This window comes from Monodelphis domestica, chromosome 3, assembly GCF_027887165.1.
Source record: "Monodelphis domestica isolate mMonDom1 chromosome 3, mMonDom1.pri, whole genome shotgun sequence".
Taxonomy (NCBI): domain Eukaryota; kingdom Metazoa; phylum Chordata; class Mammalia; order Didelphimorphia; family Didelphidae; genus Monodelphis; species Monodelphis domestica.
In genome coordinates, this window is record NC_077229.1 from 183,927,993 (window position 1) to 184,192,893 (window position 264,901).

The window sequence follows — 264,901 nt, forward strand, 5'->3', positions numbered from 1 at the left end:
CCTCCCCAAAACATGGGTAAGCATCAATTGTAGTTTAAAAAAACAAAAAGACAGATTCAAAAAATATTCCAGAATTTACAAGTGAATGAGGCCCCAAGGAAATGATATGAGAAGATAATTGTCCCAATTGTCCTTTTGCCAAAATCAGGCATTCATGGATATGGAACATAGCATATATTATCATTTTTTGTTGTAATAATCAGTTTTGCTCATTTTTTTATCTTTTTATTTAGGTTTCTTTTTTATTTAAAAAATAACCTTTGTTATATAGAATGGCTCTCTAAGAAGGGGAAAAGGGTAAAATTCAGGGGGATATATAAGTGATGTAAAAAAAAAGACACAATTTTAAAAAAATTTTAATGTATATTTATAACAACCCTAACCCTTAACCTTCGGTATTATCTCTTCTCCATCTCTGCCCCAAGTTATATCTCTGTTACCAGGCTTGTCCCAAATATACTCTGAACTTTAACTCCCTATCCTCACTCTTTATCACCACCAAAAAAAATATATATATATAAGCAAATTCTAACCAAAAGCAATAGAAATACTTATCTTTTGCTAAATGCCTTTTAGTTCTACTGTCTGACTTCCCTCCAGCTCCGGGTAGGAGGGAGGTGTTAGTTGGCATGGCAGCCTGCTCTGTTGCCTGATATTTCACCCTTGCAGTCTATGATCTTCATGAAAAATGACTGATGAGCTCAGATTGTTTTTCTGTTCCAATAAAAGGCAACAAAAGAAATGCTGGTTGTTCTGTCTCCCTGTTTCTTTTATTTACTTGAACAAACTCTTCCCCTTTCAAACAGGGCTCTGCAAAGCAAGAAAGAAGAAGCCAGTGTACTACATTGAGCTGTTGTGCCGCCCAAAGGCATGATATTAAATACAGGATCAAAGAAGTAATGGAATCATTCAGAGGAGGATGAAGACGTTGCCTTTGGCTGTACTTAGAGCCGTGACTGTAGATTGGAAGTTTCAAAGTGTCTGATCTGAGCCTTTGCATTCCGTGATATGTGAAATGCCCTTCCACCTCCTTCAAACCATAATTGAGGTTCAGCTCCCTCTGAAACTTCCACTGACCTATCCTAGTGGAATCTGGTCATTTGGGTAAGCTAACATCCTCTGCACTCCCATTTATACAGATGCAATTATCTTGGTTTGCCATTTTTTTCTTCATTTGCTTTGTATTTGGTCTTACATGTTTTTCCAAGTATATTTGTCTTCTCTTTTCCAGTTGATCCTTAGCTCCTGGAAAGGAAGCTTAATGGAGTTGAATGTGAGGTGGGCTTTTTAGATTCAAGATTCTTAACTCTGACTCTAAGCAGTATCAAGTCAGAGGACATAGATTCAGATTTCAGATCTGCTACTAACTGGTCATATGAGCATGGACAAGACATGCCTGGACTTCAAGTCCTCCCCTAAAGTGAAATGATTAGAGTAGGTGACCTTTAAAGTCCAGGTTGTTCATAGTATAGAGGCAGAGATCTCATTGGCTGACTAGTTAAACCAATTCTTTTCCTTCTCTATCAAAATTGGAGATAGCAGTTTGACATTGAATGATAATGTTGGACTTGAGAGTAAGGGAGATCTGGGTTCAAAAACTGCCTGTGAATTTTACTAGCTGTTTGACCTTGGTCCAGTTAGCCTCTGCTGATTTCCAGCAGTTCCCTAGAACTTATCTATTTAATCATAGATAGACCATAGGACCAACGTTTTATTTTTTATATTTTTTATTTAAATAATTTAGAATATTTTTCCAGGGTTACATGATTCATATTCTTTCCCTCCCCTTCCACTCCCCTCCCATAAACAACACACAATCCCACTGGGTTTTACATGTGTCATTTATCAAGACCTATTCCCATATTATTGATATTTGCAATAGGGTGATCATTTAGAGTCTACATCCCCAATCATATCCCCATTGAACCATGTGATCAAGGAAATATTTTTCTTCTGTGTTTCTGCTCCCACAGTTCTTTCTCTGGATGTGGATAGTGTTCTTTCTCCTAAGTCCCTCCAAATTGAAAGGACCATAGTTTGAGAGCCCAAAGGGACCTTAGAAGTCATCCAGTCCAACCCTTTCATTTTATACATGAAGAAACTGAGTCCCAGAGAGGTTAGTGGACAACTATGTGAATATCTTTCAGATCTCTGCCATCTGAAGATAAGGGCTACCCACAGTGGACCAAGACTACTTTTGTGCATTTTTAGTGGAAACAAAAGTTCCGGAGAGAAAAATAGACATAATTTCCAGACATTAGTGCATACTGCCTGAACTTTCTTCAGATTAAAATGTAAATGTGATAAATCTACATGTTATTAGTATTTTGTTTTTAACATGATTTTTTGCATTTTGAGTCTTTTAGAAAACATTTTAGAAGCAATTGTTTTGGGGGTTTTTTTCCGTGATGTAGAGAGAGGACAGCAAGGTCCTAGCAGTCAGAGACCAAACTAAGGACTCCCATTCACAGCCACTTACTCTGGCCCTATAAGAGGCTGATGAAATAGTGAAAGGAGGGGTGTGGGAAGCATGTGCTTTTACTTGCTAAGATAAATACTAAAGTCTTTGGCTACTATCTTCACAAATTCTCCAGGGCATCATCTTTGAAGAAGATCCATGGCACTCTGATGAACTACTAAAGGTACATCATAGGTATGGATAAAATATGGATGAATTTTGAGACTTGGAGTCTCAAGAAATTAGCTCCAAAATATCATTGGAAGATGTCAATTCAATTTTAAATTCCCACATTCACATGGCACAGTTTAGTGCTGTATGAGCAAATCAAAGTTCAGAGGTTACAGTTAAACAAAATGCCAAGAGCAATCTGAGAGTGTGGAGGACATAACCTCCAGAGATGTGTGCCCAAAGAAAAGGCTAGAGGAGAGGAAATGCTGGCTCCTCAAACCTAGCATTTTAATAATAAACCTATCATCTGAGGAGTTAAACTGGAGCCTACACAGGATTTAATTTTAATAATGCTTAATCCTTTAAATTGAGTTTGTTATATTTTACTGAGGCCTAAACTTCCTACAACCAATTCACAAATCCTCTTGGTTCATTTAAAAGACCACTACCTCTGGCATCAGAAGACCTGGCTTCAAATCCTGCCTCTGATACCTATGTGCCCTTGGTCAAAACATTTAATCTCTCTGGGTCCTCATTATCTCATCTGCCAAATGAGTTCAGGTTAACCTAGATAGTTCATCCTAGTCATTTTTTTTGACCTTCTGTCCTGAATACATACATTTCCTTTCCACCATCCATATCATACCACTTCACACACATATTTTCCATTTCTTACTCTAGGAAATTTAATCAATCAGCACTGGAGAGAGCATGTCAATTAACTGGTCTATTGTTCCACTCCTAATGACTTGTTAGACCAGAAACCCTTTCCTGACCATTACTTCCCTATATGTGTCTTCTCCATCTATAGCTAGGTATCTGTATAAGTGGAATTTGGGGTTCAAGAATTTCCAACTATACAAGTCTTAATTTTTCTGGTGTCACAGGCCCCTTTGACAATTTGATGAAGCCTTCGGATCTCTTCTAAAAATAATATTTTAACAGAAGAATAATCTTCTAAGAATAAAATAAAATATGTAAGATTACAAAGAAAACAAAATATATTAAATATAATTATCAAAATATATTTTTTAAAACCAAGTTCATGGAACTTGAGCTAAGAAACATTACTATTTGAAGGCAGAGACAGTCTTATTTTTCAATTTGTTTCCCTGGTATTTAGAATGTATCTAGCACTGCATAAGCACTTAATAAATGCTTTTACTCTCCATTGTTCATTCATTTAATCACTAATAATGTATAAATTAATTTTATAATTTTATAATTAATTAAATTAATTAATTTAATTTAAATTAATTTAATTTGAATTAAATTAATTAAATTAATTAAAAATAAATAAGTTAAAATATATAAATAATGTATAAAAATATAGATATAAAAAATGTAGTTTTAAAAGTTCCTATTTTCAGTGGAAATTACTAACAGTAAAAAGATCCATGACCCTTTCTTGAGACAAGACCTGGGTTCATATTCAACCTTTGGTGCTAACAATAGGATCATGGACAAGTCACAGCCTCTCTGACACTTAATTTTCTCATCTGTAAAAATGTAGATTGGGGTTTAAGGGGGCACAGTGGAAAACACCAGACCTGGAGTTAGGAAGATGTGAGTTCAAATATGGTCTCAGACACTTAATAGCTATGTGACTATGAGCAAGTCACTTAACCCTGTTTGCCTTATTTTCCTCACTTGTAAAATGAGCTGGAAAATAAAATGGAAAAGACTAATCTTTACCAAGAAAACTTCAAATGGGATCATGAAAAGATGATCACAACAAAAACAACAACAACAAAAATGGAGATATTAGTACCTTTAATTTTTATCTCACAGGATAATCTTGAGACTAATGTATTTAAGATGATTTGCCAAAAACAGTGATATGAACATACCAACTATTCTTGTGATTTGTTACCCTTGTTTTATTTTTTAAGGATATTACCCCCTCTTAAAAACATGGCAGAGAGAAGTGCTTCACAGTAACCCCAGATGGATCTGATCAATGCAAAGAAGAGTGTCATTTGGATAAACCTGTGCACACCCTGTTTTACAAATGGAAAAACAATTCCAATAACAAGCCCTTAATAATTGTAGATCAGTAATATAATCTTCATAACAAAATGCACAGTATTACTAAATGGTAATGACTAAATTACAACCAACTAAATTGTCTCCCCATAAGCAGAATCAGTGTACCTGCCTAAGCACCCCACTATTGGTGAAGGAGCAATGCACTAGAGCTAGGCTGGGCCATTACATTCTCTAAAAGCAATAACATTAAAAACAGAGCTTTATTTTCTGAATGGAAGATAGGTGTTCATTGAACCTAAGAAGTTCCCCTCTAGCTTTTCACTTAACATAGTGAGTGGAAACATGGTAACTTAAATGGACATGGAAATTTGGTAATTGAGTAACAAGAAAATAAGAAATGAGGCTTAGCTATTCTGGTGGGCTTTTTTGCATATAAATTGTCTTCTTTTATGACATTGGAGTATGAACCCATTTACCTTAGTGTTATGTCATACAAATGCTAGGATTGTAGTGCTGATTTCAGAAATGCCAATCTTATGGAAAAAATCTTTCTCATTCACTCTCATTCTTCTGTTCTTTTTATCTGCCTAGCACTTTTTAAATCTGAATACTTGCTTAAAGATTGTAAATGTGAAAGGTTAGTAAACACTACAGGATCATTATAAAATTTTAAATGATATTTGTATAGTGCTTTTTCAGAACATTTCTTTTTTTAACCCTTGCCTTCTATCTTAGAATCAATACTAGATATTAGTGCAAAGGCAGAAGAGTAGTAAGGGTGAGGTAAAGGAGGTTAAGTGATTTACCCAGGGTTATACAGGTAGGAAGTGCCTGAGGCCAAATTTGAACCCAGGACCTCCTGTCTCTAGACATGGCTCTCAGTCCAGAACCACCTAGTTTTCCCTTCAGAACAATTCTATAAGGAAAGTCATACAAATATAAATATCCCCATCTTGTGACTAAAGAAACAGGTACAGAAGGGCAAAGAGACTTGGTCAGTCATATGCTTAGTGGATAATCTAAGAGATTGTTTCAAGTCATCAAAGTTGAAGACCAGTGTTCTTTGCACTACCCCTCCAGACCCTCTTCTCAAAAAAGCACTATTTAATAGGGTAAAAAAGAGAACATTTTCCTAAAGCTACAAGATATGCAAATACATATTTCTTCAGAATTTTTTCAAATTATTCATTTTTAGTGACCTTGTAAAATATGTCATGTTCTAGGAATGACCCAGGACCAATTTATTAAGAGAGGGATTTATTTGAAATGTCACTCTAAAGAAATGAACCAGAGAGCAGAAATACCAGCATCACTTTTAAAAAAAAAAACATTTTAATCAAATATAATACTGCATTTCAACAATTCTAAATTACCTAAGGGTAAAATTTTTTTCTATAAAAAATAGCATTGTGCAGTAGATAAAAGTTCTAGACCTAAACTCAAATCTTATCCCTGATAGTTACCAGCAACTCTTTCAAATTCACTGAGACTTGGGAAAATGAAAATAAGACAACTAATCTTCACTTGAAAGAATGGGGGGGGGGGGGGCAACTAGGTTGCACAGTAGCTAGAGCACCAGGCCTGGAGTTAAGAAAATTGAAATAAAACACCTAAAAATTTGCCCTACGAGGTTGTTAAAAAAAATTTTTTTTGCAAATGGAAGATACCATTTTATTATTATTCCTGGGATAGCTAAAATCGATCATTTCATTTTGTATAAAGTTATTAGAAATTGTAGAAATGCATATTATCTCTTCAGCAGTTGATACAGCTGAGAAGTACTCATTTTCTTCATTCCTGTTGCCTATATTGGTCCAGAAGGACAGGAAAGTTAAACAGTAAAGTTAACCATTTTGTGTAGTAGAAAGAGTATTTCTATATTCAAATAACTTGTGTTCAATTCCATCTGGTGAGGCTACTATCTGTAAACCTTAAGTTAAGTCATTTAATCTGAATTTGTTCATCCGTAAAATGAGGGGATTTGACAAGAATGTCCCTGAAGTCTCTTTCAGCTTTTGCCCTATGTTCTTATTCCATAATCATTTACCTTTCTTATTCTTTTCTGGCATTTAGCTTGGATAGAACATGTGTTATCCTACATACAAGAAGATGAGATTACTGACTCAATGTCTATAGAACACACTTATTGAGTTGTTTTTCCAGTAAAGTAAGTGACTTTGTAATATTCTGCTCATACTTTTTGATAACTGAAAGCACCAATTTGTAAAATGACTGACTATTATATGGAATATCATGGTAATCATAAAGTTATTTTCTGGCAGAAGCTAATGAGCTTGCACAGACACAGAGCCCACAACACTGGCTTCCTTAGCACTATATTCTAACCTTCTGACCTGGGTAATTCTTTTTTGGTCTCTTAAAGGCTTAGCCCTTTTGCCATTAAACAAAAGTATTCATTATCAATTTTGAATGATGTCAGAGAACTACCACAAAATAATTTAGTCTATATACTCCCTGGCAAAATGAGCCTTCCTTTGTATCTGTGAGAAACAACCAAATCCAAATAACCTTTGTTGGTGATATCAGGAGATGTTCCTTTCAGCTCTAGACATTTTGCAGATTGAAAAAGGACAGAAACAAGAATAGTTGTGAGAAAACTAAAAAATCAGCTCCACAAAGAAAATGTACTTGGGGTAAAGGTGTCCAAACTGTACCATTCCCAGCATCTAATTTACTAATATTTAACATGAGAAGAACCCACATCCCTAGAACTGTTTGCTGACTATGGAGGGAAATGTATGTTGCCTAACGATGGCTTAACTGCCAGAAATACTGGTTTTGGTTTCTCACCAAAAGAAAAAAGTGAGACATCTCAATGAAGAGTCTCTGTTTTATAGTGCGGTAGCTCAGCCAAGGTCTCTGCACAAAGATAGGATAATTCAAAAGACCTGATCTCAGAACAGAGTTGATCTCAGCATAAATCTCCAGTCTGGTCTAGGAAGAGACCTCAGAACTTTGCATATCACCTGCTGCTTAGGAGAATAAATTAAAGAAGAAAAGATTGTACCACTTTACATATCCCTGCAAGGTCAACTACTTTAGACTAAATATCAGACTGAGAAGTGGAAATCCCTCAAAGCCAATTCAAGGAGCAAGCTATTATATGGAATGGCTTTTGGGGAGGTGGTCTAAAAGCCAATATCAGGGTTCAAATTCTTCCTTTAACACAAACTGACTGTGTCCTCTGGACAGTTAGCTTAAGTTTTCAGGACTCTAGGCAACTCTCTAAGAGCCACGAAGATGCCCATCTATCTGTATTGGTCAAAGTAGTTTCCTTACCTGGGGGGTTCCCATTGCCCATAAAATCACAGGTCCATGTTCCATCATAATTCACCTTTTTGACTGAAAAGGGTATGAAAATGTAATGATGTATGATTATCAAACCTACACCTGCACTCCTGATCCTCATGATTCCAAGTGATAGGCTTCCTAGGTAAAAATTACCATCTTGTGCTGGTACCTGCTCCTTCATATTTTTCTCTATCAACTTCACCCCTTCCACCTGCCTGACAACATCCATTACTTTATGCATGGACTTGATGTCATTGCCTTTAGGAACTTGACTCTTTAAATATCCTCTCTCTCTCTCTCTCTCTCTCTCTCTCTCTCTCTCTCTCTCTCTCTCTCTCTCATCCATTTAAATCACTCCTTATCCAATGGTTCCTCCTCTGTTACAAAATATTTAAATTTGACTATTAATTTTTTAAAACTATCTGATTCTACTATCCCTCAGACTGTCAAAGCCAAAGTTTAAAAAAATACTGTTTATGCTACTTGTTTCCACTTTATCCTACTCACATTTTAAATCTCTTGAAATAAAACTTCTGACCCTTTCCCTCACTTAACTGAAACTGTTCTAAGATCAGCAATGATTTTGATTTCATTGCAGTATCCTATACTGTTAACTACCATCTCTTTCAGTTTACTCTTTTCTTCTTAGTTTTAATGAAACTTCTGACATTGAAATGGTTCTCTTCCTTTCTAGCAAATCAATTCTTAGTCTGCTTTAGAGTATCATCATCCATATGGTCCCCCACATGTGTGAATGTGCTTCAGAACTCTCTCCACACTCTCATCAACTTCATTAGGTCTCATGGATTCAATTATTATTTCAACACAAATGGCTTGTCTAGCTGTATATCTAATCTATATCTTTCCCCTGAATTTTAATCCATATCTCCAACTACTTGCTTGATAGAGGATCTCAACTTGGATGCCCCCAAAGCACTTCAAACTTCTGTATAGGTCCTGTATGGATAATTTGTGGAAATTGATAGACAAAACTAGCACAAGATGAGAAGTTTTAACCTGTACAATAGAAGGCAATGCCCATAGCAATTATATATAAATCTTTTAAAATATCAGTTTAAACTTGACCTCAATCAGTATGAGTATGCAAGTGTCAAGCAAGCCAGCAAGAATTCCTTCCAAATCAGAAATTATTAATCTTCAAAAATTTAGTGAAGATTCTATGATGAAACCGGTAGCAAAGATTTTTGTAAAGTGTTTGTATTCATATAAGTTGGCTTTCCCATTTTTTATTTATTCATTCAACACATAATTACTGTGCATTATAATTTTAAGGAATTTTATTTTGCACTAAAAGAAATTAACAAATGAATAATACATGGACCTGTCCTAAAAAAGCTTCAGAGGGATGGGATAGTTCCAATAAAAGAGAGAGGTCACAATATGCTGGAGGAAGCAGGAAAGCTTCTTCAAAGTGGCATTTAAGATTTTACAAGTGATAATGATGAAAGATAATAGTTATTGTTAGTACAAGCAACATAAATAAAGGTGGAAAGATGTATAGATTATGTTCAAGAAATAGAACAGCTTAATTTGGTGAGATTTTGAATATACATAGGGAAGTCATTGAGATATGAGAGAAGCAGAAGATGGAGAACCTTGAATTCCAAGCTCTTAAACTTCTTTTAGTAGACACTATAAAAACTCCAGAAGACTTTAAACAGTGGAGAGACATAATCATATTGGTAATTTAGGAATATTATTCTGGCAGTTCTATATGTAGCTTTGATCTGAGGGAAAGAGACTGGAGTTAGAAAACTAATGAAATATTGCAAAGTTAAAGGGGGCCTAATTTAAAAAAAAACTTTCAGTGTTACCCACTTAGTCACATCTCCCAAAGACAGAAATTGATGCATACTACCACCTTTACACAAGAAAAATGAGAGGACTTAGAGACTTAATATCAAATCAATACTGACAAGATTTGATACTTCATTTTTATATGCCATACCTTTGTCAGCTTTTAATTAGAGATGTTCATAAATGGTAATTGGAAAAAATAACAAGTTGGCCTCCTACTTTCAAAGGAATTACTAGGACCAAATATCATTGAAGTGGATATTTCATTTGTAATTTTTTAAAATAACAATTCACGTTGTAAGCATATTCCTTAGTAGGAATTTTCTTCCACTAATACCAATAGGTAACTTAGAGTTTCCTGAAACTTCCTTTCAGTTATTATCTTATTAATGGAATTTTCCAACTATAACTCCACTTTTACCTTCAATAAATGAATGAAATTGCCATTTCCCTACAATATTCAATGCACTATACTTATCAACGAGGGAAACAGAGAAATATGACAATTCTTACATTCTAGGAATTTGCAATTTAGAAAGGGGATTTAAAATGCTACATCAATATATATATATATATATGTATATATAATATAAAATTCATTGTTCATAAAATAACAGAAGTACACATAATGCCCCATGATAATTATGATCAAAAAACATTTGGGGCTTGGAGATGTCAGAGAAAGCTTCATATAGCTTTACTGTACTTAAACTTGTTTTTGAAAGATGGACAGAATTTCAATGGCCAAAGAATGGGAAAGAGTGATGTTGTAAATAGAATAATAGAATAATAAAAAGAGTAGAATGGTTGAGATAGACCTGGAATGGTCAATATCACAGTTTATTTGAAAATAGAAAAGCAAAGGGGTATATGAATTAATATTGCAAAAACCAAATATGATACTTCTTAACTATTTCCAAACCATGCCATCTGCATACTGGTCATCCTCCTTTTCCTACTCCTACTATAACTTGGACTTTACTTCTGTCTCCTTGGCTCTGACTGGTGAGCTTTCACCTCATTTTGCCCATAACTAAATCATCTTGCCCCTTCCAAGCCATACCCAACCCCTTGCCAGTTTCCCTTTATGTGCTATCTTCTGCTAGCTTTTTGAGGGCAAGGACTCTATGTTTTATTTTATTTGCATTTGTATCATCAGGACTTAGTGTAATTCCTGGCATATGGTCAATGCTTAATAAATACTTTTTTATCCATTAATTTGGAAGGAAACTGATACTAGATTGTAAAAAGTCTTATTCCAATATATCAAGGTGAGGAATCACCCCCTAAAGTGGAAAGCACGACCTATACAAACACTATATGAAATCATATTAAATGGAAAAATTCTTGGCATTATTGCATATGTAAAATCTATATCAGATTGCTTACATTCTCAGGAAAGGAAAAAGGGTAAGAGGGAGGGTTTTTTTTAAAACCCTTACCTTCTTCTTGCAATCAATACTGTGTATTGGTTCCAAGACAGAAGAGTGGTAAGGGCTAGGCAATGGGGTTTAAGTGATTTGCCCAGGGTCACACTGTTAGGAAGTGTCTGAGGCCACATTTGAACCCAAGACCTCCCATCACTGGACCTGACTCTTAATCCACTGAACTACCTAGCTGCCCCCAGGAGAGTTTTTCAAATGAGGATGTTAATAATATTTGCATTGCCTACCTCACATTGTGTTATGAGACTTTGTAAACCTTAATCAATAAACATTTATTAATCACATACTATGTGCCAAGCACTGTGCTAACTTCTGGAGAGTTTTCTAAACCATTGAGATCACTGATTTAAACCAAATAATCACCACTATCACTACAACAAAACTCCTGACCAACTTGTTTTCTTTTCTTTTTTAAGTAAGAGAGAGAGAGAGAGAGAGAGAGAGAGAGAGAGAGAGAGAGAGAGAGAGAGAGAGAGAGAGAGAACTTTATCAGGTACTTTTATTTTGTATGTATTAATGAATTTTAGCTTTGATTTTTAGGCAGGGGAAATTTAAAAAGGAAACCCAAGTTCTCTGAGCCCAGCCTTTAGGCAGGGTCTCCCACCACCTGATGATTCCTGTCACACCAAACACATAGCTTTGCTTGGATGTGAAGAAAAGGAAGCAAACTGTAGGGGAGGGGAAGAGAGAAGGAACAAGAGGCGGGGATATGAGGGGAGAGGGATGGATGGAAGGCTAGAGGAGGCGTGGCTGGGCTCGAGGCTGTCCTGATAAATTCAGAGAGCCCTGTGCTGAGAGTGCTGTGGAGAGAATCTGGATCACAACCGAAAGACTTGAGCAGCACCGTGGACAGCGCCCGGCAGTTCCAGGATCCAGTTCTCTTATAACCAGCCACTTGCTCTTTCACTCACACCCACCCATCCACGCTGACACACAGATACGCAGACACACACACACAAACACAGACACACACACACACACTCCCTCACTCATACACACTCGTTTATCACACACATACACATACATACAGGCACACACAGAGATCATAGATACAATGGCAGAGTCCCACCTGCAAGCATCCCTGATCACAGCCTCACAGTTTTTCGAGATCTGGCTCCATTTCGACGTTGATGGTGACTATCTTTTCTGTTAGTTTTTTACTGTCTCAAGTTGCTCCCTTGCTCCTCTGATGTGCAGTTCTAGTATCTCTAACTTCACCACTGCCAGTACTGGCTGTATAAATAGTCCAAAAGTTTGTACTGCTTTTGTCTGAGGTGTGTTTGGATGTGGTTGTTTGTTGTTGTTGTTTTAATGTAATTGCAAAACTTTTGCCTTCACAATAGCTTTGCTAGTCGGGGGAAATCTCTCTAAAAAGAACCTTCAGTTTGGGGAGTAGGTGGCTATGTTCTCTGCCGGGCTCTATGTCTGCTTTCAGAGTCTCAAGCCTTTTGGCACCCCTTCGTGTGGATTAAAGTTTGAATACCTTCTGCCTTAAGCCTGAGAAATACTCTGCTTGTCCTTAACCATCTTTAAGAGCTATAAATGTGCCCTGGTGCCTACGTTCCTTATAAATTTAGGGACCGAAAATGTTCTTTCTGACCAGCACACGCCCGCACACCCCACTCCACCTCCCGCGCTTACGAGCACACACACACACACACACACACACACACACACACACACACACACACACACACACAAAATTAAGCTGAGAGTTGAAGGGAAAACTCAGGAATACAAGCGAAATGTCTTTGTTATTTGCAGGAAGTGGTTACCTGGAAGGTAAGGAGCTACAGAACTTGATCCAGGAGCTGCAGCAGGCACGGAAGAAGGCTGGATTGGTAGGTTCAGTTCTTTAAAATCTGAGGTTGTTTTTGTTGCCTAGGTTTTTTTTTCCTTCATCTAGTTAAACATCCGTGACATTCCTAAAAAAGAAAAATATATACTTTCACCACTTTAAAAAAAAACGAAGCCATACATCCGTGTGAAAGAGCTAATGGCAGTAACTATTTTTCAACTAAATTTACATCTAAAGGCTTCTTCACTATTTGAAAATAGGGTGTTTTCCAAATACCTTTTTTAAAAAGTCACTTTGTAGAAGGTGGAAAACTATTGGCTGAAATATAAGTGCTTTAAAATCATATACTTTGAACTTGTGATATAAAACCCTCTCAATGGGAAGAAAGAACTGCTAGTCTCTGATCCTTTTGCACCTGTAACAGGGAGTTAGCCGGTTGAGCTAATCTTTAACTCTGCTTTCTTAGTGGAAAGTGAAGGGGGCAGAAATCTGTTTCTGCCCCTTGGTGGTCAGGAAATAGATCTGCAGTTTTCTATGTGGCAATAGGTACTGTTCCTTGAGTTAGATAGAGAAAAGTGGGGGGGAGGGGAGTGTTGTCTTCCACCATCTCCAGGAGAAAAAACTAAGCAATATCCATCGCAACAGTGAACAAAAATTTAGTTGGGAAGGGTTTTCACATCTCTTTGTAAAAGAGTAATACAAAAGTTAAAGCTATGAGAAATGAGATTATATGAGAATGGATAGTGGCCTTATGATTGTTAGTATCAATACTAGCATTTCGAGAATTGCCAGTGAATACTCATGTTTAAGATGTTATTAAACAAAAGAGGAATTATTTTGTTATCTAGACAACATGTAAATGTGGGGGGTTGGGGTTCACAACCAGAATCCAACTAGAATGTGCATTCACATGAAAGGAAATGCTCTTAAGCTGAAGAGGTAGTTATGTAAAGAAAAAAACAGGTTATATATTTCATTAATATATTATATTTCAGTAGGAAAAAATGTTTGGGATAATTAATTTACATTTACAAAAGAATGACCCTTTCTGGATTTTTGTCTCCAATCCCTATTCCTGTGAATTTATAACAAACATCTACATATGATATATATTAGTTTATATCAATCCCATGGAGGTCTTAATCATAAAATGATGATTGTAGAAGTCATGTATCAACTGTATTTAAAATCAAATAATTCCATAAGGACTGCTTTTTCCAGATTCAATATTTCTTAAAATTTGAAAACATCTTTCTCTTTTCCATCTTTGTCATCCTGCCCAAAGAGAGACAGAGACAGAGACAGAGAGAAACAAAATAAATTATTATGTGAATAAATTCAACTGCTTCTATTGCAGCTCAGTTTATCTCTGGCATTTATTTCTGCAGTAATGAAAATTGTTCTGTTCCTCATTTTTTAAAAAATATATGTACTTAAAGTTAGGCTGTTGTTAAAATTCAATTTTTCCATAATAACAAAGAATGACAATATTGGAGTCAATTGTGTAAAAGTTGAAATCCTTAAATATACAAATAAATATTTACTATTTTTAAAAATAAACCTGATTTTCTAGAAGTAAATTTGATGCTTTAAAGCTCATGTTGTCTTTTTGAAGTTCAAATATTCACCAAGTAATATTTTTAAAAATCCTTACAGATTATTCTTACTTTCCTCCCACTATCACATTTCTATCTTTTTATAGATTGTAACTGACTATTATATTATATTTTACAAGTGGTTAGTGCTTATTTTTCCCCTTTGTCAAGACAATGTCTCTGGAATATTCTGTCAAAGCAAATAATCCCACAATATAAAACTTGAGCATTATCAAGAGATTACTTAAATTACCTGATATAATGATCCCTGGGCCTTTTTTCTGGATTATGCATCTATATTATTGGAGTTTTCTGATCTAAATAATTTTTCCAGAATTGGAAGCTTATATTTTCAGAGGCCTATTTGACATATACTGCCTCACTGAATTCTACTTTTAAAAATCTCATGTCTTTTTCCAGTATGGAAACACCAGAAGACACAATCTAAAAACTGAAGTCATTTCAATCCTGCTTTAGAATATCAAAGGTCCCTAAGACTTGGAAATTTGCTTGTATTCATGAACTCTTAGATGTTTTATTTCTATTAATTATGGTCCACAATCAAATATAATAGCTAAGTAAATGTTTTAAGTTTAGTATTTCATGAAAAAATTGGCACTTAGCTAACCAATTTTAATAGAATTTATGATCCAGTTATGATGACAAAGTTTGTGTATTATTGCTCTGTGCTGTACACTCTGTAAAACATGTATTTGGCTATAATTCTTGTCCAATGAGTTCATATTCCTAATTACAAATCTGTTACTAACAATCATTGAACACTAATTCTGTTTTCCCAAATGCTAATTTAACTTTTACTGCTCTGGGGAAATTAAATTTGCAAATTGAATGACATAAAAACTTAAGAGTTCTATATTACCAGAAATCCCAGTTTGTGAGCTGTTTCATTTCACTTTTTGACATTTTTTCTTTCATGTAAATTTAAATAATTACATATTGTTGATTATAGGTAATCAATAAAGCTGGAATAATGTATTTGATTTTCAATTGCTTTATTATCTCACTTCTAATAAAAGAGATATATACTGAATCAAAATTGACTTTGTAATACTACCAACTCAATAATAATAATTAGCCTGAATATAAATTATATTAACTTATTGATTTTCCCATCAATTTGGGTAAAAGTTAAGACTTGCCACATTCATCTCATTTATCAGAAAACTGAGGCTAATTGATTTCCCCAAAGCTACAGAGTAAAATATTAGTACATGGTGACCTATTTAAAATAGGCTTCAGTTAGTGAAATAGAGTTTATTTGGCCCTAGTTAGCTACATAAGTGGGCCATGTTATAGAACTATGTGGACAAAGTCAGCTTCTTCACTGCTAGCCTATATTCAGACTCTAAGATGACTGCATGTAACCTCAGTTTTAGAGAGCTATCATGACTTACAGGATGTATGGAAAAACCAAACCAAAGAATGACCAAACAAATGAGCTTTCTTTTTCCTAGCCAAACTGATAGTATTATAGATTTAGATTTAGAGCTACAAAGGCCGTTAGAGATCAACTACTCAAACTCCCCTCATTTTATAAATAAGGGAACTGAAGTTTGGGGAATTTGCTCTAAATCATATAGAGAGGAATTGGCAGAACTAAGATTTAAACCCAAATTCTCTGACTTCAAATCCAACCCTGCACTATCTCAAAATTATTAAAATAATCAAAGCATGGAATTTTCTAGTGAGATAAGTTGAAAACAACTGAATATTGGAAAATACTTCTTGATATATTGCTAGGGGGAAGCTGGGTGGCTCAGTGGATTGAGAGCCAGGCCTAGAGTCGGGAGGTCCTAGGTTCAAATCTAACCTCAGACACTTCCCAGCTGTGTAACCCTGGGGAAGTCCCTTAACCTCCAGTGCCTAAAGTTGATCACTCTTTTGTCTTAGAACTAATACATGGTATTGATTCCAAGACAGAAGGTAAGTGTTTAAAATTAAATTAAATTAAAATTAAAGAAATTGATATTGCTAGACAAAGTTCTAAGAACTAAATGTCATCAGCAAGTTGAAAAATGTTACCCCAGATCTTAGCTCTGGCCTGCCTCAAATGAAATTATCAGTTAAACATTTGGGGTTCAGGTACATATTCCTCTTACATAAAAGATAAGTAATCTATCTATATGACTTCTTCCTTGCTGCAAACATTCCTAACTTTCTTTAAAAGGGGGATTTTCTTTAACATTCCAGTTTCTAATTTCTCCCAAATTTAAAAAAAGCTTATTAATGATATCAACATTTTAAATAAGCTATTTCAATAAGGAAACTGATAAATCAAATAGTGGAGTTAAAGGTAGATATAGTTATAAAAAAGTAATATGAAAATCATGGAGATTATAGAAGAAATCCACATTTCATCTAAACTTTCAATTTTACAAGGAAAAACATAGAGACTTAAAGAGGTTAGACAACCTACCAAGGGTTACACAGGTTTTTGTAACCAATTTGTAATTTGTAACCAAGGGTTACAAATTATTATTAATAAATAATAGAGTCAGAATTCAAAACTTTTGGTTCTGAATCTAATGATTTCTGCATATACATTGTCTCTCCACACATTAAGAGTCTGTATTTTCTATTTAAATGTGCTGAATACCTTAGAATAGGCAATATAGTGATGGAAAGAATGTTATACTTGAAACTGGTAGAAACAAGTTTGATTCCCACCTCTGGCAATTATTAGTTACCTGACCATGGACAAGTCATTTAATTCATATTCCTTGCCTGAAAAAATATATAACTAATTTTGTAATATGATTGTTATGAAAATCAAAGGAAGGTGGAAACCTTGCAAAACTTAAAATACTATATAAAATATTTTCTAGTGTTAGAATCAATATTTCTACATTTTTCAATAAGTTTTCAAATCTAGGAATGGTAGATAAATCTGAGAAACAGCTTTGGAAACTGGCAACCATGAGTATAACCTTTTTTTGTTTATTTGGACTTGGGATTTTATCAGTGTGGGAAACTCCTTACACTGGTGCAGATTGCCAACTTCTCTGAAATTTACTATTTGAGAAAGTTGTCTTCAACTCTGAGAAGTTAGATGAGTTTACATTGGATTACACTTTTGAATTATCTTTGATTGTATCCAGTATGAGTGAGGACTTGAAAGCAAATCTTAACTCCAAGGCCTGTTCTCTATCCATCATACCACACTTCCTTAACATGTTAACATTGAAATCTATAGCAATTCTCTATCAGTCCAGTCTCTTCCACTTCCAAAAACATATTTAATAAAGCATATACTAAATATTATCAATTCTGAGTATTTTTGTGCCAAGTCATAAAGATTAAAACATAAAGTAACTGTGAATTTCTAAAGAATAACTGATCATTTTAACTATTTTTAGGATTTATCACCTGAAATGAAAAGTTTTGTGGATCAATATGGACAAAATGATGATGGAAAAATAGGAATGGTAGAGGTAAGCCAACTTCCTTATCTGTGTATTTTTCTGAAAGATAGTTATAACAAATGTTTTCATTAGATATTTGATTGTCAAAGTAATTTTCCTCCAATCTTAAGCACTCTACCCTAAGTGAATTAACTTGTCCTTTAAAATAAAATATCCTCTACTTAATTAAAAAAACAACAACTTGGAATCATCAAATTGGAAGGAGACTGTATAATATCTCTAGTTCAACCTTTTAAGTTTACAATTGAAGAAAGAGTAACTCAGATAGGTTTAGAATATTGTCCAAATTCAAATGACCAGTTTGTAGATCTTACACTATCACCCAAGTCTCTTGACACCTCCCCCCACTAGTCCAGTGATCTTCCCATTAAAATCTGCTTCTGCTTTGTTTTAATTCTTCATCACAATGAAGACTCACATATAAGTTTCAATTCTTTGTGGCATTAAATGACAGACCTTTCTCTGCTGTAAAGAGTAAACCTTCTTATACCTTGTCTGTAACAATGTCTTTATGGAAAGCTATGCCCTGGCTTCTAGAATTCAGGCAGTTGACCTGACTGCAGGAAAGAAGTACCTTTTGTTAACAGTCTGAATTTTTTATGATTTGAAGTAGTAACAAGTTCTATAGAATCTCTAAAAAATTAAAGTTATGAGCAGCAAATCTTACCTTCTGACAAGGACTTTTATTATCCAGTGCAATTTTCTTTTGAGAACAAGACTTTGAAATCCCTTTTGCCTTCCTGTATTTAGGCAGCAGGCCTCTATTTTCTCTCTCCTCTGCAAGATTATTATCCTTTTTTCTTGTCTCTTATATGGTTCTTAAAGAAATCCAAGGTATGATTTTTCATCCAAAGGGCAGGCTTAAAAAATTCCAGTGAAACAAACACAAGCATAGTTACATTTTTTCTTTTTTCTTTATTTTTACTTTAAGTTTGTATATTTATTAGACTGTGAAATATCCTGACCCTTTAGAATACTTGGGACGCACCTTTGACTCAGAAAGTTGAAATAACTTTAGAAAGATCAATCATATATGAAATGCACATTAAAAAAGAAAGAAAAACACCATAAATAGAATATAGGTACAAAATACTATTATTATCACTGTAATTAAATTATTCCCCAGGGCATATGCTTCCCTTTATGCCCACATGTAACTCATTACTAGATGAATAGATAAATTAATAGTAATGGGACTTACACATTGACATCGAGGCCAACTAATCTGGAAATGAAATTATCTCAGATAAGAAAATTACTTTAAAATGAACATAAATGAGATGGGTAAAATTAAATCATTCAAAATTAGCTGGAAATCCTGAAATTAGGAAAGCTATAGATGTGGCTATTTCAGAGTTTCACATACTTTATAATTCTAAAAGAGAAAGAAAGCCTGTCATGTTACACTTAATAGATTCCATCCTGAAGAATTCCAGAGTTCTGAGCTATTATTTCTATCATTTAACTTATTCAATGGCACTAGGTTGGGTAGAACTTGTAGAAATGATTTTCCTGGCTCCTCTCAATTATAGAAATATATATATATATATATATATATATATATATATATGCTTATATCTTTCCAATATTCATGTGTGTATGTATGTGTGTGTGTGTGTGTGTGTGTGTAAAATTATAAGCTAAATTGGCCTGTTTTCTGGTTAATCTGATCCATTGGTCACACTCCCTTACAGTTAGCTTATTCCCAGAATGGTTTAGGGTTTATCTTGAGTGTCAAAAGCAAGTTGACAGGTATGCCACAGGCTTTCTTTGGAAAGAGATGCAGTAACTAGAGAAGGGAACTATTCAAGCAAAGAGACTGCTTCTGTCTCTAGAAAGAAATGAAGACAAAGAAATGGAGAAAATTAATGTCCTTGGCAGCTAGGTGATGGGGTGGGTTGAGTGCTAAACTTGGGGGTCAGAAGTCCTGCCTCAATTACTAATTGTATAACACTGAACAAGTTACTTAGCTTTTCTCAGTCTCAGTTTTCTTATCTGTAAGATTCAGATAACAAAAGAATCTGCCTCACAGAGTTATTGAGATGATCAAGGAAGATAGCGTGTGTATAATGTTAAGGGTATAAATGTTAGATATAAGTATTATTCATGTAGGTGTGTTAACTGATTCAGAGCCTTAAAGCCAATAAGAATTATAGGTCAAATCCCATTCCAAAAAATACCACTTTAAATATAAAATTATAGGTTTCCTGACCCTTAATGTGGCATACTATTTTTATTCTATACTGCAAGATATTATTTGTTTTAAAACTTTCTTTCTCAATGAAACTTCACTGTATCATATTTCTAATATATTAGTTGTTCAGTCATTTCAGTTGTGTCTGACTCTTCATGACCCCCTTTGGAGTTTTCTTGGCAAAGATGATTTCCTCCTCTGGGTCATTTTACAGATGAGGAAACTGAGGCAACAAAGTGAAATGGCTTGCCCAGAGCCACATAGCTAATAAGTGTCTGAAACCAGACCTGAACTCACATCTTCCTGATCCCAGATCCAATGGTCTATTCACTGCACACTTAGCTGCCATCAATATATTAGAAGTTTATTTCATTAAAGCTTTATAAAAGCAGGACTTAATCTGAGCACTGAAAGCAATATTTTTCTAGGGAGAAGAAGAGAGGGAAGAGGTAGACCAAACCCAGTGAGATGTGTGAAAGAAGACAACATGGATCTATCTGCAACCTACTTATGTGCCAGGGTCTGTGCCAAATGCTTTACATTTTTTTATTTAATCTTCACAATAACCCTGAAAAGTAGGTGCTGATTTTTATTCCCATTTTATAATTGAAAAAAAATAAAGCAGAAGTTAAATGACTTGCCCAGGATCATTTACCTAGTGTCTGTAGCTAAAGTTGAACTCATGCCTTCCTCACTCTAGGTCCATCTTTCTATATAGTGTTGGAATAATGGGGAAGTAGCCTGCCTGACTTTAGTAGAGAGCTTGTGTTGGGAAGTTGTAAGAAATTAAAATATTGAAAAGGAAAAGTGAGGTCCAATTTTAGAAGGTCATAAGTATTAAGATGGAAAACTTGGTTTTTATCCTGTAGAAAGTAAGCCATTTAAAGTTTCCAAACAAAGGAATGACACCAAATTGTAGAACCATAGAATTTTAGAACTAAAAGAGACCTTAGGGAACAACCAATTCGAATCCCTTCATTTTACAGATGAGAAAACAGGCAAAAGAGGGTTAAATGTTGCCCAGTGTCTTAGAGATGGATGCTGAAAGCAACTGAGCTAAAATACAAGTTTCCTGATTCTCAGTGGTATTTTTTCCCACCACAACCCCTGTGTAGGTATATTTTTTTAATCCTTATCTTCCATCTTAGAATCAAAACTATATATTGGTTCCAAGGCAGAAGAGTGGTTAGAGCAAGGTGATGGGGGTCAAGTTACTTCTTCAGGATCACACAACGAGTGGAGCTATAAATTAAAAAAAAAAACTAGTCTGGTGGTAATGTGCAAGATGGATTGAAGGAGAAGAAATTAGAATCAGGAAGAACTATTATAAGACTTTCAATGTCTAGGAATGCATTGGTGAAGAGCTGGTCAAATAGTTTTAATATGAGTAGATAGGAAGAGAAGAAATAGAGATGGTAAGAAGAAAAAATTGCAAATGTTGGCCCAGGTTAGATGAAGGGATGAAAGAAAAGGAAAGGATAAATAGAGCAATGGAGTGAATATTACTTCAAGCACCAAAATAAAATTTTGTGAGGAATTTAAAAGTTTAGAGGTGAGTCTTTGCCTTATTCAACCTAAAATATGATGAGGGAGTCGAGCTTAAAAATAGTATATGTGTGTATAAAATATGGTAGTGCCATGGATAAGAGGGCCAGGCCTAGAGTCAAAGATTCTCATATTCTATAGTTCAAATCTGGCCCCAGACATTTACTAGCTGTGTGACCCTACATAAGTCATTTGAGGCTATTTGACTCAATTTTTTTCAACAACATGAAAAACTATTCCAGTATCTTTGCCAAGAAAACCTCAAATGGGGTCACAAAGAGTCAAACATTACTGAAAATTACTCAACAGTGACAACGCATGTAAATTATATATACTAAATATATCTTATACTTATAGAGAGACAGATGGTAGAGAGGAGAGAATGAGAAAGAAAAAGGAAAAGGAAAAGGAGAGAAAAAGAAAGAAAAGTAACAGGGGATCAGCAAGAGAGAGACAGAGACAGAGAGAAAGAGACAGAGAGAGAGTAGAAGCAGAAACAGAAACAGAAACAAAGACAGAGACAGAGAATTCACATATTCAAAAAGCAAATAGGATCCTAGAGGTATCTCATCCCTAGCTCCCATCCTGTGAGGAAAGGGAAAACAGAGATGTCTCATTTCATGAAAAACCCCATTTTTCCCCAAATCATGGTAAGCTAATTATGTTCAGCACAGCATTACACTGACATTTCAATAGAGATATTGAAGCTAAATATGATAATATTTAATGCTTATTTAGGACCAGTATTTAAGAGCTCATCCAAAAGTCAAAATAAACTGAACAATAATCACCCTGCCTGCTTTAGAGGTGGGAAGGGATGAGTCATGCAGGCTAAAATTGAATCTTGTCATTCAAAAGAGCCAAAATTCCTATCAAAAGAGAAGAGACAGTGTTGTCCAATGGCTTTGCCATAGGGTTTTGCTTTGAATTCCTACCTCTGCAAACTTGAGCAAGTCATGGATCTTAGTTTTCTTATTGATATAGCAAGAGTGCTAAACTAGATGGCTCCTGAGGTCCTTTCCTCCTCTTGATCTATATCTGACATATTTATATAAATTAACAAGCATTTATTAATCACCTAATATGGGTCAGGCTCTGTACTATGCATTGGGGATATAGACAAAATAGTCCCTCTCTTCAAAGAGATTATTACATTCTGTTGGTGGAGACAACACACATAAACACAAATACATGGGAAAAAATACTAGGTCATTTCAGGAGGGAGGCACCAGCAGCTGAGGGGAACAGGAAAGGCCTCACATAGGAGGTAACATCTGAGTTGAGCTCCCTAGTAATCTAGGCAATCTAAGGGGCAGAGAAGAGGGAAGAGTATATATTCCAGGCATGGGGGGGGGGAGGTGGGAGGGCAGCAAATATACAGTCTAGAAACATACCAGAGAGGGTGAAACATATATAAATGGTTTAACCCAGACTTAAATACTTTTTTTCAAAGTTAGATAAATAGATAGACAAATTAGATAGTCTCCCTCAAAGGGAGCTAGGAAACATTGAGGTTCTGAAAATGAATGCAAAATGTGCATACCAAGCCTCTGTGATAATTTAACAAATACCTTGACAGTCAAAAATGTTCTAAATATATTCTGACTAATAGCTCTTCTGCAGGGAAGGCAGATTAAAATAATTAAAAATGAGGACTGAATGATTTAGCAGCAAAGTAATAGAAATTTCCTCTGTGGCACTCACATTAAAACAGAGATCTTTCCTATGAGGGTGTCAAGTCTGTGCCCTTAATTGATATGTGGGAATCTATAATCACTTCCTGACAACAGGTTTGCATTTTCCTCTTCATCCAGGTCAATGTATCTACTAAAATACAGACAGATAGATAGATAGATAGATAGATAGATAGATAGATAGATAGATAGATAGATAGATAAGAAGAAAGAAAGAAAGAAAGAAAGAAAGAAAGAAAGAAAGAAAGAAAGAAAGAAAGAAAGAAAGAAAGAAAGAAAGAAAGAAAGAAAGAAAGAAAGAAAGAAAGAAAGAAAGAAAGAAAGAAAGAAAGAAAGAAAGAAAGAAAGAAAGAAAGAAAGAAAGAAAGAAAGAAAGAAAGAAAGAAAGAAAGAAAGAAAGAAATATAGGTGAATAGACAGAAAGACAGACAGATAGATAAATAGATAGAGAAATGTACATATACAATAATATATAAATATAGACAGAGATGTGTGCACATGTGTGTAATTTGGATATAGGCAACTCATACTCAATATATGCTATCCCAGACCTGTAGAGGAGTCTAGTAGCAAACTCCAGCCCTGCATCTTCACATTGACAGATGGCCCACCAGCCATTCATTTACACAAGCATGCATCAAGTACCAATTCCATACCTGGAGTCGTGCTAGATACTCATTATGAAAGAAAAATGCTAAATGGACAGTGACCTCAAGGAGTTTACATTCCATGGAATGAAACAATATGTATTAGAAAGTTAAATATGAATAATCTACAAAGTAATTTCTGGATGAAGTGAACTAGGCACTGCATTATACATAGGCTTACTGTAAAAGGTGCCATTTGAATCTAGAAACAATTGAAACAAACCACTGATGCCAAGAGGTAGAGAAGAGAGAGAGATTTCCAGAAATAGGGACAACCTATTTTAAAAATCCAGAAGTGGGAGAGGGAATGTTGTATAGAAAGAACAATAGTAAGCAGGCCAATCTAACTAGACCATAGAGTATGTTAAGGAAAGCAATGAGCACTAGAGTCAAAGGAAGCCAAGATTGTGAAGAGTTTGGGTGTGGGGGGTCAATTTTATTTGAAAGGGAAAAAGAAGCCACTGGAATTTTTGAGCAGATGAGTGATATGATAAAACCAAATCTTTGGGATATTATTTTGGAAGCTCTGTGATACATAGGTTGGGAAATTGAGTGAATAGAAGCAGAGAAGACAATTAGATAACATGGTAAAGACTTAAGTTAATCAAGGAAGAAGAGTTCTAATCCAACATGAGACCTAACTGTGTGATCCTGAGGAAGTCATCTAAATTCTGTCTGCTTCAGTTTCCTTACTGTAAAGTGGGAATAATAATGTATTTATTTCCTAATCGCACATATTTGTGGAAATCAAATAAAATATTTGTAAAGCTCTTGGTATAGTATCTAACACATAGTAGGTGCTTAACAAAGGCTTCTTGACTCTTCTCCATTATTATAATAGTCTAACTGAAAGTTGGCCTGAGCTGGCATTGTAATTATATGAGTCCATGTAAGTTTAAGTTGGGTGAGTGGAGATAAGGAAACAAGGTATATTGTGGAGATGGTAATCAGCAACAGTTGGGAACTGTTTGGATATGAGAGAGTAGAGGACAGGAAAAGTCAGGAATTACTGGAAGGATGATGGTGCCCTTGACAGAAATGAGGGCATTAAGGAGACAAAGGGAATTGGGGAAAATATAATGGAAGGAGGGAACAAAACAAATATGTAAGTGCTTATTATGTGAAGAACACTGTGATAAGCAATGAAAATACAACTAAATGTGAAAAAAAAGGTAATTCCCTCTTCCTCGAGGAGCTGACTTTCTAATGCAGGAAAAACAACACATAAATGAAGAATCCAAGAAGAGGGCATAGTTCTGAGTCTAGAAGTGGATAATAGGTCCTGCAAAGGAATGAAGACTGATTGGGTCCCCTCCAAAAAATGGAGGCCCCAAAAGGGAAAAGGGCCTTACAGAGGAATATGTCAGATGAAAAGGCCACAGAGATGGTTCCAAGGAGAAGAGATCACAGGCACTGGAGAATTTATAGGATGAGGTAGTAGTAGCAAAAGCATGATTTTAAAATCTTGAAGTAAGAAACAAGGCCAGGAGGAGAATAAAGTCTGGCATAGGCCCCTCAACAAATTGTAGATCTTAGGTAAAACTGACCAGTGGGAAAAAGGGATCAGGTCCTGTTTGGAACAAGGTGAGTTTGAAACGCCTATGGAACACCAAGGTAAAGATCACCAAGAGACAGTTGGAAATGTGGGAATGGAATTCAGAAGACAGAATAGAGTAGAATATATAGATCTAGGAAGCAAATGTGTAGACACAATAGTTGAATCCATGAGAGTTGCTGAGATTATTGAAAGGGAATGTATAGAAAGAAGAAACCCAAGACAAAGTTCTGAGATACTCTTATGAACAGATATTAAAACAAAAACAATGCTTAAACAAAATCAGCTAGAAACTGATCAAAAGAGGGGGTAGGAGGAAAACTAGGAGATAGTAATATAATAACAGGACAAGTAGAAGAAGAGTCATTCAACAATATCAAATACCATAGAATCAAAAATTAACCCATCAAAATTGGTAACTAATATGTCATTGGTAAAATTGGAAAGAGCCATTTCAGTTGAGTGATGAGGTCAGAAGTCAAATTTCAAGAGTTTGAGAAATCAAGAGGACAAGAAGCTCCTAAAGAAGTGGAATGGGCAGGCCATGGTTTAATGGAAATATTTGGAATCAGGACATAAATTCTGACTTTTCTAGTTACTACCTGTGTGACATTGAATCACTTGACCTCTCTAGGTCCCATTCTCTTCATCTGCTAAATGAAAGGACTGACCAGGTGATCTTTGAGGTTCTTTTCAGTTCTCTATCTCAGGTCCCATAATTCAAGAGCAGTTATGAAATTCTATGTTCTCTCCTTGAAAGATCCAACGTTAAGGTCTCTAGATATGATTTGAGCAGAAAAGAGAAACATCTGGCTCTGCCCTTCAGCTAAGAGATTGAATTTCTCCATTTACCAGAAAACACAAAGAAAGAAATTGTCTACAATGCTCAGGGACTTTTTGTTATGGAACTCAAAAAAATTTTAACTCCACCCCCAGGGGAGGTAGAATCATTTCTGTACTTCAAAGATAAAGGAGCTGAGAGTTCTAAGGCAGAAGGGACTGGCTGGTCTCTATTTCTTGATCTATAAGACAGAAAAAATCATATTAACATAGTCATAAAAGTCTGTTAAATTCAAGTATACTTTTCATACACCTAGAAATAAGATGCTTATTATTAAAATAATCAAAATGACCATTTATGAAATAATTTATGCAAAGCCCCTTGTAAACCTTAAAGTGTTAAATAAATGCTATTATCCATTAAAAAAAAGGGACTCAATTATTTTCTTGGGTCATCATAGTCATATAGTCACATCCCATATACTTTCTTGTTTTAAAATGTTCTTAGAATCATAGAATGTCAAATCTGGAAGAAGCCTTGGATGTCATCTAGTTCAATCACTCTGACATTTAGTAAATGTGATTTTTCTTTCTGTTTCTTAAAATTTTTTTATTTTGATTGTTGAATAGAAATACTGATTGCTATATACCGCCTTACACATTTAACATATACATGTCAATGAGCCCAAAAGAAAAGAGAGCTGGCACTTTGGTTTAGTGAATTGAAGATGATATTTGGATTTTCACTTCTCTTATTATTAGTTATCTGGAGCAATATTTCCCCTGGCTTTTAGTAGTTAGCAATTCCCTTTTTTGAACCAGATTGTTTCTTTCAACATGTATCAATATAGATAAATGACTTTTGGTCTCATTTCTATTATTTACCTAAATGTATTGGGTATCAGGGCCTTATGAGAGATATTTGGTTCAAATTTTTAATTTTCTTAGTTAACCTCCTTATCTTAGTTCTACTAATTTTGTTCCAAGAACCCTTTCTAGTTATCTCCCTCTTTTCTAGAACAATGATCTCCAAGGGATCATGACTTTATCCCAAGTGATGTATTATCAACCAGTCAAAGAGTAAAAAAGTAGGTTCCCTCCCACCTTCTCTCCTTTTGTCCAAGCAGGGATTTCTCTTTAACTTAATGATATGGCTCCTTCAATATTTATCCACTTTGCCTTCTCCCAAAGCTGACCTTCCAAAGCTATATTAGGCATACGCCCCTTAAAGTCATCTTATACTAACCTGACTTGGAATCTGCAGCAGCTGTTCAAGCAAGTTTCCACTACCCATGCCCCACAGCATCCACATTCTATATCCACTAGATTTCCATAGTACCAGGCTTTTTGCCTGGAAGGAGCCAGTGAGCAAGCCCTCCCCAAAAGCATGCACTTACACACACATATACACATGCATATGCACACATGCATATACCCCAAAAACTCTCAGAGGTTTTGGTGAAAATGAGTAGCATAGGATGAGCAATTGTGGATGTGTTGCATTATATCAAAACTATATTATCTTTCCCTAAATTCCAACCCTCTTCTAAACTTCCCATTTTTGCAGAGGGTATCGCTATCTTTCCTGTCTTCCATGTTCTCAACTTCTTCCTTTAACTTTTACTCCTCATTTAACTGAAGCTATTCTCTTCAAATTATCTAGTAATTGCCAAAACTGATTTTCTCTTCTCCATGTTCATTTTTCTTGACCTTTCTACCAGTGACCACCTAAATGATTTCTCTTTATTATGTATTGTCATGACACACTTGATTTTCCTTCTTCCTATCTGACCATCCCTTCTCATTCTTCTTTGCTAGATGATCATGCCTTATAACTGTGGACTCCCCACAGGTTTTTTAGGACTTTTTGGTAATGCTTTCTCACTTGATGACTTAATCAGTTCTCAGGAAGGGGGAAGTATTATTATCCTTGTACAAATAATTACCAGATCTAGGATCCTTAAGTTCTGTCCTGAGCTCTGTCCAATCTCACAAACTGCCTTTTAGACACTTCAAACAGATTGTCTCATACACAAATAAATTCAGCATGTCCAAAATAGGATTTGTTACCTTTGCCTTCAAACCAACTCCTTTTCTGAAACCCCCTATTTCTGTTAAGTATAACAACATTCTTCTAGTCAACAGTGTTCTTTAACTTGGACATTATTCTAAACTCCTCATTTTCCTTCCATACTTCAGAGGACAAGTCTTGACATTTCAACTCTACAGTGTCTCTATTTTCTCTTTCTTCCCACTTACATAGTCACCATCCTAGTATAGGGCTTCATCACCTCTCACCTGAGAGAATTGGGATTGTAATACCCTACTCATTGGTCTCTCTTCCTCAGGTTTATCTCATACACCCTCCATTCAGCTGCAAAAGTGATTTTCCTAAAGCACAGATCTGACCATGTCACCTTTCCCCTACTCAGTAAACTCCAGTGTCTCCTATCAACTCTACAATCAAATATTATTTCATACTTATCCCATGCATTTTCATTTCTATGTGTTTTACAATATATTTAATTATTAATATATAGGAGTATATGTTCATCATATGTGTGTGTAGGAATTGCATGCACACAAAAAAGTATTTTACTGTTAAGGGAACATGATCAAAAAAGTTTGGAAATCATTGTTCTAAAGATTCATAAATATATATATATATATAATGCATATACATATTTGGAGAATTACAAAAGCATAGTTGGAGACATGTAAAAAATCATCCTTAGTGGGGCATAATAACTGCCTTCAAATGTTTGAAGAGCTATCATCTGGAAGAGGGAGCTGACATTCTCTGCAATGACAAAATATAGGGGAAAGGATCTAAGTTTCATCTAAGGAATGATTTTCCAACAGTTATGTTTAAAAATGAAATGGAAAACTTTATGAAAATGGGAGTTGTCTGCCCATAGAAGTTCTTGAGCATTGAGGGTCAAGTCAATTCAATTAAACATTTATCAAACATCAACTATGTGCCAGGCATTAAGAATATAAAGATTAAAATGCAAATTTGCAATCTACTGAAAGAAACAATACATGCATAATAAACTGAACACAAAATATATAGAAAGAAAATATCAAATCATTTTAAGGAGACTTAATAAGTGAGGGGATCCAGATAGGCCTCATGAAGAAGGTAGCACATGAGCTGAGCCTTCAAGAGAGGGAGTAATTATAAGAGATAGAAGTGAGGAGGGAGAACATTCTAGAGATGGGGGAATAGCTTGTGAAATGCATTTGAAGAGCAGTTAAGCAGCACAGTAGATAGAGCACCAAGGCCTGGAGTCAGGAGGACCTGGGTTCAAAACTAGCCTCAGATATTTCCTAGCTGTTACTCTGAACAAATCATTTAAGAGAGAGACAGAGAGAGGGAGGGGGAGTAGAGAGGGGAACAGAAAGAAAAAGAGAGAGGAGGGAGGGAGAGGGAGAGGGAGAGAGAGAGAGAGAGAGAGAGAGAGAGAGAGAGAGAGAGAGAGAGAGAGAGAGAGAGAGAGAGAGAGAGAGAGAGAGAGAGCGAAGAAGGGAGGGAGAGAAAAAGGGAAGGAGGGAGAGAGAGAGAGACAGAGACAGAGACAGAGACAGAGAGAGAGGGAGAGAGGGAGGGAGGAAGGAAGGGAGAGAGAGAGCATTTGAAATAGAATGTCACATGTGGAGAACAGAAAATAGGCCACTGTAGCCCCAAACAGGCAGCAAACTGACCAGGATTATTCCTATTCCTTGGGTCATGTATTGACTTATCTGAAATCTGATTCCTTTAAAAATGAAAATCAGTTAGAGCCTCTTTTCATTAGCAGGTCAAATTATGGTATGAAATAAAGTAAGTTAATAGGTCAAGCATCTATTATCTCAGCAGGGTAGGAACTTTGTCCACCCCTTGCTGGCAGATGATAACTAAATCTTAAAGTCCTAAGGAATTGATTGAAGATCAAACTTTCCTAAAATTATTCAGCTAATAAATGTCACAGGTCTTCCTAATTCCAAGTCTAATGCTCTATTCTGCTGCTCTGAAATAGAAATTAGTGGTTTTATATAAGATTTAAAAGAGTCCTTTTATCTAATGTTGAAAAACTAAGTTGGCCTTAGTATTATTTCTTATTGACAATTTAAAATCAATAATTTAATTCATCCAAGTTTATTTGCAGTGCAAGTGGGAGAAAATGAATATGAAAGGCATTTGTGTCAAGTTCTAGGCCCATGAGTCTGCAATGGACAAGTGAGTTGCCGCATTAACTAACCCGCAAATTATATTAATTAAGGAAATCACAAGAGCAGGATTTACATTCATGAAAATCAGAAGCCGCAGCATCAAAATACCTTTAAAAACTCTATAGTGCTATCCAAATGTGAGTTCTTATTCAAACCAGTTCTGGGCCAGTGTCACATAGGGATCAGAAGCTGTTTGTAAGATGTGAATGGCAAGTTCTACATTAATGTTTCTAGAATTCTGTAACTTGAATATTCTAACAGAAACACTTCTGCAATTCTTTTTTAACATTCTGTTTGTGTTTCAGTAATCCAGCAGGTATAAAATGGACTTATGACTATACAAGTATTAAAATAATTACCTGTATAATTCTTAATTTGAAAGTAACTTTTATAGTTGCTTTTTGTATGGAAAATCTAATCAGTCTCTAATATCTACCCATACTGAGTTGTCAAACACTTCCTTTAATGTCCCACATCCTCTTTATCAAGGATTCTGTGGTCCAACCATCTTCCCAAAAGATTCACTGCCATCCTATAAATACACACACACAAAAACACACACAAACCCCTGCTCACATAGAATGTCCCTATCTGAATCACTTTAGAGTCATTTGATCAGATCTATGCTTAAGGAAATTATTTTGTCAGCATAATGGACACAGATAAAAATTTTTTTAATTAAATAATTGAATTTATATTAAAATTTAACACTGATTTTCAATACTGAACTTGATTACTAAATAGTTATATTTTATTTAATTTATAATGATATATAAAGTGTTATTATAATTTATTAGTCACTCCTTCTAAGATCCCATAAGAATTCTTTATTCATTCATTCTAATTTATGTTTCCTTCTTTGTGTATGTAATTATTGAGGATTTCATTCCACTGGTTTTTTTTTAATTTTTGCTTCACAGTATTTCATAAAGGTCATTCCATATTTCCTTATATTTTCACACTTGTCACTTTTAACTACATTATAGTTCTCCATTGTGTCCATGCAACATAACACATTTAACCATTTGTTTCCAAATATTTAGGTTATTCCAACCTTTTTGCAATTATGTTTAATACTGCTATAAAAATATTTAAGTTTTTAGATTGTTCTTTATATTTCTGGTGTATATGCCCAAAAATGGAACTGTTAGCCAAAGGTTTATGACTATTTTTTTGTAACTTTTACTTCAGCTTTCCATATTACTATCCAAAAAAATTCTACCTGTATGCAATTCCACTAGAAGTAAGTATGCCCACTTCTGTCAACAATACTGCCAATATTGAATTTCATCCTGTTAAATTATTTTGCCATTTTAGAACAGTTTTATCATGAATGATATGATAAGCAAGCTAAAAAACAAAACCTAGTCTTAAAATACTTTTGTATTTTGATAGGTATTTGCATTCTCTTGCATTCCCTTGCTGTTTCTCCCACATTCTCTATTGAAGAGAAGGGTTCCTTTTCCTTTCCTTCCTTGTTCTTTTCAATGGTCATTTGGCCATCACCTTGGTTCAAACTCTCATTACCTCTTTCTTAGACTTCTGCAACACCTCTAAATAGGATCTGGCCTCTTCTTTACTCCAATCCATTGTCCGCACAGCTGGCATAATTATTTTCCTAATATAAGGGTCTATTCATATTTCTCTCCTATTTAATAACTTTCCCTTTTACCTCTAAAGCAAAATACAACCCCTTGCCCCCCCCCCAGTTCTCATTTAAAGTCTTTCATAGTCTGGCTCCATCCAACCTTCCTCATTCATTCTCAAATGCACATTACATAGCAAGTATATAATAAATGATTATCACCTGGCTTAAAGACATTTAGTATGTTTGTCATGTAATGTGCAGATGACAGGAAGAACATGATTGTTCGGTTTATAATAACAATAGAATGTGTGAAAAGAATGGAGTCTGAAAAGTTAGGGTAGTATTAGTTTGTGGATGATTTTATATGTCAAGCAAATAATTCTGACCTTTTTTTCCAGAATTAATAGGAGGTCTAGGAAGACTAGGAAGCAGGAAATGAGAATGCTGAACTGACTTTTGCATCTCTTTCTAGTGACTTAACTCATTTCTTCATATTTTTATTAACTCCACACACTACTACTTCTACTCCTTTCCCCTCATTTTGTCTTTCAGGACATTGGAATTTTTTTGTCATACCTACTTTCTTTCTCCTAATTTAATTAACTCTTACTACAAAAGTGAGAAAGTGTGCCAAAAATATATTCAGTGGGATCATGTTCACATTTTTCCATACTTAAATGGGACTGTGATCTATATGGATATTCTTTCCCATGGGAAAAATCACAACACATCCATGCTTTCCCAGCCTGTACTGCTTTTGACCATGTTCTTGCTCAAATCCTTCAGAGATAATCCATCATTCTCAGTGCTTTCCTCTAGATCTCCTGAAGTGGCATCGATACCAATGGAATGTCTTTTAGTTATCTCTCATTGTTACTACGTGATCAGCCTGTCTCTTTTTTTAATCACACAGATCCCTAATGACATGTTTTATGTCATTTCAGCTACATCACAATTCACTAACAAAACATTCCAGTCTACTCCTACCCACCATGAATCTCTCCATTGCCCTTTGGGTAGCACTCAAAATTAATTTTTCAAATACTGAGGTGATAAAATTGGGTCACCTCCAATATGACCAAGGAGGTAATATAGACAGGAAACAGTCTTGTTAATGAGACATTTCTGGGTAAAACTGCTGAAAGACTAGCAGTCGTCCATTGTAATCAGAAGAATTCTGATGTCAAAAAGATGAGCTTTTGTTTCAGGGAGCTCCAGATTATTATAAGCACTGAACAAATTCCCAAAGATAGCTCAATCTACTTTCCTTCTGTTCATTTCTGGATCCAATTAATTTTCTCTCTACAATGTCTGGCCAATATACATGATGGACTAGAACTATGTCTTATCCATTCAACTGAATATCAGGGCAAATGATTTTATCCACTTGGTTCTTCCTATGTAGACATTTAGGCAAAATTCCTTTAAGTGATTGTTAATCTCCTTTAAGAGATGTTTGACATGGGGCAGCTGGTTGCTTCAGTGGGTTGAGAGCCAGGCCTAGAGATGAGAGATCCTAAGTTCAAATCTGGCCTCAGACATTTCCTAGCTGTGTGACCCTGGGCAAGTCACTTAACCCCCATTGCCTAGCCTTTACCACTCTTCTGCCTTGGAGACAATACACAGTATTGACTGTGGTAATAACTGTGGTAACCCTTACTGAAGGTAAGGGTTAAAAAAAAAAGAGGTGTTAGACAATATCATCTCACACAGGCTCCACATAGAAGAGGGATTTCTTGTGTCATCTGCAAACAAGAGTATCTGGAAAAACTTTTATTTATTAAGAATCTCTCTTACATTTGGACTCTGATAACCATATGCAAGTGCCTTCCTTCTGGATTTATCATCCATCAACTCCATCTACTATCTTTATGTTTTTTGTTGTTTGCATGTTGCTTTTCCCCCATCAGAATGTTCATTTCTTTAGGTCAGGGACCATGTTTTTGTCTTTCTTTGTACTCCTAGTGGTTACTATGTTTCCTGGAACATAGTAGTGCTTAATAATTGTCAGGGATATTTTTCATAACTGTAGCAAGCATGCATCTCTGTTTGGAGATTCATTTAATATTAGTGATCAGAAGATAAGTTTTTTTTAATGTTTTTCTTGGGGCAACAAGGTGGCCCAGTGAATAGAGAGCCAGGCATAGAGACAGGAGTCCTTGGTTCAAATATGGTCTCAGACTCTTCCCAGTTATGTATCCCTGGACAAGTCACTTACCCTCAATTGCCCAGCCTTTACCACTCTTCTGCCTTGGAACTGATAACTTAGTACTAATTCTAAGGGGGAGGGGGGAAAGTAAGGGTTTTTTTTTAGTGTTTCTCATATATGAATTTTATATATGCATGAGGCATCTTGTTGTAGGGGCTTTAAAGCAGTGTTTTGTTCTACCAAATCAAATTTGTTTTGATAATCAACAAACCATAAGTACAGTGAGATCTTGTGTTCCTTACCCCTTTCAGTCAACTGTATAACTATAAGTTGTGGTAAACTACAGAAAGCAAAAGCCTGCCTATTTCCTTAGTATTCTTTCATAAAGGATACTCTCAATATGTGTGTTGATTATCCTAAATAAAATCAGCATATGGATGAGTTAATATTCTTAGTCTCCTTTTTTTTCATGAATACCATTATTTTTTCTAAGTATTTAGTGTCCTCTCTTTTTTCAAATAACTTGAGAATTAATATTTCAGCACCCTCAAAATTGTTACCCCCTAGCTTTACCCACCTCTATGTACGTCATATTAGATCATTTCAGTTATTTTTCTCATTTTTATTATCTTTAATGCCAATTCTACTTCCTTATGCAACATGTTAGGGATTGTGATGTTAAAGTCCAGCATCATCAATTGAGAAAAGAGTTAATTAAATAAATCTTTTTTATCTTCCCATGTTTGATATACTCATTGTCTTCAATCTAGTTTCATCTCCTTCAGGAAAGGCTTGTTTAACTGGATCTTTCAACATCTTTTCTGTAAATTTGTTTTTCCCTCTCACTGTTTCATAAGGTGATACTATTCATAATCTTCTAACATTGTCTTCTATCTATATTATAATCTAGTGTTGCCACATCTTGGCAAAGAATCCAAGTATTTAATCACTGAGGCAATGTTTAGGATGTTTTGTTCATTGTTGAGATTAATTTAAATTGTTTAAATTTATAGAGGAAATGATGATAGTTTCAATTCGATTCCTTTATCTATTTCTCATTTTTGTTGTCAATAATTTTTTAAATAAATTAGGTTGAAATTGCTTTAATCTTAAGTACTACCTCCCCCTTTAATTTGTATCTGTTCTTCCAATTGTATATTTCTGTCTTTATTCTTGCAAGTCAATGCTCTGATGACTATGCAATGCACTTATGACTAATTTGGAAACGGCTATGACCTAGGTAATTGGTCATTTCTGGCTTATTAAAATATGAAAATTTTCTTTTTCTGGTGCCATTTGGCACTTGCCATGTCCAACAAGAAAGTAATCATTATCTTTAGGCTTTGGTCTTTCATCGTCATATATGAAGGAAAACTACTTCATTGTGTCTCACTCTGCCACTTGACTTGTCAGAAATGAGTGTATGGCCCACATTGTTCTGGGGAGGGAGAAGATGATGTTGGCAGTATAACACTTTTGTCACAAAGAACATAGAACCACTCTGATGGCACCTATTGTTTTGTATATAAGATAATTAATAATAAAATATCCCATGGTGGAAGGTTTTTCTTTTCCCACTCTGTCTCTTTTTTATCTCTCTTTCCATCTCTCCTTTCTTGTCTCACCTCGCCCCCATCATAATTTAAGAAATTAAGGAAGAGGGGGCATCTGGGTGGATTGAGAGCCAGGCCCAGAGACAGGAGATGCTAGGTTCAAATCTGGCCTCAGACACTTCCCAGCTATGTGACCCTGGGCAAGTCACTTAACCTCCATTGCCTAGCCCTTACCACTCTTCTGCTTTGGAACCAATATACAGTATTGATTCCAAAACAGAAGATAAGGGTTTAAAAAAAAAAGAAATTAAGGAGGAAACATGTATGTGTATTAGGCAGAAAAACAAATTTTGCATAGTCTTTTTTTAAACTGTTGAAAAGAAAAGGTTTGGAATAAATGACAATGATATGAGCAAAATCAAGCACCCATAATATCCCTAGAGCAACATACCAGAAAGGAAGTAGATATGAACAAAATTTCATCTCTTCTTTTATGGGTAATAAAATTAATTCTAGAAAGAGAGGCATCAAGTATATTGGATAGAATATTTGACTTGAAAAAAGGACTCTTGGTTGCAATACTGACTGAACCATTTTAGTTATGTGTATCCCAGGCAAGTTTCCTTATCTGTAAAACAGGAATGATACTGGCATTGCCCTTCCTTACTAGTCACCAAAAAAGCATGCTTTACAAATCTTACAATGTCATACAGGTACAAGTTAATATTCTAGCAACTCAAGAGAGAATGTTACTTTTACTTTTTTAAAATAACATTAACTTCCTTTTTGGTCTTTTACAGTTGGCTCATGTATTACCAACAGAAGAGAACTTCCTGCTTCTCTTTAGATGTCAGCAGCTGAAGTCCTGTGAGGAATTCATGCAGGTACTGGGAGGCAGAAAAAGCCCCATAAATGTACCATCTTCAAGGGAAGTTGCCAAAATCAACAATCAATAAATATTTTAGGATCTACTATATGTCAGAATGCTAAATACAGGAAATTTCTGCTTAAGATATTTACTAACTGTGTGATCTTGGGAAAGTAATTTGATTAATCTTAGTCTCAATTTCCTCCTCCATAAAATGAAGGGGCTGGACTTCTAAGGTTGCTCCCAGATCTCGGTAGCACTGATCCAGTGGTTGATTGTCTGAAGGAATGAAGAAAATGACTCATGAAAAGAAAGCATTTTATAAATCTTAAAGCATAATTTTATGATTGTTTCCAATTTTTATGATTCCTACTGTTTTTTTAACATACCTTCTGTCTTAGAATCAATAATGTGTATTGGTTATGCACATTGTTTTATATATATATGTATATATGTATATATATATATAAATAATATGTGGTTATATACAATACTGTGTATAGGGATAGGCGATTGGAATTAAGTGACTGTGACTCACCCAGTTAGGCAGTGTCTAAGACCAAATTTGAACACCAAGTCCTCCTGACTCCAGGTCAGGTCCTCCAGCCACTGTGTCACCTAGCTATCCCATTTGGGGTTTTCTTAACAAAAAGTTTGAGTGGTTTGCTATTTCCTTCTCCAGATCATTTTAGAGATGAGGAAACTGAGGCAAATAGGATTGTTGACTTGCCCAAGGTCGCATAGATTTGAATTAAGATCTTCCTAACCTCAGGTCAGGATATCTATCCACTGTGCTACCTCACTGTACCAAAGCATGAGATAAATGTCAAATATTATGATTATTTTACTAAAACAGTTATGAATAATTGTTTTCAGACATGGAGAAAGTATGACACTGATCACAGTGGCTTCATAGAAACTGAGGAACTAAAGGTAGGTGAATGAAAATGTGAATTCATTTTCCTTTCTACTACTATTCTGAAAGGCTAAGGACTTGTTATGGAATGAAGACAGGATCCTTGTATAATATTGGGGGGGGATATCTTTGTATGGATTATTGCTGGGCAAGGTACATTTTTTTCCCAAGGGTTCCTAACCTCGGGTCTGAGAATTTGTTTTTTAAAACTATTGGCTTCCTTTGTAATTCTATATGCTTTATTTTATACATTTAAAAACATTACTCTGAGAAGGGTCCATAAGCTTCACCAGACTGACACAGGGACTAATGGCACAAAAATGGTGAACTCTTATTTTTAACCTGTCCTTTCACACATGCAAGAAGTACCAGAGAAAAGCAATGAAAGTCTCTTCCTGAGGCCTGCTGCTCCCTTAACTGAAATGCCACGATAATAAAAAGCTATTGTCTTTAGAGTTCTCATTCTCAAACTAACTTAAGAACTATAAGATTTGAATGTCTGCCATGGGTACAATATACATACTAGCAATACATCTGAACTATATATACAGATCCACTAGGTCACATGTATTGCATTATATCTGTAAATTGCATTATATTTGAACCTACATATTTATGTTATTGCATACCTTACATTTTTCTGGAAATACTGCCCCTTCTCCCCCAAAAAATCTCTAAAATTGGGATCAAACTTTAGGAAAATTGCACCTTTGAATGAATTTATTAATGCAGATCTTATAGTTATACTGAGTGAAATCATTTAGTAGTAATTGAAAAGTATGGAATTGTTCTTTTAAATAGTTATATGCATACCAAGAGTTCTCCATCTTGGTGTCCAAAGGTTTTCTTTATCTTCTGAATAAGAAAAAGAAAGAAAATCTTCAAGAAATATTAATGGTGACCTATTTCTATTGTTGGGGGAAGAGGGGTATAATCATCCAATATTTTCTTCTAACTTCACTGTGGTTTAGGAATCTTAGGGTCATAAAAACTCTAATGAACACAGTGCTCAACCATAATTCCAGAGAACTCATGATGAACTATTCTACTCAATTTCTAACACAGAAGTCATGGATCAAAATGCATAAAAAAGCATGCATATCTGAGCATGGCTATTGGGAGGATTTGACCCTTCTTATTTGTTACAAGGGTTTTCTACTTCTTTTCATTGGGTGAGGGAGGGGGCAGGACTGGAGTTGGGATATGGGAGAGAATACAAATTCTTATTAATTAAAAATTAAAAAATAAAATTAAGAAAAAAGGAATCTAAAACAGAAAGGGACTTTTTCGCATCTGAAAAGTTCTGATAATATAGTGAGCTTTTCTTATTATTTAGAAATGCACCAAGGAAGCTTTTTTTTTTTCATTTTAAATCATGAAAGAACGAAAGGTTTTATGCTCTCTGCCCTATATAGATGAATAGATTTTTCAAGCTGAAAGGGACTTTAGAGATGAACTCCACCTCCCATCTCTCTGCCTTTGTACAAATATCTCATGCCTGGAATGTAGTCCCTCCTCAGCCTCCTAGAAGCACTAGATTATGTCAAGACTTAGCTCATACATCTTCAAGAAACAATCTCCTAGCTATTGTAGTCTTTCTTCCTACTACCTCTCCCCAAGATCTATATTTTTAAGATATATTTTATATTAACTTGTGTATATATTCTCCATGTCTCCATCCCCACTAACAGAATACAAGCTCCATGAGGAATGAGACTTTGTATTTTGACTGCTATATCTTTAGCATTCGTCACAGAGTCCAGTATATTGTAGAGGCTTGACAAGTACTTACAGAATTATAGATTTGGAATTCAGAATTTAGAATCTACTTGGTCTGGCGCCCTCATTTCATACATAAAGAAACTGGGCTCTTAGAGGGCCATATAGCAAATAAATATAAGAAGAAAGATTCAAATTCAGTTCTCCCTGACTCCCAGGTCCAATGCCTTATCCATTCAATCATGTTGTCTTTTTATTGTTGAAAAAATGGATCCCCTCATTTGACAGAAAAGGGATTCAAAGCCAAGGAAGGTGACATATAAAAATTTGGAAGGCCACAAGGCATAGGTGTAAGGAAATAGAATTTCCCATTTTCTATCTTTCTTTCCACTGCCCCAAAACTATATATTCAAGTTCACTACAAGATCTTAATTCATACCCATTCCTGACCTAATACTATTCTAAAGATCTGTTGCCTTGTTAAGTCTTATCCTTACAAAAAGATGTTAAATAGGAGTTACTTCAATAGAAAATATGGAAGTGGCTAAGAGATAAATCTGGACTTGATATCAGAGAAAAACTTCCTAACAGTTAGAGATATCCAGGAGTTGAATGACCTGTCATAGGAAATGGTGGATTCCTCTAAACTGATGGTCTATTAGCAAAGATTAGATAACCACTTGTTGCCTAGGTTGAGCTTCTTTAGTTGAACTACATGAATATTGAGACATTTTCCAGCTCTAAGAATCTGTGATTCTGTAATACTTGTGTTTAAAAAAAAAACAGACAGAAATCTCTTTAGAAAGTTCATTTTAAGTTCCACAATTTCCAGAGCTTTACCTCTATATTTTGCAAAATATCTCAGAGTCCCGTTTTCTCCCAAGCTATTCTTGGGACAACTATATTAGCTCTGATGAGGCTCCTTAACCCAATTAATCTTGTACCAAAGCTCCACTGAGCAAAATACAAATTTATTTCCAGCAGACACCTTTGAGCTTTTCATGCTTCACTAGATCTCTGAAGTGGAATTGTACAATGAGAATAAACTTCTAAAACTAGGTGAAGTGGCTTTCTGTTGTGACAGAATAAAATCAAACTAGCCAATGAAATCAATGAGTTTTTGAGGGCAATAAAGAATTCTAGGAATGCATAGCATAACTGGAACACTTATCTGCCTGCACAGTAAATGGACAATTCACCAACATTTGTCATTAAGTCATTCGTTTTTAAGAAATAAAATTAAGATCCTGGAAATAAACATCATTGAAGGGAATGGAAGCTTAGCTCTTTAAATACTTGCTTTGTCATGACCATGACAAACTAATTTAAAATTTTCATAACCCACTTTAAAAAAATACTCTCACTCCAAATGCCAATTCAATAATCATGTTCCTTTGTCTTTCCCATATAATATCTATTTGACTATGATTCACATATCCTCTGAGCATAAAACTATCTCAAGTGTAATGGTCTTTCTTGAACATTCTGCTCTGCTGCTACTAAGGTAGGGTTTGTGTCACTTTTATCTCTTGTGAAATTTCTCTTTATCCTGGTGAGTCCAAGCTGATATGTAAGCAGAGGCGATTGTGAATCAGCCGATGAGAGTTCATGGGGACCCTTCCTTACCACTCCCAGCTTCTACAGATTAGTTAAACAAAGGCAAATCTGGGGGTGTTTGTTTATATCTTCCTCCTAAGTAATAATAATTGCTCCCTCAGGAAAAAAGGTCATTTGACTGTGGCACAGAGCTGTCCCTGTGTCCCCTTCAGAAGAGAAGCACAAATATTTATAGCCTTCTCTCTAGGCAACAGTACTTGGAATAGTTCAAAAGATTTTCCCCTTCAGACTTTCAAAATAAGATTAAAATAAAATACTGATTTCATTAAAGTAATTAATCAGATAAAATGGGAAAACACAAAAATACTAATTACTCTAGATCTCATAGCATTATAGCTGTGGAGCTGAAAGAGACCTAAGAAAATAGAGTCCAACCATTTCTCTTTTATAGATAAGGAAACTTAAGCCATAATAGAGTAATTTTTTTAAATCACACTGGTAGTGTTAAAGTGAGATTTGAATTCAAGTCCTCTAACTCCAAAAGCAATACTCATCCCACTATCCCACGCTAACTTCCCTGGTATAGTGTAAAGCAAGTCTTGAACTCTATTCAGCTTGGAGAGTTTATATTGAAATACCAGAATGAACTGAACTCAGCCATGAAGTATCCTCCTCCTCCTCAGCTTCTATTCGGTTCTTCCATTCCCATCCCATGGTAGCTTCAACATGTTTCAACTTTCAGAAAGATGGAAATGTAAGATATTTATTACTGGCATCCTTTACCTGGCTCTCTTTTGTCTGAACAGAATTTTCTAAAGGATTTGCTAGAAAAAGCAAACAAGACTTTTGATGACACAAAATTAGCCGAATATACAGACTTGATGGTAAGTTGGACTTCCATAATATTACATCCAAAAGTATGTGAAATGTCATTAGGCTTATATTGTTTGTTTTTGGTGAATTTGATACACACCCAAAGCTGATGACATGAAACTGCCAATACTCAACCAGATATTCAAAGACTCTCTTCTTCCTCATGATTCCAAGTAAAGCAAAGAAATGAAAGCTTTGCTACTAAAGCAAGAGTTCTTATCCTGAGGTATATAGACCCCCAAATATTTCAAGGTATCAATGAACTCAAATAGAAAGATTTATCTTCATTTCAATATAATTGGTTTCCTTTATATTGTTTAATGTTATTATATTTGCTATAAGCAAAGTCATATTTTTACTTCCCTGAGAAGCAACAAGAGAAACATAACTCAGCTCCAATTAGTCCTAATAATGACTCCTCTAAAGCAGGCACATTATTCTAATTCACCAAGCCTCGTTCCATTATATTGGAACTATTTACCATATTTGAGATGACCTATTTTAAAACATCTCACCATAAAATTACTTATAAAGTAGGTTTCTTAATATGAGTCTCACTGAACTGAAAGGGAAAAAATAAGTCTTTTTCTGCCTTTGTTAAACTTGACCCACTCAAATTCAAATATGGAAAATTATCTTTTTTGGTGTCATGATGAATAAGTTTATACTATGGGTAGCCCAGCTAATATCAAGTACCTAAAATTGTTAATTTCCCATTTTGTTCCAGTTTTAAGTGAAGTCTATTTAAAGTAAGAACTCTGTGCCAGGTGGAATCTGAAGCTGGCCTTTAAAAAAAAAAAAGAATCATTCAAATGGGAACTTTTTTTCCCTGCTGTAATGGCCTGGCATATCTGATTTAGTGTCATAAACCAGTTCAGATTCAGTAAGCAAAATTAATCAAGAACTAATTAAAACAAATGCATATTTTGGGAAATATATCCCTATGGGCAATAAATTCTGGTCTACTTGTCCAACATAGGAGACTGGGGCCATTATTAGAAATCTTTCAGGGAGCTGTAAAAAAAACTGAAGGGAAAAAAAAAGTAGTTAGTCTGACATTCATTCTGGGGGATGACCTACATTTATTTTCTGTTCACATCTCACTTATTGTCACATCGACTTGTCCTAACCAAATCAGATTAGAGAGCTTGCCCTCTCCTTTCTCTATGGCTTTGTCAAGACTTTCTCATGACCAGAAATGGTCTCCCTCCACATCTCTACTTGTTAAAATCCTCACTTCTTTTAAGTGTAAGTCCAGGATCAATCTCCTCCAAGAAACCTTCCCAAATTCCCTCAGCAATAGCTTGTCTTCCTTTCCTCATATCTCCCAAGCAATCTGTTTAGAATTCTCTTACTTAGTACATTATAATTAGTCTAATCTTCTCCTGCTAGATTTTACTCTCCTTACAGGCAGTGGCCATGCATGGATGGTTTCATTTTTGTATCCCATTCACTGAGCATAGAATACTAGTGTGGGTAATAGACATTTAATTAATTTGAATTGAATTGAAGTATAAAAAAAGGGTGGAGGGTTTTTAAAAGTCAGATATTAGTTGAGGGATTCTTAACTAGGGGGTCCATGAATTTTTAAATATATATATATAGAGAGAGAGAGAGATAACTTTCAATTCATTTAGTTTCCTTTATAATCCTAAGTATTTTATTTTATGCATTTAAAAGCATTATTCTCAGAAAGGGTCAATATGTTAACTAGATTCCCAAGGGATCCATGAAACAAACAAAGGATTTAGGACTCCTGCTTTGAGGTAGAACGCCTATTGATGATTTGTGCTAGTGACCCACACTTAAAAATACCCCAGGTCAAGTAGTTTACGCTTTCCTGGGTCCCCAATATGTGGTAACAGAGCTGATTATCTCAAGCCAATCCTAATTACTTTCCTTAAAAACAAATTCAGTAATCTCTTTTGCACAGTGTTCCAAACTATATTTTATATATTCACAATTCATAGTGTTCCTCTTGCTTCTATCCTCACTCCTCTTGAAAAAGAAAATCAATATTTACTGATATACCATTATTTGAGAAAGCCCTGGGGAACAAATCTACCTCTCCTCTTTTCCCTCTCATCTTCCTCCCCCTCTCCCCTGCCCCAAAAAGAACTCCATATTCCATAATAAATATATAACAAATCTTGGGTTAGATCTGTAAAGGACTTTAGCAAGCATCTATTCCAAAGGTCTTTAACCTAGGAGTGATTATCAATATCAACATCATTATTTTCATCAACCTCTAAATGAAATTTAACATTTCTTTCAATTATGAAAGTAGGGAACAAAACATTCCAGGACAGGATCCTTAAACTTTACCAAACTGACAAAGGTATACTCTCTGACCTAATCCAGTCCCCCTTTTTTTTACTGGAAAATGAGGTTCAGGAAAAAAAGGTGAGTTGTGTAAGGTTAAATAAGTAAAAAAAAATTGTAGTCAAGTTGAGACTTTAATCCAATCTTCTGGGTTCTAAGCATAGAGCCAGGGCACTCTATTTTTAAGCTACTATACCACTTATTTGATTAGTTTCTTTCATTTACCTTCAGATACATGCCAGAGTATAAAATGTGTCTGTATCAGAAGATTTCAGAAATGCTAGTTTCTAGAACTTTGCAGACGATAAAGTGCTTGATTACTTACCTGTAACAGATATGATCATTACATTGTCTTTCAGCTGAAGTTGTTTGATTCAAACAATGATGGAAAGTTGGAATTAACTGAAATGGCGAGGTAAGTTTAAGAACTCTGCAAATGTAGTTTCATATCAACTGTCACTTTAAAATTAAAAAAACAAAACTAACATCACAATTTTTTAACCCAAAGGTTGCTACCAGTACAAGAGAATTTCCTGCTTAAATTTCAGGTATATGAATTTTAAATAGCATTTGTCTTATTAAAGGTGAAATCTGTAGAATTTTCAAGTGAATGATATTAACTTTTTATAGCAGTAGTGCAATAATCTCTGGTTTCTTGATGGAATATTCTGTCTAATGTTTCCCATGTTTTCTAGGGAGTCAAAATGTGTGGGAAAGAGTTCAATAAAGCTTTTGAGCTATATGATCAGGTAATTTGTCTTTACTGTTTTATTTTATGATTGTTGAGAAGCATTTTGAAAACATTCATAAGGAAATAACCTGTGGTCCACAGTCTAAAAGGTATAAGGATTCAAAAAATAAACATGCAGGCTATTCATGTTTTTTCAAGGATTTCTTATTACTTTTCTTTGTTTTTTCTCATTTTCTTCTTTCCCCTTTGTTAATACTCTCTAAGTTTTAGTCCCAGTACTTCCACTATACTGCTGAGATACAGGACAAATAACTAAATGTCCCTGCTATCAGGTGTTTTTCACCTAGTCTACCTACCTTACAGAGCTCATACGTCTATAGATTTCAATTGTCTTGGTAAACCTTAGCTCATATTATTGTGGATAATCTAAGATTAGTTACATATTTGCTTTTTTCTCCTTCCTTTCAGGATGGCAATGGATACATCGATGAAAATGAATTGGATGCTTTACTGAAAGATCTCTGTGAAAAGAATAAGCAGGTAATTTATCCACTGATTATCCTGGCTCTTTAAAGAGACTTTTTCAAGCCTCACTCAAGTCTACTCAATTAAAATAAAGTACCAAGATGCAATTCCTAGATAAACATTATTACTAGGAACATATTTATAAATCTGGAGATGAACCCTAGAAGTTGATTTCTATTCTAAATGTGTTGAGCTGTTGCTCTGACAACGTATGAGTTCATTAATAGCTTAGAGCAAGCATCCTCCAAGAACCCCTCCCCAATGCCTGTTGTCTCTAAGACCCATTAAGAGGATCTACAAAGTCAAAACTATTTTCATCTAATATAGTAATTATAGATATAAAATAGAAAACAAAATCTCCTTGGGAGGTCTCAATCATTTTTTAAAAATTTAAAGGAGAATAGAAATGAAAAAGTTTGAGAATCGCTGATATAAGGAAATAATTCTTGCTAGTTAATCCTATTTATAAAAAGATAGAGTACAATTTCCCTTTAAATGGACTGTTTTTAAAAAGTTGTCTTCAGCTTTCATTTTAACTCATAGGCTTTCATTAGCTTTGAGGATTATGTGGATTGATAAAGAAATATGTGTTCTCTAAATAGGACCTGGACGTTAATAACATTTCAGCATACAAAAAAAGCATCATGGCTTTGTCGGATGGTGGCAAGCTGTACCGAACAGATCTGGCTCTCATCCTCTGTGCTGGTGATAACTAGAGATCCACAATCATATCCAGTCACTAGTGATACCTTGTATCTATATGATAACTGTGCACTATAAGGGAGTAGGCTGTACTTTCTTTTATAACTGTAAATTTACCTGCATATAGATAATTATCCAGGATGTGTGGCACATTCTTTTCAGTCTGTTTCTATACTGTTTGTAATGTACAGTTTTTGTAACTCTATGATCAATCGATAAGAAGAATGTCTCTGTCTGGGTCAGTCTGTAAATTCAATAAAACCACCTAAAATTGCTCTTGCTTTCTGAAATATAGCTGGACAAGATTTCAAAAAGAAAAAAAAAAGCTTCTTAGGACTATTCTGTGAAAATTATCCTCTGTCATTTCAATCCATGTTTCTCTCCAAATAGGAGCACTGTGTACAAAAGAGCAGGCAGTCTTATTTTAGGAGGGATCACAGGTCTGACACACATAGAATTTATATGCCATATCCACAATCATGGGGAGGAAAATGCTCTTAGAGCTAAATTATTCACTAAAACATAAATATCTAGAAATCTATGTACTTCCATATAGCCATAGTGAAAAAGGAATTTATCAACACATATATTCTGTGGCATAGAATCCATAATGACAACACTGCTTTTATTCAATACAATTAACACTTATGAAAATCAATAAAAGAAATGTCAGTAAATCTTTAATTACCTAATAGGCATCAGGCACCAGGCTAAGCACTGGGAATACCAAAAAAAAAGGGGGGGGGGGCAAAAGATAGTCCCTGCCCTCAAATAGCTTACAATCTAATAGGTGAGTTTATGCCAGGCAATGTTAGATGCTAGCGATGAAAATATAAAATGTGAAAAGGTCCCTGCCTCAAGGAGTTTACAGTCTACTGGAACGTATACTCTATGTTGTTCTGAAATATCCACCAACATAAAGCTTTCTACATCAAACTCATGGTCCCAGATAATTTGGTGATGAGGTGAGCAAAGGGAGCAATTGGGTAGCAACATGGATCTGTCTCATTCTGTAAATGTATTTCTCACCAAGCCTACCATCAAAGATGAACTTAATCCATTTTCTAAACTATTTTCACATGTTGCATATTATAATTATTCTAGTGAACTGCTGTTTTTACACCATAGTCTGTGTAACTTGTAATTAAATTTAATATACTAAGTACCCTGGTGTCTAGTTTTCCATATTTCCTGTATTTCCTTCATCTAAAAATGGAATCATCTTCACTAAATGTCTCTATTTCCTCTGAAAATATTTCCTAGCTCTAACAATTATTTTACTAAGTATCTGATTTTAATTAAATATTAATGTTTAAAAAAAGATGGTTAAATGTTAACTTGTCAATATCCTGGTTTATGCCATGGGCTCTGTATTCCATTGTGTGAAACTAGCATTCAAAATAGTCTGACTTCTACTTGTATACTGTGTTTAACAAGAGTTTAAAATATTGATATCTGAGGGGAAGATTTCTTTCCTTTGAATTATCTTATTAACAAAATGAAATTTATTAGCATATTCTTCTACCCATAACTGGTTTACAATATTACTATAACACTAACTGGACCAATCTCTGGTGGTTACTGTTGGACCCTAACAGCATCTGCTTTTTGATTCTCTAATCATGAGACAGGTCTAATGAAAGGATCAAGAGAGCTGTTTATAGAGAAAAAATAAAGATATATATGCAGAGAAGACAGGCAATGATGACTCTGGATTTCATACATTTCAGCTGATTATTTTTCCCTTTATCTAAAGGAAGCAAAATGGGTATGTTTTTACTCAGTGGATAAAAAGGTAAAGAGATCAACCAAAAGATATCATTCACTCAACTGTTTAAATGAATTATAGTTAAGCTTTGTTCTTGGTGTGTATATGAACACACTGAACTTAGGCTGATTTTAATTATTAAGAACAAATAAAGGGGGGAAACAGCTTCATCTTGTAGTTTTGTTCCTTCTATAAATTGTTCGACTTATTATGATCAATCTAGAATAAGATATTTTATTCCTCTAGCCCAAAAGATTTCAATAAACTCTCCTATATGTTCATTGAATAAATACTTATGAAAATTTATAGGAAAGTAATTTCAACAATCCAAACTGGAAGCATTGTTTCAAAATGACATGTTAAAATAGTATCTTCTCCAGAATACTACAAAAAGACTCTGTTCCAACTCTCAACCTAAAAATTTTGTTGAAAACCTCAGGCATTTCAACAGTTAAGAAAATTAGAGGACTAATACCTAAATAGTTCTCTGGGTGGGCAATACAATACTGTGGAAAAAGCAATTACAGGCAAGTCAATAAGCATTTATTAAGCACCAACTATGTACCAAGATTATGTTAAAGGCTGGAGACAGAAAGGCAAAAACTGTCCTTGTCCCCAATGAGTTCACATGCTAAGGAGGAAGACAGCATGCAAACAACTATTTACAAAGTAGATATATAGTAACTAGGAACCTTATACAGAGGAAAAATTGAATATAATCACAAAGAGATGTCTATGATATTAAGAGAAACTTAACAGGAAGTAGGATTTTAGCAAGTGACCTAACCTTCCTGGGCTCCAGTTTCATCATTCAGTTTCAAATGAAAATTCCTTTGCAAATCTACATCAATGATCTTATGGTATTTATCCATAATAGTAGGGTTCTTAACTTTTTTTTATGTCATCAACTCCTTTGGTATTTCAGTGAAATTAATGGATTCCTCAGAAAAATAGTGTTGTTTTCATTCCTAATTGGAATAAATGCTAAATTTCTGTTAAAAATTAATGTAAATTAGAATTTTTTTTCCAACCAAGTTCACAAATCCCCTGAAATCTAGTTACAGATCCCCAGGAAATAAGGGGATCATAGAATCCTCTTACTGGAACTTTAGCAAATATTGCAAATTTTAACTGATTCAGGATTCTGAATGATCCTAACCCAGCAAGGTATGATGTCAATGCCAACTAGGAAAGACAAGACCATTGTTTCTCTATTTGTGAGCTCATCAACTTTGTGGATTAGCCATAACCTTCTCCCTTCCATTATAAAGTTAGATCCAGACTGCTAAGGGCACCAAGTCTGAGGCTTTAGAAGTTAGGACAGACACAAAGGAGATTAATTTCTGAGTATGTTCATGTCTCCATGACTATCTCATAACCTGTGTATTTCTGACTGATTCCAAAAATCAAATTCAAATCATTTTTTAAATTCTGCTATTCTTTTATTAAATCCAAACCTCTGTCCTTAGAATTAGCAAGAAAAAAATGGAACTATATATTTAACATAAATGAATGCCATATATATGTATACATACATATACATGAATCCTTTATAGTGGACTAAAATGAAATTTGCTAGTTATTAATAATCCTATATGTATACCTATCTATTCTTTTAAAAAATTAAGACAACTCCCCATATATTAAAAAACATACTGAGAAGTAGCTGTTCCTCACATTTATCTCCTATTCATGTCAGGGGAATTCAGTAGTAAGAAACCATATTCATAAATGAGTTAATAACCCTATAGTTTTGCTAGGATTTGTGTTTACCTCTATCTAGCAAGGAATATCTAATAGATGCCTTTCATCCAACCAAAACGAAAAGAAAGAGACAATTAGGTATCTAGAAATGGAACCAATTATTTTTTCTAGCTTAATACTAAAAAAGGCTTCATTCTTATTAATAAGAAGAGATATGATTTTTAAATTCAAGATTAAATAGCTGTAGATTTATATTTAAAGAATAAAAATAAAAGTAAATAGCAAACACATAAGATAAAGAATTTTTTTTTTTATTTCTTTGGAGGGACCAGATGGGGGCTTTGGCGTGGTTTGATGAGGACTAAGAATAATAAATTTTTCATTCCTTCTAAAATAGCCACATCAGATCATCTACTACCTATTCTAAGATTATCTGTGAAATTATTAAATTAGTTGACAGGACTAGCTAACATCAAGGTGAAATTAGCTTTTGGAATTAATTGGATAAATTACACAGCTGAATAACATAGATATTCTCAGACTATTTATAAAAAAATCCTAGGGTGCACAATGACTGTGATACCTAGAAAACACACTTAGTCTATTGTGAGATTAATTCCTAAACAGCTGCAAAAGAAATATAGAGAAGGAAAGGGCATGCTTCATAGCAAGGAATGAAAGCTGTATTAAAATACAAGGTATATCATGTAAAAATGACATGACAGAGTGACAGAGGCAACATTCCACTACAGAAAGAGAAATGACCACCAGACTCATCATGACACAAGTTCAAGCCTTTCCAGTCTTAATACCTCCTCCCATATGACCATGAACAACCTAGTTAACTTCTTGGGGTCCCACATAACTGTCTAAGAGAGGAGTTATTAATCTTTTTATGTCACAAACCCCTTAACAACTAACGAAGTCACTGGATCCTTTCTCAGAATAATTATTTTAAATTAAATTAAACAAACAAAAATAAAATATATCAAATTGCAAAGGAAAACAGTTATACTAAAAAAATAGATGAAACTTTTTTTTCTCATCCAAGTCCATGACACTCCAAAAACTATCAATGGACATCTTACAGGTCCATTAACTTCAACCCAAGAACCCCTGCTCTAAAACTAGATTACACACCAGATGGATATTAATCTGCCTCATTAGAATGAGAGTTTCCTTACCTGAGAGCTCCATAGCATAATGAAATTTAAGATAAAGATAAAAATGTCAGCAGTTTGGCAAGACTCCATGCTAGAAAGCATTCAGATCCCATTCTAACTGCATATCTTATTTACATTTTCAATGAAGAACGTGAATTCTTTTGAATAAAAATATATAGGGCAATAGTCACAAGGATTCATGGAAAATTAACATATTATTGAAATAATTAATACTCATTTTATTATATTCGTGACCTATGCTTCCTTATCTCAAGATTCTAATGGTCCCCAAATTTAAGGCAAAACTCCATAAAAATGAAAAGTTTGCTCACTAATAGATATAATGCTTATGATTTTTCCAATATAGCATCTCAACCAACCCACTGTAATCTTCCCCAAAGGCTAGTTTATATGTATTAATCACAAAGACCTTATTAAATTCTCACATATTTACTCCAGAAAATTAAGAAATTTTACAGCAAACCACGTGATTATTGGGGAAAAGATTTAGATTCTAAAACCCATCTACCACTAATTAGTTGGATAACCTTGAACTAGACATCTAACCTCTTGAGGCCTGTTGCCTCATCTGTGTAATGAAGGGGTTAGACAATGAGCTATAGAAATTCCAAGTATCACTAATAGTAATACTAGTAACAGAAATTCCTACTTGCACAAAACCACATTTAACTCTTAATTTTGTTAGAACCATACTCGTAGGAGAGATATATAGTACCTTCTTTAAAAAAAAAAATCAGACCTATAATTTCTTGAATACTGGGCACTCCCAGTGGAGAAACTCTCTCCACAAATGCAGACTGACACATGTCCAGGTCTTTTTTACCTTACAGAGTCACTATGGATACTGAATGCTTTCCCAAGGTCACAAAACTAGTGTGTGTCAAAACAGAGCCTTGAACCCATGTCTTCCCAGGTCCTCTGACTCTAAGACCATTTCTGGCTACTTTGCTATGAATCCTTTCATTTAGTATTTTCCCAATGTAAATAAAAGATATAATTAATAAAAAAAAAAACAAGGGCAAAGTTTTCATGTCATCATCAACCAGAATTGTTGTCTATAAAGTACAGAGAAAAAAAAATACTTCTAATTGCAATACAGGCAGGATTTAGTGGTAATTCTGATTTGCCATTTCCATAAAAGGAGGCTTGTGTCCTTTCCCTAAACTACTCAGAAACTGAATCTATGACATTTGGCTTTCCATATACACATATAAGGCCACTCTCATTCTCAGGATAACAAGAACACATTATTCAAAGAGAACAGACTGGAATTAAACTTGACATTTAAACACCAATCTCTTATGACAAGATTTTTTATTAGATTTGTTGCATAAAATGATTTTTAAAAACGTAACCAAAGTTACTGTTTATTTTATTCCAATGTTTTCCACAAGCAAAGGATTAAGATACAGGCAGCTTTAGGAACCTTTTGTTTTCCGGATCATTTGTTCCAATAAATTCCACTGCTCCTTGGATACCTAGCATGAAAAAAAAAATACAAATATTTATGATCCAGTAAAGATTTACTAAGATTTAGCAACATTTTGTATGAATATCAGATCTGGGAAACAATGTTACCTTATTTAAGCTGTTGAATTCTCCTGCCAAGTAGACATGTTCTCCCCCATCAAATCTAATGACCTAGAAAAATACCATGGAATAAAATGAAAAGAATCCTTTGTATTCAACTTTTAAGATACTTTTCATTTCCTATTTTCTATCCTGTTTAGAAAAGCCAAAAGAGTATACTCACTCAAAGTCTAAATCTTAAAAAAGATTGTTTGTTTTGAGAGGTGGTGGTGGTAAGAGTAGTAGTAGTATCAACAATAATAATAATCTATACTTTAAGGTTTGCAAAGCACTTTAAAAGCATTATTTCAATAATGATAATGATAAAAACAATAAAATTGATGATATTCTACTAATGTTCTCCTCTATAACCTCACTGTGATACAGAGGTGACCCCAGGCACTTGAATGCTGTGTCACCAGGTGCTCTTGGCTGGATCCATCAGGTTAGAAAAGCTTCAGGTACAAATGGGTCCAGAAGCACATTATATGTATATTGTTCAGGGACCAGCTATAACTACATTCAAATAGGCTCATCACCAAAAGTTTGGACACTGGTTGATTTTTTTTTTTTTGCTCCAGCCACTTGTAAAGATAGTCTATCAAAATGTAGAGGGAATGTGATCTGTAATGATAGAGAAGCTACACACACTTGAGCAAAGTCTAGATCACAGACAGCATCGTCATCATAACTAATGTTCACCTAATACCTGACATATCAGTATATGTCATAATCACCTACATTTATATAGTACTTATAATATTTTAAAGTAAGGTGACTTCTTAAGTTTCTTTATATACGTATGTGTAAATACATGTACGTATAGATATATGTGTATTGTCCAAACTGCTTTTGCCTTCAACTGTTTCCCAGTCACATTCCAAATGGAATTTTCCTTTGATTGACAGCTGACAATCTCCAGCTTCTTGCCTTGCATGCATATCTCTTCCACAGTATGTATGTATGTGCATACACATGTGCAAATATCTTATATGTAGTAATAACTAGATTCAAATGTCAGCTATTTTTTTAAATAATAAAAACCCAAGAAACAAGCAAGCATACAGATCCATTAATCCAGGAGGCAAAATCACTGCATAGGAAAACAGCAAGATTTGCAAGTTCTTCCACAGTCCCTAGTCGGCCACAGGGAATTCTCTCAACCATTTCTTTTTCAAAAGCTCCGGTTGGGTCAAGGCGGCTAAAAGCACCCTTAGATATAAAGAAAAACAAAGTTAGGATAAATAGTTGTGAAGAGGAGAAAGGAGAACAAACAAGTAAATCAATAGGCACACCACTTTAAGGAGGTGATTAGCCAAATAAAAATAAGTAAATGAGCAGATAGATAATACATCCAAAAACAAATAAATGAATGAATGAGCAAATAAGTAAATGGAGAAATAAATAAATGAGGCTACATGAACAGACTGCTCATTCTCTGAGACTAAAGTCCTGAAGAAAGAGTCCATCAAAGGCCAATTCTTTGATGTCTTTAATCAGAAAATTATTAGATACTATATCCTCTATATCTGTTTTCCCACTTATAAAAAATACACATCTAAGAAACTTTAGAGATTTGTTGTAAGACTCAAAAGAGATCAGGCATGTGAGTGTATTCTGAAAACTATACACTGATTCATATGTGTATGTGGCTATTATACATAATAAGAACACACAAAAAAAAAGATCTTGAACATGCAGATTTGCAAGAAGATATCTTTTCTTCTTTTTCTATTAAACATAAAAGTCGAAATGAGCCAATGAGCCTACCATAAAAGAAAAAGAATCTCACCTAAAACCTGGGTAAAAGTCAGGAGGTGGGCATAAATTTTGGAAATAATTTCTGAATTCACTACATGGCAAAATGGGCCAAAATAAAAGATAATTTTGTCTTGATCAGTAAAAGCTATAGGTCTGTAGGACACTAGAGCCCTGATGTCTGGGTGATGGTCATTATAGTAGCAATGATAAATGGAAAATATCAAGCAACACATGAGGCATTTTAGAGTCCTTCTTAAATAATCACTTTTTCAGGAAGTGATAATAACAGTAGTAATATCTCAGTTATTTAGTGCTTTCAGAAGGTTTACAAATAACCCTGAGAGAATGGTAAAGCAAGTATTATTCTCAATTTAAAGATTCAGAAATGTGAGGCTCAGAAAGGTTGAGAATGAGGACTAAGGCTGCGCTAGTAATGTTTAACAACTTTATCTGTGGGGGAAAATATGTATGCACAAAACACTTTTAAGTTTAATCTATATTACAGACACTTTTCCCAAACTTTCTTAAGTCTAGATTACCAACAAAGCAATAAGTCATGCCTTGATTTGTAGCATTTACCAATTTCCAAGGTACAAAAACTCAAGCTGAAAATTTGACAATTGGCTCAGGTCATTTAAGCTAGCCCCAGCATACTCATGCTTAGGACTACAGTATTAAGATCCTAAAGGAATCCATTTTATAGATGAGAAAATTAAGGCCCATTGAGGTTGGGATTTGTTCAAATTCATATAGCTAGTTAGTAAACAGATTTAAACAGTTTGAATATGTTTAATATATTACTTTTAGGGCAGTTCCTCCTATATAGTGAAGAAATCAATCATACTAAATACATTACATTAGATTCTTATGAAATAAGAACAACTGGATGAGACAAGAAGGTGAATCAAAATATGGTAAACACATGCTCCTAGCTGAATGTGGGGTGCATCTAACAACATTTAGTAAAAACATTTTTGACTGGAGAATGGCAGAGGGCTTTGGGCTGGCAAGGAAAGGAGAGATGGAAAACTCCTACACAGATGTGACAAGCTCAGGACCAGAGAAAGAAAGAGCAGAGGTGGGAAAACAGCAGAAGGAAGGACCAGGGTCTAAGAACCCAAAGGAAGAGGGAGAGCAAGGGAATACGTGTTTGTATGGTACCAACTGCGTACCAGGCACTGTGCTAAGTGCTTTACAATGAATAATAATTATTATAATTAATAGCTAAGATTTCTATAGCACCTGTGTGTCACACACAGTGCTAAATGCTTTGCAACAAATAATAATGATAACAATAATAACTAATATTTCTATAGCACCTGTGGGCCAGGCACTGTGCTAAATGCTTACAACAGTAAGATATGCAGCTAGATTTGGTCCCTACCATGTTCTGAATCTTTCTCTGCTAGAAAAGCATGATCTTACCAAAGCATACCACAGGGATGAGATTCAGTCATGAAAAAAACATCTAGGAGCCAAATTAGTGAAAAGCATATGGCTGGCTGAAGGAGGGAAGCCCATACTTCCTAAAAACACTATATCAACATCTGTGCAATGTAATTCACTCCAAAGGTCATTAAGGAGTGCAATCCATTTTCGATGTGGTACGGAGGTTTTGGACAGCTCTGGGGATATCTACAAATGCCATTAGAATTTGTCAGGCATGTGACATATGTAGGAAGTTTAATCAAGGTCACTTTAAGAACAAGGCATTGGGAGGTAGACCTTTAAGTTACACACCATTCCAATGTTTGCAGATTGACTACATTAATATGCCAAGTGACAATGGTTATAAATATGCATTGGTAATAGTGGATCGTCTAACTAGATGTGTAGAAACATATCTGGCTAAAAGCAACGATACAGGCGCAGTAGTAAAAACATTACTGAAGGAAATAATTCCTAGATATGGCATTCCTAATATTATAGACTCAGACAGGGGATCACATTTCACTTCACAGATTTTGCAAGAACTATACAAGAGGGGGAAGCTGGGTGGCTCAGTGGATTGAGAGCCAGGCCTAGAGATGGGAGGTCCTGGGTTCAAATCTGGCCTCAGACACTTCCCAGCTGTGTGACCCTGGGCAAGTCACTTGACGCCCATTGCCTAGCCCTTACCACCTTTCTACCTTGGAACCAATACACGGTATTGGTTCCAAGACAGAAGGTAAAGGTTTTTTTAAAAATGAAGAAGTGTACAAGAACCTAGTAATAAAAAGTAGTCTACATGATGTATATAGGCCTCAGAGTCCAGAACAAGTCGAACATATGAATAAAGAATTGAAAACAACTATAGGAAAACTCTGTGCACAAACTCAGCTAAAGTGGACAGAGGATCTTCCTTTAGCTTTATTTCATCTTAGAACTAGACCTAGAGGAGACTTGCACATCTCCCCATTTGAAAATGTATATGGACAACTGTTGTGGCATGGACAAACAGTGAAACCATCTTACATATCCATGTTAAAAGGAGAATGCCAACTTCACACCTATCTAGGAGAAATAAAAAATAGGCTGGAAGAATTAGGAAAGCTAGCTAGGATTGTTGGTCCAAAGAGTACCACTGGACTTCTCACTGCACAATATCAAGCCTGGAGATAAAGTGTATGTGAAGAATTTTGTTAGAGAAACATCTACTGAACCAAGATGGAATGGCCCTTGGGAGGTGGTTTTAATTACTCCTAAATCCATCAAAGTTTCAGGAAAAGATCAGTGGTATCATGCCTCACATGTAAAACAGCATTATGCCCACATAATGATAGTGTGATAGAAGATCTAGAGAAAAATCCCAAAGAAAATACAAAAGAAATATCAGAATCTGAAGTAATGCCCTAGAACCAACTGAAATTGTCCCTAAAAGAAGAGTAATAAGAATGAGAGTAAAGAAGAAATAATAGAATAAATGCACTGCATATATATATATATGTTTAATCTATGTCAAGAAATAGCTCCAATTAACAAACAAATCTTTGCTAATATAAGAATAAATCTCTGCCAACAGATAAAAAACAAATCTCCGTTAACATAATATAGAACAAGAATCTCTACTAACACATAACATCATAAAGAATCTTGTTTAGATCAACATCTAAAAGTTAAATCATGAATAGAAAAAAGTTTCCATCTCCAGATATACAAATCTCCAGATATCCAGATATCCAGAAATCCAAATCATATCCAAATCTGATAATTCAAAATCTCAAAATTATAATCAATTCTTAAAACCATATGATATACCTATAACAGATTAGAAAAACTTCATTACATATACCCATACATGAAGATTGCATAATAGAAGACTTACAGGCATGCATGAATATTTCATACTTGCTTACATGCACATACATCCACAAAGAAAATCAATCTTACATGCATGCATATGATAATATTACACACAAACATGATCCCAATGTTAAAATCATCAGAGAACACAGGACTTCAATTAAGGTGAGACAACAGGCAAATATGAATGCTGCACAGAGGAAGCCACTTACCTGTATAGTTGCATCCAAATCAACACCAAGTACACCAAAAGAACTTTAAAATCAAAGACTGACGATTATGGGTCACGTAAGATTATTAATCATACATGTTAATTTCACCTATAGGGCAATGCATTCACATATATTAAAATTATAACATGAAGAGGATTCACTGATAGAGTAAGTATACAGGCAACAATACATAATTAATATACATACATTTATTCACACTGATATTTTTGGGGTTGTATCAGACATAAGATCAACCTTTTTGAGCTTCTGCAGGACTCATGCAGGCAAAAAGATACAAAAATTCTTGATCAGGACTCATGTAAAAATGTATCACAGTTGTACATATGTAAAGTTTGTATAGGAAGAAAATGTACATTTATATGATACTAATGAATTAACTTACTAATATATTAATCTTTAATACATAGGGAAAGTTTATCTTAGGGAAGTTTGAAGCCAGAGATAGATTAGGGAAAGGATGATACTATATCTGATGATATAAATTTAAAAGAAATATAGTTAACTTAGGAGTTAACAGAGTTTATGAGTTGATAATTAGAAAATTGTTATGGTTCATTGTGATAGGAAGATTTAGTTTGTTGCAGAAAAATGTTACAATTGTTGAATCTGTTTCTATGTTCAAAAAAATACTTCTGTATTTGAATGAATTTTCCTACCCTCCCACTTTCCTTTAACCCTAATTTTCGCATAGAATTAGAGAGATTGGAATATTAAGAATAGATTAGGATTTGTTATTTGGGGGGATGGAATATTTAGGATAGTATATATCATAAGATAGTTAGAATACATAGTTAATCAATAAGGTAAGTACTGAACTCTGGTACAGAAGTCTGGTTGACTTTGTACAAAAACAGAAAAGGGGGATTTGTATCAGAGGGAAAGACCAGAAGCAATGGAAATATTGAATTTGAAAGACTATCTCAGAAGAGGAGATGGAACCCCAGCTGACATTAGGAGATGGTATAGAACTTTCCAGCCAAGTTCAAAAAGGCAGCAGTTGGGGAACCAAGGGTTCTTTGCTCCTTGAGCTGAGAGGAAAGGGAACTAACCTTTGCTGTGAAGAGACACATTTTCTCAATCCTTTTGCCTGAACAACAGATCTTATCTTTCAACTGGTGACACCTTTAGGATAATGACTTTATTTCCTTTAAAGGAACCTCAGAGCTTATTCTAAAAAGGACTCCCTGGTTCAAACCCCAAAGATCTGTATAGGAAATAGCTAGGGATTTCCTTTTCCCTCTGTCCTCATTATTCTTCAACCCTTTATATCTAAATAGACATCTTGATTTTTAATAGAAACTTCAATTAGATTCAATGTGTTAGGAGGGGAAATTCAAAGAACATCATTTAAAGAAGGAAGCTGAGGGGAAATTTACTCAGTCCAGTCAGAACTGACTCCATTTGTTAACAGCTCAATTTGGGGGAAGGGGAGGAAGGAAGTGGTGTTACTTTATATTTATTCCCCAAATATCTGGCAACTTTGGTTCCTTCTCAATTTCCCCACTAATACATTAATAATAATAATAGTTAATACTTCTATAGCACCTGTGTGCCAGGCACTGTGCTAAATGCTTTACAATGAATAATAATAATAATAGCTAATACTTCTATAGCACCTATATGCAAAGCACTGTGCTAAAGTGCTTAATACATGTTACCTTTTTTGATCCTTACAACAACCCTGCAATGTAGGTACTATTGAGGAAACTGATGTAAACATAGGTTTAAGTGACTTACCCAGGGTCACATAGCTAATAGATAATATCTGAGGCCAGATTTGAACTCAGGTTTCCTTGTCTATGAGTTCAGCACTCAATCTACCATACCACCTAGCTGTCTCAATACACAAAAAAGTAATAAAACTAATGGCACAAAGTATGGGTAATAGAAAGGGTGATGATCTTCCTTATTGTGCTTTCAAGGCCCCCTCAGCATCCTCCTCATTCTCTCACTTCAACCCAGCTTGCCAATGTCTCTTCTGAAAGGTGATATGAGGACTGAACATGGGAAGCTAGATGCAATCAGACTACAGTAGAGAGACACCCTCAATGTTATTCCACTGATGGAGTCTAAGCTTTGCATTCAATTTTTTTGGCAGTAAGAAAAATATTGACTCATACAGTGTTTTTTATCCAATTAGCTGAAACATGCAATGTTTTCCCTTCCTTTTCTTTTCTTTTTTAACATGAAATGCTTTGTAGTCATTTCTCCAGCATCTTGTCTTGGTACAATTTGTTTCTTTAACACACATGAATTTTTTTATTTGTCCCTATTTTATATCATTTTATTAAAACTGTCCTAGTATTCACACCTAGTCATTTTTGGCACCCTAATTCTATTTTGGGACCCTGATTACCCAACCTATTAGATATCTCTCCCAGGTTTATGCCTTCTGCAAGTTTGACAAACATACCTCCCATACCTTCACCTAAGTTACTATAAAAGTGCCAAGGCAAGAAGGCAAATTTGGCCTTCATCGATATTGCTGAGCCTAAAGGAGGTAGAGGCTCCTGGCTAGAATTTGACATAGGAAGGGTAAAGCATTCAAAATTAAGAAGTTAGAGCAGGGTTCCTGACCTTTTTTGTGTGTGGCAGCATGGTGAAACCTGGAGATCCTTTATCAACATATATATATGTATGTATGTATTTTAAACCCTTACCTTCCACCTTAGAATCAATACTATATATTGGTTCCAAAGCAGAAGAGTGGTAAGGGTTAGGCAATGGGGGTGAAGTGACTTGCCCAGGGTCATGCAGCTAGGAAGTGTCTGAGATCAGATTTTAATCTAGGACCTCCTGTCTCTAGGTCTAGCTCTCAACCCACTGAGCTACTCCAGTGACCTCTGGAATATTTTTAAATTCATAAAATAAAATACACAGGAATTCCAAGGAAACCAATCATTTTGAAATGTAATTATCTAGGTTTGGTTTTTTTTTTTTAAAGTTCACAGGCCTTGGGTTAAGAACTAGAGCAGAAAAACATGACAGAGGTCATTCAGATGAGAATCCCCTGAAATGGAAAGGGAGATGGCATTAGTGCAGTCCTAGGAAATACCATCCAAACAGGAGGTGCTCTGAAATGATGTGCAGGAGAAACAGATCACCTTGTGAAAAATTCAAACATCAAAAAAATAAGAAAACTTCAAATTCCTACACCCACCCATGAAAATTAAGATATGTAAAGCTTACTTCCATGCATGAAGATGAACACATGTAATGGTTACTTCCACACATGAAGAATAACTAATGAATTCTAACAAGCACTCATGAAGAACTCATAGCTTACTTCCATGCACTCTGAAAATTTCAATCTTACACACATGCACATGTAAAAACCTTACATGCATGCATTTTCCTGATTGTTCCAGTATGTTCCTGAATTGAAGAACACAGGACTACAATCAAGAGTGACAGCAGACTAGCGACATGCTGACCAGATGTAAAGAGAGACTTAGACACACAGAGTTTCTACAATCAACATCAAAGAACATGGAAGGACTTTGAAAGTTTGGACTTGTGATCATGAGGTTATGTAAGAATGAGACGTACATGTTAACATCATATATATATGAAAATATATATATATATACACCTGCTACACTGAAATATAATGTTGGAAGATATCTCATGGAATGGGTAAGTATGCAACATATGCATAGTTGCAAAACACTAAAGTCACACTGATATATAAATTTCTGTGGAAAATTCAAACAAAGAAAGATATTTTTTTGAGTTTGCACAGAAATCAAGAATAATGTATTATGGATGTACATATGTAAATCTGTATAAATACAACTTATGTACACATGTAAATACTAATGTACTAACTAACTATATTAGAATAATTTATTAATGTTCTAATAACTAAACCATAGGGACAGTTTAGAAAATTTGTTCAAAGTCATAGGGAAGTAGGGACAGACATAAAAACTACTTAAGTATAGAAGTTAGAAGACATTATAATTGTTGGTTAGCAATTGTTAGTAATAGAAAATTTTACTTAGTTGACTTTATAGATATTAGGAGATAAGACAGATACATATTCAAAATTCTATTGAAATTGTTGGAATTGTTTAAAATTGTTACATGAGTTATTATGTCAAAACCATATTTCATGTAAAATCCCTATTACCTAAACCATTTTCCTATACCCAAAACTTAGCATAGAACTAGATAGACAGAATAGCTAAGATAACTTTAGGATTTGTTATTTTGGGAGGGTAAAGGGATATTTAATATAGTATAGGGTTAAGAATTAGATATTTAGAAATATAACAAAAGATATCCAAAAGATAAGTATCATTAAAAAAAATGCTGGATGTATTTTTTAAAAGACAAAAAGGGAGGAATGTGGAGAAGAGAGAAATTATAAGAAAATGAAGCAAGAATAGAAGCTGGAGATGGGTCAGCTGTCAGTCAAATGAAGAGTCCTTTTGGAATGTTACTGGGAAAAGTAGTTTGGAGCCAAGCCAACGGTGACTGTTTTTCTGGGCTTTGGCTGATGGTGGTGACTGTGAAGGAAGAAGATGGGTTTATCTCTGGGACTTGGGATAATCAAGTTGGAGGTGACCTAGCTGATTTGAAGGCAGAAGTACAACAGTCCATATATTGCTCTGACTTGCTCTGTTTCATGGTAGTGACTAAATTGCCATTTCTCTCAATATCCTCCAACCTAAGGCTCCCTGTAGATAATAGGGAAATCCCACCCCTCTTACCTTCATCCTCTATCTTGTCCTGTTTTCCCCAATAAACCCTTACTTGAGATAAAGAAAAGAGTATTTCCTCTGAAACATCATAGCTCAACCTGAGTGACTTCTAAGGAGGCTGAAGAAGAGTGGAGGAAGGGAGATTGGAAGAGGGAGGAAGGGAAGCATAAAAGGAAGGAGGGTAGGCAAAGGAGGATAACTACCTGATCTATTAGTTATCTATTATCCATCAAATATACCCTTTATCATCTATTACAATCTCCAGCTTCTTGTCTTGCTGCATTTTCTTATAATTTCTCTCTTCTCCACACTATCTAACATGAAAGCACAATATTATAGCAAGGGAAGATGACAACCATCTGCCCGTCTCTTGCTCTTCTTTCTTTGGGAAGATCAGAATGGCTATTCAGTTTGTAACTCGACTTAACAATCCATTCATCCTTCAAAAAGTGGAGCATCAGTCAAGAGAATGGAAGTTCTGAAGCAAACAGCCCCACAGGAGGAATGGTGCAGTGCCAGGAACCTCTGAGGATAGTGACCGATCCCTCAGGGTTTGTGACACAGAAGAGAGAATAAAGCTAGGAACAGCCAGACTCACACCCTAGAATTGGGGAGGAGGGGACAGATACCAAAGTGTTCAGAGAAAAGATAGGCAAAATCCCATGGCCTAGCCTCAGACACTTCCCAGCTGTGTGACCCTGGGAAAGTCACTTAACCCCCATTGCCTAGCCCTTACCACTCTTCTGCCTTAGAACCAATACTCAATATTGATTCTAAGATGGAAGATAAGGGTTTAAAAAAAAATGAAGACCCAAACATAAATTATGCCAGTAAAGAGAAAAAAGGCTCATGAGAATGCATAGAAAACGTATCATCCTACTCAGATTTTAACAAGAAATGTGTAGAAGCTGAATGCCTCATAATTCTGGCAATAAAGCTCGCCCTCAAAGAATAAATGGTGAAGAAACATTCTTCCCTCCTTATTTTATCAAAAAAATAGAAGGAGGAGATATTATAGACATGGAATGTAGCCTAGGCCACCAGGTCTGATTGCTAAGAAATTTTGTTTCATCTTTGTCAGAAGGGAAAGCTCCTGGTTTTCATAGGTGGTACACACTAAATTTCTTTTAAATCCTTACCTTATCCATCTTAGAATCAATACTGTATTGGTTCCAAGGAGGAAAAGCAGTAAGGGAACAACAAATACCAACAACAAAATGGGTTTTTCTAGCTATGCCAAGTGCAAGATGAAAATCAAAGAAGGAATAAAGGCAGTGTTTTGAGTCATCCAGGCTGACAACCTAGGGGGTCTCCCTCAACTCCACACTCTCTCACCCTCCAACAGCCAATCAACTACCAAGTTCTGCCCTTTCTGCTTTGGTAACATCCTTGAGACACAGCACCCATCTTCACCTCCAACACTGCCGCCACTTTGGTGCAAGCCCTGATCACCTCATGCCCAGGCTATTGCAATAGCCTGATGCTTGTTCTCCCTGCTTCAAATCTCTTCCCACTCCAGCCTTCTGGCATTTATGTGCCAGGATTCTCTGTGCCAAGCACTGTGCTCAGAGTCGGGGATATAAAAAAAAATTAAAAACAAAACAAAGCAAAACCAAAAAGGGAGCTCCTGGTTAAGTGGGGGAGACAACAGGCAAGCAATGAAACACAAACAAGATATTTTCAAGATAAACTGGGGAAGAATTCGAAGGAAAGTCCCAGGGGCCTGGGGGGAGGATCCTTGAAGCAGAGACATGAGAGGAGAGTGACAGGCACAGAATAAAGTTGGGGAAAATGCTTGGACTCAGGAGTCTTGTGTGAGAAAGAGCAAGGAGGCCAATGGCACTGGATCACTGGGTATATGGGGGATAAATGTTATGCTAGGGGACTAATTGAAGTCAATCAGTCAGTAGTAAACATTTATGAAGTGCCTGCTATGTGCCTGGCATGATGCTAAGCACTGTGGATACAAAGAGATTAACATTGTAAGCAAGGAACTTACAGTCTAACAGACTGAAGGAACTAAAGGAGAAAACTGATAGAGAGAACTGAGGGTGTTAAACCAGGAGAAATAAAGACTTGGATGGGACATGATGGTAGCTATCTTCAAGTATTTGAAAGTCTGTCAAGTGGAAGAGAAATTAGACTTGCTCTATTTGGCTTCAAAGAACAAAATCAAGACCAAGAGGAGGCAGCTACAGAGAGGATTTAAGCCTGAGGAAAAGAAAAACTTTTTAATAATGAGAGCTATAAAAAAGTGGGCTACACTGATGGGAGGGACAAGGTTTTCCCTCACTAGAGGTCTTCAAGAAAAAGCTGGAAAGAATTCCTATTAGGTATTATAAAAAGGATTAAAGTTGGACTGTGGGTTGATGTCCTTTGCAGCAGAAGATACATCTTCTACCAGTTAGATTCCATGAAGCCCCTAATGGTCACAGGGTCACAGATTCAAATCTGGAAGGGGTCATAGAAACCATTTTGCCATAACTGGCATCATACTGCTTGCCTTCCCAATGGCTGGGGGAAAGGAAGAAGGCAAAGAGAATTTAGAAGTCAAAAATAATTTTTAATGAATGTGGAAAATAAATGTGCTTTTAAACATAAACCATCTAGTCCAACTGTCTCATTTTACAGACTAAAAAGATTCAGGTCTAGAAATATTAATCAACTTGCTAGGTCACACAGGGAGTAGGTAGCACAAGTAGGATTGGAACCCAGGCCCTCTGACTTCAAATCCAGTGCTCTTTCCACTTACTCACACTCCCTCCTAATAAATATTTATAATTACATCAGTTTTACTTTGAAATTACTAGCAAATTATATGAATATATATGCATGTGCACCTATATAAGTTTTGCTATACTGTCATCTTTCTTTCCATTTGTTCTCATTTTAAAATTCTAGATAAATGAATGCAACCATTTCAATATTAATATATTTCAATATTCCAAAGTAATTAATTGCTCAGTGCTCATTTCTATATCTTAAATAAATAAGTAGGTATTCAATATTTCAACATTTCTTAAGCTCTTAAGCATCATGCCACTATAGGAACTAAAGCTTACTTTGGTTTTGATTGGTCCTGGTTGAATCACATTGAATCGCATGCCATATTTGCCCCATTCAGATGCCAGAGACCTATAAATTATTGAAAAAAAAAAGAAATGAATAGAAAGTCAATAAACATTTTTTTTTCTTTTAAAAAATTGACTTCTCAATGGGGCAAGGAAGGAGGGAGACATTTTGAACCTGAACATTTTTTAAATAAATGTGAGATGAAAAAAATAAACAAATGTTGAGTCTTCTTGTCCTTCTCAGTATAGAAATTCAGGGGCTACTCACAGCCCCAGTGCAGCAGGGATCAGCACCAGAGCTTTGACATGCTCTCTTCTCAACCTGACAGCTCATCCCTCCTTAGGTAATCTGGTGACAACCCTCTCCTGACGGCTCACCAGTTAAGTGACAAACTTAGTCTACTTGAATTAAGAACTCCTGAGCTCAAGAGATCTAAAAGCATCCCCAATATCGAGGGATACAGGCAAATGCTACCATACCTAACAAATCTATCTTCTAAGGATGCACATTTTATACAGCCACCAAGACAATGGAAATCGGTACTTTACTGACCAAAAAAAAAAATTGTATTCCTTTATTCAATTTAATCCAATAAAATACTCACTGAATACACAACACTATGAACACTAAGATAGGGAAATAAAAACACAATTCCTGCCTTCAACTCGTGCTCACAGTGTAATAGGGAAACACAAAATGGAGGTAGCAAACTATGATGCAAGGGTAGATGTAATACAGAACTAGAAGCAGACTAGACAACATGGTATAAGAATTTTGAAGAGAGAGATAGTACTTTCAATAAGAAGAATCAGGAAAAGCTTCATAGTGGAGGCAGCATCTGGGATAATACACACACACACACACACACACACACAAAGGAGAGAGAAGCATTTCAATAGATTGATAGAAAGAAAGGTACAGAGGTAACTTGATACACAAGCACCTGAAATCAGGAGCAATTTGAGATATGAGAAGTCACGATCAGAATTTTTTTGCTTTCAGTCATGAGTGGATTTTTTAATCAGGAGCTTCTGCCACCCTCCACTAGGCAGTCTGCCAAATGTTTAGTTTCACAAGTTACACGAGGCTATCTCATTTAGTTCAGTGTTTGTCTGGCCATGTGAGCATCTGTATTGAGTTTTTGCTTTCTTCTTTATTTTTGTCTTTTATTATCAGGTTTTTTGGCAAATTTCTTACCTTTTTTAAATTTTTTTTTAAAAACCCTTACCTTCCATCTTGGAATCAATACTGGGTAATGGTTCTAAGGCAGTAAGAGTGGTAAGGGCTAGGCAATGAGGGTTAAGTACTTTCCCTGAGTCACACAACTAAGAAGTGTCAGAGGCCAGATTTGAACCCAGGACCTCCCATCTCTGGGCCTGGCTCTCAATCCACTGAGTTACCCAGCTGCCCCCCAAATTTCTTAACTTTTAAACATGGGTCCTGATGACAGGGGAATTGAAGGAGTTATAGCAGCAGCAGCATATGGAGAATTTGCAGGAAATTAGTGGGGAGGAGCCTGAGGTGGATGAGGTAAGCAGTACAAGTGAGATTAAGGAAATGTTGAGGATTTGGGGAAAAAATTAAACAGTTTATTGAAAAGACACACCCAGAAAAAATTTGCAACAGGTCATGCACTGGAACCATGTAACAACACTCATTTCACACATTATCAAAACATTCTGAAGGGAAGGAAGAAATAAATCGAGGAAAGTGTGACAAAATAGCCAAAATTCAATGAAGAATATGATGATAATTAAGTAAAATGAAAAATAGCAATTAAGTTTAGCAATAAAGTTATATATCATAAGTAATGTGTAAGGTCAATTTTGCATTTAAATGTAGCATTATGTGTGTAGAGAGTAAGTTATGTTAAGTGACAGTACACAAAATGAAAACCTTCTCTGCCAGCATTTTGGCAGACCTTGATGGTAAATATTTCATAAGCAAGTTTATTTCGTTACATTCTTTCTTCTTATCTAAAATATATTTATTTGTTATTTATAAAGTACATTTTTGTATTTAAAAGCATGTATGTGGTTTTGGGGGGACTGGAATGGATTAATTGCATTTCCATTAATTTAAATGTGGAAATTCGATTTGACACACGAGAAAACTAAGTTACGAGATTAGCCATGGAATGAATTAAACTCGTGTATCAAAGTAGTACTATATAAGTATTCTTGGTATGGAGCAAAAGTTACATGAATGCAGAGGTGGAAGAGTCCAGAGGTTGAAGGCATGGCTGGAATGTAAAATTTTTGCCTGGAATGTAGAACTAATTTTTGCTATTTGCCTGGCATGTGGAACTAAGGAAAATGAGAGTGGAAAGGAAAACTGAAGTCATACTGGGGAAAGTCTTAAATGGCAAGTCAAAGAATTGGGCATTTTATTCTACAGATTAAAGGGAGTCACATGATATCTGTGCTTTTCAAAGATTATTGTGTAACTGTGCATGCTTTGGAGGGGAAAGAAAATGGTTTCAGGAAGATCTACTAAAACAAAATTAAAAATAGCTACTAGCATTTATTGAGGATGAGGATAATAACATCTATATCACCTTATAAATATTAGCTTATTTCATCTTCAGAACAACCTTATGGTATAGGTTCTATCATTAACCCCATCTTACAGGTGATGAAACTGAAGTGATAATGGAAACCATAGGGGTATTAGAGATATCTATAAAAAGTGCATTAATACTAAAAATAGCAGTTGATGTTCATAGATCACATACATTTTCTTAGGAAAGCCTAATAACACCCTAATGAGTTAAGTGCTATTATTGTCATTCCCATTTTACAGAATAAGAAATTGGAGCTAAGAGAGGTTAAGCAGTTTGCCTAGTAACATACAGATAGCTAGTTAGTGTATGAGGCAGGGTTCAAATCTAAGTCTTTATCACTTTGTGTCTGGCACTGTATCCATGTCAGAGAAAGAAGAGAAGAGTGGCAGAGGCGGAATCTTGGGAATCATTCCTAGCTGAGAAAACTAGAGAAGAAAAACTAGAAAAGGAGAATGAAAAGAAATAATGAAACAGGTAGGAGAGACAACCAAAAGAGAACAGTCACATTAGTCAAGATAAGAGAGACTATTGAGAAGGTGCTGTAGAAAGGCCAAAGGAGATGAGGCATAGGAAAAGAACATCTGATCTGGCAATTACAAAGTCATTATTAATCTTGTAAAGTACAATTTCAGTAGAATAGTGAGGTCAGAAGTCACAGTGTGGAGGTTTGGGAAGTGGGTGAAGAGAAAATGGAGGAAGATATAAATGAGAGGTGTCAAAACACTTGACTCACAGCCCTACCCCAGAACCAGACTAAATTGCAATTGGAAAATATTTTAACAAAACAAAGTCATAACAAAATCTAAATAAGGTTAAGATATCGTTTTTTTAAGCCAATATGTACCTTCAGGGGTCTTTATGTATAAAGAAGAAAAGAGTGCCAGAGGCAGAGTCTTGGGAATCATTCCTTGGGGATCATTTATGTATAAGTTAGTGGTTATGTATATAGTTATGTGTAAGTTATGTATAAGTTCTGCTTCTATTTGACTTTAACACCACTGGTTTAGACTGTGGGGTGACAAGTCCAATGGAAAGATTTTGGGAATATGGGAAACATGAATATATTTGTAGATTTAGAGAAAAGAACCAATAAAGAAGGCAAGGTTGAAGATGAAATAAAAGAAATAATCAATTAAACAAATTCCTAGGGGAGAAGAAGCAAAATATAATTAGAGGAGAGGTACCAAAACAGTCAGGGGCCCCAATCAAATTAAAACAGCACTGGAAAATGTTTGACAAAATAAATGAAAGTACAATACAACACAGAAAAGGCTAATTTGTGATTTTCTGAATCAATGTGCTGCTATGTATTTCTATTTGATTTGGATACCTTTTAGTTACTGAGCTTGGAAAGAAGAGCCTTTGAACACTTACTTGAGATCTCATAAGCTCCAAACTCAACATATCCAAAACAACTCATTATCTTTCCATCCAAATCTCTCTCTCTTCTTAACTTTCCCTTATCCATTTGGCCAATATCAAGTTAGCCAAGAATCACCAAATCTTATTTCTACCTCCAAATCTCTGACATTTGTCCACAACATCCTCAGCCAGATTCAAGCCCTAACCCCTTCTAGCCTGGACTATTGCCTTTAGCCTCCTCGCCAAGCTCTCTGCCTCCACTCTCTCTTCTCTAATCCGTCTTCCATACAACCATCAAAGTAATTTCCCCACAGCACAGCTCTGACCTTGCACTTCCCTACTCAGTAAACTCCAGTGTATTACCTTAGGATAAAAGACTAACTACTGTTTAGTATCTAAAATTTTTCACAACTTGGCTCCAAACAGCATGAGAAAAACAAACTTTCCCTCTCCCCAAATACTAGATTTCCAGCCAAGAAAATAATAATACAAGAGTTCCGTTAGAAGATACAGAACTGGGTCATACATTGATATGTGATTTATTATCCTATAGAAAATGCTGCTTAGAGACACTAAGGCAATCTACATCCATTGTTTCCATCTTGTAAATCATTACTAACCATTGTTCCTGAAAAAGGCTTACCGAATCCCTTAACCTATGTCACTCTCCCTAAAAATTGTGCACCTCAAATCAATAAACTGTCACCACCCAGCAGAGGATGTCTGGTCTGTCAGTCTGGGGGCCGGCTCTCCTGTAATCCCAAATTATTTCTCTTACCCCAGTTCGAGGACCCATGAGCTGTTTGTAGATCTGGCCTTGGCAATACATGATACTCCTTACAATGTAGAGGGGTTAAAAATTACTGCCTCTAAGGTCAGAAGACCTGGGTTTAAATACTCACTGACATTTACTCTATTTACTACTACTAACATTTACACATGCTCTGACATTCATTTTGAACAATTGCCTTTACCTCCATGGGCCTCAGTTTCCTCATCTGTACACATCAGTGCCTCACAATTCTAGATCTAAGATCCAGTCATTTCATTTGAAAATATGCTCCTCCTTCACTTCTGTCTCTAAGAATTCCTAATTCCTTTGAAATTCAACTCAAATCCTGTCTTTCCTAATCCTCCCAGTTTCTAGTGTTGTTTCAGTCATTTCTGACTCTTCTTGACCCCAGGAGTTTTCTTGGCAAATATACTGGAGTGGTTTACCATTTCCTTCTCTAGATATTTTTATAAATGGGAAAATTAAGGTAGATGAGGTTAAGCGATGTTCCCAGGGTCACATAGCTGGTAAGTATCTGAGGCTAGATTTGACCTCAGGGAGTGGAGGTCTCCTGACTTCAGGTCTGAGACTCTATTCACCACACCACTTAGCTGCCCTAGTTGCTAGTGTACCACTTCCATAATTATCTTGAAATCTCTGTTTTCTTAATCTATCTGGACAATGGGGAAAGAGGAGGGAAATGGGAGGAAAGAATGAGAAGTGGGAGGCAGATGGGAGTGACTGATCTCACCTACATAAAGAACTTATCTTTAATGACCACACATCTCTTTGATTATATATTTTATGCCAATTTTAAGTAAAAAGCCATTATTAGTACCATATTGTGGCTGACTTAATCCTAATATGTACCTCTCCCTACCAGTGCAATAAATACATTTTTGTTGTGGTGTTCTGATTTTGAGAGGTTTGTGGTAAAGTAAGTCTGCTAATACACTAGAAATAAAAGACCCTTTTATACATATAACTTAGCAATCCAAGTGAAATTTATGAAAAAAAAAAGGTAGATCAGTCATATCTTAGATGAAGAGCTGAGAATTAAAGATATATTTACCTCAAATTTCTTCTACATTACAACATATCTTTGGCCAATCCTACAAACAAATATCACCTCTGCCATAAAAGTGCCAGAATTCATAAATCATTTAGTAAGACAGCAGCACAAAATAACTTCCCAGATTTCCCTAAATACAGAGAAAGTCTGAGTTGATATATATAAGGAATGTCTCATCAGTTTCCTCATTTCTCAAAGATGCTGGGCCAATGACTAGTGGAGAAACAAGGGATCATCAGTTTCCCACATTTCATATGCTTTAATCATTACTATTACTTGAAGAAGGAAAAAAAGAAAGAGAAGGAAGTGGATGGATTCTGGTTCATCCAATGCCTTTGGATAGGAATCTGTGAAACATTCTTATGTTTACATTCTCAGAGGCAAAGGTAGCCAACAGTAAAAAAAAAATAAAATGACATTAAGAAGTTTTATGCCCTGAAAACATAACTTAATTCTTAACTCACACAAAATGTCTTGAAATGCTAAAGTATTTTAAAGTATATGCAATAAGTACGCTAAAATTCGCTTGGGGCCCCTATTTTGTACATTATTTATTTGGGTGTCTTGCATCTATGAGATGATCAAGGTACAAGTAAAAGGAGCTAAATAAGCTACCAGGACAGCAGATACTACTAAATTGCATCAATCAACTTAAACTGCAGGATAAATGTGATTATTACTCACATGTTCAGTATTTCCACACCTGCTTTGGCAGAAGCACTTGGCACGACAAATGCAGATCCACACCTTGCATAGATAGTTGTGATAGCCAGGAATGCTGCCCCTGAAATGTGTAAGACAATAAAAGATGATTAATAATAAAGCTATGCCTAAGGAGACCAGTAATTGCAGTAGAATGAGGAAAAACATGGCTCTCTTTCTCAGGACTCTCAGCAAAGATTAAGGGAGAGCAAAAGACCAAGTGAAATCCCAGGAGAAATTAAAGCTGCTTATAAATCACATCTCAACAAATCACAAAATTATCTTAATGGAACAGAACCAATAAGTCAATAAATCAATAAGCCCAATCAGTTAATCAGTCACTAAGTCAGTTTTACAGACAAGGGACTGTATCAGCACTGTGCTAAGTGCTGGGGATACAGGAAAAGAAAACAAAAGACAGTTCTTACCCTCAAAGAGCTCACAGTCTCATGGGGAAGACAACATGAAAACATATGTATGAACAAGTTATACAGGATAAATAGGAAACAATCTAATTAGAAGGAAAGCATCAGAATTAAGAGGGATAGGGAAAGGCTTCCTGTAGAAGATAGCACATTAGCTGAATCCTGAAGACAGGGAAAACAGAAACAGAGATGATTAAAGAAAGAATGCTCCGATTATCTACTGAAAGAAAATCTAAAATGAGCATTTAAATGTAGAAGAGGCAAAATCCAATGCTTCCAAGACAAAGGAAAAAAAGCAATAAGCCACTAGAAAGAAAGAGTTTAAGTTCCAAGGAGAAACAGTCATGATCACACAAAACTTAGCAACCAGAGCTTGCAAGATGATACTCTAAAAAGGCACAAGTGAAAGGCTTACAATCCAGAATATTTTAGCTAGCAAAATTAAGTATAATCCTAAAGGAGGGAAATGGACCTTTAATGCAATAAGAGGACTCCTAGTCATTCCTGATGAATAGACCATAGGTGAGTAGAAGAAACTAAGAAATGCAAACACAGGAGTTGAGAGAAATAGAAAAAGGTAAATTCATTTGAACAATTGGAAGAAATTATACATGGATAAAGAATTTGCATCCTAGGGGGAAACTGGGTGGCTCAGTGGATTGAGAGCCAGGCCTAGAGATGGGAGGTCCTAGGTTCAAATTTGACCTCAGACACTTGCCAGCTGTGCTTGCCAGCCTGGGCAAGTCACTTGACCCCCATTGCCTAGCCCTTACCACTCTTCTGCCTTGGAGCCAATACACAGTATTGACTCCAAGACGGAAGGTAAGGGTTTTAAAATAAAAATTTAAAAAATTAAAAAAAAAAGAATTTGCATCCTGATAGATGAAGGGGGGAAAAGTATCCTTCCAGAAACCAAATGTCATCAAGAACCCCCCCCAAAAAAAAGAATTAAATAAGACAGAGGTCCAAGGAGTGATCATAAAATATTTTGATCATATTAAAAAATAAAATAAAGGGTAAAAATAATAAACCAGGGGAAAAGGGAAAGAAAAGGGAGTGAGACATGTGAGTGTGAGACACCATAATCAAGGTACATAAGAAAACTAAACATTGAGGAAGGAGTTGAGGGAATGGGCATCACTTGAACCTCACTTTCATCTACGTAGAATCTTATAGGCACATCATAAACACAAAACCCACACATAAAGATCTTGATGCATAAATATATTGAATTCAAAAGGGAAACAAATGAACTAAGAGAGACCATGTGGAGAATGAGTGAGGATAAATACAAGGAGTGAGCATAAATAAAACAAACCCCAATCTTAAAGTATGGATCATGAAAGGGTGTTAAAAAAAACAAAGAAGGGATAAGAAACTGTGATGTGGGTAAAGGAAAGAGAAAAGGGGCATAGGAAAGGAAACAGATTGCATTAAATGCAGATTAGACCTGAGCACATGCCTCCTCTTTCATCATCCTCATCTTGGTAAAAAGAGAGATTGGGGATTAAGGAAGCAAAAAAAGTGTTAGAGGATAATATGGAGATAAATAAACAATTAACAATCATAATTTGAGTCATTCATCCATAAAATGGAAGAGGACAGCAGAAGGGATCAGAAAGCACTATGTTGTTTACAAGAAGCAAACTTGTAATACCACCACCTAGCTACACCAAGACTTTTGGGACACATATAGAGAACCTTTAAGATTTACAAAGTCCTTTCCTTGAAGGAATTCTGTGGGGAAGAGTCCAAAGTAGTACTATCCCCCTTCTGCAATGAGGAAAATGTGTTTCCTAAAGGATAAACAATTTGCTTATGATCAAACAGCTGAAATTCAAACATTGTGAAACAGAAAAGCATCAGAGTGAGAAGGAAAAATTATGGGTTTTCATCCTATCTCTATCATTCTGTCACTGTACAACCTTGGACCAGTCACTTCGTCTTTGGGTCTCAATTTCTTCATCCAGAAGTTGGAATACACACACACACACACACATACACACACACACACACACACACACACACACACACCTCTAAGGGCACTTCTAGCTCTAATATTCTAAGGTCGATGGCCTTAAATTCAATGTCCTTTCCATGATATAATATTCCTTCTCCAACTTACACGTGATCTACAAAGAAAGCTCTATAATGGGAAAATCATCATCAGAGAACATAATTTGCAAGATTCTGTGAAAAACATAAAGGCCATGTCTAAAGTGCTTGAGGTGTTTGGCTGGTTTCACAAAAAGCTGAGGAGAGGAATATCTATCTAGAGACCATAAGTAACTTTAGGCAACACAGAAGACTTTTCCTTTCTCCTCCTTTCCTTCTATCTTTTGGCTCCCTTTTGATGACACTGCCTCCTAGGGCACTGGTTCCCCCTGCCTCAGCCAGAGAATCAGGGGAATACTCCTTGCTCCCCAGGGTCCCTTCTAGGCTGCCCCTCTAGCACCATGGCTCAGTAATTTCCCCTCCTCTAAGGTCCACTCAATCTATATCCACCACGGAACAAAGGTCTGTTAGCTGTTGTCCACTGGCCTCCAGGACTCTTCTCCTCCTGTCCTCAGGGAGATCAGTGTCCAGCTTATGTTCTTTCTCTTCTCCCCAACTCCTGCCTTCACACAGACACAACAGCAAGACTGCTCCCATGTGTCACTTACAATCTCTGCCACTCTATTTAGTGGCTGCTGTCCCATTGTCTACAAACACATCCACATCTTCTCCCATCCTCAAAAAGTCTCTCATTTGTTTAATCGATTTTCTAGCTATTGCCCCATATCTCTCCACTCGTTGAGGCTAAAGTCCCTGAGAAGGTTGTCTGCAAAACATACTTCAACTTCTTTACTTCTCATTCTTTTAACTCTCTACAGTCTGGCTTCCAGTCACATCCTCCATCCCAAGCTGCCCTCTCCTGAGTCATCAGTGATCTTGTAAGTGCCCAATCCAAGGACCTTTCCTCAATCCTCAACATTTCCTGATCCTTTCTGAAGGCTTTTATACTGTTATCTTTCATACTGTTAATCAGTCTCTTTTTCCAGATACTCTCCAATCTGTAGGGTATCATAATTCTGATTTTCCTCTACCTATTTGATTGTTCCTTCTCGGGTCTTGGCTGGCTCTTTGTCCAGGTCATACCTCCTAACTGTGGGTAACCACCACAGCTCTGTCCTGGGTCTTTTTCTCTTCTTTTTTTTTTTGCTACTTCAATTGGTGGTTTCATCTGGTCCCATGTATCTAATTATTTTTATACAAATAATTTTTTTAGGCAGATCTTAAATCTCCTTATGCAGACTTAACCACATTTCTAAAGGCCAGTCTCACATTACCAACTGACTATTAGACATTTTGGACTGGGTGTCCCATTGAAATTTTAAATTCAGCATGTCTAAAACAGAACTCACCTTCACCCTCAAACTTTCTCCTCTTTCTACCTTCCTCTTTAATGTCTAAGGCACTACCTTCTGCCTAGTCATCCAGGTTCACAACCCAGGAGTTATCTTTGACTCTTCACTCCCTCTCAAGGACTGTTGATTTTCCCTTTGTAATATCTCTCGTATGCACCTCCTGCTCTAGCCTGACATTCCACTACAATGGTGCAGGCCCTTATCATCTCCCTTCCTGAACTCCTGCAATAACCTGCTGCTTGGTCTGTCTGCCTCAAGTCTCTCCTCACTGCAGCCCCAATCTCCACTCCAAATGATCTTCCTAAAGTACAAGTCAGACCACTGCATCTCTCTATTCAAGTAATTCCAGTGACTCCCAATTTCCTCCAACATAAAATAAGATATACTTTCTATTTTTTCTTTCTAAACCCTTAGGTTCCATCTTAGAACCAATGCCATGTATTGTTTCCAAAGCAGAAAAATGGTAAGGACTAGGCAATGAGGGTTAAGTGACTTACCATGGGTCACACAGCTAGGAAGTATCTGAGGTCAAATTGAATCAGGAAGCTCCCATCTCTAGGCGTAGGTCTCAATCCACTAAGCCATCTAGCCACCTCCTTAAATCGACTTTCAAATATAACCAAATATAATTTGTATGACTTTTCAACAAATATAAAATCTTATTTGGCTTTTAAAATCCTTTATAATTCATCCCCTTCTATCTTTCCAGTCTTCTTATACCTTATTTAGCCTCATGTACTATGCAATCCACTGACATTGACCCTCTTGCTGTTCCTTGCATAAGTCACTTCATCTCTGGATTCTGCTTTTCTTTGGCTCTGTCCCAGGCCTGAAATTCTCTCCCTCATCATCTGTACGGTCTGGTTTCCTTCAGACCCTAGATAAAAACCCACCTTCTACAAGAACCCTTTCCTGATTGCCCTTAATACTCATGCCTTCCAAAGATTGCATGCCCTTTGGGCCAGCAATACTACTACTAGGTTTGTACCCCCAAAGAGATAAAAAAAATGTTTGTACAAAATATTCATAGCTGCATTCTTTGTGGTGGCAAAAAAAAGAATGGAAAATGAGGGAATGTCCCTTCAATTGGTAAATGGCTGAGCAAATTGCTGTATAAGATGGAATACTGTTTAGCTATAAAGAATGATGACCTGTTTGATTTTTATATGAACTGGAAAGACCTCCATGAACTGATGCAAAGTGAAATGAGAAGAAACAGGAGAACATTGTACACAGAAACTGAAATCTGTGGTTCAATCAAATGCAATTGACTTTGCTACTAATAGAAATGCAATAATCCAGGACAATCCAGAGGGACTTATAAGAAAAAATGCTATCTACCCACATCGGGAGAAAGAACTGTAGGAATAGAAACACAAGAGAAAAACATGTGATTTATCACTTGTTTATATGGGTATAGGATTTGGAATTTTGGTTTTAAAAGATTTCCATAATATAAAAATAGATATTGAGTGATAATACATGTATAATCCAGTGGAACTGCTTGTCAGCTCCAGGATGGGGAAGGGAAGAAGGGAGGGAGTCATGAATCATGTAACCATGGAAAAATACTTAAAAATAAGTAAATTTTTAAAAATACTGGTGCCTTCCCCCTACTGATTGCTTCCAATTTACCTTGTCTGTGCTTAGTTGTTTGCATGCTGTCTCCCCCATTAGGTTGAGAGCTATTTGAGAGAAGGGACTACCTTTTCCCTTTCTTTCTATTCCCCAGATCCTATCCCACTGCTTGGCACATAGTAGGCACTCTATAAGTGCTTTTTGACTGACAGACAATAATTGACTGATAATCACATGATATAGGCAACAAATGCTACAACAATTCAAAGGCAGTGACTGTGAATGATCAGTGAAGATTTTACAGAGGATGTAGAAAAAGAGTGATTCATAGCATTTGGACATGGGGGGGGGGTGGAGAGAAAAATGAGAATGAATAAAGAGAGGTGGGGGTAAAGAAGGTTTAGAGGGATAACTGTTTCGGAGTCCTAGGAAATAAGGATGAACAGGCAAAGTGAGACCAGATGATATAATACTGAAGAATACATTGGCTAAAAACAACTTTTATGAGTTCTGTAATAAACATGCTATTTGTATATTACACTGCATTTATTCAACAGATTATGAAGTCCAAGTAAAAGACAGGACAGCAAAAAACACTATTTTGTACTAGTAGTTTTTAAAATTGGGCCAAAAGATGAGTCTAAATATATTTTATTTACTTTGATTGTTCTAATACCTCTGACCTTAGAAGTATTACTAAATGTTTAATGTTCCTAAGAATATCTTTTGAATTCTTTTTTGCTATATGATTTTCTGGTTGGATTTTTCCTCCCTTTTTCTTTGTAATCTTTACCACAGGGCTTTCAAAGAATTCTAGATTTAGAGTTGGAGGAGACCGGAGGGATCCAAGTCTAACCTCCTCATTTTAAAGATGAGGAAATGGAGGCATTCAAAGGCTAAGTGACTTGTTTCAAAATCATAATCAAAAACCTTGTCTTTCAAGCCCAAATCCAAATACTTTCCACTGCTCTGGGATCAGTTAATATTCATTTCACTGACAATTCTCATTGCAGAATATTTTAAAGTCATTTTTCTTCTTTTCTACATTTAAGGAATAATGTCCCAAAATTTTTTCTGTCTTACTGATTCTTTTTTGTTTCCTCCCTTTCCCTGAATCTAGCTCAATTGCTTTTTTGCTCTTACCTTGATTTCTTTGAGCTCTTCTCTCCTATTCTCCAACATAAAGCCTCCCATGATGTTCTTGTCAGTGTAGACAGTAAATCAATCCTCCAGATTATCTAGGCAATTAAATGCCTACGTGGATGCATAATGATAATATTAATAATAAGACTGTATTTTAAAAAGTAATTTCTGGCTTTTCCAAGCATTTCACATCCATCATAGCTTTTTATTTGTGGCAACTTTATGTGCTAGGTAAGGATATTATCATCATTCTTACTCCATAGATAAAGGAGCAAAAGTAGAGAAAATTTAAGAGATTTGTCCAGGGTGTCTTGGGTGAAGACTTGGAAGGTATGCTTTTTCAGTCTACAGATGGCAAAAAGCTTAGAGAGATGACAAAACTGGGATCCATAAGGGTTTCAACAGACTGAAACAATGGGTTAACACTATGTCACTGTTCAGAGTGACAATTTCAAAGCTAAAAGGAATAAGTGGCAACCTAGGCTAACTCCTACACAAGAGAATCCATAGTTTGCAGAGCAAAACAAAGACCAATAGAAGATATTTTAGGGAGGCAGATTTTATTTCATCTGCCAAAAGAGGTCCTAGGAAGATTGGTCCAAAAGTGAAACATGGCTAGATATTATGTTACACACTTGGAATCCCTGTTCCTGGAGAAGAGAGGCTGAGATTGGTCAATTGCTTAAACTTGGAAGGAAGGAAGGAAGGAAGGAAGAAAGGAAGGAAGGAAGGAAGGAAGGAAGGAAGGAAGGAAGGAAGGAAGGAAGGAAGGAAGGAAGGAAGGAAGGAAGGAAGGAAGGAAGGAAGGAAGAGGAAGGAAGGGAGGGAAGGAAGAATAAAGTGACAAATGAACAAAGGAATGATGGAAGAAAAGAGGGAGGGAGAAGGGAGGGAAGAAGGGAAGAAGGAAAGGATGCTGTCTCATATGGTACTGAGTCACTATCAGGGATGACTTGTGCTTTAAGTAGGAGTTGAAATCTAACTCCTAAGGTCCATTCTAATTCTAAGATGTTAACATTCTAAAAAGGGTTTTTTTAGGAGTCACAACCATAATCCAAACTTCCAAGATTCCAAGCCAGGGCTTTTTTCATAAACCTATTTCTCCATTAATGTATAAGCTCCTTGAAGGCATGGGCAATTTGTTGTTGTTGTTGTTTTAAATTTTATTTAAGTGGACTAACAACAAAGCAGAAAACAAAATGATTTAATTTCTTGATGCATCCCTTCCCTGCTTTGTTTTCTGTCAACAGCCCACAGTGCCCAAAGCAAAGATAATAAAACATTAATTCTCTCTTAAATTTTATTTAATTGATTAATTTAGAGTATTTTTCCAGGATTACAAAAATCATGTTCTTTCCCTTCCCTGCCCCAACCCCCTCCCATAGCCAACACACAATTCCACTAGGTTTTACACGTGTCATTGGTCAAGACCTATTTCCATATTACTGATATGGTCAGTACTAGGGTCATTTAGGGCTTATAACCCCAGTCATATCCCCATTGACACATGTGATCAAGCAGTTGTTTTTCTTCTGCATTTCTGTGCCCACAGATCTTCCTATGAATGTGGATAGTGTTCTTTCTCATAAGTCCTTCAGAATTTATCTGGATCATTGCATTGCTACTTGTAGAGAAGTCTATTACATTCAATTATACCACAGTATATCATTCTCTGTGTATAATGTTCTCCTGGTTCTTCTCCTTTCACTCTGAATCAATTCCTGGAGGTCGTTCCAGTTCACATGAAATTCCTCCAGTTCATTGTTTCTTTGAGCACAATAGTATTCCATCACCAACATATATCACAATTTGTTCACCCCTTATTTTCCAATTTTTTGCCACCACAAAGAGTGCAGCTATAAATATTTTTGAACGTGCCTTTTTCCTTATTATCTCTTTGGGATACAAACTCATCAGTGCTATGGCTGGATCAAAGGGCAGACAATCTTTTAGCACCCTTTGGGCATAGTTCCAAATTGCCCTCCAGAATGGTTGGATCAATTCACAATTCCACCAGCAATGCATTAATGTCCCAATTTTGCCACATCCCCTCCAGCATTCATTACTTTCCATTGCTGTCATGTTAGCCAATCTGCTGGGCATGAGGTGGTACTTCAGAGTTGTTTTGATTTGCACTTCTCTGATTATAGGAGATTTAGAATATTTTTTCATGTGTTTACTGATAGTTTTAGATTTCTTTGTCTGAAAATTGCCTATTCATGTCCCTTGCCCATTTATCAGTTGGGGACTGGCTTGATTGTTTTTTGTACAATTGATTTAGCTCTTCATAAATTGGAGTTATTAGACCTTTGTCAGAGGTTTTTGTTATGAAGATTTTTTCCCCAAGTTGTTTCCCTTCTAATTTTAGTTGCATTAGTTTTGTTTGTACAAAATCTTTTTAATTTAATGTAATCAAAATTATTTATTTTACATTTTGTAATTTTTTCTAACTCTTGCATGGTCTTAAAATCTTTCATTTCCCAAAGATCTGACAAGTATACTATTCTGTGTTCACCTAGTTTACTTATAGTTTCCTTCTTTATATTCAAGTCATTCACCCATTCTGAGTTTATCTTAGTATAGGGTGTTGAATGTTGATCTAAACCTAACCTCTCCCATACTGTTTTCCAATTTTCCCAGCAATTTTTGTCAAATAGTGGATTTTTGTCCCAAAAGCTGGGATCTTGGGGTTTATCACAGACTGTCTTACTGAGGTCACTTAACCCAAGTCTATTCCACTGATCCTCCCTTCTGTCTCTTAGCCAGTACCATATTGTTTTGATGACCAATGCTTTATAGTATAGTTTGAGGTCTGGTACTGCTAGGCCACCTTCCTTCACATTTTTTTTCAATATTTCCCTTGATATTCTTGATTTTTTGTTCTTTCAAATGAACTTTGTTATAGTTTTTTTTCTAATTCAGTAAAAAGGTTTTTGGTAGTTTAATGGGTATAGCACTAAAAGTAAATTAGTTTGGGTAGGATTGTAATTTTTATTATGTAGATCATCCTACCCATAGGCAATTAAATTTTTTCCAATTATTTAGATCAAGTTTTAATTGTGTGGATAGTATTTTGTAGTTGTGTTCAAATAGTTCCTGTGTTTGTCTTGGCAGATAGATTCCTAAGTATTTTATATTGTCGAGGGTGATTTTAAATAGAACTTCTCTTGTTGCTGAGATGTGTTGGAAATATATAGAAATGCTGATGATTTTTGTGTGTTTATTTTGTAACCTGCAACTTTGCTAAAGTTGATGATTATTCCCACTAGCTTTTTGGATGAGTTCTCTAGGATTCTTTAAGTAGAGCATCATATCATCTGCAAAGAGTGATAGCTTCATCTCCTCATCACCTATTTTAATACCTTCAATTTATTTTTCTTCTCTGATTGCTACTGCTAGTGTTTCTAGTATAATGTTAAATAGTTGTTGGTTGTCTCTCGAACCGAGGATGAAAATTGTCTTTGTGCATTTTTGTGCACAAAGACACCTGTGCATGAAGATTTAAGTGGAAAAGTCGATGCACAGAGACAATCTTATGTTAAATAATATTTAATAATAATTAATGTTAAATAATAGAGTTGATAATGGACATCCTTGTTTTACTCCCAGTCTTAATAGGAATGCTTCTAATTTATCCCCATTGCAGATGATACTTGCTAATGGTTTTAGATATATACTGTTTATCATTCTTAGGAAAGGCCCTTCTATTCGTATACTTTCTAGTGTTTTCAATAGGAATGGGTGTTGTATTTTGTCAAAGGCTTTTTCTGCATCTATTGAGATAATCATGTGGTTTTTGTTGGTTTACTTGTTGATATGGTCAATTATGTGGATAGTTTTCCTAATATTAAACTATCCTTTCATTCCTGGTATAAATCTCATCTGTTCATAATGAATGACTCTGATGATCACTTGTTGGAGTCTTTTTGCTAGTATTCTATTTAAAATTTCTGCATCTATGTTCATTAAGGAGATTGGTCTGTAGTTTTCTTTCTTCTGTTTTTTTACCTGCCTGGCTTTGGAATTAGTACCATATTTATGTCATAAAAGGAATTTTGTAGAACTCCTTCTGTGCAAATTACATCAAATAGTTTGTTTAGTAATGGGATTAGTTATTCTTTGAATGTTTGATAGAACTCAATTGTGAATCCATCAGGCCCTGGGGATTTTTTCTTAGGGGGTTCTTTGATGGCTTGTTCAATTTCTTTTTCTGATATGGGACTATTTGCAGGGGCAATCTTTAACCCTAGGACTTAACAAATTTCCAGGCACATAGTAAGAACCATATTGGCTAATACAACAGTAAAGGAAAATGACAAATGTTGGAGGGCATGTGGTAAAATGGAGACACATGCATTATTGGTGGAGACACTTTTTTTTTTTAGGGGAGAGGTGGTTTGACTCCGTGTTTTATTACATCCATGGCTTGAAAAAGTTTTATTTGAGATCAGAAAACATTGCAAATCATAGAAAAACTGAATCATGCAGAATTTCACAAATGGATTTTTCCATCTCCACTATAATTTCATTTACAATAAATGGTGGTAAACTGATCAAACTATTCTGGAGGACAATTTGGAATTATGCCCAAAGGGCTATAAAATAATGAATATTCTTTGATTCATTAACACCACTACTAGGTGAGTCCCCTGGAGTGATTTTTTTTTTAAAAAAGGGAAAGAACCTACTTATACAAAAATATTTATAACTACTCTTTTTGAGGTGGCAAAGATTGGAAGTCATTTGGGGAATGGCTGAACAAATTATGTTACATGGTGGTGATGGAATACTATTGTGCTGGAAAGAAAGATGAAGAGGATGATTTCAGAAAGAGCTAGAGAGACCTTCATGGACTGATGCAGAGTGAAATAAGCAAAACCAGAACAATAGTGTACACAATAACAGCAACTGTGATATTAGCTAATATCGACAATACAATGATCCAAGACAATTCTGAGGGACTTATCACAAAGAATGCTATCTATCTACTGAGAAAGAACTGTTGAAGTCAGAATGCAGATGAAAGTATATGATTTTTCAATTGTTTATTTGGGTATATGTTTGGGGGTTTTGGTTTTACAAGATTACTCACAAAAATAAATAATATGGAAATATATTTCACATGATAATAGATGTACAACCCAGATAGAATCACCTGCCATCCTGAGGAGGGGAAAATAAAAGGAGGAAGGGAGATAAGTTCAATCATAAATAAAAGGAAATAGGAGATAAAACTCATTTACTACATGTTTTGTTTTGTCTGTCCAATTTTCTTCACCAATTACTTCATTTGACAACTTCTGCTCAATCAAATAACCAGACCACCTTTGAATTTTAAATTCTGGTTTAATGCTCAGTTGCAAAGATCAGCTTTACAGATATAAGCTGACTTATATGAAATAAATAGGGTCACAGAGAGTTGGACATGACTTAAAAATGACTGAACAACAACAGCAAACTAAGACCCAGGGGAGTGTAGTGACTGGCCTAGCAAGAATAGAAATGCCAAAGCTTAAAACCAGATTCTCTGATTCCAGATCCAGTTTTTTCCCCTACTGCCTATAACTGAAAATTATAAAAATTAGATCATAGAAAAATGAATGGAAAAAATTCTTTTAGAAAACTCCATGCAAAATAAACTCAATGAAACATGCAATCATATACTTTATTATTCTGGCTAAGAAAAAGAATCCTAATTTCAATATATCTGATATAGGTTTAATGTCTGAGATATATAGGGAATTAACATAGACATAGCATCCCACTAGAAGGATTAGAACTTAAAGACATTATCAATAAAAACAAAAGGCTTGTGTTTATAAACAATACTCACAGCATCATTATTCTTAATAGCAAAAGCCTATGAACAAGCCACATATGCAATGACTGAGAAAGGGTTGAACAAAACATAGCACAGGAATATAGTTTCAAAAAAAACAATAAATATGACGACTATGAAGAAATATGAGAAGACATAGGAGGTGATGCAGAATGAGAACAATATACATAAGCTGGAACTATTTATCATTTTGTTTTCTGGTTGGTATATTTAAATATGCTTTTTCAGAATAAAAGAGTTGGGCTTCAGTGATTCAAAATTATATTAGATTTCAAGGCACCAGCCTTCAAAATTATGCCAATTTATAAAAAATATATGGTAGATTTTTTATCATGGAAACCAATTGCTATGGAAAGGGGAAAAAAAGAAGGAAAATATAAGTAGAATTAGGACTTAGGAGGAAAGGAGATAAGGAAGGAAGTGAGATCAAAAGGTATCATTAACACATCTATTATCTTGAGCCTTTCTTGGACTGCGCCCCTTTCCTAAAGTAATTCACACCGAATCAGTTATCATTCAAAGTAAAAAGCAGTTCTTCCTTTGTCTTCAGTTTTCATATTTAGACCCTTAAGAGAAATTCTTTAGTTGTCCTAAAATTCCAGAATTTGATGAAGAAGTCAACAATCTTCAGGATTTTCAGACACTTCAAATCATATCTTAGTCTTTGTCTTTCTAAAAAAAGTACTACTTTTAGTTTTTCTATTCCTTTCATAATTATAATTATCATTCTCCAGGCTTTATATGTACTGAGTCTTATAAATAGTATGTGTTTTAATTCCTATTTATGTAACTAAATGTAAGCATATCTTTCTTTAGCATTGCACACAGGTATTTCAGGTGTGACTATGTCTGGGCTTAAAAACTGAAAAGTAATGTTTTAATGTTTTGTTTCTAAAACTCTTCCTAGAATTTCCAACAATTTATTAGTCCATATGATTAGAGCAATAACATATAGACAACTATTCTATCTCTCTTGGGTTGTAATTGCTAATTTTATATTAGTGTCATTTAGAAACATGGTGTCAATAAGCATAGATTAAGCTCCTACTGTGTGCCCCAGGCACTGTGCTAAGCCTGAAGATAGAAAGAAAGAGAGAATCCTGACCCTCTCACAGTCTAATGGAAGAAAGGACAAGCAAAGAGCTATGGACAAACATATAAGATGATTTGGAGATAATCTGCACAGGCATTAAGGAAGATAGGGAACGGCTTCTTGCAGAAAGTGAACTTTTAGCTGAGACTTGAAGTAAGACAGGAAAGCCAAGAAGCTGAGATGAGACAGCAAAAATTCCCTCTCCCTCATGGCTGGACTGAGTGTAAAAATGCAAATCCCAAAACAGAGTCATCTGAACAAGTAATAGCAAAGAGGCCAGAGTCTATGGAAGGAATAAAGAGTAACAAGGGGTCTGGTTACTAAGGGCTTTAAAAGTCAAACAGAATTTTATATTTGTTTCGGGAGGTAACAGAAAGCCACTGGAGTTGGTTAAAGAGAGAAGGTGACATAGTCAAAACTACAGTTTAGGAAAATCACTTGTATAGCTAAGTGGAGGATGGATTGTGCTGGGGAGATTCTTGAGGGAAGGGGACCAACCAGAAGCCTTTCGCAATAGTCCCAAGTGTGAGGTTCATCATGATGAACCATGATGGTGGCATGTCAAAGAGAAAAGGAAGAGTATGCAGGAGGTGTTGCAAAGGCAAAATTGACATTAATGGAGATGGGGGCACTAGCAGAAACAGGACCCTCATACTCTGAAATCTTGTGTTTCTCACCAGTTAAAACTAGTTACATAAACTACAAAATCTGTAATTTCAGAATTAGTCAGGCACAAATTGCAGAATCTGGATTATTAATCAGTTACCCATTCTGCATTGTTAATCACCTATATGTTCTGTACTGGGCATCAGCCTTGTCTTGCTCTGCATTATTAATTACTCATGTGGTTTTGTATTTACCAAAGTTCTGAACTGTTAGGCATTACTAATTACCTAGAGTGGTTATCTACTGTACTGTATCCTCTTCCCATGTTCCCATCTCTGATGAAAACATTCCAGGAGGATAGTGAGACCTCTCCCACCCTGAAAAATGATAAGTGGGACAATGTGGGGAAACATGGGACATGCGCTCTAAGGGCTCTGGCAGTCCAGGGGAACTCCCCCAATCTGCACATGCTCCTTATCACTTTCTGGTGTCCCTAAATTTACCTATGGCATGTCAGACACCAAACCACACCTATAATGCCCAGAACACCCAAGAGTGGGCTATTCTGGGAAAAGGTGGAAATTTCCCTGAAATGGGATGCAACAAGTCCCTAGACCATTAATAAACACACAAACCATGAACTATCTCTTAGACTATCTATTAGCCCCCCCAGGCTGTTCCGCCAACTATTTGGCTATTTATACTATCTTCAAAATCTCTTCTTCGAATAAAATTCTTCTCTTCTGGATTGAACAGATTTTGAGCCTCCCATTCTTGGGGCGAGACCCTGCTACAAACTTGAGAGTGTTTCCCCACAATGACATAATTTAGCAACAGAAGGGATGGAAGCTGGGGTGAGAGAGAGTAGGAATTCAAGGATGACACCCAGCTAGTGAAGATGGTGCCCTGGAGAATAACAGGAAGTCTGAGAAGAGATGAGGGTTTGGGGAGAATGAGTTCGGTTTTAGACATGTTGGTTTACGATGCCTAAAGGGTACCCAGTTCAAAATGTCTAACAGGCAACTAGAGATGTAAGACTGGAGGTCAGAGGAAGGTTAGTGTAAGAACGTCTCTGCAATCCCAGCTGCCTGCCTGCACCAGCATCAAAGCACACCTGCAGCCTCAGGTGTCTAACTCTCCCCCCAGCTGTAGGCATTTCCCTGAGCATAGCTTCAAGCTGTCCATACCTAGTCACTACTTTCTGTTCCTGGTAGGAAATAAAAGAAAATCTCTAAAGGCAAACCACTGTGACCTCCAGATCAGCCTCCTGTTTGTGTTTCAACACTTGATGTTCTTTTGTTCACAAAAGCTATTTTATCAATATCTCAAATGAACAATTACAAAATTCTAGCAGAAAACCTCCATAATTAAGTAGGAAGTCATACTTTCTACTATTCTTGATGTCTGTCAGAGATGTACGGGGGAGAAGGGTAAGAAAAAATGTCCAGAAGCTTCCTTACCTCCTGGATTTCCAGGTTGCTTCCTATATTCTCCAACTTTTTTGTTCCTTCTCCCCTTGCATGAAAAGTCTTGCTTCCAGACCTCCATGACTTGCTACTGATCCTAGACAGCAGTACACTCCCTACCTCACCCTTTAACTTCCTAGTTTCCTTGCTTCACTTTTAATTCTCCAGTGACCCCTAAAATGTTCACCCTCATGATGCTTCTCCTAGACTTAGTCTCCTTGGCAAACTCTATCCCAGGCCTGGGCTCAGCCTCACCACCCCTGTCTGACTGTTGTGTATGATTCCTGCTGACACAAAAATGTTGTTTTGTTTTGTTGGGTTTTTTTAGCTTGCCAAAGGTAGAGGGAGGAGGGGAGAGAGAAGTGAGAGAACATCTATTTTTATTAATTGAAATTTTTTTTATTATTTCATTCACACTATGTTGACTAGTATAAGTCTTTAAAAACAAAATTAAAAAAATAAATGCTGTCATGTGTTTATATAATCTAGAATTTCAATCTAATTTAATAAAAATTAGATCAAAAGAAAAATCAAATCTTATAATAAAGTTAATATATTTTGTGACTTACTATATCCCAAGCAAGTTGCAGCATAACCAATAAAAACTCTCAAGAAGAAAAGGAAAAAATGTCATTAAGGAACTATGTGACTGGAAGAAAAGACATTCTTAATCATAGGGCAAGACAAAATATCACAAAACAGCCAGCACGTTACAATGGTACCCTCATTTGGGAAAAATGAGGAAAGCTCCACTGTGTTAGGTGTAGCAAATTTTTAGGAGAACATAGTTAAAAGTCACATGAGTTGGACCAGCATGAATAGACTGGGATTTTAATTTCTGCATTCCAATGCCAATAATATGGCAAATTCATTTGAGCATTCAGAATATAAACATATTAAGAATTATGATAATCATCCTAATAGCATTGTTTTAAATGCTTAGCAATGACTCAACATACCTTTCTGTGCTTTAATTAGCTCCTTTCCAATTTCCAGGGTGACATGGGCAGTGCCATTCAGAACTATATCAGTTATGGTTTTCCAGGCATTAGAAGAGAGACGTTCAGAAGGAGAGATAAAATTCCCTGCTGCATTGTTTATTATAACCTAACAAGTCAAAAATATATTTAAAAAACAAGTTATCGATTTGGGGGACACAGGAAAAACATTTTCTTTCAAATGTTTTAATTTTTCATCCTATTTTTCTAGATGATTCAATCAATCCAAGTTCACTGTATAAGAAACAACATGACAATGCACTTTATTATAAGTTTTTTAAGTTTTTGAGGTTATAAAAACCTTTTCATTTACCCTAAGGCTTTGAAATATGATCCCTGATTCAGTCCTGGAGTGACGAATGGAAGTGAAGGTACAAACAAGACTTAAACATGTTGAAAATTTACTTCAAGGACCCTCAGGAGATGCCTCATGAATCTCTGCATTTCCACAAAAGGCCACTGGAAAATTTCTACCTGAGACTGCATTTTATATACTATTTTGTTTAGTTTATCTTTATGAATATCTCAGCCGATGAACTGCTTCCTTCCTAACCTAGTGAAACATTCTGCCCAGTTCTCCATAAATTCTTTGCACTTTAGATTGTATCACTTTATCTCTGACATACTAAGGTATCTTTAAAATAAAAATGGGTGGAAGCAGGGAGACAAGAAGGAATCTCCCCTTCTTTTCATGAACCAAGCAAAGTGACACGCTAGCCTCACAAAAGGAAATCTTCCTGTAGTGTTACTAGAGATAAACAAGAAAAAAAAGTACCACAAATCATCCAAGGTAGATAGATAATATGCCCCTAGATAACTGGCAACTATTTACTCTTGTTGTGTAATCCTATTAAATAAAAAAGCAATCAAGTTTGTCCTATTTTCCAAAGAAAATTTTGTTAAAATACACATAGCTTTCATTATTCATAACCAGTCTCCTCTAGATATTTTCTTTAATGTTATTCACATAAGGTATGTTATTGAGTATAATTATTATATTATATTTACCAATCTTGACTCTCCATCAAGCCAGTTTAACCATTTCTACTCTACTACCCAATTACCTAATCTGTTTTTAGTACCTAACTAGCTGTTAAATTTTAACTAAACTAATTAAATTAAACTGTGCTTGCAGTAATGGGGCATACCTACCATTTCTAATATAGGGGATGCTGAGACTAATAGATCACTTGAGCTCAGAAGATCTGATTGAGTTTCCAGCACCCATAATGGTGAGCCTCTGACAAACAAAATCCTAACCTCAGAACCACTTGGCATTTATCTGATTATTGCAGCTGATTGGGTATTGCCTATAAAGAATACAAGAAGCTGGAGCTACTTCCCTGATGAAGATAAGTGACTAATTTGAAAGAAGGCCCAGGAAATATTCCTTAATTCACCACTACATGAAGAATGTGCCTTTCCACTAGACCACTAAGGCATCTCAGCAGTTCAACTCAGATCAAAAATAGAACAGATCAAAACTCCCGTATCAATGAAAAGAGGGATTTTACCCATGAATGTGCCATTGCATTTCTGGCCTGCACAAGCCAAGGAGCCTCAGACTCAAAAACAAATAATTGTAATTAAACTGATCAGCCAATTCAAAAATCAATGCCTACAATATGGAAATATTATGTATAAAATGGGATCAGATACAAGTACTTTTCAGAAGTCTAGAAATTCAATAAACATTTATAAAACATTAAATAATTCTAATCTAATGGCAGAAATACAGAGATGAAATGAAATCTTGACCTCAAGAAGCTTATATTCTCTCAAGATGCATATAGTATGGACATAAATAAGTAAATAAAAGTATTTTGAGGAAGGACAGAAAACAAATAACTAGGTGAATCATGGAAAGTTTCATAGAGTAGGTGGCCCCTGAACTGAGGCTTGAAGGAAGATAAAGACTCAGAGAAAAAGGTCAATTACAAACATTTGCTTATGGGTAATGAAATGTCTGGTCTGAGTAACAATTAGGTACAATTGTTCAATTTGGGTACAGCTTGATGAGACTTTCAAGTAGAGTATATGGGGAGTAATATGAAATAAGGATAGAAAAGCAGCTAGATTTTTAGTATAGGTCTTCCTTAACCAATCCAGGATAAAGAGTTTAAATTGAGAAAACTAAATTGAGTTTGTGTCTTTTATTATTAATCCTCTGTACAATTAATTGATTTTATTCTGGAAACTCTCTAAGCAATGGTTCTTTGTCAATTCAGCTATCCTGTAATGAATTAGGTTTAGAAACCCAGTTCTCTTGCTCATCACTGCTCTATTCTTGCCTCAAGGAAATCAGTTATTCTTGGAGAATGTATACAGACTCCAGGGAGTCTGGTATCTTTATACCACCAAACAATCCTTCAAAGATGTCTTATTTGCTATCCAAAAAAGTCTGATTCACTATCTCTAACTTTGGTGGTGGACTCAAACAATGAGCATTTCTTGGTCATGTGAGGGAAGGAAGAGTTATTGCTAGACTCACATTTCTACTATATTATTCCCCCATGCCTCCCCTATATAACTAATTATGTTGTCTTCACCCTCATTGTGTTATCAACCCTATATTGGTATTATTGAATTATTTTCCCCACTATCCTGTATTGTTTTTCCTTCTATGCTGATAAAAGGGATCTGTACCTCAAATTCAAAGTCTGTAGTTTAAGTGAAGTAGCCATTAATCCATTCTATGATCAAGTTCCCATCCTGTTAACAAAGTATTATATTGCTCAGAGAAAACATGCTTCTATCTACCTTTGTTGAATTTCATTCAAGACAAGTATATGCAGGAGGAAGCCACTGGAGTTTCTGAGCAGTGGAATATGGTAAAACTTCTTAGGAAGATTATTTGGGCTAATATGTAGAAAATGAACTCGGGAGGAGATAGTCTAGAAGCCAGGATACAAACAGAACACCAAGATAATTCAGGGAAAACCTGATGAACACCTGTACTTGAATGGGAGCCACATGAGTGGATAAGAGAAGGTAGACATAAGAGATGTTACAAGGGTAGATTTGATAAGATGTAGCAAATGACTGGACATGAGGGATGAAGGAAAGTGAAGAGTTAAGAATGAACCAGAAGTATTATAAACACAGATGGTTGCAGTATGCTTAATAGAAACAGAGACTAGGAGAAAGAATAGGTTCTGTTTGGGGCATACTGAATTGAGATGTTGATGGGGCAGGAAGAGATGTGCAGCAAGCAAAGCCTGATATAGAAATGGAGCTTAAGGGATAGAGTAGGAATGAATATGTAGAATCAGAAAGTAACAAACCCATCAAGAGAAAAAAAAAAATAGAGAGAGAAAAGGATCAGAACAGAGCTTAGGCTGACACTCATGCATAGGTGGCAGGAGATGAATGAGAATGAGAAGACTCAAAGGGAATATGATAGCTATCTTCATTAACTGAAAGGCTATCATGTGAAGGAGAAATGGGGGGTGGGGGGGGAGAAGGGTACCAGAGGGCAGAATCAGGAACAATGGGTAGAAATGCCAAAAAGGTCAATTTAAGTTTGATTTCAAGAAAAACTTGCAAAAATTGATATGATCCAAAAGTGAAATGCCTTGAGAGCAGTTGGTTCTCTCCCTTTGAAAGTGTTAAAGCAGATGTTGGAGCCTGTTTGATCATTTATTTGCTTTCTTCCAAAATAGATTATTAGTTGATTTGTACTTGTATTGAAGGATACTACTATCAACTATAAGACTGATATAATGTAACTCTTAAACTTAGCAACTTATTTGAATAAAATATAATCATAATGTTAGTCAACTTAATGCATGTACACTTTTTTTAATTCTACAAAATTTGGTTTATTAGCATTTTTGTTAAATTTCCAAATTCCAAATCAGGGCCTCCATTAGAAAAAATCTGTCAAACTGTACCTTGGTTGCTATTTAACAGCAATTTGATATTTGAAATTAGACAAAAACTGAATATAGCATGTTTTGATTTGTATTTTTTCAACTGGACAAATTAATAAGTGGATAGTTATAACCATGGCCTAGGGAATAGTAGGGTAAGCCAATCCAAGAATAGCCAGGACAGAAGCCAGGCAGTCCCCACAGGACTCATCAGCTATGAGTATTCAGAACACACAGCAGACAGTACAAGTAGGCAATAATAAACACAAAGGAAGTCCAGGATCAAGTGGTAGAGACTCAGTCATGGGCTCTGTCCTTCCCAGGCAGGACTTAAAAGGACTGAAGGTGAGAGGAAAAATAAGAAATCCAGACCTAGAGAAACTAGATTACCCTGCTGAGAACCAAAGCAGGAATTCAGGCATGAGAGGATCAGATGGTGACCCAGTTACTATACTGAATATGAGGTTTGACTGCAAGGACAACATTGAAGCAGTGAGCTTCTGGCCCAAGACTAATTATATTCCCCTTACCTTGAAACACAGCTGGTCTCAGAGTTTGCCTGATGAATATGTCTATTCAGGATCGGATTATTTTGGCAGATATGTAGAGAACAAATTGAAGAGAGAACCAACTAAAAGCCAGGACCCATCAAATAGGACACCACCAAGATAGTCCAGAAAAACCTAATGAAGATCTGAACTTGAATGGTGGCTAGATGAATGGAGAAGGGAAGACAAATATAAGAGATGATTTAAGAGTAGACTTGATAAGACATAGAAAATGATTGGATCTGAGGGATGACAGAAAGTGGGGAGCTAAGAATGAAAAGAGAGTCTAGAGTATGAACATAGATGATTGAGATGATGGTAGTATGTTTAGCAGAAAGAACACATTTAGAGACAGGTAAGTTTAGGAGAAAAGATTGGTTTTATTTGGGGCACACTGAATTTGACATGTTGATGGAGCATCAAATTTGGGTTGGACTGACTAGATGTTGTTGTGGTTTAGTCCTTTCAGTCATGTCTTACTCTTCACAACCCCATTTGGGGTCTTCTTGGCAAAGACACTAGAGTGCTCTGCCATTTCCTTCTCTGGCTCATTTTACAGATGAGAAACTGAGTCACATAGGTTTAAGTGACTTGCCCAAGATCACACAGTAAGTATATGAAAAGGAATTGCCTTATTATTTTAAATTGGTGATTATAAAACAAGGAATCACATGTAATTACAACTATGATTTAGAAAGAGTTAGATGCAGTTAGTAAACTAATTGTGTATAAGATTTCAATTATAATAATATGATAATAACCATAGTAGTAGAAAATTAGAGTGGGGTATTAGAATATTATAGCTACCAATAAAATTAAGAGTTACTGTTTCAACTTTGGAATGTTAATAATTTGGCTTAAATGAATCCTGTTCTTGATAAAGATAACAAACATTCGAGTCAATAGTGGAAATTAGGAATTTATTACAAAGTTAAGATAGTATTTGCTTTTGTGAAGGTTTTACATTCACTATAGGTTTTTCAGAGTTTATGGTCATGAGAGGCACCTTTTGTATTATCTTTAAGTTTACTCCCAGAATCAGTATAATAAATTAAGTCTGATTATGTCGGTCTAAAATTTGTATCAGAGATGACTAAAAACTGTATCCTGATCAGATTCATTCCCACATTTTCTGTTATTCCTACTTTCAAACCACTAATGAATGGCACTTGTGACCATACATTCCAGAGACTGAGATATTGAAGAAAGGCCTTAATCTTTGTAGTTCCTTCTGATGTCAGACCAAGAAGTCTTAATTGAGGGGGCAGCTGGGTGGCTCCGTGGATTGAGAGTCAGGAGGTCCTGGGTTCAAATCTAGCCTCAGACACTGCCTAGCTATGTGACCCTGGGCAAGCACTTAACCCCCATTGCCTAGCCCTTACTGTTCTTCTGCCTTAGAACCAGTACCTAGTAAGGGTTTACCAAAAAAAGAAGTCTTAATTGGCACTTAATCACCAAAAGCATAAGAGCAAATGGGGGCTGTCTGTCTTCTACCTTTATTGGAATTTATGAACTCTTTTAGCAAATATTTCCTAAACTTTAGAAACATGTCTGTACATTTGGTTTTATTAATCATTTTTGTTAATTGACTGTCAAAAGCCTATAAAATGGACTGTTTTTCTACAGGTAAATGAGGTCTTTGCCAAAGGCTGGGCACAGTGAGGCCTCCAGCTCTAATTTCTCACAATTAAAGACGAATCTTCAACTCGGCATGATGGCCTAAATTTCTTTATTTCTTCCATCTCTGAGGCCAGATTTTAACTACGGAAGATGAGTCATCTTGATTTCAAGACTAGAGCCACCTCGCTTTCCCTTGAACTAGATGGCTTCTGAAATAATAATAATAACATAAAATTTATACAGCACTTCAAGGTATATTAAGCACTTTACAAATATCTCATTTTGTCCTTATAACAAATTTGGATAATAGGTGACTATTATTATCTCCATTTTGCATATGAGGAAACTGAGTTAAAATGACTTCCCTAAGATCATATAGCTAGATTTGAACTCAGGTCTTCCTGCATCCACATCTACCACTCTCAATACTTAGGAAATTATGGGGTTTAAGTGATCATAGCTTTGGAATCTTGGTGCTCTGGCATCCACCACATGGGGTACAATTTTGTCCATCTATTTCAGAATGTGGCCCACTAAGGATTTTTAGTAAAAACCTTTTTTTTTAATCAAATTGATAAACACAGCTAGCCTTCTTTCTGCCTGTATTGTGCAATTTATTGCATCCAGGCAGTGTGCTAACAAACACTTTCCAATTAGAAATAGTCATTAAAAGTATTTCAGTGGGTCCATCCAATATGGAAAGACTATAAGGATGGAAAAGCAATATTAATAATGAATAATGTTTGGAAATGTTCAAATAAAATACTGTTTTAAAAAAAGAAAAAAGAAAAAAGTGATATTAAGCATAGTGCCTAGTAAATAGTAAGTGCTAGGTACTAGCATTTATTATTACATAACTATTATATAATATTCATTTGAATTATCTGTAATTCAAATAACTATCAAATATTAATATTATATGATCATTCTATACTATTCTATATGTTATATTATATGTTATATAATGCTATGTTATCATTGTTATATTACACACAATATTAATATGATCTTATAGTTGTTATTATTTGAATCTTACTTTAGACACTTATTAACTGTGTGACTGCTATAGTCAATTCCCTAAATCTCTCTAAGTCTCACTTTCTTCATTTGCAAACTGAAGAAAATTACAGCATCTACCTTCAGGATTACTGTAAGGATGAAATGAGATAATTTGTAGAAAGTGTTTTGCAAATATTAAAGTGCCAACCATATAATATATAATATAATAACATAACATAAAATGTCAACCATAATTACAGACAGAATGTCACAATGGATAAATAGCCAGTCTCAATCTGGGAGACCTGGGTTCAAAAGTCTATTTTTGACACCTACTGGCTGTGCCAGACAGTTCTCTTGATTTCTCATTGTCCCAGCAAAACTTCTAAAATGATAAATTGCAAGGCAGGTACCATTCTGCCTTACTAAAGAGATCTGCCTCTGTGGGAGTCCCCTATACCAATTGGTCAGGTCCAAAAGAAATAATTATAACAAGAAATCAGTAAATGTTGAATTCAAACAGATGATTAATTGCAGGGATGGTTTCAAGTCTTCATGATAAAAAGTAGGATAGCTTCACCATTCCCCATTTTACAGTTGGCCCCTAGAAACACAGTCTTTCAGAGCTTCAGAAAATAAGTTACATTTTCCATTGTTACTTTGTGGGGCATTCTCACCATCTAATGTACTAAAAGTCTTATGACATTCCTATTCTTGTACTTACATTAGGATGTCCTGCCACTCCAATTAACTCAGAGACAGCATTTTTAACCATCTCAGGATTTCTCACATCACACTGAATTGCATGCACCTGAAAAAATCATAAAAGTAAAGAAAAATGTTGAAAGCTTCTAAGTTTAATAAGATGATAACATGATGCCTTTCTCAACTAGTAAGGAAAAAGGGAAAGTAGTACACTGAAGATGGCCAATCACACTGGAAAGAGCTGTTCAAGTTCTGTCTTTGACACATACTGGCTCTGTCTTTGGGCAAGTCATTTAGCATCTGAGTTACCTTAGAAGGTTGTTCTGAAACAACCTTCTAAGGCTATAACTTCCAGAACTGTTGCTCATCTGCAGTACAGAATGTACTCTACATTGAAGAAAACCATAGAACTGAGACAGAAAACAAAAACAAAACAACAAGGTTTAAAATGCTATTCTATTATCCAATGCATGTAAAAACAAAATATGAGTATACTTCTCTGAAAAAAAATACCTTATTTCCTGTTTGAGAAGAAATTTCTTCTGCAGTGGCTTTCAAAACATCAATATTCCTAAAAACAAATTAATGAAATTCTGTATGAGTCCTAAAATGTTTTGTATATTACAAAGCTTTCTTTTCTTTTTGGACGATATTCTTCTCATTTAAAAAAAAATGCAGACTATTAGGAAGGGGAAAGAAAATAAAGAAAACACCAAGACTGTTTAAAGCTATACAAAGGAATTCTTTATTCCTTTTTTCTAATTTTCTAATTTAACGGGGGACCTGGAGGTCCTCTTACCATAGAGATGTGTAGGGATTAACCAGCCCACAGTGAAAAGAAGTAGAAACCATAGAGACAGGAAGTAAGATAGGAGGAACTTATAAAAGGGGCCTAGCATGAGTTGGTAGGATTGTCAGTTGCTGACATTTAGGGGGTTGCTGACAGTTGCAGGCTGTCTGGTTCCCATATCTGGAGTCAAACCCAGGCAACCTGGGTGAAAACCAGGAATCTAAGTGCTAGACCACCAGGGAGATACTACTGCAAAACTCACTGCCTTAAAAGGGCCTGAACTAATTCTAAATTTGGCAACTAGAAACAAATACGATTTATCCCTTTTTTATAATGAAAAGGAAGTGCAAAAATGAAAACAAAAATTCAAAGCAAAACAAAGCGTAGTTTAATTTAACTAAATTTACTAAAAATTTCAAAAGGCCTTTTGTGCTTTTTTTTGCTCAATGTGTGCTAATGTGTTGAATATTTCCATTTTTTAAACCAATTGTTATAGTTGGATATATAATAAGTTACTTAAGATCATTTATTTGTACCTTTCGTATTGTTCAATGTAAACTTTAACAGGAAGAAATAATAAGTCATATGGGTAGACTTTGGACCAAAGTTAAGAGGCCTAAACCATAGGAAATGAACTAATTCATAGTCTTCAGACCAAATGTAGTTTCTGAATCTTAATGTCTCTCAAGGATGGTATAAGACTTTATATATGAATTTTTAAGGACTCAGAGATGATTTAACCTATCTGAAAAACTGAGATGCAACATCTTTCTATGTGCTAACACCTTTCTCAAATCTTGAAGCACTAAATAATTGTATTATAATTGCTATTTTATTCAGGAGATGTCAGTATTAAATAAAGACACATGTTTCTCATATGTATTTACTCTTTATTATTTCTGCCACTCCAGCATCTATTGAGATAAATATTGTTATGATAATTCTCAATCTCACAGAATGTGATAGAATATATATTACCCTTGTAAAAGATTAATTATTTCCTTGAGGAGAATTAATTACTGTCACAGAAAGTAGGACAGCTGATTAAAGCAACTTTGCTACTTCATTTGAACTATTTTTTTTACCTTCCTATTAAATAGCATGGTGTGTCTGTTTCTCTGTTACTGTGGAAGAAAGCACTTTGCCAACCCCAAAATACAAATGTGAGTTATTACATATTTCAAAATCTCTACACAGCATCCTTTCCTTCCATTCAAATTTTCTTTTAAAGTTTTTATGCAAAAAAATTTAACTATCTTCTAAATCTTCATAGAATCAGGCAAGAATTAAAACATTACCTTCTCAACCATTAATTATTTATTGTTATTAAAATAATCAGAGAAAATGAATCTTCATTATTTTTTTTAACCCTTATCTTCTGTCTTGGAACCAATATTCTTGGTTCCAAAGCAGAAGAGCAGTAAGGACTAGGCAATGGGGGTTAAGTGACTTGCCCAGGGACACATAGCTAGGTATCTGAGGCCAGATCTGAACCTATGACCTCCTATCTCTAGGCCTGGCTCTCAACCCACTGAGCAACCCAGCTACCCCACATTCTTAAATTTGAAAAAATTTCCATGTGAGTCACTTACCGACTTGCTATCACACAGGTTGCACCCAGACTGGAGAGAGCAGTCGTCATTCCTTTCCCTAGCCCAGTACCGCCTCCAGTGATGAAAGCCACCTTTCCTTTAAAAGAGTTAGGTGGTAACATCACTTTTTTAAGAGGTTCAAAGAATTTAGATCGTGCTGCATCACTGCTTTGGTATAATCCTTTTGTTCCACAACTAAAAACCTTAAAGAGAAAAACCAGCAAAAATGAATGAAAGAACGACTAAATGACAAATCAAATCTCTATGCCAAAAACTGCACCAAGGCACAAAATTATAAATTACACCTTTTAAATTAAAGGCAACTTTGCCAGTAAAGTTTTATGATGAACACAAGCCTCAGCCTAAATATCTTTTGTATTTGCATTAAGTTGGCAAAATGTTGTTTATTTCTATAACTGTATGATTTAATAAAATTATAGAATGAAAATATTAATTTTCCTAATAACAATTTGATACTAAAACTGGTTTGGATAACTTGGGAATCAAGACAATCTTGATTTGAGTCACAGGATGATGATAGATGATAATAATAATAGCTAGAATTTAAACAGCATTTTAGAGGGTGCAGAATGCTTTCAGTGGATTATCTCATTTGATCCTCACAACAACCTTTGTAATCCCCTTTTTACAGATGAGGAAAGGAAGACATAGAAAGTGTTAACTGATTAGCCTGGGTCACACTCCTACTCAAGTTTCTGGGGTAGGATTTGAACTCACCTTCCTTACTCTTAGTCCAAAATTCTATCTACTATGTCACCTACATGTGGAACTGGAAGGGACTTTAGAAGCTATTAAAATTCAACACCCTCATTTTTTTTTTAATCCTTATCTTCTGACTTAGAATCGATATGAGTTCCAAGGCAGAAGAGAGGTAAGGGCTAGGCATTCAGGGTTGAGGGACTTGCCCAGAGCCACACAGGACACACAGACACTAGGAAGTGTCTAAGACCAGATTTGAACCTAGGAACTCCTGTCTCTAGACCTGGATCTCTAACCCCTGAATCAACTAGCTGACCCACACACACTCATTTTAAAGAGTCTGATCCCTGCCACATACTAGCTGTGTAAACTCCATCTCTATATCTTTCTGGGCTTTGGTTTCTCTGAGTAAAATACACAGCTGCCATCAGGAAGCATAACTGATGACTGTGAATGGTTCATTCGGTAGTGATTCCAGATGGAGTGATATACACCAATGTGGTTCGTTCTACAGGCATCATTAGCCTCATTTTACAGGTGAGAAAGCTGAAATTTAGAAAAATGAAGCCATCCATCCATGGTCATACACAGCTAGTAAGTACCTGAATCAGAATTTCAACCCAAGTCTTTCTGACTTGGGACAATGCCTATTTTACTGTACTAGGCTGTCTCCTCTAAAATTTTACTTCTTCAGGTTAAAAAAAAAAAGTCAAAAGTTTCAATCAGAAATGAAAACAGATGACAAAGATGCCAATTTACTATTGTCATTCTGCTCCAACAAATAGTTAGTCTTTTTTGGCCAATTTTAATTTTTATTGAAATCTTTTATTTTTATATCTGTTTTATTTCCAAAAATATCCCTTTCTTTCCCTCCCCTATGCAAGTCATTCCTTGTAACAGGATAAAATAAAAACTTCTGAAAAATCAGTTCAGCAAAACTAACCAACATATAACCCAATCTGATATATGTGCAATATTCCACATACAGAGTTCTCAGTCTCAGATGCTTACTAGCTCTGACTTTGAGCAAGTTAACTCCTGTTGGCCCCAGTTTCCTCAACTGTAAAAATGAAAGTAATCAGAGGACCTACTTCACAAAGTGGTTATGCTGATGAAAAGAGTTAATATTTGTAAAACATTTGGCATAGTGCCTGATACATAGTAGATATTATATCATTATTAGTTATTATTTTTAATTATTGTTATTATTTTCATTAACAAAGGCATCCTAAATACATCTTCAACCAGCTTGCTAGAAACAACTGTTAAACTTCCAGGGTGAGTATTTACATCTTGGAAATCAGCAAATGCTACAAATCAGGACTTGATCTTTCTTTTTGTTGGCTGTCTAATTAGGAAGTGATAGAGAAACCAATCACCCTAGTGCAATTATTATCAATAATATGAAAAAAGGTCTTGATCAATAACACATGTAAAACCTAGTAGAATTGTGCATTGGATATGGGAAGGGGGTGGGAAAAAGGGAAGGAATGAACATGAATCGTGTAACCATAGAAAAAAATTCTAAATTAATTAATTAAATAAAATTTTTCCAAAAAAAGAAAAAAAGTGATAGAGAAACTCTTAATAATGCAGATTAAACTTGTGTGTCTTGCATTCACTTCCCCTGACCACCTCAGGGGGCAGTGGTTAAACATTTCCTGGCATATTACTAGAGATCTTAATTTCACTTATTCAATAACATGCTTGGTCATTACCATTTCACAGCATTTAGTCTGAAGGATTGAGAGAGTGTTCTTTCCCTTTACATTAATTGTAAACATCGCATAAATTGTTCTTCAGATTTTGCACAATATTTAATCTTTGAAAGAATGGGGGGGGTTGCAGAAGAAGCACCCGTGTAATAGCTGGAATAGAGAAGGAACTGGCAAACTACTTGGCTATCTTTGGCAAGAAAACCACAAATGGGGTCACAAAAAGTCCAGAATATCCCAGAATGAGGACAGGGGGCATGAAACAATAATAAGAGCTGGGAAATATAAATTCAAATACTGAATCTGACATTCCTAATGGGGAGATCCTTGTAAAAATCATTGTTAACCTCTACAAGGTGCTAAGGAAGAGAAAGGATGGTAGGGTGCCCTGGCTCCATGCTGGGTATGAAACAGGATCAGCCTACTGTATCTGCTAAAGCATCTCTCCAGGCACTGCATCATCCTGGACATACTTGCCTCCACATTGCTGCTGGGTCACCATCCAGTTCCTGTGGCTACTACTACCACCTCTGCTACCAATTCCAATGGTCAATGAGACATATGACTAGAACTTCATGTTTTCCTAAATTCAGTTTCTTGGTTGGGCTTCTTCTAACCTTTAAAATGGGGCCAGGACTTCTGGTCAAGATGGCAGCTTAGACAGAGCTAAAGTTCAGATCTCCGAAAACCCTTCCTTACAAATCACAAACTGCATGCTCCTAGGGCATCGAAATTCAAAATGAACAATGGGAACCCTCCTCCTGGACCTGGATCAAAAGGTACGGCCCCCCAAAAGCCAGAACCCTAGATCATTCATATCTAAGGGATAGGCAGAAGGAAGGTCCCAGGACCCATCTCCCCCTAACCCAGAGCACTGAGCCCAAGGCAGCACCAGAAACCTCAGGGCCAGCAAAAGGACCTCAGGGCCAGCTATTATGAAGGCCGCATCTTGAAAACAACCTGAGCCAGTCACAGGGGCACCCAGCACAGACGGCAGGGAAACAGAGAGGGACGGGGGGAGCCTGTAGCCCCATGGCTGGATCCTTCCATCTGAGTCTCATGGAAAGTCCCTGCATCAGGGCATACTCAGTCCATCCCAGCTGAACTTAATCCTATCAGGAGCCCTCGGAGCTCCGGGAAGCCATGGCCCCTCCCCCCCTCAGAGTGCAGGCTCTTCTGAAACAACAGTAAACTTAGGGCCGGCAAAGGCACTTAAATACCTTGCAGACAGTGCTGAGCCAGACTCAGAGCGTGTAAGTAAGGCAGGGAAGAAGCATCAGGAGGGAACTGAGAGCAATATCACCTGAAAAACCCAGGGCTTCCCCAGGAAGACAGAACAGCTGCAGAGAATGGACAATTTGCCTGGGGCTAAAGCCTCTGAACATCAGACAGATAAAAGAAGAGCTAGTCCTCCTCACTCAGATAGAGATGGAAAACAGTACAGAAATACAAAAGCCTCAAAACACCAAGAAAAACAAGAAGAAGGGGGCTACTTTGGACACATTTTATGGAGCAAAAATACAAAATACAGAGGAGATAGGAGAGGAAACACAAGCAAATGCCCCAAAACCTTCCAAAGGAAATGGAAACTCTCCACAAAGTCGTGAAGAATTTGAATTGGAAATGATCAAAAAGATGGAAGCCTTCTGGCAGGAAAAGTGGGAAATAATGTAAAAGGAATTCATGCAACTACAAAACCTGTCTGACCAAACTGAAAAAGGAAAACCAGGCTTTAAAGGTCAGGATCAGGCAACTGGAAGACAATGATCTTGCAAAAGAGCAAAAATTAATAAAAACAAAGCCAAAAAAACAAGAAATTAGAAGAGAACATAAAATATCTCACTGACAGGGTGATAGACTTGGAAAATAGAGGAAGAAGAGACAATTTGAGAATAATTGGACTACCAGAAAAGCCAGAAATAAACAGCAAACTCGACATCGTAATATAAGATATAATCAAAGAAAATTGCCCAGAGACTCTAGAACAAGGGGGCAATACAGGCATTGAAAGAGCTCACAGAACACCCTATACACTAAATGCCCAAAAGACAACTCCCAGGAATGTAATTGCCAAATTCCAAAACTCTCAAACAAAAGAAAAAAATCTTACAAGAAGCCAGAAAAAGACAATTTAGATATAAAGTAATGCTAATCAGGGTCACAAAAGACCTTGCAAGTTCCACTCTGAATGATCATAAGGCATGGAACATGATTTTCAGAAAGGCAAGAGAGCTGGGTCTTCAACCAAGAATCAGCTATCCATCAAAACTGACTATGTACTTCCAAGGGAAAGTATGGCCATTCAACAAAATAGAAGATTTCCAAGTTTTTGCAAAGAAAAGACCAGAGCTCTGTGGAAAGTCCGATATCAAAAAACAAAAAGCATGGAATACCTGAAAAGGTAAATATGAAGGAAAGGGAAAAGGAGAAAAACGTTATCTTCTTCTTTTTCTCAAACTCTCCTCTATAAGGACTACATTTATATCAATCTAGGTATACTAACATGTGGGGAAAATGTAATGTGAATATAGGGGGGAAAGAAAAACCAAATAGAATAATCTCTCTCACACAAAGATTCACACAGGAAGGGGAGGGGAAGAAAACTCCTATAAGAAGGAGAGGAAGAGAATTTTTACTTAAACCTTACTCTCAGGGAAATCAACTCTGAAAGAGAAGAGCATCCAGATCCATTGGGATCTTGAATTCTATCTTACCCAACAAGGGAAGGGAGAAGGGAAAACCAAGGGGGGTAGTGGGGGAGGGAACACAAAAAGGGAGGGAAGGAGAGGGGGGAGGGGAGGAACAAAAAGGGAGGGGCTAGAAAGGGAAACATATCAAGGGAGGGGACAAGGGGGACTGATTTAAAGTAAATCACTGGATTAAAAGGTTAGAGCCAAAGAGGAAAGGTTAGAATTAGGGAAGGATATCAAAATGCCAGGGAGTCCACAACTGACAGTCATAACTTTGAACGTGAATGGGATGAACTCACCCATAAAACATAGACGAATAGCAGAGTGGATTAGAATCCAAAACCCTACCATATGTTGTCTTCAAGAAACACACATGAGGTGGGTAGATACCCACAAGGTCAGAATTAAAGGATGGAGTAAGAACTTCTGGGCCTCAACTGATAGAAAGAAGGCAGGAGTTGTAATCATGATATCTGATAAAGCCAAAGCAAAAAAAGACCTGATCAAAAGGGATAGGGAAGGTAATTATATTTTGTTAAAAGGGACTTTAGATAATGAGGAAATATCACTAATCAACATGTATGCACCAAATAATATAGCACCCAAATTTCTAATGGAGAAACTAGGAGAATTGAAGGAAGAAATAGACAGTAAAACCATATTAGTGGGAGATCTGAACCAACCACTATCAAATTTAGATAAATCAAATCAAAAAATAAATAAGAAAGAGATAAAAGAAGTGAATGAAATCTTAGAAAAATTAGAGTTAATACACATATGGAGAAAAATAAATAGGGACAAAAAGGAATACACCTTTTCAGCACCACATGACATATGCACAAAGATGGACTATACACTAGGTCACAGAAACATGGCATACAAATGAAGAAAAAGCAAAAATAATAAATGCAGCCTTTTTCAGATCACAAGGAAATAAAAATAATGATCAGTAACGGTACATGAAAAACCAAATCAAAAATTAATTGGAAATTAAAAATATGATACTCCAAATTCATTTAGTTAGAGAAAAAATCATAGAAACAATTAACAATTTCATCAAGGAAAATGACAATGGCAAGACATCCTTTCAAACCTTTTGGGATGCAGCCAAAGCAGTACTCAGAGGTAAATTCATATCCCTGAGTGCATATATTAATAAACTAGGGAAATCAGAGATCAATAAATTGGAAATGCAAATAAAAAAACTCAAAAGCGAACAAATTAAAACCCCCCAGAAGAAAACCAAACTAAAGATCCTAAAAATTAAGGGAGAAATTAATAAAATAGAAAGTGATAGAAGTATTGATTTAATAAATAAGACTAGAAGCTGGTACTTTGAAAAAACAAACAAAATAGACAAAGTACTGGTCAATCTAATTAAAAAAAGGAAGGAAGAAAAGCAAATTAACAGCATCAAAGATGAAAAGGGGGACATCACCTCCGATGAAGAGGAAATTAAGGCAATCATTAAAAATTTCTTTGCCCAATTATATGGCAATAAATACACCAATTTAGGTGATATGGATGAATACATACAAAAATACAAACTGCCTAGACTAACAGAAGAAGAAATAGAATTCTTAAATAATCCCATATCATAAAATGAAATCCAACAGGCCATCAAGGAACTCCCTAAGAAAAAATCCCCAGGGCCCGACGGATTCACAAGTAAATTCTATCAAACATTCAGAGAACAGTTAATCCCAATACTACACAAACTATTTGACATAATAAGCAAAGAGGGAGTTCTACCAAACTCCTTTTATGACACAAACATGGTACTGATTCCAAAACCAGGCAGGTCAAAAACAGAGAAAGAAAATTATAGACCAATCTCCCTAATGAATATAGATGCAAAAATCTCAAATAGGATACTAGCAAAAAGACTCCAGCAAGTGATCAGAAGGGTCATCCACCATGATCAAGTAGGATTTATACCAGGGATGCAGGGCTGGTTCAATATTAGGAAAACCATCCACATAATTGACCATATCAACAAGGAAACCAACAAAAATCACATGATTATTTCAATAGATGCAGAAAAAGCCTTTGATGAAATACAACATCCATTCCTATTAAAAACACTAGAAAGCATAGGAATAGAAGGGTCGTTCCTAAAAATAATAAACAGTATATATCTAAAACCATCAGCTAATATCATCTGCAATGGGGATAAACTAGATGCATTCCCAATAAGATCAGGAGTGAATCGAGGATGCCCATTATCACCTCTACTATTTGACATTGTACTAGAAACACTAGCAGTAGCAATTAGAGAAGAAAAAGAAATTGAAGGCATCAAAATAGGCAAGGAGGAGACCAAGTTATCACTCTTTGAAGATGACATGATGGTCTACTTAAAGAATCCTAGATATTAAACCAAAAAGCTAATTGAAATAATCAACAACTTTAGCAAAGTTGCAGGATACAAAATAAACCCACATAAGTCATCAGCATTTCTACATATTTCCAACACAGCTCAGCAGCAAAAAATAGAAAGAGAAATCCCATTCAAAAACACCTTAGACAAAATAAAATACCTAGGAATCTATCTCCCAAGACAAACACAGGAACTATATGAACACAACTACAAAACACTCTCCACACAACTAAAACTAGATGAGCAATTGGAAAAACATTAACTGCTCATAGGTAGGACAAGCCAATATAATAAAAATGAACATCCTACCCAAACTTATTTATCTATTTAGTGACATACCCATTGAACTTCCAAAAAATTTCTTTTCTTATTTAGAAAAAAACATAACAAAGTTCATTTGGAAGAACAAAGAATCAAGGATATCCAGGGAAATAATGAAAAAAAATACAAAGGAAGGGGACCTTGCAGTCCCAGATCTCAAATTATATTACAAAGCAGCAGTCATCAAAACAATTTGGTACTGGCTAAAAGACAGAAAGAAGGATCAATGGAATAGACTTGGGGCAAGTAACCTCAGCAAGACAGTATATGATAAACCCAAAGATCCCAGCTTTTGGGACAAAAATCCATTATTCAATAAAAACTGCTGGGAAAATTGGAAGACAGTGTGGGAGGGATTAGGTTTGGATCAACACCTCACACCCTACACCAAGATAAATTCAAAATGGGTGAATGACTTGAACATAAAGAAGGAAACTATAAGTAAATTAGGCAAACACAGAATAGTATACATGTCAGACCTTTGGGAAGGGAAAGACTTTAAAACCAAGCAAGACATAGAAAGAGTCACAAAATGTAAAATAAATAATTTCGACTACATCAAATTAAAAAGTTTTTGTACAAACAAAACCAATATAACTAAAATCAGAAGGGAAGCAACAAACTGGGAAACAATCTTCATAAAAACCTCTGACAAAGGTTTAATTACTCAAATTTACAAAGAGCTAAATCAATTGTACAAAAAATCAAGCCATTCTCCAATTGATAAATGGGCAAGGAACATGAATAGGCAGTTTTCAGATAAAGAAATCAAAACCATTAATAAGCACATGAAAAAGTGTTCTACATCTCTTATAATCAGAGAGATGCAAATAAAAACAACACTGAGGTATCACCTCACACCTAGCAGATTGACTAACATGACAGCAGAGGAAAGCAGTGAATGCTGGAGGGGATGTGGCAAAGTAGGGACATTAATTCATTGCTGGTGGAGTTGTGAATTGATCCAAACATTCTATAGGACAATTTGGAATTATACCCAAAGGGTGATAAAAGACTGTCTGCCCGTTGATCCAGCCATAGCACTGCTGGGTTTCTACCCCAAAGAGATAATAAGGAAAAAGACATATACAAGAATATTCATAGCTGCGCTCTTTTTGGTGGCCAAAAATTGCTAAATGAGGGAATGCCCTTCAATTGGCGAATGGCTGAACAAATTGTGGTATATGTTGGTGATGGAATACTATTGTGCAAAAAGGAATAATAAAGTGGAGGAATTCCACGGAGACTGGAACAACCTCCAGGAAGTGATGCAGAGCGAGAGAAGCAGAACCAGGAGAACATTGTACACAGAGACTGATACATTGTGGTACAATCGAACGTAATAGATTTCTCCATTAGTGGCACTGCAATGTCCCTGAACAATCTGCAGGGATCTAGGAGAAAAACACTATCCACAAGCAGAGGACAAACTGTGGGAGTAAAAACACCAAGGAAAAGCAACTGCTTGACTATAGGGGTGGAGGGGACATGTCTGAGGAGAGACTCTAAATGAACACTCTAATGCAAATACTAACAACATGGAAATTGGTTCGATTCAAGAACACATGTGATACCCAGTGGAACCATGCGTTGGCTATGCGAGAAGGGGGGGGAAGGAAAAGAAAATGATCTTTGTCTCTAATGAATAATGCTTGGAAATGATCAAATAAAATATTGTTTTAAAAATGGGGCCAATAATACTCGAACTATCTACATTAATAAGGCTGTTTTGAGAATAGTACTATATAAATGTGAATTATGATTACTTTAGTGATTTTCAATTGGAACATTTTTATACATTAGGTATTAATCCCTAAAACTGTTCTAGACAAAAAATAGGCATCTTCTCTGAAGCAAACCATTCTTTCTCAATTCGGAACCCAGCACCATGTTTTCCCATAAAGAAGAGCTTTTATGTTCCCCAAAATAAAATATCAGCTCCCTGCTACTTTAAAAATTAAACTGAGAACTCGATAAAATTTGGGGACATGAATTTGCAGATGTGTACTGCAAAAGCATATGTGGGCTTGTACTTCTTTTAGTTTTATGTTGACAAAGAAATATATTTGTCTCTCCCATTTTTGCTCAGGCCATGATAAACCAAGCAAATAAAGTACTACAGAAATGGAAATTTTGCTTAAAGACCACAACCTGCCTCTTCAGAACTATGACATTAAAATGATGAATCAGTGAGTTAGTGTGTAGGCTGGCAATTTTGTTATTACTGAGCCAAAATGGAAAATCTTGTTCTACTATACCAATAGCCCTACCACAGATGCCTATTTACATGTTATGCTTTTTGATGGATTTTCAGGATGGGGCAGTAGAGAGGAATAAGAGAAAACTGTTAGTAATAATAACATATTTATGTAGCACAGGAAAGTTTTTAAAGATGCTTTCACATTTATTTTATTCATTCCTTCTGTTCTGTCAGTGTAAGAAACAAAGAAACCTCAAGGCAATAATTCTGAGTTAAAAACTGACTTTATTAATGGGTAAACAGAGTCAGTGATCCCATCACACCCAGTCTGTGATGAAAGACATTTCATGGATGTTCACAGTTGTTTTTATAGGCTTTTGACAGTTAATACAAATCATTGATTTAAAAAATCCAAATACTCAAAGTATGTTAGCTAATAGTTGATAAAGTCTAGTTTGAGGTCCAAGCAATTTATTGATCTTATAACTAATATCCTCAGGCATAACAAGAGACATAAAGGTAAACAGTCATCTCTCTGAATCATAAAATCTAAGAACCCTGTTGTTGACAAGCATTTCTAGAGAAGCTAACACTATTCCTACTTTTATAACTATGATTGTTTCTGTTATCTTGATTTAAAATCAGGAGATAATAATGATGTGTACTTAACATATAATGAGAGCTCTTAAACTAACTTTCTCCTTATCTGTCACTTCTTATACAGAGTTAATTAACAACTGGGACTAGCCTTTCTAACATTCTAATTACATAAACTACTTAAAGAATTATATAAGATGAATTAGTTTTATACTAAATGAATAAAAAGAAATTAAATGAAATAAATGCAAGTTAAGCTCTTCAGTCAGACAATAAATATGTATCAAGCACCTACTATGAGACAGGCATTGTGCCAAAAAGAGACAAAGACAATACTGGTGCTCAAGGAACTCACAATCTAATGGGAGAAGCAAAGATGTGCAAATACATTATATGCAGGATAAACAAGAAATAGTTAAGGAAGGGAAAGCTCTAAGAATTAAGAGGACTGAGTAAAGCTTCCTGGAGAAGATGGTGTTTTAATTGGGACTTAAAGGAAGTCATGGAAAGCAATAGACAGAGATGATTTAGGAGAGTACTCCAGGCAGAAGGGACAACTAGAAAAAATTCCTATAGTTACGAAATGGAGTGTCTTGTTCCTAGAACATCAAGGTGGACAGTGCTACTGAATTGAAGTGCATGTGGCACATTATAAGGTATGAGGTATATGAGGATGAAAATGGGAGACCACAAGTAAGAGAGGAAATTGGAAAAGTTCTGCAAATATTTTGCCACAGTACTTTTTCACTCTCAAAGAAGGAGTGGAAGCTACCACATTGAAATCTAACATCACAGTCCTAGAAGTGCTTTTGGAAAACAAAGAAATGGTACAGAACCAAGAAATGATGCAGAACAAAGAAAGGAAAATAAGTCAGATTGGACCAAGAGTACATAGAGAAGATCTGTGCTAGGCATGACAAAATTGTGGGGCATTGAGGAATTAATATATACAGTATCAGAAGTAGGGGATGCTAGGTAGCATCTGGAGAACTATCCCCAAAGGGTTATACCTTTTGACCCAGCAAGACCATTGCTAGGTCTGAATACCAAAGCTATCAATGAAAAGAAAAAAGGACCTATTTGTCAAAAATATTAAGAGCAGCTTTTTTGTGGTGGCAAAGAATTAGAAATTGAGGAGTTGCCCATCAATTGGGGAATGGTTGAAGAAATTGCAGTATATGATTATAAGGGAATAATATTAGGCTATAAGAAATGATGAGCAAATAGTTTCAGAAAAACCTAGGAAGTGAGCTGAACCAAAACATTGTACATAGTAGCAGCAATGATGTAATGATGATCAACTATGACAGACATGGCTGTTCCCATCAGTCTAGTGATCCAAGACAATTCCAAAGGACCCATGAGGAAAATAATTTCCAGAGAAGAAACTGATGAACTCTGAATGAATAGATATTAAACAGAATGAAGTATGTTTTTTTTCATTTTCTTAATTTTTCTTATGTTTTATATATATTTTCTCTTGCAACATGGCTAATATGGAACTGTTTTTCATAACCTCAGATGTATAATCAATATCATAGTGCTTGCCTTCTCAGAGGGATTGTGGAAACTAGACTGACATTTGGTGGGGGAAGGGGCATCTGGGAGTGGCAGTTGGGTCTTATAAACTCCCTGATTGAACTGCATACAAATTTTACATTTCTGACAAACTCTTATGGCATATGAGGATATTCCTGGTGCAGTCCAAAATCGTCTCACTGACTCAATCACAGCTTGGGTTCCACAGTGTCCTTGTGCATGTATTGCATTGCACACATGATAAAATAAATTTTTAGGCAGGATGGGCTTGCCTAGTTGTGAAAACCATATTCCTCTTTTTTGTTTTGCTCCTAAGTTCTTTATCCATGATTGAATTTCCTGCTCATTATAGGCATTAGTTAGATTATCCTGTTCAGCTATTGAGAAATTCAATACATGTAAAGGTCCTTCTCTAACTCCAAATTTTGCTGTAATGTCAGCTCTATGGTTTCCTAAGGACACATGATCATTAGCCCCTATGTATGATCTACAGTGGGTTATTGCCACTTCCTTGGGAAGTTGTACAACCTCAAGAAGTTGCATTATTACTTTGGCATATGCAATCTCTGCCTGCACTTGTCAAAAATCCTCTATGTTTCCAAATTTCTGCTATGGCATGAATTACTGAAAATGCATACTGGGAATTTGTGTAAATATTGACCCGTTTATCTTTACCGATTTGCAGAACATTTAATAAAGCAACTAGCTCTGCCCCTTGAGCCCTAATGTGTTTTGGTAAGGACACATACCATAATGTCTTTGTTTGTGTTACTACTGCCGCTCCAGTATACCTTTCTCCATTAACTATCATGCTCGAACCATCAGTATACATTTCAATGTCGGGTTGTTCCAGGGGAGTGTCTTTTAAATCATTTCTTGGCTTTCTACTACTGATATTGTTTCTTGGCAATTATGTATGGGTTCCCCTTCCAATGGCAGATCTGGAATCAAGGATGCTCGATTCAATGGTTAGCAATGTTTTAAAGTGATGTTTTCATTGCTTAGTAACACAATTTCATATTGAGAAAGTCTTTGCTGTGTGAAAGCTTGTAAATGACATTTCTTCAATATGGATTCTAGTTGGTGTACAGAGTAGACATTAAGTTTTGATCCTAATACCAAATCAGATGACTTTTGGATTATGGTTGCTGTGGATGCAATTGCTCTCAAACAGAGAATCATTCCTTTCTCAATTATATCTAGCTATGTACTATAATGTGCCACTGGCCTAAAATTGGGTCCTAAAGTTTGGACTAACACTCCAGAAGCTATGCCTCTTGCTTCATGTACAAAGAGATGGAATTCTTTGTTGTAGTCTGGAATACCTAAGGCTGGAGCTGTTATGATTGCTTCTTTGAGCTGTGCCAAGGCTTGGAGGTGCTTTTTCATTAGTTTCAAAGTTTCTGTGACTGTGTTTTTGGTTAAGTCCATAAGGCATTTTGTTATTGGAGTGGCAGTGGGGTCTTGTGACTAGTACTTCCTGCCTGCCAGGTTTGACTTCCCTCCTGGTGTTAGAGGAGAGAGGAGTTTGTTCAACCCAGTCTGGTGTGGTGTGCCTCTACTTTGTTCAGCCCGAAGACACAGGCTTCTGAAGGTTAGAACTGTTCTTGTTTGCTTTCTGTCTACTGCTAAGATTCTGAATTAGAATTAGTTCAGTCATTCCAGGACAAACAGTCCTTATCAGCTCCCTGCTGCTTCCTCACAGCAGGGGGCATCTCTCTCCTTTGCTTCACCCAGCAATATTCCCTCTCTCCCCTCAACTCCTCAGTACCCCATACAAACCTCACATTACCCCCATTTTCCAATCCTCCCTTTCCTTTCCCAATAAATATTACAGGATGGGAGAGGGAGAGAATTTGAAATTCAGCATTTTAAAAAATGAGTATTAAAATTTTTCTTAAATTGTAATTGGGAAATATTTCGTGTATTTTTAATGCATTAATGTTTTTATCTTTCCTCTCTTCTCTTGTCAAATGTGTAATGTTATGGTTATGAAGTTAAAAACCTAACAGTTACTTTAATTTTATTTTCTATTGTCATTGATTTGCAGCAATCATTAATTTAAAAAATAGTTGTGTTTGTAATTATTCTTTTATCTGTTTCTATCCTTTGATTATTCATCCATTATGGAATGACTCAGACTAAGATATTTATGTTAGTTTCATATACTTCCTCGGTTCCAAACCACTATAGGAAGTTTTAGATATGAATTTTCCCGAAATAATCAGCTTCAGTTACTATCTTAGCTGCCTTTATTTGCTTGTGAAAATTTTAAATTTCATGCTATTAAAACAATTTTTTTTATAATGATTATCTCTTTTTTGATTAATGACTCTCCCATTTGCCAGACATAAGAAAGGAACCTATCTGGTTCTCTTTCAACTTTTTTCTAATATTTCTTAATATTCAGATTGTGTACCAATTTTGAACTTATTAAGGTGTAAGGTATTAGATGTTCATCAAAACTCAATTTCTGTCAAATTTCTTTTTTCTTTTTTCAAACCCTTACCTTCCGTCTTGGAGTCAATACTGTGTATTGGCTCCAAGGCAGAAGAGTGGTAAAGGCTAGGCAATGGGGGTCAAGTGACTTGCCCAGGGTCACACAGCTGGGAAGTGTCTGAGGCCTGATTTGAACGTAGGACCTCCCATTTCTAGGCCTGGCTCTCAGTCCACTGAGCTACCCAGCTGCCCCTTCTGTCAAATTTCTAACAGTTCTCATCAAATAAAGAATTTCTTCTAATGTAATTTATTTTCTTAGGTTTAACAAACATTGGATGATTACACTGTGTGGTTTCCCCCACTAAAATGCAAGTTCATAATAGGCACATGGTAGTTGCTTAATAAATACTTGATTGATTTCTGATTCTTCCTTATCTAGTCTGTTCCACTGATTTGCTATTATATTTATTAATCTCTTCTGAATTTTAAGGATTATTGCTTTTAAAGTTATAATTTGAAGTTTAAAAGTGTTTCCTCCTTCATTCCTAATTATTTTTCATTATTCTACTTGAGATACTAGACCAAAGGCCTTGAGTCTGAAATGAACTTTAAAAAAAAAAAAACTATTTTGATAACTATATTTCAATATGGTTGGCTCCCTTTGCAATCCTATTTTTTTTGTACATGTACAAATGTACAAAATATTTTGTACATTTAAAAACATTCTGAAGATTACAAAAAGTGTCTATGATATAATAAAAGTTTTAAAATCTTATGGACATTTTGTTCCATCAAATTAATTTTATTACCTATTTGTTTAGCTCTAAAATATCTCCATGGTAATTTGGGATAGCAGTAGATCTATAATTAAGTTTTGGCAATGTCATAATATTTATTATATGGATTAACCATAAACAATAAAAATCACTGTATTTAAGTCACTAATTGAAGCATGCATGTCTCTAGTATACCCTGAAATAGTGATTCATAGTTTGTTGTTCTTCTGAATGTGACTTCCTTTTCTAATATTTTCTCTTAAATTTTGTTGTTGCAAGGCAGAAACGGTTTTTGCATATGTGTGGAATTATTTTATATCCTACTTTATAAAAACTATTGTCTAATTAGTTTCTTTAATGATTCTTTGGAGCTTTCTAAGTAAGTTGTCATGTTGACAAATACAACAATTTTGTCTCTTCCTATGTTTATGGCCTTAATTTCTTTCATGTCTTATCAATAACATTGCTAGAACTGCTAAATTAAGGAAAGGGGCTATCCTTTCCTTACTTCTGCATTAACTGGGAAACCTCATGTTTTCCCATTAAATATAATGTATTTTGTTTTAGATATAAATGTTACTTTGTTAAAAATAATACCCCAGAGCAACTAGGTGGCTCAATGGACCAAGAACCAGGCCTCAAAGTGGAAGATCTTCTTTCAAATTTGTCTTCAGATGCTTCCTAATTCTGTGACTCTGGGCAAGTCACTTAAACCCCACTGCCTAATCCTTACCACACTATCCCATGTAACTAATAGTAAGGTAAAGTTTTAAATTATAGAAGGTAATTTAAAAAAAAAATTTTTTTTAACAGTGCTTCTGCTTCATAGTGTTTTTGTCACAACTGGGTTTTGTGCTTTATCAAGGATTTCTTTCTGTATCAGTTGATATAATTGTGTGTTCTGAGAAATTTTGTTTTTCAAATAATGAAGTTAATTATTTTCTTGATACTGAACCATCTTTGAATTACTGTTATCAATATGACTTAATCATAATGAACACATTTTGGCTATACTGGCTGTTGTCTTTTAACTAAGATTTTATTTTAAATTTTTAATATTCATTAATGAGAATAGTCTATTGATAATTCTCTCATTTAAAGATTAAGTGTAGATATTATATTTAATGTAGTATATGTATATTATATAATGTACATAAATATATTCTATTTAAGAATATTTAGATATTATTTAGATATTTAGCTCATAAAAGAAATGTGGTAGTGTTTCCTTTCTCTATTTTTGAGAATAATTTACATAGTATGGTATTAATGGTTCCTTAATACCTTAGAACTATTTTTTTTTTAAATTTACAAGTATTTTATTTTTAACTCAATTACATGAAAAAAGCATTTTAACCTTCACTTTCTTTAAGTTTGAACCAAATTTCTCATCCTCTTTTCCTTCCCCTCCCCTGTACTGAGATAACAAGCAATCTGATATAGAGTTTACATATGTAAAATATCTTTCCATTTTCATCCTTTTGTGAAAGAGAGCTTGAACAAACAAAAGAGAAGTGAAGAAATAAACTGAAAATTATTTAATATGTCTCAGACTGTATTCAGACTCCACCAGTTCTTTTTCTGGAGATATATATTATTTTTCATCATCAGTCTCTGGAATTATCTTGTATTGCTAAGAATAGTCAAGTCATTTATAAATGTCTATCACATTTTATACAATGTCCTCCTGGTTCTGCTCACTTTACTTTCTATCAGTTCATGTAGGTCTTTCCAAGTTTTTCTTAAATAATCCTGTACATCATTTCTTATAGCATAGTAACATTCCATTACAACCATATATCACAATTTGTTCAGTCATTCCCCATGTGATGGGCATCCCCTCTGTTTCCAATTCTTTGCCATCACAAATGCACAAACAAGTCCTTTCCTATTTTTAAAAATCTCTTTGGGACACATACCTACTAGTGGTAGTGGTGGGTCAAAGAACATATGCTCACTTTTAAAGTTCTTTGGACATAATCTCTCCAAAATGGCTCAATCAATTCACAACTCCACATTAGTGGTTGTACATTGTACATTGTACATTAGTGGTTGACGACTTCTTTAAACATTTGATAGAATTCACCTGTAAACCCACTGGATCAGGGTAAAGAATTTTAGAATAGCTTCTTTACATTTAATTCAATTTAATTTTCTGAAATATTTGTTTATAACTTGTGTTCCATGTTCTTAAATAGGTATTTCATATTTTTGTAGATAATCCTCCATTTATTTTGAATTTTTTGCTACATTCAAATTATACATTATAATTTTGCTACATTATAATTGTATGTGTTAGGTTGTGATCATTTTATTTCTTTTCTAATGCCTTAAATCTTACCTCATTCATTTCTTATTTTGGTCATTTGACTTTCCTTTCTGTTTCTTTTTTTAATCTGATTAGCTAATGGTTTATCTAGTCTTCTCAAAGAACATGTTTATAGTTAAGAGGGTTTTTTAATCAACTTTAATAGTCTTTTATTTTCAATTTTATCAATTTCTTCTCTAATTTTTAAGATTTCATCCTTTGTGTTTATTTTTAGTTTACCAGTTAATTATCAAGTTTTAAATTACCTGCTTAGTTCTCTTATCTTCATTTTCCACTTAATTAATGCATTTTCTCAAAGATACAATTTTTTCTATGAGGATTGCCTTGGCTGCATTCCAAAAATTTTTGGTGTGTCATTTCTCATTGTCATTCTGTCACTGTTACTAATCATTTCTGATTTCCTTTTTGGCCTACTCATTATTTTAGATGGCATTAGCCAGTCCCTACTTAGATCTGTATCTTTTATTGTATTTCTTGTACTAATTATTTTGATCATATTTCGGTGTGTAAAGAAAGCTTTTCAAGTCACTTTTCGCTCTTGATTGATGACTTTAGGAGGAGAACAAAAGCAAAGAAGACAACACCATGCTGACAATGGGGATACAAGTATAAATAACTAAAAAATCTTTGCCTTTAATAAGCTTAGAGTCGAATGGGAGAGCTAGCATAAAATATATACAGCATAAAAGTTAATAAATCCAAGTATATGCAAAATAGTTAATTACAGGTAATTTTTGGAAGGGCACTAGTATATGAAGGCATTAGGAAGGGTTTCATGCAGAAGACACTGCCTACTGCATCTTAAAAGAGGAAATTTATGAGGCAGAAGCAGAGAGGGAGTGCATTCCAGGCATGAGAGAGAGAGATCCAAGACAGAAAGGCAAGAGATAGGCTGTTTTGAGTGAGGAACAGAGGGACCAATTTGGCTGTATTATAGAGTGTTGGGAGGAGGAATAATGTTCAGTCAGTCTGAAAAAAATCATTTGCTGCCAGGATTGTGTAGAATTTTGAAAGCTGAATAAATTATTTTTTATCCTAGAGACAAGGTCCAGTGAGACTAAAATGACAGGATGAAGGCAGAGATTTTAGGATTTTGAAAGCTAAACAAGCATTTGTTTTCATTCATCTTCAAGTCAACAGGAAGTCTATGCACTTTGGCAGCATGCTGCAGAATGGACTGGATAGAAAGAGACAATGCAGAGAGACAAATTGGAAAGTTATTACATAATCTAGGTGAGCTGGGATGCAAGCCTGCACTAAAGTGGTAGCTTATAAATGGAAAGGAATCAGAAACTAGGCACGTAGTGAACGTAGAAGCCCAAGATTTGTCTCATCCACTAGGCAGCAGACCAAATAGCACTGCCTTTAGATTTGAGATGGATAAGGTAGAAAGATTTCAATTAAAATTTTATTAAAAAGAACAAAGATGCAGCAAACTGAGAATTGGCACACAATAAATTAGACTCTGGACTTACAGTGCAGAAACAGCTTTATTTTCAGGGATGTAAGGAAGCCTGTTTAAGAAGATTCTATTAAATACTTATAAGCCAAATGTGTGAGAGTTTTTAAAGTTACTATTGTTATTCTTTAATTGATAAGCAAGATAGATCAAAGTGAAAAGCAATTTTATTATAACAAACTTACTTTGGTTCAGTTCCACAGGCCAGTACCAATAGCCAATCACCTGATGCCTCACAATAATGTTATAATTTCATCACTGATGTGAAGTGAAATGAAGATTTGCTTAGCAGCCTTCCAAGTATGGAGTATTTATTTTAATCAACACTAGCCAAATCTTTTAAAGCATGTCTTTGTATGTTATACACACATCATACAGCACCTAGGATACATTAGGTACTTAATTAAATGTTTCCTAATTATACATTTTATATGTCTCTAAAGTACCTGATATGAAGTCTGTTTTATTTGAGTGTTTACATTTTCAAAGGCATAAATAAGTATAAACAGCCAGCCACAAATATACCAGGTTTGCTTAAGTAACTAAAGCCTTCTAACTCTTTTATAAATATGGGTCATCCTTGACATCTAGTTGCTGGGGTCATATTTAAAAAAATATTTTTATTGGTTTTTTAAATACTTTTACTTAGTTTATTTTTAACATTTTTAAAAATCTAGTTCCAAAGATCTGAAGACTTTTATACCCTTAGATTAAAAAGATAAAAAGCCCTGAGGGCAGGTAGGTGGCTCAGTGGATTGAGAGCCAAGCCTAGAGATGGAAAGTCCTAGGTTCAAATCTGGCCTCACACACCCCTTATATTCTCCTGCCTTGGAACCAATACAGAGAGTATTGATTATAAGATGGAAAGTAAGGGTTTGCAAAGTAAATAAATGAAATAAAGAAAAAAGTAGCTACCATTTTATCATGTGTTGTAGTTTACAAATCATTTTCCTCCCAACAACCATATAAGATATGTTTCCTGTCTATAACATGAGATAGACCAGATGATCTAAGGTTCTTTCCATTCCAAATTATATGCATTTTTTTGCATTTTTTTAAGTTGTTTTTTTTTTCTTTTTGCACTTTATTGAGAAGAAAATGGGCTCAGAGTGGTTGCCCAGAGTAAGTAAATGGTAGGATCCCACCTGAACTCACATCTTCTCACTAAATGTTCAGAGGACTACTGTGTAATTGGAAATATGTTACCCGAAAACTGCATTTCCCAGGAGCCCACTGACTTCCTGTCATTACATACTTCCTGTAGACAGAGGGATAAATTCAGTGGGCATTCCTTGTCTGGCCTCTTTACTTCCTGTCAGTGACTTGTGGTAAGCATGGATTTTGAACAGGCTGATTAACCATGGGCATGTGGTTTTTATTTTTGTTACCTTTTTTATTCCTTTATTTCTAATGATCAATATTATATTATATTATATTATATTATATTATATTATATTATATTATATTATATTATATTATATTATATTATATTATATTATATTATATTATATTATATTATATTATATTATATTATATTATATTGGTAGTAGTCTCTCGGTAACTGAGGATGACGATTGTCTTTGTGCGTTTTCATCTATTATAGATGAGCATGCACAAAGACACTTGTGCATGAAGGAGATTTAAGTGGAAGAGTCGATGCACAGAGACAGTCCTTATATTATATTGTCAACGCAAATATATAAAATATAACATAAATATATCACATGTAAAATAGAAACAATATATAAAATGTATAAAAACAAAATACAAATATATTTATTATAGTTTATATTTTAATATATGCTAATATATTAAAATTATGTAATTTTAATATTATATTTATTTTATTATATATTATATTGTTTGTGTTTTAATATACTTATAAATTAAATTATATAATAAACATAGATTAAAATATATTATCATTGAATATATAATTATGCATAATTATATATTATAATGTATTTAATTTAATGTATAATTGTATATTTAAATTACTTATATATTTACTATATGTAATTTTAATATTTAAATATATTTATTATATGTAATTTTAATATATAATTATATATTAAAACCATATATATAAAAAATATAAATAAAACTCTTACCTTTTAGTCTTGGAATCAACACTTTGTATTGGTTCTAAGGCAGAAGAGCAGTAAAGGCTAGGCAATGGGGGTTATATGACTTTCCTAGGCTCACACAGTTAGGAAGTGTCTGAGGTCAGACTTCCCATCTCTAGGCTTGGCTCTCAAATCACTGAGATACCTAGTTGCAACCACATTGTGCATATGTTAAGAAAAAGAATCATAAAAGTTAGATGAAAATAGTATAGTATATTTCTATTATGTGTTTATATTTGTGAATAGATATATTTTAAAAATCACATAAATTAGCATTCACTTATGATTGTTTAACTTCAATTCAATTGTAAGGGTTTTTAAGTGTTCTTTTCATATCCTATCTCTGGCCCCTGCTACCTGATGTAAGGAGGAAAGGGGTTTATTTTAAAAAGGATTGGACTGAGTTATTTAAGAGTGTGGTTGCCAGGAATTTAATTAATTCCAAAGAACAATTAATTCCTAGTACATTCATGTGAGCGCAGATTTCAACTCAGGTATTCCACCCTCCAGGCCGGGCACTATATCTGCTGTACCACCTTGCTGCCTTTATCTTATAAAGAAACTGAGGCCCAGAGAGAGGGAAAAGTGACTTGTTTAAGGTCACACAGGACCGACGTATCTGAGCCAGTAGCCTAACGTAGGTCTTGGGTCTGTAGAGATACTGCATCATCCAGAAACTATGGGATCTATTGTTTCCATATACAATAGTTCTGTTCCCAGAATGGGATTCTTCATGCGGTATTATACTGGGTAGTGTAAAAATGAAAATTAATGTCAAATAATAAAAACATATTTTAAGAGACTTGTTAATGTTTGTATTTATTATATAATATATATTTCTATTTGTTTTATATATATATATATATATGTGTGTGTGTGTGTGTGTGTGTGTGGGTGTGAGTGTATGAAGGATAAGGGAGATTCCTTAGTCTGTCTGTGTATACCTGGAATACTGTTGTCAATTCTGAATATAAATATTTTGAAAGGGCATTGATAGGCTAGAAAGCATTCTGAGGACAGATATGGTTACAATCATATTTTCACTTCATTTTCAAATTTCAAGTTTATCATAGTTTAAATTCATTTTCAGTTTAAGTTCATATCCTATGAGAAGTAGACTGAACTGGGGGCGTTCGATCTGAAGAAGATTCTTAATGCACACATCTGTTTATGTGACTCCCCCACTTGATGACCTCCATTGGCTTCCTATTTCTTCTAAGTACAGATACAAACTTCTCCATTAGAGATATTAAGCCCCTTCCAACATACCCATACAGTACTTCTTTTAATCCACTTAGCAGCCCAAACTTTTTCCTCAACTGAAAATATGGATAATAATAACAGCTATCTCCCAAGGTTGTTGTGAGGATCAAATGAAATCATATTTGTAAAATGCTTAGCATAGTTCCAGGAATATAGAAGGGGCCTATTCCCTGCCTCACTCCTTTCCTCCACTTCTAATAATTAACAGCTGTTTAAAAATGGGATGAAGCTGCCTACATCTAGTGCTTGCCCCTCACTAGGGTTCAAGCAAAGTCTGGATGGCTATTTGTTCGGTACATATAGTTTAGACTACATGGTTTCTGAGGTTCCTTCAAAATATGAACTTCTACATAATTCAATTAAATAACTATTTATTAATCTACTATAAGTAAAGACAAAGCAGCAGGCACTGTAGACTATAAGAACAAAAACATAAATTCATATCCCTGAGTGCATATATTAACAAACTAGGGAGGGCAGAGATCAATGAATTGGAAATGCAAATAAAAAACCCCAGCAGAAAACCAAACTAGAAATCCTAAAAATTAAGGGAGAAATTAATAAAATAGAAAGCGATAGAACTATTGATTTAGTAAATAAGACAAGAAGCTGGTACTTTGAAAAAACAAACAAAATAGACAAAGCACTGGTCAGTCTAATTAAAAAAAGGAAAGAAGAAAAGCAAATTAACAGCATCAAAGATGAAAAAGGGATAATTACCTCCTATGAGGAGGAAATTAAGGCAATCATTAAAAATTACTTTGCCCGATTATATGGCAATAAATATACCAATCTAGGCGATATGGACAAATATATACAAAAATACAAACTGCCTAGACTAACAGAAGAAGAAATAGAATTCTTAAATAATCCTATTTCAGAAAATGAAATCCAACAGGCCATCAAGGAACTCCCTAAGAAAAAATCCCCAGGGCCCAACGGATTCACAAGTAAATTCTATCAAACATTCAGAGAACAGTTAATCCCAATACTATACAAACTATTTGACATAATAAGCAAAGAGGGAGTTCTACCAAACTCCTTTTATGACACAAACATGGTACTGATTCCAAAACCAGGCAGGTCAAAAACAGAGAAAGATAATTATAGACCAATCTCCCTAATGAATATAGATGCAAAAATCTTAAATAGGATACTAGCAAAAAGACTCCAGCAAGTGATCAGAAGGGTCATCCACCATGATCAAGTAGGATTTATACCAGGGATGCAGGGCTGGTTCAATATTAGGAAAACCATGCACATAATTGACCACATCAACAAGCAAACCAACAAAAATCACATGATTATTTCAATAGATGCAGAAAAAGCCTTTGATAAAATACAACACCCATTCCTATTAAAAACACTAGAAAGCAGCAACTGCTTGACTACAGAGGTTGAGGGGACATGATCGAGGAGAGACGCTAAATGAGCACGCTAATGCAAATACCAACAACAAGGAAATGGGTTCAGAGCAAGGACACATGTGATACCCAGACGAATCACACATCGGCTAGGAAAGGGGTAGAGTGGATGGGAGGGGGGGAGGAAAAGTAAATGATCTGTTTCCAATAAATAATGTATGAAAATGACCAAATAAAATAATGTTTAAAAACTTAAAAAAAAACATTATAAAGCATAGGAATTGAAGGGTCATTCCTAAAAATAACAAACTATATATCTAAAACCATCAGCTAATATTATCTGCAATGGGGATAAACTAGATGCATTCCCAGTAAGATCAGGAGTGAAACAAGGATGCCCATTATCACCTCTATTATTTGACATTGTACTAGAAACACTAGCAGTAGCAATTAGAGAAGATAAAGGAATTGAAGGCATCAAAATAGGCAAGGAGGAGACCAAGTTATCACTCTTTGAAGATGACATGATGGTCTACTTAAAGAATCCTAGATATTCAACCAAAAAGCTAATTGAAATAATCAACAACTTTAGCAAAGTTGCAGGATACAAAATAAACCCACATAAGTCATTAGTACTTCTATATATTTCCAACACAGCTCAGCAGCAAAAAATAGAAAGAGAAATCCCATTCAAAATCACCTTAGACAAAATAAAATACCTAGGAATCTATTTCCCAAGACAAACACAGGAACTATATGAACACAACTACAAAACACTCTCCACACAACTAAAACTAGACTTGAGCAATTAGAAAAACATTAACTGCTCATGGATAGGATGAGCCAATATAATAAAAATGAACATCCTACCCAAACTTATTTATCTATTTAGTGCCATACCCATTGAACTCCCAAAAAATTTCTTTACTGATTTAGAAAAAAACCATAACAAAGTTCATTTGGAAGAACAAAGGATCAAGGATATCCAGGGAAATAATGAAAAAAAAATACAAAGGAAGGGGGCCTTGCAGTCCCATATCTCAAACTATATTACAAAGCAACAAAGATCCCAGCTTTGGGGACAAAAATCCACTATTCGATAAAAACTGCTGGGAAAATTGGAAGACAATGTGGGAGAGATTAGGTTTGGATCAACACCTCACACCCTACACCAAGATAAGTTCAAAATGGGTGAATGACTTAAACATAAAGAAGGAAACCATAAGTAAATTGGGTAAACACAGAATAGTATACATGTCAGACCTTTGGGAAGGTCTTTAAAACCAAGCAAGACATAGAAACAGTCACAAAATGTAAAATAAATAATTTCAACTAGATCAAATTAAAAAGCTTTTGTACAAACAAAACCAATGTAACTAAAATCAGAAGGGAAGCAACAAACTGGGAAACAATCTTCATAAAAACCTCTGACAAAGGTTTAATTACTCAAATTTACAAAGAGCTAAATCAATTGTACAAAAAATCAAGCCATTCTCCAATTGATAAATGGGCAAGGGACATGAATAGGCAGTTTTCAGATAAAGAAATCAAAACTATTAATAAGCACATGAAAAAGTGTTCTAAATCTCTTATAATCAGAGAGATGCAAATCTCTCTGATTATAAGATTATAAGAGAGAGGCAATTTGGATCTATGCCCAAAGGGCAATAAAAGACTGTCTGCCCTTTGATCCAGCCATAGCACTGCTGGGTTTGTACCCCAAAGAGATAATAAGGAAAAAGACTTGTACAAGAATATTCATAGCTGCGCTCTTTGTGGTGGCCAAAAATTGGAAAATGATGGGATGCCCTTCAATTGGAGAATGGCTGAACAAATTGTGGTATATGTTGGTGATGGAATACTATTGTGCTAAAAGGAATAATAAAGTGGAGGAATTTCATGGAGACTGGAACAAAGGCGCAGAACCAGGAAAACACTGTACACAGAGACTCATACACTGTGGTACAATCGAACGTAATGGAATTCTCCATTAGTGTCAATGCAATGTCCCTGAACAATCTACAGGGATCTAGGAGAAAAACACTATGCACAAGCAGAGGACAAACTGTGGGAGTAAAAACACCTAGGAAAAGCAACTGCTTGACTACAGGGGTTGAGGGGACATGTCTGAGGAGAGACTCTAAATGAACACTCTAGAGCAAATACCAACAACATGGAAATGGGTCAGAATCAAGAACACATGTGATACCCAGTGGAATCGCGTGTCAGCTATGGGAGAGGTGGGGGGTCGGGGGGAGGAAGAAAAGAAAATGATCTTTGTCTCCAATGAATGATGTTTGGAAATGATCAAATAAAATATTGTTTAAAAAAAAAAAAGAACAAAACCAAGATAATACTGTGCCTTGTGCACAATAGACCTTTAATATTGATAGAACTGAATTCTAGGCACAGGGGACAGTTTTTGCCAGGACATGACAGCATTAAAGCAGATTATATATCCATTTTTGTGGGCTAAATGAGTATATGAAGAGGACTCACCTGAAATAAATCTCAAAATGTAGGTTGGAACAAGACTGTGGAAGGCTTTAAATGGCAGGGCAAGGAGTTTGTATTTCTATCTTATAGACAAGAGAAACAATATTTTTGAGCAGAGAAGCAATATGACCAGGCATTTTCTTAAGAAAAATTATCGGGAGCAGCTGGGTAGCTCAGTGGATTGATAACCAGTCCTAGAGATGGGAGGTCCTAGGTTCAAATCTGGCTTCAGCCTCCCAGCTGTGTGACCCTGGGCAAGTCACTTGACCCCCATTGCCTAGCCCTTACCACTCTTCTGCCTTGGAGCCAATACACAGTATTGACTCCAAGATGGAAGGTAAGGGTTTAAAAAAAAAAAGAAAAGAAAAATTATCCACATGGTTCTGTGGAAGAGGGATTGGAGAAGAGAATGACTGAAGGGAGGAAGATTCACTATATGGCTACTATAATAATCTATCCAAAAGGTACATGGAGATCAGGAGATAGATGCAAGGCATCTAAAGGCATGTAAACCACAAAATTTCTTGGACTTATAAATGTTGGAAATTTCACCATTGGGAAATTTCATACTTCGAAAATTTCTTACTGATAGTCTATTGGAATGTGAACCCTCATTCTGTTTGAGAAAAGATCTTCAAGAAAGAAGCTTGAAACTTTTATATCCAGAGAATGAACTGTTGCAGAAAGATGCCGAAAACCTACACTTCATCAAGAAGATCAAGAATGAACTTTGGATGTGATTGATTGGACTGAACTTTTGATTGAACATTTATTGTAACTGTACACATTTATGCCAAAAGGGACTGCCCCTAATTTGGCTTTCTGTCAATGCGCCTAGCAAAACATTGGTTTTGCTTTCTTTTCTATTTCCTCTCTCACTATTCTAATTTCTCTTAGAAAATTGAATATTGTGTATATCTTTAGTTAGAAGTGAATTTAGAACTACAAAATGATTATGTTAAATGATCAATGGGGAGACTAGTCTCCCAATGATCATCAGGGGGGATTGTAAACCTCAAAATTTCTTAGACTTATAAATGTTGGAAATTTCACCATTGGGATATTTCATACTTGGAAAATTTCTTACTGATAGTCTATTGGAATGGGAACCCCATTGGCATGGGAGGTTCCTCCTCCTCCCTTCTTAAGATTACTTTAGGATAGAAACCTTTTGCTGAACAATGGAAAGGGCTTTGACCTATGCTTAAGCATAGAACAGGAAGTTCTTTGAGTCATGATTGATTTTAGAATTGATACAATAGAGATACTTGGAATGACAGAATCAGGTCTTGGAAAATACAATTTCCACCCTACTCAGTCCTAACAGGATTTAGGAAGGGCTGCAGCATAGATCAAGATTTAATTATTTGAGAATATGACCTTCAATAGACATGTGCAAAGCCAGAGACCTCTGGGCGGTCCTGGGTTAAGCTAGAGCCTCCATTGGCACAGGGAAATTGATGGACAGTGATTGGTAGATGTGAGAACTGAGGGGAGGGAACTTGGATGGTTTCCTTAAAAAATCGGGGTCTGAGGACTAGAAGGGGGGGGGGGGGTTGGAGAGTTTTGGCTCTGAGTGGTTGGAGAGGTGCTCTGTGAGGCTTGCTCTGAAGGAAGCTGGAGGTGGAGGCCCCTGAGACTGTTTCTCCATTTTTGGTCACGTGAGTAATAGGGACTGATCTCCTTTCTTTGCCCCAGCTATCTAAGGGCTTGGGCCTTTTGGCCCAGCCTAAACAGAAGGGGTATTTAAGCCCTATTCCCTTCTCTCTCTCTCTCTCTCTCTCTCTCTCTCTCTCTCTCTCTCTCTCTCTCTCTCTCTCTCTCTCTAATACCTTTCTTCCTCCTGTTTGTAATTAAACTCCATAAAAGGTTGACTGCTGACTTGAGTTTTCATTTAGGAATTACATAGCTGAATTCCTTGGCAACCTTAAATTAATATATATCAGTCTTTTAAAGTGATTTCCTTGTCACAGGCAGAATGAATAAAACTTGGCAACTGACTGGATAAAGTGGGTGAGAGGAAAGAAGAGATGCTTGGAATAAAGTCTATTTACACCTACTTTATTATATCCTACAGTATAATCTGATTACTCTAAATTATTCTAGAGGTTCATAGTTGTAATTTTGGCTTTTGTGATGCAAACCAGTCTAAATGAAAAGTGATTGTACATTAACAACATAGCACTAACTTCAGATTTCAAGTTTAAATGAAAGAAATAAAGGCAGAGTTGTTTTTGGAATCTCATTTCTTTTCTACACTAAAAAAGCTAAAAGAATTAACTAGGATCACTTAAGATTCAGGAAACTCACCCTCAAATGTATCTGTGATGTGATGGTTTGAAGGCACTCTCCAAAGAAACTGCTTAGAACCCATCTGTCCTGTCTATCCTGTGTCTTCTTAACTGTGCTTTCCAATATATTCATCACAACCAATCTGATGGAGGCCTTACTCAATTCCTCTGACACTGCCCTGTACCAGTGGAGATCTCCATCTGTCCACTTGTCATCTTTTGCTCTGGCCACCTGACCAACAATTATGTTTCCTTCAGATAGAAAACCCTTAGAGCTTGCCCATCAGTAAGAATTCACTAGAATTGAAAAGAGGGAGGAAAGAGGGCTGGATGGTGTGAATATTTAAAACTACTCAGACTGTACTTTAGAAGATTTGATTTTAGCTATTTCCTTATTGTAACAATGGAGATACTTGGTCTAACAAGAATCAGGAATGTCTTGGGAACTTAAAAATTACTCTACCCATACTTAGACATACTTTAGGGGAAGAAAAAGTTGTAAACTTCTGATTGAACAATGAAGGTACTTAACTCATACCTTATAGTGAAGCTAGAACTTAAACTAAGTCTATTTTTAGATCTAATACAAAAGGGTGTTAAGTACCTATAAAGGTTAAATTAATCACAAAAAGGTCAAGTAACTCACAAAAGGCAAGCTTAAAAAAGAAGTATGAAGTACTCAAAACATATAATCTAATCAGAGAAGATGAGAACTAAAGAGTGGATAGTCCTAGAGAAAATCTAACCAGAGAAGGTGGGAACTAAAGAGTGGTGAGAATGAAGAATGGACAGTCCTGGAAAAAAGCGTCTACTGTGATTGGTAGATGAGAAAATTTAGGGGAGGTGACATAAGAGAAAATTTCTTTAAAAGGAGGGGTAAAAAGTCAGTTCAGGCAATTCAGTTCAGACATGGTTGGTTCTGAACTCAGTTAAGGAGATTGAGTTCAGTGGAGGACTGGAACCCAGCTTGGAGATGGTCTTCTGGTGAGTTATAAGACTGACTCCCTTACCCTTAGGCTCAGGGAGGCCACTTTGGCCAAGGCCTTTAACTACTGCCTAGCTCAGCCTGAGCCAGAGCAATTTAAATTAATTCTCTCTCTCTCTCTCTCTCTCTCTCTCTCTCTCTCTCTCTCTCTCTCTCTCTCTCTCTCTCTCTCTCTCTCTCTCTCTCTTTTTCCTTTTTCCTTTTTCCTTAATTCCTTCTCTCTATATTAATTAAAATCTCCATAATTCCCAGCTGACTTGGGTATTTTATTATTTGGGAATTTTCCCTGGCGACCAATCATTTAGATTTAAGTCAAAACACTAAAATTATCCTTACAATGGCCCTTGACAGACTTCAAGGCTTTTTTCCTGACATCCTCATGAAACAAAGATCCATCTTTTCAATATAGCAGTTGTCCAATGTTTCTATAAGGAAGAAAGGCTTGCAATACCAATGAATATCAGAGGAACAACTGAGGCACATGATAGTATGAGCAAAGTCTTTACACATGGCCAATGAAAGAAGAATTTCAAAGAAGTAAAGATGTCATTGAGTTACTAGTTAGCTTCCTAAAATCATGTTATTACTTCCCCCCATTTTAAAAATCTAGTCAGGGTTTTTTTTTTTTTTGGCATTTTTGTATATTATAGCAACTTAATTTATATAGGTGAGCAATGATGTTCAGTGGTCAATAGAAATGATTTAAAATTACATATCACAAATTGCTGCTAAAACATTTATCTTTTGCCTTGGTAACAAGAGTTCTTGGATCAGATTTTTAATTGTAACAACTTGTATTTACCCACAAAAACATGATGTTCCCTGGAACAACCTCCCACCTCACATCTGACAATAGTTTTTATTTTTTCCCTCCCAGAAAGCCTATCCTCACCTACTATGTGTTAAGAATGAGTACCTAGCACAGTCCCCTTCACATAGGATACATTCCATAAATACTTGCTGAATTCAACTGAACCACTGTCCTGCTCAAAAACCAAATTAAACACTGTCTCTTTTCATATATCTACGTCCCCTCCAATTCCAAACAAGTATAAAAACTTCCCATTGAAAGCTTACCTTTTCCTTAAGGAAAGAAACTTTCTAAATACTATATATAGTCTTTACCCAGTGTTTATTACAGATTGGCTGGATATTTTTTTCCTCCAATACCACTTTATGTTGGGAAGCATGCCAGGATCCTGCCTCCAAAAGTAAATTTAGTTCTTCAGTTCAAAGTCCCAGAATGCTAGGACTAGAAAGAACCTTCCAGAAAAAAGCACATTGCATACCTTAAACTGCTATATAAAGGTGAATTATTATCTAAATCAAGACCTTTATTTTACAGATGAGGGAACTGAGGCCTAGGGAAGTAAAATAACTTGACAGTTACTGAATTGAAGAGCCTAGACTCTCCAAAAGGAGCCTTACTAATAACTCATATTTATGTTTTGATTAAAAGCATTATAAATAACCAGCCTCTGGACAAGCAGACCTGGGAGTTAAAATTGTGCCTCTGACACAATACTGGCAGTATAATTCTGGATAAATTAGTCTGTCCCTCAGTGCACAAAGCAACTCTTTACAGAGCTTCTTAATCTTACCCCTTTTTGTGTCATGGACCCATTTGGCAGTCAGCTAAAGCCTAGAGACCCTTTCTCAGATTAATGCTTTTAAGTGTACAATATAAAATACATAAAATTACAAAGATACCCCCGACTGAAATACTTTTTTTTTTTTAATTCACAGACTTCGGGTTAAAAACCCTTGCCAAAGATTATGCCTGGCACACAGTAGATGCTTAATAAATGTTTCCTGAATTGAATTGAATCTTCATTGTGATGTTTCTAATACTCCTTCCTCCCCTATTCTAATCAATAATCTGGGGAAACCAACAATGGAAAACATAAATGTGCCCTTCCACCCCTAGAATTTTTTTAAATAAATACACTTATTTTTTTGTCCCCAAACATTTCAATCCTGTTCCACTAGGGAAAGGAGAAAGCAGCTGCACATCTGGGAATCTTTAGAGCCAAGCCTTATCCCAAAGTTATAAATCCTGCTGGCCAGGTTCCCTTATCTAGATTATTCTAATATGCCAGACTTTGTTCACCTGGATAACATATGCCAGAAAGAGGATAATTTTTAACCAGACAGGAATTTTTCTGTTTACAACTTAATTTTAGAAACTCCTCCCCTCAGAGTATGGACTTTTCCTACTACTGGAGTGACTTATCATACATCGAACACTATTCTTGCAGCCTGGAAAAACCTGGGCCCTTAGTTTGTAACATGCCTCTTTGGAAAAGTTAAAGTTTATCAAGTATTATTAGGGAGACAGAATGACACAGTCAAAAGAATACTAGTTCTGGAACTGGAGGACCTAGATTTAAATCTCAGCCTTTGATGCTTACTACATGTATGACCTTGGCCAGCTCAACTAACCTCCCTGGGCCTCCAGGTTAAAGGAATAGGTTTGACTGGGTGGTCTCTGAGGACCCTTCAAGCTCTATAATTATGAACCTATAAGAATTAGTATGCCCATGAAGCAGACTGAAAAACTGAGGCTGAGAGATTAGTGACAGCTGGTAGGTGTGTCCATTTCACTACTTTTTCCCTACTATACTCTTTATAATTTTGTCCTTTATTACCTGTAAACTAGACAAATTCTTTGTATTTCCAACTTTGACTTTATAGAGAGAAAGCAATACTAAATGCATCCTATAGTCATGAATAAATCTTGTTCAAAAAAATAAAACCCTTCTTATTTAAGAAGACACAAATACAACCAGTGGGGGAGAGGGAGGGGAGAGGGAGGGGAGAGGGGTGGGTCGGAAGGGAGGCTGGGCATTTATTAAGCAATATGTCAAGTTTTGTAAATACAAATACTGGACTATGGACTAACAAGCACGATATCGGGCCCATGCCTTTAAGGAACTTACCTTCTAAGAGAATAGAGGACTAGCTACTCACTTTTCTTTTCCAAAGGAATAATGCCAGGCCTTTACAAGAAAGTTATTGTTCTTCCCACCATTGCCGGGAGTGAGTGTGTTCTCATCTTCACCCCACCAGTTTTCTGTCTGCTTAAAGTTTTTCCTAGTTCTAGGAGATTTTGGAATGGGGAGGGGGATGGGATGGGGGAGAAACGGGGGAGGTGCACTTTCACTCTCCCCACCCGCGTGGGAGGGACCCCCGGGGTCCCAGGGCTTTAAAACTGATCCAATTTTAAGTCGGAGCAACAAACCTCGGAATTGAGCAAGAGGCATGTTTCAACTAGGGAACTTGATTTTTTTTTTTTATTAATTACACACAGCAGCCGATTGGGGCGGAGGGAGGGTGGGGTTCCCAAGTTCAAGTTCAGAAAAACGGCTACATTCTCCGTCCTCTCCCCCACCACCCACCTTCCCTAGCAGCGCTCGCCAGGCGGCCCGCAGTCCTCTACCCCGGCCCGGGGACCTTGGGTCCTGAAGAGCTCCCCTCGGGCTGCGGACGCGCCTCTTAGGTCAGGCTGCCTGGGAGAGAAGCTGCAAGGCCCTCCCGGACCTTCAGGCCCCGGTGTAGCCGGCGCGGAAGAGGCCAGCCTTACCCGCCGAGGAAGAAAGCCGAAAGCCCGCGGGGCCCAGAGCCCCAAGAAACGCGTCCCTAGCACCATTTCTTATTGCAGCTGAACTTGACGGTGAATTGCAGGCCTAGGCGGCTAGAGAGAATAAGGCCAGGTTTGGAGAAAACCGGAGGCGTGTTAATCCGGGAGAGGCGGAACCTTGGCTGAGGAGGGTGAGCGTTATTATACCCTCGGACTTCAACTTTATCCCACTTCCTCTGGACCACATTTCTGCCAGAGTTTATGACTCTTGCTCCCATTAACCCTTCCTTTCCCAACATTTTTAGTGTTAAAGGCTCCCGAGGAAAGGGAGAACGATTACTTCCTCGGGTGATGCTAATAGCTAAAGAGAAACAGATGACGCTTACTTGTGGCTTACCTTTTTTTTCCCCGTGTGCCACACATTGCCAACAAAGTAGATTATTTACGGCAGAAAGAGACCTGACTTCAACTAGTCAGTTCAACCTTTAAATTTTGGGATAAAGAAGGCGAGTCTTCCGGTGGCATGTGCAATCCAGGTCTCTTGCCTCAGAACTTTTGCCACTATATTCCATTACATAGCATTAAGGAAAACCCACCAACTGTCTGTTAACTAGAAAAAACGCAGAACTGTTAAATAGTCAAAATCACTCTTTAATCAAGGGAAAAGGGGTTAGGGCTACTAAGTGCAACAACAGAACTGCTCCAAGACTGCACAGAGTCTGGACGCCCTGGTCACTGAGCCCTGGGAGGATGGACTCCGGGGAACAAAAGAATTTGGGGAACCTATATACCACTCTAGATGACCTGGGGGCTTGGAGTGAGAGAGACAGTTGACTGACTTTACAATGGTAAGAAAGGAAAATGAAGAGTTCCAGACAGGAATAACAGGGAGGGGCTGATGCCTGACAATGGACACAAAAGGGAAAGACTCAGCCCAGGGCTGGGCCACCTAGGTAAAGGACCTTAGCTTAGGGGGAGAATCCACTGGGACAAAAGGGATACTTAACATTGGATGGGATTAGCTGCCTCCACCCAAACTATCAGGATGTCCATTGTCTGGTGAAGTGGGACCTTCTCTCAGGGGGAAACTTCTCTTGTGACAAGGTCAAAACCTGGGGTTTCTACACTCAAACTAAAACTGGGGATTTCTATATTTCCATGTTGACATGTCCTATAGCCTTTCAATTCAAACAGCATTTATAAAAGACATAATCTAAAAGTACCTACTCTCTCTCGCTCTTTTTTTAAATTTTGTACTTTTTTTATGATAGAATTTATTCCCAGGTGTCTCAACTCCTCCTGCCCAGAACCACAGAAGGCATCAACAGTACAAAAAAGATATAGATATAGATATAGATATAGATATAGATATAGATATAGATATAGATATAGATATAGATACATATATAAATTCTGTCTTTTGTGTTTCTATTTAGCAGTTCTCTGGAGGTGAACATTCAGAAGTCATTCTTCAAATATTCATTCTGTAGCTTTATATAATACTCTCTTCCTTCTACTCTGTTCACTTTCATTAATTCATGTAGGTCTTTACATGTTTATTTGTTTGTTTTTTAATTAACCCATTCATTGTTTCTTACTATACAATATTATTTCATCACAATCATATACCACAGTTTGGTCAACCTTTCCCAGAATGATGAAAGTCCTTTCAATTTCCAGTTTTTTGCCACCAAAAAAGAGCTGATATTGTTATGGGCATGGAAGGATGCCTTTTGCAAGCATGCAATGACTCCAAAACTTAGCTTAAAAACAAAAAGAGATTTATTAATTTAGAAAGTAATGTTGAGAGTGGCCAGGAGGATAGCAAGGTAGAACAGCAAGGTGGGGAGCAGTTCCCTGGGAGGACAGCATGAAAGGAAAGGCTATTCCCCCATGGGGACAGCATAGATGGAGAGGCTGTCCCCCAGATGACATCAGTTCTGGAGATTTTATACATTTTTTTATAAGAGAGTCACTCAGGCATGAGGTGGGGTGATCATACTGGGGTCTGCTTGGGAACATAAAGATTCCTTAGTTTTAGGGGACAAACAGATGTCTGATAGGAGCAAGGTGTGGCCTGAAGGTGCATCTTTCTGTCCAGGGAGTTCCCTGATAACAGTTCGCCTGGGTTTCTGGGGTACAGTGCCCATGTCAATATAAATATTTTGAAACACGTGTGTTCTTTTCTTTTTCCTCAATCTCCTTGGAAAACAGACCCAGCAATATGGGTCTAAATTATACACAGATTTATTACTCTAGGTATAATTCAAAATTGGTCTCCAAAACGGTTGGATCAGTTCATGGCTCTACCAACAATATATTAGTGTCTCCATTTTCCACATCCCTTTTAACATTTGTCATTTTGCCGTTTTTATCATTTTAGCCAGTTTGACAGGTGTGAGATAATATCTCAGAATTATTTTGATTTGCATTTTTAATCAGTAGTGATTTAGAGCATTTTTTCATATACTCATATGTTCTTCATCTAAAAACGGTTCGTATCTTTTGACCATTTGTCAATTGGCAAATGGCTCTTATTTTATAAATTTGACAAACTTCTCTATATAATTGTCTATAATAATTTCCTCCAAATTTTCTGCTGTCGACCTGGAATCTAGAAACCCCCAAACTTGTGGCCTAGAAAGATATAATGAACCCCAGTTTACTTAGCTTAAAGGTGAAAGCCTTAGGTTTGACCATGTCACATTAGAGTTCCTCCCTGAGGGAAAGTCCAATTTCACTACTCTCAGACTAACAATAGACCTTAAGGTAGTTAGGTGGGAATAGCTAATCCCATCAGATGTTAAGTGTCTCTTTTGTCCCACTGATTTCTCCCCTTAGGCCAGTGATGGGCAACCTTTTGAGCTTGATGTGTCAAAGTTTGCCAAAAAACTTAGCATAACTTGGGTAGTGTGTCACTTTGAGAAAAAAAGAAACATAATTTTCAATATAGTTTAAATAACAAAAATGTATAATTGTAATATATAACTATTTAATAAACCAAAATATAATTATTTAACTTCCTGCCAAGGGACTTCTTTGTTCATCTGTTTGTCAGTTTCTTTTGTTGGTCTTGATATTTTTTAACTTGTGTGGAGTGCTGTAAACTAAGATAAGTGAGGGGGAGGGGGGAATCTTTAACTAACTTGCCTGTTAGTGACTTTTTTGTTGCTGAATTTCATTGGCTAAATCTTCAATTGAAGGTTGGCATTTTGTACACTTCAAGCACAAGCAAGAACTACTAACTTTATCTGTCAATCTATTTCTTTTGTTGGTTTTGATATTATTTAACACTAAGAATAAGGTCTCACAAAAGTATGTAGAGGGAAAAATTGTGAGTAAAGCCATTGCTATATTTTTCAGGGTGCTAAAAGTGTCTGGTAATGGGTTCCAGGCACTCCTCTGTTGCAAGTGGGCCTGAGCACTGCTCAATTTTCCACCCCACCTCTCCCCAGCCAGCTGGCACCAGGGCACCACAAGATCACCAGCCTGCCTGCCCATGCATTCTCCTGCTCCCCACCCCAAGGGAACCCCATGCATCCCAGCCGCCTAGTGTGTGCCACAGGCAGCAATCCCACCCCCCTCACAGCCAGTGTGTGGAGCAGTCCTACACACACACACACACACACACACACACACATACACACACACACACAGAGCTGTGCCAGGGTATGGCCATGGCCATAACTGTTGGTGCTCAGCTTCCCAGGCAGCTCTTGGACCTAAGGAGCACTGAGCCTGCATGTGGCCATGAGTCATCAAAAATGGCTACATGTGTCAGTGCTGACATGTGTGTCATAGGTTCACTATCATGGCCTTAAACCAAAGACCTTTACCTAGGTGGCCCAGCCCTTGACTGAATCTTTCCCTTTTGTGTCCATTGTAAATCATCAGCTCCTCATTTTCCTTTGTTACCAGTGTAAAGTCAATCAACTATCCCTCTCATCCTCAGTCCCCATGTTCCCCTAGAAAGGTATTTAAGCTTGCCCACTTTAATGGCTCCTTGGAATTGTTCAATCTAGCATGGTTGGCTTTCCCAGGGGTCAGTGTCCAGAGCATTCAGAGTTCAATCCTCGGACTCTGCATAGGCATGTGGTACACAGCTCTGTATAGAGGCCTAACTCAGCCCTGTACCTCTTTCCTTAATTAAAGAGTGTTTTTTTTTTACTAATAATTTGTGTTTTTTCCAAGTCAACACTACTTTCCTTCTAATCTTGGCTTAATTAGTTTTATTTTTACAAAAACTTTTTTATTTAATGAACTCAAAATTATCCATTTTACTTCTCACAATGCTCTCCATTTTTTGTTTACTCATAAATTCCTCTCCTATCTCTAAATCAGAAAGATTATTATCTTTCTGTGTTCCCTATTCTTCTAATTGGCTTATGATACCTCCTTTTATGTCTTGGTCTTAAAAAATTGATCTATACTTAGTTTCTACCAAACTGATTTCCAATTGCCCCAGCAATTTTTACCCAATAGTGAGTTATTGCAAAATTTGGATCCATATTGTTTTCAAATACAGGGTTATTATTATAACCTTTCACTACTGTTTGCTGTATGTCAATTCTTTTCCACCATTCTACCTTCCTATTCCTTAGCCAATACCAGACGTTTTGACAATCACTGCTTTATAATAGTTTAAAATCTGTTGTTGCTAGACCTCCTTCTTTTATACTTTCTTTTCATTAATTCATTTGATTTTTTTATCTTTTGTTCTTTCAAAAGAATTTATTTTTCTTTTTTCTAGCTGAACAAATTTTTTTTGTACTTGAATTGGCATGGCATTGAATAAGTAGATAGATAGGATTGTCATTTTAATTATATTGACTCTACCCACCCATGAAAATTAGCATCTCTCCAATTATTTAAATTTGACTTTTTTTGCATAAGAAGTATTTAAGAATTATATTCATATAAGTTTCTGGGTTTGTTTTGGAGGTATTCTCCCAGGTATTTTATTCTGTCTGTGGTTATTTTAAATGGAATATTTTTCTATCTCTTCTTACATGTCTTTGTTAGTGATATATAAAAATTCTGATTACTTATATGGGTTTATTTTCTATCCTCCTACTTTGCTAAAACTATTGGTAGCTTCAACTAACTTTTTAATTGAATCTTTAGAATTTTCACATCATATCTGCAGAAAGATAGTTTCATTAATTCTTTGCCCACTCTGATTTCTTCTATTTCTTTTTCTTCTCTTAGTATTTCAAATACTATATTAAATAATATTAGTGATAATAGGCATCCTTGTTTCACTCCTGATCTTCTTGGAAATGCTTCTAGTTTATCTCTATTACAAATAATACTTGGTGATGGTTTTAGGTAGGTGTTCCATATCATGTTAAAAAAAATCACTTGGTGGCAGTTGGGTAGCTCAGTGGATTGAGAGTCAGGCCTAGAGATGGGAGGTCCTAGGTTCAAATATGACCTCAGACACTTCCCAGCTGTGTGACCCTGGGCAAGTCACTTGACCCCCATTGCCTAGCCCTTACCACTCTTCTGCCTTGGAGTCAATAGTATTGACTCCAAGATGGAAGGTAAGGCTTTAAAAAAAAAATCACTTATACCTCTGCATTCCAGAGTTTTTAATAGGAATGAATATTATATTTTGTAAGAGACTTTCAGCATCTATTGATAGATTTCTTGTTGTTGTTACTTTTGTTATTAATATAATTTTAAGGGGTTTTATTATTTTTATAATTTTGTAATAAATTTGTTATTAATATAATAAAAGGTGCCTATACTCAAGGAGTTCCAAAAGGCACCAGATGCAATATGCAAATAACTGGAGAGATCAGGAAAATAGGAGATGACATCTGAACTATGTTTTATGGGAAGCTTAGAATCCCTGGATCTTTTGGAGCTTTTTCATCAAGCACCCAGCCTACCACCTCTGAAATTAATGACTGGCATACAAGTGCATTCTGGCTTGGCTGTTTTAGTTCTCTATTGGCTCCCAATAACCTCCAAAATCAAAAACAAAATCCTGTGTTTGTTATTCAGAGACCTTTATTACTCTTCTACCTTTCCAATCTTCTTAGTACTTTGTTCCCCACCAAGCAGTCTTTGTGACAGTGGAACAGCTTCCTAGCTCTTCTTGGAATAAGCCACTCCATATGTCTGCTCTATACTTTTTCTCTGACTGTCTCCTGTGGACTTTAAATATTAAAAATATATAAAATAGACATTACTGTATAAGGTTTAATTGTAGTAAAATAGATATGCACTTCTCAAGGAATATCTCACATTCTTGCTAAATTCTAGGGGCAGAGGCTCATTTGTGAGATAGCCCAAAATTTTTGCAGCAAGTATCTCTGATAAAGGCCTTACTTCTCAAATATATGGAGAAATGAGTCAAATTTATAAGACTCCAAATCATTCCTCAATTGATAAATGGTCAAAGGCTATGAAAAGGCAGCTTTCAGACAAAAAAATCAAGACTACATAATCATATGAGAAAATGCTCTAAATGATGATCACAGAAATGCAAATTAAACAACTGTAAGGTCCTCCTAGACACCCCAAAGTCCAGAAGTATTCCAGATCAAAAGGGATGCAGGAAATTCCTTTCTGATAAAATTCTCCCTGCACTAAACCCCTAAATCTTCAATTAACATAGATATGCACCTTCCAGTTGCACCCTGATAGGCATTTGGGTGGTACCTAATCCAAATATCCCTTGAATTCCACAGATTATCCCTTATACCCCCCAACCCAATGAATTACTTCATTCTTAATTCACCCCATCTTCCCCCCCCCTCCCTTTCTTATCCTATAACCCTTGTTGTCAAAGAGGTACAAAAACATCTCCTCAGGGAACCAGTGTTCCACCAGCACACTGTCTCCTGGCTGTTCAACTCCAAATTAATAAATGTCTCCTTTTATTTTTAAGTTAATTTTGGAGTCTTGCATTGTTGCAAAAGGTAACCTATGCAGAACCTGGGATTTCACCTCAAAGCTCTCCCACAACATTACTACCTCACACCTAACAGTTTGGCTAATATGATAGAAAAAGGAAAATAATGGATGTTGGGGGGGATATGGGAAAATTAGGGCACTAATGCACTGCTGGTAGAGTTGTGAACCATCCAGCCATTCTGGAGCTCAATTTGGAACTATGCCAAAAGGGTATTAAAACTGTATATATACCCTTTGATCCAGTAATACCATTACTAGGTCTGTATTCCAAAGAGATTTTCAAAAAAAGAGAAAAAGACCTGTTTGTACAAGAATATAACACCTCTTTCTGTTGTTAAACTGGAAAAAAAAAACTATTAAATAGTAAGGAAAACCACTCTTTAATCATGGACAGGAATTCAGCGCTGGTCTCCTGGGAGTGCCACCATGCTAGATGACAGCTCCCAAGGGCAAAAGAATTTGGGGAACTTATATACCTTTTGGGAAACAGGGACAAGGAAATATGATTGATTGACATTACCATGGCTACAAGGAAATGGGAGTGCCCAAACTATATTGACAGAATACAATCAATCTTGGGAAAGGAATCATAGCTGGAGGCTAGGCCAGGGGTCCCCAAACTATGGACCACATATGGCCCCCTGAGGCCATTTATCCAGCCCCCACCCCACTTCTGGAAGGAGTACCTCTTTCATTGGTGGTCAGTGAGAGGTCAGTGCATTTGCATCCTGTGCTCCTAGAGTACTGTATGTGACAACACTGTAAAGCGCAGTGTCTCTCACGTACAGTACTACTTCCTGTGACATAATCCTTTGCCTGGCACCTTTTTCTGAGAGTAACTAAAGGAGAACGAGGCACTGTGGAAAGGATTATGTGGCTGCACAATGGAAGATGTCAGCATGGTAAAGGCGATCTGGGGGAGGGGATTCCGCACTGTATATACTGCTGCCCAGAATAATGGTGGCGGTGATGGAACTGTGCAATGTGTAACAGGCCCATCACAACCAGCACTGCAGCCTCCGCTATCCCAGATAGTGGTAAACAGAGTCACAGGCCCAGCACTACCTCCAGTAGTGTGCATAGGGATTTGTTCATAGTGTTTGTTTTTTTATAGTCTGGCCCTCCAACGGTCTGAGGGACAGTGAACTGGCCCCCTGTGTAAAAAGTATGGGGACCCCTGGGATAAGGTATAAGAGAAGAGGCTGCTTACAATGGATACTAAAGAATGGTTCCTGCCCAGGTGTGGATCTTCTTGGGAAAGGGTCTCTGATACAATAGGGGTGTAGCATACCAGACATGTTAGCATCTTGGAAGTATGATTGATGTATTGATATTGTATATTACATATTCATATACCAAGACTCATGGACAGTTTCCAAAGGACAAGCAAATTCCTGGGCTGGGCATTGCCAGCCACAGTGTCCTGGCTCAGACTACATTCCTTTACAAAGTGCTGGTTGGATTAATCTCCTCCTCTTTGATTTTGTCGTTGTCAAATCAACCAATGTTAAAACCTATATCATGTCACGTATTCATTAATCACCTCCCACTTCACATTCCTAAAATCTCCAATAAAAGTTGGGGAGCATGTGCGAGCCTCGTCTTACTTCTCTTGCCTTGTTCTCCCTCTTGTCTCTTTCACTCTTGCCTCTTAGGTCTTGCCTATATTGCTCCTCATGTCTGGCTGATTTACGCAACGCAGTTGCCCCGCATATCTCCCATTAATCTCTTGGCCATGTAAACCTCAAAATTCCTTAGACTTATAAATGTTGGAAATTTCACCATTGGGATATTTCATACTTGGAAAATTTCTTACTGATAGTCTATTGGAATGGGAACCCCATTGGCATGGGAGGTTCCTTCTCTTCCCTTCTTAAGATTACTTTAGGACAGAAACCCTTTGCTGAACAATGGAAAGGACTTTGACCTATGCTTAAGCATAGAACAGGAATTTCTTTGAGTCTTGATTGATTTTAGAATTGATACAATGGAGATACTTGGAATAAATCTCCACCCTATTCAGTCCTAATAGGATTGAGTAAGGGCTGCAGCCTAGATCAAAATTTAATTATTTCAATCTCTACCATACTCAAGTTAACAGGATTTAGAAAGGGCTGTAGCAAAGGAGTAAAGATTTAATCATTTGAAAATATGACCTTCAACAGACATGTGCAAAAGCCAGAAACCTCTGGGCGGTCCTGGGTTAAGCTAGAGCCTCCATTGGCACAGGGAAATTGATGAAGAGTGATTGGTAGATGGGAGAACTGAGGGGAGGAACTTGGAGGGTTTTCCTTAAAGATAGGGGGTCTGAAGACTCGAGGGGAGGTTGAGGAGAGTTGGTCGGGGGTGGTTCCTGTGACTCTGAGAAGGCTTGCTCTGAAGGAAGCTGAAGGTGGGGGCCTCTGAGACTGTTTCTCCATTTTGGACACGTGAGTAATAGGGACTGATCTCTTTTCTTTGCCCCAGCTATCTAAGGGCTTGGGCCTTTTGGCCCAGCCTAAACAGAAGGGGTATTTAAGCCCTATTCCCTTCTCTCCCTTTTTCACTCTCTCTATCTCTAATTCCTTTCTTACTCCTATTGTAATTAAACTCCAAAAAAAGCTGACGGCTGACTTGAGTTTTTCATTTAGGAATTACATAGCTGATTCCTTGGCGACCTTAAATTAATATATATCAGTCTTTTAAAGTGATTCCCTTGTAACATTGTGGCGACCACGAAGGGACATTGTAAACCTCAAAATTCCTTAGACTTATAAATGTTGGAAATTTTCCAAGTATGAAATATCCCAATGGTGAAATTTCCAACATTTATAAGTCTAAGGAATTTTGAGGTTTACAGCCATCTGGTCCTTGGGGGATATCTCGGAGTTCTCAACTTCCCACATGTTCTCTTGTTTCTCATACTTATAATTTCTCCACTTATTATCTTTTTCTAGAGAGGTATTTATGGAGCTCGCTTCTCCCCATGTGTTTTTAACTTGTTGTCTCTGGGTCTTTATTCCTGCAGACTCTCCCTCTATCTTTAATCTATTCATCATATTCCTCTAGCCTCCATTCTCCTTCTCAGGTCACCACCCACAAGTTCATTATATATATAGGAGCTGCTGGTGGATCCTATAAGGGGAGACTACCTAAGACAAAGAGGGTCCTTACCATATGCTTAGTCCCACCAAACTAGGATTGTCATTTACCTGAGGGTCTGCCACTTAGTCTGAAACTGTTAGCCTGGGATTTCCTTCAGGGTAGATTCCCATAGGAACAGGGAACAAGTACAAACTTTTGGGTCTCCAACCTACAAGCTAGTCCTGAAACCTGGGGTTTACCAGATCCCACTAGGCCACAAATTTGGGGTTCCTAGATTCCATGTTGACAACCTATTAATCAGTTATTAGAGGGAAGTAAAGGCAGGGTTAGTGGAGAGACATATTTGAAGAAGTCTGAAGGGGTAATCCATCTCACCCTCCTTCTACTTTCTGGGATCATCTACTTTTTCTCCAAAATACCCAAACCAACCCTCTAATACACTAATACAAAGTAAAGTGAGCAGAACAGGGAGAACATTATATACAGTAACAGCAACATTACATGATGAACATTTATGAATGACTTAGCTATTCTTAGCAATATAGTTATCCAAGATAATTCTCATAGACTCATAATGAAAAACACCATTTTCCTCCCAGAGATAAAACCAATGGGATCTGAGTGCAAATCAAGATACGCTATATTTCATTTTCTTACTTTGTTTTTCTTTTGTATGCTCAAGTCTTCTTTCCTAAAATGATTAATATAGGGGAAATGTTTTATGCTATTACACATATAAAATTTATATCAGATTACTTGCTCTATTAGAGAGTGGGAAGGGCAAAGAGGAAGGATGAAAATCTGACTCAAACTTTTTCTAAAAAGGTTAAAAATTGGTTTCTTTTCATTTAATTGAGGAATAAAATAAAATATTATTTTTAGGAAAAGAAGCTTACCACCTTCATAAAACCAGTTGTAAAAATGGAGACTTGAATCCAGAATTTCAATCCCAAGAAGTCCTTGCCCCACTTCCCCAGAATGCTTTGTAATCCCATTGAATTCTCACCTGGGCCAAGAGCAAATTATTATTTAAAGGGTCTTCATCGTTGGCAGATGCTCTTTTCTTTCCTGTTTCCTTTTGCAAGCAGATGTGGTTCTTTTCATAATGTAGGTGAGGTTGTATCTAGGCCTCTCTGGGCCGAGACATGTGTTTTCTTATTCTGTATTTTCTTTAATCCTTAACCATTAATAAACCTCTAAAAATATAATACTCCTTGCAGAGAGAAACTAATTTCTACCTCTATCAGTTTTCCCCCTAAACTTTAATCTTTACAGTTATGGTGACCACTAGATTGGATGAGAACTTCTCAAATTTTTTAGCCTAGAATTTTTTTTAAGCCATTTCTCCAAGATGCTTTTTTTAGAAAAACTATCTTTATCAGCTCCTGCCAGCAGCCATCCTCTTCAGATTTCTTGAGCCCTTCCCTCCCAGCGGCTCGGCCACTTCTCCCTGCCTATGTGCATTCCTGCCTGCAGCCCCCACTCCAGACCTGTTTGCTGTTTGCCGCTCACCTGGTTCCTGGCTGCTTCTTTATGCCTGCCTATTTCTCTGGCGGCTGCCACGCCTGGTCTTTTGCTCACCTGGCCCACCTGATTCAACCTAGATTGCAATCACCTGGTGACCTGTCTGCCTAACAAACTCTAGCCTTGGAGCAGATCCACTCATCACTCAAGACTCATTTCTACCAGCTGGTAACAAACAGGGGTATTGACTCCATGTGGGCAGATTGGGCTCCACATGGGTGGATCGGAGCATAGGAGGGAGAGAGACAAGAGGGAAAGAAGAAAGGTTTTTTCAAGCAGGAACTTAAAAGCATGGCTATTTTACAAGTATATCTTTTAATTGCATTGATCCTTTTATTGACTTCACCTGCATATCAGGGAGGATATTCAGCTCTGGACAACCTTTTACCTAACTTTGGGGAGGCACCTGGGTGTCTCAGTGGCCTGAGAGCCAGGCCCAGAGATGGGAGGTCTTTGGTTGAAATCTGGTCTGACACACTTCATGGCCATGTGGCCCTGAGCAGATCACTTGGACCTCATTGCTTACCCCATATCAATTTGCCTTCGGACAATAGACATCTAAATGGATAATAACCCAAGGAACTTTGAAGATTGGAGGTTATATATTTTAAGGCATTTCAGACTCTAATGGTTTATATAAATCTCTGTAATTTCATTGCATTTTATTGTTTGCTTTGTTTAAGGTTTAACTTTGTGAATTTAAATTCATATATTACTGCATTCGATATTATTCTGTTAAACTGAATCATTTTAAAGTACTGGGTTAAGTACTGTTAAATTCTGTTGCTTTTTCCCCTATAACCATATTGAGATCATTGTAATTAAGCCCATATATGAAAAAAACAGCCTTTCTATTTTTGCCTTTGTAAATTGTCACATAAAGGATAGATGGACTTCATCAGAACTGGTTACAATTGCTATAACCTTTGGAAATTTTACTGTGCTAAATATCTCAAATGATTTTAAGGGTTTTTTAAACATGATTTTTGGAATTTTTTTTAACAATCTGGTTATTTTTGCCTGCCCCTAACATGAGGTATAAGTATTAGTATTATTAGTAGCTGAAGTGAAATACATTTTATAACCCCCAACCTTCCCGCATTTCTAAATATGTGAATGAAAGTTGGGGCAGTTAATCTCAGGGCATTTGTACCCCTAAAAAGCTTCCAAAAAAGGAGCACCTCTCATTTATACTCTTCAGCTCACTACTTTACTTCAACCAGAATGATATTTCTTGACGATGTTATAAACCCAACATGAGTTTTACTTTGTTTAAAAATATGTTTATTCACAAGGGTTGAAAGATTTGCTATGTTTGTAAAAATCGTGACAAATATCCATCAGTTTATAGGTTTTTTAAAATGTCATACCGCAACTTATATGAAATATGATAGTGTGTTTGTTTGCTATTGTAATTAATTGGGCTATTGAGAATTTTGGGGATATTGATACCACATATTTGTACTACTGTTCTTTAAAATGAAAAATGTTACCCTGCTCAGTTCATTTGCTCATACTTACCAGTGGATCATGGCCAGATATTGTAAAGACTAAAATTTGGGAAACTGAGGCAGTTAGAAATTAGTTTCTCTCTGCAAGGAGTATTATATTTTTTAGAGGTTTATTAAAGGTTACGGATTTAAAAATATACAAGTAAGAAAAGGCATGTGCCAAGTGGGCCATGAGGCTCACCCAAAATTTCACTCACATCATGAGACGCGTCTGTTTGCCAGTGGAGACAGGAAGTAAAGAAACCCCGCCTATGGGGAAGACCATTTAAATAAAATTTTGCTCTCGTCCCAGGTGAGAATTCAGTGAGAGTAGAGGGCATTCTGGGAGCTAGCAAGGACTCCTGGGGAATGGAGTCCAGAGTTCAAATCTCAATTTTACAATATGAAGAGGAAATGGATCTCATTTTTGGTGAGAAAGCCTTTTATTCTATATTTCCTTAGCTGACACAGAGTGTCAATGATTATAAGCTATATTTTTGAATTTTTTAAAGACTTTTATTATTATGTTTTTCTTGCATGTGCAATATACTTTTTCACTTTTTTTATTTTTCTCTCCTTTTTTATATTTGAAGCACATGTCACCAGCGTTAATATTTTCTTTAACTTTTTGACTTTTCAGTACTATAAGTTTAAAATACATTTGTCAATGCATGCCCAAAAAACTAGAGACTATAAAAATGATGCCACTAATTATTTAAAAAATTATGAGACTTTGCTTAATGATTCTGTCTAATTGCAGGACAAGATATACACAAAAGAACCATTGCACAGTGCCAAAGAAGCACAAAGCTAAACTGCATAGTGCCAATCAAGCACAAGGTCAAAGAAACCAACCAATCCTGGTGAAATTGATGTAACTTTGAGCCTAGACAAAGAGGACTTGAACGTGTTTGGGGTTCAAGGTTGTGGCTGTTTAACATGTGTTAAAGGCAGGTATTCCTTGTTCCACATTCTACCAAGTATCTCAACCTTGGCTCCTATAATTTGGTCCCTTTTCTGTCTTTCATAGTGTGGTACCTTTCTGTAGTCCTGGCTACTGACTGGGTAAATGCATCATTGCTTAGATCATTTTGATTGGGCCCTGATTCAAGGACCTGTTATAGATTTATTTTTCTTTTACTTAGAGTTTTTACACATAAGACTTTGATAGTCTATTATTTTCATCCAGAAATTTTTCTTTTCTTTTGGATTTTTCTGATATCTTTTTAATTTCTCTTGCCAAGTGTTTCATATACCTCATACCTCAGCCATGAATCCTTAAGTGATCCTGTATTTTTCAATCACCCTCTTAACGGGGGGGGGGGGGGGAGGGTGTGTAAAAAATATCATTATTTTCAATTGCAAAGTTTAAATTCCTTTTTCGAAGAATTTTAGATAAAGAAAGATGCTACCTCTCTGAATCCAGAAACTGAACTGTTGGAGAAGACACCATGATAAGCTGCACAAAAATGAACGTTGGGTGTGGTTGATTGAACATTTATTTGTATGTATACTTTCATGTCAAAGGGGACTGCCCCCTAACTGGCTTTTTGTCAATGCATCCAGCAATTATTGGTTTTGTTCTTTTTTTTCTCTTATCCTCAAATTATTGTAATCTTTCAATTGATTATGTTTTTATGATCCTTTGGGGAAGTCTTTCTTCCCAGAAGATTAAATGGAGGATGTAAAACTGGAGACTTGAATCCAGGACTTCAATCCCTAGAAGTCCTTGCTCCACTTCCCCAGAATTCTTTGTAACCTCACTGAATTCTCACCTGGGCTGAGAGTAAATTATGATTTAAAGGGTCTTCGCCTCTCTGGGCCTACACACATGTTTTCTTATTCTGTATTTTCTTTAATCCTTAACCTTTAATAAACCTCTAAAAATATAATACTCCTTGCAGAGAGAAACTAATTTCTACCTCTATCAGTTTCCCCCCTAAATTTTAATCTTTACACAGTTGAATTTGATCCAGACAAGGCCCAACCAAGATGCCATAATATTCTATTGAAGGTATTCTAATGAAGAAATTCCAAATCTTCTCTTTTGAACACTTGAGTCTCCAGAGCTCCCAATTTGAAGATTTGGCCTCCTTTAATTATTTGGTAGCCTGAACTGTTTGGTAATCATATGAAAGCAAGCCAACCCAGGTGTCCAGGCCAGATATCCAGTCCATATATGCAGGCCAGATTCTTGATTCTACTGACCATCCAGACAGACAAAAATCTAGAGGGTCCTTGTATAAAAAGGAAATGTTTTATAACTTAGAATCAAGCTGTACTTTTTTAGCATCATCTCACCTTTACTGCTTCCCCCCCCCCCCCCCACTATGCTCTACCTCAAATAAATGTTGGTGGTATTTTATGTGAATGCTTAAGATTTTAATAGGAAAATGAATTATTTTTAACAAGTTGATGTCAGTATCTAGGAGAAAGCTACAAATTTGTAACAGAACTTCCACTTTAGCTGGACAGACTTGTTAGAAAACCATTTGTTGTTTTTACAATACTGGGCAGATGGAACAGTTTCTCCCATATTTGTATCCAAGGAGCCCTACCTTAAGCAAGTTGACCCTTCCCCACAACAAATCCTTTTTCATTTCTTCTTCTGTGGCTTTTACTCTTCTTTTGGGTCATGCTTTCCAGAGTCAAAAAAGCAAGCAAAAAAGATGGGTTTACAACAAAATAAATCTAGCACTTAAGCACTACTTAATCTCTGTTCTCTTAAAGGTAGTACTCTGCCCCTACTAGCCTGGGTTCAGGAACCAAGATTAACTTCCTTGAAGAAGCCTCAGAAAATGAGGCTGGAACAGCTTTTAACACATAGCTCATCAAAACTAAATTTTTGTTTCCTTTGTCATTTCAGCTTTTAATATGTACTTTACTGAGGAGTTGAATCAGTTCCAAATTTTTAAAAATGCTAAGTAAAATTGGGAATTTTTCCAACCTGAATATATTTGTTAAACTTGATTTAATGGAATCCCCAAGTTTGTCCCTGCCCCTAGGGAAATTGCCTTAAGGGAAGTCCTAGACTGACCTTTGTCTTAGACTGAACAATGGACCAGGTCTGTCCCCTAAAAATGTAGACAGGGGTAATTTTTCCATCTTTGGTCTTTCTGGGGCTACTTCAATAGTAAATTGGGTAAGAAAGTTGAAGGAAGGGATAAACTTAGCCCTTGAGAGATTTGGAAGAAAATAAATAAAGAATTATATGTTAAGCCCTTCAGAATTAATACTTGTCAACTAGAAAAAACACAGAACTATTAAATAGTCAAAATCACTCTTTAATCAAGGTGAAAAGGGGTTAGCGCTACTAAGTGCGACAACAGAGCTCCTGCCCGAGACTGCACAGAGTCTGGACACCCTGGTCACTGACCCCTGGGAGTGCCACCAGGAATATCAGTGAGGGGCTGATGCCCTATAATGGACACAGAAGGGAAAGACCCAACCCAGGGCTGGGCCTGCTCAGCAATGGACCTTAGTCTAGGGGGAGAAACCATAGGGACAAAAGGGATGCTTAATATTGGATGGGATTAGCCATTCCCACCCAAACTACCAGGATGTTCATTGTCTGGTGAAGAAAGACCTTCCCTCAGGGGGAAACCTCTCCTGTGACAAGGTCAAAACCTGGGGTTTCTACACTCAAACCAAGTAAACTGGGGATCTCTAGATTTCCATGTTGATGTACTCTTAAAAAAAGACTTTAACTTTAATTCATACCTGAAGTTTTAATAGAAGGTGATACTTTAAATCAAGAAATTATTATACTGAAAATCAAAAGATACTTCTAAAATATTTGTTGAACAATTGACAATGAGATACATTTTATTGTAATTCATAAAGGATAATAATCTGCTTTACTATCAAAGAGTAAAATTGATGTAAGTTTACTTTTTAAAACAAGTAAACATAATCTATAGACTTCCAGTTTTTTCTGGTATTTTGATATTTAGAAGAATATAATTAGAAATATGAATTGATTAAAACTGTTCATTTGGAAATGCAATGGATAATGTTTTTACTTTGCTTTTAAAAAATATCACGTATGTTATCTTTCTTTATATCTAGAAAACAACTTTTTCTTTGTATGAAAGAGTTTAAGATCCACACTAGATCTGAGTAGAGTTGGGCATGGGCATTGTACCCCTAGAAACTCAAGCAAGCTATTATCAGGGAAATTCCTTTGCTCCCTTATATCCTCTGACTCCCAACCCAAAACATCTGACCCTGAGAGGATTATACTCCATTGATTGTCCCATTGATTTGAGATGGACAAAGAGACACACCTTATCCATCTGTCCTCCAAATCAGGAGAACCACCTCCACGCCTTGGGGAAAACCTCCTCCCCAATCCCTTGCCCCAGAGTCCTGTCCTCACTGTTGTAAAAGAATATAAAACCCCCAGAATTGAGGCATTCTGGGATTAGCCCTCCAGGTTGCTCTACTCATGCTGTCCCACTGTCCTCCTGAGGAGAAGATCTTCCACCCATGCTGTTCCGTCTAGGAGGCAGAGTTTCGCCTATGCTGCTTCTAGGTCAGATTTATAGCAAAACATGATTGGCAGATCCTCAAGACAGAGAATCTTCAGAGTTGGCAGGGGAAGGTTCCAAAATTGGAGACACAGTTTATCCCAACTGGAGTTTTGAGCTGACAGGGAAACCTGACAGTGGCAGATCTTATCTCTCTTATGGATTCCAATGGACTTTGGACAAGCAGACCTTCAAGCAAGAGTGAGCAGGAATTTTCCCCAATACTCTTAGGTGGACTAGGGAAGATTGTGGAAAACTTCAGCCATTCTCTAGACCATCTAGGACTCCTCATCTGGGCTCCATTCTCTACTTGCCAAAAGACTCTATATGTAAGGTCTCTGCACTTTCTGTTGGACAGGAGCTTATGAATTTAGAATAAGATAAGATAGGATTATTAGTTAGGAGTTTTAAACTAAGGGATCAAGTTGTAAGACCTCCTTCTCCCCCACCCCCTTTCCCAAACTTCTAATCTCTGTTGAATAAAAGCAAAATATTTAAATGTAAATCCCTATGTGTTTTCCATCCCAAACCCCTCAAAATTAATATTATTATTTCAGATTCAACATTACTTTCCAAATTAATAAATTTCTCTTTATTTTTAAGCCAAGTTTCAGAGACTTGCATTCTTGCAAAAGGTATCCTTCTGAGCCCCAGGGGTCCACAAAAGTGAGGTTATTTTAATAACAATGGTTTGTAATATGTAGCCCAGCAATTTTGTCCTCAGCATAGTAACTTTGAATTTAACAAAAAGAGCTTTATTTATCTTAAGAAACTTCATTTGACCTACAAGTCACTTATGGTACTTATATAATTTATATAAAACCTATTTAGAAATGTATTTAATTCATGTCATTTCATTAGATTTCTTTTAAATATAAAGTGCAATTTTATATCATTTTTTAAGTTTCTTGAGTTGTAATTCTTAGTAATACATTGTGTAAAAAATGCTATTAAAAAGGCAGGAAAAGGAGCAGAAATCAAAATGCTGGGAAATACACAGCTAGTAATCATAACTCTGAATGTGAATGGAATAAACTCACCCATAAAAGACAAGCTAATAGCAGAGTGGATTAGAATCCAAAACCCTACCATATGCTGTCTACAAGAAACACACATGAGGAAGGTAGATACTCATAGGGTGAAAGTAAGAGGGTGGAGCCAATTCTATTGGGCATCAACTAACAAAAAGAAGGCAGGAGTTGCAATCATGATATCCAACAAAGCCAAAGTAAAAATAAATCTAGTTAAAAGAGATAGGGAAGGTAATTACATCCTGATAAAAGGCAGTATAGACAGTGAGGAAGTCTATGTACTCAACATGTATGTACCAAATAGTATAGCATCCAAATTTCTAAAGGAGAAACTAGAGGAAATCAAGGACGAAATAGATTGAAAAACTATACTAGTGGGAGATCTGAAACTTCCTCTATCTGAACTAGATAAATCAAACCAAAAAATGAATAAGAAAGAAGTGAGAAGTGAATGAAATCTTAGAAAAATTAGAGTTAGTAGACATGTGGAGAAAAATAAATAGGGACAAAAAGGAATATACCTTCTTTTCTGCAGCACATGGTATATTCACAAAAATTGACCATGTATTAGGGCATAAAAACATTGCAAACCAGTGCAAAAGAGCAGAAATAATAAATGCAACTTTATCAGATCACAATGCAATGAAAATAATAATTAGTAAGGGAACATGGAGAGGTAAATAAAAAATTAATTGGAAATTAAATGATATGGTTCTCCAAAACCAGTTAGTTAAAGAACAAATCGTAGAAACAATTAATAACTTCATTGAAGAAAATTACAATGATGAGACATCCTTTCAAAACCTATGGGATGCAGCCAAAGCAGTACTCAGGGGAAATTTATATCCTTGAGTTCATATATGAACAAATTAAGAAGGGCAGAGGCCAATGAATTGGGCATGCAAATTAAAAAATTAGAAAGCAAACAAATTAAAAATCCTCAGATGAAGACTAAATTAGAGATCCTAAAACTCAAAGGAGAAATTAATAAAATTGAAAGTCAAAGAACTATTGATTTAATAAATAAGACTAGAAGCTGGTACTTTGAAAAAACAAATAAAATAGACAAAGTACTAGTCAGTCTAATTTAAAAAAATGAAAGAAATAAACCAAATTGACAGTATCCAAGATGAAAAAGACCTCACCTCTAATGAAGAGCTAATTAAGGCAATCATTAAAAACTACTATGCCCAATTATATGGCAACAAATATGGCAATCTAAGTGATATGGATGAATACTTACAAAAATATAAATTGCCTAGACTAAAAGAGGAAGAAATAAATTACCTTAACAACCCCATTTCAGAAAAAGAAATTGAACAAGCCATCAAAGAACTCCCTAAGAAAAAATCCCCAGGGCCCAACGGATTCACAAGTAAATTCTATCAAACATTCAGAGAACAGTTAATCCCAATACTATACAAACTATTTGACATAATAAGCAAAGAGGGAGTTCTACCAAACTCCTTTTATGACACAAACATGGTACTGATCCCAAAGCCAGGCAGGTCAAAAACAAAGAAAGAAAACTATAGACCAATCTCCCTAATGAATATAGATGCAAAAATCTTAAATAGGATACTAGCAAAAAGACTCCAGCAATTCATCACAAGGGTCATCCACTATGACCAGGCAGGATTCATACCAGGAATGCAAGGATGGTTCAATATTAGGAAAACCATCCACATAATTGACCATATTAACCAGCAAACTGACAAAAATCACATGATTATCTCAATAGATGCAGAAAAAGCCTTTGATAAAATACAACACCCATTCCTATTGAAAACATTAGAAAGTATAAGAATAGAAGGGCCTTTCCTAAAAATAATAAACAGTATATATCTAAAACCATCAGCAAACATCATCTGCAATGGGGATAAACTAGAAGCCTTTCCAATAAGATCAGGAGTAAAACAAGGATGCCCATTATCATCTCTATTATTTAATATTGTACTAGAAACACTAGCAGTAGCAATTAGAGAAGAAAAAGAAATTGAAGGTATTAAAATTGGCAATGAGGAGACCAAGCTATCACTCTTTGTGGATGATATCATGGTTTACTTAAGGAATCCTAGAGAATCAACCAAAAAATTACTTGAAATAATCAACAACTTTAGCAAAGTTGCAGGATACAAAATAAACCCTCATAAGTCATCAACATTTCTATATATTTCCAACACATCTCAGCAGCAAGAAATAGAGAGAGAAATTCCATTTAAAAGCACCCTAGACAATATAAAATACTTAGGAATTTATCTCCCAAGACAAACACAGGAACTATATGAACACAACTACAAAACACTTTCCACACAGCTAAAACTAGATCTAAACAATTGGAAAAACATTGATTGCTCATAGGTAGGACGAGCTAACATAATAAAAATGACAATCCTACCCAAATTAATTTATTTATTTAGTGCCATACCCATTGAACTTCCAAAAAACTTCTTTACTGAATTAGAAAAAACCATAACTAAGTTCATTTGGAAGAACAAAAGATCAAGGATATCAAGGGAAATCATGAAAAAAATGCAAAGGAAAGAGGACTTGCAGTCCCAGATCTCAAACTATACTATAAAGCGGTGGTAATCAAAACAATTTGGTACTGGCTAAGAGACAGAAAGGAGGATCAGTGGAATAGACTTGGCGTAAATGATCTCAGCAAGACAGTTTATGACAAACCCAAAGACCCCAGCTTTTGGGACAAAAATCCATTATTTGATAAAAACTGCTGGGAAAATTGGAAGACAGTGTGGGAGAGATTAGGTTTGGATCAACACCTCACACCCTACACCAAAATAAATTCAGAATGGGTGAATGACTTGGACATAAAGAAGGAAACTATAAGTAAATTAGGCAAACACAGAATAGTATACATGTCAGACCTTTGGGAAGGGAAAGACTTTAAAACCAAGCAAGACTTAGAGTCACAAAATGTAAAATAAATAATTTTGACTTCATCAAATTAAAACGTTTTTGTACAAACAAAACCAATGTAACTAAAATCAGAAGGGTAGCAACAAATTGGGAAACAATCTTCATAAAAACCTCTGACAAAAGTTTAATTACTCAAATTTACAAAGAGCTGAATCAATTGTACAAAAAATCAAGCCATTCTCCAATTGATAAATGGGCAAGGGACATGAACAGGCAGTTCTCAGCCAAAGAAATCAAAACTATTAATAAGCACATGAAAAAGTGTTCTACATCTCTTATAATCAGAGAGATGCAAATCAAAATAACTCTGAGGTATCACCTCACACCTAGCAGATTGGCCAACATGACAGCTATGGAAAGTAATGAATGCTGGAGGGTATGTGGCAAAGGAGAGACACTAATTCATTGCTTGTGGAGTTATGAATTGATCCAACCATTCTGGAGGGCAATTTGGAACTATGCCCAAAGGGTGCTAAAAGACTGTGTGCCCTTTGACCCAGCCATAGCACTGCTGGGTTTGTACCCCAAAGAGATAATAAGGAAAAAGACTTGTACAAGAATATTCATAGCTGCACTCTTTGTGGTGGCCAAAAATTGGAAAATGAGATGATGCCCTTCAATTGGGGAATGGCTGAACAAATTGTGGTATATGTTGGTGATGGAATACTATTATGCTAAAAGGAATAATAAAGTGGAGGAATTCCATAGAGACTGGAACAACCTCCAGGAAGTGATGCAGAGCAAAAGGAGCAGTACCAGGAAATCATTGTACACAGAGACTGATACATTGTGGTATAATGGAAGGTAATGGACTTCTCCATTAGTGGCGGTGCAATGTCCCTGAACAATCTGCAGGGATCTAAAAAACACTATCCACAAGCAGAGGATAAACTGTGGGAGTAAAAATACCGATGAAAAGCGACTGCTTGACTACAGGGTTGGAGGGTATATGACTGAGGAGAGACTCTAAATGAACACTCTAATGCAGATACCAACAACATGGAAATGGGTTCGAATCAAGAACACATGTGATACCCAGTGAAATTGCACATAGGCTATGGGAGAGGTGGTGGTAGGGGGGAGGGAAGAAAAGAAAATGATCTTTTGTTTCCAATGAATAGTGTTTGGAAATGACCAAATAAAAATTTTAAAATAAAAAAATAAAAAAAAAGAAGTTTCTCCCATTGTATCTAGATCTCTCCCAGGGAGTCCAGCCCCTGGCTGGAAAACTTCCTTTGTCTCCATGTAAACCAATCAATTGTTCTTTCTGTCCTTTATTCCTGGAAGGTATATAAGACCCTCAAGTTATTCAGCTCATTAGAAAATACCCTTTCAAAGTGCATTTTCCAAGAGACATTATTCCCAGAGTCCCAGAGCCTATCTCTGGGTGGTATCTTACACATGGTGGTGTTTAAGGGCATTGTCTCCCTTGTCTTGATTAAAGATTTGTTCTAAGTACTCTGGTGCTCTGTGTTTTTCAAGTTTGACTGTTTTACACAGGTTTTCTGCTAGACAATTCTTGTAGTAGATCATGAAATAATTTCACAGTCCTTTTTCAGGAAGCTATGTAGGATAAATGGAATTGTCACTCGTCAGTGAGGCAGTAGTATGATTTGTCAGTCTTTGAACAGTTTGCTATTCCTCTAAAGGTTAGAGATTATAATACTAAGATACATATGTGCTTAATCATTTATTCTTCTTTGATTTTATGATTTATAGTAACTTGCGTAGTTAGTCAACTAATCACTATTAAATCAATAGTTTCAATTTAACAGATTAACCAGATTAAGAGAATGATTAGAAGCTAATTAATTGCAATTTTTGCTTCATACATTTCTGATAGCACAATAATATTCCATCATATTTGGGTACCACAATTTGTTTTTTTAACCCAAATTTTAAAGAATATCACCATTTATTTATTATCCCCAATTAATATGCATCTTAGCTATCAAAAAAGTACTGTTATAAATATTTTAGTATAAATGAGAACTTTCTTTCACTAAAGACTTTGTGGGAGTATAAACTGTATTCACTGGCGACCCTAATGGGATTATCACGGAGATGAGACAGGCCATTGACTTTTCTGACCTGGACTACAATGATTTTGCCCTCCTCATGAATTAAGACCTCACAAAAAGGGAGAGGAACAAATTCATAGAGGAAATTAGATATGACCCTCTTTTAATATGTTGGCCTAATAATTGTAAAGTGGATGTTTAAGGGGGGGGAAACAGAAGGTAAACATGTAAATTTTTTAATTTTATTAAAGGAAAAGGGGTAGGAATAGGGGTAACAAGGGAAAGGGAAATTTCTAAAACTTATGCCCAAAGCTAATCCTCTAATATCTATCCTCATAGTTAACTTCCTAAGCCAAATAAGTGAAGTCTCACATAAAGAGAATCTCACAAAATTGAGTCCAAGATGGCCCAAATTCCCAGAGGAAAGGTCACAGCAGCTCCCAGCCAAGTTTGATGATCTTCCTTATATTCACCAGTCTAGCTGACCTGCAGCCTGACTGAAGCAGTTTCTCCCCAGCTGAAGTCTTCCAGGGCCAGTTGTATCTTTGCATATAGTTGAAAATGCAGCCACAAGCCAAAACCTTCCTGCTCCTCCTTCTCCAGAGAGAATCACTGTTGGCAATTGAGACAAACCTCTCCCAATCTCCTTGCTTGGAATCTTGACCCAGGGTCTCATCAGATTCTATGTCACATGTTTATGTCAATCAAAATGCAGTCCTTTCTGTTCCTTAATATAGTCCCTCCCCCCCACCTTTGCACAAAGCCTAAATCCTGGTGAAAACACTATTTTGGCATTTGTGCACAACCTAAAATACTTACCTATTATCTAAACTAAGATAGCTACCCAAAATAACAAACAACTTACACTCAACTATCTTAATCTAATTAATACTAACCTATTCTAGGGATATTCAGGAAAAGGAAAAGGAATTAAATAATGAACAAGTACAAATGTCAAAGCAAAACAAAAACTCAACAAGCAAGTAACATCAAAACAAAAAGATGAACATAATTTCTATGCAAACATCAAACTCATAAATACTATTCTTATCAGCTAATACAGAACATTCTACTACTATTGTACTACATTAACATCTTAGAGAAATTAACACTACATTTAACTACATTAAACTTAGAGAAAAAAATTGAAAATTACAATAAACACATTGCATAAGTTTTATACCAAAATTAAACCATAACAATAAACTCACTTATGCAATACATGTAACAATAGATATAAGTGAGCTATGTACATAATCCACACACACACATATATACATATAGTATATACATATAAGCTACATACACTTCATATTTACACATATGTTACATATATACGATACATATAGTTAAGTTATAATCCTGTTATACATACTATTTACATATATTTACATATGTATTCACATTTTTGTTTGATATGTGATATCATATGTTATTTGTGTTGGGGTGTATGGGGTGCTCAGGGAGGGGTAGTATCTCTGGTAAGGAGGGCTTGTCGTGCCCTCCTAGGGCAGCTCTCCAGCCTCTGACCCCCATCTGACACCCAGCTCTCACTTGTGGCTCCCAGTAGCTGCCAGCATGTGGCAGAGGCCACACCCCGGGCAATGGCTTCGACAGGCTGGCCAAACCCTGTGAGGGTAGCCATCGGGTCATTGATCCCTGATGAACCAGGGCTTTGCTCACCCAGCATGTGAAGACTGCTTTGGCTGAACAGACGGAAGAAACCAATAAGAAGGTTCAACGGCTGAGAGGGCAACGCAGCAAAGCACTGTGGAGTGCTTAGGGTGTGTTGGAGCACAAAAGACAACACGGCCATCCAATGCAGCTGAGGAAGCCTCCAGACGTAACAATTTTTCGTGCCACTGGACCCAGGCTTCCAACGCTGAGAGAGTGGTACTGTCTCTGTGCATCGGCTTTTCCACTTAAATCTCTTTCACGCACAAGTTTCTTTGTGCACACTCATCTATCCTAACCCTGTCCACCCTCTTCAAGACCTGCGGTGATGGGGGAGTGACAACGCAACAGGTGGAGGTGACCACTGGCAGTTGTAGTCACAATCCCGCACGTAGGCAGCCCATGGACCAGTGGTCGCTCGGCCCTGTGGGCAGCAGGGACGTTCGGCAGCATCCTGGGCGACTGAGCAGCCCTCTCTAGGACAGCACTGCTCACCCTAATCAAGGGAGGGGACTAGAAAAGTTGTCCCAAACATTGCCTGCCCTACAAACACCCAGTCAGCACACCACAGCTGGCGGGTCATCCCCTTTAAGAGGTCGAAATCAAAGAAAAAATACAAAGAAATTCCTACTAGGAGCATGGAACATCAGGACATTATTTGTGTTATGTAATGTATGATGTTATATATGTTGTAATGCAAGTCAGTATCTAATTTTATCTTATCTACTTAATCTTACATAACTAATTTCCTATCTTCAAAATTCTTCTAACTAAATTTCTATACTAAAACTAAATATCTAAGTAGCAGCTAAATTTTGTTAGTAACTAACTAATCTATGGTTTATTATAACATTGTTAGTACCCTAACTATACATTGTTTCACTCATTTAAGTAGTGATTCATTCACCCTAACCACATTTATGTTTTGTGTTTATGTTTTGTTATGTTGTTACTTTTGCTATGTTATTTTATTTTGCTAATGTAATGTCAATGTTACTGTTATGTTAGTGTTAAGTTACTGTTGCATGCAATATACTTACCACTACATCAGATCTTTCCCTTTCTTCTCATCTTATCTTGCTTGAATAATTCTTCTTCTGCAATTCTATGGTAGTAAATATATTTATGTTCATTTATGTGAATATGTTATATTGTTTTATGTTATCATACATTACCCCACAAATTTTAAAGTCTTTAAATTTATAAGTTTTCAGTCTTTTAACAATGTCCATTAATTTCCTGAATTCTTCTCTTCATCTGCATTGTCCTCTTCTATCCTCTTCCACAGGAACGGTCCTCTCCTTACTGATCTTTTTGACTGCAGACTCAATTTGACTAATGATTCTAACTTTCTATGATCTCTTTTTCATTTTCTTCTTCAATGATTTGTGCATTTTTATTATTTATACCATGTGCTAATTTGACATGTGAACAACGATACCATGAATCTTTACCCAAAACTTTTACTGAAGATGGAGAAACTAACACAACAGTGAAAGGACCTACCCAACTCTCTTGCATTGCTGATGTCTTAGCAAAATTTTTAACATAGACCATATCTCCTGGTTTGAAATCATGGAGTGAATAATCCAATGGATCAGATTGAATTAATATTCCCATATCATGTAATTCTTTGAGTCTTTGTTGTAAAGCACTCAAGTAAGAAGCAAGTTGACAATCTCCTCCTAAGAGTGATATATAGGTTGTCTTACAAGTTTTTGCTTGTAGTGGAGCATGTCCAAAAAGCATTTCATATGATGACATGCAAATCTGCTCTTGGTCTTGTATGTAGGTAAAACAAAACTATGGGAAGAATATCTGGCCACTTGAGATGAGTTTCAGCACAAATCTTCCCCACCATAGTCTACCTGACCTGGACTTTGTGGGTGATAAGGAATATGATATTAAGTAAAGGAAAAGACTGCATGTTGATTGACATAAACATGTGACATAGAATCTGATGAGACCCTGGGTCAAGATTCCAAGCAAGGAGATTGGGAGAGGTTTGTCTCAATTGCCAACAGTGATTCTCTCTGGAGAAGGAGGAGCAGGAAGGTTTTGGCTTGTGGCTGCATTTTCAACTATATGCAAAGATACAACTGGCCCTGGAAGACTTCAGCTGGGGAGAAACTGCTTCAGTCAGGCTGCAGGTCAGCTAGACTGGTGAATATAAGGAAGATCATCAAACTTGGCTGGGAGCTGCTGTGACCTTTCCTCTGGGAATTTGGGCCATCTTGGACTCAATTTTGTGAGATTCTCTTTATGTGAGACTTCACTTATTTGGCTTAGGAAGTTAACTATGAGGATAGATATTAGAGGATTAGCTTTGGGCATAAGTTTTAGAAATTTCCCTTTCCCTTGTTACCCCTATTTCTACCCCTTTTCCTTGTTAATAAACTCAAAATATTTAAATGTTTACCTTCTGTTTCTCCTTCTTAAACATCCTCTAATAACAAAGCCCAATGATGGAATGTCTGATTCAAAGGGCAAGGACATCTAATTCACTTCATCTGCATAATTACAAATTGTTTTAAAAAATGACTGTATCATTTCCCTGATTTATCAGCAATGTATTAGTTTTCCTATCTCCGTATACCTCCTCTAACATTGATATTTCCATTTTTAATCATCTTTGCCAATTTTCAAAGTGTGAGGTGAAAGAGTTTGGATTTGAATTTCTCTTATTGTTAATGATTTGGAACATTCTTTCATGTGATTGCAAATACTTTGCAGTTCTTCTTTTGAGAACCCTTTTGAGGCCACTAATCTACTATCTATTTAGTCTTGAATTCATAAAAGGCATGCTTTTGTATTCTAAGAATGTTGGTCTTATTTTTCTTAAACCATTACTTTTTGTCTTAGAATTGATATTGTATCATTTTCAAGGTAGAAAGGTGGTAAAGGCTAGGCAACTGGGGTTAAGCTACTTGCCTAGCATCCCAGAGCTATGAAGTATCTGAGGCTAAATTTGAGCACAGCACCTCCTGTCTCTAAGCCTGACTCTCTCTCTATGAGAGTTGCCTAGCTGTCTAATGGAATATTATTCTTTCTTACATTTATTCATTAAATTTTCACTGTATGATCTTACCTAACATGTTCTTGTTAAATTTTCTAAATTGTGACCACTAATCAATTTAATTCAAGAACTTTTTGGACAAAGAAAATGGAGATTTTTGTTTTACTTGATTATGCATATTTTTTACAACTATCTGTTTTTCTTAAATGTTCTTCATCACTATTGCTTAGAGAAATGCAAATTAAAACAGATCTGAGGTACCAGCTCCTACCTATCAGACTGGCTAATAAGAAAAAAAAAGGAAAATGATAAATGTTGAAAGAGATGTGGGGAAATAGGGTTACTAATACACTGTTGATGGAGCTGTGAACTAATAAAACCATTCTGAAGAGTAATTTGGAACCATACCCAAAGGGCTATAAAATTGTACACACCCTTTGACTCATCAATACCACCATGAAGTCTGTATCCCAAAGAAATTAAAGAAAGAGGGAAAGGAGCTATTTGTACAAAAGTTTTATAGAAGCATGTTTTGTGATGATAAGGAACTGGAAATGAAAGGTTCTCCATCAATTGGAGAATATTTATTCTAAACAAGTTGTGGTATATTATTATGATGGAATATTATTATGTCATAAGAACTGATGAATAAAAGGATCACAAAAAACAATCTGATGATACAAAAATGAAGTGAGCAGAACTAGGAAAATATTATACATAGTAACAGCAATAATGTATGATGATCATCTGTGAATAACTTGACTATTATGAGCAATGCAAAGATCCAACACAATCCCAAAGGGATTCATGATGAAAAAAGCTATCCACCATCATAGTAGGAACTGATGGAGTGCTTTTTCTAATACATGTAATATGTCTTCTTTCATAACATGACAAATATGGATTTAGTGTACAGGGTGTTCTATGAACTCTTTCAATGTCTATTTTGCCCCCTTGTTCAAAAACATCAGGCAAGTTTTCTTGGATAATTTATAGCATGATGCCAAGATTTCTATTTATTTCTGGGTTTTCAGGTAGACCAATGATTCTCAAATTGTCTCTTCATGATCGGTTTTCCTGATCTGTCATCTTATCAGTGAGATATTTTATGTTTTCTTCAATTTTTTCAGTCTTTTGACTTTGCTTTTTTGATTCTTGCTGTTTTGCAAGATTATTGGCTTCCAATTACCTAATTCTAGTCTTTAAGGACTGGTTTTCCTTTTCGTTTGGTCTTTCCTGCTTTTTTGTGGCTTCCAGCTGTTTCTCCAATTGGGAGTTCTTGTCCTTTAAACTGTTATTTCTTTTTGAACTATTTCCCACTTTTCTTGCCAGAAGGCTTCCATCTTTTTGATAAGTTCCAATTTAAATTCTTTAAGAGCTTGTGGTCAATTTCCTTTTTTTTTTTGAAGGTTTTGTTGCACTTATTTGTATTTCCTCTTCTATTTCCTCTGTAATCTGGATAGTTCCTCTGAAAAATTATCCAAGGTCAACCCCTTCTTCTTGGTGTTGGAAATTTGTTCCTGGCTTCTGGTTTGCCATCACTATGGTGGTTTTTCCTTCCCTTTCCAGTCAGAAGTCTGAGTGAGGAGGGCAGGCTCTCTGTGTTTGGAGCTAAGGAGCAAGGATTTTGCCTGAGGTCACCTCTCAAGTTTCTGCAACTTCTACTGTTTGCTTCCCTTCTCTGTGCTATCTCCCCATGGGTGCCCACGGTATGTGCTTTTCAGCCATCTGGGTTTTCAGGTTTAGCTGCTCTCAAAGGTAGGTCTTTGGTGGTCTTAGCTGCCAAAGACCTAGAGGTACCCCTCACTCGTTCTAGAGATGTGTAATGGAGGAAATTTAGGTCTCTGGGAGAGGGTTATAATATTGTAATGGTTAAGAATGTGGCTACAGGATTTATGTAATATTAAACAATGGCCGCCAAGGAATTTACTTATGAAATTCCTAAAAATGAAACACTCAAGTCAGAATGAAGTTTATGGAGGTTTAATCACACTGGGAGTAGGGAAAAGGATAGGGAGAGAAGGAGAGAAGAGAAAAAGGGAAAGGGGCTACTCAACCTCTGACCAAGGCAGAGGGAGTTTTAGGCCCAAAGGCCCAGGTGGAAAGAGTCAGTCCTTAACTCACGTGACCAATCTGAAGGAAAGCTGTCTGCGGGCGTCCTCCCTCTCCAAGCTCCTAACACCAACTCTTCCTAACACCAACTGGCGTCTCCCTCTCCCCACAGGAAGTGCGCGAATTCCAGAGGCTGTTCCCTACCTCACTTCCTGTGTCTCACAAAATCCAATGGTTGGCTCTAGCTTGGCTTAGGACAGCCCAGGTGGGCAGTTAGTTATTTCTGATTTGTCATTGACTAGCACATGCCCGTTTAGTGTGGGTGTGCACAATTTTTTGGGTGCTAGACCAAGATGGAGACTTTTAAAATTCACAATCCCCCCTGATGATGATTGGGAGACTAGTCTCCCCAATTGATCACTAAACATAAGCATACTACACCTCAAAAATTTCTAACTATAAGTGTATACAAAAATTTTTTCGCTAAGAGGAAAATTATAATAGTTGTAAATATGGGGAAATAGAGGAGAGAGAAAGACAGCAAACCAATGTTTTGCTGGGCGCATTGACAAAAGCCAATTAGGGGGCAGTCCCCTTTGGCATAAGAGTGTACATTCAAAAAATGTTCAATCAACCACACCCCAAGGTTCATTCTGGATCTTCCTGTAGTGAAAAGGTTTAGATATCTTTCTGCAAACAGTTCATTCTCTGGATTCAGTTAGTTAGCAAGCTTCTTCTCTGAAGATTTATCTCGAACAAAATTTAAATCTTGGATTTGATGAAATACAATCCCCCCTGAAGAAAGTGTTGAAAAAAACACTGAGTCCAGCTGAGGATTCAAGTTTTAGTTGTGGGGGTGTGTGAGTTAATTCAAAATAAAAACAAAACAATATGAAAATAAAATCAAAATCAAAAGAAGAAAAGGGGAAAAAATTAAGGGAAAAAAATATAGACCCTTTATATATATATATATATCTATATTAAAGAAGAATTCAAAATCAGTATCAAAATTAAAAAAAATCTATGTATACAAAATTTTAGAAAGCAAGAATAAAATAAAAAAAAATTTTTTTCTTATTTTTACAGGCCCCTGTATTAGGGTCCAGTTAAGTAATTTCTAATCCCACAAGTCTGTAGGACAGAATGTAGCATATTTTACTTCCCCATTTGCAGCCAAGGCTACAGGAAGTTGCCATACTATAGGAGAGAAAAAAGAGGACCAGATTTTTATTTTATATCTAGGGAAGTGTTATTCCCTCGTCTGATTTTACCTTCGTTCTCAGGGATGGATGGAGCCAGGATGGTAGCCAACCTTAGGTACTTGTCTGTAGGTATTTTCACGAAGAGTGTGGATACAGGGAAGGCCTACATCTTAACGTCTGTCAAGTGTCGCAACCCCGAGTCTCACACTAGGTTCAAGTCCTTAGTATTGGCTTAGAAATGCATTAAGTCTTCCTGGATTGGTCTTTGATTTTTAGACCTGTGAGCTCTTTTGGCATTATCCAGGTTATCTCTGTGCTCCTTTTTTGATCTCATTCCAAGAATCAGACACAAACACTAATCATAGTCCCACAACAATTATCAATAAATGGCAGGTTCCCATAGTCTAAAGCTGTTTGGGTGCGTATTAATAATAACAGCAAGTATATATATTTAAACTAATATTGTAGAATAAAATTAATATTGATCATATGTACTTAAAGTACATAGAAATGAGAAAAAGGGAAAAAATAAAATAATGTAAAAATAATAATAATAATAAAATAAGGAAAAGAGAAAAAAAGGAAAAAAGGGAAAAAAATTAAATTTAGAAATTCAATGTGTCAAAAGCAGAATAAAACAGTTCCACTTGTCAATGGGTAGTTATCTCCAATGCATGTATAGGATACAGTCAATCAGTCTCAACAGAAGATGCTCTCTTTACATGAGAACAGTGAATCCAAGAGTCCTTTTCTCCAACCTTTATAGATGTTGGAGTAGTTAACAATATTTGGAATGGTCCTTCCCAGGAAGGCTGGGTTGCTCCTGTACGCTGGAAGTTCTTTATATACAGGTTGTCTCCTGGGTTCAGGTCGTGAAGCGAGAAATCTAGTGGTCCGGCTTGTACTGCAGCTCCGGATTCATGTAGCTCACGCAGTTTGTGCTGTAATTCCTGTATATAGGAAGCAATAGTAGTATCTCCCCCTAATAGCGATGTATAAGCCGGGGAGAAAGGCTTAGCCTGTATAGGCGGATGTCCAAAAAGCATCTCAAATGGTGAAATATGTAAGTCTCCTCTAGGCCTGCTTCTAAGATAAAATAGGGCCAGAGGGAGAATTTCAGGCCATTTTAAATGGGTCTCAGTGCATAATTTTCCAATCATAGTTTTAAGTTCTTTGTTCATCCTCTCAACTTGGCCTGAACTCTGGGGATGATATGGAACATGGAATTTTGGAGTTATCCCCAAGCAAGAATATATCTGGTTTAGAACAGAATCAGTAAAATGACTCCCCCTATCGGAGTCAATACGTGCTGGTAGGCCAAAGCGAGGAATAATTTCTTTTAAAAGCACCTTAGCAACAAAAGCTGCTGTGGCTCGGGCTGTAGGAAATGCTTCCGGCCATCTGGTCAGTTGGTCTACTATGACCAAACAAAATTTATATTGTCCAGCCTTTGGCATCGTTATAAAATCTATCTGCAGGTGCTCAAAAGGTGTGTAAGCCAGAGGACGTCCACCAAAGGCTTTACCACGAAAGGCATGTTGGTTATATGCCTGGCAGGTAGAGCAGGATGAACACACTTTAGAGGCTATGGTAGTTATACCAGGGGCTATCCATACTCTCTTAACAGAGTCCACGATGCCCTGGGTACCAAAGTGGCCATTATTATGAACAGATTGGCAAATTTGGTGATAGAAACTTCTAGGGAGCAGGGGTTTTCCTTCAGATGACACCCAGACTCCATTGATCTGTTTTGCTTTGAATTTCTGTTTCCATTTTTCCACTTCCTTCTCATCATAGGAAAGTGATAAATTTGAGTCATCAGTAGTTGTTAATGTTAGAAGTAATTCAGGCCCTTCTATGGCTGCTAGCTTTGCAGCAGCATCTGCTCGGTCATTACCCCTAGAGACAGGGTCGGTGCCACCTGTATGGGCTGAGCAATGAACTACAGCTAGGGCTTCAGGCAGCTGAAGAGCAGAAAGGACTTCATTAATAATTTCAGCATTAGCTATGGATTTTCCAGCTGAGGTTAAAAATCCTCTCTGGAGCCATAGCATCCCGACTGAGTGACAAATGCCAAAAGCATATCTAGAATCCGTATAAATTGTTGCCTTTTTATCCTTTGCAATTATACAGGCATATTTCAGAGCTATGAGTTCAGCTCCTTGAGCGCTAATGTTAGAAGGTAATGAGGCTGACCACTCAGTGGCAAATTCTGAGACTACGGCAGCTCCACTGTAGCGTATGCCATCCCTCATGAAAGAAGAACCATCAGTAAATAAGATCAGGTCTGAGTTCTTTAAGGGAGTGTCCAAGAGATCATCTCGAGGCTTTTCTGCCATGGACACTAGTGTTTCACAACTGTGTAAAGGTTCTCCTGAAGTTGGTAAGTCTGGAAGCAAGGTGGCAGGATTAAGGGTTGAACAGCGTTTCAAAGTAATATTTTCATTATTTAGCAAGGTTATTTCATACCTTGTAATTCGCTGATCAGAAAATGCCTGTGTTCTCTGTCTTAGCAATAATGCTTCTACCTCATGTGGACACATAATTGTCAATGGGCATCCTAATACTAGATCAACGGTTTTTGTCACTAGTAAAGCAGTAGCAGCCACTCCTCTAAGGCATGGTGGTGCTCCTGAAGCTATTGGGTCCAACTGGGCTGAATAATAAGCAACTGGACGCTGAGAAGGCCCCAGAGTCTGAGTTAAAACGCCTGAGGCTACTCCTCTTCGCTCATGTACATACAAAGTGAATGGCTTGTTGTAATTTGGGATGCCTAGAGCAGGGGCAGATAAGATAGCCTTTTTTAGCTCTGATAGAGCTGACATGTGTTCAGGCTCTAATTTGAGGGGTTCAGGGACTGCATCCCTTGTTAGTGCTATAAGAGGTTTAGTAATTTCCCCATAGCAAGGAATCCATTGTCTGCAAAACCCTGTTGCTCCCAGAATTGCTCTTAACTGTTTTTTAGTGGTAGGAGCACTCAATTTTTGAATATTCTCAATTCGCTTGGGAGAAATAGAGCGTGCACCAGCTGTCAGAATGAACCCCAAATATTCTACTTTGGGGAGACACCACTGAACTTTATCCTTCGAGATCTTATGACCTCTTTTGTGCAATTCCAAAAGAAGGTGTTTACTATCTTCCTGACATGTTTCTGCATCCACGGAAGCCAAGAGTAGGTCATCTACATATTTTATTAATTTGCTGTTTTTAAATTTTATATTATCTGTATCTTGTCCCAAAATTTGTGCAAATAAGGTTGGACTTTCTACATAACCCTGGGGCAGCCGACTCCAGGAATATTGTATGCCATTCCAGGTGAAAGCAAAAATATGCCTCGAGTTCTCATGTATGGGTATAGAGAAGAAGGCTGAGCACAAGTCTACTACTGTAAAGTATGTAGCTGTGCTAGGAATAGAAGAAATAATAGTATTGATATTGGGAACTATGGAGTGTCTCTTTATAACGTGATTGTTCACAGCCCTCAAATCCTGTACGAATCTATAGAGGTGTTTTCCATCGGGTCCCCTTTTTGGTTTTTTAACGGGGAGGATGGGCGTGTTGTATTCAGATTTACAAGGGAAAATTATTCCTTGGTCAATTAAAGAATTTATTATTGGGGTAATGCCCTCCATTGCCTCCTTGGAAAGAGGATACTGAGGAATGCAAGGAGGTGGGCTGGATTTAGTTTTTATTTGCACGGGAGTAGCTGATTTAAGTAAGCCTACATCAGTAGAAGATGTGGCCCAAAGAGACTCTGGTATATCTGTAGGTATTTTAAAGGTGGGAGGCTCCTTTGCCTCCTGGCTCTCTGAGAGAAATACAGGGAGTAAATTTAAGGTTTCCTCGGGCACTTCTAAAGAAAGGGAGCCATCTGGGGCACACATTATTGTGGCTTGTAATTTGCATAGTAAATCTCTCCCCAGCAAATTTGTGGGAGATCCAGGCATTAAAAGAAAAGAGTGCTCAACAGTTAGGGGTCCCACGCGTACCATGCGAGGAGAAAGTTTTGGGACCTTTAACGGTTTTCCTGAAACACCTACTACATTTAAAGAGCCAATAGAATCACATTTCTCATCTGGTTTGCTTACTAGAACTGACCTAGATGCTCCAGTGTCTAAAAGACAGTCATAGTATGAATTTCCTACCCTTAAAGTGACATGAGGTTCCTTACTGTTCGGGGGGGAATATATAGGGATTATTGGCATTAAAATATCAGGGTCTGGAAAATCAAAGGTCTCATTCTTTGATTCCAGGGCCCTCACCCCCCCTTCACACCTTCATAAAGATGCTTGGGCAGTTTTTTGGGACCCTCCACGCTGTTGGGGTTGTTCACCCTGAGTGTAGCGTGGTCGAGCTCCATTTCTTATATATTGTTGTTGGGCATTTCTTTTGGTAGTATCATTTTCTGTATTTTGAGCATCGTCATTTTGATTGGCATTGTGGTTCCTATATTTATTATTCCTAAAGGTGTTATTATTTCTTGTTTCCCGTAGTCTGCTCCTACAGACTATCATTGCATGGCCTCTCTTCCCACAGAAGAGGCATATTAAGGGGTTTGTTAATGATCTATCTGTGGATTCCTGCAAAGGGGCCATGGTCTCTCCCTTACTTTTCAATTGTTCCTTTAAAATTTCAATTTCTTTTTCTAAGTCTGACACTGATTTATTGTGTGTCTCAGGTTTTTTTGTACGATTCTTATAGGCATATGTTGCTACTTTCCTCAGTTCTTCGAGGTCCATAGACTCCCAGTTGGGACAGTTGGTTTCAAAGTAGTCTTTTACTGCTGAACAACAATTCCTAACGAATTGTCTGCGTATATGTTTAATGTCTTTTTCTCTGGACAAATCAAGGTCCATATATGTACTTCCTACGTCAATAAGTCTGTCCATAAAGTGGGAGGGGGTCTCATTAATTTCCTGCCGGGATTGTTCAAATTTTTCCCATGCATCAGGGCTATCAGAGCAGTCTCTCATGGCTTTTAATAATGCTTCTCTGGCCAGGGCTAGTTTTGTGTGATCCTGTACAATATTAGGGTTCCAGTGTGGATCTACAGTTGGCCAGTGATGAGCTCCTCTACCACTTTTCTTATTAGCTAGAGAGATGACATTATTTTTCTCTCTCTTTGTCAGAAATGTATCTAACAAATTCTCCACATCCAACCAAGAAGGGTCAAAGTTTCTGAATATATTTTCTAATTTTTCTATAACCAACATTGGTTCTGCCTCAAATGATTGAACATTGTGCTTGAATTTTTCTAAATCATCAGGTTTAAAAGGTGTATAGTGTCTCACAGGCACCAAGTTCCCTTCTTTATTAAAGGTGGGTACTTCCCTCAATGGAAATAAACTTCTGTCTAAACTATCTGGTGTTACTGTTTCTAGGCTACTTGCTCCATTTTCAATGTTAGGATTATTAGCTGTTAGAGCATGGGGGTTGGAGATTAGAGCAAGAGTGGAGGGGAGGGTAGGGGGAAGGGCTGGGGCAGGAACAGGGGGTGGGGCTGGAGCATGAGCATGGGTGGGGGGAAGGGCAGGGGGAGGATCCGGGGCTGAGGAGGCAGGGTAAGAGGCATGAATGGAAGGAGGAACCAGGGTGGGAGGGGCAAGAATGGCAGGGGGAGGGGCTGGGTGGTCAGGATGGGGAGGAGCTGGTTGGTGTGAAGGGGCTTCTATTTGAGCCAAATCGTTTTGGGCAGGGTTGGTCAGGGAGTCTGATAATGATGGGGGATGGAGAGTTAAATCACTCCTATTGTGGGATGTTTTTAACTCCCTATCAATGTTTTGCAGGAAGGTTCTTATCTCTCCCCATTTGTCCTGTTTAATTTCATCCAGGGAAGTTTTTATCTCTCCCCATCTTCCCTGATTAAGTTCAGCCAGGGAAGTTTTTATCTCTTGCCATGTTTCCTCCCTAACTTCATCCCGTTCCATCAATTGTTGATAAATAAGAGTAATTTCTTTTTTAATTTGTTCAATACAAGCATTTTGGTTCCGAATTCTTTGATCAGTGATAGTAATCAATTCTTTATGTTGCTGATCAATAAATGTGTGCAATTCTGTAATTCTCTGATCAGTTATAATATTCTGTTCCCTAACTTTTTGAGTAAAAATATTATTCTGTTCCTGAAGTTGCTCCCCAATAAAAGTGTGGAGTTCCCTAATACGTTGATCAGTGATATTATATTGCTCCGTGATTTGGTTTTCCATAAAAGTGTGTAATTCCTTAATTTGTTTAGTAATAGAAGGAACAAGGGAGTGTTCTCTCTTAGAGGTTAGGTATATCATTGTAAGTACAACAATTACAATCCCAAGGAAGATGAATATAATGGTCACGATGAGGTTTATAGTTTCTGAAAAATACCATCCTAGAGGAACACCTACTAAAAATCCAATGCACTTGGTCATTGAACTTATAAGCCAATTTCGAAGTAAAGCAGACATTGGTTGTAGCCACATTTTTTCTTTCTTTGAGTCAATTGCTAGGTTGCCTGTAGCTTTTTTTTTTTTTTGTCTACAACCCAATACAGGTTAAGGGCCTATTGTGTTGTAAATTCTCCTTATCAAGCTTCTGGGAGGGGTTACAAAAACCCTCATACAGGAAGGTAGAAGCTATGAAAGGGCTGATTAGGAGTGAATAGACCGTAAACAAAAGGCCAAACTAAACCTCCTTCTTTTACAAAGTGGGTATGGGTGGGTCCCAGCAATCTTCTTTAGTCCTCAGGCTAAAACCGCTAGGACCATGTGCTATCTTCCTTGAGATCAGAAGACTGATAAGGTTCTTTTTCCCGTAGTGGTTACGCCAATACTGTAATGGAGGAAATTTAGGTCTCTGGGAGAGGGTTATAATATTGTAATGGTTAAGAATGTGGCTACAGGATTTATGTAATATTAAACAATGGCCGCCAAGGAATTTACTTATGAAATTCCTAAAAATGAAACACTCAAGTCAGAATGAAGTTTATGGAGGTTTAATCACACTGGGAGTAGGGAAAAGGATAGGGAGAGAAGGAGAGAAGAGAAAAAGGGAAAGGGGCTACTCAACCTCTGACCAAGGCAGAGGGAGTTTTAGGCCCAAAGGCCCAGGTGGAAAGAGTCAGTCCTTAACTCACGTGACCAATCTGAAGGAAAGCTGTCTGCGGGCGTCCTCCCTCTCCAAGCTCCTAACACCAACTCTTCCTAACACCAACTGGCGTCTCCCTCTCCCCACAGGAAGTGCGCGAATTCCAGAGGCTGTTCCCTACCTCACTTCCTGTGTCTCACAAAATCCAATGGTTGGCTCTAGCTTGGCTTAGGACAGCCCAGGTGGGCAGTTAGTTATTTCTGATTTGTCATTGACTAGCACATGCCCGTTTAGTGTGGGTGTGCACAATTTTTTGGGTGCTAGACCAAGATGGAGACTTTTAAAATTCACAGATGCCCCTCACTCATTCACTGATTCTAGTGTGCACTGACTCTGACTCTGGCTCTGTAGGTGGGGTGGGGGAGGGCAGATCAGCTCATGTTTTGGTGGAAGCTTTTTCACCCCCTTATAATGTGGAAATGCCCAAATCCCATGTACCTTTAATGTTGCGCCCTCCTGTAGAGTCCTTTCGTTCATATGAATTTGTTTTTTTTGGTCTTTTGAGGTACTCTATATCAGTAGGTGTTGAACAGAGGAAGAGTCCTTTGTCTAGACTGCTGCCATGTTTTCCAGAAGTCCCATAACATGACAAATATGAAAATATGTATTGCATATAGCACATGTATAATCTACATCAGATTTTTTTTGTTGTCTCAGGGTGGTGTCAGTAGAGGAGAGAGGGAGGTAGGAAGGTAGAAAGAGAGAGCATTTAGATTGCAAAATGTCAGAAAACAAATATTAAAAATTATTTCTACATACAATTTGGGGGAAAAAACACAATAAAATGTTAATGGAGAATTTTTAAACAACCTGTTTATTTCTCCTTTTTTCCAGTGGTATGTTGGGAGAGAGATAAAATATATGCCAGTTAACTGGGGGGAAAGCCTTTAAAAAATAAAATACATGAGTACTTTCAAATAATACATTGAATTGCTGTCAGGGCTAGGAAAGGAACTGTGTTCTTTACATTTTAAATCATCTATTTAATCCTCTGAATCATGACATATGCCAAACATTAAATTATAAAGATCATTAATTACCGTGTATTGTTACCTAATCCATACCACCAATCTACCTCTCTTATTTCTTAGATAATATCATATTTTTTTTATGATTGCTTTGTAATATTGTTTCAAATATGGTAATGTTAGGCTACCTTCTTTCATATTTTTTTACATCTATTCCCTTGGTATTGTGAAATGGAAATCACTTTAAAAGACTGATATATATTAATTTAAGGTCACCAAAGAATTCAGCTATGTAATTCCTAAATGAAAACTCAAGTCAGCAGTCAACCTTTTATGGAGTTTTTTTAAATTACTAAGAGGAGGAAGAAAGGCATTAGAGAGAGAGAGAGAGAGAGAGAGAGAGAGAGAGAGAGAGAGAGAGAGAGAGAGAGAAAGGGGAGAGAAGGGAATAGGGCTTAAATACCCACTCTGCTTAGGCTGGGCCAAAGGCCCAAGGCCTTTGATAGCCAAGGCAAAGAAAAGAGATCAGTCCCTATCACTCACGGGACCAAAATGGAGAAACAGTCTGAGGGCCTCCACTCCAAGCACCAGACTCCAACTCCCTCCTCTCCTTCACACAGGAAGTTCCCAGAACTCCTCAGCTGTCCTCTACCTCACTTCCTGTGTCTCACCTATGCCAATGGTGGCTCTAGCTTCACCCAGGACCGCCCAGAGGTCTGTCCCCTTTGCACATGTCTGTTGAAGGCCATATTCTCAAATAATTAAATCTTGAGCTTTGCTGCAGCCCTTCCTAAATCCTGTTATCCTGAGTAGGGTGAAGATTGTAGTTTCTAAGACCTGATTCTGTCATTCCAAGTATCTCTATTGTTATTGATTAGGAAATAGCCAAATCCCATCCTCTAAAGAATGGTTTGAACAGGGTTGAGTAGTTTTGAAATTCACAGTATCCATGACCTTTTGTTCTTCCAGATGGATTTTTTTTTTCCTAGTTCTATAAAATAATTCTTTGTTAGTATGATTAGTATGGCACTGAATAAGTAAATTAACTTAGGGAGAATTGTCATCTTTATTATATTAACTCAACCTACCCATAATGAATTAATATTTCTCTAATTTTTTACATCTCTGTGTGAAAAGTGTTATATAACTGTATTCACATAGTCTCTGGGTTTGTCTTGGCAAGTAGACTCTGTCAGATCCTACAAGTCTTACATAATAGGGATTTCAGAGTAATGTGTCAATTTGTCAATGTGGCAGGTGAGATTCTTGACTGGCAGAAATCAAGGGATGTGATATGTAGGGACTGAAACAAAATCCTGGCCAATTAGAAAATCTTAGAGGAGGGTTTAGACTGGGTTTAAAAGCGAGTATATGAAGTCAGAGTTCTCTCTGCTATTTTTGGGGTTCTCATCAGTGAGTTGGCACTTATCTATTTAAGCCATCTTTGGCAAGTGGTGGAGCAGGCCTGCCATATCCAGGCCCTGAATTCAGGAACTATATAACCTGCAGCTTCTGCTGGGGACTTACATTAAGTTAGAAAGGCTGGAAACCTTATTTCTCTCTTTCTTTCTCTTTACTAGTACTTATAATTTAGTATAAAGTCTCCAAGGTCAATATTTATTCATAACAATTCCCAATATTTTATATTGTCTGCAGTTATTTTTAATGGAATTTCTCTTGCTGCTAGGTTTTATTGGTACTATATAGAAATGCTGATAACATATATGGGTTTATTTTATATCCTGAAACTATGCTAAAGCTGTTTATTGTTTCAACTAGTTTTTATGTCGATACTCTAGAGTTTCTCTAAGTATACCAACAATATATTTTTATTTCTCCAGTTGCTTTTTCTTGTTTCATTACTATAGCTAGCATTTCTAATACAATGTTGAATAATAGTGGTGATAAAGGACATCTTTGCTTCATTCTTGATCTTATTAGGAAGGTTTCAAGATTATCCTCATTGCAGATAATGTTTGCTCGTGGGTTTTTTAAACTTATTTTTATTTTTTAAAATTAATTAAATAATTTAGAATATTTTTTCATGGTTACATGATTCATGATCTTTCCCACACCTCTTCCCTCTCCCTTCCAGGAGCTGATAAGCAATTCCACTTGGCTATTCATGTATCATTGTTCAAAACCTATTTCCAAATTATTCATATTTTTAATAGAATGATCTTTTAAATCATATCCCCACCAAGCCATGTGATCAATTATATGCTTTTCTTCTGCATTTCTACTCCTACAGTTCTTTCTCTGTGTAGCAGAGACCTAGCTATGGACAAGGGAGACAGAATGTACAGAGTGGCTTAGAAGAGAGCATGCTCAGTCTTGCGCATGGTAAGTGAAGCCTATTGACCCTTGATCCCAGCTTCCCCTAGGTTAGGCGTGAAATTTAGATCCCTTTGTCTTATCCATGCTGGGATAAACCACACCTATACAATTACCCAATGGCAATACACTATGTAATTCATCAATATGTATTGAGTACATTTGCATGTCAAAGACATTAAAAGGAGCCACAGCAGTCACCTCCCTCTCTTGGATCTCACCTCCCTCTCTTGGGTCTCACCTCTCACCTATGTCTGTCTTTGCTGGAGCTTGGCTAGCTCCATCTTTAATTTCTTTCCTTCTCTATCTCTCTCACCTGGGACCTGGCGGGCCAGGTCCTTTCTTTTCCAATGCTAATACCTAGCTCTTTCTAATTCATCCTATTACCTGCACCCTAGTCTCTCAGCCATAAGGTTCGGGCTTGGCAAATAGTCTGAGGAACCTAGGCTGATCTCTCAGCTAGCTATATCATTTCTCATGACCTGTGTGGTGTTAAATTTGGGACTACTGGATGGTTCTTGTCCTTTGAGATGTTTAGTGGTCGGAGTTCTGCTGTGGCTCAATCAAAATCAATACAGCTTGGTTTCTGACTCAATTCTTCCATCTCCTGGCTCCATCACCCCCCCCCACCCCCAAATCCAATCTACTATCCTTTCTCTCTCTCTCTCTCCTTGAGGCATTCATAGCTGAGTGTCTCACTCTGGATATGGATAGCTCTTTTCTTATAGCATTCCAAGCATATTCACATCTATGAAATATGAATGATTGTTTGGTTACTGTGTCTTCAGACACAAGGTGATACTCTGATAGTTGTGAATGAAATCTTGACCTGGCCATGTGGCCCATTACCTAAGGCAAACTCATTAACATTTGGTGTGGAGTCTCATTCCTCTGTAAAAGGGCAGGTTGAAATCTACACGCCCAAAAGGTATCACCTTCACCTTGTCATCCAATCTGAATTATCTATGCTTTGTTATGTGGTCATTGATTCTGGCAATCCCCAATAAAGCCTGGGGTAAAGGTGTGATTCCTTCTCTATCTCTCTTGTTCCAGCAATCTTAAAGCTTCCTGACTGTCTCTTTACTAAGGCCTCTCTAGGCCTGGCTGTCAATCCAGTGAGCCACCCAGCTGCCCTCATTACTCAACATTTTAAGAAAGGCTCCATTTCTTTTTATGCTTTCTAGCATTTTTAATAGGAATGGGCACTGTATTTTGTCAGACTTTTTCTGCATCTATTGTTATAATCATATTATTTTTGTTTCTGTGATTGATATGGTCATTTATGCTTGTAGTTTTCCTAAAAATGAACCAGTCCTGCATCCCTGGCATAAATCCACCTGGTCATTGTGTATATTCTTTAAAGTTCCTCCTTTTCACTTTTTTAGCCTCAAAGCAGCAGGATTCCACAATTGCTAAGCAAAAGACTGAAACAACAATTTCAGTTTTCATCTCAGCTCTGGAATAGTAGTATCTTGCAGTGTTGTTGATCACACAAATAATTCCTTTAAGATTCATCACAATTTTAAAAGCAGAGCTGGCAATCTTAAAACTCTCTTTTGAAGTAATTCATCATAGGACTACAGATCTATAGCAGAAAGTGTCTTCAGAAGCTATTTACTCGAATCTCTTCATTTTACAGATTAAGAGACATCATAATTCATCATAAACTAGTGAAAATGATTTTTTTTAAATCTGAAAATATATAGCACTTCAGCACTTCAAAGGTTTTGTAAGAGTTGGTTTTATGTTGAAGCATCAGTTCTGTCTCCCATCGTACTTAGGAATAAAACTCTGATTTTCCCCCTCACAAGAAAAAAAGTAAAATAACTTATTTTCAAATAAAATTTAAGTACCTAGAGGGCAGAAGCTAATTAGTAGTAGTCGTATTTGCTAGCAGTTAGTACAGAACATGTTTATAGTAGGCATATAATTCTATTGCTGAATTGAATTAAAAACTACCAGAGCTTGGTCCAGAAGCTTAAATTCCATTCAATAAACGTTTATTAAGCGCCTACTGTTAAGCTTCCTGTTATTGGAGAGACAGTGTAGTGTAATTTCTAATAGATCACTGCATATGGTTGACTCTCTGAATCCTCTGTGTGCTCTTTAAAAAATCGCTTTTCCTCTCTGGACTTCAAGTTTCTGATCCGTAAATTAGGGAGGAGGTGTGAATTAAATCGTTTTTTAAAGTGCCTTCCAATTCCAAATCCTAGGGAATACTGAGGGGCTGGTGGATTACTCCTATTCTAGGCTGTTTTCCCATACCCAACCGCCAGGTGGCGGGGCAGCTTCTTCCTTTCCCTAATCCTTTTCTCCGCATTCTCCTCCCCTGCTCGTTCTCAATCTCTCTCTAGACCCGTAGGAGGCCCTGTTCCCGGGAGCGCGCACGCCGGCACCCGGAAGTCACGTCATTTACTCGGAGTCCTCTCCTTTCCCGCGCGTGAAGCGGCTCAAGAAGAGCACTGCTCCCGGGGCCCAGGGCTTGACCGGGCTCATGTGGACGCTGCTTTCCGCCGCGGGCTCAGCCCGAGGTAAGGACGGCAGAAGCATGGCGACTGGACAGGCCTCCATGCGGACCCACAGCCCTGTCCCCGCCGGCGAAATTGGGAGAGCAGGGAAAGGCGAACAGAATAGCTCCTGGGATGGTTGGGGAGAGGCAACGAAGGCGGCTGTTGTTCGTGAGATATCTAAATCACTTCCCAGCTTCTTAAGCTGGAAAAAATTTTCCGTGTTTCTCTCGATCCCGCCCTCTGCTCTTATGCGATTGGTCAGGCGGCCGGAAGCCCCGCCCCTGCGAGATGGGGTTTGGTTAATGGGCCTGGCACTTTCCTTAAAGCTCCTGAAAATTCTCGTGAGAGTGAGATAAACTGCACTCGGGGATTCCCAAGTCTGCATAATAAGTGACCACCAATGCAAACAGTTTTTTCCCCATGGAGAGCAAACACCAGTAAATCGGATAACTTTGGTATAACCCTTTAAGGTTTGCAGAACACTTTACAATTATTAATTCCTTTCATCCTCACAACAATCCTAGAAGGAAGGTTCTATTTTGGTATCCGCATTTTACAGATGGGAAAATTTGAGAAGACATTTCCCTGTACTGCAGGCCTTGTAGAATGAGTTTTGTTTTGTTTTGTTGGGTGGGTGGGGAGGAATACTTCTGGTTCTTCGTATTTGAGCTGCTTAGGCACATGGGTGTGGTGGTTTAAAAGCTGGTCTTGTGAGTCAAGGAGACCTTTGTTCGGACCTTATGTCAGACATTTACAGGCTATATGAACTCTCCCTTTCTCCCCATTCCTCATCTGTAAGATGAACAGGTCCCTTTCAACTCTAATCTATATGATGATCTTCTCCAAAGGTGCACTACGTTAGTTTGTTTTGGTAATGGCTACAATATTTTGTAATCTAATAGCTGTGATTCTGGAACTGGGATGGATTATTTGTGATCTCATAACTGTTGGTCCTCTGCTAGTGCAGATCGCAATTCATCTTTACCTTTTCATGTTGTAATTGTTTTTCAAGACTTTCTATGCTTTTAATTCTTTTATGGGTACCTACTTAAGCAAATACCAGTTCATCTGTTATTCTTCCTTCAGCTTATCTTCTATTCATAAATAGGATTTTTAAAAAGAGAAACAAGGAAGCTCCTACTATCCCTAAAATTTTTTTTTCATACAATATTGTATATTTTTAAAGCCTAATACTAATTACAAATCCAGCTATTAAATCAGTGATAATATTTGCATTTAAGCTGGTTTTCAGGTCACATTTCAGATTCTGACACCAGGTCTTATCACAACTTTGATCCCAGTGATGTGGTAAAAGATGATGGTTATCATAAAATGAGATAGAATGCATCATCTAGAGTTTGTCCACATAACTAGAACTTTTAGGCTATTAAATTCTAATTAATCTGATAGTTTGTGTGTATTGATTAAAATATAAGTTGATTTTACTAAATATTTCAGTTGGTCTGCATCCCAGGGTCAAGTGATTGAGTTTTCAGAATCTAGACCCACCTCCTTTGTTTGACACTTAAGAAAACCAGAGTGAAGTGTAAAATTATAAGGTTATACCACAATTTTTTTGCATTTGAGATTAGAACCCAGTTCCTCTGATTCCCTATAAGTGTTCTGTCCACCAACTGTGTCATTGAGCAGACTTTTAATCAGGCCAAAGTACTGACTCCTGACTCTAAGACTAAATTAAATATAAAGATATTGGTGATAAACTAGCAAAAGGATTGATATGATTGGTTCAACAGCTCTTCACACTTTTTTTGCCCCTTTAAAAAAAATTCAAGGTGGCATTTTTTTCACTAGCCCCTTGGTTATTTTAGCTCTTCTGTTGAAACTTTTTTACTTTCAGTTATCTGAAGCCTTGTTTGCTCGATTTGTTTGTTGCTGGCTTGATACAGGATACCAACAGATATCAATTAAGTAAAAGCAATATTCTGTGCAATATAACAGTATACTGCAGTTTTCACAACTAACCACAAGATGGCAACAGAGAACCATCTAAAAGAAAACATTTGTATTGGTATTCATTCATTGTAACAAGTATTTATTACATCAATAGCAAATTTAGAAGGGAAAAGTTATTTTTACATTTGTTTAAACAGCTTTTCTTTCCTGAGAATAGATTTTAGCTTTTGGTCCATACTTGTGATTTCAGTAGGTGTGAGAACCTCTTCACCTCTACCCCATACCCCCAAAATTGAAAATCCCCACCACCACCACCACCAGATATACTATCATAATTATCTATCTAATTGCCCTGCATCACAGAATTTGTATAGCTCACTGGCAGAACTTGAAGGCCAATCTTCCTGACCCCAAAGTCAATCCTCTTCCTGCTGGGCCATGAGAATCACTTAACTGAGCTCCATGAGGTTTTGGATTTTTGTCATTTATTCTTTATATCTCTGTCCCCTTAGTCTTTGAAGACTTGAATGAAGTTGAACGAAAATGTCAGAGGAATGAATGTCAGCACAAAAGCATACTTTCAAATACTTAAGGCAATAGTAAGTCTTAATTATTGCATGTTTAAATTTATGTAAAAAAAAAAAACTTAAGGAGATACATAAGTACAGATATACTAAAGGAAAACTACAACCTGAGTTTTCAGTACTTCACTACTAGTTTCAAGGAAAGAATATGCAAGGACAGCCAAAAAGCCAAGCCATTAGGGTTTTTTTGGATGAGGAGAAATGTATGTATCTTCCTGTTCAGGCAGTAATTATCTGTGGGGTCATAAATAAAAAGTTCATGAAGGAATTAAGACTTGAGTTGGGCCTTGAAATATGAATAGAGGCATAAGATACAAGTGCCTAGCACAGTGTTTTGTACACTCAGCACAGCAGGAATAGCAAGTATAATTTCCTAAAAATTTTTTAAAGGGTCCTTGATTTTTTTTTTTTGGTATGTCTATTCCCTCCACTTCCCTCTAGTATTCAGTAATAAGCCTTTATTAAGCATCTACTTATCTGTGAGGTATTGTGCTAAGCTTATTTGAGATACAAATAAGAAAAAGAAAGACAGTACCTGATCTCACAGGACTTACCAACTAAGGAGGGAAGACTACACACAAAAAGAAGCTGAAAAAGAAAGTATTTAGTGATGGGGGTTGTTATGTAACCAAGCAGAGAAGCTAGTGGAAAATGAGTAAACTTCTATATTAAATATGGCATAGTGTTCATGAGTTTCAATGACTGAAAAAACCACCTTGTGGTCAATCTGGTAATGTTTCTTCTAACAGAGCTGATCCTTGAACTTAAATGTAAACATTACATTCTGTCACTGGGCACCTCCTTTTGAAACCTTTAGTTTGTAAGAAAGCTGCCAAAAGTTCGTGTTCTTCTGGTATAATTTTTGAGATTTAGGCTAATCTCCCTGCCAAGACTGGGTAAATGGAAATGTTGGGAAAATATGTAAGCACTGGTTTCTGGTAAGCTTTGAATACAAAGCTAGGGGGTTTGGACTGACATATAGGAGTATTAATCTAATGTGCAAGATAGTTTAATTGGGAGGAAGCACATTTTGGTAATTTTTCTAAGTTAGTTGGGAACTCAGAATTCTCCTTTCATATATACCATGCTTGCATTGAGTGATTCTCTCTCTCCCACATTATCCCTAGGTAAGATATAGGAAAGAAGGAAAGTCTGTGATGGAGTAGAAAGAAGAGAAGTTGGGATGAGGACCACTAGAACAGTAATTGCTCTACTGTGACAATTCTCTGACTTAAGATTTCTGATACATAGCAGTTCCAAGTGTTTATAATTAGGGAATTTCCTATAATGCAAAATAGATGCAAAAGTGTTTGGGAAAGTTAAAAACATAAGATATTATGCTTGTACTTTTGGAAATTAAAGGTATTCCAGACTATATGATTTCTACTTTTCCCTCAGATACTTACTAGCTATATAACCCTGGCCTAGTAAGACTTTTAGCCTCTCTGATCCACAATTTCCTTCTCTGTAAAATGGAAATAATAAAACTTACCTTATAGGGTTGTTGTGAGGATGAAATACAATATTTATGTATGTATATGTTGATATATGTGTGTATATGTATGTGTATATATATACATTTATATGCTTATGTATATCTATATACATATATTTAGTACTTTGCAAACCTTAATGCCCTGTATACATATTTATTATTATTAATTTTATTGTATTTACAGGAAAAGGTTATTCACAATTGGATTGTGGTTTATCAGGTTAAAAACAACTTATTTTTTATAATCCACACAAAATAAATAAGTATTGCTCATGCGTTCTCTTCTAGATTCAACTTATGTTTTATGAGCTAAATCAAATATTGGTAGATACCTTTTTGAATTTTTATGTTCATTTTTATAACTTAAATGTTAATTTAGTATAAACTGACATTTTAAAAATTACTGATATTTGACTATGCTTGCGTCACAGTAGCTAGAATTTGTCAACATTAGGAGGAATATTTTATAACATACTTGAGAAACTGATTTCTAACTTGAATCATTTTAAATCAACTAAGAGCTTATTAAGGGAACTTTGTAGTCAATGAAGTGGAAAAAAAATTTAGTGTAAATACCTCCTCCCCCTCCAATTTAAGTTTTATCAATTGGTATCTTCTTTGTGTAGTGAATTTTTTTTACACCTATATATATATATATATGTATATATATATATGGTTTTTTTTAATTGATTAAGGAAATTTATTTGAGAGAGTGATGAAGGATCACAGATTGACATTTCTAGTCCTCCAGTGATGTACTCTAAATGTCAGACTACATCAAGGAAATTCCCCAGCTCATATGGATCCCATGTCAAATTTATGAGAAGACATGGACAAAAGTGTCTCCTGGATGGCAGGTGTGGATGGGTTGTGATCTTCATCATTAGAAGAAGCATCCATATTTATAAGATCACAAATTCATTTGAATATTTGATAAGGAAATACTTCTTAGAAATATATGTCCCTATTAATTTTTAATTGATTATTAATCTCTTCACAACCCCTTAGTGATATAGGCAACTCTCTGAAGACCAAATTGCAGAAGAGTTGTTGATCTGTGTTAGTACAGATTCACCTTACTTGAAATTCCCTACAGGTCCAGACCAAAAAAAACAGTACATTAAAACATAAATTTGATTTGAGTAGAAAATTCCACTGGTTTTTAACTAGCAAAAATAAAATTGTTACATTAAATTCATTTCTTTAGGTCAGTGATGGCGAACCTATGGCGTGGGTGCCAGAATTGGCATGCAGAGCGCTCTCTGTGGACACTTGGCCACCCTCCCTCCCCACTCCCCTCAGCCCCACCCAGAGTTGATTACTAGCAAGGCAGAGGCACTTGGGAGGAGCTGCTCCCCTCCTCCTCTCCACTGTGCCTAACAAGATTTTTTTCACATTCCCTGCCCCTCTGCCCAGCAGCCCAGTGGTAGTGACAGGCAGTAAGGTGGGTAGCTCACAGGGGGCAGACCTGGAGGGGAGTGGAGCACTTGGACTACTCCTCTCCCCCTCCCTACACTTGCTGAGGACATTCCTTACTTCACCTGCCCCTCTGTCCAGCAGCCCAATGGGAGTGCTTCCTTCCTCCCCTGTGTGGGGTAAGATGGCAGTGGGGCACTCTGAACATGTGGAGGGGGGTGGCATGGCACGTTGGCGGGGTGGGACAGACAGGGCCCAGGCCCAGCATTCTGTCTGCTTCAAATGAACAAAATCTGGAATTTTCATTAGATCAATATGCTTTGTGATTTCCTTAGGGGACTCTTATCGACTTTTGGTTGATGTTGATTATGTTGTTGGAAGAAAAAATTGTGGAATTCTACTTGAAGACGACCAGTCAATCAGTAGAAATCATGCTTTGCTGACTGTCAGACATTCTGTGACCAACCTGGTATGCTTCTTTCTACAGATTGTAGTTAGATAGCTATATGGGAAAGTAAAGGATTGTTTTGAAGTTTGAAGAAAAGATTTTGTGGGGCTTCTTTTTCAAGTAAAATAGTATGCTTTGTTAATGTCAGCAGAAATGAACATTTGTAACTTGTTAAAAGAAACTATATTTATTGTCACATTTTGGTATCCTATTCCAAATCTTCATTTAGCTTTTGGGAATTAGGCAAATAAACAATATGTCTATATATGCTGAAATTACTATAATTTTGTCAAAGCCCACTGGCCCTCAGATCTACTTGAAGATTTTTTATATGTTCTGTCATATAATTAGTCACTTTGTATATTTTTCCTTTATATGCTGAGTCAATGGACAAATGCTTCATTCTACTCAAGATTCCAAATTTGAACTCTGACTTCTTGTACTTAAAAAATATATATAAATCCAGTACTGTTTCTTAAATAAGGATGGAGGATGAATGATGGCTTAGAGCTGGGTAAAGTAGAGTATAGCATACTCTGAAATTATAAACGTGGGAACATGGATTTCAGCATAGTGTTCTCGATATCATGGGAAGGAGGGAGAGTCGAATATTTATGTTTGTGGGGAAGAAGTGAGGATAGAACATGAACAAATTGGAACCACTTCTATGGGAAAGAAATGTGTTTGGGAAATGATGATTGATGAAGGTTGGATACTGGGTATAGAAGAAAGCATAGAAAAACTGGTAAGGGTAGAAAGGATATATCAGAATTTTAAAATACTAAGTGATGAGAGTATAAAGGCAAAGAATACTGAGCATTTTTTTCACTAAAAGAAAGTAAGAACACAGCCCACTGAGGGGAGGTGGTCTCAGGAATGATAGTTACATCAGAGAAAAAGTATATTGCTTAATAAAAATGAAATTGCCAACGGTAAGTAATAATGATGACCACACTATCATCTTAGCATTTTGTTCATCAAAAATTTCAGTCTATTTTGTTTGGTATTCTTTTCTCATGGATATTAATCTTAAATTTCAGAGTGTTTCTCATTGACATTTCAGTAATGTATTTGTAACTTATTCTTCATATGTTAAAAAAAAAAGTAATATTATAAAATGTATTTTCTGCATGGTAAAAAAATATTAACGCATGTATTCATTTCCAGAGTCAGGCTTCTGAAATCCCTATGTTGACAATAAAAGATAATTCTAAATATGGTACATTTATTAATGAAGAAAAAATGCAGAATGGGATTCCACTACCTTTAAAGACAGGAGATAGAGTTACCTTTGGAGTCTTTGAAAGCAAATTTAAGTAAGTACTTTTTAGATGGATATTAAAGTGGGAAAACTTTCTCCCCATAGCCTTATTCATTTTTTTAAAACCTTGAGTTGCTGATTATTTCGCTTTTGATCCTTAAAATCTATAGGACCATGCACCCAGTTTGTCACAATACAATACAAACCAGAGTCAGAGTCAAAGAGTATCAGAGTTGAAAGGGCCCTCTGGTGCCATTTCTACCCTACCCTTCCCCGAGCCAATGCTAACTACAAGATAGCTAGGGCAAGTAAATCATAAGGATTATGTTTGTGTGTCACCATTTAAGAAAAAAAGATGAAAACTTTTCAAAATCCTTATGTGAGGCCTATTTGCAGGGATTACTACACTCAAATTGTAAACATAGAATGGTATGTTCAAGGATGATAAATTAGAAGAGAAATTGTTTGGTTCCTACATAAGGCTATGCTGAGTCACATTTTTTAAGAGCAGTTTTAGGTCCTGAAGTGTCATTTCCTAGATTGTTTTATGGGGTTTTTTTTTTAATTTTTTTGTGTGTATTATGTAATGTTCTTTTTTCCCAATTAACAAAAATCTATTTTCTCTTCTACCTATCTTTGCTTCCACTAGAAAAAGACAGGAACAAAACTCATGTGACAAATATGCACTGTCAAACAAAATTAATTCCCAAATTGGTTATGACCCCCTCACAATGCCTTCTTTTATATCCTTAGTCTAACACTTCTCTATTAGGAGATAGAGCATTTGATAATAAAAATGCTTCCTCACTGATCCTCTGGAATCATTGTTGATCACTGTGTTGATACAAGTTCTCGTCTCAAGAGTAGGTGTAAGTATAAGTGTATCATTTAAGCTGCTAATAATAGTGTTTCTTGTTTTATTTTTATACATGAATTTAAAATAAGGTTCTGAACTGTAATGAATATATCTAAATGAAATGAGAGGTGAAAAGTTTTTCTTTGAATTAACCAGTTTCATATTGGGTTAGACACTGATCTCATTTAGTCTTTACTAAACAGGTAACTATTTTCAAACTGGTCTACTTTTTTTATCCTTATTAAGCTGATAATAAAAGCACTCATGTAACTTTTGTGCCCCACAGAGTGGAATATGAACCATTGGTTGCATGTCCTTCTTGTTTAGATGTGTCTGGAAAAACTGTTTTAAATCAAGCTGTTTTACAACTTGGAGGACTTATTGTAAACAACTGGACAGAAGAATGTACTCACCTTGTCATGGTGTCAGTTAAAGTTACTATTAAAGTAAGTAGAATATGCTATGTTGTTAAATATCCAATGAAGTTTAAAGTTCTAGTTACCAAACATAACATTTCTCTTTACTGTGCAAAATTATTATAACATTTTTAAAAAATATTTTTCCATGATTCATTTCTCTCCACTTCTGGAGCTGACAAACAATTCCATTGGGTTATACATGTGATCATAATATTTTTTAACATAAATGCAGAGTTTGAAAATATATCATAATAAGTTACTGCTTCAGGGCTTGGACTTTAGTTTCTAAAAATAAAAACTATATTAAGCTCTAGGTTATAAAGAAGTGTGAAAATTACATTGATCTCTCAGAATGTGTAGGTATTCCTGAGCAAGATATAATATACATAAAATGTACCTTTTTGGAAACAAGACACCAAAGGAGAAAGAAAAGCCATGAATGACGCAGAGATGAAAAGTTCACATTCATATTTTCCATGTGGTACCCACATACTTATTTTTTTACATAGAAACAGGACAGAGTGGCAGTCACTGTAGTATATTTTTTTTCTTCTGCAAAATGAGTAAAAATTTGCAGGTCGATAGCCATTATATTTAGGCATCTTTCCATTTGAAACAGGTTCTTCTTTGTTCATTTATATAGGATCATAAACAAGCCTCAATAATAATATATTTTAAGAAAGATTTAGGAGGTTAATCCACATTAGGTAGGTGCTTCATTTGTAAGAAACCTTTTTGAACATAGATGATGAATTAAGGCTCAATAGAGGATATGTGTGATTTGAATCAGGTTATATAGTGTATGTAGCAGGGACCCAAACCTGGTCCTTTCCTTTCCAAGTTGAGTATTCTCTTCACTGTACTATGATGAAATTATCTTAGCATGTGTCTAAAAAAATTTCCTCTTGTTTCTGTAGTGTTTCTTACCAAACTCTGGTTCTTGTTTAGATCTGCACAGAGTATGGAGAATTATTCTTTAATTGAATTTTATTTTTTGTCAAATAAAAAAAACAAAACGAGAAAAGGAAAACCCTTGTGACAAATATTCAACATAGTCAAAGAGAACAAAGTTCCATATTGGCCATGCCCCAAAACATATCTCATTCTGGATGTTTAATTCATAATAATATACATTTATTTAGTGTTGTGAATTCACAAAGCATATAACATAGGTTATTTCACCAAAAACTAGCCCTGTGGTGTTGGTGCTATTATTATCCTTATTTTTCAGTTGAGGAAATTGTCAGGAGGTAGGTATCATTCCTCCTCATCAGTCATCTGGATTCATGACTGACCATTACATTGAGTATGATGGGATTTTAAAATCTAATCTAATTCCCTCATTATATATGTAAAGAAATTGAGACCCAGAGAAGGCACAGTGACTTTCCTGTGATCACAAGTGAAGTAAGAGCAAAGTCAATAATCTAAAGTGTCTCTCTGATGTAATGCTTGTCCAGTACCTCACAGCTATATCATAAAAAAGAATATATTTTTAAAATCATAGATACTTTTATTTTCTAGAAACTTGATTTGGAGATAGATTAAAACTGTGAGGGGAGAGGGATGTGTTTGTAGGCTTTGTGAAAGTGAGACTACAAGGTCTCTTAACTGATCTTAGAAATTTAGGATCATAGATTTAATGAACTAGAAGAATCTTCATATGTTACTAGACCAGTCTCCTTATTTTACAGACTAAAGCTCAAATATCAAAGTGACTTGCCTAAGGTCATGCAGAAAAGTAGCATAGCAGAATGGGAACTAAACCTAGGTCTTTAGATATCAGACCTAGTTCTCTTTCCATTGCATACATACTTTTGAGCATAATATCTATGTAATTATTTACAATGTGAAAACTGGAAATAAGCTGCAGTGAGTGTTAATTCCAGTTAAGTTGACTTTTTCTTTTCCTGAAATGATGTTAAGGAAATATAGGATTAGGCCTTTTACATACATGATGCCTTCTAATGTTATCTAAAGAAAATTATATATGCATTATTTTAAATACAAGTTAGAACCCTTGTTCTATGTGATATTTTGAAGCCTTTACAGATAGTAAATTAAAGTTTTATTTATTAAAAGTATTCTAATGAAGAAATTCCTAAAATATGACATGCAGTTAGCTTTTATTTATCTCATTATTGAAGAAGGTAAGCTCTATGTTTTTCTCTAGGAATGATAATAATTGGAAATAGCCTATTCACTGTTGCCATTGAGGAACATAATAAATCCTCTATTATCTTTGTGTTGTTTACAAATTTGTGATGCATTCTGAATTCTCATTAGCTATCATTTTTTTTTTTGGTAGTAAGTGCTAACAAAATGAACAAATTTCTTGCTTCCATTTTTTTTTTAATTTTATAGTATTTTATTTGATCATTTCCATGCATTTTTCATTAAAGACAAAGATCATTTTCTTTTCCTCCCTCCCACCCCCCGTGGCCGACGTGTGATTCCACTGGTATCATATGTGTTCTTGACTTGAACCCATTGCCATGTTGTTAGTATTTGCATCAGAGTGTTCGCTCCGAGTCTTTCCTCTGTCATGTCCCCTCAGCCATTGTAGTCAGGCAGTTGCTTTTCCTTGGTGTTTCTATTCCCTCAGTTTGTCCTCTGCTTTTGGATAGTGTTTTTTTCTCCTTGATCCCTGCAGATTGTGCAGGGACATCACACCACCACTAATGGAGAAGTCCATTACGTTCGATGATACCACAGTGTGTTTGTCTCTGTGTACAATGTTCTCCTGGTTCTGCTCCTCTCGCTCTGCATCACTTCCTGGAGGTTGTTCCAGTTCACATGGAAATCCTCCACTTTATTATTCCTTTGTCTTGCTTCCATTTTAGACGATATGCGCTCTGATTTGTGGTCGTCCTATTGTAAAACCAGATTATTTTACTGAGTTTCTCAAAGCCATTCGGACAAAGAAACGGCCTCCAAAACTTGAAAGGTAAAGTATATTTTTATTATCATATTCAAGGAAAGTTTGATTTAAAATATAATGTCAAATTTAATACTTAATGAAAAAAAGACATAAAAATTGATATGTTTACACCATCATAGAATTTAGAGTGATTGGGGACCTTAAAAGTCATCTGGTCCAAACTTCGTTTTATAGATTCAGAGAAGTTAGGTAACTTGAATAAGATAATATAAAGTAGTTAAATACCAGAGTTAGTTTTTGAACCCAGGGTCTCTAATTCTAACTCCTGTGCTCTTTCCACTATATACTAGAACCCTGTTGGCCACAGTATAAAAAAGTTCCTTGCAGTGTTTTTGTTTGTGGTTTAAAAACATTTCTATAATACAAATACTAAGTGCTTACTGACTTGCAAATAATAAGTTGAGGACTTGAATAGGTATTCAAGAGGGAATATTATGCTTATTATAAAAGTATTACCTGAGAGTGTTACATGGGCTTTTCAAAAACCCTACATCTTAACAGAATTTGTATAGCATTTTGAATTCTTTTTGAGGCAGTGAAGTATGGGGCAACATGATGGACTGAGAGTCAGTAGAAGATGAGGGTCTTGCTCACCTTTTAGCTATATGTTACCAGGAGAAAGTCTCTTAACCTCTTTGGGCTTTTACCTCCCTCATGTGTTCATTAGAGTGATTGGGTGATAATTTAATGGATTTTGGAATTCTACCTATAGTATTTTTTATCTATTAGCAATTTGGAATTAAGTGAAGAATACTTGTGTCTGGAGGGACTATAAAATTTTTGTGTCTTGTAGATACATAATTGTTTGAATGTTTTCTTATCAATTAGAATGCTTCTTGAAAATAGGGACTGTGTTTTTACCTTTACTTATATTCATAGCTCTTAAGTATAGTGCCTTTGCACATAGAAGGGGCTTAATAAATGCTTAAATATCTGCTGACTGATTGTATTCCAGTCATCTTAGAGAAAAGACAACTTTGAAATTCTATAGATTCCCTTCTGAGAACTTATTTAGGAGCTCCAGGAATTGTTGTTTTGAATTATCATATGATCATCTTTAGTTTAGAGGTTGTATTTCACAAAGCAGCATATAGCACTTCATAATTTCTTCTAATTTAAGCAGGTTTTAGGACTATAACTATAATTTTCTAGCTGTCCTCCAGCCTAAATGCCAAGAGGCAGGATGCATTCTATAATTACATCTATGCAAGCATGTATATATATATGTATGTGTATACATACAAATGTAGATGCTCACATATGATATGCATATCCTGAGAAAGTTACTTGCAAATTGAATTTTAGCTTATCAGATCCTAGGATCCTATTTTCTGATTATAATTATGAACTAGCCATATTTATTATATTGAATTTATATTTAAGATTTTATCTCCAATGTACTTGTTAGCATTAAATGTTGATTATTCCCCACCCCATGCTTTGTCTCAACTATAATCCTGTTCTACAAAAAGCCTTTCTCAACCCCACTTAATTCTAATCCCTTTCTGTTGCTTATTTATTTCCTGTTTATCCTATATGTATCTTAGTTTGTACATATTTGTGTCTTATTGTCTCTCCCATTAGATTGTAAACTCATTTTATCTTTGCCTCTTTAAGTATCTCCATTGTTTAGCACTTCAGTGTTTGGTACCTAGCATATAATAGGCACTTTTTGTTCAGTCTTCTTTCAGTAGTGTCCGACTCTTAAAGACTCCTTTTGGGGTTTTCTTGTGTAAAGATGCTGAAGTGGTTTACCATTTCCTTCTCCAGCTTACTTTACAGAGGAGGAAACTGAGCCAAATATGGGTTAAATGACTTGCCCAGGGTCATACAGCTAGTGTCAGAGACTAGATTTTTTTTTTTAATTTTAAACATTATTTTATTTGGTCATTTCCAAACATTATTCACTGGAAACAAAGATCATTTTCTTTTCCTCCCCTCTCCCCCTCCCCCCACCTTTCCCTCTCCCATAGCCGACGCACGATTCCACTGGTTATCACATGTGTTCTTGACTCAAACCCATTTCCATGTTGTTGGAATTTGCATTAGAGTGTTCATTTAGAGTCTCTCCTCAGTCATATCCCCTCCACCCCTGTAGTCAAGCAGTTGCTTTTCATCGGTGTTTTTACTCCCACAGTTTATCCTCTGCTTGTGGATAGTATTTTTTAGATCCCTGCAGATTGTTCAGGGACATTGCATTGACATTAATGGAGAAGTCCATCACCTTCGATTGTACCACAATGTATCAGTCAGAGACTAGATTTTAATTCAGAAAGATGAGTCTTCCTGACTTTAGGCCTCTAGTCTATTCACTGCACTTCCTAATTGCCCCCAGTGGGCACTTAATTAATGTTTATTATGTGACTCATGTAGAAGACCAATATTTGATTCCCAGATAGGAAGATTCAAATGTTTTTAGAGAGATCACTTAGTATAGTGGAATAGGTAGTGGGTTTGGAAACAGAAGACCTGGATTTGAATCCAGATTCTACCATCTACTGTTTTTATTCTTGAGGAATTCATTTAATACTGTGGGATTCTGTTTCCTTATCTTTTAGCTCAAAATCTATATGTATTCAAATGAATTTTTTCTTCAATCAATCATTAAACCTTTATTAAGAGTCTGCTATGTGTCAGGTACTGTGCTAAATGCTGGGGGTACAAATACAAAAACAGAAAGATGGTTCGTGCTTCTCTTAAGGAACTTACAATCTAATAGGGGAAAATAATACCCAAAGGGAAGCTGAAAAGTTGGGGGGGCGGGAGGGGCAAGACACAGGATAGTCGAAAAATAGTATAGCCAAGTAAAAGACAAGATGTTCTGACCTGGGCTTTATTCCTAAATGGAAGGTTAGTTCATGGCTCATCCCTAAGGAACAAGAATCTGAGGAACACAAGAGTGGTGTTAAGACTTGAGTCCTAAGGCTATAATAGGATATTGCAGGATGATCATTTTTTTCCATTAATGAGGTTCTTAGGATATGGTGGAAAATTCAGTTCATTAAATATTTATTAAGCATTTACTATATGCCAGGCACTAGTGAGAATATAAACATACAAAAGGAAGATAATCCATGCCTTCAAAGAACTTACTGTCTAATGGAAGAAGACAAGAAACAAAAGGATGCTGGAAAACAAGGGGTGGGGGATGGGGGAGTTAATGACCCAAATCTAGCAGCATCTTTTTCCCTGGAGTTGAAACCAAGGAGAGTTGTGGATGGAGAACAGACTGAGAAATCCCAAGAGGAGTCAGTACAGCCAGGTGAGAAATAATGGGGATGAAGTGCCAGCTAATAAAAGATTACATTTTAATATTTGTGGAAGGCAACCAGCAGGTACCTCAGAGATGTAAACCTCAAAATTTCTTAGACTTATAAATGTTGGAAATTTCACCATTGGGAAATTTCATACTTGAAAAATTTCCTATTGATAGTGGGTCTTGGCTATTGGAATGTGAACCCCATTGGCATGAGAGTTTCCTCCTCCCTTCTTAAGATTACTTTAGGACAGAAACCTTTTGCTGAACAATGGAAAGGACTTTGACCTATGCTTAAGCATAGAACAGGAATTTCTTTGAGTCATGATTGATTTTAGAATTGATACAATGGAGATACTTGGAATCAATCTCCACCCTACTCAGTCCTAACAGGGTTGAGGAAGGACTGCAGCATAGATCAAAATTTAATTATTCCAATCTCTACCCTACTCAGGTTAACAGGATTTAGGAAGGGCTGTAGCAAAGGATCAAAGATTTAATTATTTGAAAATATGACCTTCAACAGACATGGCAAAGCCAGAGACCTCTGGGCGGTCCTGGGTTAAGCTAGAGCCTCCATTGGCACAGGGAAATTGATGGACAGTGATTGGTAGATGTGAGAACTGAGGGGAGGGAACTTGGATGGTTTCCTTAAAGACAGAGGGGGGTTGAGGAGTTTGTCGGAGTGGTTGGAGTGTGCTCTGAGAAGCTTGCTCTGAAGGAAGCTGAAGGTGGGGGCCTTTGAAACTGTTTCTCCATTTTGGTCACGTGAGTAATAGGGACTGATCTCTTTTCTTTGCCCCAGCTATCTAAGGGCTTGGGCCTTTTGGCCCAGCCTAAACAGAAGGGATATTTAAGCCCTGTTCCCTTCTCTCCCCTTTCTCTCTCCCTCTCTCTCTCTATCTCTAATTCCTTTCTTCCTCCTGTTTGTAATTAAAACTCCATAAAAGGTTGACTGCTGACTTGAGTTTTCATTTAGGAGTTACATAGCTGAATTCCTTGGCGACCTTAAATTGATATATATCAGTCTTTTAAAGTGATTTCCTTGTCACAGAGAATTGGAATATCATGACTGATTCAATAATGGTGGTTGCTAAGCAACTATCAGCTGTTAATAGAATTTGATCATTATACACTGTTGTTTAACCTGAAATGGTTTCACATACTCCAAATAATTTGCTTAGTTTATATATTTCTTTAATATGTTGTCAGCTTTTTACTGATAGGGACACACTCTCCTTATTCTTATATTTTCCCCCCAAGATCTACATCAGTACATTGCATTATATTTTATTTTTTATGCTCAATAAATACTCATTGAATGAATAGATGTTCTTATTATATGTGTTTGTTTATTACAGACTATAAGCTCCTTGGGCAGTTATTTAACTTTTAAACTTTAGTAACTTAAGTTGCTTGAACTAACTAGACATGATAGAAATACATTTTAAACAGCACATAAAGACCAACTCAAATTTCTCCTTACAGCTCAACTTAGAGAAGTCATAGGACAATTATATACCTACATAGCTCTTGTTCATATAGTACAAGGCCTTTATAAAGAGCACATAGCTACATGCATGCCTACATACAATACATACACACAGCAATTTGGTATAAAGACACACTGCTAGACACAACCCAAAATTGAAATTGAAAAAGTTTCCTGTTCTTAAGGGGCATGTGTTCTTTTTAGATGAAAGAAATTTCACATCTTCTCAGCACAAAAGGAATAGAAGGGATTTACATGATTTAAAAAGAAAACATACAAATTTTGTGACTTTTCTTTTTCTTTTCTTATTTTTTTCTTGTTCTTAGAAATAAGACTTTTCTTATTCTTGGGACTTTTCTTATTCTTGGGAAGGTGGGAGACTGCAGATATGGTAAGACAAGGGAGAAAGAAAACATGTAGTTAAAGATGGAAAGAAGCACAAGAAAAAAATCCCAGGAACAACATAAAGGAAGAAACAAATTGGCAAAAGGCAATTCATCTAGGTAGTGCCAGCTGGATTGGGTCAGCAGTTTTTCTTACTGTTCTCTTAACTAGTTCCTCTCTTAGTTCAAATTGATATCTTTTTGGAGGAAGTATTTGTTTTTGTTTATGTATAACATTGATCACATCAGCAAACGCAAAACACTTCTTACAATGTTCTTAACAGTAATGTCTCTATAGAAGTAAAGCCATCTTACTGTGAAGATAGTCATAATTATCAAACTAGCAGAAACTCAGATTGTATGTTGTTTTGATACGGTTTACTTTTTCTTACAGTTTTTATCCTCCCATTGATGAACCTGCTATAAATAATGAAAACCTGGATCTATCAAGTCGTAAGGAAAGAAAACAAATATTCAGTGGGAAAACCTTTATATTTTTAAATGCCAAACAGGTAATATCAACAAACTTTTGGAATGGACAGGGAAAAGAGGTCTGGCCCTTCAAATTCAGTGGAATAGGAAGGTTTTTCTACTAATGTTGATGGGAAACTTCTGCAACTTATCTAAATAAAATCATCCAAGACAATAAGAAATTAGGTGATTTGCCCAAGGTTGTGAAGACAGTGTATCTTAGAGATAGGACCTGAACCTTGGTGTTACTGACCCAGAAGCCATCAAGTAGTATCCCACCATGTTGTATATTGTTTCTACTTGTTAGCTAACTTTTCCTTATTTGGGGAATAGGTATACACAAAGAATGATAATTCATCTCTATATCAGTAATAATAGTTTTTATGCATGTCATGTATGAATTTGACATTTTAAAAAACTTGATAAGGAATGTTTTTTGGCACCATCACTAGGTAGAATTTTTGGGAATCAATAATGCTGCTCTATTTTGAGTCTCAGCTATATAAACAGGCTATATAAAAGAAAGTATTGACAGTGGATTCTACATGATATACAAAGGGAAAAAAAGAACTTTACTAGGTGTCAGGAAACTTGAGTTATCATCATCTCAGTTATTAAGGCAAGTCTTTGTGCCCTTTGTGCCCTAATTTCCTTAATTGTAAAATAGGGATGAACATAAAATTTTCATAGCTATCTGTCATTCAGACTGTCTAGTAGACATGTATAGTAGATGGGCATTCAATAAATATTTATTTTTATGAATGATTATTTGTTGTACCTTCTTTAAAAGGTTTTTATGAAGTGAAATTAGAGAATGGATATTTATTTGCATACGAGTATAGCAAAGTTCTCTACAATGGAAAATATTGCTTAACTTTAAGTGATTTTCTCAATTTTTTTTATATTGGATTGTTCTTAAGGGTTTTTACCCACTCTTTCAGAATTCCGCAAAAATTATAATTTGGGTCTATGAGGTATTCCCTAGAAAATTGCCCAGAGGAACTTTTTTGTTTGTTTGTTCCTTTGTTTTGTCTGAACCTGTGATTTAATTGTGGTTGAAGCTCCCTACATCAGTGCAGACTTAAATCTGAGAGTTGCCTGAGCACTGAGAGTTTGAGTGACTTGCCTATGGTTCTGTAGCTAGAATGTATCACTCAGCCATGTTATGCATCTGTTGGTCACACTGGTGTTATTGGTGAGAGCTGAGAGGAGTAATGTTTACCCTAAAGTAAAATACAAGTGCAACAGAAAGTGTCTTTATCAGCTTTATAGTTAAGTAACCTTAAGTGATAGTCACATCAATTGAGCAGTGATTGTTAGATCACTATTGGCCACATTTCTCAAAAAGAGTCACAAAGATTCTCTTTCAAATTGGCATTATTTTAATGCCAAGTTAGACATTTTGGTGTAATGTAAGAATATTCAACAAGAGTAAGTTACACTCAGCTTTTTTTCCTTAAAAAATAATTTTTAGCATAAGAAATTGAGTCCAGCAATTCTTCTTGGAGGTGGAGAAGCTAAATTGGCAACAGAAGAAGATAAAGAAGCTGCTACTTCTTTTTTAACTCCTGGAACATGTGTTGTTGATGCAGGATTAACAAATTCACAGGCTCTAGTGCCTGATTCTGTGAGAATCTGGATTCGTTCAATAATGGATATGCTTCAAAGGTATAAAATTGTTCTTTGATAATAGAACAGTAGATATGTGCAAGGTCATTGCAATCTTGCTCCATTCCTCAATAGAAATATAAAAAGAAACATGAGGTACAATAAAGGGACTAGCAATTTAAGCAGTTAGTATGCTAAAATAGGCACATTTTAATGTCACAGACATTTGTCTTTTGTGCTATAATGTTCTTTATCCTCTCTGGAATGAATCCATAAGTCAGATGAATTTTAGAGGAACTTAACTTTTTAAGTTTTAGGACAGAATGTATTATATTTGAGGAAAGTTGAAAGCCCCAAGTTGGAGTCAAAAATTTTACATGAATTTCTCTACAGTTAAAGTAAATTTCACTTATCATCACCCATAAGGAAAAAAATTTTTACTACTAATCAATATATAGGCAGAAATGAGAAGCATGATGAACAGTGAAGTTGATGAGGTCTTGAAATTGTGTCTGTCATCACTATAGGGAAAAATAAGTCACATATAGTAGGTGGTTAGGGATAATCAAGACTGGGAGAGAGCCCTTTAGAAGTGCAGAGAGGATCACATTGATAAATCTCCCTTAAGTATTACTCTAAGTTTTAGAAAGCCCTTTCCTCATATATACCTGGGATAGTAACGGTATTCTTTCCCATTTTGTCAAATGAAGCAATTGAAGTGTGGGGAGATTAAGTGACTTCTATAATCAATATAGCTTAAGTCACAGATAGGTTAGAATGCCATTGTTACTATTAAAGTCTCTTATTTTTCATAGCCACCATCTTAGAGCCATCCCTGAAGCAGAAATTGGATTAGCAGTTATTTTCATGTCCACAGAGACTTACTGCAATTCTGGTACAGGTAATTGAAAAACTTTTTTTTTGCCACCTTATTTGGGAAGTAAATTTATTTGAGTTTGATATCTTCTCCACTTGTCGGAGAAAGATAATTAACTTTCCTACATTTTTTTTGTGTGTGTGGTTGGTTTTTGTTAATATAGCATAGAAGTGTATTGCTGTTGTAGATCTGGGAACTGTTTATACTGTAACCATTGCACTAATTCCCAAGGCAGTCAGTTCCACTTATGGACATTGTTTTTACCTGTCTGCAACTTTTACCTATTAATCTTAGTCCTACTGTTGGTCCTAACAAGCATTTCCATTTCCATCTGACAGCTTTCAAATATTTGTCAATAGCTATCCCTTGGTTGTTTTTTTTTTCCTTTCAGTTTATCCTAATTAGTATGAACAAGGCTTTTCTGAATATACTTCACTTTTTCAATATCATTACTACAGTGTCATGCCCGGAACTGAACACAGTATTTCCATGTGGTCCGACCACAAAAAAATTTTCCACTGTTGTCATGTACCTTGTACTAGACACTATCTCTCACTGACACTTAGGAAGTTGATTTTTTTACGCATACTGAGCTTGTGGTTCCCTAAAACCCCCAGATCTTTTTTGATGTGAATCTTTGTCTAGCTGGATCCTATATTCATGAAAGTTGATTATTTTTAACCTAAGTGTGGTATTAGAACTTTAATAGTATCCCTATGAATTTTATCTTTATACATTTGGCTCAGCTTGCTAACCTGACAAAATCTTTTGGGATTTTGACTGCATCCAATTTGTTAGTTCTCCCTCTCAGTTCCATTTCACAAGCATGCCATCTGTAGTTTCATGAAAAAAATACAACTCATGTCTCTTGATTTCCTTGACCTTCTCTGACTAATTTGCTACTGATATTATGGGTTAGGGAATTATGATGGGTTGAATAACAAGAGATTAGAAGAAAATGGTAAGCATCACAACTTGACTAAGATTTTGAGAATGATAATTTTTTTTCCTTTACTTCATAAAAAAGTCTCATCAAATGTTAAGTATTTTTGAAGGTTTTTTGTTTTTGTTTTTGAGAATGATTGTCCTCTGTGGATAAGGACTGACTTACAGATGTCCCATACATACAAATTGGAGTTGGAAAGTCTGGTTCTGCCCTACTCCATTTAAGGGCAACCATCTATTAGTTTCCTATTCAGAACTCCTGGGGAGAAATTGGTCTAAGCAGGGGCTTAATTTTTTTTGTCTCATAGACAATTTTGGCATACTTGGCATTCTGGTGAACCCATGGACCCTGCTTCAGAATTATGTTTGTTACCTTCATTCAAAATTGAAGGAAGTAGTAAATGTCAGTTAGAGGTTAGTGCAAATAAAGATGCAATTTTTTTCCCTACCCAAGTTCCTTGAAATCTTTTTTTCTATGACCTCCAACTTAAAAGCTCCTGATCTTCAATATTTTATATGCAGGGGTAGGGTAATTCTCTTATATATAGCACAGAACCTCAGAGTTGCAAAGAGCCAAAGTAGAATCATAGATTTAGAGCTAGAAAAGACAGAGGTCACTTAATCCAAACTCCTTATTTTATAAAGTAACTGAGGCCTAGAAATCACCTTCTCTAATTCCTACCTGAAGAATCTCATCTACAATAACTTTGATTAGTGTTCATCAAGGCAGCTCTAATTGTTAGAAAGTTTTTCCTTTACATCAAGGCAAAATCTCTTCTACTTCTAACCACCTTGCTCCTGATTTTGCCTTCTTAGACTAAGCAAAACAACTTAATCTTTCTTTCACATGACAAATTTTTTAAATACATGAAGATATAGGAATAATTTCTTCCTACTTTTCTAGGCTAAATATCTTTCTTTAGCCAGTCCAAGTAGATAGAAAAAGGACAACAGGGAACATTAACCAAACTATGAAGTTAAATATCTCTCACCAACCTGAGAATATGGTATGCTGTCCCCGGTCTACTTAGTTACCAAACTCCTGGCCTTCAACTGGAGGTGACACCCCTTCCCACCTCCCCACTCCCCCAGCCCTCATTAAACATCTCATTCCCTTGGTTCTCAAAACCAAGAAATATCCTGTTCTGAACTAGCAATTTTCTGTACATAAAGATTACAAATCTTACATCTCTATTAGGAGACATGGAAAACTCAAAAGATTTTCCTAATTCTGTTCCACCTCTTACAAAATACTCTGCCTTTTCCTTTTAAAAAAGTTTTTCCTCAGTAACTGAATTGACTGACCCCCCCTCCTCCCAAATAGTTGACATTTAGTGCTATGAGGTTTACAAGGTGCTTTACTCATACTTGTTGAAATAGTGCATTTATTATCCTCATTTTAGAGATGAAGAAACTGAGGCTCAGAGAGGTTGCTTGATTTACCTAGGATAACACATCAGGAGGTTTTAAAATTTAAAATTAGTCTAAAATAATGAAAATATTATATTTTAAGGGATTTATTCATGATCATTAGAAATCAAGGAATAAAGAAGATACAAAATAAAAACTATGTGCCCATGGCTGATTAGCCCATTTAAAATCCCCACGCTTAGCTTACCACCGCCACCATGCAGGATACAAGCCCAAGAAAGAGGCCCAAGAGGACCACCCACTTGCTAATATCCTCTGCCTACAGAAAGTACATAACAACAGGAAGTCAGTGGGCTCCCAGGAAATGTAGTTTTTTTTAGGGTAACAGATTTTTCTGTTGGGGCAGAGTGAGGACTATTTCCACCCTATTAAGAGGACTGAAAGCTCTTCCTCCAGATTTTTGCCCTCACAGCTAATTAAGGAATAGCTAAAGATAGAATCCTTCTCAAGGTGAGAACTTGAGGGTCTGCTATTTGGGTTGTTTGCAACGGGGGAGTTTTGGGGAACAATTTTCCCAAGTGAGGCCATAGGGTCCAGATGATAAGATAAAAAACAGCTGTGCTATTTTTAAAGGAAAAAGGGGAAAAAAATTGAAACTTACCTTCCACAGTTGATTTGTGCTACTCAAAATAAGCTGTTAAAAGCTGATTTAAGAATAGTCACATAAGTAAAGGAAAAGTTTAGGAAAGTTAAGAAGATTGAGAATATTTTGTCACAACTGACGTGGTTGCCAAAGATGTTAGGGGGGAAAAGGAGTTATTTTTTTAAGGATTGGACTTGATTATTTAAGAGTTTGGTCACCAGGAATTTAATTAATTCCATAGAGATTTTATTTACAATTTATTTACAAAATGTAGAAAGAGTGAAGCAAGAAATCAGAGAGAAGATAAGATATCTAGCCTGAGCATTAAGTAATTTACTCCTGGCTACTCTGGACAGGGAGAATTTCAGCCAGCCTCCGCAAAGCTGAGGACTCAGGAATGGTCTTTAGAAAATCCAGCAGTTAAGAGTCAGCTTTTCACTCACCAAGTGTCAGTCCAGTCTGCAGATCCTTCTGCCCCTCTTCACTAGCCTCAACTCAAAAGCATGAAGAATTGCATCCAGCAAAAGTGGAAGTCCAAGTTAAACTCTGCTCTAAGAATCCCCAAACTGTATGTAGCACTCTCTCTTTTTAAAGGCATTTTCTCTTGCGTCACTTCTCCTAATTCCACATCTACCAATCACAGCTGACACTCTGCTCTAGAACTGCCCAGAAGGCAGTCAATTCTGATTCATTACCCACTATTGCACACATGGGTCACAGATCTTCCACTTCATGATTAAGTGGGAAATTTGCACTTTTGGTGATTAGATCTAAATGGGAAGATCTTCATACTTAACTTTTTAAGTGCCATGTTTGCACTTTTGATGATTGAATCTAAAAATAGGCAAGTCTCCATATTTAACTTTTAAGTAGAGTGTTTACACTTTTGGGGATTAAAATCTAAAAATAGACATGAGTTACAATTTAAATCTTCACAATCAGGGAAGAGCTAAGTACAATCAGGGGAGAGCCAAATCCAATCTTCACAAGGTATTGGACCCAGAACTTCCTGGCTTTGAAGATAAGTTCACTTTATTAAACCAAAAAATAATGTTATTAAAAAAGGAGTATCCTTGTTTATTTATAGATGGGGTTATTATGAGAAAAGTTTGATGAAAAAATAGCCAGAAGAACAATATATACAGTTATTACAACATAAATAAAATGATTTAAAACAACATTAAAAGGCATAAAAACTCAGATTGAATACAGTGGACATTCTTAGTACAAAGTTATAGTAAGCATGCTGCCTTTCTATTAACTATAAAAGTGGAAATAGATTCCTAGTAGTTGAAATAATTCTACTTAATGTTTTTTCTTAACTTTTGGAAACTCCTCTGCCAAGGTTTCCTTTGGATATTTGTTGAGAAATGTTTGTTTTATTAAAGCAAAAAGTATCTTAAACATTTAAAAAATAGTTGTTAGATATAGTTGAAATAATATTCTTAGCACTGTAAATCAAGTAAATAATGATTTTAGTTGTTTTTTGAGATTAGCTTGTTAATCTAGTAAACATAACATTTCTATGTGAAAATCTATTCTAAGCCCCCCAAAAAACAACTCTTGTTAGAGCAGATTTTTAGACCATTATCCATGTTTAAATTTGGGGACTTAAAGTAGAAGATTGTTGTTAGAAAAACTGGCATAGACTTAGAAATATTTTTTGTTGTATAATCTTTATTTTGATGGTACTCGTTGCATTTAGAATTGATTTATACAGTAAAATCTCACAAATTTGAACTAATTGAAGGAATAGACCAACCTAAATAACTGAAAAAGATCATTGTAGACTATATTTTTAATAATTATATTGCCTTTAGGATCATATTAATAATCTCAACAAGGTTAACTGCCTTTACCAGTACATTTTGCAGAACAATTATTTGGACCTGCTTTAATGAGTATTCAAAACAGGCTAATCAAATTTTATTTCCATGAAAATGGCATATTGCAATAGGGAGACTCTAAGTTAACCTTTTATACTATACTTAAGGGCAAAATGAGCAGATTTTTCATTGAAGTCTTGAGTGTGCTTCCCCCTCCCACCTTCCCTTCCCATTTCCTATTTTCTTTTTGTATTTCTTTCCCCCGTTTTGCCCATTGTTGTCCAGCAAATACTCTTTATTCAAATGCAAATGAACTTCAGTACATACTTATTAGTATAATGTCAGATCAGTTTTATATACCTATAAAACATTTAAAAAATCCCTGCCCATTCTTATTTCTGTTCTTGAGTTCTTCCCATAGGTCTTGGCCCTCAAAGTTAGTGTTATTCAAGGTAATCTATCCTGTTTCTATCCTCTAGTCCTGCGTTAACCTTTTTCTTATATCAGGTTCTTTCCTTTTTGAACCCCAGGTATATTCCACTAGGTTCTGGTAGAAACTCTGTAGTCTTTTCAGTTATTTCAATTACCGAGTCATGCCTTTCTGGTAATATTTATAAATAAAATTTCCGTGTCATTTTTTAAACTGAAAATAATATGGAAAATAATTTTAATTGCTACTTTCAAAAATATGGATAGACATTATAAAAATGAAATCCCTATCTGGTTTGTGAAAAATGTACAGTATATCAATAACAAATGTCCTTTTTGAAGGCAAATTAATAAATTAAGGAATATGCTGTAGTGTCACTTTGACCCAGTATCATTTTGTAATAACATCATTACTACATTAAAACCTACCTCCGTTGTATAGCTATGCTTTATGTGGCAAGTCATCCATTTTTATAACATTGTTTCTGTGAAAAGATTTAAGCTTAAATGTTATTTGTAATGTGATTTTTTTTTAACCCTTACCTTCCATCTTAGAATTAATACTGTGTATTGGTTCTAAGGCAGAAGAATGATATGGGCTAGGCAATGGGGGTTTAAGTGACTTGCCCAGGGTTACACAGGTATGAAGTGTCTGGGGTCAGATTTGAACCCAGGACCTCCTATCTCTGAGCCTGGCTCTCAATCCACTGAGCCACCTAGCTACCTGCCCCCTGTAATGTGATTTCAAAGAAATTTTAAAATAGAGGGGATCTAAGATAATCTGATGAACTCCCTTCCTTTTACAAATAAGCAAACACAGGAAAGGACTTAACCAAGGCCCCACAAATAGTTGAAGGTGGACTATAATTCAAACCAAGGCCTCAGGCTAAACTTGGCCACTTTTACCAAGGACCCAGTTAACCACATTTATCAGGTTGTTACTAGAGTGTGCTAAGTACTCATTCATTTTTCATCAATTTGATTAAAATAAATCCATTCTTATTACCAACCAGTAAGAAGCATACCTAATATGGTAGCCCCTATTCATTTGCCCTTACATGTAGTATTAAATCCATGTGTTGGCTGTCAGCTTGAGTTAACATGAGTTTACTGTGAGTAAATTTAGGAAATACTCATTATTCTGTTTCTTTTCATGTGTAATTTATAGGATTGGCTCTATCTCCAAGGCCGCCAAGTCTTTCTCAAAACAAAATGGTAAATGAAACCTTAATGCCTGGTGCCACAATGAATATCACTGCAGGTATTCCTGACACAGAATCAGAACAGGAAAATACTTGGTAAAGTTTCCCCTCCTCCCCATTTTGAGTTATAATTTTATTAATAAATTAATAGTATATTCAGGAGTCTTTTTTTCCTAACACCTAAAGTAATTAAGTTGCTAATATAATTTTGAGACCACCTTACTACTACATATTCTAATCACCTTTAACACTCTAGTAACTTTATTTCTCAGATACTAAACTTGAGGAACACACAAGCACATATAGATACCGATCAAGACAAAATTATTTATTATCTTTGAAAAATGTATGTATTTCACTGACATTTTAAAGTAATCAAATTAATTTATGAACGGGTTGTAGAATGTCTTTCCTTTATAGTCATACTTCATTTATATATCCATAGTGTTGAATACATTTATATCATAGATGTATAGCTAAGTTTTTATTTTTGTAATTAATTTTTTCTACATTAAATACTAATGTATTTTATTTTAAAGTATTCAAAGAGAGAGAATCTAGGGAGCATTTAGGTGGCTAATGGATTGAGAGCCAGGCCTAGACATGAGAGATTCTGAGTTCAAATGTGACCTCAGATACTTCCTAGCTGTGTGACTGGGAATTGCCTAGCCCTTACTGCTCTTCTGCCTTGGCACCAAAACACAGTATTAATTTTAAAATGGAAGGTAAGAACTTTTTTTTTTTAAGAGAGAAAGAATTTATGCTGAACGTGCTTTCTATGCAACTACAACAATTAACAAATTTTAATTCTCACTAGTTTATTTTACATTAAATTTTACTTTAATTTTCTCTTTTGTCCATTGATTTGATATTTTGATAGACATTAATTTGACAGCCTGAGAATTGTGGTGTTTAAGACAATATCTGGACTTAAAAACCTGAGATAGTCAGCATGATGTAATATATTGGAAACTAGCCTTGTAGTCAGAAAAATCTATGCTCAAGGCCTGCCTTTGATGTAAACTGTCTACATGCTCCTGGTATGTCATAAATCTTTCAGTGACATATGTACCTGAAAGACTTTAAATTGCAGAGTAAAAATTCTTTATCTGCAGCGGTAGAAAGAGCTTTTCTCGCCATAATGTCCCTAAACCAAGGAAATCACAGATCTGTACCAAACTTCCCAATTCCATTCCCAAGGTTTGTTATGGATTAATATCCTATATTACCTCTTAAACCTCAAAAAAATTACTTTTAACCAATGTTCATCTGGCAAATACTAGTGGTGTATATTTCAGAAGTAAATCATATATTATGATTAGCATATTAAGCACTCATTATCTGTTCAGCCTTTGAGAGGACATAGAGGCAGTTCAAAAGTATATATAAGAAAATATTTGAGGAATCTAAAAAACTTCCTATGACAAATAACTTGTTCCATCAAAGAGTATAGATGAAAAAGAGTAGTGCCTTTTCATGATGCTTAATTGAAAACTTTGAATAACATCTCAGATTGAGAAATTCTAGGAGTCCTACCTATTCAAAGCTTTTTAATTCTTTTTTCCCAAATCTTTACCTTCTGTCTTAGAATCAATATCAATTCCAAGATAGAAGAATAGCAAAAGATAGACAGTGTGTTAAGTGTTAAGTGACTTGCCCAGGGTCAGCTAAGAAGTGTATGACAATAAATTTGAACCCAGAATCTCTCCCATCTCCAGCCCTGACTTGAAATCCACTGGAGCTACTTAAGCTGACCCCATTCAAGCTTTTTAAATTTCTAGAGAAGTATAGTACACAGTTCTATTTAAAGCCATTTCCCTCTGTATTGAATTGCTCAATAGTAAACTCATCTTAATACAGGATGTATCTTTTCTCTATTATTTCAGCTTGGATTTAAGTGAAAGTCCAAAAGAGAATGAAACTCCTCAAGTGGAACAAAGATCCAAAGTATTTTCACAAGAAATGTTCACTGTAAAAGAGATTCCCAACACAAATTGTAGTGTTAATTTGGGAACAAAGCCACTTAATCAGACTTCAATAAAAACCCCAAACAGTCAACTGTCTCCAAGTAAAATTTCAAGAAAAAGGAAAGAACAGGCTTCTCAAGAACAACAGACTAACTCCATTAAAAATTATTTCCAATCAGTTTCAAAGAAAAGGTAAATTTCCAATAATTCTGCTCCTTATGTTTTGTGAAGACAAATGATCATTTACTTATTGTCTGGAATAAATATATGTTGGTATGTGTACTTGATGTGTTGTGCATGTTCACCATTAAGATTTAAGATGTCTTTGCCTACCACTTAACTGAAGAAGAAAAAGAAAGCCATCATATTTTCTTTCCCTGCAGAGGAAGAGGTGTCTCCATTTCTAAAGCTTTTCTCTAAAACATTTTTTACTTCATTTATACCCATTCTCCAGATAACTTTTGCCTCCTCTTACCACTTGATTGCTTTTCACTTCTAGCTACCATCTTGCCTTCTTTTCACAATGAATCTCAAATGAATGAACAATCAGTGACTATAATAGAGGGCATAGGGCACTGGAGTTAAGTCTCTATACCTTTAGATATCTCTCCAGTGGTGGTCATTCCTATTAAATGAATGCAAAAAAATATTTATGTGCTTTCTATGTGCAAAAATCTGTGCTAAGAGCTGGGGATACAATAAAAGAGTAGCCTATGCTTTCATAGAGCTTATATTCTAATGAAGACGACAACACATAAAGATTTCAGCTTTAAGTCAGATGAAAAGATCCCATGGTTCTTAGGGAATAGCAGAAAAGCAGATGGTATTACCTGTTTAATTCATTATCATGGATATATCATATCAGTTTTTAATATTGAGCCATTGTTTAACAGGACTTTGGTGGCAAGAATTCTTCTGAGTCTTCAGTAGCTGTACCACCCATAAGAGCGGTTGGCAGGCTACATTTCCACAGAGAGGGCTTTCTAGGATTATGACAATGCCAGAAGCATAATGTATCCCAAGGCTCTCAGGTTCAGGGCTGTCTGTAATGGAGTCTGAGAGTAAATGGTGGTCAGGGTGGTAGTTTGATGTGCCTGGCACATACTACCGCCTGTTTCTTCCTCAGGGTGCCTTCCTACCATCCAGGCTGGCATGCCTACCCTCTGGGTGATAGTCAGACCTACAATGAAGTTCTGCCTCACACACTTAGCAGTTGTGGGACAGTGGGTAAATCAGTTCACTTTTGATACTTAGTTTCACTGTCTATAAAATGGAGGCAGTGTTGCCTCTGATACCTATCTCAGGGTTATGAGACTCAAAGTAGATAAGATACGTAAAACACCTGGAAAATTTTAATCCTTTAAATATACAGATGCCATTTTTTAAATCTGCTGTTAAAATATTTCAGTCATTTTCTATCATTCTAGATCTGCCATGTTTTTAAGCCTCTTTAAGCCATAAATGAAAATCTAATTTCTAATGGGGAAAACATTGGACTGATTTGTACCACACATATTAAGAATTTCCTGAATTGCTTTATTTGCAAAAGTACAGGAAAAGGTTTACACCAGTCTAGTGGAAGAAACACTTGGTTTAATATATTGTTTTCTGTTTGGAAAGTCTGATATGTCTCTCCTTCTCCCTATGGCTTACTACATTAGAGCTGTCTGCTGCTGGCTCTCTGCCTTCTGCTGGTTTCACCTTTTCACCTTTTTTCTAGAAAAGTGAAGGTGGCCTTGATATTGTCATTATTGGGATCAATGAGTATGAGTTAAAATCGTAGATAGAGGAACAAGACTTAATCAGTCCTATGTAGAGACTCATAGTATACCAGTATATGAGAGATTATAATATACATCTGACTAACTGAATTAATTCTGCATTTTCTCCTTTTAAGTACAAAAATAAATTATTTGCTATTATTGTTATTCTTAATTATACCAAATGATGATTGAATGTGACAAATACAAGGTTTTATTTTGTTTTTCTTTTTAACTCAGGGAAAGGAATGAAGAAGAACAAGAAGAATCTGTATCCAAATCTTCAAGGGTAGAGCTGTCTTGCTCTCTTTTAGACCAAACCCAACCCACTACTTCCTCAGCATGGAGAAACCAGGAACAACACCAAACCCAGAAAGGACTCAATATGTTGAACAAAAAAACAGATGAAACATATAGAAACACTAATCTAAAACTTAATGAAAATAGTCCTGTTGATGAACTTTTTAAATCCAACTCAAGAAAGAGGAAAGAACTGGATGATGTAGCTATGGAAAATGAGCATTTACATCAGGGGACAGAACAAGAACAAGAGGTTGAAATCGGAGTTCAAAGACCAGTGAATGGAATCAGTTTAGGAAAAAAACTGAGACTTGATATAAGAAAAAATGATTCTGAAGATAATGAACCAACTCAAGAGAGTTGCAAAATAGTTGTAAGTAATATTTGTTTGAAATTTGTTAAATATATCAGGAAATCTTGGGAAATTTTTGTGTGTTAATTTAAAGTGAACCTTGTACACCTCTCTTATAAGGAAAAGTGAATTCCAGTTCACAAATTTTACAGCATAAGAATGCTAAAGGTCAGAAAGAAAGAGTGACTTGCTGAGAGCCACATTACTGATAAAAGTCAAAACCGGAGTCTGAATCCAGGTCTTCTAAGGTCAAATCTATTATTTTCATTGTTCATCTTAACCTACCATTATCCAAGGAGAAGACAAAGTGAAGATGGGTTAAACAGTAAGTTGTGTTATGCTGCCTTTAAATATAAAGACATGTGTTTGCATCTGGTTTCCCAGAAGCTTCCCAGGCTTTCCTTTAGTTATTATAATAGTGAGTGGTTTTTGTTCAAATTCTAAATGAAGGACAGGATTATGTAGGCCTCTATGTCATACTTAAAATGAGAATACCCCATATCACAGGCAGAAATTTGGCTAGTCATCTTATTCAATTCTGACAAAGCTAAGATTAATAATTCTGCTCTTCATATAGGTAATTAGCTTCCTTTTATTCCAAAGCCCAAGACTGACCATCAGATGTGGGACCTAAACTAGATCTTATTCCAGAATCCCACTCTAACTGCTTCACATGTTTGTCTCCCTTAATTACAGATGAACAATGAAAGACTTGTTTTGTTCTCTATTGAAATTATTACTAAAGCTAGCTACCTCAAATAGAAGACAGAATCTTAGGGTTAAAATGGATCTCGGTAACCTTCTAGTTCAACTTGGACTACCTCTGCCCTGCCAAATTATCTTGCAATTGTTGAACCAAAGGCCTAACTTAATGTGGATGAATCAATATGACCAATTAGTGAACAAAATCATTATTTTGGGATCTTGAAACATTACTGGAAAGATGCTGCAAATGGTATGCCTGTAAAAAGGCAGCACAATATTTTGGCATATGTAGGATTTTTGATTATTGAGAGTTTGGCATCTACAGTTTTACAGAAAAAGGTTAATGAGAACCAATTGTTTTTAATTCGGTTGTTTGGACCTAGAACACAGAATTGAGAACAACGAGTTAAAATTGTAGAGAAGGAAGCTCAGTGACTCAGTAGATTGAGAGCCAGGCCTGGAGATAGGCCCTGTGTTCAAATGTGGTCTCAGACACTTCCTAGTTATGTGACCCTGGGCAAGTCACTTAACCCCAATTGTCTAGCCCTTATTGTTGATCTGCCTTGGAACTGATTTTTTTTAAAAGATTTTTTAAAAGGGTTTTTAAAAAAATACTGAGAAAGATTTAATCTGCATTAGTAGAAAATTCCTTAATAGAACTATATAGGAATGGAATATAGGCTTCCTTGTGAAATAGTATACTGAAATTATATATATATATATATATACATATATGTATATATATATATATACACACATATATAAATATAATTAAAATAATATTTTATTTTAAGATAAGGGAAGGGAAGTGGGATGATCTATCTTAAAACTATAACCCCCCCCAAATCAATTTGATAATCTGCACTATTTAATACTTCTCTACCTACAAATCTAATTCCTACAGCTAGCTAAATTAAACCCCCCTTAGTTAATATTCAAAGGTGGTAAGTAATTGAAGATATCAGAAACAGGGCTCAAAGGAAAGGTCTCACTGACAGATGGCACTTGGATATCTTGAGCAGCTCTGTTGGAAATCACTCTTATTAGCCACGAGATACACACAGGGACACAGGAACCAGCCATTGGATAAGGGATACAGTCACAAGAAAGGGAGACTAGTCCAACTCACAAGGTCCACCTAAGGAGCTAGACTCACTGTCACCCTTAGCTTCAACTGTTACCAGTCCAAAGTAACTCTCACAACCCCAGAATTCTAGAACCTTGCTCTTCTGCCTTGCCAGAGCTCCTGCTCCAGCTTTCCTTATGATACTTGGGGCATGGTTGACCCCCCCTTGTGGAGACCTTCAAATATGCCATGTAACTACTGTCTAGGGATTTTTAAAGAGGTATTCTGTGAAGGACCAGTGAGACTAGTGGGCACTGAAGTTTTGTGTTTTTTTTGCTGTATCTTCTAAGGGGCCACCTTTTGTAACTACTCCACAGAGACCAGAACAAACCAATGGCCTCATGTACTTAAGAGACAGAAAAGGGCACAGTGGATTTACTGCTCTTGGAACCAGGGAGACCTTCCTCAGACTCATGGTTTTGTGACCTGGGTTAAGTCATTTTAACCTTCCAGTGTCCGGGGAAATTCTGTACATTGCAGAACAGTTGCTGATCTTCATTATTAGAAGGAGTTTCCCCACTGGAAGTTCCTGACATAGGAAATTTGAAGTCTTAACCTTTTCTGTCTTGCTTCTGAAATAAGAAAACTAGTAACCACTGTTCTGCTGGAGACCAGATACTTGACAGAACCAAGATCACACTTTATCAAGAAACATCCAATCAATTTTATATAAATTAATTTTCCTAAAATGAGTTTTACATATTTCATTCCCTGAGAAAATACATTCAGCTGAGTGGCACATTGGATAGAGAGCCAGGCCTAGAGACAGGAGGTTCAAATCTGGCATCAGATACTTTCTAGCTGTGTGACTCTAGGCAAGTCACTTAACCCCCATTGCCTAGCCCTTACCATTGATTCTAAGATGGAAGGTAAGGTTTAAAAAAAAGAAAAAAATATATATATATATATATTCACTCCAAAGATTAACACTGCTTTGATACTGTCCTCACTGTATCCTGTCCAGAATCTGAGAGACCATACCAACACAACAAACAACTCTTAATCTCCTTAGAACTTTGGATCTTGTTTGTTTCAATATGAGAGGAAAGAGAAGAGGCCCTTGAACATAGCCTTGATGAATGCTAATACATAGTAGGCAAGAGAAGGATGGAGAACCAGTGAGAAAATTTGAGAAGGACCAGGGGAAAGGAAAAAAGTCATGTAAACAATCCTAGGACTCTCTTCCTTCTCAAACTTCTTAAATGTTATCTCTACTCCACGCCCTGTAGTTCTTCACCACCACCACCACCACCACCACCACCAATGTAAGCTTCTTGAAGGGCAGAACTGTTCCATTTTTGTCTTTCACCAGGACTTAACTACAATGCTTTATTTTATGCATTATAGGAACTCTGTGCCTTCTAAATGAAGGAGTAGATAAGATACTCTCTGAAAGGAAAGGAAAGGAAAGGATAAAGAACAAAAGATGCTGATTTTGAAATGGTCATCCACTATAACAATTAGGAGACCATTTGTGGCTTTGGAAAGGGCAGTCTTGAAAGAGTGATCAGATTAAGAGGCATATCATAACATGTTGGTAAGAAGTAAATGGTCAGTGAGGCTACAAAGGCAGTTAATATGGAATGAGCCTGATGAGGATAGGAACTTTAAAAAGGACTGAGAAAGTAGCAAACAAACTCTTCTAAGATATTTTCACAGAGTAAGTCATGCCACTAGTTGTAGGCTCTAGAATAACAATTATTGGGGAAATTCATAACTTTAGAAAGTTTATAACAATTTTTAATTATTCTAGAGCCTACAACTAGTGGCATGACTTACTCTGTGAAAATATCTTAGAAGAGTTTGTATATTACTTCTCAATCCTGTTTAAAGTTATGAATTCCCCCACGAGGTAATCTAATGTAGTACCAAAAGATTAAGACTTGGAGTCAGGATATTTTGGTTTGAAGCTTTGTGTCCTTGGACAAATTACTTAACCTCTCTAAGCTGTGTATCCTTTTTAAAAAAAAATTAGATTAATAATGTTTATACTATGTATATCACAGGATCACTTGGAAGATTAAAATGAGATAAAAGCACATTTTAAACTTTAAAGGGGTAGATATAGTTTTTAATTATCTTGAAATTTTTATCATTTTTCAAAAAGAATTTCTGAAGTCAAGATTCTTGTAGTTTTAACAAACTAGTGGAATCACACTCAATTTCTCAAACTGCAGAATTTTTAAGGTCCTTTCCTATGACTGAGTGAATAAAATCACTCGTTTTTTTTTTAAAGTTGATTTACAGTTTTAACTTAAGAATAATATACTGGTTTTGATGCTGTGTTCCAAAAATATAGTTTCCAGAAAGGTAGTACCTAAATTAAGTTGATAGACCTGCCCTCTTCATGCTTTTTTGGAACTAGAAAGTAGTTTATAGTGCCTGTGCTTATTTTTCATGTTAAAATTATTCAGTCAGTACTTTTCAGTCATCAAGTGGTTGCTTATTGGTTACCATGATTCCCAAATTAATGGCTGAGCATCCTAACTCTCTTTTCATGTTTTATTTAATGAGATAAATGCACAGCGATATTCTCACCACCCCCCTTTGCAATCAAATCTACTTTATCTGTTGTCTATCTCCACCTTCACTCATTTCCTATTTCTTGTCATATTTAGCTTTTTATACTTTCCCTAAACTCTTGTCTCCTTGGTTTCTCCTCCATCTATAAACATACTCTGTCTTTTCTCATTTTTTCCCCCTTTTTGCTGATTACATTCCTTATGACCTGCCCCAGTGATGTACAGTCCTATACTTACCTCTCTGTATTTCTACCTTTTCTCATTTTTCATCCTCAGATACTTTCCAGGCAGCTCAGCTTTTCTGCTACTTATACTGAATCTTCTCTGCCTGGAACAGACACCAAAAAGTAAAGGCTATTGACTTGTTTTCCTTCATTCAGTATCACTTCTGAATTCCATCATGACTTTATAAATTCACTGGGATTATTATTGTAATGTCACTTAGATTTCAATCTTCATGGACCATTTATAAAAAATTTTAATATTCCTGTAAGATCCTTGAGAGCAGGACTGTTTATTTTGTCTCTTTATCCCCAATCCCTAGCACAATGGTTGCCACATTATAGATGCTTATGCTTGTCAAACTGAATCAAAATGCCAGGAGAATATTGAACATTTTGTCCCCTAGAATATAAGGAGTTCTGGGTGCTTAGGATAGTATTATAAGGAGACTCTAAAAGGCTATTCAAGACAGTGTTTCACTTTTTCAGACAGCTGTTTTAGAAAATATATCATTAGAACTACTTCTTCATGTATTAAATGTAAAGAGATAAAATGTTCCAGTTAAGGAAACATTCAAACCTGCTTTTGTTTTTAACAGCAAGAAAATGAACCAGGAAAGAAATGTGAAGTTGAGCACAAAACATTTTCTTCTGAAAAAGAACAGGTAAGTAGAGAAAATTTCAGTCATTTCAGTTAACTTTATAAGAATAAAATTGATATTTTATAACTTTTGATGCCAAAAATAATAACAATGGGACAATTTCAAACATTGCATGTCAAATTTTTAATAGCTTTGCATCTGGTAGCTCTTGATTTTATTAATCAAACAAACGACTTAGCAGTACTACATATATCATAGATAAAAATAATAGGTTATTATCCATTTGTAATATCACTCTTATGTATTTTCCTAGTTTGACAGTGAGACTTTGGTTGAGGGTAATAAATAAATCACTTCTTTCTGTAACATAATGTATACCAGAGTAATTGTGCCTTACTTTTTAAGTAAAGTTCTAACTCCTCTACATAGTCTTTACAATATTCAGCATTGTGAGCCATCGTAGAGGCCATTTCACCAAGAGCTTCCTCCTCAGCTTCTCTAACAAGTGTCAAACAGACTTTGTTTAAACAGCAGTTCTAAGTCTGTAGCCCTTTACCTTCCAAACCTGTTATGTTTTTTATTAACACTATTTGTTAGGAAGTTTTTTACTTCATTGAGTCTGTACACTCCTGGTTCTGTTCACTGGGCCCAAATATAACAAGTCTAGTGATGCTTCCACATGGCATACTTTTGGATATTTGAAAACAATTGTCATCTGTCTCTTAGGCCTTCTGTTTTCCAGGCTATGTATTCCTAAATCATTGAAATATTCTTTAGCTCTTTCATTTTATGGATCCTGTTTCTCTGAGTATTCTTCATTTATCAATTTGCTTCTTAAAATTGATACCCAAATGTAAATACCCATATGGTCTGACAAATAAAGAGAAGAGTCTTGGACGCTATTTTATTATGCATTCTATCATAATGCCCCAGACTCTAGTTTATGAACTTCTTAACAAACTACTCCTTCCCTAGCTTGTTTATGAAGTTGACTTTTGGAAAATATTTATTGCTATATTATGATTTTTATACCAGTCATTCCCTGATTTACTCTTCTTTGAAACAAAGTAAAACAGCAAAAAACTATAATAGAGTATAATGAGTGAATTCAACATTTTGCACCTAGAACCTCCCACTTCTCTACTAAGAAAAAAAAAGAAATGTTTTGTCCTCTGTTCCATGGAGTCAAGACTATTACTCTTAATCAGAATTAAAAGACTTCCTTTTAACATCTTCCTTTAACATCTTCCTTTTGAAAATCTATATTCAAATCCTTTTAACACTAACTTTGTGGCCAGAGACAAATTCCTTAATCTTTCTTAGGGTCAGGGTCAGTTTCTTCATCTCTGAAATAGTGATATTATTAATTTTGGTACTTGTGTCATAGGGTTGTTGAAGTTCAAATGAGATGATGTACACAAATCATTTTGCAAACTTTAAAAGTACTTTATTATGTTTTTTAAACCTTTACCTTCCATATTGGAATCAATCATGCGTATTGGTTCCCAGGCAGAAGAGTGGTAAGGGCTAGGCAATGGGGGTCAAGTGACTTGCCCAGGGTCACAGAGCTGGGAAATGTTTGAGGTCAGATTTGAACCTAGGACCTCCCATCTCTAGACCTGGCTCTCAATCCACTGAGATACCCAGCTGCCCCCTTTATAATACTTTATAAATGTCAGTTATTTTCATTCAGTTACCACAGTTTGTTTAGCCATTACCCAATAAGTTGGCACAAAATTTTGTTTCCAGTTTTTTGCTAACACAGAAATACTACTTAGAGATATTATTAATATATTTATTTGACTACCTTGAAGTATATTCCCAACAGTGAGTTCCTAGGTTAGAGGGAATAAACATTTTAATGGTTTTTCGTGCATAATTTCAAGTTGTTTTCCAGAATGGTTGGATCAATTCACATCTCCAGCAACAGTATATTAACTCTCTACTTGCAGCTACATTTTTTATCATCTTTGCCAAAGTGATATGTTAGGTGAAACCTCAGTTTTGTTTTAATTGCCATTTCTCATAACATTTTTGGTTTGGACCATTTTTTTCCACATGGTTGTTGATAGTTTACATTTCAAATTTGATTGATTGAGTCTAAGTATTAAGACTTTGTATTCCCTAATAAAATGTTAATAATATAGAACAATATCTAGTGTTCTCAGTCATCCAGCTGCTAATGGAACATTTTGCTGAACTCTAAATAAACTATGTTCAAATCTTTCCCTTTAATAGTCTTGCAATTGTGCTCCCCAAAATGATGTTAACCTACCATGAAGTCATGTTCGGTAGCCATCCCTTTAATATATGTTCTAGAATTCTGCTAGGAATTGAACTCAAGATCACTTGACTATTGTATTAGATACCCATTTTCTTCCCTTTTGGGGGGGAATTTTGGAATAATGATTACCCTTCTTCAATCAGTGGTTGCTCCTTTTAATGCATTCCTTCAGAGATTCATGAAAATGGCTCAGCAAACACCTCTGTTACTTCTTTTAGAACCCCAGTATATAGTTCATCTGGATCTCCAGCAACCTAAACTCATCATTTTGCCCTTTATTACTTCCTTATTGCTCTACTTTAACTCTATTAGTTATATTTGTTCTTGTACAAATATTATTTTTTTTAATAGAGAAAACAAGCAAAATTAATACTGAGTAGTTCCAACTGTCAGTTGCATCTGTTATTATTGTCCCATCTACCTTGAGCTCTTGTCTTATCCTTTCTTTGAACCTGTTCTTTTTCCTGATAATAGCTAGCTTAAGAAACAAAAAGCCATTTTTGTTTTCCTTAGTATTCTTTGATGCTTATTCTGAGCTTTAGAATTTCTAACATTGTTATTACTGAACCAGATGAGCATTTGTATTTATTCAGTTTCCATTTCTTGCCCTTGCTCCCATTTTCTGTGTATGTTTTTTAAAAAATCTAATTGGTTGACTCTGCATGTATTTAATTCTTTCCTTTTCTTTAATCCTTACTTTTCCATTTCACTAAAATTGTTTCTATTTGGGTCTTTAGAATTTTATTCTTAATTCCTGCTTGTCCATCCTTGACCAGTTCCTTACATAGATTTTTATACCATCTGTTGATATCTGCTTTCCAAATATCAAGAGTGCTTGTCAAACTTGATTCTCAAACATCACAAGTTTGATGACAGAATGGCTATTTGCCTCCAAGGTTCTAATTATTTCTGCTCCAACATTCTCCATGCTGCTGAAAATCAGATCTAGAATATCAGTTCCCTTTATTATTTCCTCCGCCATTTGAAAGAAAAAAATTGACAGAATAAGAGTTACAGATGAATTGATAATTTAGGCCCCTCAACATTGCTTTATCAGACCTTCATTTCAAACCTGTGGCCATGATCTGTTTCCTAGAGTTCTCCTTAGTATAAGAGTTCTATAGTAAACTGCCTCAGCTATATCACTGCTTTTTCTCTTTTCAGTACTTTCAGCCAAACACTTTCCATAATACTACCCCTCTTATGGTTCCCTCATTTTCCCACATAAGTATATTTCCTTTTTAAAAATAAATTTTTGTTGATATCTTTTGTCCTTTGCATCACTTATATCTCTCCTCAGAGTATTATCATTTATAACAAAGAATTAAACAGAAAAAAATAGTTCAACAAAACTAATACATTGAAAGTCTGACATAAGAGTGTTCTACATGCATAATCCCATACCTCTGCAAAGCACAGGGGGAGAAGGAGAAGGTATGCCTTTTCTTTGTGGCCCAGCTTGGTCATTGTAATTCCACCTCATTCAATTTCAATTGTTATGTTTGTTGTTTTTGTTCTTTCCATCTATATTTTAGAATGTATATTGTTTTCCTGATTCTATTTACTTCACTTTATATCAGGTCATATAAGTCTTCTATTGTTTCTCTGTATTTGTCTTAGTCATTGTTTCTTAGAATGCAGCCATATTCCATTATATTTGTATACTACATTTATGTACTTCTACATCATTGTAGTTGTTTAGTTGTTCCTCAGTTGATGAGTGTCTACATTGTTTCCAGTTCTTTGCTGCTATAAAAAAAGAGCTACTGTAAATATTTTGGTTTATGTGGGACCTTTCTTTTTATCATTTACTTCCTTGAGTATACGCCTATCGGTATAATCTCTGGACCAGCGATTTCTCCCTCCCTTTGCCCCATTTTGTTTTTGTTTTTAAATGTTATACTTCTTTGTACTTTACTTTGAAGCCTTTCTTCCATACTTAAGCTATATTTTATTTTCTCCAAGTAATTTGGCAAATTCTTCAGTCCTTTCTTCTAGCAGAGAGATGAACTTACACTTTGACTTAGTTTCTTGCACATGGCAGAAACATAAAACATCATGTGCTCTGTGGTAACTACTGGAAGAAGCATAGTGTAGGTGATAGGGAGCCACCTCAAAGCCAGGATCTTGGATGCAAGTCCTGCTCTTTACACAACTTAGCTAGGTGGCTGCAGATCTATACTGAGAGAGGATACTTAGCAGTTCTCTCTGTGATAGTCACTGAAAATTTTTTTTCCTGACATCTAGAAGCAAAATCTCCAGTCACTATGGCTTTCCAGTTGTTCAAAAGTGATATTTAGTCCCTGTTAATAATTGTTAATTAGTTAGACCACTCTATTAGATTTATTGTTATCAAGGGCAAGGAGCTTGTTGTATTTATCTTTGTGTATCCTTCAGTGCTTCACCTGAATAGTATATATTTAATAAATGATGAGTTTCTTGAATAAGTAGTTCCCATGGGTATTACTAAAAGGCTCAAGATAGAGGGAAAGGAGAACACAAAAACAAAGGGGAAAATTGAAGAATTTAATTCTGTCTAGTATTGGAAGAATGCTACCAAAGTTAAAGACTTGTAGCCAACTGAACTGATTGACATTCTCTATCCCTATCCCTCCACCTATAAAGAAGGTATAAATCAATAGTAAATGTCTTATATGTACAGTGGAAGAAATAAAGGATTTGGATAAATATAAATTGGTTTTTAAGGCTAATGAAGAACAGAAAAATCAGACCACAGCTGATTGGAACTTATACAATTATTTATTTAGGTCTGATTTCTCCATATATTTTAGTATAAAAAATAAACTCTAGATTTGTATATTTTCATATCTATAAGAAACTTATTTAGAAATAATTATATAATTTCTTCTTTCTTCATATATTCCTTTTTTTAAAATCCCACTTAAGAATGATAAACTTCAAGATAGTTGTGAGAGGCTTCCCAAGAACCTTTTATTGACTGAATTTAGATCACTGGTGGTTAGTCATTCTGGATCCAGAAATGCATCCATTATAAGAAATGATTATGGACAACTAAACAACTTTAAGAAATTTAAAAAGGTAGGTACTTAATTTAGCACAAGAGGGCAGTATTTGATATGTAAAAACAGTATTTTGGTGTAACTTTGATTTGTACCATACTTAATGTGTCAAACTTGTTCTATATACTGCGAACCAATAACAATTTATGCCTTGAGTGTTTCATAATTGCTCCTTGAATATGACTGATTAAACCTTTTTCAGCCAGTCTACAATAAATTCAGTGTTGTGAGTTGGGGGTGGGGGATAGGGAATTAGGATGGGTATAAAACAAATTATATGTCAGATAAGTATTAAGGATTTATTTAATAGCACCCAGTCATACTCTCAGTCAAATGCTTGAAATGTATTTCTGTCTTGCCTGTAATTAAAATTATCTTTTTCATAGCATTTATTTTGATATGCAAAAATTAAAAGTCATTTAAAATTTTTGAAGTTGCTCATAACTATGAAAGCATTATTCTCCTAATACTCAAGTCAGGGAATAGGAACGTTTTGAGGATCTAGACTGAAATATTTTAGACTTTAGAGGAGATTCTAGGACTTAGAATTTCATCTACAAGTGAATGTATTGCACTTTTTATTCTGGGATGTTTCATGATGTTCTAGTATGTAAATTCTGAAGTTGCCTTTAAAGGGTAAGGCCAAATTGGGTTTCAACGACTTATAAAAATATCAGGTTTTTCTAGTTAAAAGTTTTGTGCTGCAGCTCACATCACATATCAAAACAGCATCTAATGCTAGTATTTTAATAAAAATTAACAAATTGTGTAAAATTTTAAAACAGTAAAACATAAAAAATCCTATTTCTCTGAGCTTATCAGAAACTTATATGTTCTAAATTGTTCTAAAGCAGTCCCACAGTAATAGTAATAGTTGAAAAATTAGAAGCTCTTTGAAAAAACTAATCTAAAAATTCATTGTATAAAACTTCACGATCTCAAAAGTGCCATCAAATATCCAAATTCCATTTTGACTACTGGGGAATTAGTAGTTTGCTATTGATTTGCTTTTTGCTGAAGTATTTTAAGCTATAGATTTTCAGAACTATTGAAATAACTTCATTTATGTAGCTCTTCTTTGTAAAGTTAATGACACTTTTCTATCTAGTTCTTTTGAAAATGTCGTATTCTCACTTTGCTAATATATTTTATTATGATGATAATATAAAAATGTTGTGATAATTTTGGACCTTTCTGTCTAATAGGTAGCTTATCCTGGAGCAGGAAAACTTCCATCCATCATTGGAGGATCAGACCTAATAGCTCATCATGCTAGAAAGAATGCAGAATTAGAAGAGTGGCTAAGACAAGAAATAGAGGTCAGCAAGAAATCATTTTATATTTTATTTCTATTTGGTTCTTTTAAAGTATTCTTAAAACAAAATTCAAAACAGCCAAAAATAAGTGATCTATAATTTATTATTCCCAGAAAAATGCCATGAGTTTTATTGCATTAAGGCTGGCACACAACTATAATCCTACCTTCTAGGGAGCTCCTTGATCTTCAGTGGGTTTTGTGGTCAGATGCCTTTATTGGATCCATAGAGTGAGTCCTGAGAAGTAAGGTATCTCCAGGTTGCCAAAGGAAGGGCACAAACCATTGTAGGTCAGAAACAGAAAGTCTAAGCTTCCAGTGCTGATCATTTATGGAATTAGGCCTACTAGTAGTCCCCACATTTCTAGTCTAGGTGAGATGAGGAGACATAGCATTTAAAAATAATATATTAATTTTCACCAGATTAGAAGAAATGTCAGAGTTCTATCTGTCCATCACTTTATTTAGATGTTAATATTTGCATTTAAGCTATTTAGATTAAGATAAAAGGATGTTCAGTGGGGACACCAGCATCTTTAGTGTGAGGGCCTGGTGTGCCTTTTTCAAGACTACTCATTGACTTTTGGTGTCTACTTTTTACCCAACTCACCTGTGACTCTTAAGAAGCTGTAGCTTGTGCAGTGGCCACACCCTCCTTGATAGACCATCTTGGCAAACAGGCTAAACCAGGTTGAGGGTAATCAGTAGACCTCAAACCCATGGGTGAGTTGGGGGGAATGTCTACTCAAAGCATATGAAGACTTCTCTTGGCAGAATGGGTGAAAGAGAACGATTTGTTCCAAAGGCAGTGCAGGTGACCTGAAGTGGATGCAAGTGCTTTTTTAGAGCTCAGTCAGACATCAAAGATGCCTGGGTCATCTACTGCATTCCAGAATATCACCAGTTATCTTGATTTTTATCTTGACACTGGAAAAGAGAGTGAGACTGATGTCTTTGGGTGACTGCCTCACTGAAATCTAACTCACAAGCAAGTGATCATCACTCCATGATGTCATTGATCTCTTTGAAAATGAAGGATGAACAACAGTTCCTGAACTACTCTGAGACAGTCTATTAATTTACAAATTTTGATGTGCCATTGTGTATTCTAAGAACTGTTATACTAAATATATAGAGCCCAATACCCTATAACTTCTAATTCATCATGGCACAGAGAGTCTAGACAGTTTTGCTCCTTTACCTAGTCTGATCTCCCAAGTTCTAACTTGCCTTGTCACTACCAACAAGTATTGTTTTCTCTCTCTGTTCTCCTTTGCTGTTTATCTCTCTGTTTCTTCTGGGATGGTGTCTATCTGTTTTATTCCTCTGAGAGGTCTATTTCTCTTTGTCATCTCCGAGTTTTGGAGTATCAGTATCTGTGTATGATAGTGCTTTGTGTTACACAGTAACTTTTTGTTATATAACTATATGTCCACTAAAGTGGAACTTACTCTTATTTTTTAGTTATATAATAAAAAGTTACTGTGTAACACAAAGTCTGAGTTTTATTTATATGCAAGGAAAATTACATTAGAGAAATCCTTGAAATAGTTTAATTGTTGTAATAACCCCATGAATGAAGCAAGTTAATGTATAATACTTTTTGAAACATTTTTATTCTGCTTAAATGGAAGGGTACTTCATTCCTGCCTGGTAGGATAAAATGTGCCAACATTGACAAATGTTTTCTGATTACATTTCTTAAAAATATTTAAAATTACTTTGTAACTTCATGATTAAACATGTGTTTTTCACCACTCCCTAGTTCCATTCCTAAATTTACATTGAAAAGACCCCAACCTTTAGAAAATGTATAATCATTGTTTTCCCCTTTTAGGAGGTAGAAAGAGAGATGAGTGATGGCAGAAGAGGGGAAGTATGGAAATGGAATTGTGAAGTAAAAGAGTATATCTACTCTTGGCCCAGTGTATCAGGAGACATGAGACCAGAATTTTATTTCCATTGAAATAATTAAAATCACATATTCATATTTGCCAACGGAGCTATTATTCAAAATCACTTCATTATCTACATTCACTATCTTGTAGCCTAGCATTTCTACCTCTCTGACCATTTCACTGAAATATACTCATTATTGTATTTTTTAAAAAAATTAGATTGAGCTTGAGTACAGTTCTTGTTCAGAAATTTTTAAAATCAGAACTAGCCAACATTTTGTAAGTTTTAATTGCATGAGCTAGCATTATAGTCTTGCTTCAGAAATCTCAGATTTTTACCTTTTTCATTACATGTATATAAATGTAAATTTCTCAGATTTCATACAACTTTTTCATGATTTTGTTTTTACTATAGGTATTTTGAATGCCCTATGACATCATACTTTACATGACAACATACAGTACATGTTGTACTGTAGCTTGCTCTACAATATATCTAACATTTTCTTCTTTACTTTGAAAGTAATATATAATTAATTACCTTTATATCTTTCCACCTTTCTCAACGTTTTCAGTTATCTCTGCTGTTCTTGCTGTTATTTGTTCCATTGTGGTAGATCTGCTTCCCTTCTCCTTCCATTGTTCTTTTTTTCATTGTTCTTTTTTGCTTCACTCTCTCTACTTTCAAAACACACAGAGCTTAGATTTTATAGCTACTTGATTAGTTCTCACTTCATGTGAATTTAGGGTCTTTTCATTCCCTCTGCACAATCAAGTGTAATGACTGTTAATACTTCATTGATTTCAGTTTTAAACAGTTATGATGATGTTGTTGAGTACATTATAAAATAGTTGATCTTATTCATATTCTTTTGAATATACATTAGGGAATAGTGGAAAGATATGATAAACAGGAAAGCGATTGATCAGAATTAATAAACTGGATATTTAAAGTGGGGCAAAATTTGAAAATCTTTTTATTTTGATAGGTACAGAACAAACATGCAAAAGAAGAATCTCTTGCTGATGATCTATTTAGGTAAAATTTTATTTCAGGTTTCTTGTGCTTTCAAAGATGTTATTTTTTAATGCCAAAAATGTATACTATCTGCAATAAAACAATGGAGGTTGAGCTCTAAACCAATAGCTATTTATTATAGGAACCTGGTCCTCTTCAACAAATAGTATCCCAGACCTTGAGGTGACCCCTCTGTGTTTCAGAGTACAAGTTTTATAACCCTCAAGTCCCAGACAGTCCAGGAAGTAGAGCACAAAATACAAATTCTCATTGGAGATCACAGGCTGGCAGAACTACCCACCCACCCCACCTTACCGGCCTGTGGTCACTGAGCAACAGGCCATCTGGGCACAGAACAACAGGTTGGCCAAACTGGCCCTTCCCTCTCCACTTTTGCTGGCACATAGTCCACAGAGCAACAACAGACCTGTGGGGTGACAAGACACCACCCATTGCTGGGCAACAGAGGGAAATGACAAAAGGGTCCAGGGGATTTTCCACAGAGACTTATGCTATCCCTATCATGCAGGACTTAGATGGTTAGGCTTAGGTTTGAGGTCTGGAGGTCTTCCTCATACTTACATACTATTCATCAGGACACATGGGTAGAGGCCTTTACAAGTATAATGAATCCATTGAACTATTTAACTTAATCTAATTACTCTTAATTATATTATGAATTGATTAGTTGACTATCATTAACTAAATGTATATTAATGTCTACTAATACACAAAAATAATCACTACCCCCATGAAATCACATTAAACTGAGTTAGCACAGAGGTAAAATAATTGATTATGATGGTCAAAGGTCTACTCAAATAGGGTAGGAGTCCTATTATTTCTCAATAGTTTCAAAGCAAATACAGTGCATGTGGCTCCAGTCACCTTGAAGTAGTATGTTATATTCACTCCATTTTCAGCCTTATCACAGTAGTAATAATAGGTTTTCTATTTCAAGAACTCATCAGACTAGTATAGTTTCACTTTCTGAAATTCTGCATTTTTCTTTTTCTGATTAGCCTAAGTTTAGAATCTCTAAAGCAAGCATACTTTTAAGAGTTTGGAGCTTGCTTTATATCAGTTATGAGATATATCTCAACTTGAGATGTATGTATCATTTATGATATATGCCACAACATACTTTAAATCTTTGTGTGGTCTAGAACCAAGAAAAATAAAATAAATGGCACCAATCTACTAGTAATGTAATTTGGCTGATAAGTTGTGACATTTTCATGCCTAAGCAAAAGCATTAATGAATGAGTTCTGACTTAAGTCAAGTTAAATGCTGAATCATTTGTTTAGTCTTAAGTTGCTCATGCATGAAAACAAAGGACTATATTAGGATTTCAGTTGGCTTTTGGTAGGGAGGGATTTAAGGATGACTGTGATTTAATTCCTATTCATCACATTCCTGTGGGCATAGTAAAAATTTACCTATCTTATCAAATTTTCTCTTAACTATCATTAAATAAAAAGACAACATTGTAAAAGTATATGCATGAAAGGATATAATTTCACTACATTTTCTAAAATGTAGAACGAGAAAGTCTTTTTAATAAAAGTTTTAAAAAATTTTTTCCTCCAGTGAACTAATTTTAATTCATTACCATGTAAATTATTTGTAGATATTTTGTTTTGGTTCAAAGGGGTTTTTTCCTTTAATGTTAAATAGTGATTGTCAAAACTCTCAGTTGAAGAAGCAATGGAAGTACAGAAAAGTGGATAAGTGGATGACCACATTTAGTTAATAGAGGTAGGGATAGGAATAGGGACTAGTGATGGGATTTCATTTTTACTGGGCACTCTCAGATCAGGAAATTATGTTTACCAGTACAGTGATTCTTTGCACTAACCTCTCTTTCTCTTTGTGACAAAAGCAAAATTAGAACTCTCCTTGCCTACTTATTTCTCATCCTGCTGAAAAAATTCTTTAATCGCTTTCTTTAATATTTCAAAGTAATGGGAATGCATTTTTAGATCATTTTAACCTCTTTTCCTTTTTTTACAGATACAATCCTAATGTAAGAAAGAGAAGATAACTGAAGTGTTAAATAAAGAAGCAATCACATGGCAAGCATTAATCTGAATGTATACATAGTTATAATATACAGAAGAGATTTCAATAGCAGATGTTTTATAACTTAAATTCATCATTAAATGAAATACCTCCCCAAAATGCATCTCTTTCATGTGAAATAATTTGTTTCAGTTTCAAATTTTCCAGGAACTTCCCTCCCCCTCCCAAAGGTGACAGTTGTCAGTTCAGCAATTATACTGGTCTCTTCGATCAGTTATGTGGGCCAGCCTTAGCAGGTGAGCTTTCCACACAGATTATACAGCCTTCCAGGTGTGTGTAAGCTTTGCTGCCTGGCCTGTCTTTATCAAGTTTCCTAGATATCAAAACATCTCATAAGGAAGATAAAATTCAAGCTTGTATAGATTATGTGTCCTGCTTATATTGAAGTATAAGAGGCTCACCCAAATTAAGGATAGAAATAAATTTTAGACCAGAAAGGGATATCTAAAAGATTATGTCATTCAGCTTCTTAATTTTAAAAATTTAGAAATCAACATAGCATATGACAACTGGACCTTGTATTCAGAGGTCCTAACTTCAAGTCCAGTGTTCTTTACTATCTGCTCTTTTAACTAATTCATTTCAATTCACAGTTGATGATTTGGCTAGCCATACACTCCCCATTTAAGATGTTACTTGAGTAGCCCTTATTACATCACTTCCACCCAGTTGGCTTTCCCAGACACCTAAGACCTATTTGTCATGGATTTTTGTTTTTATTGTCTCTGATAAGTTACAACTTACTCATAAAATCGCCCAAAGTTTTATTTAGTATAAGAAATAGAAAAGTATCCAAATGTATTTTTTAATGGTATTTTGTGACTGGGAGTCTGCTTATAAATTGACCTATTAAAATTTAAATATAAGTATACAGTAATGATCATTCTATGTTTATGAAAATTTTTAAGAGTTTCTTTTCCTTTACAAAAAAAAACTCCAAGGAGGCAGCTAGGTGACTCTGAATTGAGAGCCAGGCCTAGAGACGGGAAATCTTGGGTTCAAATTTGGCTTCAGATATTTCCTAGCTGTGTGACCCTGGGCAAGTCACTTAACCCTTATTGCCTAGCCAAAGAACATTACAGTTATTCTGCCTCGGAACAAATACACAGTACTGTTTCTAAGATAGAAAGTAGGGGTTTAAAAATACTTCAATATTTGAGTGGATATTTGATTTCATCATTGAGAGTTTATCCTCCAGTGGTACATAAAACAACCAATCCATTCATTCCTCCTCATCCTATGTAGCTCTTATCCATGCTTTTCCATAAATTCATTACTAGGTTGACTTTTTCCCTAGCATGCTGGAAGTCTTCCTAACATTCTCTTGACATGGGAAGAATACTAGCAAAGGGGCAGCTATATAGCTCAGTGGATAAAGAGCCAGTCCTCGAGATAGGAGATCCTGGGTTTGAATCTGGCGGACACTTTCTAGCTTTGTGACTGGACAAGTCACTTAACCCCAATTGCCTATCCCTTATTATACCAATACTTAGTATTAATTCTAAGACAGAAGCTAAGAGTTAAAAAAGAAAAAAAGTACCATCAGGGCATGTATGTTTTCTATATCCTTTTCTTATGTGGATAACTCATCTTTTTTAGTCATACTTTTCTTTGATGATATCTTTTATACTACTCCTTTGTAATTATTTGTTTATAACATGTTGCATCCTGCTCATCAAATTTCGCCATTTGAAGTGCTATTTATAAACTTTGAGATCCTTTGTCTTCATCAAATTACATATCATAAAACATCAGCATATCAATTCTGGGAAGTGTGTATCATTTTTCATTCATAAACATTATTTTTTCTCAAAACATTGTGATGGTGAAAATCACCTTTAAAGATTGGTATAACATTTATGGTTGCCAAGGAATTTACTTATGAAATTCCTAAAATGAAACACTCAAGTCAGAATGGAGTTTATGGTGGTTTAATCACAAAGGGAGTAAGAAAGAAGGAGAGGGAGAGAAGGAGAGAGGGAAAAAGGGAAAGGGTTAACTCAACCTTCTGGCAGAGCCAGAGGGAGTTTAGGCCCGAAGGTCAAGGTAGAAAGGAGAATCAGTCCTTGACTCACGTGACTGATCTGAAGGAAAGCTGTCTGTGGGCCTCCTCCCTGCTCAAGTTCCTAGCACCAACTGGCACCTAGCCCTGTCCACAGTGCATAATTTGCCAATCATAGTGTTAAGTTCTTTATTCATCCTTTCAACTTGGCCTGAACTCTGGGGATGATATAGAACATGGAATTTTGGAGTTATCCCCAAGCAAGAATATATCTGATTTAGAACAGAATCAGTAAAATGACTCCCCCTATCAGAATCAATACGTGCTGGCAGGCCAAAGCGAGGAATAATTTCTTTTAAAAGCACCTTAGCAACAAAAGCCACTGTGGCTCAGGCTGTAGGAAATGCTTCCAGTCATCTGGTCAGTGGGTCTACTATGACTAGATAAAATTTATATTGTCCAGCCTTTGGCATTGTTATGAAATCTATCTGCAGGTGCTCAAAAGGTGTGTAAGCCAGAGGTCGCCCACCAAAGGCTTTTCCACAAAAGGTATATTGGTTATATGCCTGGCAGGTAGAGCAGGCTGAACACACTTTAGAGGCTATGGTAGTTATACCAGGGGCTATCCATACTCTCTTAACAGAGTCCACAATGCCCTGGGTACCAAAATGGCCATTATGAACAGATTGGCAAATTTGGTGATAGAAACTTCTAGGGAGCAGGGGTTTTCCTTCAGATGACACCCAAACTCCATTGATCTGTCTTGCTTTGAATTTTTGTTTCCATTTTTCCACTTCTTTTTCATTATAGGAAAGTGATAAATTTAAGTCATCAGTGGTTGTTAATGTTAAAAAGTAATTCAGGCCCTTCTGTGGCTGCTAGCTTTGCATCAGCATCTGCTCAGTCATTTCCCCTAGCGACAGGGTGGGTGCCACCTGTAATGGGCAGAGCAATGAACTACAGCTAGGGCTTCAGGCAGCTGAAGAGCAGAAAGGACTTCATTAATGATTTCAGCATTAGCTATGGATTTTCCAGCTGAGGTTAAAAATCTTCTCTGGAGCCACAGCATCCCGACTGAGTGACAAATGCCAAAAGCATATCTAGAATCCGTATAAATTGTTGCCCATTTACCCTTGGCACTTATACAGGCATGTTTCAGAGCTATGAGTTCTTCCCCTTGAGCACTAATGTTAGAGGGCAGTGAAGCTGACCATTCAGTGGCAAATTCTGTGACTACAGCAGCTCCACTGTATCATATGCCATCCCTCATAAAAAAAGAACCATCAGTAAATAAGATCAGGTCTGAGTTTTTTAAGGGAGTGTCCAAGAGATCTTCTCGAGGCTTTTCTGCCATGGACACTAGTGTTTCACAACTGTGTAATGGTTCTCCTGAAGTTGGTAAATCTGGAAGCAAGGTGACAGGATTAAGAGTTGAATAGCGTTTCAGAGTAATATTTTCATTGTTTAGCAAGGTTATTTCATACTTTGTGATTCACTGATCCGAGAATGCCCGTGTTCTCTGTCTTAGCAATAATGCTTCTACCTCATGTGGGCACATAATTGTTAGTGGGCATCCTAATACTAGATCAATGGTTTTTGTCACCAGTAAAGCTGTAGCAGCCATGCCTCTAAGGCATGGTGGTGCTCCTGAAGCTATTAGGTCCCGCTGGGTTGAATAATAAGCAACTGGGCGCTGAGAAGGCCCCAAAGTCTGAGTTAAAACACCTGAAGCTACTCCTCTTTGCTCATGTATATGCAAAGTAAATGGCTTGTTGTAATCTGGGATGCCTAGAGCAGGGGCAGACAGGATAGCCTTTTTTAGCTCTGATAGAGCTGACAGGTGTTCAGGCTCTAATTTGAGGGGTTCAGGAACCGAATCCTTTGTTAGCGCTATAAGGGGTTTAGTAATTTCCCCATAGCAAGGAATCCATTGTCTGCAAAACCCTGGTGCTCCCAGAATTGCTCTTAACTGTTTTTTAGTGGTAAGAGCACTCAATTTTTGAATATTCTCAATTCGTTTGGGAGAAATAGAATGGGCACCAGCTGTCAGACTGAATCCCAAGGATTCTACTTTGGGGAGACATCACTGAACTTTATCCTTCGAGATCTTATGTCCTCTTTTGTGCAATTCCAAAAGAAGGTGTTTACTATCTTCCTGACATGCTTCTGCATCTGTGGAAGCCAAGAGTAGATCATATACGTATTTTATTAATTTGCTGTTTTTAAATTTTATATTATCTGTATCTTGGCTCAAAATTTGTGCAAATAAGCTCAAGCTCTCTACATAACCCTGGGGCAATCTGGACCAAGAGAAATGGTAGCCATTCCAGGTGAAGGCAGAAATATGCCTGGAGTTCTCATGTATGGGTATGGAAAAGAAGGCTGAGCACAAGTCCACTACTGTAAAGTATGTAGCTGTGCTAGGAATAGAGGAAATAACAGTATTAATGTTGGAAACTACAGAGTGCCTCTTTATAACGTGATTGTTCACAGCCCTCAAATCCTGTACAAATCTATAGAGGTGTTTGCCATCGGGCCCCCTTTTTTGTTTTTTTAATGAGGAGTATGGGTGTGCTGTATTTAGATTTACAAGGGAAAATTATTCCCTATTCAATTAATGAGTTTATTGTTGGGGTAATGCCCTCTGTTGCCTCCTTGGAGAGAGGATACTGAGGAATGCAAGGAGGTGTGCTGGATTTAGTTTTTATTTGAACAGGAACAGCTCATTTAAGTAAGTCTACATCAGGAGAAGATGTGGCCCAAAGAAACTGCAGTATATCTGTAGGTATTTCAAAGGTAGTATGCTCTTTTGCCTCCTGGCTCTCTGAGAGAAGTACAGGGAGTAAATTTAAGGATTCCTCGAGCACTTCTAAGGAGAGAGAGCCATCTGAGGCACACATTATTGTGGCTTGTAATTTGCATAGTAGATCTCTCTGCAGCAAGTGTGTGGGGGATCCAGGCATTAAAAGAAAATGTTCAACAGTTAGGGGTCCCACACATACCATGTGAGGAGAAAATTTTGGGACCTTTAACAGTTTTCCTGATACACCTACTACATTTAGGGAGCCAATAGAATCACACTTTCCATCTGGTTTGCTTACTAAAACTGACCTAGATGCTCCAGTGTCCGAAAGACAGTCATAGTATGAATTTCCTACCTTTAAAGTGACATGAGGTTCCTTACTATTTAGGGGGGAATGTATAGGGATTATTGGCATTAAAATATCAGGATCTGGAAAATCAAAGGTTTCATTCTTTGATTCCAAGGCCCTCACCCCCCCATCACACCTTCATAAAGATTCTTGGGCAGTTTTTTGGGACCCTCCACGCTGTTGGGAGTGTTCACCCTGAGTGCAGCATGGTCGAGCTCCATTTCTTATATATTGTTATTGGGCAATGTTTTGGGTATTATCATTTTCTGCATTTGGAGCACTGTCATTATTTTGATTGGTATTATGGTTTGTAAAGATTAAAATTTAGGGGAGATGGAGAGACTGAGGCAGGTAGAAATTAGTTTCTCTCTGCAAGGAGTATTATATTTTTTAGAGGTTTATTAAAGGTTAAAGATTAAAAAATATACAAGTAAGAAACATGTGCCTAGGCTAGAGGCCTAGACAAAATAACCTCACATCATGGAAGAGACGCCTCTGCTCCAAAACGGAAGTCCAAAAAGCTGAGAGCCCCTCAAAAGCCTTTGAATCAACTTAAATACCTTCTTGATCTCGGCCCAGGTGAGATTACAAGGCATTCTGGGGAAGTGGAGCAAAGGCTCATGGGGATTGTAGTCCTGTATTCGAGTCTATTTTTTACATTCCCCCCCTTTGATCATTTGCAAAAAAATTAATTTTTTTCCAAAGGATCATGAAAACATAATCAATTTAAAGATTACAATAATTGAGGATAAGAAAAAGAAAAGAATAAAACCAATAATTACTGGACGCATTGACAGAAAGCCAGTTAGGGGGCAGTCCCCTTTGGCATGAAAGTATGCATGCAAATAAATGTTCATTAACCACACCCAAAGTTCATTTTTGTGCATTTCGTGGTCTGGAGGCTTCTTCATGATGGCTTCTCCAACAGTTCAGTTTCTGAATTCAGGGAAGTAGCATCTTCTTCACCTAAAATTCTTCTCAAAAGGAATTTAAACTTAGCAATTTAAATAATGATAATTTTTTACATTCCCCCCGTTAAGAGGGTGATATATAAAAAAAAAAGGGATCACTTAGTGATGCATGGCTGAGGTATGAGGTATATGAATCAATTGGCAAGAGATATTAAAAAGACATCAGAAAATACAAGGCTTTCTCACAAAAAATGAGATCCATTTCCTCTTTGTATCTGCCCATGATCACTGTGAGTAGAAGGCAAATGAATTGAACAAGGTTAACAATTTTTCATTTTTAAAAATACAGTAGTACAAATATGTAGATATCAAAATCCCCAAAATTCTCAATAGCCCAATTAATTACAATAGCAAACAAACACACTTTCATATTTCACATAAGTTGCTGTATGACATTTTTAAAACCTATGAATTGATGGACATTTGTCACAATTTTTACAAACATAGCAATCCTTCAACCTTGGTATTTAAACATATTTTTTAAAACAAAGTAAAACTCATCTTGGGTTAAGAACATAATCAAGAAATCTATATATCATTCTGGTAGAAGTAAAGTAGTGAGCTGAAGAGTATAAATAAAGGGGTGCTCCTTTTGGAGGCTTTTTAAGGGTACAAATGCCCTGAAATTAACTGCCCAACTTCCATTCACATGTGGGAAGGTTGGGGTTTATAAAATACATTTCACTTCAGCTAATGGGCCTTACCTCGTGGTAGAGGCAGGCAAAAATAACCAGATTGTTAAAAAAATTCCAAAAATCATATTTAAAAACCCTTAAAATCAAATCATTTGAGGTATTTAGCACATTAAAATTTCCAAGGTTGTTAATCCAATTATAACCAGTTCTGAAGTCCATCTATCCTCGGCAAAATAGAAAAAAGCTGGTTTTTTTTCATATATGGGCTTATTCACAATAATATTTGTTCAACACAGTTATAGGGGAAAAACAACAGAATTTTAAAACTCAGTACATTCAAAATAAATTCAATCAACCTTCAGTTCAAGCAGAATAATATTGAATCCAGTAATATATGAACTTAAAATCACAAAGTTAAATCTTAAAACAATGCAATAGAATACAGAGATTTTTTAATAAACCATTGGAGTCTGAAATGCCTTAGAATATAGCCTTTAGTCTCTTCAAAGTTCCTTGGGGTTTTTTTTTGTTTGTTTGTTTTTAATTATCCATTTAAATGTCTATTGTCCAAAGGTAGAGTAGTAAAGGCTAGGCTAAGGGGTTCAAGGGATCCGTCCAGGGCCCCATAGCTGGGAAGCATCGGAGGCCAGATTTTAGCTAGAGACCTCCCGTCTCTGGGCCTGGCTTCCAGTTCGCTGGGCCACCCATTTTCCTCCCCGAAGTTAAAGTTGAATCTTTGGGCTGAGTCTGCTCCCAGACAGGCAGGTAAAGTCAATGAAATTGCCACAAGAGTCAAAAATCCTTTTAAACAGCCCATTGCTTTTTAGGTTTCTGTTTGAAAAGTCTGATTCTGATCTCTAGTCTTTTCTCTCTTTCCCCTCTGATACCCCTGTGGCCAATACCCCCATCCACGTGGAGGCTTAGCCTAAGGGAAAATTACCCGGTCTCCTTTCCCTCTCTTCTCTCCCCTCCGCCCACGTGGCCAATACTGTTACCAGCTGGTCGCAATGAGTCCTGAGCGATCTGCTCCTAGGATCTGGGTGATGAGCCGGCTGGGGTCACGCTCGAGGGTCTGGGGCGCAGAAATAGGCAGGCAGCGGGCCGGTGAGAGGCCAGGAGCAGGAGCGGCTGCGGAGGTGGGCAAGGCCGGGACCAGGTACCAGGTGAGGACGATCAGGGCTGCAGGCTGCAGGCAGGAAGTGGCAGGCCGAGCAAGGTGAGGTGGGCAGCAGGTCCGGAGCCTGTAGCAGCTTTGCGAGGGTAGAAAACCTTGGCCAGAGAGATATGGCTCAAAAAAAATTTTTTTTTTCTTGGTACTAGATATTAAAACTGAATTTAAGATCAGAAAAGAAATCAGAAGATTGAGTTTTTTTTCCCATTAGGTCGCCATCTGTAAAGATTAAAATTTAGGGGAGATGGGGAGACTGAGGCAGGTAGAAATTAGTTTCTCTCTGCAAGGAGTATTATATTTTTTAGAGGTTTATTAAAGGTTAAAGATTAAAAAATATACAAGTAAGAAACATGTGCCTAGGCTAGAGGCCTAGACAAAATAACCTCACATCATGGAAGAGACGCCTCTGCTCCAAAACGGAAGTCCAAAAAGCCGAGAGCCCCTCAAAAGCCTTTGAATCAACTTAAATACCTTCTTGATCTCGGCCCAGGTGAGATTACAAGGCATTCTGGGGAAGTGGAGCAAAGGCTCATGGGGATTGTAGTCCTGTATTCGAGTCTATTTTTTACAGGTTCCCATAGTTATTATTCCTAAAGCTGTTATTATTTCTTTTTTCCCGTAGCCAGATCCTACAGACCATCATTGCAAGGCCTTTCTTCCCACAGAAAAGGCATATTAAAGATTTATATGTGGATTCCTGCAAAGGGGCTGCGGTCTCTCCCTTATTTTTCAGTTGTTCCTGTATCATCCTTTCAATTTCTTTTTTTAAGTCTGCCACTGACATATTGTGTGTCTTAGGGTTTTTTTGTATGACCCTTATAGACATAGGTTGCTACTTTCCTCAGTTCTTTGAGGTCCATAGAGTCCCAGTTGGGACAGCTAGTTTCAAAGTAGTCTTTTACTACTGAACAGCAATTCCTAACGAATAGTCTGCTGATATGTTTAATGTCCTTTTCTCTGGTCAAATCAAGGTCCATATATGTATTTCCTACGTCAATAAGTCTGTCCATAAAGTGGGAGGGGGTCTCATCAATTTCCTGTCAGGACAGTTCAAATTTTTCCCACGTTTCAGGTCTATCAGAGCAATCTCTCATGGCTCTTAATAATGCTTCTCTGGCCAGGGCTAGTTTTGTGTGATCTTGTGCAACATTGGGGTTCCAGTGTGGATCTACAGTTGGCCAATGGTGTGCTCCTTTACCTCTTTTCTGATTAGCTAGAGAGAGGACATTATTTTTCTCCCTCTTTGTCAGAAATGTATCTAACAAATTTTCCACATCCAACCAAGAAGGGTCAAAGTTTCTGAATATATTCTCTAATTTTTCTATACCCAATATTGGTTCTGCCTCAAATGAAGGAACATTGTGCTTGAATTTTTCTAAATCGTCAGGTTTAAAAGGTGTATAGTGTCTTACAGACACCAAGTTCCCCTCTTTATTAAAGGTGGGTACTTCCCTCAATGGAAATAAACTTCAATACAAATTATCTGGTGTTACTGTTTCTAGGCTTCTTGCTCTGTTTTTAATGGGGTAGGTAAAAGAAGGGAAAGGGTTAGGATTATTGGGTGTCGGGGCATGGAGGTTGGGGATGGGATCATGAGCATGGGTCAGGGGAGGGGCCTGGGCAGGATGGGCAGGAAAAGGGGGCAGGGCTGAGGGGAGGAGGAAAAGAAAAAAACCTGCTGACCCCAATTTACATTAAGGAGAAGAGAAGAGAGAAAAAGTGTTTTATACTCACCTGTTCTGGCAGCTGTGTCTTTAAGCCGAGTTAGCTGGTAAAAAGGACTGACTGAGTGAGGAGGAAGTAGGGTGAAAAGGCAAGAAAATTCAGGAAATTTATTGAGGGAACTCCATAAACCTTTGTGGTCTCCAAACTGTGATTGTGAAAATCACCTTTAAAGATTGGTATAACATTATTTATGGTTGCCAAGGAATTTACTTATGAAATTCCTAAAATGAAACACTCAAGTCAGAATGGAGTTTATGGTGGTTTAATAACAACGGGAGTAAGAAAGAAGGAGAGGGAGAGAAGGAGAGAGGGGGAAAAGGAAAAGGGTTAACTCAACCTTCTGAAGGTTTTTAGGCCCAAAGGTCAAGGTAGAAAGGAGAATCAGTCCTTGACTCACGTGACTGATCTGAAGGAAAGCTGTCTGTGGGCCTCCTCCCTGCTCAAGTTCCTAGCACCAACTGGCACCTAGCCCTGTCCACAGGAAGTCAGCAAATTCCAGAGGCTGTTCCCTACTTCACTTCCTGTGCCTCACAAGTGCCAATGGTGACTCAAGCTTGGCTTAGGACAGCCCAGGTGGGTAGTTAGTTATTTCTGATTTGTCATTGACTAACACATGCCCGTGTAGTGAGGGTGTGCACAATTTTGGGTGGTAGACCAAGCAAGGTGGAGATTTTAAAATACACAACATTTAGGACACTTTATGTTTCTAGTAGGTCATCTAAACTCAAGAAGTTTGCTGAAAATGAAACAATACTAACCTTTTTGTCAGTCAGTTTATTTTCATCTTCAATGTCAGCTTGTCATTAAGGGACACGCTGCCCTATGATTTGTGTAATGAACCTTAGAAAGATCTGAAAGTTATACTAGAAAAGAGAAGAAAGAATAAGATCTTTTTTTAAAGTTCTTAAAGTCTTTGAGTTCAAAATAAATTTTAAAATGCCTCAGGTCTATAGTTGACTTAAGGAAGTTGAGATATGGGGGTAGGTTGAGATTGTCAATAACAGTTATATTCAAATATATTCTATTTCAGAATATAAGCATTTGATGATGTCTTGGAGTTCTTGTGCCTTCATGAATGGCCCATAAAAGATACAATTTCTTTATTAGTTACTTATAAAATGGAATCCTTTTTATGTGCTTTCCCGTTAAATTCTAATAAAAAAAATTGTATACCATACTACAAAAAACCTTTGTTATACATATTTTTGTGATTGTAGTTGTAGGAAAGCCAGATTTTTTTCTTTATCACTACTTTTGCCCTTGTTTTTAGCTAGTTTCCCATATAACTATAAGTGATAGATCTGTTGAGGAACTGAAGTCTAGTTGGGTGCCACTAGACTAGCTTTGTTACTCTTGGTATCGTCAAGAAAAAAATCTAGTTTAAGATTATGTAGACACATTACTTCTTATGTCATGAGTAGGCATGGATGGTTTGTCATCTGCAGTATTGGAAGTAATACATCAGTAAGATCAAAGATCTGTTTTGCTGTTTGCACAATGCCTTATTCACAACAACTCTGTGAGGTAGGAGATATAAGTTGTAGGATCTCTAATTTACAAAAACTCAGCCTCAAAAAACTTAAGTGAATTATTTAGTTTCACTGCTAGCTAGTAACAGAGTAGGGATTCAAACATTGATCACCAGACTGAAAATCCACCATTGTCAATATTCATTTTATTCAATAAATGTCAAGTTCTTCTAATATTCAGGGCATTGTGTTTTACAAAGAGAGGGCACAACAAAAGATCCTCTTTAAGTAGAGGTGTCAGACCCAGGAACCAGATTAAAATGTTATTAGGAAATATTTAACAAAATATAAATATAATAAGATATAGATAGCATTACATTTTAAAATTAAGTATTTAGCCAGCATGTTACTACAGATTAGTGGTTCATTCTATTTGTCTTTGATACCACTGCTCTTAAGCATATAATTCATGGGACTGGGAGAGGAGAAAGACAAGTCTATTAAAAAAATCATAACATGTTTGAAGAAAGTGCTATAAGACATCTGAAGAAATCGTTTTCAGATAGGATATGAGGGAAGATTTCATGGAGAAGATACTTGGACCTTGAAGTAATGAAGGAATTTCAACAATTCAGAAATAAAAAGCAAGGAGAATATTCCATATGAGCATAGACAGAGAATAACAAGCATGAGAACAGAAGAGAATAGTGAGAGCCTAATTATGAGATCTGGGTATTTTGGAAGCCACTAACAGGTTCTGACTAGAAAAACGGTGGTGGGTTAACAAGACTATATACAGCAATCTGATGCTTTCAATAGTAGAAAGACAAGGCAAGACCAGTTAAGATATTTAAACTGAATAGGATTTGAACTCAGCTGATTGCAATGTAGTAGATAGGAAAGGCCATATTAAGAAAGTAGAAATAGCCAAACTTAGGAATTGACTGAGTAATGGATAGGATGAAGAAGAAAAGTTGAAAGATAACATTGAAATTTTTATCTTGAGTGTTGATCCTATTAATTGAAAGTAGTGAGGTGGAGAGGGAAAGTATAGAGAAAATAATGAGTTTCATTTTAGATATGGAGTAGGCAGTTTGGAATATAGGATTAGAGTTCAGGGAAGTTGGAAGTGAAAATAATTAATTTGGAAGCCATTTACAGTCATTGAAGCTATAAGAGTGAATTAAATCACCGAGAAAAGGTGTGTATATGCATGTAGGTGGGGAGAAAGGGATTAAAAGTTGAGAAAGGGAGTAAAGAGCTAACAAAAGAGCTAATGAAGAGAATGGAAATCAACCAGTTGGACTGTTTATAGAACACATGAGCTTAGGATATTAAGAATAAAGGTGTATTCCAGGATTTCAAGTGTCAAAATAATGAACTGTGAAAGAAGAAAAATAACCATTGGATTTGCTGAGAGGTCAAATACTTGTGAAGAGCATGGTTTAGGTAGATAGGCAGGAGGGAAAAGCCAGTTCACTAGAACTTGAGAGAGTGGAAAGAGTTTAGCAATTAAAAGAAGGAATGAGATAAGATGATAACCTAAAAGCATTGCGAGGTATGGGGAAGTTTTCATTTTAGTATTAAAGGCACAGTAGAATATTTATAATGTAGGAAAAACCCAGTGTAAAGAATGAGACTGTAGATGGTGAAAGGGAGTTCTTTATTCTCTTTGTCTATTTTGAATTAACACTTGGTTATCACTAATACTAACAAGTACCCCTACTTAGTACCTCACCAGACATTAAATAAGAGTGTTTGCTAGTCGTTTGCTAAAGTGGGTAACAATCAGGAAATTGTGAATCCTTTTAATAAGAGTTTACACTTTCAGAGGAAGTGGATCCCGCAAGACACTGCCCACCTGGGTAGTGTTAGGCAATTTGAAAGCTGTGATTAGCCCCTATGAAGAGGGGAAGGGACAAGAAGTCACTATAAAAGCCTTGAATTTGGGGGGCTAGAGGTTGGCTTCAGGAGTCATCCTCAACAGGTCATGGTCTTCAGTTTGAACTGCCTCTTGGAGAGAACTTGGGTGAGTGAATAGCTGGCTTTCCTGACTTCTGGAGAGAAATTAATTCCATTTGAGGGTTAACAAGTCATGCTAGGCTGAGTCAAGCACCAGAACAATATTTAGTTGTTTTTTTTTAATTATTATAATTATTTATATATATGTATATATGTATATACATAATTAATTGTAATAGGCTAAATATCTTCTCTACCCTCTTTTTTGTATTTCTCAACTTTCACTCTCTCCATCTATTTTGAAAATAACAACTATTGAAAGTCATTTTGACTTGAGCTATAATATTTTAATTCAGTGACCACCATATTATTTATAATTTTCATATATTTAGTCAAACCCTTAATTTTAATTTCTTACAAGATACCTAGGAGATGCAGTGAAATTGTGGCATAAGAGATAGAATACTATATTAGGATGAGCTAAAAAAGTCAACTCTTACGAAAGCTGTGTGAACATGAGCAAATCATTTGTACCTCTGCAACTTAGTCTTATCTCTAAAAGAGCAATATTGCTCTCTGTAGTTTCTATCTCACAGGTTTGTTGTAAGAAACCATTAAAATAATGCACTGGAAGTGTTCTGCATACTTAAAGTGTAACACAAATGTAAGTTAATAAGATCAAGGTCACAGAGAAAACTTTCCCAAAGGCCAGTATTGTATACTATTGGGAGAACTTTTATAGAAAATTTTCATATTTCTGATACAAATGGCAGTCAATGGCTTTGTTCAGGTGGCTCCCAACAGTACTGGTTGAATGGCCAAAATCAAGAAATAGTCATTAAAAATTTATTATAAACTTGGAAGGTCCTAATGAACTGTGCTTGACCCTATGCCATTGAGTGGCTTTTTTCATCAGTGATGTAGGTTAAGGCAGAGAGAGCTTTCTTATCTAGTTTTTAGGTGACTAAAAACCAGGGGAATATCTATTAGGTTAGATTACAGTCCAACTCCAAAAAGGTCTTGATAAGATAGAAAGATGGACCAAAACTAGTAAGATCAAATTGAATAGAGCAATTATAATGTCTTACATTTTAGTTTTAAAAAATTAGCTCTTCAAGAAAAAAATAAAAAAGGCATGGCAATTCATCAAAGCAAAACCTTGGGATTCTAGTATATTAAAAACTCATATGAGTCAATGGTAAGATTCTTCCAACAAAAAGCTAGTACCCTTTTAGGCTAATGTCAGAAACATAGTATCCAGTATTAGGAAAGAAACAATCCTAATGATAATAGTAGCTAACAGGCACTGTACTAAGTACTTTACAATGATTTCATATGATACTCCCAACCCTGTGAGATAGATACTCTTATTATCCTCATTTTACAGATATAGAAATTGAAGCAAATAGGTTAAGTGACTTGCCCAGGATCACAGTGTCTGAGGTCTGTTTTGAACTTGTGTCTTTGATTCCCAAGCCCAGTGCCCTGTGCCACCCAGCTGCCTCCTACAATACTGATCCCTAGCCTAAATTTCTATTTTCAGCTGTGGGGAATACATTTTAGAAAAGGCATTGATAAACTCAGCAATATCAAGAGGAGGATGAGCAGAATGATGAAAGTACTTAAAAACATGCTTTAATATGGTTGATTTAAATATTTTTAGCTTGGAAAATAGGTGTCTGGAGGCAAGTGACTGCTGTCATCTATAGAAGGAGTTTACATTGAAGAGGATTAAATTTCTGCTCCAAAGTATTAGGGGAAATAGAATTTACAGAGACTGATAAATTTAGGCTTGACCTAAGGAAAAAAGCTTCCTTAAAATTGCAACTATACAAAAATGGAGTAAGTGGTCTCAGAACCCATCTGGGATAACCAGGTAGACAGAAAGAGCTACCACTACCACCAGGGATACATTATCCTTCTTGGCTGCCCAAAAGATTTGGTGAAAATCAACAAATTTGCCATGATGAGATAGAGGACTTACAGGTATTTCCATATGCCCTGGCACTGAATCCTAAGGTCCTCAAGGACTTCCCTGCAGACTCTGAATCCTGTCATCTTGACTATTTATGTAATTTGAGGATCTCTAGTTCTCACCATATGTCCTACCAATACATCTTTTAGTATTTTCAGGCTTTAGAGTATGGGGTTTTGAGGGCAGGGACTCTGGCTTTTTCTATTTATATCCTCAGCACTTTGCACAACACATACGGTAAGAGCTTAATAAATGCTCTTTCATTCATTTATTCATTCAGGAGGTAATGAGTTCCTTTTCATAAGATATCCTGAAAAATGGGGGTGGAGGCTTTGTTGTAAATAGATGAATAGATGGATTGGATGGATAGATAAGATTATTATAGAAGGCATTCTTGTTCAATTATGGATTGGACCAAATGGCCTCAGATTTTGTGGGCTGTGGTGGGAAGCCAAGTAAGTACTAAAATCATGTAGAAAGGTGAGAAAATAACAGATTGGTAGATAAATTACTACATTGATAGCTAAGAAGGATGGGAGAGTGATTCAGATGGATGGCAATAACTTCAAAATGTTTCTATGGAGTTTATATGCTGAATACATAATAGTTATATAATATTGACTACTTGTTGAATAAATGACTGTAAAGTAAGTATCTGAAAGTGGTGGTGAAAAATAAGAATACCAATTATACTTCCAAAGTCCCTCTCCTATGCTGAGATAGGAAAATGGGAAAAGCAACAGTCAGCAGCCAGTACTATGGAGTCATTGGGAAAAATCAGGTTTCATCAATACATGGTGGAATGAGTCAAAGGTAAAGGTCCAGGATGAAGGGAGATTTAAGAGTGGAAAAGTTCCAAAGGGCCAGCCAGGGGAGAATGAGGACTTTAAAAGATTAAATAAGAGGTGGACAGAGGTGAGTTTACTCTTTCAAATAGCCTATCACTGCCCAGGGGGACAGTGTTTGTGGGAACTAGTTCACACCTTCTGAAGAGGTGAATACTCATTGAAAGGATTCACGATTTAGTTTTTTATTATATTAAAACATTATTCCTTGGTTATAAGAATCATATTCTTTCCCAACTTCCTCTCCCTGCTCCCTTCCCATAGCCAATGTGCAATTCCATTGGGTATTACATGTGTCCTTGATCAGAACCTATTTCCATGTTGTTGATGTTTGCACTACGATGTTCATTTAGAGTCTACATCCCCAGCCATATCTCCTCAACCCATGTAATCAAGCAGTTGTTTTCTTCAGTGTTTCTACTCCTACAGATCTTTCTCTGAATATGGATAACATTCTTTCTCAGAAGTCTCTCAGAAATGTCTTGGATTACTGCATTGCCGCTAGTAGAGAAATCCATTACATTTGATTGTACCACAGTGTATCAGTTTCTGTGTACAATGTTTTCCTGGTTCTGCTCCTTTCACTCTGCATCAATTCTTGGAGGTCATTCCAGTTCACAAGGAATTCCTCCAATTTATTATTCCTTTGAACACAATAGTATTCTATCACCAATAGATACTACAATTTGTTCAGCCATTCCCCAATTGAAGGGCATCCCCTCATTTTCCAATTTTTTGCCACCACAAAGCACAGCTATGAATATTTTTGTACATGTCTTTTTCCTTATTATCTCTTTGGGGTACAAACCCAGCAGTGCTATGGCTGGGTCAAAGGGCACACAGTCTTTTAGTGCCCTTTGGGCATGGTTCCAAATTGACCTCCAGAATGGTTGGATCAATTCACAACTCCACCAGAAATGCATTAATGTCCTGACTTTGTCACATCCCCTCCAACATTCATTACTTTCCTTTGCTGTCATGTTAGCCAATCTGCTATGTGTGAGGTGATACCTCAGAGTTGTTTTGATTTGCATCTCTCTGATTATAAGAGATTTAGAGAACTTTTTCATATGCTTATTAATAGTTTTTATTTCTTTAACTGAAAATTGCCTATTCATGTTCCTTGCCCATTTATCAATTAGAGAATGACTTGATTTTTTGTACAATTGATTTACCTCTTTATAAATTTGAGTAATTAGACCTTTGTCAGAGGATCTTGTTATGAAGATTGCTTCCCAATGTGTTGCTTCCCTTCTAATTTTGGTTGCATTGGTTTTGTTTGTACAAAACCTTTTTAATTTGATATAATCAAAATCATTTGGTTTATATTTTGTGATTTTTTTCTAACTCTTCCTTGATTTTAAAATCTTTCTTTTCCCAAAGATATGACATGTATTCTATTCTGTTTTGACTTAATTTAATTTTTCATTTCCTTCTTTATATTCAAGTCATTTACCCATTTTGAGTTTATCTTGGTATAGAGTGTGAGATGTTGATCCAGATATAATCTCTCCCATACTGTCTTCCAATTTTCCCAGCAGTTTTTCTCAAATAGTGGATTTTTGTCCCAAAAGCTGGGATCTTTGGGCTTATCATAAACTGTCTTGCTGAGGTCACTTACCCCAAGTCTATTCCACTGATCCTCCTTTCTGTCTCTTAGCCAGTACCATATTGTTTTGATGACCACTGCTTTATAGTATAGTTTGAGATCTGGGACTGCAAAGCCACCTTCCTTTGCATTTTTTTTCCATTATTTCTCTGGATATCCTTGATCTTTTCTTCTTCCAAATGAACTTTGTTATGGGTTTTCTAATTCAGTAAAAAAGTTTTTTTGGTAGTTCAATAGGTATTGTAAACCTTAACATTTCTTAGACTTATAAATTTTGGAAATTTCACCCTTGGGAAATTTCATACTTGAAAAATTTCCTACTGATAGTCTATTGGAATGTGAACCCCCTTGGCATGGGAGGGTCCTTCTCCTCCCTACTTAAGATTACTTTAGGACAGAAACCTTTTGCTGAACAATGGAAAGGGCTTTGACCTATGCTTAAGCATAGAACAGGAAGTTCTTTGAGTCATGATTGATGTCATTGGAATGACAGAACCAGGTCTTGGAACTTACAATCTCCACCCTACTCAGTCCTAACAGGATTCTCTAATTGCTATTACTAGTGTTTCTAGAAAGTACAATGTTAGTATAGCACCGAAATTTCTAATGGAGAAACTAGGATAATTGAAGGAGGAAATAGACAGTAAAACCATATTAGTGGTAGATTTGAACCTATTGAAAACACTAGAAAGTATAGGAATAGAAGGGCCTTTCCTAAAAATAATAAACAGTATATGTCTAACATCATCAGCAAATATCATCTGCAATGGGGATAAACTAGATGTATTCCCAATAAGATCGGGAGTGAAACAAGGATGCCCATTATCACCTCTATTATTTATCATTGTACTGGACACACTAGCAGTAGCAATTAGAGAAGAAAAAGAAATTGAGGGTATAAAATAGGCAGTTTTCTTGGATAATTTCCTGTAGAATGATGTCCAGGCTTTTTCTTTTGTCATGGTCTTCCAGTAGACCAATGATTCTTAGGTTGTCTCTCCTGGAACAATGTTCTAAATCTTCTGTTTTGTGAATGAGGTGCTTAATATTTTCCTCAATTTTTTCATTCTTTTGATTTTGTTTTATAGTTTCCTGCTGCCTTGTGAAGTTGCTTGCTTCTAATTGTTGTATCCTGGTTTTTAAAGACTGAATTTCATCCCTGGCCTTTTGGTCATCCTTCTCCTTCTGGTCTGATTTTCTTTGGAGGTCATCTTTCATCTCCTTTGCCTCATTTTCAAGCTGATTAATTTTGGCTTTCAAGACACTATTTTCTGTTTCCAGATGACTTATCTTACTTTTTAAGTTCTTTTTCCATTTGTCTTCAGCCTCTATTAATTGTGTTTTGAATTATATTTTGAGTTCTTCCAAAGTCTGTGTCCAATTCACTGGAGTTTCTGTGTTTTTCCTTGGTGTTCCTTGATCCCCTCTGTTATATTTTCTCTTTTTTCATTATCTGGATAGAAGCTTTCAATTATAATTACTTTTTTCTTTTTCTGTTGTTTGCTCATATTTGCCCCTTCTTTCCCCCCATAGTTGCCTTCAGTCTTTCTCCTCTCATTATGTGTTGGATCTGTGGGTTTGGGCTTTTCTGTCAACCTTCACCCTTGGAGCTTAGCAAGGCTCTCAGAGCTGTCTATGTGGGAGGGATGTTGGAGCTTGAACTTCCCTGCCCTCTGAAGACTTGATAAGATTAAACCCAGCGGAGTTGAACTTGCAGAGCTGTAGGTGCCCTGAGACCAAAACCTCAGGAAGGGGAAGGGGGGAATCTGGAGTTTCTTGGCTGCAACTAGCCTGCCTGCTCTGTGCTTCTTCTCCAACTCTCCCCCCTACCCCCCACATGTGTTCAAAACTCTGAGCCTGCCACAGCTTTGCCCGCAAGGTACTCCCTCCAGACTAGTTCCCTTGCCCACCCAGAGATTCCAGCCACTGCTGGAGGCTCATTACGTAGGTGGGGGGGAGGGGTCCTGGGACCTTCCTTCTTCCTTCCCCTTAAACCTGAGTGGATTCACTGAGTGGTTTGAGTAGTTTTCGAGCTCCTCTACCTAGTTCAAGCTTGTGTTGATTGGATCAAAAGGTAGACAAAGGATAGTTAATCCTGTCTTCACAATCTAGTGAGGTACTAAGTAGGGGTGCTTAAGTTATTGTTAACCAAAATTTTAACTCCAACTAGGCAAGGAGAAGAATGCATTCCCTTTTCACAAGTGTACACTCAGAATAGACAAAGAGAACCAAGAATTTTCTTTCATAGTAGTTATCCTTATAACATTCCTTATAACATCTTCTATAGAAGATCCACTTTGTTGATTTGGGGTGTTGGCGATTTTCTTTTCCTAAAATTGCTTTAAAAGATTTTAAACTTTGGAATTAAGGATAATTATACAATCACCCTTTAAGAAGGTGTTGACCAATGCTAGAATCATCCCAGTAGACATGGCTGAGTTATGGGGTATATGAATAAATTTTCAAAAGAAAACCAAAAACTAAATAGAAGAGAAAAAATGAAATCTGGACCTATACAAGCATGCAGAATAATTGCAGCAATACTGTGCTCACCCATTTGTTGCCAGGACTATAGATAATTACTACAATTTAATTAGAGGGGGACAAAATTCTGAGGTAAAAGGGAAATATTCTGGTCTGATTTTACTTTCAATTTTATGGATAGTGGAGCCAAAATTAAGGCCAAACTAAGGTACTTGTAGGAATCTGGCACAGGGAAGTCCAATGTCTGAATTAGTCAAATAGCTACTTCCTTAAACTGCAAAATAAGTCCTCTTTCTTGGCATAGATCCTCATCAATCCTACAGGGATTGCTGGTTTCTTTGACCTTGTGCTTCTAGCACTGTGCAGTGGCTCTGATGTGATCCCTTCTTTTGAAATCAGATACAATTATTAGTTAAAAGTCCCATAATACTTAATAATCAATGGCAGGTTTCTATAATCTAAAGATTTTGGATATGCATTGATATTAGGGCTAATAGATATTATAAACTTATCCTTCATTTTTCATTTTTTATTTAATTAATGTAGAAAGGAAAACTGAAGCAGGTTTTGAACTTTCTGCCACTCAGGTGGATCAAAAAGCAGTTGGAAGGCTAGAGAGAAGATATTGACAAGAATGACAGGGACGAGGCGACTTGGAGTGACAGTTGGTCTGGGGACTCTCTTACCTTATCCTCCATCCTTTCCTGTCTTCCCCAAATAAATCCTTACCTGAGTTAAAGAAGAGGAAAGAGTATTTTCTCTAAAGCATAATATTTTACATTGAGTGAAACTGAAAAAGGTTGAAAGGAAAGGGAGGGGTAGCTGAAAGGCTTCTGAAGAAGGGAGGGAAAGGGAGGAGGGTAGGCAAACTTGATCCATTAGTTATTCAGAATCAATCAACACCTTCAGGAATTAATATCTATTACAAAGGGGGGGTAGGGGAGAGAAGTGAAGAAACATGAGTCTTGTAACCATGAAAAATTATTCTAAATCATCTAATTAAATAAAAATTTTAATTAAAAAAATGAATATTATATTTCCAAACTAATTTCTAAATATTACATTTTGAAGAACACAAAGGTTTTGACAATTACCCTCAGTCTTATCCAATTTTCTTCACTCTTTACTCTCATTAAGTCAATTCCTCAGTAGCTAATTCTAGAGTTTAGAGTTTTTACTGAGCTCTAAGTTGGTAGAGAAATTTTTTAAATAGACAAAAGGACAGATGAGCTTCAAGGTCTGATACTATAAAACTTTAGAAACCTTGCCACTTCCCACCACTTCTGCCATCCACGCTGTCACCCTTCTCTCCCATGGTTTTTCTCCTGCTGCTGCCTCCAAACCACTGCTAGATTACCCAAGGGTCTGAGAGCTATTTGGAAGTACCTTGTTTTTCCTGTGGAAGGCTGAGGTCTAAATCCCATTTTCTTCTCTTAAACTGAAAACAGCTGGAAAGCCATTGCTTGCTGCATGGAAAGCTGGGTGGTGTTTTTTTTTTTTAAGCATCAATTAGCCTCCCTCAGGGCTTTCACCTGGACCCTCAAGCTACTCTTTGCAGCCCAAAGTCCTGGAGTATTGGAGGAAATTAATAACTTCAGCTCAGTCTTTTTTGTTATAGAACATATTGACTATTGGGCTAAATAAATTAAGAATGTTTAGTCTTATCTTACTCCTAGAAGTCCGCTCTTTCTGTAAGGCCTTTCCTGAACACCCACATGTCTCTAGCATTAGCTTAAATAGGAGGTAGAACACTAGGGAGAACACTGCTCCCTTAGCCCTGAGAAGCTTTCAGGGCCTGCTAAGGAAGAAATCCCAACAGTCCACAGCCTGTATTCTATATCCAAAACACATTTTGCCCTCCTAGGCAAGCTCCACAAGGAGGATCCCTGCCAATGTGGTGGTGGAAGTACATGACCACTGGCATTTTTACCTCTGGGGGAGGGGGAAAGAAAACTCTTCCAAACCTGTTAATTAAACTCGGGCTATACTTGGAGGGTTTTTTACCTTCAAGAAAAGTGTGTTTTATTTTGCCTAAAATAGAAAGTTTTTGCTTTTTCTTGCTTTCCCTCCTAAATTTAACCTTTTGCTAAGCCTTTTAGCCCTCCTCCATTCTAAAGCTAGTTGAATAATATGTGTCTGAGTATGGGGCTGAAAAGCATAGTCCATAGTCTGAAAGAACAGTTTCCTGCCTAACGGAAACAGCTGGAGAAATTTAATGAGTTTGAAAAGCTCACCTTTTAAAAATATATTTGTTTAGCACTGTTCCTGGGTGTACTTATACTAATAGGATACCTTGTAGTTTATCTATTTCTCCTCAAGAAAAAACAACAGAAAGTTAGCTTGATTGATCTTAAGACTCAGAGAGATAACCTTGAGAAAAGCTTGAATAATCTTAAGATTCAGAAGGGAGATTCATCTCCCTATACTCCCTTACCCAACCTCTGCTCTCCCCGACCACCTTCTCTCTTACCTTGCTCAACTTTTCCCCATTCATGACCCAAACCCACCCATTCCTCCCTCTTGCTAGACTTCTCCCTCTGTCTCTTCTGTCCCCTCCCCTTTCCATGCAGGCCCAGACCCTGACCCCCTCCCCATCTTCCTCGCCTCTACCCCTGCTCAATCTCCCTTAGCCCTGCCTTTTCTTCTTTCTCCTTAGCCCTGCCTTTTCTTCTTTCTCCTGTATGAATGAAAATCTGTTACCCTAAAAAAGAACTACATATCCCAAGAGCCCACTGACTTCCTGTCATTGCCTACTTCCTATAGACAGAGGATAAAGGACATGGGCTTTGGAGGCTCCCTCTCTCAGATGTAGAATCAGCATTGATGGTGGTGAGTGGGATTGAATAAAAAATGGCTAACCAACCATAGACACATGGTCGTTATTTTGTATCTTCTTTATTCCTTGATTTTTAATGATCATTAATAAATCTCTTAAAATATGATATTATTATTGAGATTTAATTTTAATTTTTACACTCCCTTGGCCCTCCCTCCCCTTCCCAGTCCACCTTGCCCTGCCCCTTCTCTCTGCCCACAACCCTGCCCCTCATAATCTCTGCCCCATCCCAATCCTTCCCTCGATCCTTTTGTCCTATCCTTCCACCCCCATACCAACCCCTCCTTCTCAGCTCTCACTCCTCTTTCTTCCCTTACCTACTCAATTTCAACCCAAACCATGAGCCAAGCAGCAGAAATCTAAAATAATCCAGTTAAAATCCGATTCCCCTTAAGGGAAGTACCCAGTTAAAATAAAAGTGGAGATTTAGTAACCATTAGGTACCATGCACTTTTCCCTCCACAAGTTATTGAGAGATTCAAGTTAAACACCCCTTCCTTTAAATATGAGTCCATTGTATCTATAAGTAAGGTAGAAAGTATTTATTGCACTTATAATCCAATGTGGATTGATGGAGAAATTTTGCTCCAAGTCTTTTTAAAGGAAAGAGAAAATAAACAAAATTGTCTCTCTTGTTGATCAGGCCCAGGGAAGAAGAGCCATGGGAAGATCTAAAATGGAACTCAAATAAAGAGTAAGACTAGTTAAAACTATGCCAGGCTAGAGAGGCATTATTAGAAGCAATGAGAGATTGTTCTGACAGTCCTATTACATGCACAAAATTCAAAAATCTTCAGCAGAAAAATAATGAAAATTCCTCCCAGTTTATGGATAGACTTATTGAGCTGGGAGGTAGATATATAGACCTAGATCTTTCCAGAGAAAGGGATGTTAGACAAATAAAAAGACAGTTTGTAAAAATAAAAAAAAAAAACCTATTGTAAAGTAGTCAAAGACTGTTTTAAGACTAACTCCCCAAACCATGGGTCTTGAGAAATTGATAAAAGTAGCAGTTTATGTCTTTAACAGCCATGAAAGGAAAGATGAAGAGAACAGTGACTTAGTGGAGACATTAAGGAAGAAATTAAAAGGTTTAACTGAAAAAATTGAAAAAGACAAAGCAAATCAAGGAGTGGCCATAGTCCCTTTCCTCCACAAATCAGCTTCAACTGTCCAAAGCCATAGAACTCCAAAACCAAGTCAGCCCCACCAGTGTCTTTCAGCCAGCTTCAAACCTCCAGAGAGAGTGACCCCTGGTCATCTGAACTGCCAACTCCTGGAAACATTCCATTTGGAACCTTGGTTCTTGATTGACAGGCACTCTACAACATATTGGGATGCCCATTAACAATAATGTGCCCACATGAAGTCAAAGCATTGTTGCTAAGAGATAGAACTGTAGCATCCCAAGCATATTCACATCTATGAAATATAAATGACTGTATGGCGACTGTGTCTCCAAGCATAAGGTTTTACCAATGAGGCTTGTGAATGTAACCTTGAACTGGCCATGCGGCCCTTGGCTAAGACAAACTCATTAACATGCTCAGACTCAGTTCCCTGGGAAAGCGTGGTTTGCAATCTACACGCCCAAAGGTGTTCCCTCTACCTTGCCACCCAATCTTAATTGTCTATACTTTGTGATGTGGTTACTACGTCCTTGGGAGTACCACCAAGGCAGGACAGGATTAAATTCAGAGGCAAACCCATGAACTTCATCTTGGCTTTTCTCTCCCCTTCCATGGAGCTCCACTGGGCTCCTCAATGACTATGTCTCTCTCTCCTCTTAACCTTCTCCTTCCCCAAGGCTGTAACCATCTCGGCCTGCATTCCCTATCTTAATCTCCTCATACACTTCCTGTTCCTTTGTACTCATACTTTCCTATCAAAGGGAATATCATAGGGATTGCCTGACCTATTCAAACACTGACTTGTCCCTGTCTTTCATTTCCACCCTGGTTCTCGGTTCCTACCTCTCCTCGGGTCCCATCACAAAGGTGAGCCCCTTCCCTTGTGGGACCCTGCTGGTCAGGGAAGTCCATTAAGGAAAACCCCACAAGAACATAGGCATTTTCTGATCAAAGACTTGCAAGGTATCCTACAACCTTGCTTCCAGATCTACCTGTCTTGGGAGAACCATTGTACAGTTGTGAATCTTTAGTGTCCATGGCTAGAAAGTCTTGAGAAATCTCCTGGAAACTCCTTTAGACAACCCAGATTTAGTCTTACTTACTGATGTTTGTTCTTTCAAAAGGGATGGCATATGCTTCACTGGAGCTGCTGCAGTCACAGAATTTGCTACTGTGTGGTCAGCTTCACTGTTCTCAAACATAATTGCTCAAAGTTCAGAACTGATAGCTCTAAAACATGCCTGTAATAATTGCCAAAGATAAGAAGACAACAATTTACTCTAGATATACATTTGGGATATGTCATGCAGTGGGTTTGCTATGGCTGTAAAGGAGGGTTTTAATTTCAGCTGGAAAATGTATCACAAATGCAGAAATCATTAAAGTGCTTTCTGCTCTCCAGCTACCTGAAGCCATGGCTGTAGTTCATTGCTCTGCCCATAAACATAGAACTGACCCTTTCTCTAGAGGAAACCACCAGGCAGATACTGTGGCAAAACTTGCTGCTTCTGAAGGACCTGAATTAATTTTAACTTTGGCATCTAGTAACAACCCAAACTTATCCCTTTCTTACAATGAATAGGAAGTGGAAAATGGAAACAAAAATTTAAAGCAAAGCAGATTGATGGAGTATAGGTGTTATCTAAGGGAAAAACCTCTATTCCCTAGAAGTTTGTAGAACCAAATATACTTAACCATTCACAAAAATGGTCACTTTAGCACCCAGGGCATTGTAGACTCTGTTAAAGAAGTATTGATATCCCCTGGTATAACTACTGTAGCCTCTAAAAGTTAAATTTAGTGTCAACTGATAATAATATTATATTTTATGAGGTTTATTAAGATTATTAGAAATCAAGGAAATAAGAAAATACAAAATAAGAAAGGCATGTGCCTAGGGCTGATTAGCCCATTCACAATTAACTTACATCTTGTTGAAATCTCTGACTAGAGCAAGAGAAAGAAGTAGGAGTTACAGCCAGTTTAAATACAAATTTTGATCTCACCCAGTTGGGATCTTATGTGAGATTATAGGGAAGTCTGGGAAGTATCAAGGTCTTCTGGGGATTGAAGTCTGGGGTTCAAATCTACATTTCTACATTCTGCCCTTTGAACATTATTGGGAAACCAGTTTCCCCAAAAGGATCATGAAAGCATAATCAACTTAAAGATTACAATAATTTGAGGATAAAAGGAAAAATATAAAAACTAAGAATTGCTAGACACATTGACAAAAAAATCCAGTTAGGGGGCAGTCCCCTTTGGCATGAAAGTATACATACAAATAAATGTTGAATCAACCACACCCAAAGTTCATTCTTGATCTTCTCGTGCAGCTTGTGGTCTGGAGGCATCTTCGTGGTGTTTTCTCCAAACAGTTCAGTTTCTGGATTCGGAGAGATAGCATGTTTCTTAACCTAAAATTCTTCTCAAAAGGAATTTAAACTTTGCAATTTAAAATAATAATATTTTTACATTTCCCCCCTTGAAGAGGGTGATTGAAAAACACAGGGATCATTTAGGGATGCATGGCTAAGTTATGAGGTATATGAATCAATTGGCAAGATAAATTTAAAAAACATCAGAAAAATCCAAATAAAAAAGATAATTTCTGGATGAAAATATAGAATATCAAAGTCTTATGTGAAAAAATTCTAAGTAAAGGAAAAATAAATCTGTAACAGGTTCTTGAATCAGGACCCAATTAAAATGATATAAGCAAGTAAGCATTTACCCAGTCAGTAGCCAGGACTACAGAAAATTGCCACATTATGAAAGACAAAATAGGGACCAGATTATAGGATCTAGGTAGGAGCTAAATTTGAGATACTCATCTGTAAGTATTTTCAAGAAGAGTGTGGATACAAAAAAGGCCTAATGTATGTATGTATCTTAATGTATGTTAAGCATCGCAACCTCGAGTCCACATTAATATATCCTGTGTGCTCTTTTTGGTACTAATAAGGTTTAGCTTTGTGCTTCTTTGGTCCTGTGCAATGGCTCTTTTGTATATATTGTCCTGGAATCAGAATCATTAAGCAAAGTCCCATAAAAAATATTTTAAACAATTAGTGGCATCATTTTTATAGTCTCAAGCTTTTGGGGCATGCATTGACATTATAGCAAATGTATTTTAAACTTATATTCCTGCTAAATCAAAAAAGTTAAAGAAAATCTTAATACTAGTGACATGTGCTTCAAATATAAAAAGGAGAGAAAAAATAAAAAACTGAAATAGTATATTGCACATGCAAGAAAAATATAATAAAAGTTTTAAAAATAAAAATATAGCTTATAATCATTGACACTGTGTCAGCTAAGGAAATATAGAATACAAGGCTTTCTCACCAAAAATGATATCCATTTCCTCTTCATATATGGCCATGATCCACTGTGAGTACAAACAAATGAATTTTACAAAGTAACAGTTTTTTTTAAAATAAAGAACAGTAGTACAAATATGTAGGTATCGATATCCCCAAAATTCTCAATAGCCCAGTTAAATACAATAGCAAACAAATCCACTATCATATTTTATGAGTCTGCTGTATGACATTTAAAGAAAATGGATAGTTGTCACAAGTTTTTCAGGTGTAGCAAATCTTTTATCCTCGGCAAACATATTTAAACAAAGTAAAACTTATTTTGGGTTTAGAATATCATCAAGAAATCTAGACATCATTACAAAAAATGTGGCAGAAGAGTCTAGGAAAAACCCAAACCCCTGTACTGTTGATGTTGGGTAAAGTGAGCTGAAGAGTTATAAATAAGAGATGCTCCTCTTTTGTGAGTGCTCCAGGGGTACTATATGCCCTGGGATTAATTTCCCCGCTCCTTGGTATGAGACTGTGATGTCCCATCCAATGTGGGAGGTGGGGATTATAATTGTATTTCACTTCGGCTACTAAAATGGACCTTACCTCCTGTTAGGGGCAGGCAAAATGACCAGAGTTGTTGGGAAAAAAATATAAAAATCATGTCTAAAAAACCCCTTAAAATAAATTTGAGATATTTAGCTCATTAAATTTTCCAAAGGGTGTTATACAATCGTAACCAGTTCTGATGGAGTCCATCTATCCTTTAGTGACAATTTACAAAGTCAAAACAGAAAAACTGTTTTTATATATGGACTTATTCAATAAAGCAACAGGAATAGGAACAGGAAAAGCAACAAAATATAGTAGTAGTAGTCTCTCGGTAACCGAGGATGATGATCGTCTTTGTGCAGTTTCATCTGTGATGTAGATGAGTGTGCACAAAAACACTTGTGCGTGAAGGAGATTTAAGTGGAAAAGTCGATGCACAGAGACAGTCCCACTCTCTCGGCATTGGAAGCCTGGGTCTATTGGCACGAAAAATCGTTACACCTGGAGACTTCCTCAGCTGCATTGGATGGCTGTTGTTATATTTTGTGCTCCAACATGCCCTAAGCACTCCACAGTGCTTTGCTGCGTCGCCCTCTCGGCCGTTGAACCTTTTTACTGGTTTCTTCTAAGATCCTCCACTTAAGGATGGGGCCCAGGGAAGATAATTTATCATTTCCTATATGTAGGACTTCATCATACCTCCACTAAGGGAACCTCCTCTTTCTCTCCTCTCTCCCCATTACATCTTTTCAGCTTCCATATACTCTCTTATTGTGCGTTTTTGTTCCTTATTTCTTCAGCTTCTGTGACTACTCATGTACTCTTAAGGTAGATGTGCCCCCATATGTTCTTGACCCTCTTCTTTTTCACCACTCCTCTCCTTCAGGTACTTTCATTCACTTCCAAGGCTTCAAAGATCAGTCTGCTAAATTTTTGACTCTTAATTCTGGCAGCATGATGCAGCAGACAGATAACTCGACTTGGAGTCAGGAAAGATTCTGTCTTAAATGTGTGCTAGACTTGTGATTTCTCTGAGCTAGTGTCTTCATCCTGAGATCACTTCCAATTTATACTATCTGTATTTTGTCTGTAACAGTTGTTTCCTTTGTGATCTTCTTGAGTGTAGGGACTCCTTTTGCCTTTCTTTGAGTTCCCATCGCTCAGCACAAGTCACCAGACTTGATTTGTGTGGGATGTGAACCTTAAAATTTCACAGACTTATGAATGTTAAAAATTTTACTCCACATTGAGGAATCCTCATATTCCCTACTGAGAAACATTCCCCATTTTGATGTGAGAACTCGCCAGGATCCGAAATGGGAGGACCTCTATTCCACCAGTACTTAAGAATGCTTTAGGGCAGAAAACTCCTTGCCAAACAAAGAAAGTACTTGGATCCATGCTTATGGTGGGGCAAGGAGTTCTTTGAGCCAGGCCTGTTTATAGAATTGATACAATGGGATGCTAGGTACCTAAAAAGTTTTCTCTTGATGAGATTAGTTGACTCAGCTGTGTTTTCTCTTGTTCAGACTTACTGAGGAGATTGGTCGACACAGCAGCATTTTTTCTGATTCAGACTTACTGAGGAGATTGGTCAACTTAGCAGGAATTTAGATGAGCAGTCCTTTGGAAAGAGTCTACAGTGATTGGTAGATGTAGGGACTTAGGGGAGGTGACATGGGAGAAAAACCCCTATATAAGAAAAAGCAGAATCTCTTGAGGATATATATCCTTTTGGAGAAATCCTTTTGGAGGATCTGTGATGAGGATCACTTGGGAGCTCTCTCTGGTGAAGTCAGCTGTGATGGAGCTGGCCTGATGTCACTAGAATCCTTGTTTAGGCAGACCTTGTGGTGAGTATTAAAAGACTGACTGACTGATTCTCTCTCTTAAGACTCAGATCTAGGCCATATTGGCTTGAGGCTCTTCATAATTATTCCTTTCCTACTCTTTCTCTCTTTCTCTAATTCCTCATTATATTCTTAATTAAAAATCTCTATAAAACCCAGTTGACTTGGGTATTTGAATAATTGGGAATGTTTCCCTGGCGACCACCTTATATTTGATTTAAAAACCAAGACACTGTAGTGAAACATATTTTCTGTGGTCAAAATTTACTCACCCTCTCTTATATCTATCACAATTTATATCTTCCACCATTTTAACTCACTACAGTTTAAGACCTCAACCATTTTAAATCTCACAGGGAGCAAGGAGTGTACATAGTTTTTCTAGAAATTTGGTTCAAGAAAGGAAAGAGAGATATAGGTCAATATGTCAAGAGGATGATAGTGTCTAGCAAGGATTTTTTCAGGATGGGGAGGCTTGGGCAAGCATGTAGGCAGCAGAGGAAGAACTAATAGGAAGAAATTAAAGCAAAAGATAGAACGATTTTAAGAGGCAACCTATTGGGGAAGACTGGAGGGAATCAGATCAAGAGAAGATATAGAGGAGTTGGCTTTTACAAGAAGTCCCACACCATCAGTCTGGAATAAAGGAGAGGGAATGACAGTGACTATCACTGGATTTTGAGATGATGACAGAAAGTGAAAAGAAAATGCCTTCCAGGCAACTAGGTGGAATACTAGATAAAACACTGGCCCTCAAATCAGGAAACCTTAAATTACTAATAACTTTTTGACCCTAGGTAAGTCACTTAAAATCTACCTCAGTTTCTTCAACTGTAAAATGGGAATAGTAGGTTTTGATGGTCAAATGCAATATTTGTAAGATAACTTAGCACAGTGTCTGGAACACAGTAGGCACTTAATAAATGTTTATTCCTTTCCTTCTTTCTCAGTAAAGTAGGAGACAAGGTCCTCAGTTGAAAGAGTTGTACTAGGGGAAGGTATAAGGAGAGAAAATAAGTTTTGGTATAGCCTCTTGGGGAAGAGGGAAGAGTACATGGATTGCCTTACTGCAGCTGATGCTAAAACAACAAATTTCTATCGGATTAGTTCTTATTATGTAACTTCCTGTATCTCTGCTCATCAGCAGGGAAAGGTAACCCAAGAGTGGGAGTAACTCAAGTGTTTAACAGGCTGAACAAATTCTAAAACAATACCTATGTTAAGGAAAATTATATTGATGAAGCAACACGCCAAAATTTCTGGAATTTCAGTAAAAATCCTTAGGGGGAAAACTGTATCCCCACAAATATACATTAACTAAATAAAAAAAAGAGAAATAATGAACTGAATATACATTTAAAAATTACAGAGCTGACAAATCTAAAATAAGAACAAAGGAGGAGATATTAAAAAAGAGGGTAAATAGATAACAGTGTATTACACAGTTATATCCTAAGAAAACAACACAAGAAGAAATAACAGTGCCTTCAAAAATGTAAAATACCCCAACTGTCAGAAAACCAGATAGATCTTAAATAACCAAATCTTGGAAGAGGAAATCATTATTTCTGTAAAAGAACTACCAAAGACAGTGGAGGATATTATAGACACTGGGGAGTAAAATGAAATCAAAGTAGGGCTCTGGTCTGAGGATAAGCACTGTAAGTGTAAGTAAGCACTGATGGATAGAGGGATTAGAGGTTACAATGAGAACAAATGATAGGTTAAGGAGAGATAAGGCATAGAGTTTTTGATCATGGAAATAGAACATATGGGTAATGATATCTAGCATGTAACAATCTCCATGTGACTGAGGTAAGACAGAGTTCATGAGATGTGAAGATACTGAGAGACTGAGAATTTGGGATGTTTGAGAAATCATCAACATATAAGATGAAATTTAGTATAAGGTCAGGAATTGGGGAAGAAAGGAAGATAGGGAACAAGTTAGTGCCCTGAAAAAGGAGTGAGAATGACCTAGGGTTTAATTAGACAATACCAATGACAGTTTAGTTTGAATAATATGCTAAAGTTACAAAAGGAGGTATGGCAGTGGCAGTGAGGAATAAGTAATAATCTGATTTTATCTATAAAATCAGTGTGACAAGAGACTTTGAGGAAAGCCCATTCTAACCAGAATAGCGAGAGATGCCACCATATTATCTAGAGAAAAGCTTTTGTTTCTGAGTAACAGAAGACAAAAAGGAAATGAGAGGAAGAGGTCTAAAATTAAAAAGAGTTTGCTATTTATGGAATAGGAAAGAAAAAAAAAGAGAAGAAAATGAAAGGTATCTTGTAAAAAAAATGAACTAATCTGAAAAACAGATCAAGGAGGAAAAGAAAATTAAGAATCACTGGGCTGTCAATGTAAACAAGAACCAATATTTCAATGAATCTTCAAAACAAACAAAATTGCCCAGAGCTTTTAGAACCAGAGAGCAAATCTGAAATAGAGAATGAAACCATCGCCTTCTGAAAGAAACCCTTCAAATGAAAACTCCCAGGAGCATTAAAGCCAAAATTCAGAACTTCCAGGTCAAAGAAAAAGTATTATAATGGGCTAGAAAGAAAAAAATCCAAGTACTGAGGAACCAGTCAAAATCATATATAATACAGCAACCAACAACTGTCAAGGAGCTTGGAATATAATGTTTTAAAAGTCAAAGGAGATAGGTGTACAGCCCAAAATAACCTATCTAGTAAAAGCAAATCTAATTCACAAAGGGATCTTTAGTGAAATAGAGGATTTCCAAGCATTCTTGATTGAAAAAAAAAGAGCTATATAGAAATTTTGAAGTCAAACGCAAGAGGTAAACAAAAAGATAAACAATAAATAATGATAAGGTACTAAACAATGATGAACTGCTTATATTCCAATATGGCGAGGTGATCCACATGTCTCCAATGAACCACATCATCATCAGGGGTCAGAGAATGAATCTAGCTGCACAGATGGCCTAGGATCTGTTCTATTGTCTTGATGATCTTAAGAGATAAATGGAAAAAAGGGAGGAGGAATACATCAGAGAGGGAAGGGAAAGGAAGAATTAGGTAAAATTATTTCATATCAGTGTATATAAGTACATATTCATATAAACAAGGAAGATGGATTTGGGAAGGCAGTGGCTGACAGTTGAACCTCAATTTCATTCAAATTGGTCAAAAGGAAGGGAGAATACACACACACACACACACACACACACACACACACACGCACACACACACACACACACACACACACAGAGTTGGGTAGAAAAGGAAATGGGAGAAAAAGAAAAGGGAAAATTAGAAGATGGTTTAAAGTAGGGAGTGCTTAGGGCGTGTTGGAGCACAAAAGACAACACGGACATCCAATACAGCTGAGGAAGTCTCCAGGTGTAACGATTTTTCGTGCCACTGGACCCAGGCTTCCAATGCCGAGAGAGTGGGACTGTCTCTGTGCATCGACTTTTCCACTTAAATCTCCTTCACGCACAAGTGTCTTTGTGCAAAACGCACAAAGACAGTCATCATACTCGGTTACTGAGAGACTACTACTATACTATACTATAGTTTTAAGTAAAACAAATTCTAAAAATGTTCAAGAAAATGAATAGCTCTTTTTGAGGCATCAAACAATGGTAGTGAGTGTGCCAATAAACTAAGAAATGGCTGAACAAGTTATAGTATATAAATGTGATGGAATATTATTGTGCTGTAAAAAATGGAGATGTTTTCAAGGAAACATGAGAATACTTATATGAACTGATAAGAGTGAATAGAACCAGGAAAACAATTTATATAGTAACAGCAATATGATAAAAATAAACCACTTGGAAAGAATTAGGAATTCTGATCAGTATAATTACTAATTATGATTACCACAGAAGTAAAGGACTCAAGTGCAGACAGAAACATATTTTTTTTAGACATGGCCACCCAATGTGAAAATTTATTTTGCTTATTCATGTATGTTGGTAACAGTGATTTCGTTTTTCTTTCATTTTCAATGGGGCTGGGAGAATGGGAATGAGAGAAGACATATATTGGCTGATTTAAAAAAAAAAATTTAAAGAAAAAGTCTGCAAGATTGCTCTCATTTCTTATTCTAGAACTTGAGTTTTCCAAATGCTTTCAAAAAATTCTCCTCAAAAATGAGGGGATGCAAAGAGATAATGGACACAAAGACTTGTACAAAAATATTCATAGCTGCGCTCTTTGTGGTGGCCCAAAACTGGAAAACGAGGGGATGCCCATCAATTGGGGAATGGCTGAACAAACTGTGGTATATGTTGGTGATGGAATACTATTGTGCTCAAAGGAATAATAAAGTGGAGAAGTTCCATGGAGACTGGAACAACCTCCAGGAAGTGATGCAGAGCGAGAGGAGCAGAACCAGGAGAACATTGTACACAGAGACTAATACACTGTGGTATAATCGAACGTAATGGACTTCTCCATTAGGGGCGGTGTAATGTCCCTGAACAACTTTCAGGGATCCAGGAGAAAAAAAAAACACCATTCATAAGCAAAGGATAAACTATGGGAGTGGAAACACCGAGAAAAAGCAACTGCCTGAATACAGAGGTTGAGGGGACATGACAGAGGATAGACTTTAAATGAACACTCTAATGCAAATACTATCAACAAAGCAATGGGTTCAAATCAAGAAAACATCTAATGCCCAGTGGACTTACGCGTCGGCTATGGGGGGTGGGGGGGAGGAAAAGAAAATGATCTATGTCTTTAACGAATAATGCTTGGAAATGATCAAATAAAATATATAAAAAAAAAAAAAAAAAAAAAAAAAAAAAAAAAAAAAAAATGAGGGGATGCCCTCCAATTGGGGAATGACTGAACAAATTGTGGTATATGTTGGTGATGGAATACTATTGTGCTCAAAGGAATAATGAACTGGAAGAATTCCATGTGAACTGGAATGACCTCCAGGAATTGATGCAGAATGAGAGGAGAACCAGGAGAACATATATAGAGACTGATACACTGTGGTACAATTGAATGTAATGGACTTCTCCATTAGTAGCAATGCAGTGATTCTGAACAACTCAGAGAAATTTACAAGAAAGAACACTATCCACATTCAGAGGAAAAACTGTGGGAGTAGAAACACAGAAGAAAAACAACTGCTTGATTACATGGGTCAAGGGGTATATGAAAGGGGATGTAGACTCTAAATGATCACCCTAGTGCAAACATTAACAAAATGGAAATAGGTTTAAAAAAATTCTCCTTATGCCCACTTTTGGAATGAGAAAAAACAAGAGAGAAGGTTTGCAAAAGGCAGAGGCTTGAGTTTCAATCTAGAGTGGCTCATTCACAGAACACTAGAGATTAAGTTCCAAAAATGTTAGGAAGATATAAAACAGGGAACAGATTTCTAGAAGGGGCCTTTGGTTTCTGTCTCTCAGGGAGCTTGGGGACTTCACTTCCTGCCAGGGTGAATAACAGACTATTGGTTGGGAGTCATTTGCCCTGCAACCAAGAGTTCTCCCATCTTCTATTCAGTCTGAATAGAGTTTGATCTATTGGCGTTATAGCTTGTTCCTACTGTGTTCCTGAGTTCCTTTTCCTTATTTATTATCTGATTTCCTGAGAAGAGCCAACCTGAGCCAGAAAGATCTGTTTGTCATCAACTGAAGCCTTCATCCTCTTGGCTGGACCCTGTGTGGTGACCTTGCCTTTCACCTCCACTCTATCAAAGCAACCTGAACTGTCTTTTGTCTACCAGTACCATTTTGGGGGCCAATAAACAGGAAATCTAGATAGGATTTTGGGGTTCAGAGACAGTCAGTATAGAGTTAAGTAGCTTTGAAAACACAGAAGGCAGACTTGTGAGGGTCTTTTAGCTTGGGGGAGGAGATGAGAATTAGAGATTAGGGAAACCCACCCTGGCGCTCCATCCTTTCCCTGTTTGAAAACACACAAATAAGCTTTTTGTTTGGAAAAGATAACAGTCAGATTGTGTTGTATCACTGGATCAGGCCTGAGGTCCACCAGATCAGCCTATAGTCTGATACTACCAGAGAATAGCACTTGACCACCTACCATTGTTAAGGGTCAAATAACTCACATATTTCACTGCCTTTGCAGAGGCTACCAAATAAATATTTATTTAAAGAGTCTTACTGTGGAATTTTGTAGAATTTTCTGCTATCATCTAACACCCATTGGTAAATATGCTACAGTTATTTTCATGGCAACCTTTTTATCCAAGCTTATCACAAGCACTATAAGATGATATTCCCTAAAATGATACTTCTTTTGGGGTAAAACAAATCCAACTATGTCAATTTTACCTTTCCAAGGATGACCTCAAGCATCCTTTAATTAGTTGCAACATCCTCTTGTTTTAAGGCTGAGTCAGTCCTTCAGTAAGATATCTACTCATTGGCCCCTGATTAGGGATCTCATATTTAGAGTTGCAAGGAGTAAATTCATGTTATAGTCCTTGAACTATATAATTTAGAGACCTTGCATTAAAATAAATTTAAAAATGAATTCAGTAGAAAATAAAGACTTTAACATTCAGTTTTGTTACATTAAACTTTATGGGGGATAGCTTGTCTTAGCAATAAAATTTTTCTTTTATATAGAATTGCTGAGGCTAGGTTTTATTGGGAGTAGAGGTTGGTATAAGGAATTAAGTCTTGTTACATTAGTTTAGAGGTAAGAAGTGGAGAAGCTGGCTTGAGAAAGAATTGGAATTTGAAACAGATCTGAGACAGTGTCAGTTTCAAATGTTGACAGTGTGGGGGAGGTATAACTTTTTTTTTGTGGCAATTACTCTCTGGGTGTGGCTATTGCTCTGAGGTAGTTGGCAGTTAGTCTCTGGGGTTGGTAGTTGCTCTCTCCGAGTGCTGGGAGCAGATGGCATCTTCTATTCTCTCTCTCCTCACTGTCTGAAGGTAGAGGGAAAGGAGGGAAAAACCTGAAGGAGCTAAGTGATTTCCTTTTCCAACTTGGGAAACACCAGTAACTAACTGTCTATTGCTGTTTCATAAATTGTTTGGTCTGAGAAGACCAAAGAAAGACCCCGTCTTTGGTTTGGACTCTGAGTCTTCTAAGGCTCAGAGACCTAACTTGGTTCTTGCTGATGCTCAGCCAGCTAGCCTTTGTTATTTTTATAACTTGGAGACAAAGTTAAGAACTATACACTTCTTATAAGGATAATAGTGTTAGTTAGACTAGAGAAAATTTGGGTTAGTCAGATCAGGAAGGATCAGTATAGCTTGTGGAAACAGAAGTAGTTCTTTGTGGAACCAGGGAGCTTTATTTGAGTGGAGTTAGAATCCCTTAGAGTTAGAAATTCTTTTATAGGGGGCAGCTGGGTAGCTCAGTGGATTGAGAACCAGGCCTAGAGACGGGAGGTCCTAGGTTCAAATCCGGCCTCAGCCACTTCCTAGCTGTGTGACCCTGGGCAAGTCACTTGACCCCCATTGCCTAGCCCTTACAACTCTTCTGCCTTGGAGCCAATACACAGTATTTACTCTAGGATGGAAGGTAAGGGTTTTATAAAAAAAAAAATTCTTTTATATCCTTATATTCTCAATAAATAGTTTATTTTTGTATAACAAAAGTCTCCTTAGCATTCTTGCACCTGGACCGGAAGAGAAGTTCACTTATGAGCTTCACTTCACTTACATAAACTGAAGATACTTTGTAAGAACAGCAAGTAGAGTATCTAATCAGTTTGTATCCATAACCAATTCATTCACCTATTATTTTTACACTGGGTAGAAATTTAGTTGTGGATCAAAGGGAGAAATGGAAGGAAATGCCTCGGCACATGCACCCCTCCCTCTTCCCACAAAATATGCTGGGCAGCAAATGGGAAGTTCACAACAATGATAAAAAAACTGAGGAATTCAGATCTGGCATATAGAGAGGGTAAAGGGAAATCTTTAGTGACCTCCATATACTATTTTCACAGAAAATGAAGGTTTGTTACCTTTCTATGCAAAGGATTTATTAAGGATTGAGCAAGGATCTATTAAACACCTAACTATGGGTCAGGCACTGAGGATATAATGACAAAAACAGTCTGTACCCTTAAGGCACTGACATTTTACTCGAAGGGGAAATAACATGTATGCAAGTAAATAATACAAATTAATTAAGTGTTAATAAATCCCCCCAAAGTAATAAAAGCTCCGAAAAAAGATAGCATTCATGCAAAGCCTCATCAATAAAGGAGGGTTTCCAAATAGTGAAGGTAAGGATGGAGAAGACTGCAGACACATGGGGTAGTCTATGCCAAGGTGGAAATGAGATGTCAGGTCTAGTAAATTAAATATGGTGGAAGCATAGAATGAATGAGGCAAAATGTTGTGCTCTCCATTCAAGAATGTGGCTCACAGTCAGGTTTTGAAGGGCCTTAAATGCTGTAGAAATGTGTATTTTATGTTAGAAGCAACAGGGAACTACTGTAGCTTCCTGAGCAAGGGAGTCATGGTCAGATCAGAACCTTAGCATTATTAACATGGCAGGGATGTGAATGCTGAATTAGACAGGGGAGAAAGAGACTAATTAGGAAATTAACATGAATGGTTCTTAATAGTCAGAAGAGAGTAAAATAAACATGAAAGATCTGTAAGTGCCCCTCTGTTTGCCAGATTATTAGAGAATACTGTTTCTTCAAAGATTTGCATTTGAATGGTGTCCTATACAACTCACTGGGTAGCCCTGGGTAAATCCCTGAGTCTCTCTCTGCCTGTTTCCTCATCCACAAAATATGGATAATATTAACACCTACCTTTCAGAGGTGTGGTGAGGACTCAGTGAGAATATATGGGAAGTACTATCATTACTACTATTATTATTAAAGAATAGAAATATTTGAAACAGAAAAATAAAGGAAGAAGAATTTCAGAGGGCAAGAGAAAGAGAGAAAACTTGAGCCAGGTTTGGAGGGTATAAAGTGGGATAAAGAGAAGTGGGAAATGACTGCTGAATCATATAACAATGTTGAGGTCCTTCCCAGAGAGCCAAGATTCTTCATAAGGAGATCTATGGCTATTTTTAAAAACTGATAACTAAATTTTAGTATAATTGGTTTTTTAATCCTAGATATTTTATGTTGTGCATTTAAATATATTCTGAAAAGGTTTTTGTAGGCTTGTTTAGTGTCAAATGGGTCCATGACACAGGGTAGGTTAAGTATCCCCAACCCAGATTGTGGATCTCTATAATTTTGAGGGAGAAGTAGCTTCTTGTGTCCTTGAGCAATAATGAGACATGGATGCTTTCAGGAGAGAGGCTGCTGCTATTCATCAGACAGAGCAATTGCAGTAAGTAGGTTACAACACGGTCAAAAGGACTGAGAATTGACTTGAACAGAGAAGGATGTTCTCCAGGAATCTTACATGAAACACAGTGGAATGCTTCTCAAGTGTCCTCCAAGACCCATGTTTACATTGAGACCCTGATTCAGAATCACTTCATTTTAAGAGTTGAAAGGGATTGGTAAACAATAGGCAAACTAAGCAGACTTTCTCCCATCATCTACAACCTGACATCTCTGCCAACTTGTACCTGAAAAAGAATGCCCAATACCACGTAGCAGCAAGGAAGGGGATAGCTAGTCTCTCCCTGCTTCCTTCCAAGGAAAGAAGCTTCTTTAGAGATTAGGTGGTTTGGGGAAAAAGCTATCCTTCAGGGGCATTGGAACCATTTTTGTAACTAGACAGGTTTGGTTAAGTCATTATCTGCCTAAGAAAATGGTTATCTGGGAAGGCAACTTGGTTTTATGCATTACTCTTTAACATAAAGGAATGATGGGCTCTTGGACTGTAGTAAGAGGTTGGTAAAATTTTAATTATCTGGAGTGTAGCAATTTTTAAAAACTCTGACCTTCCATCTTTGAATCAATATTGTGTATTGGTTCCAAGGATAGGCAATGGGGCCTATCCACATTTGAACCCAGGACCTCCTATCCCTAGGCCTGGCTCTCAATCCACTACTCTGAATATAGCAAATATGATCAAGATGGTCTTTATCCAGAAAGTCAGGGAAGGCAAAAACAGGACATTTTCTGGCAAGCCAGGTAATAAAGTTGCATATAAAATTTATTAAATATAGAGTTGCAATAACTCTCAGAAGACAATATATGTAATTGTGGACTCTAGTCTGATTATTATAAGGAATTGGAAGTCACCATTCTATCTTTGAATTTGCTGAAAGAGTATATATATATATATATATATATATATATATATATATATATATATATGCTGAAGCATTTTGGCCCTCAATTTTGATAAAGCAATTTTTATATTAATTAGAAAATCTATATGGGATTACCTGGCTTAAAATTCTAGACATCTACCAAAAAAGTAATGAAATAGTCTCAAGAGAAAAATTCTGACAAAAAAAATTTGTTGGGAAAAGGAGAGAATAATTATAAGCAATATAAAGGAAATCATCTGGTGTAGCTGGGTTTCTCAGTGGATTGGAAGTCAGGCCTAGAGATGGGAGGTACTGACCTCAGACATATCCTAGCTGTGTGACCCTGGGCAAGTAACTTAACCCCCACTGCCTAGCCCTTACTGCTCTAGGATGGAAAATAAGGATAAAAAAAAACCAAAGAAACCATTAATGAAGAGAACTCTAAATGAAATGCACAGAAGAATATAACAGAGCAGATAACTGAAGATGTATCCAAAGGGGGACTGCACATATATTCTTTATGAAAAACAAAAATCACAAAAAAAAGTTTTGTTGTAAGCAGGAGAAAGATCTTGAGAAAATGGTAGTAGATCATGGAGAAAAGACTATTTTGCATTTGTTTTCTCTTAAAATATTTGGTTAAAAAGTGGTTAACAACGGATCAAGTATTAAATTCCATGAGATGATAATACAGTACACCTAGATCGCCTTTAATGAGCCTGTTACCAGCCTGGGTTGTGCTGAAAATTAATGAAGTATCTGGTGAATAGAACTGCTGAGCCACTATCAGGAAACTGGAAAATAAATAGGCAAATTGTTTTAAATTTAGGAGGCAAGCAAATATTTCCATAAAAAAAAAAAGGGAAGATCTCCAGAGGTGTCTGTTGTGGCCCTAATTTGGAAATATTTGACAAACTAAAAATACCATTGTGGTTTTCTAAGAATGCAATGTGCAGCTAGAAGGCTATTTCTATTTGAGTATGACACCTCTGCCAATAATCCAACGTGTCAAGAGTTCAATTCTTGCTAAATTCTAGACTATGTAACAAAACAAATGGCTTCTGAGCATTTAGGAAAGAAATAACTTATGACAAAAAACAAGCATGGCTTTGCTTTTTTTCCTTTCTTTATAAAAACCCAATCTGTGATTTCATTGTAGGGAATAGTGACGGAATTCCCTCTGGTGCAGATCAGCCCTTTCTGCCTTAGGTTAAGGATCTATCCAGTGGGAAATGGCCAGCTACCAGTCCCGTTTGCAAAAATATAGTCTCTGAATTTGTTAAAGAGTGGGTAGTGCTGAACTATACTCATTTCACTTTTCCACTAGACAGGCCATGTGAGGAATGCTAGATAATTAACCTATCTCTTTCAAAAGGGTTCCCCGAGGACTCTTCATCAGGATAAGAGATGTAGACGAGATGACAACATAGCAATCGCCACAGTGAAAGGTTTGGCCAACAAGCTTCTAATACAAAAGGATCTTGAGAGGCTGAAATACCGAGCCAAATCTCTAGGCTGAATTTAATGAGGGCAAGTGTGGCATGCCTCCCTTTGAAAGGTCACTGAATGGATTGCACAAGTATAGTGGTGAAGGGCAGCTCATGCACAGTAGATGGAATGCCAGATCTGGAGTTAGGAAGACGAGTCCTAATCTGGAATCGACATTTACTAGCCATGCAATTCTAGGCAAACCCTGTCTGCCTCAATTTCCTCATTTGTAAAACGAGCTGAAGGAAATGGCAACTTACTCCTGCCGTTTTACCAAGAAAAACCCAGAGGGGTAAGAATC

At 36.3% G+C, this 264,901-nt stretch overlaps 3 protein-coding genes and 1 long non-coding RNA gene across 9 annotated transcripts; 3 read left to right on the forward strand and 1 right to left on the reverse strand.

Moving 5' to 3' along the window:
* Positions 1-11,906: 11,906 nt before the first annotated feature.
* Positions 11,907-48,057, forward strand: CALB1 (calbindin 1). The gene is made up of 11 exons (XM_001368589.5): positions 11,907-12,326; positions 12,958-13,034; positions 17,964-18,038; positions 36,747-36,830; positions 37,691-37,747; positions 41,813-41,890; positions 44,561-44,616; positions 44,710-44,749; positions 44,897-44,950; positions 45,361-45,432; positions 46,020-48,057. The coding sequence occupies exons 1-11, from the start codon at positions 12,248-12,250 to the stop codon at positions 46,131-46,133; spliced, it is 786 nt and encodes a 261-aa protein (XP_001368626.1). The 5' UTR covers positions 11,907-12,247; the 3' UTR covers positions 46,134-48,057.
* Positions 48,058-52,072: 4,015 nt separating this feature from the next.
* Positions 52,073-132,343, reverse strand: DECR1 (2,4-dienoyl-CoA reductase 1). 2 transcript variants are annotated; one of them, XM_056823342.1, is made up of 10 exons: positions 132,218-132,343; positions 98,551-98,753; positions 96,682-96,739; positions 96,188-96,274; positions 88,386-88,533; positions 71,852-71,951; positions 65,389-65,461; positions 53,410-53,556; positions 52,354-52,416; positions 52,073-52,253 (listed from the first exon to the last, which is right to left on the reverse strand). In XM_056823342.1, the coding sequence occupies exons 2-10, from the start codon at positions 98,670-98,672 to the stop codon at positions 52,194-52,196; spliced, it is 858 nt and encodes a 285-aa protein (XP_056679320.1). In that variant the 5' UTR covers positions 98,673-98,753; positions 132,218-132,343; the 3' UTR covers positions 52,073-52,193. The 2 variants fall into 2 exon arrangements, with proteins under 2 accessions (XP_056679320.1, XP_007488142.1); XM_007488080.3 differs by lacking the exon at positions 132,218-132,343 and adding an exon at positions 131,824-132,078.
* Positions 131,880-146,176, forward strand: LOC130458353 (uncharacterized). The gene is made up of 3 exons (XR_008917578.1): positions 131,880-132,011; positions 145,156-145,272; positions 145,603-146,176. It is a non-coding gene; the product is annotated as an uncharacterized LOC130458353 (long non-coding RNA).
* Positions 146,177-173,715: 27,539 nt separating this feature from the next.
* Positions 173,716-224,140, forward strand: NBN (nibrin). 5 transcript variants are annotated; one of them, XM_056823339.1, is made up of 17 exons: positions 173,716-173,734; positions 178,662-178,748; positions 181,980-182,113; positions 183,260-183,408; positions 184,496-184,655; positions 187,472-187,575; positions 193,095-193,212; positions 194,646-194,839; positions 195,595-195,680; positions 202,039-202,168; positions 203,959-204,231; positions 206,040-206,472; positions 211,625-211,690; positions 216,819-216,971; positions 218,158-218,271; positions 221,155-221,204; positions 223,198-224,140. In XM_056823339.1, the coding sequence occupies exons 4-17, from the start codon at positions 183,281-183,283 to the stop codon at positions 223,226-223,228; spliced, it is 2,040 nt and encodes a 679-aa protein (XP_056679317.1). In that variant the 5' UTR covers positions 173,716-173,734; positions 178,662-178,748; positions 181,980-182,113; positions 183,260-183,280; the 3' UTR covers positions 223,229-224,140. The 5 variants fall into 5 exon arrangements, with proteins under 5 accessions (XP_056679317.1, XP_007488139.2, XP_007488140.2 ...); XM_007488078.3 differs by lacking the exon at positions 173,716-173,734 and adding an exon at positions 176,105-176,256; XM_007488079.3 differs by lacking the exon at positions 173,716-173,734 and adding an exon at positions 176,577-176,705.
* The last annotated feature ends 40,761 nt before the right edge of the window (positions 224,141-264,901 follow it).

Excerpts from the sequence above, each read along its gene's own strand:
- CALB1 (XM_001368589.5), top strand. The coding sequence starts at position 12,248 with ATGGCAGAGTCCCACCTGCAAGCATCCCTGATCACAGCCTCACAGTTT. Across the intron at positions 12,327-12,957 it reads GCTCCATTTCGACGTTGATG|GAAGTGGTTACCTGGAAGGT; the intron begins GTGACTATCTTT and ends TGTTATTTGCAG. Across the intron at positions 44,750-44,896 it reads ATTTCCTGCTTAAATTTCAG|GGAGTCAAAATGTGTGGGAA; the intron begins GTATATGAATTT and ends CATGTTTTCTAG.
- DECR1 (XM_007488080.3), bottom strand. The coding sequence starts at position 131,889 with ATGGTGCTAGGGACGCGTTTCTTGGGGCTCTGGGCCCCGCGGGCTTTC. Across the intron at positions 88,534-96,187 it reads GAGTGGCAGGACATCCTAAT|GTTATAATAAACAATGCAGC; the intron begins GTAAGTACAAGA and ends TTGACTTGTTAG. Across the intron at positions 53,557-65,388 it reads CAGGACCAATCAAAACCAAA|GGTGCTTTTAGCCGCCTTGA; the intron begins GTAAGCTTTAGT and ends TTTATATCTAAG.
- NBN (XM_007488077.3), top strand. The coding sequence starts at position 176,220 with ATGTGGACGCTGCTTTCCGCCGCGGGCTCAGCCCGAG. Across the intron at positions 193,213-194,645 it reads TATTTTTAAATGCCAAACAG|CATAAGAAATTGAGTCCAGC; the intron begins GTAATATCAACA and ends AATAATTTTTAG. Across the intron at positions 216,972-218,157 it reads ACTTTAAGAAATTTAAAAAG|GTAGCTTATCCTGGAGCAGG; the intron begins GTAGGTACTTAA and ends TCTGTCTAATAG.